The following is a 288,358-nucleotide window of genomic DNA, read 5'->3' on the forward strand; positions in this document are numbered from 1 at the left end:
TGGCGTATAGGGTCTGCCACTTGACACTCTGTATCCAATCTCATTATAACTAAGCCACAAGGAGATTGACCATGTTCTAGTCCCTGCTTTTTCAATGACAACATGTGTGTGAACAGCGGACCATGAAAGAAGTAGGCAGCATTAGCATGCGCAGTAATCAGTGCTGACCCACCAAAGTGTGAGACTGCAGGAGTCAGAGTAAAAAAGTGACAGTTGGGTGCATGATCAGCTCAAGACCTAAGGAAAACAGGGCATGATCCAGACCAGAGAAAATTAAGAGACTCATCAGCATTTATGTGTGTTCATAATAAACACTATTGTTTCCTGAAAGCTACGCCAGGTGTCAAGCCCCAGCAAATGTGTATGCTAGCCCCCATTATGAGGGTGTTATCTCTGATATAATTGTGTCAGTTCCTGGCATAATAATGGTCATCCTTTTCTATTTTAGGTATTTTTGGTCAGGTTGTGGTATACTGGCAGCCATCATTTACATACTAGGAGCATGACTGGCCTACAATTACCTATTCCTGGAATATTAATGGTAATGACTGATATAAGGGTTCTGGCTTTTCTTCTGGAAAATTGAGTTTGTTTGGCCAAAGTTGAAAGTGGTATGTGTTAGAAAATTTGCATTTTCAGAAACTAAACTGATGAATGATAATTCATGTTAAGCTGGGTAGACCTACTGTTGTACTTATGTCCTTTGTGCCGTAGGGCATGTCAAGATTTGAATGTTACTTCATAAGTCAGGTGGAGGCATTTTATATTGATGAATGTTTTCCTAGCACTTCTGATGGTAACCGCACCTGGAATACTTGGGTGATAACTACTGATAATCCTGCTTAGGGTGGTCATAGTGGAGTCACTTTTTACAGTTATAAAATTGGCTAGTAGCTCAGGAAGACTTTCTTTGAGCAGACGTAGCTCTAACTACAGAACAGGTTGGAGACCCCTGGTCTAAAGGAAATCTGATTACAGCTGAAGTGTGATCACCAATTAAAACTCACAAAAGAACATTTGAGAATCCCATATCACGTGTCTCATTACTTTCAACCTTCACATGGAAAAACTTGGCAACCTCACTTGGAACTCTTTTCCTTTGGTCCGCACATCAGAACGTCCTTGGATTCCTCCCGTCTCTCAACTCCGCACAAACATAGTCCTCCTTCTGTTCGTTAAGACTTCTCGCCCTTGCCAAAAGTACTTTTCACTATCTCTCATACGCAATGAGCCTTTCTCTATTAATGAGATCATACTACTGCAGCTGCAGAGGAGAGAAAACATTGCAACCCAAACAAACCTTCTGTAAGGGGGCCGCTTCCATAACCACCCTGCCCCTCCTCCCTTTTTCCCCTACGGGCCGTAGACAGGCTATCAACAGTCAGGGAGAGAAGGGGTTAACCTCTCCTGCTGACTCTTACGTACAGGGAAGGATTCCCCAGGATGGAGACGGGGACCAATAGACGACCGGCAGGGCGGAGCCAACGCCACGTAAGGAGGAGGCGGAAGTGCCGGAGGTTCGTCATGGACCAGAGGAGCAAGGAGAGAAATTTTCGAGAGCAGCAGCAAGCACCGTGTGGAAGGAGAAGCCTGAAGAGGAAGATCATCCCGGAGAGGCGATTACAGACGTCGACCCCTCCCACGACCCAGAAGAAGGAGCAGACACCTGGACGGAAGAGTGGTGGAGGCCCCCGAAGGACGACAATGAGCCGCCGCAACTCAGGAGGGTTGCGGCTGTGGAGGTACGTGAAGCGGGAGGGGGTGAGGGGAGGATTTTGGGGAATGCACAGCTTCACGGGGCACTGAATATATTCTTGCACCTCCACAAAACCCGCACTTATTATCCCCATACCCTATGCACCAACCCTTGTTTTCTTCTGAGCACTCAATACCTCTACTAGTGGCTTTCGCTATACTGTATGCAGTCGGGTCCCTGACGTCAAGGGAGACAGTGAGATAGCAGGTTCCCACCACCGGTGGCTCTCTATTTTGAGTATTATTTTCTTATTTATTCCTTGCGTACTCCTCGTATCGAGCGCAACCACCAGTATATGCTTGTTTTCCGCCCTGTGTTAAGGAGGCATCCCTCTCTAAAAATGTGAAGTGTTCTATCCTTATTCGCCTGTAACCACAGATCATCTCACTGCCCTCTTTATTTTCTTCTCTTTTGAGCCTCCTGGGGTGCCCTTCTACGCCAAGAACACCGAGCAACACGGGAGGAAGACCTCGGCAACAACCACAGAGGAACAGGACACGGACCCTGTATCTTGTTGAGCTGTCCCCCTGTTGGACTTTTTCACTGTCTTTAATAAACCCTTCTCAAAATAGATCCCCGGATTCGGCCTCCTCGTTTTTCCTTCCGCCCGACCCTCTCACACCTTCACAGGCATACAAATTACTTGCTGCACAGATCAAAATCATCAGTGTATAATGGCTACCATGAAGTACAGAAATATGTTATGAGTTACCCGTAAAAACTGACTGTGCCGTAGGTGTTGAGTTTCCCAGGTCCAGGCTTGATTAATTAGGCCAGTCCTGTTTTTCCCTTAAAGTTCTGGGACTTGTAATATTATTTAACCCAGCGTTAAACCAAGATTATGAGTCCCACAATTTTTAAAAAAACTTAATTTTTATTAGGTAATAAATACAATCAAATAACTTTTGACAGCAAGCGGGCACAGTGCATGTGTACGTCTGTAGTTATATCCTTACAATAGACCAACATTTTTATATCATTCATTACATTTTTAATTGTATTGTGAATGTCAAGCGCTTGATTCTTCTTGATCCTGTGGCAAAGAGTCAATAAAGGGTGTGCATATCATACCTCTGCTTTTATTCCAGGCCCCCCAAATTTTGGTCCACTTTTGTGGGCATCCTTTCCCTTCATATATCACCTTCTCTGCTTGATTACACCAATCCATGTCTGTCTCCCACTCTCGAAACCTAAGCCCAGTGTCACCTTTCCAAGTTCTTGCTATATTGCGCTTCGCTACCACACATCCGAGGGAGACCTAGGTTCTTTCTCTGGCCGTTAGATCGGTTGCATCCCATACATTGATGAGACACCATCGGGATGAGATCTCCATTGTATTCCCACAGATCTCCAACATTTTCTTTGTAATTTTCTCCCAGTATGTCTGAAGGATAGGACAGTCACACCACTGATGCATGTATGTCCCCACATGTCCGCACCCCCTAGGGCATAACGAAGTACCCAGGGCACCCATCTTTGCCAACACTACACTAGTTTAATACGCTCTGTGTATAATCTTGAGTTGTATTAATTTAAATCTGGACCAGATCGCCACCTCTCGGGGAGAAGCGAGCGCCTCCTGCCACTCTTCATCACTCATCTCACCCACCTCCTACACCCATTTTGCTTGTATTTTCCCCCATTTGTCCGGTTTTTTATTAAGTATCTTTCTATAAGTCAGAGAAATCGCTTTCTCCTTGAGGTAGTCATCGAGGATTCTGCCCTCCAGGGCGACGAGGCCGGGAGATCAGAGTCTCTAGGGACTGCTTTATAAAATGTATTTCGGACTTGAAGGTATCCAAAAGTTTCCCTTGCATTTAATTCGTAGTCCCGTTGGAGATCGCTAAAGGGGACCATCTTCCCCCCTGCCCATACGTCCCCAACCTTCAAAAGACCAATCAGATCCCATTTATCAAACCCTGAACATTTAGCCAATAGCCCCAGTCGATCCGTCTCTAATAGGAGGGGGGGCAGTGTGATCTTGTCTTTCAATCCCAGAGCCCTTGTTACTGTGTGCCATAGCGCGACGGTGGTCGTCGTTGGCGTATATTTCGGCCAACTTTTTCTCCCTCCATAGATTGCTCTTAAGTATTTCCCTGGGGTCATATTATATCTGTCCATCCTGTAGGCCGGCTCTGTACCTGGCCAGTGAGTCCAGTGATTGGTGACGACTGCTTGTGAGGCCCAGTAATAACTTTTGATTGCTGGAAGGGCAATTCCTCCATCATACCAGCTTTTCCAAAGTTTGGTCAATGCTATGTGTGGAATGCCATTATTCCAGGGAAGTGTCCGGACTTCTGACTCTATGTCTTTAAAATATCTGTCTGGGACCGGGTATGTTGTATTTTGTAGGGCATAAACGAAACAAGGTAGTGCCATCATTTTATATAAAGAGGCTCTTCCTAGCAACGTGAGGGGCAGGGTCTTCCAATGCTGCACGTCGTTTTGTAAACGGCGAAGTGGGGGGGCCAGGTCATTATCATAGAATACCGTGGGGTTTGTCATGACATAGATCCCTAAATACCTGAAGCCTTCGGTTACAATCTTGGCTCCACAGTTGATGCGCAGTTTGGGACTCCCCCCGTGTAAAATATAGATAAGTGATTTATCCCAGTTGAAAGTGTATCCAGAGTATTTTTGGAAAAGTGCAAATATGTGTAATATTCTATGTATTTAGGAATATGGTTTAGCCAAATAATGCAGAATGTCATCCGCATAAAGGGAGAATCTATATTCCCACTCCACCGTCCAGTTTAGTCCCCTTATCAGGGGGTCTCCTCTAATCCAGAGTGCCAGAGGTTTGAGTACCAGCGCAAATATCAGCAGAGATAGTGGACACCCCTGTCTCGTCCCTTTTTGTAGTTTGAAAACCGCAGACCTGCCTCACACGCACCAGGGGCTTCGGTGTAGAGTAGTTGTATTCATGACAGGATTTTTTTTCCAAATCCGTATCGTTCGAGCACCGCGATTAAGAAAGGCCATTCAATCATATCAAATGCCATTTTGGCATCAAGGGACATAATCACTGCCTCCTCTCTTATAGTCCCTGCTCTGCCCAGAACGCCATTGATACGCCTTAAGTTTAGTGTGGTATTCCTGACTGGCATAAAGCCGGATTGATCTGTGTGAATCAGTTTGTGCAGCACTGGTGTCAAACGCGTGGCTAGGATTTTGGCTAGCATTTTCACCTCTGGGTTTAGGAGGGAAATAAGTCGGTATGAGCCACAGTGTTCGGGGTGTTTTCCCTTTTTGTGGATCACTACAATATTAACTCTAAAAAAGTGTCCTCTGGGAATACTTTATACTCAGAACCTGCTCAAGAAATATTTCAACAAACATCCAGTCTAGTTATAAAGAAAGAACAATACAGGAGTATAGAACACTAAGGACTCGATGAGAGACGGGGTCAAACAAACAGTGAGTGACATTATTGTTGTGTGACAATAAAATTGGTAAGGTGAGGGAGTTTGGAATAATACTTCAGCCGTTGCTTCTATTTTCTCACCCATTTAGATTTAACCAAAGTAAAGTTGCTCCCGCAAAAGAAAGAAGCTGGGACACAAGCCAAGCTCAATTCTTTTTGACCCAAGGTGGGTGAGAGTCACAGGAAGTGAGAAAGTCTTTAGATATAGTATGACTTAAGTGGGGTGACTTTGGTTTTGGTCAATTTTTGACTTAATATTCTATGTGGTTTAAATCAGGTACCAATCTGTTTATTAGATCCTATATCTGGGATTGGACATATACAGCCTTAGATGCCCCATCAGAGAGAGGGGATAACAACAAGTAAGTTATTGCTACTAATGACATCTTTATTGGGATTGTAGCGCGATATGGGGGTGGACTATAGATTTCCCTAATCACTGAAATAACAATGGAACAACATTTCCTGTATGTGGTTTCAGATTAGGAACAGACTAGGCCGCGTTATCGTATTATAGAGCCTTTGGATCAACATATCATTGTCAAAAAATATCTCGGCACGTCTCAAAATAGCTTACTAGTAAGTAAGCCTGCACTTTTTAAGTAGCATTAATATGGATGTGTGTAACTGATTAGATGAATGTGATAACGTGAGAGTAGGATCCTAGAAAGTTATAGGATGTTAACTAACTATTAGAAGGGCTGACTGAGTTGTTTTGAACATATGTGGGTCTATGGATGATTGTGGGTTGTCAATTCTTTTTCCGAAATGGCCTATAAGGTACTGTTGGGACCAAGCGGAGTGTTGTATTGGCATCATAAATTTCAGTTCTTTTTTAAAATGGGTGGTAAAAGTAGTATAGCATTTATTCTGATAAAACTATCTTAAGTTACAGTATATGTTTTTTTATTCATATTTACTTTGTTTAATATATGTGTTTATGTTTATAGATGCTCTAATACGAGAGTACATTACGCTATTGTCTTGAAAAAGAGGGTTCAAGTCGAATAGACCTTTGAAACGTGTCGATGCCTCCTTGCCATAAATCTATCTAAACTAATGTTACCCTAGATGTTGATGAATTACAGTACACCAGGGTTCATTTGTATAATTAATGTTATTGGTTATGGCGACTTAGTATTCCCAGAGTGTGGTAAATAAAATATTACGCTCTATGTATTTCAGAATATCAATAAGATCATGCATAAAGCAAGAGGCTGAGTCTGTGGTATCAGGTTCTAAAAGGGCTTTATTCCAATAACTCGAGTCAAAGGGAGAATATTTCCATCACCAAAATTGGATCTGGAAAGGGGCTCAAAAGTATTCTCAATATTCTCAAAACATTATTCACAGAGTACAGTATATATACATTTCTCAATTGTACGTAAGCAAAAGAGCAAGAGAGAATGAGATAAGAGCATGTGGGCGTGTAAGTAGGCGTGAAGGTGGGCGTCCATGTGGGCGTCCACTTGATGATAATGGGTAATTTGTCATGTGTGGGTGGATACCTGGAGGGGGTTGCGTGATCTGCTGGAATTGTACTGGAACTTTGCCTTACTTGTGCTCAACTCGAGCATGACGTGTAACTGACGTGGGGCTAGAGGGAGAAAGGGACTTGACATTTAGCTCTACATGTGGAGACAAAAGTCTGGGGTTATGTCAACCTAATCCCAAATCATATCTAACATCCTATGTTTAAAGAACTATGTTATCCAAAAAGAAAGGTCTCTCGAACAAAATCTATTCTATACTGACTGTGAGTGCGTGTACAAGCGTCTAAGTGTCTACACTAGATGCGAGGGCAGAAATCTTCCATAGTAACAGGGCTATGAATTACTTGCATAAAGACAGAGAAGCCGGGCCCTTTGCTCGATAGCTGGAAGAATGTTTACTTAAACTACTAGACAGGAATGCATTGGGTAGGGAGCGGAGGAGATAATCTCGAAGGTGAAATACAGTTTTTGGCAGGCAACAGGCTGGAGTCAGGCACCGTTAGCCGCGCAGGGAATAGGACAAAGTTCATGGATACAGATGCGAGCTCAGACTGGAGCTTTCAGAGGCAGAAGGCAGGAAAAGGCTTAACGGCAGAATCAGGGCCTACTCGCCTGGACTGAAAAATGGGATAAATGAACCATATAAAGCTGGTGGCCTTTCATACTTAGAAATAGAATATCCGGCCCATTCATGGCGGATCTGAAAGAGGACATGTTGACGGTGGACGCACAAGTGTTTGCGTCTTCATAACTGGAACTGGAGGGAACATACATGTACTTGTGATTTATACATGAAACCGTTGGGGTCCAAGATAGGGGACATAACTGATCATAAAAATCCATATTTCCACATTCCCTCCTTGTCCCCTACTTGCCCGTTAAGAGATATCAATCTTCATCAATCCGTTGATCTGTTCATATAGCATCATTTGCTCTTCTTTTTTCTTCTGGGATGAACGAAATTTTGGTGGTGGAATACACGATGTGGCACACAGACCACAAATTGCTGGTCCACATTGTAGGTATAAGCAGCAACTGAATAGTATGAGAAAGCCAATACCTAGGGAGGATAGGACCCTCCATCCAAAGGTAGATAATACACTCCAAAACCAACCGGACCAAGTCCAGGTGCCTGGATTCTGGTGTATCTGGCTTACAATCTTATGAAGGCGAGTTATGGCTTTATATACAGATGGCGAATTTTCTGATATGAAAATGCAACAGATTGATCCGATGACCCTACAAGCTCCGCCCCTATCGGCCAGGATAACGTCAAGGACAAGACTATTTTGAAGCACAACAATCCGCATAGCAGACTGCTCTTCTGTTAAATTGCCTAAGGCGGAAATAGTTTCGTTCACTACTGCTTCAAGGGTTTCTTGTTAATCTACGTATCAGCTTACTATTGGTAACTGTACCTATATAGGGAAAGAGACCTTTATTGAAATCTGTGTATTTTTCCCATGCTGTCTCAGTGTAATCGACTATTGGGAGATCTCTCCGTTCTCTATTGTGTACTAAATGAGTATTTCTATGATAATCAGGAGGAGCTAGAAAAACAGGTGGCAAAAGGAATCCGATGTAGCAGGTACCATCCCAATCTAGAGGTAGGCGTATATATGCGGTCTGGCCACATATAAAGTAGGAATGACGAGAAGCTCTAAATGTAGACTTGCCTTGATCACTGAATTTTATTACAGTGGTGCATTTACTATGGCCCATGTGTATGGAGCCATTCTTTCTTATACATAATTCCCCTTTTACTGGGAATACGGACATGGCGGGCAAGATTGGTGTAGCTTCAGATTCAACGTTCAGGATCATGAGGTTAAGTGTAAAATTACCTAATCCATATACTTCATTTCTTAGATCAGTTCCTGTTCTTTTGGGAAGTCCCTCCTTGTTAGGGTAGCAGACTTTAAGCAAAACTAAGTTCAGGTTTCCCCATACCCAGTTGTCTTGATAAACTGCGGAATTCGAATCTAGGGAATTAATCAAACTAAACCATGCTCCACAGGAGCCATTGTGTGTGAACGGATAGAGAAAGAGGGGCAAAACTCCCTTATAGTTCTGATAGGGGGGGAGTCGGCCACAGACCCAGCAGTCTGTAGCATTGCTAGTCTGATATGAATGGTGCAGCATCTGAATAAAGGTATTGTTGCGTAAGGCAAGTCGATATGATAGCTCATAGGATGGCAGATCACTAAATGTGTGCTTTATGGTATCATTAGTGGAGGAGTGTAAAAGTGAGGCAATGGGAGGAAAAATAGCATGTAATATTAAGCTGATACATATTATCGTGATGCACATCTTGCTCTTTTTTTTTTATCAATGTTATTGTCCAAGATCTTATGCAAGCCAGAATACATGTTCAACCGCTTCACCACCTAGTGGACTTAATTGATCAAACGGGTTCTGACTTCTTAGATCAAAGTTTAGCTTTGTGGAAACTTCTGGGGAGTCTCCTCTAGAAAATGGTGTTCAAAATCCAAAATCCAAGTTCAAAGTCTTTTTCCTTTGTAGAAGAGTGGTGAAGGTGCAACCATCTTTTCCGCCCTTTGACTTTAACGGCCGTCCCCGTGGTCCAGAGCACTGACTTTGGCGCCTTCCATCCAGGAGCGATGGAGTATTCTTTGACCTGGGTGTTGTCAGGGAAGGCGGCAGCAACCTGCGAACAACAAGAGAGTAGTGCAGACATCAAGGAAGCCAGGTAATCTGTCAGCATGTTATTATCAACATCAAAAATCTTTTAGGCATTGGAGTGCCCCACATATTTGGTGGTCTACCAAAGACCACTTCATAGGGAGATAAGCCTGTTCTAGAATGAGCTACCATTCGCATGTAAAAGAGGGCAACCGGCAGGGCTACCATCCAATCTACACCTTTGTCTGCGCAAATTTTTAATGTCTGTTTATGTCTTTCTACAAGGCCTGCTGCTTCAGGATGTCGCACACAATGGAATTTCCAGGTATACCCTAACAGAAGGGACACCTGCTTCATTAGTACCAGAACATATTTGTAACCTCTACATCTGTTTATTTGGATATAATCCATTTGGAGCACTTCAAAAGGGTGGTCAGGTGGATGGAATCCACCTTGTTCCATCGGAATGCCTTTACCTGGATTGAATTGGCAACAGATCATACATGTTCTGACCTTTTGTTTCGCTGCTGCACGCAGGTGCTTGTTGAACCATATATTCTGTAAGCTATCTATCATTGCTTTCTCTCCTAAGTGTGCAGGACTATGTGCGGTATTTATAATCACTTGTACCATCGAATCAGGAAGAAACCCTGATCAGTCAGTACCCCTCCTTGTTCCGACCATTTCTTTAATTCATCTATAGTAGCATGTGTCTGTATGTCTTGTACATCCTTGGAAGGATCCCTAACTGTCATGGCTTTGGACACTTATTGAACCTGTAACTTTGTCATGTCTAGTGGGGTCTGAGCTGTCTGTTTAGCTGTTCGGTCTGCCAGATCATTGCCTTGGGAAATGGTATCTGTGGCTCTAGTATGTGCTTTACATTTTAGGATAGCTATGGCTGTTGGTAAATGTATTGCTTCCAGTAGGGCTTGAATATGGGGGCCATGCTGTATCTTGGCCCCATGAGAGGTCAAGAAACCTCTTTCTCGCCAGAGAATCGGTGTAAATGTTTACTCTCAGGTGCTTAGCTCTTATGCATGCTTGTGTCAGGGCGATGAGCTCTGCTGCTTGTGCTGACAATATGTCTATTCTTTTAGTCTCTATTATTACAGTATCAGTAGTCACTGCATATGCTGCCACTAATTCTCCCGCCCCTGTCCTCATGCATGAGCCGTCAACTTATAGTGTTAGGTCGGGGTCTGGGAGTGCAACGTCTGTCAAGTCTTGTCTTGGTTTAGTCACGGTATGTATTACTTCAACACAGTCGTGTGGTGAAACGCTTTCTGTACTGGAGGGCAAAAGGGTAGCAGGATTCAGTATGTTGCATCGTCTGATCTCTATGTGTGGTTGAAATAACGTTGGCTCATAGCCTGTCAGTCTAGCTACAGTCAGGTGTTGTGTTTGTGTCCGGTTCAAGAGAACCTCTACTGCGTGTGGTACTTGTACTGTCAGAGGGTGGCCCAGCACTATCAAGTCACTTTGTCTTATAGCTAAGGCCGTTGCTGCAACTGATTTTAGGCACGCAGGCAAAGCCTGTGCTACTGGGTCTAATGTACTAGAAAAATAAGCACAGGGCTCGTGTTTTCCTGCATGATCTTGTGTTAGGACAGATAGTGCTGTTCCATCCCGCTCTGTCACAAAAAGCATAAACGATTTGTTGTAATCAGGGTTTGCTAAAACTGGTGCTTGACATAAAGCTCTCTTTAATTCTTCAAATGCCACAGTGTGTTCTTGAGGACTTTAGTCTTTTTGTGTCTTGGGCTGGGAAAAACCAGAAATCAATTGAATACGTTCCGGTGCCCACAACTAATTCCCCTGAAAGATCACAATAAAACATGAGAAAAAGGGGAAAGCACCATACCTATTTCCTCGACTTAATTTCTAAGGGGGCTAATTTCTAAGGGGCTTAATTTCTTAAGGGGCTAGCGGGAAGCGAACCTCCTCAGGGGCCAGCAGAAAGCCAATATTCTCCTCCTTCCCCCCCTTTTTGACAGGAGGAAATCTGAAACAGATTTCACTGCTGTCAAACACTATCAAACCCTGTGTCTTGTCAACACTATTAATCCCTGTGTGTAGCTACTGGGCGTAAGCAAAATTATAGGAGATACACAGCGTATTTGAAACGGCGAGAAATCCTTCAAATTAATGTACAAACCTCATTGTGTTAGCTCATAAGCTGGCCAAATGACATCTCATATGCAAATGTCCCTATTACATGAACCTACACCAACCTGAAGTCAATATTAATGCTAGTAGGCCCTAATAGGAATGCTAAATTACCTAAATATTCGGAAAACCAAGTTTAAGAACAGTTGTTAATGTTGATAATTAATAATTCATCTGCTAAAAAAAAATCAGTAATTCTGCCATAATTTCCACCTATACAATAAACAGCCTAATTTAAAAACAAGTCAACTTTTGGGGCCACCACTTACAAGAATGAGCTTACTAAAGCAAACTTTAAAAAGGAAATCCTGTCAGATATTTTCTCATTACCCTAAATACCGAGCCTCATTTGTCACTCTGGGGTGGCAGTCCTTATTTAAAACAGGCCTTTCAAGAGGTAAGATGCGAGTGCACAGATCATAATGGTTCCTCAATGTCCAATCTGGAAACATATGACCGAGGCTGCCTGTCTATAAGAGAAAGGCAGTCATGTGAAAAATATTTTAGTCTTGCATAACGTTTTACTTTTATTTCATTCATCTCCAACACCAATTAGACATACACTGATAACGTGTTGTCTGCTATTTTGACAGCATGATAAAGGTAATATCATGTCTGTGAAATTTAGTAATTGTGAACAAGTTCCAGCCAAGCGCTGTGCAAAGATCGCCGTCGTCACGACTATCTCGGTACTGCACAGGAGAACTTTGTATTAAACGCTAAACAGACTGGTCAATACAACACAAAAACAAAACATATATAAAATACATATGCCAAGCCATCAGTATACCAAGCACAGAAAGCATAGACAATTACACTAACATATATAAATGAGCAGCGATGCGCAATTATAGTACCTACAGCTCAGAGGCGAACACTCTGGCCTGCTTAATTTGTCAGGCTTATAATCAATAACTTATTTACCTGCCCTATACACCCCCATCTGAAATCACCGTGTCAAGTCTGACACACAGAATCAGCAATAATAATCAAAAACGAAGAACACACGAACCTGTTTGTTTTCTTTTATAAAAACAGAATCAGCAATAATAATCAAAAACGAAGAACACACGAACCTGTTTGTTTTCTTTTATAAAAATGAGCTATGCATCTTCGTCAACACAATGTACCCTAATGTCCCAGACGAAGACGCACCTCTCATCTCTCCTCACAGACTTTTAACCACTGGATCATTTATCCAATGCAACTGGTGGCAGCTTGTGGCCACAATTCAAAAATGTCTGAATTTGAAAATCGTTTTTATATAGGCACATAGCCCTTAAAATTCCAAGCAAGAGCAACATTTTACTTTCTGGCCAGAAGCAATATAACATTTGCTAAAAAATAAAACAAATCTTCTCCATAGACATTTCCCCGGGGCACTGGTTTAGCACAGAATAGACCAAGGGAATCTTTCTCGACTTACATTTCTCAGCTGCCCTGTCTTATCAGAGAAGCTAAAAATAGCCCCTCAGCGCGGCCTGAGCCTGGGCTGCCAGCCAACTTTTTTGTTGTTCCGGCTGCAGGCATTACACAGATGCGATGTCAGAGAAGCTTTCTAAGCAGTGCCTCTGTTCTGCTCCTCTCACCGGCCCCCACCTACACTGGCTACAAGGTCAGAATCTGTCTTCGATTTCTGTATCACATACTGCTCTACACAGCCCCCACCTTCTCCTCACTCTGAAGCTGTCAAAGACAAAAAGACTACTCAATTCCATAAAAACTGCAATAATTCGCTCAATTGAAAAATTATTTTTATATACAATTTGCTCTCAGGGGGTCATAATCTCACCGACTTGACCCAGCACATTGGCTCACTGGACCACCAAGAACACAAACCTGTATTCTTTAACAATTTGCAAATTCGAAATACCCACAATTCTTTTTTCAAGCTAAACTTTTCAAAAAATTACTTTTTCGTTAGCACTTTGTACATTAGGGGTGTCATCAAATCACAGGTGTTGCTCCTTCTCTAGCTACACCCCTCTCAATTTCCTATTGACAACGTAGTCAAATGTTGGACCATGTAAACACCAGCTATGCGCTGTTCATTTGGTGGGTGGCTCAAGAACCTTTGGGCTACTATATCATTATTATATGTATCGTGGTACTTGCGGTGGCACTCTAACTGGTCTTTCTACTGGGGCCACTCTTGCTAGGTCCTCTGAAAGGACGGGATAAATACCAGCAACGTCAGTATTTCTTTCTCTGTCAGCCTGCGCTCATTTTACCTGCTCCACTTCCTCCTGTAACATCTTTTCCTTGGCTTTTCCAGACTCCAGTCTACTTCTCTCTGCTTCGTGAAACACTTACTCTGACTTCCTATGTGACTCCTTGCGCCAAAACTCAATGGCATCCTTCCAAGCTGGTCTACATTTTCTCTTTCATAAGAGTGTTTCGTTGTCTATCTACTTGTTCTGCTTTTACTCGGATACCTTCCTCAACTAACACGTTTTCTCGGGCTTTGTCTGAATCCTCCCTACTTTTCTCTTCTTTTCTGAGCGCTTACTCTGTGCGTCTATGCTATTCTTTACGCCATAATTCAATGGCATCTTTCTGTTACTGTCTGGCTATCTTTTTCCATAATTCTCCTTCTACTCTCATGATGCAATCTGCATCCCATGTCCCAACTGCGGGCCACCTCTGACTTTCTGGTAAATCCTTGGTGTAGTCCACCCATAAATCAAGAAATAATACGGCATCTAGGCCATGCTTATGATACATAAAGTACCCTGGAGTGTCCCTAGGTTGAATGGGAACAGCTTCTTCGAGTACCCCTTTTCTAGTTTTGATCTGTCTTAATTTTGAAAAGAGCGGCATTTTTAGACCTTATTACTTGAACACACTTAATACAATAAACACAATAATGAACAGTCATTCACACCACAATATGTAGAACGTATTTAAAACATTCAACATTTAACATTTAACGAACAACAATGGCCATTAGGGAACTAATCACTTAGCATAATACTCGACACTAACTAGGTGATTCTGAATTATATACTAGACATACTAGATATACTGCTAAACAGTACAGATACACTGCTGAAACAGTGCAGACCGGATTTGTGTACCCAAACCCGTCTTGACCGGCACAACCTATGTGCACGTCAGAACGCCTCCCCGGCAATGGTACTCACCGGGTAGCTCGGAACGGAAGGCCTCGGAACTGAACTGGACTGGACTGGACCGGACTGGACTCGACGCGGAACTTCGGAACTTCGGAACTTCGGAATATGGTGGGCCTCTGTATACCTCGGACACAGCTCTCTCGCAGGTGGGCTCTGGGTAGGACAATCTGCGTTCCTCACCGCCTCGTATGGATGCCTGGTCGCAGTCTGTCCCCTTCGTTGGCCTGAGGGAGTTGGCGGGAAGACCCGCGACGTGCGCGCTTGAAGTCCGTCACGGCTATGGAAGGGGGCAAAACTGGACCTTCATCTCCGGCGTGTGGGGAAAGAGATTAAACTGTTCAGGCGCCATTATGTGGTAAATAAAATATTACGCTCTATGTATTTCAGAATATCAATAAGATCATGCATAAAGCAAGAGGCTGAGTCTGTGGTATCAGGTTCTAAAAGGGCTTTATTCCAATAACTCGAGTCAAAGGGGGAATATTTCCATCACCAAAATTGGATCTGGAAAGGGGCTCAAAAGTATTCTCAATATTCTCAAAACATTATTCACAGAGTACAGTATATATACATTTCTCAATTGTACGTAAGCAAAAGAGCAAGAGAGAATGAGATAAGAGCATGTGGGCGTGTAAGTAGGCGTGAAGGTGGGCGTCCATGTGGGCGTCCACTTGATGATAATGGGTAATTTGTCATGTGTGGGTGGATACCTGGAGGGGGTTGCGTGATCTGCTGGAATTGTACTGGAACTTTGCCTTACTTGTGCTCAACTCGAGCATGACGTGTAACTGACGTGGGGCTAGAGGGAGAAAGGGACTTGACATTTAGCTCTACATGTGGAGACAAAAGTCTGGGGTTATGTCAACCTAATCCCAAATCATATCTAACATCCTATGTTTAAAGAACTATGTTATCCAAAAAGAAAGGTCTCTCGAACAAAATCTATTCTATACTGACTGTGAGTGCGTGTACAAGCGTCTAAGTGTCTACACTAGATGCGAGGGCAGAAATCTTCCATAGTAACAGGGCTATGAATTACTTGCATAAAGACAGAGAAGCCGGGCCCTTTGCTTGATAGCTGGAAGAATGTTTACTTAAACTACTAGACAGGAATGCATTGGGTAGGGAGCGGAGGAGATAATCTCGAAGGTGAAATACAGTTTTTGGCAGGCAACAGGCTGGAGTCAGGCACCGTTAGCCGCGCAGGGAATAGGACAAAGTTCATGGATACAGATGCGAGCTCAGACTGGAGCTTTCAGAGGCAGAAGGCAGGAAAAGGCTTAACGGCAGAATCAGGGCCTACTCGCCTGGACTGAAAAATGGGATAAATGAACCATATAAAGCCGGTGGCCTTTCATACTTAGAAATAGAATATCCGGCCCATTCATGGCGGATCTGAAAGAGGACATGTTGACGGTGGACGCACAAGTGTTTGCGTCTTCATAACTGGAACTGGAGGGAACATACATGTACTTGTGATTTATACATGAAACCGTTGGGGTCCAAGATAGGGGACATAACTGATCATAAAAATCCATATTTCCACAAGAGGACACTTGTTTAGAGTTTCTGTCTGAACCCCAGTCCTTTGGGTCACCAAGGGTCCCTCCCTTTTTCTAAATAGTTCACTACAATATTTGCCAGTCTCTGAGTTTCGGGTAGTATCCCGTTTATCACACTTTCGTCATACATTTATCTCAGGTATGGAGCTATTGTGGATGCTATGCTTTGTATAATTCAATTGGCAAACCACTTGGGCCCATCGCTTTTCCAGATTGTAGCGCTCCAATCGCCTTGACCACTTCTTCTTTAGTTAGGGCTGCGTCTAATTCCTCGATATCTGAACTTACAAGGGTAAAAGGTTTAGGAGTAGCCAGCAACTCCTGCACTTCATTATAGGTGAGGCCCCTGTAGATGTGTAAACCTGTTTAAAGTGTTCTGCAAACGCCTCTGCTATGCTGCGCCTATCTTTAAGTCGAGTCCCACCTTCCGCCTCAATCTTGAATACCTAGAGGTTTTTTCCCACTTATCTAACCACGCTGGTAGTTCACCAATCTCATATATACAATGCTAAGTAGCACGGTATTGAGCTTTAGCCGCATCCTCAGCCATATCCCTATACTCTTTTTGGTTTAGTAATAGTTTGTGTTTAATATCTGGGGCGGTTGAATTTATTAAATCGCGTTCTAGTCGACTGATTTCGCTTTCTACTTCTTGTATTTGTTTCCTCTTTTCCTTCTTATGTCCTACTATTGCTGAAACTCCCTGCCCTCTGACCTCCATTTTGTATGCTTCCCATAGCGTAATGGCTGACTCCACCGACCCTTCATTTTCTGTGAAGTAGTTAGTGGTGGCCCCTATGAGTCCATCTCGTATGGTTAGCAGTTTTAAATACCAGGAATTAAATGTCATCTCGTATCTCTTAACGGAGGGGTTTGCTCCATAATTCGCCATGACCGGGGAGTGGTCGGAGATGCCCCTGGGGAGGTGTGTCACGCCACCAAATATGGGAAGCTGGTCAGCCCTACCAAAGATGTAGTCTATACAAGATAAGCTCCTGTGTGCCCCAGAATGATAAGTATATTGAAGGGATGAGGGGTTATATTTCCTCCAAACATCCATCAGGCCCATTGCTTTCAGAAAATCCTCTAACGCTTTCCCGGCAGCCTCTCCCGGTTTTGTAGGTATACTATCCAAGTATCCATTGAGGGCCGCATTACAGTTCCCCCTATCAACAAATCACCCTCGGTCGAAGAGTGTAGTCTAGGTGGTACATAGCAGGACGTTATGTTAAGTAAAATGCCCTCCAAGTTTCCCGACAGGGTCACAAACCTACCAAGTGCGTCATGCAACACTGTTTGGATCTGCAAGGGGAATGAACTGCGGATGAGAATACCCACCCCCTTGACCCTTTGATGTACCCAGAGTGAGCGACCAGCTTATATCCCCATCTATTGAGCACACAATAGGAGGTTCCTTGTATATGGGTTTCCTGCAATAAAACCACATATGGGGCCTGTCTTTTCAAATATTGCAATACTATTCCACGTTTTATTCTATCCCCCAACCCGTTGACGTTCCAGGAAAGTATTTTTATGCGGCCCTCCCGTGGAGCCATATTAGGGTTGTCGTTCATTCGGGTGTTTTGGATTATACCTCAGGGGGCCAGAGACAGTGTATGCACTAAACCGCATCTCCACCCTCCGCTGAATGCCCAGCTGCTTAGCGTTCCATTTTGATAAAATGTCGCGAAATTGGCCATCCACCCGCCAGTTTGTGAATGTCCCATGCACTGCAGCACACTCCGCCATATAACACATTAAACATTAAACATTTCGGTAACAGTCCCACATATGTCTCCCATCCCACCTCCCTCCCTGCCTCCCTGCAACATGGACTTAAAACTGCCCACCCCCAACTAGAGTTCCATGATTTCTAAGGAAAAAAGGAACTAGAATAACTAGTCGCTCGTGAAGCTGGGAAACCTGGCAGGTATGAAGTAAACTCCATGGCATTTTAGCCGATATGGGCAGAAAATTGCACTACAAAAAGCAACATTTGTTCCTGAACAGCAGGCAGCTCAGACTTGTATGCAATGATTGCTCACTACAAGTGTGTTGTGTTATATTATTACCAAGGCCACTGGAATCATGTGATCCTGCAGCCGCATCGTTTGCCACATAAATAAGGGTACGCTGCATTTGTCACATAACTCAATATCTGCTGTATAATCTGCAGATTTTACCAAAAAAATTGTTTCTAGCTCCTGGGATCTTAAGTTACTGAAATAGCGGTGACCTATGCTGAAGCACTATGGAAGGTTCTGTGCAAATGTAGACTGGCCATCTTTCAGTTATTGGTACAAATGAGGTTAAACCTTTGCCAGACAGTGTTAACATGTGAATAAAGGCATCATTATTAAGTAATATCATCACAAAAATGTGTGGCATTAGGATACATAATTTGGCTTGTTTTGCCACATAATTTACTCATTCATTCATTCATTCAAACACGCTTTAATCGATTTAGAAATGTAAATCATAAAAGCAAAATTTAACACATGTTAATACAAACAGCAAAACATCATAATATGAAGTATTTAAAAAGAAAAGTTAAAAATATCATGTTAAAAACCAGATTAGTATTCTACATAGCTTTCCTAAATCTGATCACAGATTTCACATACGATACTAAAGGGCTAGTAAAGAGTTTGTACAATAAGAGTTGTAACATTAAAAAAGCTGGGCGGCATTGTCTCACACCCAGTGTATTTAAAATTGGAACAACCCATCTTTTTCTGGGGACAGTATAGAATTTACAGAATAGGAGAACATGCATAGCAAACTGTAGAGATATATCAGTGCATGGGCATATGCCCAGGGTTCTAGACCAGTCGTTCACAACTGGAAAACTTGTTATTCTGTGAAAGATCCCCAGCTGAAAATGACTCAGCAGCATCCTATCATAGCCACTTATTATGTACACAAGATATGGCTCAATGCCATGACATGTCAGTTACATCTGGTGTTCCAAGACCATAGGCTTTAGAGTTTCTTTTGAACGTCTAATTGTCTCCAGAAGTACTCAGGGTGCCCAATGTCTGACATGAAGTTTTTAATATAGTTTAACCAAGGAATGTAAAAGACACTTTGAAGTTTTAGACAATCTATAATAATATCTCGGTTAAAACAAGTATGAGGTGATGACCATATCAAGTGCCATAATAAAATTGGTTGTATCTTTACTAGATCCACTATATATAGAATGCCTAACTCTGCATTGCAGATATAGGCGGCAGTACTTTTAGGAACTGCTAGTAGATATCTAACAAAGGCGTTCTCAATCAGTTGAAGAGGTTGGGGATCAACATAGCCCCAAATGATGGCGCCATACATGGCAGTGGTGAGGCACTTAGCTTTATAAATCTGAATTAATTCCACCGCCGGCCTTCTACCAAGTTTTCTGGCAATATTAATTAGGGCTGGCCGTAGATTTACCAAAAAGCAGTTTTCTTGCTAAGACGGCATGTGACCAGGTCCCCTTCTGATCAAAAAGAATGCCCAAATAGGAAAATATGTTCGTAAACTCCACCTTGTTATTGTTAATAAAAATGGCTCTACATTTCGCATTATATGATCCGCATTTCATTATAAACGCTTTAGAAGTAGTCACATGCAGACCCAGGTTGTGCATAAATGTTGTGAAACTGGACACTACTCTTTGTAGCCCTATTTGGGTGCGAGACATTAAAAGAGCGACATCCGCATACAATAATGCTGGGATTGGGCGCTTGTCAATGTGTGGCAGATCCTGACATTGACTAACCAGAACTTCTCCAAGACCGTTGATGTATAAGGTAAAAAAAGGGGGTAAGAACACACCCTTGCCTGACCCCTTTCCTTTTAGTAAACTCAGCAACGCACTCCCCTGTGATTCCATAACTGACCCTAGCATAGGCGTCACAGTATAGCTGCCTCATGAAGAGTATAAGTGGGATTTCCACTCCCATTTCTTTGAGAATACTCCAGAGTTTGTCATGTCTGCCACAGTCGAACACGGAACTAAGGTCTACGTATGCCAAGAATAGATTCCCCTACTTGGCCTTCGTGAATTTACCAAGCAAGAGATTTAAGTTTAGTCCCTGTTCGATCGTGCCTAAACCCTGACGGAAACCATACCGTGGCTCTGTAATTATCCCTGCATCTTCTGCCCATGCCTGCAATCTATTAAGTAAAATACGACCTGCCACTTTGAGAAAAGAGGCTAATAGGGAGATCGGGCGATAACATGTAGGATTATTGCTGTCTCCTTTTTTAAAAATAGGTACCAAAATAGATTCTGAGCAAGATGGAATAAAGCTATGGTGACAACGTACATTCAGGACTAGGGTTAATAATGGGCCCCAGAGCGGTAAGTTTGATTTGTATAAGTCAACAGGGACTCCATCCGGACCTGGAGCTTTGCCACCCACACTAGCATTTATTGCAAAAATGACCTCTTCTAATGTAAAATTAGCATCTATTGGGAAAGGGATAAGTGGTTCTGACTCTGGGGGTTGCCGAATCTCTACCAGCGATGCCACCTGCTCTTTATCATTATACAAGGATGTGTAATGATCCATCCATTGATCCTCTCCGACGGCTACCTCTATTGATGGTGATCTCTGGGAGCTAAGAAAGGGGCATTGACTACCTTCCAAAACTGGACGTTATCTCTGAGAATGAAGCTTCATGCAGGGCCCGCCAAGATTCGGCTCTCAGGGCATCCTTACGTTCTTTCAGCGTGCACCTATAACCCATTCTAGCCATCTTGATTTCTGTCACGTTACAGTCTTGTTTATGCAAGATCTTTTTCAGATTTGAGTCGGCTTTTGTACACACAGAGTTAAACCATCCCCGTTTGATGCTGTGGCGTCATTTATTTGCAGCGAATAGGCCCTTTTTAACAATTGATCCAAAGGAATTCAAAACTTCCACATGTGGGGCAGTCTCATCAAGACAGACTAAAAAGTCTGATTTACATTTAATTAGAAGTGACTTTGTGAACGCAGTAGGTTCCACATTGGACCATCGTAATGTGTATCCATTAATTTTATTTAGGGCAATGTTTTGTACAAAATGTTCTGAACTGCCCTTCTTGTTTAACACTTTACGTGGTAAATCAAAAGAGATGCTTATGGGGTAATGATCACTCATTGCGTTCGTTTGTGCCACAAAGTTATTTAGCCTGCTTGAATGTCAGTTAGAGATCAGAATGTAGTCAATAATGGATCCCGATCCTCTGCCATTAAAGGTTCAACTAAAGGGGACTGAAGGGGTACATAATTCATTTGCGAAGACAAGATAAAATGAAAATATTATTGTACTTAGGTAATCCCCAAGTGTTGAGTGGAGAAAGTGAGCAGAATCAAAACCGTCAACAGGCGTTAGGTCACATATGCCTTCCTTGGTTTGGAATCAAGCTATCCTGGCTGAAGAGGGGTGAAACCCCGAAACCGGTCCTAGGATGCTTGTTTCCAGGTCAGGGAGGACCTGGCTTGGCAGTTTGGGCTGGACTGTTCCCATGAGGCACAGGGTCAAGACTGATTTGGATATGGTTGGGTTCAAACTGGACCGGCATGGTGAGCAAAAAAACAATGGATTTAGGCACAGATCTCTGTACTGGGGTGAATGTATGACATTGTTCTGCATTCTGTCTATCAACTGTTGTTTTTGCATTTGTCACCCCGAGTGGGAAGGGTATACCCAGACGTGGGTCCCGTGCTCTCCATGCCACTGGAATCAAGCTATCCTGGCCGAAGAGGGGTGAAACCACGAAACCGGTCCTAGGATGCTTGTTTCCAGTCCAGGGAGGACCTGGCGTGGCAGTTCGGGCTGGACTGTTCCCATGAGGCACAGGGTCAAGACTGATTTGCATATGGTTGGGTTCAAACTGGAACGGCATCGTGAGCAAAAAAACGATGGATTTAGGCCCAGATCTCTGTACTGGGGTGAATGCATGACATTGTTCTGCATTCTGTCCATCAACTGTTGTTTTTGCATTCCTTGGTTTGTAAGCACAGACCGAATTAAAATCCCCTCCCCAAATAAAACACATATCTTTAACTGTGTCATTCTGTAGGTTAAACAGGTCATTCTGTAAGTTTCTCAGTACACTTACACACTGGTCAATAGGGATGCTGTTATAAAGATTCAGCACAGCAATACTATGTTTATTATCAACATGACACAACACTATCGGGCAATAAGTGTCCACTATCATAAGCTCGATCTTTTTTACATTAACTCAGTTGGACACATATACACAGACCACCCTTGTTCCTCCCATGTACAGATGCTATCGCTGGAGAGTGCAATGTTCTAAAACCATGGCTGTGCAGGGCATTCTCCAGCCAAGATTCTTGCAGGCATAATATAGCGAAGTCTTCGATGAACTCCGTCCACAAAGGAATACTGACTGTGGAAAGCAGGCCTGCCACATTCCAAAACAGAATGTCGCAGGTCGGCGTCTTACCACTATCACACTCCATCTGTGCTATATTGTTACAGTTGCTCGCTGGGTCCTGATGTTGTTCGATCGGGGCCAATAACACCTGGGAGCTCGCAGAAAGATTTACATGGGCAGGAAGTTTAGGACGTATGGACAGGGGTACTATTGTCTTGACAGGGGATTCCGAGTCGTAAGCCTGGCTAAATCCCCAGGTTGAACACAGTGTACATCTGGAACATTATGTCAGTCTAAGTCCTCAAGTGTAGATAATATGCCAGAGCGATTGTGTATAGGAACATTATAAAAAGGTAATGGGTTAGGTTGTAGACCCTACTGTATGTTCTCATAGGGGTTGTGTCGGGCGGATGATAAAAATATCCCAATGGCAGGATGTTAATGCCGGTGGTTGTAATATGTCGGTTTTCATCTCTAGCAAGAATGGCCTGTGTTAGTTGTGGGGTTTTAAATGTTAATACTACACAGTCGCCAGCTAACATTTTATAATCTCTACCGACCCAGCTGACCCTTCTGGCCATTTAAAATTCGGCGAATAAGGTCTATGTTAGACCGGTTTTAGTTCCCAGCCAGAAGAGGGCTTAATTTCTCAACTCGTCCCATGATTCTTTTACATGGGGCGCTAGGCATGGTACATGGCCAGAACAATTATATAAAGGGTGGCAGCCGGCGGTAGTTCCAATGTACAGCTGTCCATTAATGGGTACAGTGGCAGTGTGGGGAGGTTCTGCTGGATCCCTGTTATACCAGATTTAGTAGGTTCCGTGGAGATATTTTCTGTAGGGCGATTCACAGTATTAAGTTTTAAGTGAGGGGTAGATCGGCCCATGTCTGAGTGGTCAGGGTTACATGGCATCGTTATCCCTGACCTTATGTGGGGCTCTTTACTGGGCGCGCCCCTTGATTTTGATCCGTCCCATGAGACATTTGCTCGCTACCTGTGCCGCGAGCTACATTAGTCTTTATGGGACGGTGTTGCATGTCTAGTTGATCTTTTAGCATGTCTTCAATAACTGTCACCCTTGACAACTTAGAGCATCGCTCAAAGTTTTAAGTAAATCATCTATTTTGTCTGAAATCTTGTTCAGGTCAGCTGATTGGTTATTAATTAAGGTGTTGATAGAGGGCTGGCCCTTCTTGCCAGCCTCAGCCTTGCTATATTTATTAGTTTTTTTAACGTTTCTTATTGGTACCTGGATTGTTTACCGTTTGGCTCATATCAGGACTAATGGTGACTATCTCAGGGTTTCTAGGATGCTTCAAAGGAGGCTGAGGGTCGCATTCCAGGTCACTCTCATATAATTGCCCTGCTACATTTTGAACACATCCATTTGGGTGGTATTGGCCAGTTGAGACCTCAGAATGGGTAACCTGGGGAGTAGTACTATAAGATATCTGAGTGCTCCTAGGGACCCCCCTCTTGCCTTCCTAAGGCTTAAAGACTCTTCCACAGAGTTAATTTGTTTTTCAATAGCCCCCATTGCCCCAGTTAGGTACTTCAGCAAAGATTGCTGTGGATCCCCGATGTGCTTTGGCATGCCCCCACCTTTCTCTTGCCCATCCCTCACCCTCTTTTGTAGGTCAAATAAATGACAATAGTTATTAATCTTGTCAGTCTTATTAGTCTTATCAGTAGTGTGATGGCGAACACTCTGGGGCAACAAGCTAAGTGTCCAAGGGGTTCCAGTGATACCGGATCATAGAACTTCAATACCCGCTTGTACCTTGATGGTTATACCAGCAGGTGTGAGATCCTGTTAGAGGCAACTGCTCCCCCCGAACCAGAGAGTAATGTGTTAAAAGTAGATTCTCCACACAGTAGAGTATGTTGGTAGGTTATTTATTCAGGAATCAAGATAGGAAGCATCAACGGTCTCCGCTCGCCACGACCTCCCACTTCAGTCTGAACTCTCCCACCCACATTCTATGACATCCACATGTTCTACTCATAACATTCCAGGCTAGATTACAACACATCCCCTTTACATGGAGGAAAATAATTTTCCAAGAACACTTAACCTAAAAGCAAAAGAAAATGCAACAAAAATAACAACAATAAAAATAATGATACAGTTTTACACCAATGACCCATGAAGACAAAGACTAGAGCATACATAACACTAATTCACCCCTCAAAGAGATCTCAAGTGAAACAGTTATTGTAACACATAATCTTTGAATCTTCTTGGCATGAATTTCCTTCTTGAAGGACGCACACCTACTGGCACAGCACTCTCACTCTTAAGAATGCCACCATGAGATCCCACACCACCCTCACTATTACCCTCTACCACACGACCACTGTAAGAGTTTCCCTGATACTTCACCAACCTCGACATACTCCACATTGCACCAGAATCAACTCTCACCACATTCTTCCTAATAGTCACAGTGGCAAAGGGACCAATGAAGGAGGACTCTCCTTTCAAACTATGTCTAGGATTCTTCACTAAAACCCTGTCTCCTACATTCCACTTCCTGTTCTTAACCCTCATCTTTGAATCATAATCAGCCTTATACTTATGCTGATACTCCAAAACCCTCTCTCTGCATTCCTCCCCGCTCCTCACAGGCCCAGCAGACACAGGCAACCAAGAAGGATTAAGTTTCGACGTAGCCTTCCTGCCCCTTAAGACCTCAAATGGCGAGACCTGAGTGACCGCATTAGGCGTGGTACGGTGTGCCCACCACGTGCCTCTCAAAACCCCACTGAATGAGACTCCTGAACTTAATGCCCGTTGAGCACAATCCTTCACAACTCTATTCATTCGCTCAGATAACCCATTAGCCTGTGGAGCATACAATGCCGTCTTTTGATGTACAATACCATAATCTTTGAGAAATTCCACCATCTCATGAGATACAAATTGTACACCATTATCCGTGACAAGAAACTTTGGTACCCCCTCAGAAAGGAAAACATCCTTTAAAAACTCAGTAACTACTTTTGTAGTCACAGAACACACACACTTGGTGACCACCCACTTAGAAGTATAATCCACAACCAGAATAACAAAACGTTCATAAGACGGCAGCAGCTCAAAAGGGCCCACAATATCCAAACCCAGTTTTGACCAGACCACATCAGGAACTACCACAGGGGACAATGGAACCTTACTGATGACATGTGACTTATCACTGATGGCACAGGACACACAATCTTTTACCACCTTCTCAATCATACGATCCATACCTGGCCACCAATACCTCTCTCGCACTCTGGCTTTCGTAAGACTCCGTCCTAAATGACCTTCATGACCTGTGTTAACGATCCTTTCCCTGAACTCTACTGGAGGAATTACCCTTTCACCTCTCTTGAGATTACCCCCTGTAAAAGATAAGTCATCTCTTACTGACCAGTAAGCTTTCATCTCAGGATCCAAAATTTTATATTCAGGCCAACCATGAGTCACCCAACCCTTTAGTGACCCCAAAGTCTTGTCCTTTTTGACTCCCTCAATCCATGACTCCAGAGACAAAGACGGCTCAGCCACCCAACATACAATATCACTTTCACCCTCTCCACTCACCATGTTGACAGGCAGCCTGGACAGACAATCAGCAGTCTTATTGCTGGAACCAGGTATGTACTGCACCACAAAGTTGTACTCTTGCAACCCTTCACTCCATCGTTTAATCCTAGGAGTAATATGTTCGCTATGCCTGCAAGAAAAAATTTGCACAAGCGGACGATGATCAGTCCTAACCAAAAACGGTATTCCCCACAGATAAAATGGGAAATGCTGTACAGCCCAGAACACACTTAAAGCCTCTCTCTATGCACGAATAATTGACATCAGCATCTCTAAGCGCTCTTGAAGCAAAAGCCACCGTCCTCTGCTCACCATCCACCACTTGGGACAGAACAGCCCCCAACCCCTTAAGACTGGCATCTGTAGTCAGGATCGTTTTGTTATTAACCTCAAAATGTCCAAGGGTGGGCATCTTCCCAATCTCCCCTTTAATAACCTCAAAAGCTTCCTGACATTCCTCAGACCATACAAAAACCGATCCCTTTCTGAGCAGAGCCCTGATAGGTTCCGTTACACACGCAACCCTTTGACAAATTAAGAGTAAAATTCAGCAAGGCCCAAAAACGATCTCATTTGCTCTTTATCCTTTGGCACTCGAGCTCCAACCACACTCTGTGCAAGTTCAAGCTTGGGCTGAATTCCCTCACCCGAAATCACATGGCCAAGATAAGTAACAGTCTGAACACCAATACGAACTTTTTCTTTCTTTACAGTCAAGCCCTTATCCCTGAGTCTCTCCAGAACCTCAATCAAGGTTCTATCATGTTCCTCCTTGTCCTTACCATGAATCAATATGTCGTCTTGGAAAAACAATATGTCCTTCACATCACCTAACACCTTCTTCATTACCCTTTGAAGGCACGCCGCAGCCGAGGCCAATCCAAACGGCATTCTTAAGAACCTATAAGCACCAAGTGGTGTCACAAACGATGTAAGATGCCTCGAGTCCTTATGCAAGGGAATCTGGTGATATGCAGATGACAAATCCAACACACTAAAAATGCGCGCACCCTTGAGCATACTCAACGACTCTGAGATATTTGGCAAGGGTTGCCTATCCACCCAGATCCACTCATTCAGGCTTCTCAAATCAACACACATCCTGACTCCAGCACCACCATCCTTTGAAGCCAAAACGATGGGCGCCAACCACTCTGAGGCTTCTATCTCTTCGATGACACCCAGACCCAACAATTTATTGAGTTCAGTCTTGAGAGGTCCCATCATCATGTTGGGTACCCTCCTTACCTTGTAAACACAAGGCGTAGCCCTGTCCTTGAGAATAATCTGATGTTCAAACCCCTTGAGACATCCCAACTCATATGTAAAGACCTCCGGAAATCTCCCAAAATATTCATTATCATGTTCACTCCCAATTACATTGTTAATTCTATCTTCAACCAACATGACCTGGTCTCTGGGATCCTTGGCGTTGGGATTAAGCATAATCCCCAAATCCCTCTGGTGTCTCCAACCCAACAGGTTATCACCCCGTTCAGCCACATACACCTTGCCTACTGTATCTCGTTCCTTGAATTTGATGCAGGCCTCAACATAACCTAACACATTGATTCTAGCACCACCATAGCTAACAGGATTGATGTCAGGAGGAAGGAGTGTGACACTGTCCAAACCCACAACTTCATCCCATTGCTTATTCCCAATCATCGTGAAGGGAGATCCCGAATCAGCAAGAACTAGGAACTCATAACTATCCACCGAGATCTTGCACTCCGGCATAGATAGTTTTCCAGCATCCACACCACCACTCTCTTCATCAACACTTAAAATTATAGTGCGTACCACTTCAGGTTTCTTTCCTACAACTCTGTTAGATTTGCACACACGAGCATAGTGACCCTTAACTCCACACTTCATGCAAATCGAATCTTTAGCGTAACAGTGCGGATAATTTGAGAAGTGACTCGTGCTTCCGCACCTGTAACACTTAACTTTAGGCAACTCTCTGTTACCTTTCTCTCCCTCCCCCTTAGCAGTATGGGAGCTCAACCGATCTTCACTGTCTTGCTTAGCAGGAAGATTCCTTGAAACACCACTAGCAGCCTTTGTATCTCTGTGAGGGGTTTTAGACTTCTCATACAACTTAATTTTAGCCACATTTTCTGGCTCCGTTGAGCTCTCTTCACACATTAAGGCATGAACATCACTTGAATTCACCTTCTTCACATCACCCCTTACATTCATCTCCTTCACCCAAGAAGTGGTGTTCTCCATCCCCTCAACAATTGAAACTGCTTCCATTAAAGTGGGGTTCTTCGATAAAAGTTTTTCTTGTACCCGTGTACTATTTGTACATCTCACAAGTTGATCCCTGACTAAAGAATCAGAAAGGTCATCAAATTCACACGTTCTGGCTAAAGTCTTAAGAGAAGCAACATAACTCTTGACACGTTCATTGCTACCTTGGGTTCTGGTAAACAACTTGTGCCTCTCCAGTACAACATTTATACGTGGCCCAAAGAATCCTTCAAGCATCGTCATTGACATCTCATACACATCGCTAGATTCACCTTCACCTGATCCTACCGGAATAAGATCAATGCTATCATATATGTTACGTCCCTCTACACCTAGATTGTGCAATAGAATAGCCTGTTTTCTGACTGCTGAAAATTTTTCTCCACCAATTGCCACAATATAAGAATCAAACAAATTTCTCCATCTCTTCCAGGGTAAGATAGGATCCCCTTTCTCTGATAAGAACGCTGGTGGTTGAGACCTACTAGTTGCAGAAGCCATAGTTAATAAAAGAACTACTTTAAAGCAGTCAGATATCAGATAACCTAAAAAGAAAATTAAAAGTAGTCACTGCAGTCTTGATAATATGTAAAATAACAAATTAACACAAATAAGGTAGTCACCGTGGTCTAGAAGACATCAGCATTTCCGGTAATATTCAGCAAAAGAACAATTTTGGCAATTCCAAAATGTGGAAAGAGTACTTCCAGTCACTTTGTCTGTTGAAAGCCAGCAAGTCTGAATAGCGAAGTGGCTCCAAAAACACTTAATGTATTCCAAAGGGAGGTATCGTGGTTTGTTGACGATCAAATTTCACTCCAGTCACAAATCAAAAAAAAATGGCTGGCACGCAAGAGACGTTCTGCGTGCCCTCATCTCGGCTAGATTACAACATAATGCATAGATGAATCACTGAAGCTGTGGCTTATTGTGCTCTTCGCCAGTTCAATTTGAGTTGTATATGCTTGCACAGGGCACCGTCTAACAAACAAGCAGTGCAGTTTGCATGCGCCAGACTTATTTGTACAAAAAGACTAAACCTGTTTCAATTGAGGTCCAGCTATGAATTAGTCAAGGGGGTGGCCGAGCCCAGCCTCATCCTGTCTAGGATGGGCTAAGACGGGCCCGGGACGAGCCCGGGCACGCCCTGCGCTGCGGGACCTCCTGGTGTAATTTATAGCGTTCCTCGCCCCTCCTCACTGGCCGGCAGGGACCCGGTCTAAAGTGTTGCGTGCTGGCTCCATGGGCTGTCAACAAAGTGCTGCGTGCAAGTCTCTTGTTGGCCTCCCGTGCTGCGGGACCTCCTGCTGTAATTTATAGCGTTCCTCGCACCTCCTCACTGGCCGGCAGGGACCCGGTCTAAAGTGCTGTGTGCTGGCTCCATGGGCTGTCAACAAAGTGCTGCGTGGAAGTCTCTTGTCCTCTCCTGCTGCACACCCAAGTCAAAAAGGAAGATTATCCTGGAGTCATTCTGAAGTCATCTGACGACTTCAGCTGGGCTATTCCTGAAATTATCTGAGAAAGTCATCCCAAGCTACTCTGAAGTATGTGTACAGGGCAAAATATTTAAATGAGATGACTCTAGCGTCATCACAGAAACGACTCCAGGATGGGCTCCTGATTACTTCAGGAGAAAACATGTGATGATCTTGTACTACTGCAGGATGATCCCGTGATGATTTCAGGATTAGGATGGATTATTCCAGGATGGATTCCTCACGACTACAGTGGAAACCATGTGATGATCTATTAATAATGCAGGATGATTTCAGGATTAGGCAAGATTACTCAAGGATGATCCTAGAAGTATTTCAGGAAAAGGGACGTATTATTACAGAATGACCTTGTGACAATATCAAAATTAGGCTGGGTTAGTCAAGGATGATCCCAGGATAATTTTAGAATAGGATTGTATTAATTGATGATGACTTTACGATGGGGATGTATCACCCCAAGAATGGATCTGACAGTAATACTTCATGATGATTTCAAGATGGGGATGTATTCCTCTAAGATGATCTGGGGTATTAATGGGTAAACCTTGTTTGACACACTGGAAGTTAAGAATACCACTTTTTTAAAAAAATGTTGTCTGTGCAGATAATTGTCACCAAAAAAAAAACACAAATAACTGCTTCTTGGGCTATCCCAAATAAAACAAGCATTGGCAAAGTCAACAGATCTTGCACATACAAAAGCAATTGGCCTTGCCAATAAGTTTTAGCCATGTTGCAACCAGTGTGGCTGCCCTTCGGCATGGCTAAATGTTTGTGGGGTAAAGAAGAGCTCCATGGAGTGCAGTGTCATAAAGTGGAGTCGAGTGGAGTGGCATGGAGAGAGTAGAGTGTCGTAGAGTGGAAGGGTGTAGAGTGTCAAAGAGGAGTAGAGTGTTGTGGAGTGATAGAGAAAGTCATGGATTAGTGTAGAGCAGACTGGAGATTTGCAGAGGTTTTTGCATGGAGTGGATTAGAAGTAGATTGTCATAGAGTGGAGTGACGTGGAGTGGTGTAGGAGAATGGAATGGCATAGAGTGGAGTCGAGTGTTGTAGAGTCGAGAGGAGTGGAGTGGACTGACAGAGCATAGAGTGGAGTAGTGTGTCGAAGACTAAAGAGGAGTAATGTGGCATGGAGTGGCATAGAGGTAGTTGTGTGGAGCTTCGTAGAGTGAAGTAGTGTTGTAGAGTGGCGTAGAGTGTCAGAGTGGAGTAGAGTTTAACATAATGGAGCATCGCAGAGAGGAGTGTTGTAGAGCAGCCTAGAGTGAAATGGCATAAAGTACAGTGGTGTAGAGTAGATTGGTGTAGAGTGCATTGGTTTTGAGCAAAGTGGTGAAGAGTTCATTGATGTAGAGTGGAGTAAAGTAAAGTGGTGCAGAGTAGAGTTCAGTGGCATAGAGTGCAATGGCATAGAGTTAATTGTTTCAGAGTAGAGTGAAGGGGCGTAGAGTAGAGTGAAGGGGCGTAGAGTAGAATGGAGTGGTGCAGGGTAGAATGCAGAGGTGTGGAGTAGAGTGCAGTGGTGTGGAGTCAGTGGTGCAGATTAGATTAGAGTGGCATGGAGTGATGCAGAGTGTAGTGGTGTAGATTGCAGTAGATTTGAGTGGTGCAGAGAAGAGTGCAGTGGCACAGAGTAGTGTGATGCAGAGATCAGTGGTGTAGGGGACAGTGGTGCAGAGTAGAATAGAGTGGCGTAGAATGCAGAGACATAGAGCACAATGGTGTAGAGTGCAGTGGTGCTGAGTAGAGTGGTGTTAAGTTCAGTGGCAGAGTGCAGTTTTGCAGAGTAGAGAGTAGTTGAGTGCAGTGATGCAGAGTAGAACAGAGTGGTCTAGAGTGCAGAGACAGAGTGCAATGGTGTACAGTGGCGCAGCGTGCAGTGGTGCAGAGTAGAGTGGCATTGGAGTCAGTGGCAGAGAATGCAGTTTTGCAGAGTAGCGTGGAGTAAAGTGCAGTGGCTTTGAGTAGACTGGTGCAGAGTAGAGTGGAGGTGCATAGAGTACAATGCAGTACAGTAGATTGTTTCAGACTAGAGTGAAGTGGAGTAGAGGAAAGTACTGCAGGTACAGTGCAGAGGTGTGGAGTAGAGTGCAGTGGCACAGAATAGATTAGAGTGCCATGAAGTGCTGCAGAGTGTGGTGGCATACAGTAGAGTGGTGCAGAGAGCATTGGCGCTGAGTAGAATAGAGGGGCGTAGAGTGCAGTGACAAAGTGCAATGGTGTAGAGTGGCATAGCTTGCAGTGGTGTAGCGTGCAATGGCAAATAGTGCAATGGCAGAGAGTTCAGTGGCATAGAGTGCAGTGGCACAGAGTGCAGCGGCGTAAAGTTGAGTGGCCGAGAGTGCAGTCTTGCAGAGTAGAGTGCAGTGGTGAACTAATTGGGTGAAACCGTCTATAACCAAGGTAATGAACTTCGGCAAGCACACCCGAAAGAAATCTGTGCATTGGCAAATAAGCGAACAGCGAATATCCACCTGTACCAGCTACAACTATCTGGGCGTCTGGTTTAACGAAAGGGCAAACCCAGGGTCCCTCCTCAAACACCTCAAATCAAAGGGAGCTGGGGTCAGTCAATCAATCAAGGGTTTATAAAGCGGGACTACACATCTGTGAGGGTCTCAAGGCATTTGGAGGGTGGGGGTCCCTCACGGTATGGAGGATCATTCGCAGAACCAGGTCTTGAGGTCCTTCTTGAATTGGGTCAGCTACGTGGACTGCCTGAGGTAGAGGGGCAGGGCGTTCCAGGTCTTGGTGGCAAGGTAGGAGAATGAACTTCCTCCGGTTCTGGTCTTGTGACTCCTGGGGACGGAGGCTAGGGCATGTTGGGCAGATCATAGTTGTCTGGCAGGTACGTGGAATGCGAGGTATGCTGTGGAGAGCTTTGTAGGCATGTGTGAGGAGCTTGAAGGTGATTCTTTTGTTTACCTGGAGCTAGCGGAGTTGTCAGAGGTGTTGCGTGATGTGGCTGCGGCGGTGGATGTCAAAGACCAGTCTGGCAGCGGTGTTATGAACATTCTGTAATTTCTTGCGGTATTTCTGGGTGACGCCGGCGAGAGTGCGTTGCTGTAGTCGAGTCTGCTGGTGATGAGTGCATGGGTGACAGTGTCTCTGGATTCTTTGGGGATCCATCTGAATGTCTTTTGAAACAGGCAGAGACTGTAGAAGCAGGCTACGTACATAGCCTGAAAAGCTTAACCCGTCAACTACATAGTCCAAACCGAGGCAATATTAAACGTTCTACGAGCCAAGCTGGTGACTGCTTTGTCATACATTCACCTAGCCGTCCCAGGGAAATTGGGTTAGTGTCTCAAGAATTAACAAACACAGGCATACAAAAAAATATTTGTTTATCCTCTGCATGCTAGATGGGCTAGGAAGGGGCTGGAGCTGGGCCGGAAAGTCCAGACCTCTACTGCCTAGGAGACTTAATTAAATATTACATCTGCTCCTGACCCCGCCTGCAGCCTCCTATGCAAGCCCCGCCTGCCGACTCCCATCAGCTGGCGAAGGCGGCGCTTGAGGTTAGTCAAAAGGGAGGGGTCTGCAAGGGAAACGCGATTTGCGTTCCATCACGAACCCCACCATGCCTCCCTTGATTTTCCCCGCTATCCTTACCTGCATATTCCTTTCGGCGCTGCAGTAGAGACGTCCTGGATATTTCTCTCCCGGCGGCTTTCTGTGCTCTGTTTCTTCTGAGTTGCCGCTTCTTCTTCCGAGGCATAGTGTTACCATGTGATGTAATGTAATGGTACATTTGTAGAGCGCAACGGTCACTCTGAGGAGCATCATCGCGCTAAACGGAACCCAGAGATGGAAGCAAAAAAGCCGGGTTGACTGCTAACGGTAAGAACAGGGAATCAGATCAGAGTTTTGCAGAGAGTGTCCGATGCACTGAAGATCCAGGTTTTTAGGACCTTCCTCAACAGGGATTCGGAATGTGATCTGGCGGAGCTGTAGAGGAAGTTTGTTACATGCCTTTGAGCCTATCACTGTGAGCGATTTTCCTCCCTTGGATGCCAATCTGAAAGCTGGTATTTTCAACAGATTGGCATTTGCTGATCTTAAACTTCGGGAGTGTAAGTAATGCTTGAATCGTGTTTGGAGGTATTGAGGGCCCAAGGAATGGAAGGCCCTAAAAGTGATGATGAGGACCTTTAACAGGACACGTTTATGGATTGGCAGCCAGTGAAGTATGTCTAGCGCCGCCGATGAAGATGACCTTCTAAGCCACTTCAGTACTAACCGATGCTGGACCATTTGTAGCCTGTGTAGGACCGACTTGTTGGTACCTGCGTAGAGGCTATTACAATAATCTAGCCTAGCTGCAATTATGGCGACGGCAACTGTTTGCCTTGCTGAAATGGGAATCAGATCGAAACATTTCTTTAGGGTTTTTATGATGTGAAAGCAGGTGCTGGCAACTGCCAAAGATTGCTGTTTAAATGATAGAGTGGTATCAAATTTTATTCCCAAATTCCTGATCGGATTTCCCTCGTCGGTCAGTCAGATTGTGTCCCTCATGAATGCAGCATTATCCACGCTGTAAATCCAGGTACCTGCATATTTTTAATATAAAAAGAGATATTTAAAAAGAGTCCTAGTTCTGGACTAAGGTAGGATGCATGTTATTTAAAGTATCTAGTGGCATATGATACTTATCTGATTTGGTACTCCTTCATTCGCTGTGAAAGGTGCTTCCAGCCTTGAACTTGTCTCATTCCACCATTGCTTCATATCTCTCCCTGCAATATAAAGAGAGATTCCCTTTAAACCACTTGTACCTCACTACACCTTTTGACCCTGCACCTTTTTGTGCCATACATTTTTCCCATTCTTATTGCTCCTGGAAAATAAGATTTTTGTTTTTTTCCTAGTTTTCAGGTGATATATATATATTTTTTGGGGGGGGACTTTGTTTCTCTATGGTGGTTTTCGTTAAGGTTGGTATGTTTCCCATTAATCATTGTTAACAGCTTAAATTCTGCTGTCATTATAAATAATATGTTTGTGTTTATTTTCTAGATACATTCTGTGAGTCTCACGCTCTAGTTGTTTGATATTTCCTACATACAACTGCCGAACCTGCAACAGGCAGAACACTCGAATAGCCACACATGTATACAGCAGATTCCTAGGTCCAAAAGAGAGTCATACTTATGTGTGTGTTTTTCCATTAAGATTCCTGGTAACATCGCATCGGACAGACCAGTGGACTCTACTCCTTCCCCCTTTCCCTGTTTTGCTTCCCCTTCTTCCCCACCTTCCCTCTTTGGCTTTGACTTTTCTGGGCTCAGGAGGTGGGTGAGGGAAGTTGGGACCTAGCATCCGTTCCGTTCTTTTTGCCCCTGCGGTAAACCCAGGTAAACCTCACACTGAGTGCCCCAGCACTATCCCTGAAAGTCCAACTACACACTATATTTGCAGATGTGCACTCCCCATGGCATCTACAACTGCTACAAGCCATTAGCATCCTGAAGAACGAAACAAGAAACTTGCCCAACCAGAGCTTTTCCCTGCCATCATGAAAAAAGGCACACAACGCGCAAATCACCCAAGTTTCATTTGTAAGGGACATTGAAACGCTCCAACACTAATCTCCCTTTACAACCTTGGATGATTCTTACATAAAGGGGAAAGGTCTATCATATTTTAAATATACCCTTTGCCCTCAGTCCTGTAATAAAATCACATACATGAGGCTGCTGGCCCTTACAATTGCCAATTTCAACCCGCTTTGTGCCCACAGGGATGGGCAATCATCTTGCCGGCTTTGCAATTACCACCTAGAGATTTGGCTACATTTGTTGTGTTGCTGCCCCCACCTTGCCAACGATCGACGTCACCTCCTTATCCCTCTCTGTCCAGACAATGACCTCAGACGCTGCAGGGAAGTATCTGACCTGTGCTTTATTAACACTGTTCAAACTCTTGCAAGACTGTGGAAATTTACCAACATCATCCAAGCCGCACTGCACACAGCCGACTTTAGTGCGATGAAAAAGGAAAGGAAAGGTGATACTCTTGGAGAAGAATACCGAAGCCCCGATGAATTCACCCTGAGAACGGAAATCTTTACTGCAGGAGCCAATGGTGATCTTCTTCCAGTGCCCACATCTAAGGGCCTCACAACAGGTCTGTTGTGAGCTGTTATTTACCCCAATTATCTATGTAGACCTTTGGTGGAGTCAAGACATCAACCTAGTCGAGAGGCTCATCCAGATGCACGCACCACAGCCCAGTGAGCAGAAAACAAACTGGAACCAATTATATTCTAGGCAAACATCGAAGCCCTGAGAACGGAAACTCCATTGAAAGAGCCACACGTGAACTCTCGCAAGTGTCTCAATACTAGGCCCCCACAATAAGACTGCATAGAACGAACTACTCAGCACCAAAAAATGACTCAGTGGGCTCACGGCGGAGCCAAGACATCAGTTTATCGAAGAAACACACTGTGAGGCACTCTCCTGTTAAGCATTCTGAGTCCCATAATTGTATAGGGATTAACCAGTTTGCATTTTGCACTTTCTTTTTTTACATCCCCCTAGCACCTTAGCCGCACTTTCAATGCACTAGCCTGTAATACTCCGTGGACTTATTCTCAATTTTATCATTTAAAAAAATAATTTTTAAACATGTATTTACAGAGTGATGCGCTCTTTTAAAAGAAAATCTATCACTGATCGTGTTACCAAAAATTGCCGGTAATTTTACCTATGGGTAACTGTCTAAACCCGGTTGCCCACATGAGATGATTTTAATTAATCAAACATGGATAAAAGACTGAATAGTGACTAGTGGCACAGAGTAGAAAAGAGTGAAACATAAAAGGGACTAGAACAAATTCACAGTGCAATAATTAACTTGTCAGCCATCAAGCATTGGCAAAGACAACCTGTTACTAACTTATACTTACAACCCCTCTGCAGATTTGCACACCATTTTTAGAAGCCTTTACTTTTCTTGGTTGAGACAGCTATTGTAGAAGCAGGTAAGACAATGAACACATTTTAATTTGTGTTGAAAGTAAATCATTTAAGAGCAGTTTTATAAAGCGCAAACAAGGCCAAAAGACATCAGAGTGCTTTACCTGAGACCTTGATATTTTTACACTCGAGAGCCAGAAGCTGCAATTGTTTTTTTTAGGACCAGGGGGGTTCAGTGATTTAATTAGGGGATGTTGAGCAGAGGTCGGGATTCAAACCACGAAGTACTTTCAACGCTTTACTTGGAATTACATTCTTTTAATATACCTGCCACACATATTATTTTGGAACTGTATATTCCTTTAGTATAACAGCCACATATATTAGGGTTTTTAAGAGCATCTAAAACAATTAGTTTAAAAAAAAAAAAAGGTTTGTAAAGTTCTGATACTTTCTTACTACTTAGATGTTACACCTTTTTAGGAATAGCAACAAATTTAAGGCTCTAATAAGTTTAATTAGTCTTAATAATATAGTAATGAAAATATATACACACATGCACGTGTGTGTGTGTGTGTGTATATATATATATATATATATATATATATATATATATATATATATATATATATATATTACCTACTGGCGGTCGCCAGTAGGTAGTTATAGTTACGACCTCGTTTCTATTCAAAACACGTTTTTTCTTTTGCCAATATCTTTGGTGCCCTTTGATGAATCTTTATGAAATTTTTAAAACTAATGGTTCACTCAGGTCAGCTGCTGTCTTGGAAGTTTTGGGGTGATTTGTCAAGTGGGGGCCGAGAAAAAATGGGGGTATCAAAACTCGTTTTCCCCTTGTTCATTTGCAGTGGAAATTTAGACAAAGCTACAGCCCGAACTGCTGAACGGAATTACACCAAATTTGGCAAAAAGGTAGGTCTTGGTCCAGAAAGCGTGCTTTCTTTTAAATGGTGTAAATCCGTTCAGTAGCTGCAGAGAAATTAAACAAAATTAAAATGTATATATCTGAGCACCGAGGAGGAGTCGAGAACCCTCCCTCGCAAGAGAAATAAAAAAATAAAAAATGTATATATCTGAGCACCGAGGAGGATTCGTGAACCCTCCCGAGCACGAGCTGGCTTCTGATTGGCTGCCAACACTCCAAACCAGTATAAAACCGAGTCACAAGACAGTTAAAAAAAAAGATTAAAAAACAAGAATAAGGGGCAGGGTACAAACAACCTGACCCCCTAGGCCTGCTCAGGGGATCCCACAAAAGCATTTTTTTTCAAAAGAAATTGGCCAAATTCACACTGGGTGCGCGGATCCGGAGGAGAAGATAAAAAAAAAACAAAGCACGGACTCTCCCGCTTAATTTTTTATGAGCTACTGGGTGGGCCAGGTCCCGGGGCAATGTGCAATAAATTAGCGGGGACCCTCGGGGGCCCCCGCAGCCCCGGGGACCGCCACCTCCCTAGGGCTTCATCCATGGCGACATCTGGAATAAAGACGGAATAATTTTGCACACAGTTTTGGGTTTGTGTCCATCCTTGGGGATTGCCGTTGAACGAAGGACAGCGGAGGAGTATTCAAGATATATATATATATATATATATATATATATTACCTACTGGCGGTCGCCAGTAGGTAGTTATAGTTACGACCTCGTTTCTATTCAAAACACGTTTTTTCTTTTGCCAATATCTTTGGTGCCCTTTGATGAATCTTTATGAAATTTTTAAAACTAATGGTTCACTCAGGTCAGCTGCTGTCTTGGAAGTTTTGGGGTGATTTGTCAAGCGGGGGCCGAGAAAAAATGGGGGTATCAAAACTCGTTTTCCCCTTGTTCATTTGCAGTGGAAATTTAGACAAAGCTACAGCCCGAACTGCTGAACGGAATTACACCAAATTTGGCAAAAAGGTAGGTCTTGGTCCAGAAAGCGTGCTTTCTTTTAAATGGTGTAAATCCGTTCAGTAGCTGCAGAGAAATTAAACAAAATTAAAATGTATATATCTGAGCACCGAGGAGGAGTCGAGAACCCTCCCTCGCAAGAGAAATAAAAAAATAAAAAATGTATATATCTGAGCACCGAGGAGGATTCGTGAACCCTCCCGAGCACGAGCTGGCTTCTGATTGGCTGCCAACACTCCAAACCAGTATAAAACCGAGTCACAAGACAGTTAAAAAAAAAGATTAAAAAACAAGAATAAGGGGCAGGGTACAAACAACCTGACCCCCTAGGCCTGCTCAGGGGATCCCACAAAAGCATTTTTTTTCAAAAGAAATTGGCCAAATTCACACTGGGTGCGCGGATCCGGAGGAGAAGATAAAAAAAAAACAAAGCACGGACTCTCCCGCTTAATTTTTTATGAGCTACTGGGTGGGCCAGGTCCCGGGGCAATGTGCAATAAATTAGTGGGGACCCTCGGGGGCCCCCGCAGCCCCGGGGACCGCCACCTCCCTAGGGCTTCATCCATTATGTGTGGGGGGGCATGCAGCCCCTCCGCAGCCCCGGGGAGCACCGCCTCCCTGTGGCATTATTCATAATGGGCCGGGAGGTCCTGCTGGCCCCCCTAAGCCCTGAAAACGCCACCTCCCAACTATGAGGTGGCGCGTGGAGGGCTTCTGCCCCCCCTACACTGCTCCAGGGAGGTCCACCTCCCCGGGGCACTAATTATTTAAATGCGGGGGTCCGTTGCGGACCCCCGGGCCCCAGGGACCACCACCTGTCTGGGGCTATTTTGACCAAGGGAGGGGGGCAGCACAGCCCCCTCCTAGAGCCCTCCATGGCCTTAGGGACCACAACCCCCAGGGCCGGCTCCTGCAGTGTCCCTGGGTGCCCACTCCTGGGACATTGCTGTTTGCTATGGCAGGTCGGGAGTACGGCTCCCGCCCTGCCATATCAAACACTGCTTTGCTTCTTGGAAGCGAGAGCAGGAAACCTGCTCTCGCTTCCAAGAAGCAAAGCAAAATTGCTTTTTTGCAAGGGAAGCTGCATGTTAGCACCTACCTTTGCCCAAAAGCAAAGCCGGCTCCCACAGGAGGTGGAGAGCCGGCTGGGACCGTGGGGGAATGGGGCTCCCCCACGGTCACCAATGCTGAGGCCAGGACCCGGGTGATGGGGTCCCCGGGGCCAGAAGTGGCCCGGAAGGGGAGCCACTCATCCACCCTCCCCTTTAATTAAATACATTTTGTTTTAAAAGCGGCTGGCCGGCCCCGGGGGATGGGGTCCCCAGGCCATAATTTGCCTGAGGGGGGCCCCCCTCAAAAAAATAGTTTTTTTACAAAGAAGAAGGCTGGCCACGCCCTGGGGGATGGGGTCCATAATTAGCCTCAGGAGGTGGGCCACGTGGCCCACCTCCAAAAATTTTAAAAGCATAAAGGCTGGCCAGGCCCCAGGGGATAGGATACCCGGGGCCAGAAGTAGCCCAGGGAGGGGGGGCCATGTGGCCCCCCTCCCAATATTTATGTATTTTAAAAAAAGAAGAAAAGCAGGCATCTCGTCAGAGGCCCCACCCCCTCCCTGTACCACTCTGCAAACGCGCCTCCTGGCGTGTTCTAAGTTGGGGGATTAAGTTCCCTTGAATCCTGAGGATCCCTAAGGGGCCAACTAGCCTACCAGGTACCCCCAGTAAGCCCCAGACAGCTGGATTACTGAGAGTGGTCTGAAGCCACACCCCTTTTGTATGCATTGCTGCTTGGGGGATGAAGTCTACTTTAGTCCTGAGGTCATCAGGACACAAGAGGACCTCATTGCCCCATCAGCAGTGCGCCAGGAGGCACGTTTGTAGAGTGGTGTAAAAATGGGGCGTGACCTAGGACCACTCTCAGCAATCCAGCTGTGTGGGGCTTACTGGAGGTACCTGGTGGGCTAGTTGGCCCCCAGGGACCCTCAGGAATCAAGGGGACTTAATCTCCCAACTTTAAACGCGCCAGGAGGTGCGTTTGCGGAGTGGTGGAGAAAGGGGGCGTGGAGGTATCAGATAGGCTAGTTGGCTCCTAAGGACCCCCAGCAGTGAAGGAGGCTTTAATCCTCATCCAAGAGAGCGCCAGCAAGTGCATTTGCCGAGTGGTGGGGAAAGGGGGCATGACCTGCTATGAGAATTTAACAATCCTGCTATGTGGGACTTGCTAGAGGTAATAGGCTGGGTAGTTGGCCCCCAAGGTTCACCTTAGGGGCCATCTACCCCTCCTGTTACCTCCAGTAGGTCCCACACAGTTGGATTGATGAGAGGTCTTCGCAGGCCATGCTCACCTTTCTCCACCACTCTGCAAATGTGCCTCCTGGCACAGTACTGTTTGGGGGATGAAGCCCACTTTACTCCTGAGGGACTATGACACCAAAGTAGCCCTCCTGGTACCGTCTCTAAATCCTATGCAACGGAATTCCTGAGCCCTGGTTGGAGACCCAACCCCCGTTCTCCACCACTCTGCAAACGTGACTACCAGTTAAAGAAGCATTTGTAATGTAATAGGTCTCGCATTTGCAAGAGTTAGAGCTATTGGCCATGTAAATCTAAAAGTTTTATACTAATGTTTTTTGAAGTGGAGTGGATGTACCTTGTGTGTAGTGGAATAATGTGGTATGTTGTGCAGTGAGATTATGTGGATAGAAAGTATATGGTATTTAGTGTATAGGAATTATGTAGAGTGGGATTATGTGTCATGGAAAGTAATTATGTGATATGGTAGTCTGTGTTGTGGAGTGGTAACCTCAGGTTTAGTCTTCCTCATTTCCATTGAAGCTAAATTATGAACTCTATGAGACAAAAAAAAGAAGGAGTCACCGAGGAGCACTTCTGGACCTAGTCAGAGGTATGAGCAGGTCCACTGGAATAATGCGACTGTTTGCCTGCACCGACTTTTGCACAATGAATACATCATCTGCTGCCTAATCTGCACATTTGAACAAAAAAAGTCTTGTTTGTAGCTCAAACGTTACCAAAAATGCATCAACCAGTGTTACAGCATGGTGGAAGGCCCTTTGCAAACCTAGAATGGTCACCTGTTACTTATTGCTAAATGTGGGTGTTAAAATTGTACTAATGGTGTGCAAACCACTCTTGCTTCTTTTTGCACCTCTCTTGCCACTTTCTGCAACTTTCATTTTTTCTGCACCTCTTTTGCCTCTTTCTGCTCACCTCTTCCACTTTCTGTACCTCTCTTGACTCTTTCTGCACCTCTGTTGCCTCTTTCTGCACCGAACTTGCTTCTTCCTGTACTCCTCTTGCCTCTTTCTGCACCATTGTTCCCACATTCTGCCCCTCTCTTGCCTCAGTCTGCCCATCTGTTCCCTGTTTCTGCACGTCTTTTGCCTGTTTCTACAACTCTCTTGCCTCTTTCTGTAGTTCTCTTGCCTCTTTCTGCACCTCTGTTGCTTCCTTCTGCACTTCTCTTGCTTTTTTCTGCACCTCTGTTGCTTCTTTCTGCACCCCTCGCCTCTTTCTGTGACCCTCTTCCCTCTTTCTGTACCTCTCTTGCCTCAGTCTGCCCATCTGTTCCCTGTTTCTGCACGTCTTTTGCCTGTTTCTGCAACTCTCTTGCCTCTTTCTGCAGTTCTCTTGCCTACTTCTGCAACTCACTTGCCTGTTTCTGCAACTCTCTTGCCTCTTTCTGCAGTTCTCTTACTTCTTTGTGCAACTCTCTTGCCTGTTTCTACACCTCTCTTCCCTCTTTCTGCACCACTCTTGCCTCTTCCTGTACCTCTGTTGCTTCTTTCTGCACCTCTCTTGTCTATTTCTGCAACCTTTGTGCCTCCTCCAACATCTCTGTTGCTTCTTTCTGCAGTTATCTTCCTTCTTTCTGCACCCCTCCTGCCTCTTTCCGTACCCCTCTTGCCTCTTTGTGCACCTCTCCTAACCCTTTCTGCACCCCTCTTGCCTCTTTTTGCACCTCTGTTGGTTCTTTCTGCACTGCTCGTGCTTCTTTCTGCACCTCTGTTCCACATTTCTGCATACCTCTTGCCTTTTTCTGCACCTCTCTCCCCTATTTCTGCACCTCTCTTGCCTCAGTCTGCCCACATGTTTCCTCTTTCTGCACCCCATTTGCCTGTTTCTACAACTCTCTTGCCTCTTTCTGCAGTTCTCTTGCCTACTTCTGCATCTCACTTGCCTCTTTTTGCACCTCTGTTGGAAACTTTTGCACTGCTCTTGCTTCTTTCTGCACCTCTCTTCGCAAATTTCTGCACCCCTCTTGCCTATTTCTGTACCCCTCTTACCTGTGTCTGCACCTCTCTTGTCTCTGTCTGCACCCCTGTTCCTTCTTTCTGTACCTGTATTGCCTGTTTCTGCAACTCTCCTGCCTCTTTCTGCAGTTCTCTTGCCTCCCTTTGTACCTCTGTTGCTTCTTTCTGCAGTTCTCTTAACACCTTTTGCACCTCTGTTGCTTTGGTCTTCACTTCAATTGCCTCTTTCTGTACCCATTTTGCCTCTTTCTACACGTCTCTTGCCTCAGTCTGCCCACCTGTTCCCTCTTTCTGCACCCCTTTTGCCTGTTTCTACAACTCTCTTGCCTCTTTCTGCAGTTCTCTTGCCTCCTTCTGGATCTCACTTGCCTCTTTTTGCAACTCTGTTGGTTCTTTTGCACTGCTCTTGCTTCTTTCTGCACGTCTCTATGCAAATTTCTGCACCCCTCTTGCCTATTTCTATACCCCTCTTACCTGTTTCTGCACCTCTCATGCCTGTCTGCACCCCTGTTCCTTCTTTCTGGACCTCTTTTGCCTCTTTCTGCAGTTCTCTTGCCTCCTTTTGCACCTCTGTTGCTTCTTTCTGAACTTCTCTTGCCTCTCTCTTTACCCCTGTTGCTTCATTCTGTACTTCCCATGCTTCTTTCGGCACTTCTCTTGCTTCTTTCTACACCTCTGTTGCTTCTGTCACTAATTCTCTTGCCTATTTCTGCACTTCTCTTGCCTCTTTCTGCACATCTCTTGCCTCTTTCTCTACCTCTCTTGCTTCTTTCTGCACCCCTGGAGCCTCTTTCTGCACCCCTCTTCCCTCTTTGTGAAACTCTCTTGCCTCTTTCTACACCTCTCTTCCCGTGCCACTCTTGCCTCTTTCAGCACCTCTGTTGCTTCTTTCTGCACTTCTCTTCCTTCTTTCTGCACCCCTTGTGCCTCTTTCTGCACCCTACTTCCCTTTTCCTGCACATCTCTTGGTTCTTTTTGCACTACTCTTGCCTCTTTCTGCACCCCTCTTGCCTCCTTCTGTACCTCTGTTGTTTCTTAGTGCACTGCTCTTGCTTCTTTCTGTACCCCTCTTGCCTCTTTCGCCACCCCTCTTCTCTCTTTCTGCACCCCTGTTCCCTCTTTATGCCCCTCTACTGCAGGTTTCTGCACCTCTGCTGCCTCTTTCTGAACTTCTCTTACCTCTTTCTGCACCTTTTTTGCCTCTTTCTGCACCTCTGTTGGTTCTTTCTGCACTGATGTTGCTTCTTTCTGCACCTCTGTTGTTTCTTTCTGCACTTCTCTTGCTTCTTTCGTCACTTCTCTTGCTTCTTTCTGCACTGACTTGCCTCTTTCTGCACCCTTCTTCCCTCTTTGTGCACCTCTCTTGCTTCTTTTTGTACCTCTCTTGCCTCTTTCTGCATCCGTCTAGCCTCTTTCCGCATCTCTGTTGCTTTTTTCTGCTCTTCTTTTGCCTCTTTCTGTACCCCTCTTGCCTCCTTCTGCACCGGTTCTTTTTTACTGCACTGCTCTTGCTTCTTTCTGCACCTCTTGCAAATTTCTACACCCCTCTTGCCTCTTTTGGCACTCCTCTTCTCTCTTTCTGTAACCCTGTTCCCTCTTTCTGAACCTCTTTTGCCTTTTTCTGCACCTCTGCTGCCTCTTTCTGAACTTCTCTTGTCTCTTTCTGCACCTCTGTTGCTTCTTTCTGTACTTTTCTTGCCTTTCCACAACCCTCTTCCCTCTTGCTGCACCTCTGTTGCTTATTGCTGTACTTCTCTTGCCTCTTTCTCCACCTCTCTTGCCTCTTTCTGCACACACAGGGCTACTTTTAAACTGACCTCAGGCTCCGCAGTGCACACATGCAAGTGCAGAAAAGGGCTGTTGGCCTCTAAACTGCCATGCCCTATTACATGCTAGGGACTTAGAGGTAGTTTTAATCCCCTGGCCTATTATGTACTAGGGCCTTACTGGGGAGGCCATGCCAATCACAGGAGTACCCCTACCCATAGTGTCCTCTAGTGTATGTAGGTATTTTTACTGTATTCTAAGTGTCTTTCAGCATAGCACTGGCTCTGGGCCCGGTTAGGGAGAGCCCAGGGTCAGTCAGAGTCAGTTATCTTCGGTACCAGTCACAAAAAGTTGGGGGGTGTCCAGGGCACAGGATGACTTGCAACAAGGCCTCTTTCTACACCTCTGTTGGTTCTTTCTACACATGTCTTCCTCTTTCTGGATTTCTGTTGCCTCTTTCTGCATTTCTCTTGCTTCTTTCTGTGCCTTACTTCCTCTGTCTGCACATGTCCTACCTCTGTATGTATAGTTAGAAATTAGCATTTTTGTCAGTCAGTCAGTCAGAAAAACTTTATTTCGGCTGTCAGCCATAAAAGTTCATAACCACACAAAAAACATAAAACTTATACAATAAATACAAAGGAACTGGTACATAATTGAAAATGTATGTATAAAAACATACAAACATGGTCTAAAAAGGCACTAAGTTTAGGATGGATAGTATCACAAGGTTTACCTTAATGTAATAGTAAACGTCTCCTGGTTAACCACATTGAAAATAGGAATTTAGCAATCACCGTGACAAATAGGGGAGAAGAGTCATACTTCAGCAGCCTGAACAAATCTCTATAGTTCCTAACCCCCATGTTTTTTGCCAACTGGATAATCCCTTTTCGACGGGGGATTTTGTAGGCTGCACAGAAGAATATAACATGATTCTTCTTGATCACCACACCCAGGGCAGGTTTGGCTACTAGAACCAACCCACTTATTCGTTCTTGCAAATAGCGGGAGGGAGCCATGCCTGAATTGTATATATAATTTCTTGGCAATGCCTGGGTGGATCAGATCTAATGCAGGCTCGAAGCTATAGCCATTTTTAACTTCGAGGAATACCGAGGTCAAGTTGGGACTATGCACTGATCTGAAAATCTGGATCAGATTATGATCCTCCAAGGTTTTTGCCAGAGATTTTTTGGAGGATAAGGGGTGTGACTCCTCGGGTGTGAGCCAAAGGTCTTCTCTCCCTATTGCCCTCAGAGATTTTTTTAGCATTTTAAAAAACCTTAGAAATTGACTAACAAAACACAGGTTTCAGGGGCGTTACAGTTAGAAGAATTTTTCATTTAAAAAAACCTTAGAAATTCACTGAAAAAAACATAGGTTTCAGGGACGTTATAGTTAGAAATTAAAATTTAAAAAACTTTTAACATTCACTGAAAAAAACATAGGTCTCAGGGACATTATAGTTAGACATTAGCATTTAAAAAACCTTTGAAATTCACTGAAAAATACCATAGGTTTCAGGGACGTTATAGTTAGAAATTAGCATAAAAAAACCTTAGAAATTCACTGAAAAAAACAACGGTTACAGGGACGTTATAGTTAGTTGGGTATTTCACTTGTACAAAATCAGAGAAATTTGACCGTTATAGTTAGTTGAGCTAACTTTAACTTTCGCCCCCACAATGCACTGCTGATGACGTCACATATTACATCATTTATGACATGGTCAGTGACATCACTGATAACATCTCAAATGACATCACTGATGACATCATCCACATGATAATCTGATGCACCTCCTCACACCTTATTATAACCTTTGATACACCAACTCTAAAATATAGACTACCATTTTCGAAACCATAGACACACCAATACCAGCTACTACATACCCACTCATTGATTCGTAGGTCTACACACACATCCACTCAGTCACCCATACAGTCACTCATACATGCAGTCACTCATCAATACTACACTATCATGCACTCATGCACCTATACAGACACTCACACACCACCAGTCATCCAGAGGTATTCATACACCTAGTCAGTCATGCAAAGAATCAATCACACTCCCATTTACTCACCTATACAGTTATACACACACCACCTCACTTATTCATAAAGATACTAACGCATACTTACTCTCTTATACAATCAGATACAAGCACACACTCATCCATACAGCCACTCTCCCATGTAGTCATTTATATACTCCAACATTCACATATACTCCCTTTCACATATGTAGTTTCTCACACATGTACCACTGAGACACCCATTCATTCACCAACACACCCATACACACACTCACCCACCCATACTGCCCTTCACAGATATTCTCTTGAACCCATACACCCAGTGAATCACCCACTCACACATCTATGCACAGAGTCACACACCCCCCACCTACCCCCACAGACACTCAGGCACCCATACAGATACTCAGACAACCAATCAATAACCTATATAGACACTCATGTAGCTTATCACCAATTCATGCAGCCTCTTACACACCAACTGACAGACTGATACATACATTCACAGTTTAGTCATGCATTCAGTAAGACACGTTTAATCACTCACTTATACAGTCAGTCACGCACCTACTAAATCATCCATTCAATCACTTATACACCCACTCATTCTTCAATACACCTTGGCATATATATATATATATATATATATATATATATATATATATATTCACTTAAAAAACCATAGGTTTCACACATGTTATAGTTAGCTGGACATTTCACTCATAAAAAACCAATGAAATTCCCCCGTTATAGTTACTGCAGGCAACTATAACTCACGCGACCGCAATCCTCTGCTGATGCTAATACTGTATTTAGACACTTATTTGCCCATGTCTTCTTCCATTAAATTTTAGCTATACATATATTACAAATATTTTTTTTTCATAAAGACACATATGTCATCAGCAGAAGATTGCGGTCGCGTGAGTTATAGTTGCCTGCAGTAACTATAACGGGGGAATTTCATTGGTTTTTTATGAGTGAAATGTCCAGCTAACTATAACATGTGTGAAACCTATGGTTTTTTAAGTGAATTTGCAAGGTTTTTTAAATGCTAATTCCTAACTATAACGTGTGTGAAACCTATGGTTTTTTCAGTGAATTTGTACGGTTTTTTAAATGCTAATTTATTTATGTATTATTTTTTTTATATATTTATTTTACAATAAACTACGTATTAAAAATTATTATTTTTTTGGGGGGGGTTTTCACCCTGCGAATTATTATTTTTTTTTTGTAAAAAAAATTTTTTTTGGGGGTGTTTTTCAGGGTGCGCGCACTGTGCGCGCACCCCCGCGATTTTTAAAAAAAAAAAATTTTTTTTTTGCCTTCGGGGTCCTTCAGGGACCCCCTGACAAAGGCTAGGGGGTCAGGAACTCTCTACCCTGCCCCCTTTTCACGTTCGCCACCTTCCTTTTTCACTCTCGCACTGAAAACAAACAAAATGGCGGCCGACACTTCCTGATTTCGACCGATTCGAACGTTGACTAACATGTAACCACCAATCAGAATTACGCTCGCGCACGTTAGGGTGCTCGCACGGTGCTCGCACGGTGCGCGCACCCTGCGCGCATATAGATATATATATGCTTTTAAATGCTATTTTCTCCGGAAATACTGAACAGATTTACACCAGACCTGCAAAAGGCACTTCCTTGACCTTATGGCTACCTCTCTGCCAAATTTCAAGTAATTCTGTTCAGCCGTTCGGGCTGTAGCTGTGTCTAAAGGTCCTATGGAAAAATGCATGGGAAAAACGCGTTTTGGGACCCCCCTTTTATCTCAGCCCCCGCTTGACGAATCCCCCCGAGACTTTCAGGGTAGGAGCGGAGCGTAGCGCCCCACCTATTTTGAAAAATTCGCGAGGATTAGTCGACCGGCGCCAAAGTTATTCAAAATAGAATGTTGCGGATTTCCTATGGAAACGTGGTCCTAACTATAACTACCTACTGGCGACCGCCAGTAGGTAATATATATATATATATATATATATATATATATATATATATATATATAACATATTAAAACTTTACAGAAACACAGAGTCGCTGGAAGATGTCATCAGTGATGTCATTTGAGATGTCATCAGTGATGTCACTGACCACGTCTTGAATGATTTAATATGCGACTTCATCAGCAGTGCATTGCAGGGGCGCGAGTTATAGTTAGCTCAACTAACTATAACGGCTGAATTTCTCTGGTTTTGTACGAGTGAAATGTCCAACTAACTAACTGAATCACGTATAGAGTAGAAAATTTTTGGAAGGTGGTCGATATTTGTTGCTTTATCTAAATATATATAAAGGAATTGATTGTAAATCATTACGATCCATATTGTCGTTACATGTCTATTGCATTCATGCAGTTAATTGAGAGATTGCAAAAGAGTAAAACATAGATGATATTTTTATATGGTCATATGCCTAGCATCAGGTTTCATGAATTGAGAAGCTTAGATGATTTTAATATGGAATTATTTATAAATATTTATATTTATTTATATGCTATGCTTGCACAGAATATTTTGCATTATTTGCACAATTGCATTTGCACTTTATCTACGCGCATTGCACTTTTTCATGACAAATGACCACCAGTAACACTGTGTCTTTTTTTTTTTTTGCAATCTACTATATAAGCGCATTTATGCGGATATCATGTGCCATTTTCAATGCACACTGACAATAATTGTCTGATATAAAATTTACAAAATATATAGCATGGCAACTCACAATGGAATGTCAACACAAATTTGGGCAACAAAATGTAAATATTGTAATTATACCTCCCGTTATTCGATTTATATATATCAAATTGTGATTTAGAAAACAGACTATCTATGTTAGCTATATGTAGTGTGTCCTCAGTTTTTAGTTTCTAATCACATGGTGTTGCAAAAAGAAAAAAATCACTAATTAAATTCGTGCAATGTACCCTTTAAAAGGGATGTTCTTTCATTTGCCTGACGATCTGTGACCAAGGGCGGACGCCCGAAACGCGTCAGATTTGGTGAACTTGCCTTTTTAAATAAACTTGCCGAAAGAAGACTGGGACTTGCGTGGTTTTTCCTCGTTGCTGCCTGCCTGGTGGTTCTGTGGTGAAAGACTTCTGTTTGCGCATATATATATATATATATATATATATATATATATATTACCTACTGGCGATAGCCAGTAGGTAGTTATAGTTAGGACCACGTTTCCATAGGAAAACCTCAACATTCTATTTTGAATAACTTTGGCGCCGGTCGACGAATCCTCGCGAATTTCTCAAAATAGGTGGGGCGCTACGCTCCGCTCCTACCCTGAAAGTCTCGGGGGGATTCGTCAAGCGGGGGCTGAGATAAAAGGGGGGTCCCAAAACGCGTTTTTCCCATGCATTTTTCCATAGGACCTTTAGAACGAGCTACAGCCCGAATGGCTGAACAGAATTACTAGAAATTTGGCAGAGAGGTAGTCCCTAGGTCAAGGAAGTGCCTTTTGTAGGTTTGGTGTAAATCTGTTCAGTAGATTCTGAGAAAATAGCCTTTAAATCAATATATATATCTGAGCCAGCTTACGGTACGCTTACCGTACGCTTACGGTAAGCGTACGGTGGCGTGCGCGAGCGCGATTCTGATTGGCTCTTAGATCTTAGTAAACATTCGAATCGGCCGAAACCAGGAAGCGGCGGCCGCCATTTTGTCTCTCGCACTGAGAGAGATTTTTAAAATCGGAAGCCCAAAAACATGTAAAGGGGCTGTTTTGACAACTCCCTCCCACATAGTCATGTGGAGGGAGTCCCCAAACATCCCCCAAGTGCAAAAACGGTTTTATTTTTTTTTCGGCAATTTCGCGGGGTACGCTTACCGTACGCTTACGGTAAGCGTACGGTAAAAAAATAAAAATAAAAAAAACACTATCCACACTTACCCCACCCCCTGTGCTTTTGGTGGCCGAAGGCCACCAAATGTGCTGGGCTTATTACAATGGAAAAAAACACTATCCACACTTACCCCACCCCCTGTGCTTTTGGTGGCCGTAGGCCACCAAATGTACAGGGCTTATTATAAGGGAAAAAAACTTAGCATTTAAAAAACCGTACTAATTCACTGAAAAAACCATAGGTTTCACACACGTTATAGTTAGGAATTAGCATTTAAAAAACCTTGCAAATTCACTGAAAAAACCATAGGTTTCACACATGTTATAGTTAGTGGAAATTTTACTGATAAAAAACCAATGAAATTGCCCCGTTATAGTTAGCGCAGGCAACTATAACTCACGCGACCGCAATCCTCTGCTGATGACATATGTGTCTTTATGAAAAAAAAATATTTGTAATATATGTATAGCTAAAAATGTATGGAAGAAGACATAGGCAAATAAGTGTCTAAATATAGTATTAGCATCAGCAGAGGATTGCGGTCGCGTGAGTTATAGTTGCCTGCGCTAACTATAACGGGGCAATTTCATTGGTTTTTTATCAGTAAAATTTCCACTAACTATAACATGTGTGAAACCTATGGTTTTTTCAGTGAATATATATATATATATATATATATATATATAACATATTAAAACTTTACAGAAACACAGAGTCGCTGGAAGATGTCATCAGTGATGTCATTTGAGATGTCATCAGTGATGTCACTGACCACGTCTTGAATGATTTAATATGCGACTTCATCAGCAGTGCATTGCAGGGGCGCGAGTTATAGTTAGCTCAACTAACTATAACGGCTGAATTTCTCTGGTTTTGTACGAGTGAAATGTCCAACTAACTATAAAGTCCCTGTAACCTTTGTTTTTTTAGTGAATTTCTAAGGTTTTTTAAATGCTAATTTCTAACTATAACATCCCTGAGACCTATGTTTTTTTCAGTGAATACATACATATATATTACCTACTGGCGGTCGCCAGTAGGTAGATATAGTTAGGACCTATTTTCCATAGGAAATCCGCAACATTCTATTTGGAATAACGTTGGCGCGGCTTGACGAATCTTCGCGAAATGTTCAAAACTTTTGGCCAGCTCCGGTCCGCTCCTATCCTGAAAATTTCACGGTGATTCATCAAGCGGGGGCCGAGAAAAAAGGGGGGTCCCAAACCGCGTTTTCACCATGCATTTTCCCATAGGACCTGTTGACGCAGTTACAGCCCGAACTGCTGAGCGGAATTACACCAAATTTGGCAAAGAGGTAGTCCTCAGTTCAGACTCGTGCCTTTTGCTTAAATGGTGTAAATCCTTTACAGTAGTTTTGAGAAAATTAGGGTAAAAAAGTTAGTGATATCTATGGCTTCGGAGGATCCGCGCACCCTCCCCGCACCATACCCGAACCCTCCCGAGCACGAGCTGAATGCTAATTGGCTGCCAACACTCTGAATCAGGACGTGTTGGCAGCCATGAACCGAAGCACAAGAAAACCGAAATAAAAGGTGCAAAACGCGACAAGGGGGCAGGGTAGAAACACCCTGACCCCCTAGGCCTGCTCAGGGGGTCCCACAAGGACCCCCAAGGCCCAAAAACATATATATTTTTTTTAAATCGCAGGATGCGCGTAGGGTCCGCGCATCCCGCTGACGAAAAAAAAACAAAGCAGGGACTCCCGCGCTTCGTTTTTATTTAGCCCCGGGGGGGCCAAGTCCCGGGGCAATTTCTAATAGTAATGGGGGGCCCGGGGACCGCCACCCCCCGGGGATTTAAGTTAATGTATGCGGGGGGGTTCATGGCCCCCCCGCAGCCCCGGGGACCGCCACCCACCGGGGTTGTTTGTTTTAAAAAAAAAAAACCTGTATGGGGGGCTCCAGCCCCTTCACATCGCCCGGGGACCGCCACGTCCCCGGGGCACTAATTATTTAAAATAGGGGGTCCGTTACAGACCCCCAAACCAGGGGAACCACCACCCCCAGGGGCTTTAAATTAAGAGGGAGGGGGGCCGCGCGGCCCCCCTCCTGGAGCCAAAGATGGCCCTGGGGACCGCCACCCCCCAGTGTCCCGGGTTGCCCACCCCCGGGACAATGCGGTTTGCAATGGCAGGGCGGGAGCCTCGCGGCTCCCACCCTGCCATTGCAAACTGCTTTGCTTCATTGAAGCGAGAGCAGGGAAACCTGCTCTTGCTTCAATGAAGCAAAGATGATTGCTTTTCCACATGGGGAGCAGCATGTTAGCTGCTTCCCATGTGGAAAAGCAATGCCGGCTCCCGCAGGAAGCGGGGAGCCGGCTGGGACCGTGGGGGGATTGGGACCCCCCACGGTCCCCAACGAGATGGCCAGGCCCCAGGGGATGGGGTCCCCAGGGCCAGTAGTGGCCCGGGAGGGGGGCCACGCGGCCCCCCTCCTAAAAATAAAAAAAAAAACAACGACAAAAAAACGGCCCGGGGGATGGGGTCCCCGGGGCCTTAAGTGGCCACAGGAGGGGGGCTACGCAGCCCCCTCCATAATATATATATATATTTTAAAAAGGCACATGCCCCGGGGGATGGGGTCCCCTGGGCAGATTAAGGCCTCAGGAGGGGGGCCACGCGGCCCCCCTCCACAGTTTTAAAATAGAAAATAGGGGGCAGGCCCTGGGAGATGGGGTCCCCAGGGCCAAAAAATAAGAAAAAGAAGGGGGGCTACACAGCCCCCCTTCTTCAAAAGAAAAAAAAAAAACGGGATCGGGGAGGAGGCCACGTCCCCTCCTTTCATCACTCAGCAAACGCGCCCCCTGGCGCGTTTGCAGAGGGGGAACGAATTCCCCTTCAATACTGGGGGTCCCTGGGGGCAAACTAGCCCACCAGGAACCTCCAGTATGCGCCAGGGGGCTGCGTTGCAGAGAGGTGTAATGAGGCCACGCCCCCTTTTTACACCTCTCTGCAACGCAGCTCCCCGGAGCTTACTGGAGGTACCTGGTGGGCTAGTTGGCCGCCAGGGGACCTCAGGATTCAAGGGGACTTAATCTCCCAACTTAAAACGCGCCATGGGGTGTGTTTGCACAGTGGTGAAGGTAGAGGGCGGGGCCTGAGATGATACTGTGCAAACACGCCCTGTGGCGCGTTTTAAGTTGGGGAATTCATTCCTCTTCAATCCAGAGGTCCCCTGGGGACCAACTAGCCCACCAGGTACCTCCACTAAGTGCCACGGAGCTGTGTTGCAGAGTGTTGTAAAAAGGGGCGTGGCCTCTGAACACCTCTCTGCAATGCAGTTCCCTGGCGCATACTGGAGGTACCTAGTGGGCTAGTTGGCCCCCAGGGGACCTCAGGATTGAAGAGGAATTAATTCCCCAACTTAAAACGCGCCGCAGGGCATGTTGGCACACGTCACCTCAGGCCCCTCCCCCTTCCTTCACTATTGTACAAATATTCCTCTAAAATCAGCCGAACTACGAATTCCGATTTACTCACCTGTAATCAGGAGAGAACCCAGTGCTGCATCTTTTATCCCAGCACTGACTCTGAAAAGTAATTCTAAGCGTACTTACCAGTAACTTGTATTTCCTTCCATAGGAATCCATTGTGTGGTTTTCAGAAGAAAATTTTCTAAGTGTCCATTTTTGAAACGTACAAATATTCCTCTAAAATCAGCAGAACTACGAATTCCGATTTACTCACCTGTTATCAGGAGAGAACCCTGGGCTGCATCTTTTAGCCCAGCACTGACCCTGAAAAGTAATTCTAAGCGTACTTACCAGTAACTTGTATTTCCTTCCATAGGAATCCATTGTGTGGTTTTCACCAGAAAATTTTCTAAGTGTCCATTTTTGAAACGTACAAATATTCATCCAAAATCAGCAGAACTACGAATTCCGATTTACTCACCTGTAATCAGGAGAGAACCCAGTGCTGCATCTTTTAACCCAGCACTGACCCTGAAAAGTAATTCTAAGCGTACTTACAAGTAACTTGTATTTCTTTCCGTAGGAATCCATTGTGTGGTTTTCACCAGAAAATTTTCCAAGTGTCCACTTTTGAAACATACAAATATTCCTCTAAAATCAGCCGAACTACGAATTCCGATTTACTCACCTGTTATCAGGAGAGAACCCTGGGCTGCATCTTTTAGCCCAGTACTGACTCTGAAAAGTAATTCTAAGCATACTTACCAGTAACTTGTATTTCCTTCCATAGGAATCCATTGTGTGGTTTTCAGCAGAAAAGTTTTTAAGTGTCTATTTTCACAAACTAAAAATATTTCTAAAAAATCGTCTGTATGACTTAAACACATTCTTTCAACTGTTTACAGGAGGTTGGCCAGTGCTGGATCCAGGATCCACCACTGAGTAAGAAAGAGTAACGATAACACTACTTACCTGCTAAGTGAATTTTCTGCCATAGGATAACATTGGTGATTCTATGCGTCAACTTTTAAAATACAATAACATTCCTTGAAAATAACTACTGTAACCAAAACGCTTTTACTCAACTGTTTACAGGAGATGTCCAAGGACTGAATCTAGGATCCAGTCCTGTGGTTAGAAAAGTAATACATAAAGTAACTAATTGCATTTAACTAGACATTCACATTGAGCTCAATGTTGCTTTGTGTTTGAAATTGTTTTGCCCATTGCAACAACTGTATCTACTGTATTTAAAAGTCTGTTGCCTATTTGCCAAGTATTTAAACTAAAGTAATTCATTCTGAGAAAGTATATTTTGTATTGTAATGTATAATGTAATTATAATGTAATTAAAAAAAAATACCTAAAAATAAATAGTTTAAAAAATTTAGTAAATCAGTATCAAAAAAATCAGTATAAGAATTAATACATTAAAAATTGTCATTTACAAAACCTTTGAAATTCACTGAAAAAACCATAGGTTTCAGGCCTGATATAGTTAGGAATTAGAATTTAAAAAACCTTTGAAATTCACTGAAAAAACCATAGGTTTCAGGCCCGATATAGTTAGGAATTAGCATTTAAAAAACTTTTGAAATTCACTAAAAAAACCATAGGTTTCAGGCCTGATATAGTTAGGAATTAGCATTTAAAAAACCTTAGAAATTCACTGAAAAAACCATAGGTTTTAGGGGTGTTATAGTTAGCTGGACATTTCACTCGAACAAAAGCATTGAAATTCCTCCGATATAGTTAGTTGTACTAACTACATCTCGCGCGCCCGCAATCCACTGCTGATGATGTCACATATTAAATCATTCATGACATGGTCAGTAACATCACTGATGACATCTCAACTGACATCATTGATGACATCATCCAGTGAATGAGGTTTGGTTCGTTATTTAAATATGTATTATATATATATAGAAATTTGCATTGAAGAATGAGTAGATATATAAATATAAATATCGGGATGGAGGATTTAGTAGCAGTGTGATTGACTGTTTACTTGACTAATTTATAGTGTCTCACTAAATATATTGGATAGTGACTAAACTGTGTGAATAGCTGTATCACTTTGTCAGTTGTTGTGTATACTGCTGCACCAGTTGATTACTAGCTACGTGAAAGTCTATATTATTTATTGATTAGTTAACTGAGTATTTGGGCAAGATGGCGGACATGCTCCTCGTCCGTGAGAGCAGCTGAGTTGTGCTCACCGTATTTCGCTTCCCTATGCATCGTTGAGCCAGCCACCAGCTTTAGTATGCTTCTGATACTTTGATATGCTAAACGCTGCCACCCTCTATCGTCGCTCCACTACTCTGCTTTGGCGCTCAGTGATTACCGGCTTGTCGCAGCTGAGGGGGACGGGTCTGCGCCCACGGAGTATGCACCACCTCGGAAGCCTTGGGGGCCACGAAAGTGGAACAGCAGCCGTACATAGGATTGAGGAAGGGCCCACATGCAGGGTCCATACAGGACTTGATTATGTGCTTTCCGCACTACACTTCCCATAATGCACAGTCTCATTTGAGCCTCCCATTGGTGGGTGTGGAAGTGGGTTAGCGGTTGTGCACACCGTTTCCGTTAAAGCCTCTGAAGAGAAGCATATGGAGATTCGAAACGCGTCAGGCAAATCCACTACGGAGCGGCTCCTACAAGCGGATCCCCGTCCCTACCTACACATAAATTAAGCTGCTGCTCGAGTGCTACTCACAGGTGGACAACCTTGGAGCAGAATATAACATGCGGCCGTCCAGCCACGGAGTATGCACCACCCCGGAAGCCTTGGGGGCCACGAAAGTGGAACAGCAGCCGTACAGAGGATTGAGGACGGGCCCACTTGCAGGGTCCATACAGGACTTGATTATGTGCTTTCCACACTACACTTCCCATAATGCACAGTCTCATTTGAGCCTCCCATTGGTGGGTGTGGAAGTGGGTTAGCGGTTGTGCACACCGTTTCCGTTAAAGCCTCTGAAGAGAAGCATATGGAGCTTCGAAATGCGTCAGGCAAATCCACTACGGAGCGGCTCCTACAAGCGGATCCCCGTCCCTACCTACACATAAATCAAGCTGCTGCTCGAGTGCTACTCACAGGTGGACAACCTTGGAGCAGAATATATATATATATATATATATATATATATATATATATATATATATATATATATATATATATGTATATATAAACATATATGTATATATACACAAACCTTAGGCAGCAGGTGATAGCTTTGGGGTTGTAATTAAAAGTTTTCCCAATGTAACAAGCACGATGTAAAGTCACTTCCAATGTACTTACCTTGATGTAATGACCCCCGATATAGTGCACAGTAAAATAACTACTTACATTCCTATTTGCATGCATGAGCAAACTTGTGCAATCAGGTACTCATCCTCAAATCATCAGGAACAATATTGTTTTGTGAAGTAATCAGAAAGTAATTTTCAAATCATCCTCAAGTCCTCGGAAACAATCCCACCTTGTGAAGCAATCAGGTAGTCACTTTCAAGCAATCTTCAAATCATCTGGCCTAGTTTCGACAATTTGCTGATGACTTCCAGAGCTTGATGATGTCTGATGACATAAAAATGACTTCTGGAGTAGTTGGATAATCACCCGATGACTCTGAGATGGTTTCTAAAGTAATCCTGTTTGGCCTCGGCAATTCCACTGGACCACTACTAGTTGCGAACACAATGTAGCGTGGACTGTGAACTGACCAGATGGGTTGGAGGACGAGAGGTGGTTACCCTATCGCAAACAAGAAATTAGCAATCAATAACTCTACTGAAGCACAACTCTCTTTCCTCTTTATCGGGTGTTACAGCTTGTTCTGTCTCTGCCTTTTTTTATTGAATTTCCCAGAAAGTTGTGTCACTCCTTCTGAGACATGAAACTTTAGTTAGAACAGTGTTTATTCACTGAAGAATCTTGACAATCTCCTGGCTGTTGACAAAATAATAATGTCTGATTACATATTACTAAACTGAACTAAATGTCTCTTGCCGTCTTCCTCTGGTCACATACAGACGATCATCACTGACCTGTGCATAATCATCACAAAAGAGGATGTGGCGTAAGGGTTCTAGTGTTGGCTGACAGCTCAACATCCCGTGATACTGAGCAAATCACTTAATCTCTCCGAGGCCTAACAATGAATGCACACCTGCCAACTTACACGGTGCCACTGTGTGACACACGATATTGGCTTCCATCACATGGTCTCCAGTGAGGAGCCGACATCACATGGTGGCGGGGAAAACGAGCTGAAAACCCCTGTAAATATTGTTTTTTCAGCATGTTTTCCAAGGCTTTGAACTTCCGACATCCATTAAGGTGTGTCAAAACAACCCAGAACAAGGCACCAGCCTCAGCAAAAAAAGAATGTGGGGAAGAAGGGAGCTTAGGGGTAGGGTGGGGTGCTAAAGTGCCTTGTAGGTACTTCTCGGCACAAGGCACCGCCCACTTCTAACACTGTGAGATTGTTCTTCAACAGTACTGCCAAGTACCACGCATCAGTAGTTAGACTAACTCATTTTTGTGTGGTGGTCCGCATCGCCGCATTAGTCACGCATTTTTAGCACCTTCACACCACTGGTGCACTGTGAGGGAGACGTGAGTGATCACGAGCGACCACCGCAGCGGGCTGGGCTTAGCTGAGTGCATTGTAAACAGATGAGATGTGCTGCCGCCATTTCGTGTGGTCTGCAGTTCCATCTTGCTCGTAGCACTGAGTGTATAGCCAGCCAAGTAAATCAGGAGTGGCGCCTTCCCTTTGTTGCTATTTTTTCAGCAACTGGTACCACCCCACCCACTTCCTGTTAGTGCCACTGACACCTTTTGGCAAAAGCCTGAGGGATTATCTGCAAAGGATCACAATGAGCAGACTTTCTATCTTGAATTGGCGCCCTCCGACAGAGTGGGGCCGCTGGTGCCTGTCAGGTCGATGCACGTGATTCACTGTTCACCGTGAACAGACTTTGTTTGACTATGCTGAAGGGTCCAGATGCGGTGCAGGCTGCGGCAGCATATATTTTTTTATTTCCTTCCAATGGACCTGTACCCCCAGGAACTGCTGCGGCCGGCCGGAGTTTGACTGTCCTCCCTGACCTCGACAGACGGACACTTCAGGGCACCCCGTGGCAGCAGGGCAGTGCAGCACAGAGTTGTGAGACTATGGGCCTGACGTTCTGTGAAGACTTCCCTCGAAGTGCAGGGGCCTCCTTTTCCCATAGTATTTATGTTGGTTCTACTTCTAAGGTAGGATTTTTTTATTTTTTTTTAAAATAGAGTACTGTTTGATACAGCTGTTGTGGTGCAGGGGCCTGCATGTTTCATACAGCAGGTTTCCCACTCCTGACTGTGTTTTCAGTTTGCTTTTACTTTACGTCATGCAGTGCAGAGGCCTGTGTGTGTGTTCTGTGTATTTGTAAGTGGTTAAAGCCAGTGCTGGGACCGCTTACTTTTGTTTTGCTGGTGTCAGCTGCGAATGAGAAGGACATGGGAATCAGTCTTTTTAACTACGGCGATGTGGACACCGCCTCTCCCCTAAGGTGCTGTGTTTTCTCAAATAAAAAAACACCTTCTGCCAATTTCCTTGTGTGTCCAGGAGTTTTCTTGCAACAATTAAAATCATGCCAAGATACCTCTCGTGAATAATGTTCCTGCTGGACCAAGATCAGCATTTTGTCTAGTGGCAGTTTTCACCCATCCTGAAATAGCACAGAGGGTTAATATGTCTGCTGCAACGAACGTGTACATGCAGATCACTAAAGTACATTTTATGTGGGTAGCTCAGTGGGTTACTGCTTTTGTCACAGAGATCCTTTTGTTACTTACAGTTCATAAATTACACTCCTAATATAACACAATTACTTATGAACTGCAATGAAGGGCCTGTATTCAATCTGCGTGTTATATGTTAGAATGCTATATTTCCCCGAGACTATCATTATCCTAATGTTGCTAAAAGGTTTCATTTGGGTAAAAATACACTGTTTTTAGTAAAAACCAACCACTGTGGTACATTTTAAATCCTGAGTTTGCGTTTCTCCAGACCAATCACTCTTAAAATATACTACCTACTGTGATGTCGTGAGGATCATGGGTGCAGCGACCTCACACCAGTAATTATTTTGACCTTCGCTGCAGGCCGTGGCGCAGTAATAATTACAGGAGCCGTCTTAAGTGTGCTTACTGGCCGTGCTCGCCGTTCGCCTAACTGGCGTCCGTACGTGCTGACCATGTTTATTAAACAGGGGTCACATGACCCAAACGTGGCGTGCCTGTTACGTCACAGGCACGACACTACATTTCTCCCCAACAAACATTAAACCAACGCAACACTATTAATATCCACACCCCCAGTTCAAAGTTCGTCCCTCGCCATGAACTCTCTAGAAACGACATTTCGCCCCCACAAATTAGAACAGTCTTACGTGAAGTAGTCCCTCAGCCGGCGACTGGACTCAGGATGCTCCCGCAGTTGATACCGGACCTGGCTACGTCCCTCAGCCTCCCCGACAGCGCCATCAGCCGGTATGACACCGGGTTCGTTGGCAGCAGTGCTTGTCTCATCTTCCGAGGTGTGATTTCTAGACTCACCCTCCGGAGCAGGATTGCCCTCCGGTTCACCATTCAGACCATTGGGGGCAGCGGACCGGGCACTGAGGTCCCGACGTAGAGCTGGGGGTGTCACTCTTTGCTGCTCGGGATCTTCCACCGGGGAGAGCGGAGGCTGGTACTTCTTGAAGAAAGACATGTTTCTAGTCACAGTCTCTCCTCCTCGCCTAGCAGTAATTCGGGTACCTTTGACGCCCACGATGGTCCAAGGACTTTTTTCATAGGGCAGTCGGAATTTGCCACCCATTACTCGCTTTCTAAGCAACACCAGATCTCCACAGGCCAGCCATCTAGCCTTCGGCCTTCGTTTCTCACTAGCCTGAGCATGAGCTCGGAGGCATCTGTCATCCACTCGACTGTCGTCAGGAACGTTAGGGCGCCACTGAGGGTGATGGGGGATAGAATCATGAACAACTCTGCCCATGATCAAGTGCGCCGGAGCTACTCCCGTTGTGGCGTGGGGTGTCTGACGGTAACTTCGTAGGAATGAGAAAATCGCAAGTTCTATGGACTCTCCTTTGTCTGACGCAATCCTTATCACCTTGTTCAAGGTTTGCATGAACCTTTCGACTTCCCCATTGGCCTGGGGCCATCTTGGGGTGATCCTCCGGTGTTGAATGTTCAAAGATTTGAGGTACCCCATCAGCTCTTGTCCTTGAAAAGGGGGTCCATTGTCTGTCCTCAACTCCTGAATGAGGCCATGGGTGGCCATTACCTTTTCAAGCTTAGGAATTATCTCCGCGGCGCTGAGGGAGGCTACAATCTCGACCTCCGGATAATTGGAATGGTCGTCAATAAGCACAAATAGGTGCCGGCCATCAGGTAGGCTGCCGAAATCCAGGCTAGCAAAGGTCCAGGGCGTCATTGGCCGTGGTTCCGTAATGATGGGAGCAGGGCGGGGAGCATCTCCCGTCACCTGGCATGACAGACAAGACCGAACGGTGGCCTCTACTATCTCGTCCATAAGAGGAAACCATACTTTGGTTCGGAGTCTGGACTTAGTTTTGACCATCCCCTGATGGCCGATATGAGCTAGCTGGACAACCCTGTCCGTAAGGGCGGTCGGGATCACCAGCCGGTGTCCCCTCAGCAGGCACCCTGAGGAGTCCTCTGTAAGCTCATCTCGAACATGATATAAGCTGTCCATGATCCGCTGGGCCTCCTCAGTTAGAATTTTCCACTCCTCTTTGGCTCGCTGCCAGCGTCCATGCCTCAATGCCACCTTGGCTCGTTGCAGGCAGCCATCTTTCTCCGTTTCAATCCTCAGGTCGTTCATGGAGAGAGGAATAGGGCAGGATCGAGCCATGACACACCTCACGTACTCCTCCGTATCCGCCGCTTCTTCCTGTTCTTGAGCCGTGGCAGCTCGGGGATGTCGCGACAAGTAATCCGCCGGATTCCAGGACCCCAGCTGGTACTCCACCTTGCAGTTATAGTTTTGGAGCTGCAACATCCATTTCTCAATACACGGCGGAGGCTTGGAGAGAGCGACTAGAGGTTTATGGTCAGTTGCGACTACAAAAGGGTTTGCCATATACATATAAGTGAAAATGGCGGCAGCCCCAGTGTATTGCTGTGGCTTCTTTTTTAATTTGTGAGTAGCGTTGTTCTGTGTCCGTGAGCGACCTACTGGCAAAAGCCAAGGGGGGCCCAATCTTCTTCGGGATCTCGTCGTTGTAGGAGTACAGCCCCCAGCCCTGTGGGGCCGGCATCCACCGTAATCTGAGTCCCTTTCCTCGGATCGAAGAACGCTAGCGTGTTTGCTTCTGACAGCTCTTCTTTGATGTCTTTGAAAGCTTTGGCTTGTTCTTGATCCCACTTCCAGGGCGTGGACTCTCTCAACGGCTGGGTGAGTGTGGTGAGGTCACGAATAAAGCGCCCACAATAATTTACCATTCCGAGAAAACTTCGGACTTCCGTTACATTGGTAGGGGCCACGACATCCTAGATGTCACGAACCTTCTCAGGATCTGGATTTACACCTTCGGCCGAAAAAGTGTACTCAAAGAATTGTAGTTTGGTTTTTAAGAATTCACACTTCTCCCGGTGAAGTGTCAGCCCAGCATCCCAAATGCGACGAAGCACCTGAGTTAGCCTGGCATTGTGTTCAGGTATTGTTGTGGCATGCACCATGATGTCATCACTGACATTTAGAACACCCGGTATGTCCATGATCAGTTCATGTATTGTGTTTTGGAATACCTCCGCCGCGCTTGATACTCCAAAGCTCAGGCGTTTATATCGCCGTAGGCTTACGAGTAGAGTAGGTGGTTATGTTTCGCGAGGATGCGTCCAGTACAAGTTGGTGATACCCTGACCTTAGGTCTAATTTGGAGAACCAACAGGCTCCCGCCATTTCCCCAATGGGGTCATCTATAGTCGGGGTAATATGCCGTTCCCTCTTAATGGTGGCATTTGGTAGCCTCATGTCCACGCAGATCCTCACCACGCCCAGTTGTTTTGGTTTTCTGGTGACGATAATTGGGGAGACCCACGGTGTGGGCCCGAGACCTTCTCACTTATGCCTGCTGCTTCTAGTTTTTTTGGTTCTTCCTCCACCAGAGGACGTAAGTGGAAGGCTATCCGCCTGTGGCGCAGAGCTACCGGTTGTACGGTGGGGTCAATGTGTAAGTGCACCTCTTTGCCTTTGAATTTGCCAATTCCTTCAAACACACTTGCGAATTCCTCCAATATGTGTTGCACGGACTCCTGGTGTACTCCAAATGCAAACTTGACGACCCCCAGGTCCTCAGCGGCCCGCCACCCTAAGAGCATGCCCTGTCCATCTTCAGTGACATATACATTAGCATTTATTGAGCGAGACCCATGCGCTATTCGAGTCTTAAACTTGCCTCGCATCTTCAGGGGTGACTCTTGACCGTAGGCAAACACTGTAATACCTGTGTGAGTAAGTGGGGGCGCTGGCTGCATAGTTTCATACAGTGTCGAAGCCATGATGTTGATGGTAGCCCCAGTGTCCACCACCGCTAGTACATCCTGCGTGCCCATCTGGACATGACATTGAGGTAGGCGTCGCGCTTTCCTGGTAGAAGTTCTGATCATGTGCATTTTATGGACTACTCGTTCTTCATCCTCATCATCGTCCATGTCACTAGGCCCTTTTTCTTCTTCCGGAACCATGTTTACCACTTGACGAGGTTTCCGATATCACTTTGATCTGCACACTTTTTCAAAGTGGTTGAATCACCCACATCCTGAGCACCTTTTTCCTTTTGCTGGGCAATCCGCAGCCCTGTGGGGTGGTCCTCCGCAGTAGCCACATGTCTTCATCGGCCCTTGGGGTGCCGCGCCCCCGTCCTTTTTCGTCCAGCGATTTGTCGGTTTCGTCGCTACGACATTCACTGGTTCCGCCTTGACTGGGGATTGGAGAACCGCTTCCATGTGTGCCGCCCGAGCCTTAGATAGTTCCTTCGTGCGCCCCAGTGTTAGTATGTCCTGTAGGGGCTTTCCCGACTCCTCCAGTATTCTTTCACGAAGCTTGGCAGATGCACAACCCTGGATGATCTGTCCCCGAATCTCCCCCGTCTCATCTCGAAATCCGCATGTCGCCGCCAGATTTTTGAGGCGGGCATGAAACGTGTCGAGGGACTCCTCTGGTCGTTGACGCGCCTGCCGGAAAATGAATCGCTCATAGTCCTGATTGGCCTTCGGCTCAAAATGGCCATTGAGAGCATTTATCAGGGTGTTGTGGTTCTTTGGCGTGGCTTCATTGAGCGTCTTGGTGATATTGTGTATATCTTTACCACCGAGATGTAATAACATTGCTCTTTTCTGCTCTCGGTGTACTTTGGTGGCTTCAAAGAAAATCAGTAGCCTTTCCACACAGTCTTTCCATTTAGGGGCGAGCGAAGACGGGGAGCCTTCTACGATGAAGGGTTGTATTGGGGGAATTGTGGATATGATGTCCTGCAGTGACTGACGACGGTGCAGTGGTGTACGATACTTATAAGGTGATGGGGGCACTCTTGTGGGGGCACTCACCCACCTGCAGGCGGTGTTGTCCTACTTCACTTGACTTTCTGCAAGAAGTCCCCTGCTGCTTCGCAGCAATTACTTGTCTGTGGTGTATTGTTATGCTCTTTAATTATTTTTGTTTTGTTAACCTGATTGGTTAGGGCGCAGGGTCACTGGCATTAACACCCTCCTGTTTGTCCTTCTTGATTTTTCTTGTTTTTATTTTCTTTGTGTTAGGTTTTCCTGTTGGGAGTCAGGGGTGTTCTGAGCCCCCCCCAGACCAGCAGTTGATACTCAGCCCCTTTTGGTGCAGCAGCCACTTCCCTTCAGGCTACTCCTGTGCCTTTCACTTTTGTTTGGTGCCCTGCTCAGTCAGGTATTTGTTTAATGCCTGCAGAGCTTCGCATGTGTGGCAGCGCTCTGCAGGCTGCACGACGCTCTCCCTCCTGCGCGCGCCTCACAGCGCCGGGGGAATCAGCCGATTCAGCGCCGGGCACAATACCGCACACGTGGAGGAGTGCGCGCGTGTACACCGATTCACTCTGAGACGCGATGAGAAGCGGAGTGGCTCACCTACATCGGGGCATTGCAGCGGCGGCCGATATCCTCGCCAGGCACAGCATACGGCGGCGTCCACACCAGGAACGCTCGCGCACCGTGGCACGAGCACCGCAGTGCAGGTAGGACACCCTCGCAGCCGCCACTCGGTGCGAAACGCGGGGCACGCCCACCCCTCGTCGCCAATGTGATATCGTGAGGATCGCGGGTGCAGCGACCTCACACTAGTAATTATTTTGACCTTCGCTGCAGGCCGTGGCGCAGTAATAATTACAGGAGCCGTCTTAAGTGTGCTTACTGGCCGTGCTCGCCGTTCGCCTAACTGGCGTCCGTACGTGCTGACCATGTTTATTAAACAGGGGTCACAGGACCCAAACGTGGCGTGCCTGTTACGTCACAGGCACGACACTACACCTACTAGCATGGGTGACATGTGATTTTACAACTTGGAATCCTCATAGTTTTATGTAATATTTCCTTTAGACTGATTTACACAAGTATGATTCATTGTCTCTATAAATGTGAGCAGTAGCGGCTAATGAAGGGAGTGCTGCGGGAAAGGGGAAGGGTTGGGAGTAGTAAAACACGGCATACCGACCGAACAGACCTAAGTACATAAATAAATGTCAAATGGCGATGCAGCGTGCGCAATGTAATTTGTTTTATTTATTTATGTACTTACCTCCGTTCAGCGGTATGCTGTGGTTTACTAGCCCCCGCACCGCAGCACTTCCTCCAGGAGCCGCTACTGACTGTGTGTATGATGTAAAGTGCTCTGACACCCTACACTAGTACGAGGAGCGCTATAAAATAATGAAATACATGAAAGAGAGAGATTAGTGCCCTTCCATTTCAGGTGCTTTGCGGCAGTTTCAAGATTCTCTTACTGTTTCTCGCTGCTCATATGGGTGTAACTTCTGACATTTATCTGTTTCCATGGACTTCATTGTCCTTCCGGGACGAGTCCACGCTATATTATACTACAAGAATAAAAACTGTCCATCACAGTTTAAGTATGTAATGGCGAGCAGTATTTATTTTTCTGGGCATGCGCAGAAAAGAATAAATGAGCTACGCATGCAGTTCTACGCGTGTGCAAACGGTTCAAATCGCAGACCTGCCACTGGTTCTACTCACCCTGCTGATAGTGCCTTACTTTCAGAGCATGCGTACTACAATGCTAGCTCAGCTTACGTCACCTCGTTTACTAGAGCGAAGATTGTAATGTCCCTCAGAGAACTTTAGAGTTTTTATCTTGCATGTTATCTTGCCAAGGGTCACTGTAAAACAGATCGGTAGAACGACCCATTTTAGGGATTATAAAGAATGTCGATGCTGGATACAGATGAGGTGAGTGTTCTGTGTTTAGGCCAGTGTCAGGTGACCATCCTGACGTTGACGTGTGGGGGCGGAGACTGCCTGTGGGTCATCTGCTGGTTGATGACACGCAGATATTAAGATTTGCTCGGTCAGTTTCTGCCTTTCTATGGTCATGTACAGTCCATCACTGCTGAATTAATCTCCTATTCTATAAATGCCAACGGACTAGATCGCGGCGGGTGAGACTGTTTTGTAAGGAAACATGACTTTAATTTAGCTGTCTTCCCGGCTAAAATTGCTTCTGTTTCAGTGTTAATCAAGAGGAAATAAAACCTTCTCACGATTTCTTTTTAACGAGCTCCTTCTTTATTGTTTCGAAATGTTGACTTTCAGCCCCCCCTCCCCCAACACACACTCACACTTTGGCACAACTGTTCTGTTGCTTTTCACCTGCCAGTGGCACTGCTAATTACGTTTGTGTTATCTATCCTTAAATGCACATAGATTCCATTGCTGGAATTCGAAAGCAAATAGTCTGATAGTCCATGAATTAGCGTACGTTTCAATCGACCCGACACATGCGGGAGACTCCCGATTTTTAAGCAAAAAACCCCATTCGCTTTTGTTTGTCTGTCTCGAGCCTGAATTTGCCTCTCTGCTTCAATGGAGGTCAATGCTTTAAATACATTTACCCATTTCTGTTTTTTTAGAACCTTCCACTTTGCTCTTCTAAAATGTTGGTATGTATGAATTAGTACGGTAGAGGAAAGTGTCTTTGTGTAATGTAACTGGTACTCATGTAAAGTATTCCACTACCTTCGGGTTGAGTTTGTGCTATATAAAACTACAAAAAAGGATGGGTGGGATCACAAAGGGTGGTATCACAAAAGCAGAATCTGACAGTCTACTTCTACTTCTACTTTTTTTTTTTTAAATCTCAAAGAAATTGGCAACAAGGACAAATGTCACAGTAAATCTGTTCTAGATTGCTTAATTGGTCGCAAAGTGGCTGCATTTAAAATATCTTACAAGGTTAAGACACCTGCTGCATAGTGCTTTAAGTGGAAATATAGAAGAAAAGCAACTCCTTTACCCTGAGTACGTTTGTTGCTTCCATTACTGAAGTTGTAGTCCTAACAGGACAAAGCGGTATGAACCGGTATCAGGGGAGCTGCATGCAAATGTCAAGTCATGGATTTAGATCGTTATTGTTTTTTTCTCCAAATTCTGTTGTTATTCTAGGTTTAAAAATAATTAATACTTTGGGTAGTACCTGATTCGCCTAGACTCTATAATACATTGAAATAGGTAAAAGCAACTTGCACTTTTCAACCCCCCCCCCCCCCCATCATATTCCACTGCATCAACACTCGAAGGCATGGACAGACCACTTGCCTATCCATTTTCTTGAAAGATGCTCAACAACAGAATGATAAGCTTGCAGCTTTGAAGGTAGTCTCACAAGTCTTGAAGTTGAGTTCTGATCTGCCCAGGAGTTAGAATATTGACCAGTGGTTTGTGGTCCATTCTAATTACAACTTTGGTGCCTATGCTTACATCCTAAAATGCTTTTGACACCAAAGTGCTTACCAACCAGTCCATTTATTTATGGAATAATTCCTTTCTGCTGGAGGTAATTGCCTTGATCAATTTGATGCCGCTCACTCCACATTTATTGGTCTTGCCTGAAACAGCACATGCGCTGTTGCCAGAGATACATTTTGTTTACAAAAAGGGGCTTGGATCCTGCCCATTGCTCACCACTTGTTGTCTTCATTTTTATTCCTATTTGCTACCTCTAAATTGGCCACTGTGTGCCAATGTCACATCCTCTGCTTTCGTTTCTGCCTTCTGCGGTGCATGGACCTAGTACTGATTGCTTTATGTTGGTTGTTAAAGAAACTGGGTTTTCGGTTGGGGGGCGGGGTGAAGATCCTTCTGAAGCAATACCACAATCTTAATCAGGGTGAAGCACAAAAGTCACTATTATTAATTTGTGCTTAACCTTCTGGTAGCCTGGCACAAAAGCATTCAGGCTTAACTTAGGACAGTGTTAAGTATTTATGCAATACTCAAACAGTAATAAAGTGAAAATACAGCACAAGTGAAATCCCAACTCAATTTAGAAAAATAGAGAGCAATTTAATAAGTGATGTGACATCAAAACAAAGTAAATCCAATCAGTAGAACTGTACTGAAAGATTTTATAAGTCCCAAGTTTCAGATTTTGACTGAAGGAGCACCTTTTTACAGTACATCCAAGGATCCGGTACTGGATAGGCACCACCTGAGGGGGGAGGGGGGGGAACTCTCTCCAGGCAGTGGCCAGGTGCAGGTTCAAGGTCTCTGGAGAACTCATTTGGAACACTCTTGTACCAGTAGGTCAAGAGTTCACAACACTTTCTGTGAGCAGCATACTAGCTTCAAAATCAACTGTAGCAGGTGTGGTTGACTGTTTGGAATTATAAGCATATCCAAAATAATATAATTAAAAAAAAAAAAAAAAGAGCCAGTCCCATATCTACTTAGTTTCTGCATTTTCTTTTTAAATCCCTTCTTTTGAATTTCTTATTCGAATTTGCGAAACCATTGCAAATCCACAAAACAAAAGCACACATTCAATACACAGCAGCACATTTAGGATTCACAACTGTGTGAGTGACTCAGTGTGGGTGTCAATAGCTGTGTGAGTGGGTGTGTGAGTGTCATTCGGTGTGTGTCTAAGTGGGTCTTTGAGTGGGTACATGAGTGTCTCACTAAGACTGTGAGTGGGTGTGACAGTGAGTGGATCTGAGAGGGGGTGTGACAGTGAGTGGCTCTGTGAGTGGGTGTGAGAATGTCTGAGTGGGTCTACCAGTGTGTGTCTAAGTGTCTGAGTGAGTCTGTGAGTGGCTGCAAAAGTTTCTGAGTGGATATGAGAGTGAGTGGGTAAGTGTCTGAGTGGGTGTGAGAGTGTCTCATTGGGTCTGTGAATATATTCTTGAGTGGGTTTGTGAGTGGCTGCGTGAGTGTCTGAGTGGGTCTAATTGGCTGTAAGAGTATCTGAGTGTGTGTGTGTATGTGTGTAGGTGTTTGAATGTCTAGGTGGGTTTGTGAGTGGCTGTGTGAGTATCTCTGTAGGTCTAGGAGTGAGCACATAATTGTCTGAGTGGGTTTTTGACTAGGTGCGTGAGTTGGTCTAGTGTCTGCATTGGTCTCTGAGTGTGTGTATGACTGTGAGTGGATCTCCGAGTGTTTTTGAGAGTGTCTGAGTGGGTGCATGAGTGTCTGAGTGGGTCTGCCAGTGGGTGTCTGAGTGGGTCTGGAGAGGGTGTTAGAGTGTCTGAGTGGTTTCTGTGAGTGGGTGTGAGAGGGTCTATGTGAGTCTGCCAGTGAGTGTCCAAGTGGGTGTGAGAGTGTCTGAGTGGCTCTGTGAGTGGGTCTATGAGTGTCTGAGTGGGTCTTTGAGTAGGTGAGACAGAGTGGGTGTGTGAATGTCTGAGGGGGTTTGCTAGTGTCTGATTGGGTCTGTGAGTGGGTGCGTGAGGGTCTGATTGGGTCTCTGAGTGGGTGTGAGAGTCTTTGAGTGGGACTGTGAGTGGGTGCATAAGTGTCTAAGTGGCTATATGAGTGGGTCTGAGACTTTCCCAGTGGGTGTTTGTGTCAGACTGCGTCTATGAGTGGGTACGAGAGTATCTGAGTGGTTGTGTGAGTAACTGAGTGGGTGTGTGAGTGTCAGTGGGACTGTGAGTCAGTGTACAAATGTTTGAATGGGTCTGTGAGTGGTTGTGTGTGTGTCTCTGAGTGGGTGCGTGAGTGTCTGAGTATGTCTGAGAGTGGGAGTGAAAGTATTTAAATGGGTCTGTGAGTGGGTGCGTGAGTGTCTGAGTATGTCTAAGAGTGGGAGTGAAAGTATTTAAATTGGTCTGTGAGTGGGTGTGAGAGTATCTAACTGGGTCTATCAGTGGCTGTAACAGTGTCTGAGTGGGTACATGAGTGTCTGCCTGGGTCTGTGCGTGTGTGTGTGAGTGTCTGGGTGGGCCTGTGAGTGTCTGAGGGACTGTGACTGTGTGAGTGGGTGTGTGTCTGACTGGGATTGTGAGTAAGTTTCTGAGTAGGTCTGTGAGTGGGTGGGTGTGGGTCTGTGAGTGGGTGTGTGAGTGCCTGAGTCAGTCTGTGACTGGGTGTGATATTGAGTGGGTCTGCCAGTGCATATGGGAGTGACTGTGTTTCTGAGTGGGTGTGAGTGGGTATGTAAGTGTCTCAGTCTGTGAGTTGGTGTGTGTCTCAGTGGGTCTATCAGTGGGTATGATAGTGCCTGAGTGGGTCTGTGAGTGGGTGTAAGAGTGCCTGAGTCAGTCTGTGACTGGGTGTGAGATTGAGTGGGTCTGCCAGTGAGTATGTGAGTGACTGAGTCTCTGAGTGGGTGTGAGAGTATCTGAGTGGTTGTGTGTGACTGAGTGGGTCTTTGGGTGTGTGAGTGTTTGAATGGGTCTGTGAGTGTTTGAATGGGTCTGTGAGTCTTTGTGTGAGTGTGTCTGAGTTGGTCTGTGAGTGGTTGTCTCAGTGTCCAAGTAGGTCTGTGAGCGGGTGTGTGAATGTCTGAGTGGGTCTGAGAGTGGGAGTGGAAGTATTTATATGGGGCTGTGAGTGGGTGCGTGAGTGTCAGACTGGGTCTGAGAATGAGTGTGTGAGTCTGAATCTGTGAATGTGTGAGTGAGTGTCTGAGTGGGTCTGTGAGTGGCTGTGTAAGTGTCTGAGAGTTGGTGTGAGAGTGTTTCAGTGGATCTCCCAATTGGTGTGATACTGCCTGAGTGGGTCTGTGAGTGGATGTAAGAGTGCCTGAGTGAGTCGGTGTATGAGTGTCTGAGTGGGTATGGCAGAGTTTGAGCGGGTCTATGAGTAGGTGTGTGTGTTTCTGAGTAGGTGTGTGTGTTTCTGAGTGGGTGTGAGAGTGTCTGAGTGGGTGTATTTGTATACATATTTTTTAGCAGAATTCACAAATCTGCAGCTGTGGTGCACAAGTGGCCGTGCTGAGCCTCACGGCGGATTTGCAAATTCTCACACATGGAAAAAATAATTGTAGGGTATTTTCTGACCCGTCAGCGGTTCCTCACAGACCCCTATGTTACACCCATGGGATCAGGGCGTCTCCACCCTAAACCCTTCTACTACATTTCATCTCAATTTTTGCAGCCAGAGACCTTACCCCGATATCTACAGTGGCGGCCGTAACTTTCTACTCAGGTTGCAGCCAGCCAATCATGGCATTGCTGTTGGCATGTGGATTTGCGAAGCGCCATGATGGATCCACGTTCCTAGATATACAAATTTGTTTCCCCTTTAATATCTCAAAAACGACTGAACAGATTTACACCAAATCACAAAAAGCATGCCTTCTGGACCAAGATATAGCTTTCTGCCAAATGTGGTGTAATTCCGTTCAGCAGTTTGAGCTGTAGTGGTGTCTAAAATCTGTATGCGAATTAAAATTGGAAGCAAACTTTTTTTGACCCTCCCTTTTTGTCGGCCCTTGCTTTACAGATCCCATCAGAACTTTCTGTGCACAACTAGACAAAGTGGGGCACTTTTGTTTTTGTTTTAGAATCATTTTGCGAATATTAGTAAAATGGCACAGAAGTTGTAAGCAAGTCAAAAAACGCTTTTCCAATGGAAACTTGGTCCTAGCTATAATTACCTACTGGCAACTACCAGTAGGGGATACATATATATATATATATATATATATATATATATATATATATATATATATATATATATATATATATATATATATATATATATATATATATATATATATATATATATATATATATATATATATATATATATATATATATATATATATATATATATATATATATATATTACCTACTGGCGGTCACCAGTAGGTAGGTATAGTTAGGACCTATTATCCATAGGAAATCCGCAACATTCTATTTAGAATAACTTTGGCGCCGGTTGACGAATCTTCGCGAAATTTTCAAAATTGGTGGGGCGCACCGGTCCGCTCCTATCCTGAAAGTCTCGGGGTGATTCGTCAAGCGGGGGCCGAGAAAAAAGGGGGGTCCCAAAACGTGTTTTCCCCATGCAATTTTCCATAGGAACCGTTAATCGCAGCTGCAGCCCGAACTGCTGAACAGAATTGCACAAAATTTGGCAAAGAGGTAGCCCTTGGTTCACATTCATGCCTTTTGGTTAAATGGTGTAAATCTGTTCAGTAGTTGCTGAGAAAATCAAAAGTAAAATCATAGATATATCTATGGCCTCGGAGGATCCGCGCACCCTATGTGCACACATCGCGCACCCTCCCGATCACGAGCTGCATGCTAATTGGCTGTCAACTGGCTGTAAACCCTCCAAACCAGGAAGTGTTGGCAGCCATTTTGTGCCTCGGTAGAAGTGAGGCTTAAGAAATCAGTGGATGAAGTGTGCAAAACGTATAAAGGGGGCAGGGAAGAAATACCCTGACCCTCTAGACCTGCTTAGGGGGTCCCACGCAGAAAAAATGGCAAAATGCGCGCTGGGTACGAGGATCCTGCTGTAAGAAATAAATAAAACGAAGCGCGGGCTCCCGCGCTGCTTTAATAATTAGCCCCCGGGGGGACCAAATCCTGGGGGCAAAAGACATAAAATTTGATGGGGGGCCCAGAGGGGCCCCCCAGCCCGGGGACCGCCACCCCCGGGGCTACAAAATAAATGGGTGGGGGGCTCAAAGGCCCCCCCAAGCCACGGGGACCACCACCCCCGGGGCTTTTTATATTGTGGGAGGGGGGCCGCGTGGCCCTGCTCCTGGAGCCGTCGATGGCCCTGGGAACCGCCACCCCTCAGGGCCGGCTCCTGCAGTGTCTCGGGGTGCCCACCCCTGGGACACTGCTGTTTGCTATGGCAGGGCGTGAGCCGAGGCTCCGGCCCTGTCATAGCAAACTTGGTTTGGATTTTGAAAGAGAGAGCAGGAAACCTGCTCTCTCTTTCAAAATCCAAACCATATTGCTTTTCCACACGGGACGCTGCATGTTAGCAGCGCCCCGTGTGGAAAAGCCATGCCGGCTCCCGAAGGACGCGGGGAGCCGGCTGGGACCGTGGGGGCATTGGGGCTCCCCCCACGGTCCTCAACGTTGTATATAGGCCCCGGGGGATGGGGTCCCCGGGGAGAATAGAAATTAGTGATAGGTGCAATTTTTTTTTTTACGGGTAAATTAGGATTCGCGCACCCAGCACGGTGCTCAGCGCGGCCCCCTGGTGTGCACGCGCTGGGTGCACGACTCCGATGCGTTGGGTGCACGACTTCTACCGCGTTGGGTGCACGACTCCTCCCGCGTTGGGTGCACGACTCCTCCCACGTTGGGTGCGCGACTCCAAAAAAATAGAAAAAAATATTATAAATATATTTAAAAAAAAATAAATACAAAAACAATATTAGAGTTTCAATATTTTTCAAAATATTTTTTTCAATTTATATTAAAAATATGTAATGTAATTTAAAAAATAAAATATGTAAAAATAAATAGTTTAAAAATGTAGAAAAACAGTATCAAAAAACTAAATCTAACTATTAATATATTTAAAAATTATCATTTAAAAAACCTTTGAAATTCACTGAAAAAACCATAGGTTTCAGATATGTTATAGTTAGGAATTAGCATTTAAAAAACCTTTGAAATTCACTGAAAAAAACCATAGGTTTCAGGGGCGTTATAGTTAGGAATTAGCATTTAAAAAACCTTTGAAATTCACTGAAAAAACCATAGGTTTCAGGCGCGTTATAGTTAGAAATTAGCATTTAGAAAACATTAGAAATTCACTGAAAAACCATAGGTTTTAGGGAAAGTTATAGTTAGTTGGACATTTCACTCGTGCAAAACCAGTCAAATTCACCTGTTATAGTTAGTTCGGCTAACTATAACTCGCGCCCCCGCAATGCACTGCTGATGACGTCACATTTTACATCACTCATGACATGGTCAGTGACATCACTGATGACATCTCAAATGACATTTAATCGATAGTGCCCTCAAAACGGGGAACAAATTTAAAATTAAGGAACTCCTGGGTCAAACTACCCTCTGATTTAGCCAACTCCTTCTCAGCTGTAGTTTTCCAGAACATCACTTTAACCCTGGCCCTTGGAATAAGAGCCAGGCTTTCCGGATTTGACCCGAACACCTCCATCCCAAGCCTCCGCAATAATTCTCTCTATGTAGTAAACCATGGAATCGAGGTTACCTGGGAGAGTTTCAGAAGACCAGACAGAGCCTCACAGTAGGAGGCAAGCTTTTCAACAGACCACAAACAATACCAAAACATGAATAATGTGTAGTCTAACATGTGCATCAGCTGTCTATGGGCAAAATCCAAATAGAGAGGGGTCAGAGGGGTACTGGGAGGTAAGTCTAAAATAAATTAAGAATACGATTCTCTACACTAGACAAACAATTTGTGTTACCAGTACCACAGAGTTCCTCTCCATAAAGGGTCCCCCTTAGAACCTTAATATTATAACTTTCCAGGGCTGGGGCCACTTCCCTAGACAGCGTATTTCTATGAATTTTGCTAATGTGAGCAGTCTGCAGAATTAACAACAGTTTCACCTTTTCAATGTGAGGAGCCCAGTGTATGTTGGAGGTCAGGCGGATACCCAGAAAATTAAAAACATCTACTTGCTCCAAATGACTTCTATCTACAAACAAACGTCTTTTGGATGGTTTAGCAGTTCCTCTTGTAAAAAATCATATATTTTGTTTTGGCCTCATTTAATACCAGGCCGCGCTCATCGCAGAACCGAGTTAAATCATTCAGGAGTTGTTGGAGACCTTGTGGGGTTTTGACGATAAGTAGGGTGTCATCAGCAAAAAGAAGAACAGGAGCTCTTCTTGGGCTGTTTTTGGGGCATCACATCCGTCTCGATCGAAAAAATCAACCACCCCATTGATAAAAAGAGTAAAAACTGTCGGAGCTAACACACAACTCTTTCTCACTCCACTTTGGATTGGAAATTGCTCTGTTAATTGCTTGTTCACCCCCCACCTAACTTGAGCTGTGTTTGATGAGTGCAATCGAATTAGAATATCTAAGAGATTACGCGGTATGATCATCTTTTTAAAACTCTCCATAAACTGGCTCGGGGGAGTAGATCAAATGCAGACTGTAAATCAACAAAAGCCACTTAAAGCTTCCCATGAATATGTCTCCTTACAGCGCATGCAAATACTTCGCATGCCATTACAAAGCGGTTGTTACAACGACCGCGTTGTTACAACGCGAACCAGTACATCGCAAGTCATTACGATGACTTGCTGTAGTGCGCTGGACTTAGGAATACTATTATTTACTATTCCTACTCCAGTTTGTGCAACAGCAGGGAAGGTGTTGGGGATTGTATATCCAACACCAGCACACCCCCTACAGCAAGTCGCTGAAACGACTTGCGGTGTAATGGCACGCATGGTAACAACGCGGTTGTTGTAACAACCATGTTGTGAAGGTACCACGTTGTGGAGACAGCGTTGTAAACGCTGTTTCCCCTTCCCACCCATAATGGCAACTTCCTTCCAATAAATACAAAGAAGGCACAAGGCCTGTGATAGAGCGCGGGTTACCAGCTCGGGTTATACACACACATAGCTAAATACTCACCTGGGCCCAAACCATTCACACAACTGAGCTAGCAGACCCCGCTGATATCAATTTTTGAGTTTACCTGCAATTTCACCTTTACCAAGTCTTACCAATTTTATCTCCTTAATAATTTATTTCTCGATGAATCAGGTTTCTGAGATAGTTTAAGGTAGAAAATGGCATTTATCTTATTCTCGAAATAACCACAACCTCAGAAAGTTTGGAAAACCTATATCTAAATTAATAATTTTGTGAGTCAAAATCATTCACACCTTAAACACATTATTTCAAGAGGCAAAATTAAGTTAAAAAAAATTGTCAAAATAATGATCAATGAAGACGGTACCTGAAAAAAGGAAAAGAGAAAGAGAGAGCAGGCATAACGACAGTCTTCTCAGATTTATATTTACCTAGGGTGATAGATGAACCCAACTCTTTGAAGATAAGCCAGGGCGGGATACAGACAGAAGATTTGGACAGATTCGGATCTGTGAAGGTGACCTCTTCTAAGTGCAACGCCAGCGTCGCACCCCTCTCTGATACTACTCTTCTCGGGTGTCCCTCTTCAGAAATCCCCTTCTAGATGATTAGATTAGCGATCAGTATCTCAATTTCATGAGCAGAGTTTCTGGCAGCAGCAGGGTCTGAGACAGCGTCTCAGACTGGATAGCAGCATACGCGTTGGGTCGGTGACGAGTCGGAATGGTGGATCTGACAAGTCTGACAAACTATCTAACTAAATTACCTTTTTTATATTATTCTTTATTCATGCACCACCCCCTATGTATCCACGTTTGTATTTTCCCTTATTCTAATTGGTCAGGCTGAGAGGTGAGTTCATCACACCATATTAAAAGTAATAATTTTACTGTGGACTATTTTATGTTTCCGCCTCTTAATTTACTTTCCCATAGCTTTATTCCCACCCGCATTTCACATTATGTTCAATAAGACTTTGCAACAATTATTTGTTTCAAGCTTTAGGTCCACAAGTTCAGTTTCCCAGGCAACTTCAGCTTGAGGTGGCCTTGGATGTGATCCAAGTTCCTTCGTAGGTTTCAGGCCAGACTTTATGCGCGTGCGCGCTGGTCAGATGGGATAGGGATTTCAGTCACCCTCTGAGGCCCAAATAAGAACTAATAATAAAATCAGAAAGAGATGCGTTAGAATGTGACAAATGATTTCACTGTATACCACTTATCTCTACTCTATCCCCATTTACTTATTTAAATCTTTCACATTAGTGTTTAGTAGAACTTACGAGTTTTAGTTCAAGCAGTAGCATATGTGTTAATGTGTGAGTTTCAAGCGGCCATTTTAAAAGCTATTGCGCAGCTGCAAAGTTTTCCCACCAAGCGACAGAATACGTCATACTACGTAGGGGCAGTAGACGCATGCGCAATGAATTTCCCGCGTTTTTGGCGGCGATATTAAGACACTCGGGTTACTTGTTAGTAATACACATAGGAAAGCTTCTCTTGGATACTGTATGTCGTGTTTAATGTAATATTAATATTCATAAAACAGATTGATTATAGTGTTACACGTTATTTGAGAGAATTGCATCTGAGCAAGTTTCTTTTATCACGAAACCTTGCTCCATCACCTGATCCTGCTAGTTTTTGCAGAAAAACCCTCTTGGTAATTGCTCAAGATTCAGGACTCTAGGATCCGATCCTAGCAAAAATCTGTTTACAGAAAAGTTTCTGTAGGGAGTCAATGAGGCTTATGGGCCTGTAACTAGCCTGCTTAGCTCTAACATCCTTCTTATAGATGGGGATTTTTTCTGCTAATTTCCAGGAAGGGGGGATGGTAGCTACAGATGAGATGGTATTGGTGTGCAAATTAATATAGGAGCCCTAAAGGATTATGTCCTCTCTATACAAGTAATTTGGGATTCTATCAGGGCCAAGGGCATGGGCTGGAACACATGAACAAATCGCTGCAGGGGCATGGGCTGGAACACACGAACAAATCGCTGCTTGGGATTCTTCGATATAAAAAAACAGAGCTTCACCCACTCTGGTTGGGTCCTCCCCCCTCCTATCACTAGCTCCTTCCATTACTTTGGTGCCTGACTTATAAAGGGACACGTAGTGAGACACCCACTCCTCAAGCTGGACTGAAAACTCCAGAGCCGGATTAATATGCTTAAGCCAATGTGCTGCTTTATTCCAAAAGGTCTTAGGATCTTTAATTGTCAATGTCCTCTGTAGGGAGGACCATTGGGCGCCTTCCCAGTTATACTTAGCTATCTCTATTACCTGCCTGTACTTGGCTCTACTTGCCGCTACAGCTAGGTGTACATTTGATTTTACTGCATGTACAAGCGCCCCTTTGCTTTCCTGCAGTCCTGGCTGTACCATGCAACCTGGGGATCACACCTCAGATGTGTAGAGTTTACCTCCATTTTTGCATCTAGTGCGGTTTACTCCGAATGTCCCTAATCTCATTGTAAAGTAACTCGTGGCGGATGCTCAGATTCGTCGCTATGTTATTTGCGGGATATTTGGCCAGTTCTCCCAGCTCCAGGTGGACTTTGCCTTTGACTGCGTCAAGAACCCCCGGTTGTTCCTCCACCCAGTCCCATCTGATTAATCTCTGGTTGTTCATAATGGATAGGGCACCCAGATCAGATCTACCCGTTATGTCAGGCTCGTAAATGTCCTGCTTTATAAGAGAAAGGGCCAGGGCATTGTGGTCACTCGCTGGTATTTTGTTCACTGTCATATCATGGACTAGGGGCCAAAGTTTAAGGGCAACCAAACAATATTCGATTCTGCTGACATGGCCAGGCCTATGGAAAGTAAAATCCCTTTTGGGTCAGAATTTGTTCTCCCATTGATAGCTCTCAGATCATGCTGCAGTGTAAGTGCCAGCACCTGGCATCCTCTCTTTGTCTACCTAACTGTAGAATTTGCCACTCACAATCTAACTCTTTGGTCAAATCAGACGGGGTAAGGGCGCGGGGTTTGAAGGTGCAATTAAAGTCACCATGTACTAACACAGGAACATTGTCTGACAATTTTGACAGGGCATTGTCTAGGATGCGGATTGTGTTAGTTTCCTCAGAACCCCGCATCACTCTATTATATACATAAAAAATCCTGATTTTCCAGCAACTTTAGAGTATTAGCTCTAAAGCTCGTATATCTTGGCATTCAACGTGAACCAGCTTGACTTTGGACCCTAGTGCAGTTTTGGCCCAGACTGCTAAACCTCTTGGGTGCCGGCCATCTCTTTCCTAGTGGCATATATGTCAAAAGCAGAAAACCCTCTTCTATGGGGGGTACACAAGCTCCAGGTATCTTGAAATAAAATCACATCATGGGAGTCAACGAAGGTATACCATTCTTGGTCAGCTAATGGCTTAGAAATCCCTGTCACGTTCCAGACAAGGAACCTTAGATAATGATCACAAACTCTGGGGTGGCTGGGATCACTACTGCAATCCATGGATTACCCCTTTTCCACAGTTTCGAAATGGGAATGAACACTTCTCCGTCTTTAAGCTCACGTCAAATGGCTCACAATAAGCCTCAAAATTTGTCGCCAACCTTGGGTGGGAAAAGACTTCCGACTGATGCAAGGTTAAATATGGCCCATGAGACCCTGGGTTTTTGTCTAGTGACATTAGACCCTCAGCCTGAAGTCATATTTGCCCTCTCAAATTACCCATGTTGATTGTGGGGTACCCTTCCGGGACAGGCCTGGGTAACACTAAATTTGGCCTAACTGGGGGTCTATATCTGATGGTAATAGAGGAGTCCACAATAGGAATGGTGTGGAAATCAATTGAAACAATCCGACAACTATATCCATATCAAAGAACCTAACTTGGATCATATCCCATGATGACCTCGGAAGGGCTATCTTTCAACATGCTTAAAGTCATCTCTAATGATTGAGTAGCAGTGTCCAGTAGACATAAACCAATGAATAACCTTGTTCTTGAGTGAGTCCTGGTCTTCGTACCCATCCTTAGAGAGTTTGGAAATCTCTGTAAGGTATACCACTGCTTGATTGCCCTGGTTATTGGATCTAGTGTAGACTCCATCCCTCACTACCCCATTTCCCAAAAAACCGCATGGTCAGACTTGGAAGAGCACCCATCATCTATTGTAACCTCGCCTCTATCTGTCACCTACCCTCTCCCCTACCTTGGCCAGCACCTCGTAGATCTACTGACGATTTAATACACGGGTCACCAGAACAGTGACCTTGTGGACGGGTAGGAGGGGTGGTGAGGACCTAGCGACGGTAACGCTATACCCTGGTCTATCCTCACCCTTCCTGAAATGTCCCGAACACGTAACATCACTTCACCTTTGTGACAGTGGACAGGAAAGCTGTGGGGACCTCTGTTTCAACAGCCTTTTCGCAGTTCACCCTCCCTGTTAAACTAGCAACCTCCAATCTCAGTACTACATCCTCATCTCTTACGGACTCGATTAATGTTTTCAGGGACTGTATCTCACTTGCAGGAATTTTACAATTCTTTTCATGGTCACCCAACCCACCCCCTAGCACCCCAACCTCCTCATCGGCAAGAACCTCCAATCTGTTGTGACATTCTACTTGTGTAGCATATGCCACACTGGGGGGATCCCTTGTCTCACTACAAGGTAAGGGGGAGGCTGGTCTAGGCTCCGGGACACTGAGCCATCTTCTAGAACCTTTACTCCATCCTTTAGTATGTTTTTTGGACATCTGGGGGATTTGCCTGACAGGTTTTTTTCTGGTGGCGGTACAGGAGAAGTGACGGTCGGGACATCACAAATAATATCAGAACTTGAGAGACTACCTGGCAGAGAGGGTGGGAGAGATATCCCAGAGTGGACTATCTCATGACATTCTGTAAGTATCGACTCTATCCTATCCATTGTCTCAAGGCAAACCGCACCCGTCCTGACCTTTTCTTTTGTCCATCTCTCAATGTGCCCTCTATATAGCCCTAGAGAAAGTTTAACCCTCAGGTGGACTGAACTAGACAAACCAGTTATAAAAAGAGAAGGGTGGACCTTAAAAAACACACAACCACCCACTCTGGGCCCACACACAGATTATACAAAAGTCAGTGTCCCAGGGTTTGTTTGTAGCTGGGAAAGGTAGTGGAAAGCAGAGAAAAAACAGTGTCAGAGAAGCCGGTGCCAAGAGCTATTTCAGTACCTTATTCCAACAAAGGACCGTCCGGCGCACTCCTATAGCGGCTTGCGTGGGGAAAAATCGGCCAAATCCAACAACAGCCAGCAACGACCAAGGGCGGTGGCCCCGCCTCTTCCTGGCGCTGACGGGTGCAGACGAACCCGCTCTATGCCTGGGTGCAGCCGGGGCGCGCCCTTCATGCACTGTGGGAGTCCTGCGCTGGTTAAATGCGCCTCCTGGTGTGCCTGGTAGCGTTAGCGGTGTGACTGCTGCAGGGATGTTTGGGGGTTGTAGTCCTGCTCCCCCTCTGTATCGGCAATAACGGGCTTTTATATATTGAAAAAACCAAAGGTTACAGGGATGTTAGTGTAACTATAAGAATAACTATAACTACTGAATTTCAATGGTGTTGCTTGCGTAAAATTTGAACCTAACTATACCATCCCTGTAACCATTGGTATTTTCGATGAATTTCTATGTTTTTTTTTTAACGTAAAGTGATATATAATTATTGTACATTAATACAACCACCAGTACGCACCGCCTTTAGCCGTTGACAGCGGGGGGTGGCAGCAGGACCTGGCCTCCAGCCAGGCCCTGCTGCCAACTCTCCAGCATGCACTCAACCCCATGTGGCGGGGGTATGAGTAGATGAAGGGTCTTTTTTCCCCAATTGGGCTTCAGATCCGCTGGTAGCCTCGCATCCGCAGAGGATCTGCGTCCCTACATATGTATAAATGTCTTTTTTTAATAACTCCTAAACCGCTGAAGAGATTTAGCCCAATTCACAAAAAGCACAATCTGCAGACAAAGATCTAGCATTTTTCCAAATTTGTTGTAATTTCTGACAATGTTTTTAATGTAGAGCCATTCATACTGCTGTTTCTAAGTAACAGAGATTACTGTTAATCACTTTTATGGTACTTGATTTACTTAGTTTGGAGGATGGAAGGTGGGGACTGCAAATCATACCAGTCGTCAGCAATGAGCCTTAACCTACTGAGCGATCTTACCAGTGTGCATATTTTGCTTCTCTCCTTTTCTAAAAGGATTACAAGCAATGGCTCTTGTCTCTCCCTTTTTGGCATTGTTCAGTCACCTATTCTCCCTCTGTCCCAGGAATCTCTGATGACCCACACTTCTATATGATGCACCTCATCTGCAAGTGTTTTATTCTCTTGCTTCCCATCCTCATATTTCTGCCCCTGCTCTTGATGCTGTGTTCCCCCATTCATTGAGGGTTCCAATGTCATCCCTACATCTGTGTCCTTGTCCTTTGCCAGACACGACCTCCCTCATTGTCATAGGATCTCCTCGCAAGTCTCTCAAACTGTCCCTATACCCCTACCCTAACACCGTTCCTACTGTCCTTCATCCTGATTGCTGGTCCTCACATTCATCAATTCATAGCTGGTGCATCCTTTATGTCCCGCTGTATCTTCCTCAATACCTTCATGTCCACTTCATTGTTAGATATTTGTCCCATGGCCTTCTTCTCACTAATGCAGCTAGGAAGTTGCTGGAATTGCCACCCTCTTCACTAGCCTGACAAGGTGTTCAGTATTTGTTTTATCTTGCACGCTTTTTGTAATTGTCTTCTCCCCTATGCTTCTTTCTTCAACCTGAAAGACCCTGTATGCTGCTTTCTTCCACCTGAAAGACCTGAATAATGCTTTTGCCACCCTCCTTTGACCTGGTTGTTTTGCCACAAAGGTAGGTCTTCTACCATGATGCATGGCCTGTTCCTGCGGATGGCTAACTTCCTGCACAAACACTAAATTACTTGCATTCTCTTTCAATAAAGAACACACACTTCCAAATAGGATTTTGAGGATTCCAATGTTAATGGACATAAACCGACATTTTGTCATCTCTGCACTTGCCACAATATTAAGCCTCTCTTTTTTTCTGCTTTGACCAACACTGCTCATTTAGAGCATGCTGACAGGACTGTGGGTGCTCTAGGGGGTTGTCAGGGCTGATGGAAGAGAGGAAAGAAAGTGGATTGGTCAAGGGGGTAGGGGTGCTGGTAATCTGTTAGCCAAGCACAACTCGCAAAGCGACTAAAGAAATGCAGGCAGCCTATGATGAAAGAGTGCAGGGCAAGGTAATTGGAGCACTTAACAAGACTACAATGTGACATTTGGGGTTGAGATGAGATATTGGAGTAGAAGAGGTATAGAACATATGGAGAGATAATGGAGTTAGGGACATAAAACTTGTTGTGGGGGGCAAAAGAGGACAAGCATGAAACCTGTAGTGTGCATGGTAGAAGAGGGGGCATGAAATCTGTTGAGAGAGAAAGGAGAAAACACTATTCAGTCTATAATGAGAAAAGCGAGTAAGGGGCTAAGCTTGTAGTGTGAAAGAACTGAAGCAAAGGGCGATGGACCCTATGACAAGTAAGTGGAAGGTATGTACCGTAACAAAGAGAAAAGAGAACCAGTTTAGTATTTATGGTGAGAGGAATGTGGAAGCTAAGTCTTCGATGCAAGAGAGTGTATGCATAGTAGCCTGCTACTGAAGGGCCAACACAAAGGGAAAGTTTATAGTAGGCTGCTGCTTACTAGCAACGCATCTGTGCTCTCCCATCTAAATGATTTAGGTAGTAGCGGGTACAAGTGGATTTCTTTACAGGACACGAAGGTTTCTTTATCACTTTGGCTCTTGGACAAGTACATTTTTTCAAAACATCCACATTCCTTATATATCACTGAATATAATGCCAAGTAAGGTAACCTTTTTTATTCCAGACACCGTTTTTTGGCCATGATGCTTTGTCCTGTTTCTCCGATGATGAGTGGAGAGTTTTACAGGAGTGGCAGAAGGAGCTTTGTGGGAACGTGATGAAAGAAATTCACCAAGCTCTGATCTCACTGGGTAAGGTTGAACTGTTGACTGTTATCCAATGTTTTCGCTGTTTACTGAATGCTACAGTTTGTATTGTTGCAGAATTATGAGAGATGGTTTTGTTTTGCTGTTCTCTCTTTTGTCTTTCATTTTAATAAAATACAGGCCTTGAAAAATCATTAAAATGTTACGAGACCTGCAGGTCTAGTAACTTGAATAATCTACTCCACCTAACTGTAATGTACTTGACCCATAAACCGGTCTCATTATGCCATCCTAGGCCAGAGTTATCCAATCTTTTCAGTAATGAGAGCTACTTTTGATATGTGAAAATCATCGTGAGCTACTGAAGGCCAAGTAACTCGTGCATTGTTACCAGACACCCCTTTGCCCAGCTTAATTGACTGTGAACCTAATGCCGATGGAGCCCGTTACTATGCTTTGAACAAAATGCTGTGACTAGGGATACTATGATAGGCCTGACACGTGCATCACTGAGTGCATGGTCTGTGGGAATGTATGAACATGTGTAAATGAATCGGGTATGTGTGTATAGGTGACTCGGAGCGTGACATGAATGAATGAATGAAAAACCAGATTTATTCAGCGAAAACTAATGCCCTTTGTCATCTTGGTTCTAAAACAGAACAAGCAAGCAAAGTTCTGAATCCTATTTCTGAATTAAGAGCCGTACGTTGTGAGAAGTTGGCCTGGCATATGCTGGTCACTAGTTATAGTGGCCACCTTGCACCAGTCCAATTCGACTCTTGTGGTAGATAGGTTTAAGACAACCTTTAAAGAAAGCTATCCTAGTGGTAGCTGTGGAGAGCAGCCTTCAGGCTAAGTCTCTGAGGAATGTAAAGCAGCTTGTTTTACTTTATAATCTCTTGAATTACCAAATGAAAAGACACCACACCGGTATATATATCAAATATATATGTATTTATTTCTAAATATACTCTACTAATCTCTTTATGAGATTAGAGCCAGGTAAACATTCAAAAGATCAACAGTTCTCAATAAATTAAGCACAAATATGGCTGTAGCCCTAGGGGCGTACCAGACCCTATACTAAAATAGTGGGTTAACAAACTCGACTTGCAAAATTAAGAGGCCTAGGGCCTTGGGAATCGCTGGGGCTTCACTTCTGCAGTGTTAGCAGGTAAGTAATCAGCCCACAGGGGACGCGTGCAGTGTCTAAACACACACGCGGGTTTCTCATAGGTTTCAATCGCAAATGTCGCGGTTTGTATTTTACAGTTTTAGGACACTTCGCAAAAGTGAACAAGCAAGCCACTTACAGGGTAAGTATTTCGAGAGTCAACACACACTTGGGCACCGGAGTGCACGAGTTACCTCACCCAGGGAAGCCGGGTGCATAGGTGTCCTTTGGTGTCGGGTCGCGATGCTGTTTTCAATGGAGATCACTGAAGACTTGCTGCTTGCGACGACTGGAGAGATGTCCGCTGGAATCCGAAGATGGATTGGAGTTGCAGAAGACCTGGAAATTGAGGGGACAGAGTTCAAAGTCACTTGCCAGTGACCGGTGGCCAGCAAGATGGATGACCACAGCTGTCGCGTCTCTTCAGGTCAATGATGTCGTTTTGTCTCTTCGCTCACGAGGTCCAGGAGGGATCGACAATGACCAGCAGCTGGATTGGGAGGTTCCCACGACGTCTGCAGCTGATGACGGTGTTGGCACTCGGATCGGAGCCAACAAGCCTTGGCAACTGTAAGTCTCGTGTAGAGTGAAGATTGGCAATGGTGCAGACCAGCAAGGTCTGATGGACTTACCCAGCGAGGGTAAGTCAGGGCAGGCCCAGAGCAACCAGGCGAGCCCTTGAAGTCGATGTGGAAGTCTTCAGGTGAGTTACTAGCCAACGGGCAAGCAACCGCGAAGACGCCTTTGCAGGAAAAGTTTAACAACAGCCCACGGTCACTCGGGACGGGGTAGGCCGCTGATTTTTGGTACTAGACCTGCTAGGGACTTGGACAACAAATGGTCCAAAGCACGAAGTTGTAGCACGTAGATTAGGGCTTGCACTTGAAATCAGTGCACGGTTCTCTGGTATTGCTGTTCCTCGTCACTCGTGGGGTCCAGATGCCACAGCTTCGCTGGGGACTCGAAATGGCCGTCGAGAGGTCAGGAAATCTGCTTCAGGGGACGCAGGGACTTCGGGCTCCGGCGGGAGCGGTAAAGTTTGCAACCGTAGTTCAGTAGTTTTGGTGCCTGCCAAGCAGGGGAGTCACTCCTTGACTCCAAGGGAGATTCTTCAGTCTTCCAGAGATAGTGGAACGTCGAAGGGCCAGGATTCTTCTTTGTAGAGTGTCGTCCAGGTGTAATCTAAATTGCATTGGCAATGTGTGGTATCTTATAGTGAAAAGATGGGAGGGACTAGCTCAATGACCACTCCTCTAGGAGGGTCAGGGTAGTGGGTGGTTACACCCACTTCCCTTTGTCCAGTTTCGCGCCAGAGCAGGGGCAGGTAGCCCGTGAACCGGTTTGAGCTGGCATATGCACAGAGGAGCCTACTGCTCCCCCAGTGCAGGACTTCAAAGCACTCTAAGAGTGCACCCACCCAGCTCCAATACACTAAATCCTGTCTGGGAGGTGGTGACACCTCCCTGTGACAGGAAACCCTTTGTTGGGCTCCCTCCACTGCGAGTTTCGGTCAGCAGCAGGAGGGCAGCCCGGTGTCTGTGCTGGTGGCATCCATTTTGTGATGCCAGGGCTCTAGATGATTTCCACCGTGTAGTACAGTGTGTACATGTCGTCCCCTCTAGAAGGGTGGGATCCTACTCCCACACCAGTTACTGGTGTGGGGGTAGGATTCCAAGTTGTTTGACACCAAACACGACATGTTTTGATGCAGTCATTCCAAAGTTAGCATTTACCGCGAGGTTATAATGCACTTAAGAGTATATGGTTTAACCGCATCCACAAACAGCAGCAGAGAATAGACTCTGCCAGCTGCAGAGGGGTCCTGCACAGGCAGAAGCACCCCCTCACATAGTAAACCAAGCACCCTGCCCTTGGGATTGATAGGGCCTACCATAGGGGTGACTGGTAGGTTTATATGTGTGTGTATGGTGAGATATAGGAACCTATACCTCAGTGAGGAGTGCTAACACTACCTCACACAGGCTGCAGTAGCAGGCCTGTGGTGTCAGATTGTGAATGCTTCCCAGGGGTGGCATAATACATGCTGCAGCCCCTGGTAGGCCTGTGAAGTACCAATGCCCTAGGTACCTAAGGTACCATATACTAGGGGCTCATAAGGTACCACAGTATCCAATCACTAGTGCATCTAATATGCACACCAATCATTTAAGGGAGTAAGCAGATAGGCTGGGGTCCTGGATAGCAGGATCCCAGCCAGACTAGTCAAAAACCATTCAAACACCAGGAAAAAAGTGGGGGCAACCATATAGTCAGATTCCACCTTCCTACATAACGCCCCCCCCCCCCCGCCCCCCAAACGAAAGGAGATAAGGCTAACCATGCCCAGTTAAGCCTTTATTTCCTGAGTGGCCATATAAGGAAGAACCTGCACTAGCATGGTTGCTCCCTGTCTCATGGTCCACTTGGGAAATCCTACCCCAAGGGGTTTTGGAGTTTCTCCAAAGTGTAGGGAAATTACCTGTATTGTTTTCTGGTACAGAAGTAGGCTGGTGGGGTGTCTGAGTGTGGAAGTGAGGCCCTATTTGGGGTGGTCTCAACTTCCTCAGCACACTGGTCACCATGGAAGCCTTTCTGTCCATGACTGTGTCATATCTGGCCCTAAGGGTCAACCTCTGGCTGCCTACAGCTGGGGGTTGGGTCCCTCTGGTTGGAGTAGTGGAGGGCATTGGAATGTTTGGGGCAACTATGCCCCAGGTTTCCCTGTGCCCAACAAAGTCCATCTGGGGGGGTACCTGTACCTAGGGGTAAAGGGGATCCCTCAGTTTGTAGAGGAATATTCACCTGGCTAGAACTACTCTGCTGGGTGTCCCTAATCTGCTGATGAGGGGGTTCCTCTGGACAGGGGCCCAATAAGGGTCCACTGACCTCCCTGACCTCTGCAGCCCTGGGCTGACTGAGGCAGGGTAGAGAGGGGCAGGGTACCTGCTCCAGACTGGGTGCCACCTTGGAAGGATCCCCTGCCATCAGAGTTGTGACCAGGGCAGGCCTGACCACTTCTGGGGCAGTTACTTCACAAGGGGCAGGGTCAGTTCCCTTAGAAAGCTGACCCTTACCTTTAGTCTGGTGGGGGGAGGACTGTTCCTCACCCCCTATGCTCTCTGTTTGTATGGAGTGATCCATAGTTTCAGGCTTCACTCCCCTTAATTTCTCCTGGGGTGGAGGTGAGGCCCTCAGGGTCTCATCCACTCTCTCAGGGATGCCTAACATTCTTAAATGGGCATTGTGGTCTACCTCAGCCCAGGCTGAGATTTCCAGATCATTCCCCAGTAGACAATCCACAGGCAAGGTTGGGGACACTGCCACTCTCTTCGGGCCAGTGACCCTCCCCAGCTGAGATTTACCACTGCCATGGGATGGTCTGTCCTAATTCCATCAATATTGGTCACCTGGTAGCTAAACTCAGGTAAAAGCTGTTCTAGGGGCACTAGTCTCTTTGTCACCATGGTGACACTAGCCCCTGTGTCCCTGTAGGCCACAGCCTTCTGACCATTGGTCATGGGCTCTTGTCTGTACCTGCCCAAGATATTGGGACTCATGGTAAAGTTGGCAAACCCCATGCCACCATCACAGACTAGAGTTGCTTGTGTAGGGGACCTGGTTAGGCCAGAGTCCACCTGAGTTCCCCAAGAAAGCCCAACTAATTTTTTGGGTGCACTCCCACCACCTGGGGGATTACTACTGGTAGTAACAGGAGGTGTTGGAGCTGCAGAGGGAGGAACATTTTCTTTATTGCCATTCTTTGGACAGCTGGAGTCAGTTCTCCAGTGTCCATGTTGCTTGCACACATGGCAATATGTGTTTTCTTATTGGAAGAGGAAGGATTTTGGGACCCACCCCCAGAACTGGGTTTTTGGGGCCCTTCAGAGGACTTTTCTGTTTTATCATCCCCACCTTTCTCTTTGGGCTTAGTGGAATCTTTCTTCTGGTCACCACCTTGGTTCTTGGGCCTAACCCTGGTTCTGACCCATTTGTCTGCCTTCTTTCCCAATTCTTGGGGAGAGGTCAGATCAGAGTCCACCAGGTACTGGTGTAAGAGTTGGTTTTGACAATTATTAAGGATCTGCTCTCTCATAATCAAATTATACAATCCTTTAAAGTCAGTGACTCTACTGCCAACTATCCAACCCTCCAGAGCCTTGGTAGCACAATCTACAAAGTCCACCCAATCCTGAGTCTGTGCTTTCTGGGTGTCTCTGAACTTGAACCTGTACTGTTCAGTGGTTAAGCCAAACCCATCTATTAATGCACTCTTCAGGGATTCATAATCATTAGCATTCTCTTCTCTAACAGTGAGGAGCTTGTCTCTCCCTTTGTCTGAAAAGGAGAGCCACATGATTTCTGCCCACTGTTTCTGGGGGACCTGTTGAACTTTACAGGCCCTCTCCATAGCAGTTATCCATTTGTGGATATCATCCCCACTCTGGTAGGGAGGAACAACCTTGGACAGGTTCCTATCATCTGGCATGTAATCTCTGCCTCTAGGGACACTGTTGCTGCCACCAGGGGTATCTAACCCCTCCTTCTTTGAAGCTCTTTGGAGCTCGAAGGCTTCCCTATCTAAGGCCAATTGCTTGGTTCTGAGGGCAAGCCTAGCTTCCTCATACTGGAGCATCTTGAACCTTCTTTCAGAGGAGGTCTCCCTGGGAAAGTTGGAGTTCCTCTGTGGAATAGATTCTCTTCCAGAGTGATATGACCTGCCAGAGTCCCTTGAGAGGGACCTAGGCCTGTCTCCCACTCTGTCAGCTCTCTTAGGGAGATTTCCTCTATTCTCTTCAGACCCTTCTGGGTCTGGCCCTTCACCCACAGAGTCCAGGTCATCTTGATTGTCATCATCAGACCCAGAGACTATGTGTGACCCACCCCCTGATGCAGACCCACTAGCTCCTAGAGCTTGTCTCAGGTCATCTGCTACTAACAGATCTATCAGGTGTTGTGATGAGGGACTCCTGCCCACCCTCAGATTTCTTTCAAAGCATAAGGCCTTTAGTTCAGTGTAGGCTATATCTTTGTACTGAGATGGGGTGGACCCACTGGCTCCACCCTGGTGAGACATACTAGTGTTGTGCAGTGTTGTACTACCTACACCAGTTGAGCCCTACTGGACTTAGCTTGAGCTGTAGCAAGGGTGTGCTTGTCCCTTCACAAACAGCTCTAAGTTCAGTGGAACTTATTGATACTAGCTTCACTTTATATGTACCTTGAGTACCTTAAGTGGTTTTCAGTTAGTAATTCAAATAGAGATTTTCTGGTAAAACAATGGCAAGCTGGAATCCCACACGCTGCCCACCAATGTGAGAAGTTGGCCTGGCATATGCTGGTCACTAGTTATAGTGGCCACCTTGCACCAGTCCAATTCGACTCCTGTGGTAGATAGGTTTAAGACAACCTTTAAAGAAAGCTATCCTAGTGGTAGCTGTGGAGAGCAGCCTTCAGGCTAAGTCTCTGAGGAATGTAAAGCAGCTTGTTTTACCTTATAATCTCCTGAATTACCAAATGAAAAGACACCACACAGGTATATATATCAAATATATATGTATTTATTTCTAAATATACTCTACTAATCTCTTTATGAGATTAGAGCCAGGTAAACATTCAAAAGATCAACAGTTCTCAATAAATTAAGCACAAATATGGCTGTAGCCCTAGGGGCGTACCAGACCCTATACTAAAATAGTGGGTTAACAAACTCGACTTGCAAAAGTAAGAGGCCTAGGGCCTTGGGAATCGCTGGGGCTTCACTTCTGCAGTGTTAGCAGGTAAGTAATCAGCCCACAGGGGACGCGTGCAGTGTCTAAACACACACGCGGGTTTCTCATAGGTTTCAATGGCAAATGTCGCGGTTTGTATTTTACAGTTTTAGGACACTTCGCAAAAGTGAACAAGCAAGCCACTTACAGGGTAAGTATTTCGAGAGCCAACACACACTTGGGCACCGGAGTGCACGAGTTACCTCACCCAGGGAAGCCGGGTGCATAGGTGTCCTTTGGTGTCGGGTCGCGATGCTGTTTTCAATGGAGATCACTGAAGACTTGCTGTTTGCGACGACTGGAGAGATGTCCGCTGGAATCCGAAGATGGATTGGAGTTGCAGAAGACCTGGAAATTGAGGGGACAGAGTTCAAAGTCACTTGCCAGTGACCGGTGGCCAGCAAGATGGATGACCACAGCTGTCACATCTCTTCAGGTCGATGATGTCGTTTTGTCTCTTCGCTCACGAGGTCCAGGAGGGATCGACGATGACCAGCAGCTGGATTGGGAGGTTCCCACGACGTCTGCAGCTGATGACGGTGTCGGCACTCGGATCGGAGCCAACAAGCCTTGGCAACTGCAAGTCTCGTGTAGAGTGAAGATTGGCAATGGTGCAGACCAGCAAGGTCTGATGGACTTACCCAGCGAGGGTAAGTCAGGGCAGGCCCAGAGCAACCAGGCGAGCCCTTGAAGTCGATGTGGAAGTCTTCAGGTGAGTTACTAGCCAACGGGCAAGCAACCGCGAAGACGCCTTTGCAGGAAAAGTTTAACAACAGCCCACGGTCACTCGGGACGGGGTAGGCCGCTGATTTTTGGTACTAGACCTGCTAGGGACTTGTACAACAAATGGTTCAAAGCACAAAAGTGTAGCACGTAGATTAGGGCTTGCACTCAAAATCAGTGCACGGTTCCCTGGTATTGCTGTTCCTCATCACTCGTGGGGTCCAGATGCCACAGCTTCGCTGGGGACTCAAAATGGCCGTCGAGAGGTCAGGAAATCTGCTTCAGGGGACACAGGGACTTCGGGCTCCGTCGGGAGCGGTAAAGTTTGCAACCGTAGTTCAGTAGTTTTGGTGCCTGCCAAGCAGGGGAGTCACTCCTTGACTCCAAGGGAGATTCTTCAGTCTTCCAGAGATAGTGGAACGTCGAAGGGCCAGGATTCTTCTTTGTAGAGCGTCGTCCAGGTGTAATCTAAATTGCATTGGCAATGTGTGGTATCTTATAGTGAAAAGATGGGAGGGACTAGCTCTATGACCACTCCTCTAGGAGGGTCAGGGTAGTGGGTGGTTACACCTACTTCCCTTTGTCCAGTTTCGCGCCAGAGCAGGGGCAGGTAGCCCCTGAACCGGTTTGAGCTGGCATATGCACAGAGGAGCCTACTGCTCCCCCAGTGCAGGACTTCAAAGCACTCTAAGAGTGCACCCACCCAGCTCCAATACACTAAATCCTGTCTGGGAGGTGGTGACACCTCCCTGTGACAGGAAACCCTTTGTTGGGCTCCCTCCACTGCGAGTTTCGGTCAGCAGCAGGAGGGCAGCCCAGTGTCTGTGCTGGTGGCATCCATTTTGTGATGCCAGGGCTTTAGATGATTTCTACCGTGTAGTACAGTGTGTACATGTCGTCCCCTCTAGAAGGGTGGGATCCTACTCCCACACCAGTTACTGGTGTGGGGGTAGGATTCTAAGTTGTTTGACACCAAACACGACATGTTTTGATGCAGTCATTCCAAAGTTAGCATTTACCGCGAGGTTATAATGCACTTAAGAGTATATGGTTTAACCGCATCCACAAACAGCAGCAGAGAATAGACTCTGCCAGCTGCAGAGGGGTCCTGCTCAGGCAGAAGCACCCCCTCACATAGTAAACCAAGCACCCTGCCCTTGGGATTGATAGGGCCTACCATAGGGGTGACTGATAGGTTTATATGTGTGTGTATGGTGAGATATAGGAACCTATATACCTCAGTGAGGTATATAGGCTACCTCACACAGGCTGCAGTAGCAGGCCTGTGGTGTCAGATTGTGAGTGCTTTCCAGGGGTGGCATAATACATGCTGCACCCCCTGGTAGGCCTGTGAAGTACCAATGTCCTAGGTACCTAAGGTACCATATACTAGTGGCTCATAAGGTACCACAGTATCCAATCACTAGTGCATCTAATATGCACACCAATCATTTAAGGGAGTAAGCAGATAGGCTGGGGTCCTGGATAGCAGGATCCCAGCCAGACTAGTCAAAAACCATTCAAACACCAGGAAAAAAGTGGGGGCAACCATATAGTCAGATTCCACCTTCCTACATACGTCTGTGGACCTAAGGAAACTTCTGCCGCCCCAGGAGATCCTTCTAAAAGAGGGAACCACCAAGTTCTTGGCAGAACCCATACGAAGGGTCCTGTTCGGGATATACCACCTCAAGTTATTCTTAAAGTAAGAAGGACCCCTGCCCATGAAGGGTCTTGTAGGCCATGCATAGAAATGTAAAAATAATACGTTGCCTAACCGGCAACCAATTAAGTTTACTAATGGCTCCTCTGGCTGATTCAAATTTGGGAATTTAAAAAAGAAAACATGTCGCTGAATTTTGCAGAGTCTGAAGCTCCTTCAAAGCGCTTACCGAAAGATTGAGGTAGCTTCTGTTGCAGTAGTCAAGTCTTGCCAGTACAAGAGTGATGACCACAGTCTTCAGGAGCTCAAATGGTAAATATTTCTCAATTTACTTGGCCATTCTCAGGGAACAAAAAGATGCACAAGTGACCTTATTGACTTGTTCCTTCCGCTTCAGCTCGCTATCTCGCATTATTCCCAGGTTTTTAAAACTTTTGTCACTAGGGTGAGGAGTGAGCCAAGTTCTGGTGGCCACCAAGCCGGCATCCAAAAGGATGGGTTGTTTTAAAATAAAATGACCTCTGTCTCAGATTAATTTAATTCAGACAGTTGCCATCCATCCAATTGCTCACCTCGATCATACATTTTCTAAAGCTGTCACCGCATTTGATCTCGTCTTTCGACAGTGAAACAACTATTTGCGTGTCTTCTGTGTAGGATGCTAGGGAAAAGTTGAAGAATAAATTTTTTTCTAGCTCTCTGGACCTCTAGGGACTCTTTATCTAGGGCCAATTGCTCTTGCCTTAGCCTAAGCCTACCATTCTCAAGTTCAAGAAATAGGTATTCCCTATCAAAAGAGTGGGCCCTCTTGCTAGATACAGAGGTCCCTACAGACTGTACTGAGTGATGTGACTGTGCAGAGGGAGATCTAGATCGCCTTGATAAACTCTGCACTCTTCCAGGAGGGGTGAAGAGGGGGCCACCTTGGCCTACCTCCCCATCTCCAGGAAGATCTGAGTTGTCCAGGGCGGAATCATCTTGATTCTCCTGGCCAGGGTTTGAGTCTAAGTCATAGAAGGTGTCACCTCTTGACTTGTCCTCATTCTCTGCCCCACCCACTTTCTCCTGTTCATCTTCCTAAGGTCATCAAGAAGCAAAGCCTCTATGAGGAGTTGGGTGTTGGCATTTCTCCATGTCTTCAGCTTTCTAGAAGCACACGTGGCTTTCAATTCTTGGAATGAAATCTCACTGTATCTAGAGGGCAGAGAGCCACTGGCATCTCCTTTAGAAGACATACTAAGTGTGGTGTGGTGTGTGCACTTACCTAACCTAGTGGGAACTAAACTCTCTGAGGTTGGAGAAAGGGTGTGCTAGAACCTTGACTTACCCAACCCTAAGTTCAGTAGAACTTATTTATTGTAAGCTAGTATTATATTTATCTAGTACTTAGTGGTTTTCAGTTAATCAATACAAAGATTCATCTGGTAAAACAATGCAGGCTTGAATCCCAACTGCTGCACACCAATGTGAGAAGTTGGCCTGATATATGCTGTCCACTAATTAAAGTGGGCACCTTGCACCAGTCCAAAAATCCCTTATGGTGATTAAGAGGTCAAATATAACCTTTAGAAAGCTATCCTAGTGGTAGCTTTGGAGAGCAGCCTTCAGGCTTAGGCTTGAAGGAATGTTAAGCAGCTTGTTTTACCAGAATGCAATCTTATTGTGTTGGTTAAATGAAAGGAGAACCACACAGTAGTTATAAGAATATATATTTATTATTATAACACCTGTAATACCTCACAGTATCTGCAACACGCAGATAAACACAAAGTCCACAATACTGTAGCACGGAAACAATCATAAGTTGCACTAATACACAGTGGGCTCCAGGGGAAGACCAAACCATATACTAAAATAGTGGTATAAGAATCACAACTCGAGTCAAGACAGAATCTAGAGAGAGTAGAATTGCTGGGACCCCACAGAACCACCCAAGGTGAGTAAGTAGGGACTGCAAGGAGGACGGGTGCAGTGTGAGAACACGACCACGGGCTCGGCGCAATTCAATGGGAGAGTCGCGGTTGCAATTTTAAAGTTAAAGGATCCTTCCCGGTGGATTACAAGGATACCCTTTGGAACATAGAAGGTTGGAGAGCCACCCCACCCGTGGATACCGTAGTACCAGAGTTACCTATCCCATGGAAGCCAGGTGCATAGGTCTGAAGTGGTGTCAGAAACCGTCGTCGTTCTCAATAGGAGTCTTCTAAGAAATGCCACTGTTGGAAAGAAGAAAAGTGTCCGGTGTAATCCGCTGGTGGATTCTTGATGTAAGGAACCTGAAAGCAGAGGAGACAGAGTCTGGTTCACTCAGAAGTGACCAGGGGCTCAGTAGACGAATGCCCACCGTTGTCGGGTGCTTCAGGTGCGAAGAAGGAGACCTTGACTCTACAGCTGCAAGGACCAGGAGACATCGAGGATGACCAGGAGCCGGATACGAGCTCACCCATGAAGGATGTAGAGTGCTGAGGAGTGAGTGTCCGGTGGGAGCACCAACATGCCTTGGCAACGGCAACCCACGAAGAATGTCAAGAGAGGTTATGGTCTGCCCCAGCAAGGTCCTGGGGACTCACCACAGCAAGGGGAGTCGGGGCAGGCCTGGAGCAACCAGGGGAGCCCAAGAAAATCAGGATTGTCCCTCAAATGAACCCACAGGCCGAAGGCACAGGAGCCGCGAGGGGACCTCTAGCAGTTTCACCAAACATCAGCCTGCAGGGCACAGAGTGCGAGGAGGCCGAAGTCCTTGGTACGAAATGTGCGCAGAGGTTGGGGCTATTGACAGCTCAATGCACGAAGTTAGGGAACACCAACAAGCATATGCAATTGCAAAAGTACGGGGTGCACAGGGGTTCGGGTTACGCGGTCCCCCACGAGGGATACTGGCCTCAAACTCGGTGAGAGGGCAGCTCGACCTCAAGGATCGTAGTAACCCACTTCCTGTGTTGCTGGAGCCTTCGGTGTCCGCAGGAGCTCAGGATCAGCAGATCGGTCGGTTGTGTTACAGTGCCTGCAAACGCGGGGAGTGACTCCTTCATCCCAAGGGAGATACTTCAGTTGTCTTTGATGCCCCACAGGTCCTGCACGCAGCCTGTATGGAACACGGGCACCAACGATGCTTTGATTGGAGAGGGAGACTAAGTCGGGCCCAGTCGAAGTCCAGCAAAGTCCAGAGTGTCCAGACGGTGAAAGGTCAGTGATTTCTTGTTCAGAATCTTGACCACATCGAATCTAGGGTCCTAAAGCCAGGTAAGCCCTTAAGTACCCATGGGTGAGGGTTGGCCAGATTCAGGGGACCCTCCCAGGGGAGGGTTTGGACAGTGGGGAGGATACTCTCATGTCCTTTGTGCAGTTTTGCGCCAGAGCAGGTGCCGACGGCTCTCAGAACTGGTTTGAGCCGGACTATGCGCAAGGACACCAAATGTGCCCCTCGTACAGACTTTCAGGCACTTTGGAAGTGCACCCACCCAGCCCCAATACACTAAATCCTGTCTGGGAGGTGGTTACTCCTCTCTGTGACAGGATGCCTATTTTTCTGCCTTCCCCTGCTCGAGCTTGGCTCAGCAGCAGGAGGGCAGAAATGTGTCTCTGGTTGGCAGCAACCATTTTGTGCTGTCTGGCTAGAGAAGGCTAGTACCGGCAAGACCAGGGACCCCACGAAGCTTGCTGCAGCAGGTTGGAACCATACCTCCCACACAGTTACCGGTGTGAAGGTATGATTCCAAGGTGTTTGATACCAAACACGACATGGTCCGTTGCAGCCTTTTTGAAGATAGCATTTACTGCGTGGTTATAATGCACCTCTACCTATATGTCTGGCTGCGTCACAGACAACCTGGGAGAATGGTCTCTGCTCATGCAGGGGCACCCTCTCACGTAGAACTCAGCACCCTGCCTTCAGGATTGTCAAGACCTGCTAGGGTACCTATGCACTGGGTACATGTGTACCATATACTAGGAACTGACAAGGGTGCCTCAGTATCCAATCTGGAGTGGACCAAGTACATATCATGCAGTTTTAAGGAGAAAGCAGATATGCTGGGATACTGATTAGCAGGATCCCAGCCATACCAGTCAAAACCAGTGATGCAATCAGCAAAATATGGGGCTAACCATAAGAAGCAGATCCTACTTTCCTACACCGTGGTTCATAGAAACCTTTTTCTTCACTTTCAGTTTCTCCCATTTAGAAGGAAATGGCTGTATTTTTCAGTCATAAATATGGCACTATGTCTACCACCCACTGGGAGCAAGATGCCTGCTGTGTGGAAAAGTGACACTTTGAAAAGGAAAACATTAAAATGAAGAGTTAACTTAATCATTAAGTTAACTTTTTATTTAAATTGTGTCTCATTTAAAAGCATTTAGAAATATCATTATGTTCTCATGCTCCAATATTGATTTGAGAATTACTTTTATTTAAGAGTTAAATACCTGAATGCTTCAGTGCTGAACCTCTGTGACCCACATGGGTCATAAATCTGTGGAGCACTGCTCATTATTAGGCTCTGCTATTTGGATAATAATGTAAAATAAATATATCCTTCCCTTAACTTTAAAAGTAAATGCAACACTTATCTATTGCAGTTCTTAGTTAAAAATGAATTCAAGGCTGGAAGCTACTCTGAAGGCCTCTGCGAGCTACTGGTAGCTTGCAATCCACTGATTTGAGACACCGGTCCTAGGCAAATATTTTATCTGTCAGAGCCACCTTTTTTTGTCATTATCACATAGGACAGCACCTTCCAATATTTGAGTTCAGCATTCCTACTGTACAAAAACCCTTTTTGGTTTTATAAAATAGGCTAAACATTTGCTCCATGCATAATAGGAATCTAGCCCACCTATAGGGTACACATGACCCCTGACTTGCCTCTTCAAGGTTTATTGGGACGATTGTCCATAAAACATACTAAAAACAATGGAGCAACTAGACAATATAAAAACATCTAGCACCCAAAATCCCCCATAGCAACATATCCTATTCAAACCCATTCTTAAAATTCAGTTTGACAGCTAATATAAAACATACAATTCCAACTGCCACATCAAAGTAACATATTTCGGGTAAAAACTTCAGCGTTTCCGGCCTTTGAAATGTTTGGTATTTTAAAAACAACGGTCTTAAAAACTTAATACAAACAGAAATGTAAAACACACAACCAACAAGTACATGAGACAGAGAGCATTTTACATTCGTGGAGCATGTGCAGAATCCATTAAAGTCCCGAACTACATTGCCCCATTTCCGGGAGGAGAAAATTGGGTTACACCCTACTGTTACTTTTAATATTTTGCTCCGTAGGATGGGGCCGGGCATCTGGGTCCAGTAGGTGAAAACTGAGCCCTGACCAAGAGTATTCATTGAGAAGCTAAGGGAACGTTTCTTCCTCAAATAGGCCATGTCCAAAGAGTTGTCAGCCTTTCTCAAGAAATCTCTGGAAGCTAATTTACTGGGAAAGGGAGACCAGTTTTTAATTATACCCCAAAGCGATGCATTATTTCAAAATCTTCTATTCTCTTCCTTGCAACCTTTGCCCACCTTCGTTCACTACCACAAATTTCTTCCCAACACAGTTTAGACACCTTCGGGGTGTGTTCATCAATAGCTGGCTAATTAAGGAGCCTCAACACACAACAACCCTACACCCTATTTATAACTCTATTGAAATGGGAGCCATGATCCTGATGGTCTGAATGCCCCCCCCCCCCAATCACATAACCCCTGTAAAGGATGCAAGGATATGAACTATCCTGGACAGCGTCCCCTGCCACACATCTCTGAAGCAGTAAAAGAATTGCCTTCTCCCACCTACAGCTCTGGCCTACCAGTAATCAATCTCCCTCCTGCATGTTGTCCTTATACAACGGTCCTGGTAGGAGGCTTCAGGACTTGGTTCCCACAAGGAGAAATCCACGAACCAATTGAACAATAAAGTTGCTCACTGGCTAGGAACACCAGATTTAATGTAGCAGACCACAGGCACATTTTGATGGCTAGGAGGGTTGCCGGGATAGGGTCGTCCAGGAACATATTTGAGTGAGATAGCGTGATTGTTACGTTTTGACACCCAGAACTGGCACAAAATATCCTGAGACACACCTCCCAGTCTTTATTTTATGACTCTGGTATTAAACCACAACCGTTGTTTTTTTTTTAATAGAGCTGCCTATCATACCACAAAAAGTAGTCACTTCCCAGCCCACGATGGGGGTGCTTATGCCTCGGGTGGGTTGCAGATAACTTCTAACCCTTATGCCCTTTTGGGAGATCTCAATGATTTAGATTGACAACTAGAGAGTATTACTATAAGTAAAGTTAGCAACACACCCGCAGAATCGCCTTCACAGGGATTGGAGAACATTGAGTCACGGCTTCACCCAAATGCGGGACACTATTCAAGTAGCTTAACCGCTAATGGGCCCATAGACCAGGTTGAGGATATTACAGTTTTCTATTCAGATTACAGCCAGAACACAGGGGAAAATCTAAGCTTTATTTCTTGGAACATGGCTGGTCTAGCTACACAATTTTTGGCTGACAGGTGTATTCAATTCATTAGATCTTTTAACATTATTTGCATTTAGGAAACCTGTGAGGTCGAAAATATTTTTTTTTATTGAGGGTTATAAGATATTCTTTCTCCCGGAAGAGGGCTCTAGAGCAGGGAGAGTGAGTGGAGATTCAATTAGTTATGTAGCCCTTGGGTTCTGCAAATCTGTGAAGCTTTTGAATAGGGATTCTAAATTACTTCAGGGCCTGAAATTAGTGGTGGGGAGATCACTTTGTTTGACATTAATTCATTTCTACAATGCTTACAGAAAGAAACAAGGGTTCTCCAGTCTACCAGAGCTAAGTGGTCTCCTCGATTCATTACATCGAGAAGGCCTCCCTCAGAAAAATCTTATTTTGTTAGGAGATTTTAATTGCCATGTATGCTCAGATTCTTTACATTACCTGCAAAACTTGTCCACATGTACGATTATGGATGGACTACATATGGAACACTCCTCAGAAGGTTGTGAACTGAATGATCTCTTAAATACTCACGGTCTAATATTTCACCTTAGATAAGACTTCTTATCCCACCAACCTTTGTTTTCCCACAACTTATAAAGACAGGGGTTGTGCAATGATCATTGATTTTATCTTTGTCTCTGTTTGCATGGGATGGCTCATATCTTCTTTGAAAATTCAACACAGCCCATTCAGTGACCACAATCCCCTGATTCTGGTGCTTGAAGGGGTGGGTAATCAGATAGTGCCCCGTAGTATAAATGTGACACATTATCCTTAACTGATCATGGGAGGCATTTGCGGTCGTCACAGTTAGATACCAAGGTTTTTAATCATTCTCTTTATTTAAAATGTGACAACTAGAGATTTTACCGTGTTTGGATCCTTTAGCTCCTGGAGAAGAAACCATACACTTATTTATTGCCATCTCTCGGTCTGTTTCCAATTTTTTTACAGTCCTGGTAGTCATTCCTCCCTCTGAATACCCAAAATGGTTTGATAGAGGGTGCTCCCGGGCTCTCCCGCTCCTCAAGAAGGCCCTGAATCGGACCAAACGCGATACAACTTGGGTGGCAAGTTGTCGTAGTAATTATAAGGGGGCCCTTAAGGATCGGAGGCGCTTGCTACAAAAACAAGCATGGGAGGACCGAATAGAAGCAAGTGAACAGAGGGACTGTACTCTTTTCTGGCATGTTATTAGCAGCCCCTGTTTCTCAGAGCCTTCAAGATTAGCCTTATGTCACCATATTACCTCAGGGCAATGTAACTCCCATTTTGAGGGAGTTTACAACTTTGATCAAAGCGAGGGATCTACTAATGAATTAGACCCCTGCCCTAGTGATGCTCCTATTACTTTTACTCTGGATGAAGTGAGGTTTGGCATTGAGGGACTGTCCCGGAATAAGGCCCTGGACCCGATGGGATTCCTCCGGACCCTTTCCTGGACAATACCAATGTATGGGCCCCGGTTTTGACAAGGGTGCTAAATGCAGCAGTAAGGAACGTGATGCCACCCTCATGGTGCACCGGCACAATTGTCCCAATTTTTAAGAAGGGGAAATAGGGACAGCCCACACTGTTACCGTCCTATATCCCTTATTGACTATCCAGTCAAGGTTTTAGACTGGGTTTTATTAAATAGGCTCTCCGCCTGGGCTGACACAAATCAGATTATCTCGGAGGTGCAATATGGATTTCACACAGGAAAATCAACTACAGAACAGTGCCTAAATCTTTATCTTTTAATTTCTAAATATACAATCGTCCAATCTGGAGCCCGCTTTATGGGCTTCATGGATCACACCTCTGCATTCGAGCCGGTAAACCGTAAGAAACTGTGGATTTTACTTGGTACCTTACAGGTTGAGCCGTAGATCATAAATGTATTAATGACTCTTCTTTCCCATACCAATGCTGCAGTTAGACATTCTCAGGAAGGGAGTCTCACTGACTATTTTTATTGTACTAGGGGGTTCGGCAAGGGTGCTTTTTAGCCCCTTTTTTTTTTTACGTTATATATAAACGGTCTCGAATCCTCCTTGATATCATATGGACTCACACCCCCAGGATAGGCAGGAGAGCAGTGCCGGTGCTGTTTATGCAGATGACACGTACTAATGGCGCGCACACCTATGGGCCTACAGGCCCTAATAGATGGGTTTGTCTCTTTCATGAACGGGTCAGACCTGTCGTCTAATTTCTCAAAATCTTATGTCATGAAAGTGGGACCTCGAGCAATTAGATCAAAGACCTTGAGGGCAGAAACCCACAGTTTAGCCAAGGTCCTGGCTTTTTCATACCTGGGTATCTTATTTGATGCAAAGCTAAACTGGAAACACATGCAGGAGGGGCAGCTAATGGACTTGAAACTACGCCTACAGATTAGGCACTTATTCACCGGGGGTGATTCTAAAGTTATACCAGTCCTTCTGTATTTCTAAGGTCTTGTATGGTTGCGAGGTCTGGGGGTATACAGCAGTCAACAAACTACAGACTTCACAAAACAAATATTTGAGATGAATCTTGAAAGTCCCTCAGGGTGCCCCTTCGTTCTCCGTGCATTAAGAATTAGGTATCAAGTATATAACTAACCTGGCGGCAGTTAAACCTTTGTTGTGTTGAATGAAGAACTGGCCTAGTAATGAGACAACCTTCAATTGCTCAATTATTTTGGACTGCCTCTCACTAGACCATGCATTTAAAATCACATGGTTATGGTATGTCAAGGATACCCTCCCTGCCTTAGGAAGAGCAGACAGTTTCTTGAAACACAATTGAATGAAGCCCTGGTACATGAAAATAGTAAAAGAGTTGTTTTATAAAAATGCCATGGCCTCCCGTGAGGGGATCAAGCTCAGTAAACCCATGGTAAGAGGGCATGTTTTATTAAATCAGGTCAGGGTATAGAGATATATCTCTCTATTGTAAGTAGTCCCTCTGATAGATTTTTAATAACTCGTTTTAGACAAAACTTGCTCCACCATCTATTGGCATCCCCAGCTGGTTTTGTTTTACATGCAGAGGATAGAGGTCCCTGTGGCTGGGACGATAGGTCTCCACAGGATACCCTACATTTTGTTCTTTTATGTAAATATTTTTCTCATCCTAGAAGACTGTTTCTTAAACCTTTTTTAAAAGACTTACTATTTAGGCATGCACGTGTTGCCTTATTGTATTTGCAGCTTCTGCCCAATGTTCACATGCTTTTTGTAGTAATGAACTTTCTAAGAGCAGCATTAAGATCCATAAGTTCTAGATGTGACTGATGGCTGTTAGGACTTTTTGCGATTTTGCACATAATTTGACATGCTGTTTTTAAATGAACAGTTGTTTTTATATTTCTGTCTTTTTATCTCTCATGGCTGTGACTATTGCTGAATAAAGATTTATACATACTACTATATGTGGACGTAGAAGTCCCGATAACATACCAAGAGCATATTTATTGGTTTAGATGCCCCCCCACACCATAACAAATGTGAGACTCGGTCCGCACCGCAGAGCAGGAATGATCTGGCCAGTCCCAACTGCTTACACACCACATCCAGAGATTGATATTTCACGCAGCAGAATTATGTACACTTTACAGAGACTTAGTAAAACCATACAGAAATCTTACACAGTTTGTAATGCGAACACATAAAATTCAACCTGCAAGGATTACTCAAGCTGGCCAACCTCAAATGACTACGACAAATATCATCCCCCAAATGCTGAACGCGATTATGGGAAGAATGCCCACGAAATGTGAGCAAATGCCGTTCTGGAGAGCACAGAAAATATCACAGCTTGAAGCAGTATTTCCCCATACGGGCCCGCAGTAAAAGCACAGAATACTAACAGTTTACTTGCTAATGGGAATAGGTCCCCCAATAGAGGATTGTACCACTTGGGGTACAGTTTTCGCTGCAGTTTACATCAGAACTCATGGTACACCCTCAATAGCAGTTATGCCAGATGTATTGAAACAAATACAGAATGAGTATGGGGCAGAATTATGTTAGGTAATATAAAAGAGGAGGCAGCAGTGGTGGCTATATGCCAACGCCTTAGGGAAGTCACTCCTGCACAACAGGAGCGAGAACTACCTAAGATTATCGAAGAAGCCTATGCTTAGCTGGGTAGAGATAACTAGGTAGCTGGGAAACCCCAAGTGACGGTAATTCTGAAAAAGGTAACTCAAAGCAAGCTCCTGACTCTTCTAAAAAGAAATATGATAACAAACAATCAAAAAAGAAAATAAGCAGAATACATCATGATCACGGGGTGGGTCTCCTCCCAGGAGACCACTGAGAAAAAATACAATCTTAGAAACCGTGATAATATCAACAAAACCTGACAGGTATCAGGATACTGATACACGATCCTCTTGTCCCTTTCAGAGTTCATCAAAACACTTGGAGAGGGAAGGACGGTCAGAACACAGATAAGAAGAGCGAGTCAAGCCAAAAAAAAGAGGCACATCGCACTTCAGACTACATTATCAATCAAGAAGATAAAGCCATAACTAAACCTCAATTTAAAAAGGAGGTAACTGGCCTTAAAATAAGAAATGCCCAGGCTACTGAGGACTCTGCTTCTGAACGGGGAATGGGCTCTGACGATGCTAGACAGCGCAGCAGAAGTAACAATAGCTCGCCAGAACCTGATGGAATTTCTAGGGACAGCTGCGCTGAATGAACATATCACGGTGGAGACACCGGATACAAGGGAAAGTGCCCCACATCGTTTATACCAAATTACGCTCCAAATGGAGGAGGACATACCCAGGAAAGTGAAAGGTCTCTTTTGAGAGAACCTGACATATGGGTATGACATCCTTTTGGCTGAAAGAGATTGGCCGCCTGAGTTCGTTATGGAGTGCCCTAAGGAGGAAGATGTAATTTTACTGGCTTTCTCTGACCTCCTTCCAGAGTCACTTAAATAATCTTACGCACAGGAGTGGGCGTTAGCGCTAACACCCGCACTTTACCGCAATCATGTAGGGTGGGATGCTGAGTCACCTCCCCATGAAATTGCATTAAAATCTACTCCTACTCCACAGAGGCTGTGCCCAAAAAACATGGCACAAAGAAACAGGTCAGGGTGATCTTAAATCAACTTGAATACCAAGGTGTGATGAAAAACTGCACCTCTAACATAAATAATCCTTTGTTTCCCGTAATGAAACCCGACAATTCATACTGTCTAGTTTTAGACTACAGGCATTTGAACACATGCCCATGAACCTTTGCAATAGAAAATGCACACAGTGGCGCATTAATGAATAACATTGTGCGGAAAAAATATAAAACAACACTAGATATCTTGAATGGTTTCTTCTGCCAAAATATAGTGCCTGGAAGCATCTATTTGACAGCATTCTCGGCTCTCTGCGCCAATTCTGTAGACTGCCCCAAGGGTATAAGAATAGCCCCAGGTTGTTCTCAGCAGGACTAACAGAGTCACTTAAAAAATTATGATGAGGAAGCATTGTCCTACGTAGATAATATTTATCTGATGGACGATGAGTTATTGGAACACTTGAACAGGGTGAACAACATAATTCTTGAGTTCGCCAATTTGGGCTACAAATTTAACTTCAAAAATCAAAAATTGCCCACCTCAATTACCTATTTTTGGGTTATGAGCTATTAAGTGAAGTAAAAAGCCGGGCAGCTAATTTGTTTTAGACAAAAATGTGCGCTGCTCCAACCTCCAAAGACTCTGAAAGGTTTACAATCCATTTTAGGATTTCAAAATGTTGGCAAAACATAAATTTTGGATTACGCTGAAAGTGTTAAACCTTTCTACAACCTAATCAGACATGATTTTTTTAGTCCAAAATTGGACACCGGAACACACAAAAATTCTCTGTGCCGTACAAGCTGACATGATAGCTTCCAAACACTTACGCACATGTGTATATACTACTAATTTGGTGATCTGTAATGTCGCGGGTCAGTCAGGGTGCTCTTACATCACCTACAATGAAGGCGAAACGGTACCTATAGCATGCAAATCACATTTGTACACAAACGCTGAAATGACAAACAAACGATTGTTGAAGATACTGACTTATCTAAGCAATCAAGGATTGAAGCTATCACTTGTTAAGTTCACGTCCTGCTGGATTGGGGTGAAATATGTGTGTTATTTTGCAAAGCTTGAATCCTTGCTCTAACATCCTCAAGGAATTCCAACTCTCTTGGAATTTGCACCTACTACCATTGCTTTGTGCCAGATATTTCACAAATCCACCTACCACTAGTCTGGCAAGACCACTTACAAGGGATATGGATCAAATATGGCAGCTGCTATAAGAAATTGAGCGCAGCAAAGGTAAAGCCATATCTGCAGAGTGCAGTTGGAATGTAAGCACTGGATGCTAGCAAAGATGAAAGCAAAGGATTGTCACAAACTAGTCCATCTCTCCGAGGCTGGTGAACAGAGCAGTGAAGTAGGCTCAGACTAGGCGAGCAGTCTGGAGCAGAGAGTGCTCCCATGATGTGTCAGAAAGACCAAGCATGAGCGATGCAGTCTTACTGGAACAATACCAATTCACAATTCTTGCGGTCGACAGGGAGAAACAAAACTTGAATTATACGACTAGTACAAAATTAAAGAGATAGTAACCATAGTTGCACAGTATCCCATAACTACTGATTAGTTAAATTAACTGACATTAACTGCCTCCTAGGGGTGGGAGGAACTTGTGGAGTTGTACGCCATGGATTTCAGCTGTGTAACATAAAAACTCTGCGTTCATCCTCGGAGTTCTGCCTGCCCTTAACTACTATACAACAATGATGTATTCCGTCACAATGCTGTTGTATGTGACTTAAATTGTGTTTGGCATGAAGTGCTGTGGAAAACATGTTATTTAAATGCATTTCAAAAGCTCTCTAGAGGCTAGAGTCCATGTAGGCAAGTACCTTGAACGACAGTATTTCACACACATCTAGGTGGTTTAAAATTACAGATGCTGATTTTCAGTGCGTGGAGCCAGGAATGTGTTCGGCTCTGGAGCCGTCTTGGGAATGCCTGGAATGTGTGATAACCCACAGGCCTCATCCAGGAGCTGCTCTGGAGACCAAGGGTAGGAACTTTGACTCTGCAGAACAGTTTAGCTGACTACTAAATCCAACACAGTTGTTTACCACCCATCGCCCCGTGCCAAAGAGACAGAGGATTCACACTGTACCTTTGCCAGCAGTTTCCCTCCTTTGTCCCCTCTGCCCTGGCCATCCTGAAAAGCAAAGAAAGGAGTAATGAGGAAAATTGAAAACAGACTACTCGATCTAACCAGCATGTCTTGACCTTCAATGTCTATGCACACTTACTGTAAAGCTTCGTCTAGGTGGCGCTGTGTCGGTGCCCCAGTGTAACACTCCAGGGCCGCCCCAGCACCAGCATGCACTCAGTGTTAAGTGTCAGTGCTGGAACAGAGGCCCAGGTTGCCTGTTATAGCACCAGTGATGCATAGTTCATAGACGAATGGGTGCTGTTCACTGCTAAACCGTACCCAACGGGGCGCTTTTGCTGCACCACCTGCCTTACGACTGTCTTCAACATCTGCTCCCACCCTACCACAAAAATCACAAGCGTCATAAAATGGCAACAAAGCGGCCAGTCTCTGTAGAGGTCAATTATGCCACAGATCCTTTGCATGGGCAGTTCTGCTGCGCACTGGTGGACAGTGCACAAAACTCAACGGAAGAAAAGGTTCATCATGACCTATCTCGTGATTGCAGCACTAAGTCTACACCACAGATCCTTCCATACAAAAGATGTCTCTGGGCTCTTCGAGAAAACACACACACTCCTTAGATCTCAAGTGGCACTGAAGGGCGTTGTGCACTGCTCAAATCCCGAGCTGAACCTAAGAACTGAACCCCAGAACATAATGTGAAGCACGATCCCCCACACATGCACTTTCATTTATTTCCACATGAATGGCTGTACACTGGCACTGCATCCCAACAAGTACATAGTGATATGAACAACTGCGTGGTTACGCAAAGCCTTGTGAAGAACACCAACCATCAATATGTTAATACCAAGGGGGCACTACTACTCTAGTCAGGCATGCAACTACCTTTGACCCCAGAAGGCCGACGCCGAGCGGAGATTCGGATAAAATGTTGCAGTGCCAATAACTCACCGCATGAAGCTCCCCTTCCCGCAGATCCAAGATAGGTGGCTAAAAGCGGAGTAGGAAGGATGCTGTGTACTCTACCTGTACTTTATCATTTTACCCTGTCAGGGCATGTGCACCCAGCTGATTGTGGACCTGCAATTAAAAACAAGTCTGATCCATCTTAAAAAGAAGCCCAAACTAAAGCACATCTTACTAAAGGAAGTACAAGGTAGGCCTGAATCCACAAAACTAGGGATTTGGTGCCTGTAAACTCCACTATGCAGTGGTGGGTGGTGTTTTTGCCATACTCCGAATTCCAAGAAGAGGACGGAGTGGCAAAACTCCACAAATTTCGCTGGTGGAGTGGAATTTACTGCCCATCCCTACTGCCTTCTCAGCCTCTGAACCCTCTTGTCCCGGACTGCTGAAACAATCGGCCCTGCGGTTCTCGTGAGGGATGAAGACCTTGTGGGCTGATGCAGATCTTGGCCCATTTTCCATGATCATCATATGGTGTAACCACAACTATTTTAATTCAGTTGTAACACATGGGGAAACCCAGGTCATTCTAGAACCTGGAGCCATAGACAAAGCTTTGTCTGGAGGTCATTGCCACCCATCTGACTGACACCATAGAGAAGTATTCCAATAGTGACAAGTGGGACAACATTCTGAAGGCCATAATAACTTTTGCAAAACTGTTGTAATTCAACACTTATTCACTAGTGATAGATGTGGGATTATTACGAGATGTCCAGAGAACATTTTCAGGCAGTGTGAAAGAAAACGTAATCCCAATGAATATATTAAAATCAAACACAGAAACTCTATAGAAATAAGTGTTGCACTTCATTGAATTGATGTGATTCCTGGAATAAAGGGCAGAGTACTCAGAAGATCGATCTATGGTGGATCTTCCTGAAAGCAGAACTAACACGAACATTGTCAGCTTTGTGGAGAATTGGCTGGCCCAAACCTTCAGGACCTCTTGAACTTCTATGTAGTTGAAATGATAGAGTTGAAATGTGGCCAATACATCTGCCCCATCTTCCTGACCCCCATCCCCAACAAGACCCTGGTGACCCAGACACTGAATTGTAAAGACAAGGATGTATTCCTGCAGAGACCCAAGAAGTCAGGTCATTTATGTTGAAGACAACAAAGTTATGATAGTCACAGATTATACTGCAGCTGCAACTACTGCAGCTGTAGCTAGCCTCTTTTTTTGGCAATTAAACGACAGCTATGTGATATGACGATGGTATTGGTATATCTAAAGTTACTGGTAGATAGCATGTCACATTTCTTCAAGGGTCTTAAAGAAGCTTGGGCCCAGTTGGTAGAACATGGACCAACCCACAACAAATCTCAAACTTAAACCACGCCTATTCTAAACAAGAAGATGCAGATTTCTTAGCGCTTGCCGCATAAAAAAATGGCACAGGGTTAAAACAAAACGGGAGAGAGGCAGTGGTATGTGCCACAATGGCAGAAGAGCACCAAGAAATGCTTAAGACTGACTCCGACTCCAATGATGGGGCCACCAGTCCAGACCAATTTTTGAGGAATAGCACTGATCTGCTTATCACACCCAGTACAGCGTATGAACTACTTCTATTTCTTCTAATAAAAGACTGTAAGGCTATTCAGCTGTGGCTCAAAGGTTAAGTTTCAACAGTATCCTGTCTTGTATGTAAGTAATGATTAATTTATCTAATTAGTGGCTGTTGAAGGGTTCCAATAGAATGGCACAAATCCCCCCTCATCTGCACAATTAGATCTCTGTAAAATAAATTTGGTGAGTGTACTCTGTTTTGGTATTGGACCAGAGATTGCTTTCTCGCTGGCTTGGGGTTGGTTAATTGGGGAAGATTTTAAGTTGTCTGTGATTGCGCTGATGGACCACGAATTACTACTAAAATCAAGAAAATGGGTTAGCGGTGAAAGAATAGAGATTGTGGTTATAGATTACCCCCACACTGCCCTTGCCCCGTACCCTTTCATGCTTTTACCCTTTTATCTAACCTTTCATCCATACACTATTCATTTATCCATCCACCAGTGCACCCATTCATCTTTCCTTTCATGTAATCATTGACTAGCTCCCACAGGAATCCAACCACATAAACCAGATGATCAATGAAGTAGCGCTTTCAGTTATAAAACAGAAGTAATGGCTTTGCCAATGCAGATGTTTTTTTCCTGGTGTAGAAAACAATGCTATTTTCATTTTTACTGTTATAAGAGTGCTATTTGACTAATTTTATGTTCTGACTATTTGATTATTGTCTTTCATCACATAGTCAAGAAGTTCATAATCATTGGTCCAGCCTGGGAGAAAGCTGATTGGCCACAAACTTCCAATCGCATGTTTACCACACAGGTTTCCATATTGGATATAATCGTGGTCTCAGGCAGACCCATAAGCTTTATATTACACCTGTGTGACCTTGCCTCTAGGACTCCATGTTTAGCTTGCACACTCAACATCGTCTTCTCCAGCGTAACCGCTCTCCATCTCATTTATGCGTTGTGCAGCGCCAGTCAACCTGGAGTCTTGTTTGTCTAGCTTTATTTTCATCGTATGTAGCCAAGAGGCAAGGGGGTCAAGTTTGCCATAATGGTACTGAAGCTTTGCTTTATTTCATGCAGGGGGTCTCTCTCTTTATTGTCCCCGCCACTCTCTCAGCCCCTTGTGGTATCAGTAGTAGAGGCCCTCATGGCTGCTGAAGGTGCTTTCTGCTTAGGCTCAAAGGGTAGCTTGCTTTGTTTGGTGTCACTCTAACCCATGCTTCTCTAACGAGCTGCTTGTGAGCTAGTGGTAGCTCTCTAGCTACCTGTAAGTAGATCTCCAGTGTGGAGGCCAACCTACTAAATTAGAAATGTCTGCTTGTTTGAATTAATATATGTATAAAAATATTGAAAAGAATGTATTCGAGAAGAAATTGGGTTCATTTTCAGGAATTTTAATCTGGTGTATGGTTGAATTTCCAAAATATATTTAAAGCGGATATTTTGAGTGAAAAAAATCAAACAGTGTTGAGGAGACTAAAACTAATAATATCAACTTGCTGCTAGGGTCATTGCAGCTATGGCTCTTAGGTATAACCCATGTAGAGGCATTCCACTATGACATAGCATTTTTACATTACTGTAACCAGTGCCTGATCACTGAAATGATCACTGCTGGGAATCTTTGCATATGGTGGACAGTAATGTAATCTTGTCTCATTTGGCAACTATTACAACACTTCTAATGTTGGTAGCTCCGACAGACTTTCATTCCGCATAAGTAGCTCTACTTCAGAAAAGGTCGGAGACCCCTGCCATTGTTGATCACCGACAGGGCCACCAGCAGTAAATTTATAGGAGGAGGCTGTAGCAGAACGTGCACAGCAATAAGTGTGACCCACTACACCTGCTCACTCCTCCACGCCCATTGATTCAACAGCAGTTGGATGGGGCTATATATCGGTACAGTGCTGGGACAGCCCCATAAACCATAACAACTATTTCACGTATATGTGATTAGGTGGGGAGTGGAGCACAGGTACCCCTGCTGTTGAAGATCCAGATAGGGCAGACCAGACCTCCAGCCAGGGAGTAATTGCACAGCCCCCACTGAGCTCAACACTGTCAAAGCTGCCACTGCACTAATTGTGTACTCAACCCCTTGTGTGTCATAATAATTCAAGCTGGACCTTACCTTCATGGCCTTGGAATGGTCTTTTTCGTCGACCCAGTCCAGGTCTTGCCCAGTTGCTACATGCCACATCTGGGCTTTATAGACTCGGGTGTTACAGTGATGGGTGCTCACACAGACTAGGGCGTGCTGCCGGTCCCTCTCACCACCGGGCCTCCAGGACCATGGTGCATGTGTGTTTGCTCTCCGGTGCCGATCATCGTGGGAATACTAGCTCGAGCTGCTGAAGTGGGACCAATATTGGAACCTCTTGACATCTGGAGGAGTTGCCTCACCTCTCTAGGATGCTGTTTGTACAGTGATTAGTTGTTTGGAGACCCTAGCTTCATTAGCGAACAGCCATCTTGGATCAAGGTCAAGCTCCTACCCAGCCATCTCTCTGACTAAGTGCTGCCTTGGATGAATATCAGTGGTTGAGAGTTTATGTGGCAAGAGAAAGCAGGTGAGCAATATGTATTAACAAGCCATGCATGTGATCTGCTTTATCACTCTTTTTGAATAATTGTTAATAACATTTATAAGGTTTTCGGGTGCTGATAATGTTCTCATTGAACAGGTTTGCAAAGTAAATAAACCCAAAAAATGGTACTGAATAAACTGTAAGCCTGTTTATACCTGTGAGATGCACTAGAGCCAAGTCTGAGTTTGGGATTTGTGAAGGAGATCCCAAAGTCCTCCATATGTCTCAGTCTTAAAGGGTGAGAACACATCTCACACTTCCTCTCCAGGAGTATATGTGACCGATAAAGATATGCTGAGTGGAACTTCATTTCTGACTTTGAATTCACTTCACATTGCATAACAGCGGACACTTCTCACTAATGCAAACTGAGCTGTTGTGTAGTGGAATTCTTAATTAGTATTTTCACCTATTGACAGGTCCTCTCATTATCAGCACTGTCTTTTCATTGAGAGCGAAAGGAAAGCAGCAGATGCAGTCTGTGGACAGCCAAAAGTCTGAGAGAAGTAAGTGAACGTTAGCCCCAATCTGACAATGTTGGATAAAACCCTCACAGTGAGTGTATGTTTAATTGGTGTCAGGTCCCTTTGGGGGGAACTGGTCAAGTGTGGCCTACTTGCCTCACCCGTGGGGGGTGGAGGTAATTTGCCTCTGTTGTCCCGGGGTTCATCATACTATTGCTCTGGAAATTTGGGCCAAGAGTAATCCATTCAGCACTTGACTGTCATTGGTAGTGATGGTGAGCAGTCACATGATTCTCAGGGAGGTAGTGTGGGGCTGTGTAAGCTCAGAACTTAGCATTGACTCTGTAGTTCAATAATTGATTGTCCAATCCATTGCTTTAAATTGATAAAGAAAAGTACTTTAATACATGCGTATAAATGAATACTTCACGGAACAGTCTACAGATACAATTACTCTGTATTTGCTTTTGGGCTACTGCGCCTTGACTCCTGCCCCCCCCCCCTCTTTGCAGGTATACCTCCTTTGTATAATTAGGCAGGAACCCCCCTTTTTGGATTCAAGCTTCCTAGGGCTGGTATCAAGGTCCCTCCCCCCCCCCCCTTTGCAGGTATACCTCCTTTGTATAATTAGGCAGGAACCCCATTTTCGGATTCAAGCTTCCTAGGGCTGGTATCAAGGGTCAGGGGCAGGCAGTCCCCTTTAAATACTTAGAGCTTAGCTCGCAGTTATCTTAAACGGCTCCCATTTTACAGTTCCCGCCACTGGGAATCGTCTGAATTCTCCTCATGAGACCGGTGGAGACCTACTTAATGCATCTTATTCACTCTTTTTTGCTGGTGGGGATGGAGGTCCTTCCAACCTTCGGGCAGAAGTCACCGCAAGTAGCAGTGAAGGATACTGCCCAGAATCCTTGAAAGCCTGCAGGACTGCTGTGAAAACCCAGGCCTCTGTCTGTTCATGAACCCGCTTCTGGGTTTGGGTGTGAAACGGCAATTGGGCAGCAGGAATCAGAGGTCACAGTGGCAGTCATGCACAGTCTGTGATGCAAAGTAACCTGTCCAGGGCACAGTGTCTCCAATGCAGTGACATGGTCCATTCGGGTGCAGTTAGTGCATGCAACGGCTTAGTCCACTCCGGGACAGCAGCACAGTCCGCTCAGGCACAGATTCTTGTTGCAGCTCCTGTACGGAACAGTTCATACTGGCAGACTAGGCCCATGGTGGTCAGGCACCCAGATGCTCCTCTTCAGTCTTTCTGTTCTGGCCGGCCAACAAACCGCAGGGGGTGAAGCTGTTTCTGGTTCTAACTGGACAATCGGACTCTTTCAGGGTTGTCAAGCTCTTCCTTCTCTCAGCAGGCAGGTTGGCTTCTAGGCTCTTCAGGTTAGGGAAACAATTTATTCTGTGCAGGCAAGACTTCAAGTGGTATTACTTTCATCTCTAGGATCTGACAATCAGGCAGACACCAGCTCAAGCTGCATAACAGTCCTCTGAGTACTCACAGGGCAAATGTACTCACTACAGCTGATAAGGTAACTCTTACAGACTGCAACTGTGAGCGGATAATCACACAGACATATCTAGGGTGTGTATGCTCACCACAGAAAAGAGGATCCTGCTTGTAGACCAAAGCATTGAGCACACACGAGTGGTAGCGAACACTCTCACTGACACAATTCACATGTTCTCATCACACACACAAAATACCCCGCTTCTACACTTCAGCAGTGCACATGTGAACAACACCGCAAGTACAAATCTCCTCAAAGACTTAAGATTGTATTTTCATTAAGATCGACAGGAATGCAGCAGCTGCTCCCCGTGGACAGTTCAGGGACATAGAACAAACAGTGTTTATGATTTCACATTTACGAGGGAATTTGCAATGCACTCTTACTCACCCAGAACAGATAAGGTACAGCTTATAAGTACTAGAACTGATGGGGCACAAGAGACCCAATACTGGGGCAGAATTGTAAGGCAGACTTTATCTTCTTGAAAACCTATTTGTCTGGTCCATGGACACCTCAAATTTCCTTCTATAGATTTAGGACAGCAGAGAAATGTGAGAAGCATTTTGTACGTGTTAAAAGTGGTAAGCATAGGCCACCTAATGTGAAGAAGCATTGGAGAGAGATTCTGAAGTAAGATGAATAAACACTTGATCGAATGAAAATTCAGGGGGGAGAGCAAGACAAAGAAACTGGGAGTATAAAGAATGAAGAAGACAGTGTTGGATAAAAGATCGGGCAAAAAGAGTGATGGATAAATTGAACTATCTATGGTTTTTTCAGAAATGATAAGTCTGCAAAGTAGAGAAGAGGTAAGAGAAAGGGGTAAGGAAAACACTAAAGTGAGTGAAAAGAGAGATGATGGATAAAATAGGACAAGGGAAAAATAAAAGGAACCAGAAGAAAACAAGATTTATATAGGTTGAGGTGAAAAAGGGCATAGTCTTTTGTAGAAAGTGCAAGACATATCCCCAGTAAACTGTGAAAGTTGAAAATCCCCAAGTAAACAGATACACATCAATATGAGGCACCCCAGAAATAAATGGGAGACAGAGGGTGCGAGTTCGATACTAGGGGCCTAGAGAAAACAAGTCAGTCAAGTGAGAGCAAGTTGAATTATGTGGGGAGACTGCATGAGGGGTGCACAGAGTGGAGAATAAAACTGTGATGTTCACAAACAGTAAAAAGAATGAAGAGAGAGCGGTACTTTAAGAGGTCCCGGAGAACAGAGAATCTGTGAGAAAAAGATGTAATAAGATAACCCTATACATCTCTAGGTTTATCTTACTGTATATTCTTCTCACCGATTCTGTTAGTTTTCTGCAGGACCTCTCATAATATATATAGAGAGAGGGAGAGAGAAATACTATAAGAGACCCTCCGAGGAAAGAGATAACCCTGGCACTCAGAGAGAACATATAATAGCTAAATGTCAAGTAAGATGAGACTAGATGTAGATACCTTTAGAGAAAATATGCAATAAGTGAATTTAAAGGAATATAAGGTAAGAGAGTTGGGGAGATATATTGAGAGACTCTGGTGAAATACAGAGTCTCTGTATAGCTAGAGAAGATAATAACATTATCCTAAGGGAAATGAGATGAGGAAGAGAGATGTAATAGGAGACATTATGTAATCTGTGAAACAGTAGAAAAAAAGAGAGAAGCTATAATTCAAGAACCCTGGGTAACAACATACTGCAGGAAAGATAAAGACTAAAGAAACCTTTAGATGAGATACAGAACCCCAAAGGAAATGAACAGAGAATGAGAGATCAAACATGAAATAAGATAATCCTAGACTTCATAGTCAATGAAGAAGAAAAATAAAACAAAATCATCTCAACTGAGAAAGTGAATTCCGGGGATATAGAATGCATAGTAAGAGTAACCCCAAGTTAAATGAGGCAAGGGAGGGATAAGACAACCCCAGGGGGTAAAAGCAAGCTAGAGATAACATAAGAGAAGCCCAGGTGAGATGATGCAAAAGAGGGGTGATAATCACAGAATCTTAGTAGAAATGGAGAGTACATTGGGGATAAACAGAGAGAAAATACAATAAGAGGATGCCATGTGCTGGGGAAATAGTCAAAGTGATAGAAAGATACAATAAAAGACTTTCAGGGGAGGATGACACTGTGATGGGGAAAGATACAGTCAAAAGATCTCAGGGCAGATCATGTGAAGTGAGTGAGACAATAAAAATATCTAGACAAGTTAGAATCATAAAGAAAAGACAAAACAAAAGAAGGCCTTGGGACATATAGCAAGGGAAAGGGAGTGAGCGAATAAAGGAGTTGCTCGTACATTTAGGATCTACCTGTGGTACAGAGATACTGATATTTAAATAATGAGACATTTCCATAGGCGAAAGAAGGTGAGAGAAAGAGATCTTTTGATGAACAAAGAGTGTAGTCTAAGAAGGACATATACAGATTAATTCTTGGGCAGAGGATAGAAAGGAGTGGGCCCAAGGAGAAGGTGAGGTGATGAGGTTTTTTTTGGGGGGGGGGGGGGGAGCGGTTGTGATTTAATGGAGTAGGTGAGAGGATAGAGGAGGAGGACGGAGAAAGAAAAAACTTTATGAAACAATGCACTTTTAGTAAATACAAAGTGACACGAGTGGAGAAAGAACTTTGAAAATCTCTGAGAGAGAGAGAAGGAGAAACACAATTGGGGGACATGAGTAAACATCAATAGAAGGGTGAAATAAATAAGCACCCAGTCTTTCAGGTAATTTATGGCATCTTGTGTCTTTATACACCAGGTGACTCAATCCCCAATCGTGGCGAGCTATTCTGTAACATGAAAGGAGAGCAAAATGTCCATCTCAACAATCCACAGGACAGAGAGGAGAGAGAAAGGCACGACTGTCTTAGCAGAGGTAAGAAAAGAATACAGGAATTGCTGAACAATTTGTAGCTTTCTTAATCTTGATACATGACATATGCTCCTCCACCTTCCCACTCCAGTTCCCAAAAAAAGTTTGCACATACAGAGAATAATGTAGATCACTGATAATTGTAAAGTGTCCTACATCTGTGAATTCTCGGAAGGCTTTTTGATATTAACTTATCAGACTATTACTTTGTCTTTAACTTTATAGACAAGTCTTACAAAAGGTGTGTATCTAGTCTCATAGGTCAAGAAAATAATTTCTTTCAGAAAGTAAGTGTGTATCTATTCTCATTAGTCAAGAAAGTAATTTGTTTGGGTAGTGATTGTAATTTGTAAATGTGATTTATAAATTACAATTACATGTTTGAAAATTACTTTTCTGACCCCCTTTTAGAGTCTGTACAAACAATGCTATCTCTGAGAGCCTGTGCACTTCTGATACCAAAAGTAACAAATGTCAGTAGTTTTAATATAGGTCCTAAACTAAAAAAGTATTCCTATTGAAAGGTTTCAAACTTTGTACCCAACTACAAAGGATGCCTGTAGTGTTTCTGAAATGGTTAAGTATATGCACCATACACCTAAGGGTTCTGCACTGGTTCTGTTAGAGTCAAATATTTGTGCTACACCACAAAGCATCCCAGCACTGTCAATGAAACGATTTAACATTTGTATTCTACAAAAAATGATTTCTATCTGGTTCTGAAAGAATTAAACATTAGTACTACACCACAAAGGACCCCATTGCTGGATCTGAAATGATTTAACATTTGTTCTCTACAAAAAAGGATTCCTATCTGGTTCTTGAAGAGTCAACCATTAACTAAACCACAGAGGATTCCTGAGCTGGCTGTGATAGGATAGGGTTAAATAGTAATCTACACTACAAAGGATTCCTGTAGTGATTATGAAAAATTAAATGTACTGTACAAAATGATTCTTGTACTTGTCTAAAAGGGTATCAGCTCTGTTAAGAGACGAATATGTCGCACTGGGCACTTGAAAGTCACAGGTTGTCCCATTTTAAGAAAATCTTGGATATAACTCTGATATCCACATTATGTTTGCAGATTTTAACTTATATTATTAAGTAATTAAGTAGTGCTTCTTTTTCATACTAGCTTATCACCGTTGAAAGCCTTTTACAATGGATAACAGTTATTAGTCTTAACTCTACCGCTAAGTAAATATTTTGCCTACTCTCACCTCTAAGTAAATGTTTGGAATGTTATGGAGATAAAAATATAACATTTTCTGAAAACGTATAGCTTCCTACGTTGGCCTATTAAATTAAATCATGTGGGTTGAGGTCCATATGTTCTCCTCTGGTTACCCTCCAGATCCTTCAGCATAACCTATTTGGAACTATTGGTCTTCAAATGTTTGGCCAGTGGTTTGCCTTTATCTTAACTGGGATCCATTTTTAGTGGAGTGACAAGAAGCTTCTCAGAGTAGATGCAGTAGGTTAATAAGATTGATTCAGGAGGTATAAATGGTGCTGCTTGTCGACATACCTGTATTATTATTCACAAGCAGTGCATCTTGTTAACTGTTCAATGGCATATGGGAGTGCCATTGGTATCTTTGCTGGTCGACGTTTTTAAATATTGTATAAAACTAATCCTCACTGCCATCAGGAGGGATGGTAATTATAGTAAAGGTAACGAAATATAGTTCTGTAGTAGGGGATCTCTGTGTATAGTCATAATCTATGAATAATCCCCGCCCTTGTGCGGGGACCCCGGAGCAATCAAAAATATCTCTTAAGCTGTCCCGCATTTGCAAACCTGCAAAGACACTTAAGAGACAGACAAAATAATACAGCCTAATCACCACAAGGCTGCACTGGCCAGCACTTCCTCTGAAGTGAACACAAAAGCCAAAATAAAGTTGAAATGTCATTTTTATTCACATTTGACATGTTCCTTTATTATCACACACTCCCTTCACCAAAATCCCTTTAAACAATAGAGAGGAAGGGGTGGACAGACAAGCCCTATAGGCTGTCATTATGTGTCTGCTAAAGAGATACCGTGCCTTTAAGAAACTCTCCAGAGACCCCCGGTATCCCAGGATGCACAGCCAACACAAGTTACTTTCAGTTCTTTTTTCCGGCTCCTGCTAGCAGGACCCTGGAGCTTGAGCTCTACCCTTTTGGGTGGTTTAATTGATTAAAATCGGATTTTTTGGATTAAAAGTGGTTTCATTCGACGTCTAAAGCCTTTGTCTACTACTGCCTGCAATCTGGAGCAGTTTTGGCCCACTCTCAGCATGGCTTTATTCGATAAATGCCCTGAGTGTGGGAGGAAGAAGGCTAAGACGGACCCACATGAGGTGTGTATCCTCTGCTTGTCGCCCTCACATGTCCCAGCTGCCTGTGACATCTGCAGCACCTTTTCGAAAAGGACCCTGAGGGACCGGGAGAAGACTCGCCTTCAGGGACAGGAGAAGCAGAGGACCGGTGAGACTTCAGGGCATGGAGGGTCCCATTCCCCCTCCTCCGCCCATGCTTCAGCCCCTGGAGGGACCTCCGGGCAGAAAAAGGAGCAGAAACGACACCTACCGGCTGGTAGGTCGCGTTCGACGTCGAAGGCGACGACGTCGACGGCGAGAGAGAAGGCACCGGTATGTTCGCCGTCGATCCAGGGCTCTGGGTCGCGGCAGCCTCGGCGTTCGACGTCGAGGGAGGGGCCGGCGAGACCCGGGACCGGGTCGCCGTCGCAGGTGTCACGGTCGACGTCGACAACACATCGACGTCGTACCGAGCCCCATGGACTGCACTCGCCGCCGTCTACCCACGGCTCGACGCTGACGGAGTCGACGCCGAGATCCCGGCGCCCGCCGTCGAGGCGGAGGCGGTCGACGCCGAGACGCAGGTCGACGTCGAGACACCAACGATCGACGTCGAGACATCAACGATCGACGTCGAGATACCAACGATCGACGTCGAGACATCAACGATCGACGTCGAGATACCAACGATCGACGTCAAGATCGCAGCAGTCGACGCCGAGGCACCGGCGGTCGACGTCGAGACGCCAGAAGTCGACGTCGAGGAGACAGTCGACGTCGAGGCAGACACCCCGGCGACGGCGATCAAGGCGGGGCTCGACTCCGAGGAGGCATGGGTCGGCGTCGAGGAGACTTGGTTCGACGTCGAGAGGACGATCGACTGCGGGGCGGCACTCGTCGTCGAGGGCGAAGAGACGCCGTTCGAGGTCAAGGTACAGTTCGACGTCCCAGACATCGGGGAATACGTCCTCGGTGATTACGATCTCCAGTCGGGGATCGGGGAGGCGCGGACGTTCGCCTTCGGTGGCTTCCCCGCGGGACAGGCCCGCCAAGAAGAGGAGAGTGGCCGCGAGCCCGGACAATGATGATGGGGGCTCTCCGGCTAGAAGTGATGGGGCTTCAGACCATCTGACCCCGCCGCGTACCCAGCGGCCTCCTTTGCCTCCGGTGCCCGACCTTCCACCGGCGCCTCCACCGGTGCCTGCACTGCCTCCTCCTCCTCAGCCTCCTCCTCTTCCTCCGCCTCCTCTTCCTCCTCCTCCACCTCCTCCGCTGCCTCTGCCCGTGCCTCAGCTGCCTGCCTCACCACCGCAGCCACCGCCTCCTCCCCCGAGGGTCCCTCACCGGCAGAGATCTCGCTCTCGCCCTCGCAGGCGATCACGGAGTAGGCGCAGATCCTCCACTCGCTCTGGACATGGTCGACGGAGGTATCGGTCCCGTTCCAGAGGGTCGAGGGGCACGTACTCTCCGGGGGCTGGCAAGTATTCGCCCTCGCTGTCAGAGACGCCTCCTACCCGCGTCTCTCCAGTGGATGACATTGCCACGTTCCAGGAGGTGTTGCTGAGAGGGGCTGCGAAGTTGGGGATATCAGTGACTACCCCTATTCCCACTACGTCTGTGATTTTTGAGACTTTGCATAAAGTACATCTGTCGCGCCCCCTCCTCCCGCTGGTCCCAGGACTGGAGGAACCTGCGATGGAGGTGTTCTTAACGCCGGCTGTGGTGAAGCCGGCGCCCTCGAGACTGTCAAAGAAGTACAGGGCCCCTGACTCGGATCCGGCGTTCCTCAGAGTGGACCCCCCACCGGATTCTGTTATCGTGGCGGCGGCTCGTAAGCAACACTCTACGACGCCTTCCTCCACGGCTCCCCCGGATAAGGAGAGTCGCAAAATGGACTCCTTGGGGAGGAGGATGTGCTCCACGTCGGCTACTACAATGAAGGCCGCTAGCGCCTCCGCTCTGTTGGGGCGCTATGACAGGTCTCTTTGGGACTCCCTGCAACAGTTCGCGGCCTCCCTGCCCAGAGACAAGAGGGAGGATTTTCAAGAGGTGCTGAACGAGGGCATGATGGTCTCTAATCAGATCATCAGTGCGGCGGGGGACGTGTCGTTGCTGGCGGCCCATGGGTACTGCCACGGCATACATATGAGGAGGCATTCCTGGCTGCGGCTGACTCCGCTCAAGCCGGAAGCGCAGCAGAAGATCGCCAATCTACCATTCTCTGGCACGACGTTATTCGGGTCGCATGCGGATGACGAGATGGCCCGCATGAAGGCTGAGGCGGAGACTCTGAAGGCGGTGGGGCTGGAGCGGCCTAAGGAGCAGAGGAGGTCCTTCCGTTCCTCGGGCAGGCGCTACACCAAGCAGAGGGGCCAAGGGCGTCAGTCTGGCCCCCAGCAACAGCCCCAGCAACAGCAGCAGTACCAGAGGCAGCCCTTTCAGAAGCGCCAGAGGGGCAGAGGCCAGCATCAGTCCTCGGCGGGGAACAAAGGCCCGTCCGGGTCGAAGCCCTGAAAAGTTACTTCCCCCTCATCCGTTACCCGCTCCGGTGGGGGGAAGTATTCAACACTACCTGGCAGAGTGGAGGACAATAACACAGGACAAGTGGGTGCTGAATATTGTTTGCAATGGCTACTGTCTTCGTTTCACCAGTTCGCCTCCACAGATTCCACCAGTGCGCTCCCTTTACATGGTGCGGGAGCTCCAGCGGGAGGCGGACGTTCTATTAAAAAACAAGGCGATAGAAGCTGTTCCTTTGAGGCAAAAAGGAAAAGGTCTCTACTCACGGTTCTTTCTCGTAAGAAAAAAAGACAAGAACGAGTTCAGGCCTATTCTGGATCTGCGTCAAGCAAACAGGTGGATCCGCCGAGAAAAGTTCCGTATGTTGTCCCTGCATCAGATTTACCCTCAGTTGCATCGAGGAGACTGGCTGTGCGCCATAGATCTGCAGGACGCTTACTTTCATGTGCCGATCGCACCGAAGCATCGCAAGTTCCTGAGGTTTCTGGTAGGCAACAACCATTACCAGTATTCCGTACTCCCGTTTGGCCTGAAGTCTGCGCCACGGACGTTCTCCAAGTGCATGGCAGTGGTCGCGGCACACCTGCGGAAGACCAAGGTGTTTGTGTACCCTTACCTGGACGACTGGTTGATCAAAGCGTCCACTTATCAGGAAGCCCAGTGCCATTTCAACAGGATGGCGGCTTTGCTTCACCGTCTGGGGCTGCACATCAACATGGCGAAGTCCGTGCCGATCCCTGTGCAGTGTCTCCAGTACTTGGGGGCTTCAGTCAATACCTTGACCGCAAGCGTGTGTCCTTCGGAGGAAAGACGCTTATCGATCCGTGGGAAGGCTCTGCATCTCATCTCAGCCCGCTCTCCTACGGTGAGGACGGTGTCTTCATTACTGGGGTCGATGGCTTCTTGCATCTTCCTCACCCCCAATGCACGTCTGCATATGAGGCCCCTGCAGGAATGTCTGGAGGATCAATGGGACCAGAGGAGGGGGCGTTGGGAGGACAAGATTCAGTTGTCTCAGCACGCTCGGCAGTCTCTGAAATGGTGGTGTTCCCCAGAGAATGTCTGCAAGGGGACCCCTTTTCACAAGGACATTCCGGCCCAGACCATAGTGACCGATGCGTCTCTCCAGGGCTGGGGAGCGCATTCGGGCCCTCTTCAGATTCAGGGGATATGGTCGCAGATGGAGACGACCTACCATATCAACTTTTTGGAACTCAGAGCAGTACACTTGGCCTTGAAGGCGTTCCATCCCTCCTTCAGGACGTCCTCCCTGCTGGTTCAGACGGACAATACTACGACCATGTATTACCTCAACAAGCAGGGGGGCTCCCGGTCACGCACCCTGTCTCGGGAGGCACAGGCGATCTGGAACTGGCTGGTGGCCAGGAATCTGACGATCACGGCGACCCACCTGCCGGGAGTGCAGAATGCCCAAGCAGACGCGCTCAGCAGACTCGTTCAAGAGAACCACGAGTGGGTGCTAAACGACGACGTGCTAAGAGACGTCTTCGCAGAATGGGGCACTCCGGATATAGATCTGTTCGCCACGGCAGAAAACAGCAAATGCCGCGACTTCGCGTCCAGGTACTACCAGCCAGGGACGCTGGGGAATGCACTATGGATCAGCTGGTCCAACAGCTTTCTCTACGCCTTTCCACCCATTCCCCTGATTCCGGCGGTGCTGATCAAGCTGTCGCAATCCAGAGCCAGAATGATCCTGATTGCTCCGGAGTGGCCGAGACAATGGTGGTTCACCGACCTTCTTCACCGGTCTGTTCTGCCACACCGGCGCCTGCCGTGCCGGCCGGACCTCCTCACGAAGTTCGGAGGGCAGATGGTTCACCCCAATCTCTTGTCCTTGAGTTTGGCAGCATGGCTCCTGAGCAAGTGCAGTATGGACACTTGAACCTGCCTCAGGACTGTATGGAGATCTTAAAAGAGGCTAAGAGACCGTCTACGAGGACCTCCTACGCCTATAAGTGGAAGAGATTCTGCTTATGGTGCAAGGCGAAGGACTTTGACCCTACATCCTGTAAAGAAGACGTTATTTTGCCTTATCTGCTGCAGTTAGCTCAGTCTGGGCTTAATTTCCAATCTATTAAGGTTCATCTCGCAGCTCTGACTGCGTATAGGAAGGGCCCTTCTCAAACCTCATTTTTTCAAATCCCTGTGATTAAGGATTTTTTGGAGGGTTTGCGTAAGGTGTTTCCTCCTGTTAGAAGGCCTTCTCCACCTTGGGAATTGAATGTGGTGTTATCTAGATTGATGAGGGAGCCTTTTGAACCTATCCATAAGGCTTCGCTGCAGCATTTGTCTTGGAAGGCGGCCTTCCTTGTAGCCATTACATCGGCCAGGAGGGTGAGTGAGATTCAGGCTCTGTGTTGCCAAGAGCCGTATACTGTTTTCCATGCTTCTAAAGTAGTGATGCGTACCCATCCTAAATTTTTGCCTAAGGTGATATCAGATTTCCATGTGAATCAGATGATAACTTTGCCTACGTTTTTTCAGCATCCTTCCTCTCCGGCGGAGAGGTCTCTGCATTCACTTGATGTGCGTAGGGTGTTGAAATTCTACCTGGATAAGACAAAAGATATCCGCAGGTCGGATCAACTGTTTGTTAATTATGGTTCGGTAAGAACTGGTTTAGCTACCTCAAAGCAGTCCATTTCCAGATGGATTGTTTCCTGTATTCAGCTTTGTTACCAAAAAGCTAATAAAACATTAGGGGGTAAGCCTACAGCACATTCGACTAGAGGCAAGGCGGCTACCACCGCTTTGCTTAGGAATGTTCCCATTGCTGACATTTGTAAGGCTGCCACCTGGAAGTCAGTCCATACGTTTACAAAGCATTACTGCCTGGACTCTGATGCTAGGGCAGATGCGCAGGTTGGACAGGCTTCGCTAAGGAATTTGTTTGCACAGTGATTTGTTGGTGGTTGGTCTTACTCCACCGCTTCTTGTTGGTTGGGATGGGCTTGCCATTCTATTCATAGATTATGACTATACACAGAGATCCCCTACTACAGAAGGAGTAGTTTCTTACCTGTAACTCCAGTTCTGTAGTAGGGGTATCTCTGTTATAGTCATAAGCGACCCTCCCTCCTCCCCGGTGGAGTAACCTGACGGTATCAGGCCTGTTGTTATACACCTTCAAAAAGAACTGAAAGTAACTTGTGTTGGCTGTGCATCCTGGGATACCGGGGGTCTCTGGAGAGTTTCTTAAAGGCACGGTATCTCTTTAGCAGACACATAATGACAGCCTATAGGGCTTGTCTGTCCACCCCTTCCTCTCTATTGTTTAAAGGGATTTTGGTGAAGGGAGTGTGTGATAATAAAGGAACATGTCAAATGTGAATAAAAATGACATTTCAACTTTATTTTGGCTTTTGTGTTCACTTCAGAGGAAGTGCTGGCCAGTGCAGCCTTGTGGTGATTAGGCTGTATTATTTTGTCTGTCTCTTAAGTGTCTTTGCAGGTTTGCAAATGCGGGACAGCTTAAGAGATATTTTTGATTGCTCCGGGGTCCCCGCACATGGGCGGGGATTATTCATAGATTATGACTATAACAGAGATACCCCTACTACAGAACTGGAGTTACAGGTAAGAAACTACTCCTACTCTTCAGTTGCTCTTTCGACATCTAGTAGGCAAACCTTAGAATCCAGCCGCAGAGTATCTCCTATAATATCTTATTTCATAGAGAAGGTCTCTCTTCTGAATTGTGCCACATTTCTGTGAATAATGTCTTGTAACTGAAATGTGCACATTGGTAATTTTGTGCATCTAAGATCTTAGATGCCAAAAAGTGGCCTGTAGTCCCCCACATATGCAAACTTTCAGACTGGCGAGATGTGACTATTCAGCTGCCTCAAATGAGAGACTGAGGCAAGGAAATTATGAGTTATCACAAGAGTGAAGCATACAGGTGTGAATGCAAACAAGGTAGTCATCCTCAAATATTTTGTAGATGCTGCTTAGTTTCTTCAACACTAGGAATCGTTTATTGAAGTGTCTTGAATTAGTACTGAAGGAACTGCTGTAGGGCAGGGGTCTCCAACATTTTCTGTAGTGGGTGCTACTTCTGATGAGTGAAAATCATTGTGAGCAACTTGCGCATTGTTACCAGACACCCCATGCCCAGCTTCATTGACTTTAAGCCTAATGTCCTTAGAGCCATATACTATGGTTTGAACAAAATACTATGACTAAGGGCACTATGAAAGGGCTGCCATGTGTGTCAATGAGAGCTCAGTGTTTGGGGATGTATGAACATGTGTGCATATGAATAGAATATATTTGTACGGATGGCTTAGATCCTGTGTCATACATACTTGCTGCACAGGACATACCTTTCGCCATATGTGGCACCGGTACATGTATAGCACAAGCATATTGGTTTTTTTATGGGAGAAATCTAAAGTGCTGAAAAAAAATCTGCAAACAAGTTCTTAATATGGAACATTTGTCTGCAGTTTAAATTTCATTTAAAAAATAAAATGGCTATATATTTCTAATATACTTATAGCAAGTGTCTACTGGGTTCTGGGAGCAGGGGCCTGCTGTTTGTAAATGCGACACTTTGAAATGGGAGAAAATTGAAACGAAGAGTTAACTTGATTATTAAGGTAGCTTTCCATTTCAATTTTATTTCATTTAAAAGCATTCAGAAACATCATTTTGTTCACATCTCCAATACTGAGTTGACAAGGACTTTAATTTAAGCGTTAAATACATCAGTGGTTCAGTTGTTCACCTCTGTGACCCAGCCACAGTCTTGGACATAAATCTGACTGAGCACTGTACATTATCAGTCCCTGCTATCTGCAGCCTGATGATAATAATATAAAACGAGCACAGCCGTCCCTCAACTTTAAAAGGAAAATATGACCTTGCATTTAATTAAAAATGAACTCAAGGCTGTGAGCTATTCTGAAGGTGTCTGGGAGGTACTGGTAACTCGTGATCAATTGGTTGGCGACACCTGCTCCAGGGCTATGTAAACACCGACATTGCAGAAACATCCCATATCTACTGTGAAGTTGTGAGTTAGCCATTATGGAATGGGCAGTAGCAATGTAGACCCAGTATTTTGAGTCAGATTACACAACAAATTTAAAATCCATGTGGCTAATATCTCACTGATTCTGAGCCAGTGTTAAAAGGAGGAGGGATTTTTGGGGGATGTTCAGTATGCTTGGAGGCAGGATAGCAGGGTGCAGCATTCTTTGCTCCCCTTGTTGTAGGAGAGGTTTGGATGAGGTCAGTGGCTGGGCTGCACTTGCAGCCTGATTAGCATATTATTTGATCAGCTCAATGTGTCAGGTGCGGGAACACCTGGCCAGTTGTAATTGGACAGAGTGGTGCCCCAGCAAGGGATCTATCATTTTAAAAGCAATGTCTCTTGAATCAGACTCGAGAGAGCAATTTGCAAAAGCATATGGGCATCCAGGAAGTGCTATGTGTGTAGATTGTCTTGCTGTAGATATGCATGCTTTGCATACTCTTGCCATTAAGGGTTGAGTGCGGTGTTTGCAGGTTACTTTTCTGCACTGGGACAAGCCTTCTGCCATTGGATGTTTGAGCCAACTTCAAGAATGACAATGTTTCTGTGCCAGGACCTTCAGTTCCAACCATTGGGAGTTCAACCCCAGTGATGTGAAAACCTCTGCGGACACTGCCTAGTTGTGTTACTATCCATCAGGACTTTCCATCCAGTGATGAGGCATTTTTTCTGAACTACTACTGAGAATGATTGTGGAGAGGAGTTTTTATGGAAAGAGCAGCTTTCCAATTTTCTTCTAAGTGTAACAGAACAGTTCACTGGTCAGACCAACATAGAGTATGCAACCTATGATTGTCCCAAGGCAACAATGAGGCAAGCTGCTCAAATTGCAAATCATTTTTGGTATAAAAATAGGATCCAGCACCTGACACAAGCACTGTAGGCACACCACAAAATGCTGCAAGAGGACTCACCCGAGACTCCTGAGTGATTTGGGCTAGAGAACATTCCCGGTGCAGAAGAGCAGGACCTGGTCATCGGTCATGCAGCTGATGCAGGAAAAGGAAGAAGAGTTCGAAAAACACCAGAGCAAATGCCTCAAGACCTCTGTTCCACCTCCTGTGCTTGAGGATCAACTTAATGGGGTATATTCTTGAGTATTTGTAGCTGAGCACTGTTGTCAAGGAAATTGGGCATCAATCCTCAAGCGAAGCCTAAAAGGCACTGACCTACTGGTCAGGTCCTCTGGTGGCTGACACCTCTGAACCCAGAATGGCCTTTTCAGCACCAAGCAAACCCATGACCAGGGGTGTCAAGCAGCATTACCCATCCATGTCAACTTGGCCCCATAAACATAGTACCAGGAGGAAGATGACTACTTTGTGGACACTCTATCAAGAATAGAAAGGTCTGTCTAATTTCGCTCCATGCTCCACAGCATGCTTAAGACCACACCAGACACCTTTAAAGACCTTTGTCAAGTCTAGGGTTGTCACCCCCGAGTCGATAAAAAATTCAAACTGGCTCCAGATGACCTGATTTAGATCAGGGGCCAGATCCCGCCTGATTCACTTGTAGTCCACAACACTAGCTAAAGAGTCTCAGCTCAGGCAACTGGGGATGCTTAAGGTGAGTCGGAAGGTTGATGCGGTGGACAAGTGTGTGGCTGTGGGTGCGGCCACAAAACAGAGGATCTTCAGTTCAGACAGCTCCCCAGGGAGTTACACCATCCTGTGAAGGAAATGAAGGAGTTAGTTAGACACTTCCCTGATACCTATTGCAAAAGGGGCCAGGTACTGGTGGAAGAAAAAAAAATAATTGCCAACGCCAACATTAGGTGTGCCATTACAAAAAATGGGGTTACCCCAAAAGTCAGGGACCTGGGAATCAGATTAATACAAAAAACACTGGTCCTAACTCAATTGTTACCACAACAGCAATATGTCATCCCGTTAAATCTTTACAAAATTTAGAGCTGAATTACATTTAGAATAGCTCAAGAAATTCAATTTGACATTACAACATAAGGCGATGCAACATCCATTATTTGATTCATCAATATTTATTTGCAGAAGATTTTTTCATAATGTTCGGCGCATGGTTGCTCCAGAGGGAACGTGCATGAAATAAAAGTGCTGAGAAGTGAATGTGTAGAGACAGAAAATTTAAAGAACAATAGAACAGATATTAAAATCATTGACAAGATACACGGTTATAATTCACCGTACAAGGTGTCCTGGTCACGTATCAAAATTCAGTTTCAATTTTATGTACAGAATTTAATTCATATTGTAGCACGTTTGGGAAATGGCGTGTACCAGGCTTAGCAACAAGGAGGTGTCGACGTTTCGACCCGTCTTGGGGTACAAAGGTATTTTGAGACCTTGACCATGCGGGTCTTCTTCAGGACAACAGGGGGGAGTAAGGGACAACCTGACGTGGTCCTCAACTTGACTTGGATGTCTAAAAAAAGGGGGAAATGGATGATAAGGATGTTGCATGAATAGTGTAATTAAACACCAGCCAGAGCGGGTGTAGGCTTACCTAATGTGAGTCCAGGAGTTACTCTACCATAGATCACTAGTACCGGTAATTCAATTACCATGTAAGTAGTCCTGTCTGGTATGTTTCACAGGCAGTCAAACTGAAAGTAAGCAGAAGTAAAACAGTGTAAGGACCGGATCGGCGATTTACTCGCTCTACCACGATGACGGGGGCATGAACCTAATAAGTAGCAACAGTACCTGCAATGTGGAATCAGTCCTTTCTGCAGTGTATCTGGCCTTCTATTTAAAGGAGGAAAACGGAATTCAATTGGGCATCTCGTTTCCAGCCGCTGGCCGAGCTGTAGGGAAACAGAGTAAGGAGTATGAGTGCGTGATTTCCAGCGGTTCATACTGAAACCTTAAGGAGGGTCCTCGCAGAACTCTTACCTGCGTCTGTATGGGTTCGTGCTTCCCGTGGCATCTCAACCGAGAGAGGCGGGAGCGCGTTCGCTCTAAGTATATAAGATCCACCGGGCAACCGTTCACGTCGTGACGGTGCGTCGGTGACTGTCAGGGTGGAAAGACTCACCGGAGCCGTACAATTGTAGTTCAGTCAGGACGTGCAGAATCAATCTGTGGTCATTAGGGGCCGTGTGAGTGAAACTCAATGTGTGACTACTAGACAATTGTGTAGTCTAGGGTACCCGGAATTACGTGAACAAGGTGCGCTTTTTGCGAGTAGTGACCTAAAATCAGGGGTTATTATCTACAGGGGGGCGAGGTTCAGTGAACGAGTTCCAACCCGCCATGATGCATAAAAGAGTACAATCTCGTGGTTCATAGACACCATCGTGGATACATAATCTCACCACAATTCTTATTTTGTCATTACCATTAATGATTACAACAGAAATATATCATCATAACGAACAGTACAGTCTCGTGATTCTGGGAGATCAAAGTGAATACATCATATCATAACAATTCTTATTTTTAAGTCAATACAATGAATGATACATAACGGACAATAAAACAGAACAAAACAGCAAAACAGTAAAACAGATAGTGACTATCTGTTTTATTGTCCGTTATGTATCATTCATTGTATTGACTTAAAAATAAGAATTGTTATGATATGATGTATTCACTTTGATCTCCCAGAATCACGAGACTGTACTGTTCAATTGGAGAATCTAAAAGTGCAATGGAATCTCCTGCATCAGTCGTCACAGGACTTACAGGGACGCAAATCATTTGGCAGGAAACTGTAAGAGAGAGGTGGCTTTCAAAAGGGGCATCTCTGCTTTCAAGTAGTGCCTTCCTTGTCATTCCTCTGATCACACAATACATGTGGAGGAAGACAAGTTCTCCCTTCCTCAGTGGGAGGAAATAAACTGTTGAACATTGCAAGCACTCACCCCCAGTCAACTGATCTGGGTTTAATCCATCATCATTCTTTAGCTCACTCTGCCACCCCAGTTCAGACATGGCCATATGCAAATCCGTCTGACCCTGTGCCTCATGGGAACAGTCCAGCCCGAACTGCCAAGCCATGTTTTCCCTGGACCAGAAACAAGCATCCTGGGACCGGTTTCGGGTTCATAACCCTCATCAGTCAGGCTATCTTGAATCCAGTGGCAAAGTGAGCAAGGGACCCATGTCTGGGCATACCCTGACAACTTAGGGCGAACAAAGCAAAACCAAAGGAGGATGAACCCGAAACCGGTCCCAGGATGCTTGTTTCCGGTCCAGGGAAGACATGGCTTGGCAGTTCGGGCTGGACTGATTTGCATATGGCCATGTCTGAACTGGGGTGGTGGAGTGAGCCAAAGAATGATGATGGATTAAACCCAGATCAGTTGACTGGGGGTGAGTGTTTGATTTACTCAACCGCCATGTCCATCATCCCCTTTGGTGTCACTTTGTTCGCCCTAAATTGGCAGGGTAGGCCCAGACATGGGTCCCTTGCTCACTTTGCCACTGGATTCAAGATAGCCTGACTGATAAGGGTTATGAACCCGAAACCGGTCCCAGGATGCTTGTTTCCGGTCCAGGGAAGACATGGCTTGGCAGTTCGGGCTGGACTGTTCCCATAAGGCATAGGGTCAGACTGATTTGCATATGGCCATGTCTGAACTGGGGTGGCGGAGTGAGATAAAGAATGATGATGGATTAAACCCAGATCAGTTGACTGGGGGTGAGTGTTTGATTTACTCAACTGCTCCGTCCATCATCCCCTTTGGTATCACTTTTTCAGACAGAACATCCTCTCATGGCAAGAACAGTAATGAGACTTTGAGGTGATGGCTTCTTGCATTGCAATAGTAGCACCCGCTAGGGTGCACAGGCACTACTTGTCTAGTTAGTTATTGGTCACAAGTGGAGGGTCACTGGAAAGATCAAGGGCCAGATGTATGAAACGATTTTGTATTTCTTAACGGACCAAATCGTTATTTTGGGCCATTAAGAAATGCGAAACCGGCATACGGTATCTACGGATGCCAGAAACGCGGTTGCAAAATGCGATTACTGCCCTGCAGAAATCGCATTTTGGAAATTGGAAAAATAGGAAATCGCAAATAGCGATTTCCTAATTGCGACTAGTTGCAAAATGGCCTTATAAGAAATCTAATTACTACTGACAATCAGTACAGGTGGTAACCATGTGCCAACTATAAAAAGACCCCCAAAATGCATCTGGCTGTTTCACAATGGCGGAATTATACTTTCTGACGATGAAGAGGAGTATTCTGACTGTGAGCGACAGGTGGAGAAGGAGGAGACAGGAAATGATATTCAGGGTAAGGGTCACCTTGTTTAACCTGACAGAGGAGGAGATCATAGACATGTACAGACTGAATGGTCAGGTCATACTTGATTTGATAGCTAAATTGTGACCCCAGCTACATGCCCCAACACTTAGCAGCAACACTTTGCCTCCCCATGTGCGGATATTGTGTTGCCTACATCTCCTAGTGTCGGGGAGTTACCAGTCATAGCAGTGGCGGTGTGGGGGGTGTCACAAAGCAGAGGTAGTACAAGTGGCTTGAGAAAATGTGATTGTCAGTGATTAATATTGCTTGATTGTGAAGGAGCTGGTGGCAGCAGTGGAGTCACGACTGAGGTCCCTAATGATTGCAATATACCCAATTTGTGACCACTCCGTTAAGGCAGTGATCTTAATGGGCCAAGCATTATTAAATATACAAGCAACCTGCTAGGGACATCCTTCAGTACAGAAGGGCCCTATTGGTTTGGGCATATTGCTTTATCCAAGAAGGTACAGATTCTCTCTAACAGAATCATCAGTTGCAACACTACATTGTGAATTATCAAACAAAGACATGTTATCAGGTGGTAGAAAATTCTGTGGAGAACAATTCTCTCAGTGTTGCTGTTGAGGAGGTTGAACCGTCAAATCAGTGCGACAGAAAATAAATGAATTGAAATAGGGGCAATGTTCCGCCCACTTTGTGAGCTATGACGAGAACAGGCAAACTTTGTAATACAAGGGCATTTGGAGGTATCTTCCCCCTCCTGTAATGTTGGGCCAACCAACATGTTTATTTGAAAATCGAAGTGCTTATGGGGTTTGGTGTTGGGCAGAATCTGGAACTACGACAGATAGGATAGTATTTTGAAACAGTGTCTATTACTCTGTCTTAAGGCACAAGGCAGATTGACATTTTAACCACCTTAGAGAAAGTCTCTCTGCAGTCCTCAGGGCCAAAGAGACAATGCATAGCCGAAAATAGTAAAATCCACATTACTAAAGGCACAAGAAGAAGAGCTCTTTTATGCATTTAAGGCTTCAATGCAACATGGTAAAATGGATGCTGAGGCTGATAACGTCGCACACACACATATACACAAGTATCCAACTGCAAAAAAGATGCAAAATACATAACAATATCTAATTATTAATGAGACTAGCTAGGTAAAATGTCCGAACAGTTCTACGAGGAGAACACTTAAGGTGTCAATGCAGAAGACAGAGGGCTCAAAGTGGCAATGCAAGGAATGTAGCTCATGACAGAATCCCAGAAAACTTCATTGACTAAAACTGTACTGAATAATATTTTGAAAGAAAGTTGTAATTGCAAGTAAATCAGCACAGGCTTAGAATAGAGGCACTTAATGCTAAAGTAGATTACATGGTTGTGAAACTGACTTCTCTCACTGAGAGCTATGCTGGAACCGGATCAGGTGTTATTGTGTAAGAAGGCATTGTGAAATGAGAACAGGGACAAAAATCCACATCTTTTCAGAAATGCCCAATTGAGAAGACCTAGAGGACAGACCTAGATACTAGTCTGCTTCTGACTTACTTAGCCAACTTAAAAAAGCTGCTTTGGAGCCAACAAGGCCTTGATGCATACTGTGTAGAAGTGAGACATGCTCAGTATGTCACGTACAATAACTCTGCAGTAAAATAATTGAAAATGCTATTTACTGAATAGGTTGAAGCACGTTTTTATCCAAAGACCTGTTGTTTGTATAACGTGGCCTAGGGAAATCCAAGAAAATCTACTGATGCAGTATTTTTTTCAGTATTAAATATCAAAACCATTAACATGATTCATAATTGAACCTGCTTTGGATTCTTGGGGACTAAATAATGTAACTCTGTGAGCGCTCATACATTGCTACTGTCCTAGCAGTTAATCCAGTTCCTTACAATAACATATTGGCATCTTTAGTCACTGCAAGAAAAAAGCCTCACCGTTACAATGTTCTAATGCCTTCTACTCTCTAAGGAAAATATCAGTGGTTTTACATTATATTGTTGCAGTCGATTAACTCACAATATATTGAAATCTGTGACTATTGCTGACTTGTCATTCCTCATTTTCTTTTTCCAACACTGACATTTTTATTGAGGAAGAAGATGATCCTGCTACAATTTTTATTGATCATCTTGGTGCAGAAGTAGAAGAAAGCAGCACCAAGGCTCACTCAGGTAAGTTACAAATTGTCACACATTTCGTGTATGACAATGTACAAGTAATCCTCAGAGAAATTATATCTACCTTTGTTGTTGACTGTGTGCAGTTGCTCTCAGATACAACATCAAAAAAGCAGTTGAGTTAATGCCAAGCACTGGAAATTACTTTGGGTACATAATTTACAGTGCATTAATTGTGGCACACTAAAACTCTCCATAGATCAGCTATACATTAATCAGACTTTGTGTTGCTCTAAAATTACCTGTCCAACCTTAACTGCCACAACTGCTTCCCTCTATATTATGTCATAAACAATCCTATAGAGCCCTAATCAGTGAGGTTTGAGTCGAATAGCAAAGTGAACGTGTAAGCCACGTCTTGGCATACCCATTAAACTTCGACATCCAACTTAAAAATAAAAAGTGATGTGTGGACTGTATGAATTAGCTTCAGCCACTCATGCCAGTCCATCGTCTTGTTTTGCCCACTGTGCTACTTCAGATATGGACCGGCCTTATCAGACTTGGTTCTGTTCTAATAGGAGCAATCTGTCCTGCCCCCTCCTCAGATAGGTAAAGTGCTTAGTTTTATTTTGGACAGTGTGTTATCTCTCCTGAGCTACCATGGGTTACATGTCAGCTCTTCTGTTAAACAACCAATGTCCTTGGGACATCCTGTAGCATAGAATGGCTGCGTAAGTTTGGGCAGAATGCATTATTCCAGAATGAACAATTCTTTCCAACAGAATCTTTAGCTGCAACAGGCCAGTGTGGATTGTCAAGCAAAATCATAGCATCCATAGCATCAAACCACGGAAAGGTCTCTGGAGGACATTTCCTTCAGTTGTGTTGCTGAGCAGGTTGAACTCTCAAGGAATCAAGTGTCACAGCAAATTAATGAATTGAACAATAATTATATTCTGTGCTCTTTTTGAGTCACGTCCCATATCAGGTTAACATAATATAAGGGTGTGTGAAGGTAACTTTCCCTCATGTAATGTTGGGTTCAACTAATCAAATATTCTGAAAGTCAAGGCTCATATTGTTCCTGGGGACGTGTAGAATCTGGTAGCACAAACAATGGGGGGTATTTTAGAACAGTCTCTATATCTCTGTAACAAGAATGTTTTTAAAATATAGTGTAGTTTCACCTTATAACCACCTTGTTAGCCAAAGAGGAGAACCTGCAAATCTGAAAATTGTAAAGGGCACAATACTAAAGGCACAACAACAAGAACTCTTATGTACATTTAAGGGTTTAATGCAGCATGGTAAAGTGTATGTGTTAATAAGTTCATAAAATAGAAAGGTAGTTTCAATGAATATGGCATTAATTTGACAACATTCGTCTCCACCCACAAGAAGCCAAGACAAAAGGATATATAGAAAAAAAAATGTATATATTCTCTTACAAATAAATAATTTACCATACTTATACTTCGCTACCCCCCATCTTATTCCCAAAAGTGTGTGACTACAAGAGGGCACCATCCTGCATGTACCGCATGACCCTCGAAGAGACACCCTAGAGCGTAAACATAAGAAGGACTGGTATGAATGACACGAGGTGTAGAGGGCAAAGATAACTTCACATTCACTGTCACAAATGTATCGGTAAAAATTTGGACCTAGAACTTCGTTCACTACATAGAAACAAACACTATATCCCGAACTGGCTCTTTGGACATGTAACTATGTTCAGCAACGGTCGGGCACATTGGGACGATTATGAGATTCATAAAATAAATAAGACACCGATTCTATCAGGGAATTAAATATGGCATAGACACTAGAATTAATGCCTAAATGCAATTTATGTATAGCACACACATGGTCCTTGATACTCAAAAGTTCGGACACGAGCAATACAGTCAGGATAGCTGACAAAACTAAATCTATTCTCCCTTTTCTTGTTTTATCTATACTACAGAAAAACCTCTGAAAAAGGAATCTAGAAAAAAAGACAGGTGAGAGCATTAGGCCTCACACTTTTGCATGGAATGCGTGCACTATAAGTTGCAGGGACATTGACGAGACAGCCCTGAGGAAGGCCCCAGACCCGCTTGGGCTCTTGACAAGGGCCGAAACATGTTGGCAGAAGAACAAGGGTACAATTGAACAATTGTCCTTCAGAAAACCCTCAATATTCATGGTTTTATCTATACCCCAGCTACCCATTTAATAAAATAAGACTTCGGGTATACCTTTAGGTATTTTTAACATATCACTTTTCTGGGTCCCTGCATATCCAGTTTTTCTTTATCTAAGAACTCCCATTTCCAATTATGGTTGAGTCCGTCCTGGTGGTATCATCTTACCAGGGTGTAGATAGGCGCCAATGAAGAAGCATGTCACGATAAGTGAGTGAGGCGTCTACTCCAAAATCTTTGGATACCCCTTTAGAAGTTAAAAAATCAAGCAGACAGTACTCCTGATATCTTGTTACAAAGAGGGAACTGGATATAATTCCGTAAAAAAACCCTGTTTAATCAGATGCCTGTGTGATTGAAAATGTTTAGTAGTGGGAGCGTGCAACTGGTTTCACTTTCTCTCGTTCTCCAGTAGTGGTTAAAAGTGTACACTGAGCCTGATTTTGTCTCCTAAACACGAACATAAGCATCAAAAGCAGACAAAGTTAAAACACTGCTAAATATAATTAAGAGTTCTAGGTTTTGCCATTTTCCTCTGGCTTACTTGACAGTACCATGCCAGAGGAGCTAGGGAAATACAAGGAGGGCACTTAAGGTGTCAGTGCAGCAGACAGATGGCTCAAAGTGGCAATACATGTCCTGTAGCTCATGACACTGTCTCAGAATCTTCAAGGACTAAAACAATATGGAAGATTGTTTTGAAAGTTGTAACTGCATTAGTTTAAATCTGTGCATGCTCAGCAAGGGTATAAACTGGAGGCACTTAATAGGTAAAGCAGATTTAATTCATGAGGAATTGACTTCTCCCACAGAGATCTGTGCTGGAGCAGAGTCATGTGTTATAGCATTAGAACACAATGAGAAATTAACCCCTTCAGTGCCCCGCCCTTTCCCCCTCCTGTGCCGGGCGTTATATTAGCGGGCGGGGTTCATGACGAGATAGTCTCGTCATGGAGCACGGTTGCGCTGTGCCCATGACGAGACTATCTCGTCATGGGCATAGAAGAGGTTAAAGCAGGATAAATATTCATACCTGTTCTGAAAACTCCAAAAGAAAATATGAAGTACTGGAGAGCAGGCCTAGAAGATACTAGTCTATAACATTAGCTTAACCACCTATAAAGCTATCTTGGAGCCAAAAAGGCCTAGATGTATATGTTGTGGAAGTGAGACATGCTCGGTAGGTAATTCAAAATGACTCTGCAGTAAAATAATTCGCAAGTGATATTTAGTGGCGCAGGTTTAAGCCCTCTTTTTAATCAAAGGCCTGGTGTTTGTGTAACTTGGCTTGGGGATATCCATGAAAATTCACTGGTGCAGTATTATGTTCAATATTAATATTCTAAATCATTGAGTAAGAGGATGTATAATTTAAACCTAACTTTTCTTCTTTGGGAGGCTATGTTACATAATTTTGTGGTAGCTCATTCATTGGTCCTTCCCTAGCTATAATTCCACTTTCTCACAATTATCTATTGGCATCTTTGGTCACTGAAAGAAAAAAAGCCTCATCATTACAATGTTCTGATGCCTTCTATTCTCTTCGTAAAATATCAGTGGTTTTACATTGCATATTTGCAGTTGGGGAATTCACAATCCATTTAAACCTATGTCTGTTGCTGACTAGTCATTCCTCATTTTCTTTTCCCACCACTGAAATCTTTATTGAGGAAAGAAGATGATCCAGCTACAATTTTTATTGATCATCTTGGTATGGACTTTGAAGAAAAAAGCACCAATGCTATCTCGGGTAAGTCCTGTCACATTTCTTGTGTTGGATATTGCCTGATCTCTACTAAGCTCTGAGAGATTACATGTCTGCCTTTGTTTCGAACTGTGTGCAATTGCTCTCAGATAGAAACACAAAAAACATTTTGTGGAATGCAGTGGCAGCTGTTTATCTTTTAATGTGGTGAGGCGTAAAAGTTGGGTATGACCTTTATGTAGCACGCAAAGCAAGCAAGATTAATGGACAAACCTGGAGTCTGGGGGTTGGGGGGCAGGGGTTTGCTGCTCCTCCTCTTGATAAAAAAATTAAAAAATGACTGACGAATGGTGTATTTGAAAGCAAATTAATTTAGTGGGAAAGCAAGGTTTATAAAGAGGTGGCAACGTATAGTCTTAAATGTTCTAACCAGGCTTCAGGAAGGGCCCACTGCTGCCCACTGCAATCAGTCAAAGAGAAACATGTGCATTCAGGTTTTTCAGTGGGATGGAAAAAGCGAGGGCTCTCTAAAAGGCAACAATGAAAAATAATGTCTGTGATTCCCATAGTGTGCCACCTGACCAGTAATTTGGCTTCTCTCTGAGATGTTATTGCATCCACATATATAACACAACAACCAACATATACCTAGAACCTGCCAGTACTATTGGCTTAGTCAGTGGTTGTTAGCCGATTAAGATAAATGAGTAAAAGCAATGATTTGTTATAAATAATTATCATTGGAAATGTTTTAATTCTGAATTTGTGAGTGTGAAGTAAATATCATTGAGGCCTGTGGAAGGATTATTGGCTTTCAGTTATCTGCGCTTTATGTTAAATGTATGCACAACTCGCCCATCTCCAACCTCATCTCTTTCCTCTTTTCACTTTTTCCCCGAATGCTCTTCCTTATATCTCCCTCACTTTACCACCTCCAAACATACTCTTCATTCACTCACATTTAAGCACTCCGTCATGCATATTTACACAGAATTTCACTTGCAACAGAAATGACCATTGTTACTCCAGTATTGGAACTTTCATAGATTCCCATGCTTGTATCATTCCCCGTCGTCGGAATGGGAGTCCCTCATACAAGCCTGGGAATCTAGGAAAGTTTCTGAAACTGGAGAACCAAAGTTAAAGGTAAGTAACTTGTTTTCTTCTGTGTGCTGTGCCCTGGCACAGCTTGCATACATCCGTACCTAGCACTAGATGGCAGGAGTATACAAAGCATGTAAATCTACTGCACCACATGTCAAGAACAGATGCTTACAAGGTAAGTAACTTAATCCTTACTGCCTGGCATCCATCTCCTGCTTCAGAGTGAGGCAGCACAGGCAGCCTTGGACAGAAGGCGCAGACATGAACACATCTGGGTGTACCCATCACACTTAGGGCATCAGCCACTTATAATTACTAATTCCCATCCATCATCTTCTTTGCCCTCTGTGCTACTCCAGCTAGAGATCGACCATATGCAGATCAGACTTGGTTTGACTCCAATAGGAACAGATCTATCCTAGACTGCGCTCAAATAGGTTACCTGCCTAGTTTTGTTTTCCTCAGTGTGTTATATCTCCTGGACTCACATTGGTTACAAGTCAGCTTTTGTCTTGTACAGTGAATGGTGGGGTTCATTGACTCATTATGTTTAAAAGTTACATTTTATGTTTGAATGTGAGTGATTCCTCTGAAATTACCACTCTACTCTTGTGTTGAACAATGTGCTATCTCTGTTACTGTTAGAGAGGTTACAAGTCAACACTTGTGTTGACGGTATGTGATCTCCTCTCAAGCCCACGGAGATTGTAAGTCTGCCCTTGTGTTGGGCTGTATGTCATTGATTGTTGCCTTGTGTTGTACAGAGTGTGGTCACTGTTCAGGCTGTCACAAGTTACTAGTTGCCAATGTGTTGGTAAACTATTGGAAAAACTATCACACAAGTATGCAAGTCACAGGGCGTTATGTGCGGCAGTCTTGTCTAATACTTCACAGTGTATCATGGAAAGGTGTGCATAAATTGTGCAAACTTTTGTAAACACATGCGCAGAAGTTGTTTTTCATGCACTGTATTTTATTTCAGTGTACGAATTTGACTATTTTAAGATTTTTAAATATTCTTCAGTAGTTTGTGGGAGCTTTTTTGTAAAACAGTTTTATTATTCAACTGTGGTAGAAATGTATAGATACTATAACTACCAACAGACATAAATCCATTTCATGACCAATTTTTCACAAAAAAAATCTCAAGGAAACAAGATTAAAAGAAAAGTGTTGGCTAATGTGGGGATTGCGTTTTGGCATTTCAGAATGTGTCGGTGTGGAATGATGGCACGAGATGCTCGGAATGTGCTGGGAGAGCGGCAGTTGCTGCCACCGCCCAGTGTCATCATGTGAATAAACATGTGTGTGTAAGAAGACACTCCGATGCAGGGAGGTGAAGTCAAGCTGTATTTATTCATGACTAACACAGAGCAGAAGGAATGTGGAGGGCTGAGGGGAAGAGACCGCTCACGGCGGACTCCACTGGTAACTGACAATCAACAGACAATCAACTGTCAGCTGGACGTTCTAGAACACCCAGCTGATTGCATGGCATGAGAACAGTACGGTGTCCAACAGTGGACAAAGCATTAAATACAACACATCTTCCCCCTAATGGAATGAGGAAGAGGAAGGTAGGGGAAAGGGAAGAAGGGGGAGGAAGAGGAAGGGGAGATGGGGTAGAAGAGGAAGCTGGGGGTACTAGGTAAATCAATCGCATATATACGAAAACATTTCGTAGGAGGAACAATAGGCCTCCGAACTCTGCTAATGGCAATTTGGGAAGTGGCATCTGCACAACCTTGGAGATTTTCTGGAAGGGTTCTAGATACATGCACACTTTCAATGGGATGAGTAGACTAATTCTCGTAATCCTCATCTGTGTCAAAGCCCAAATTCGAACCGGAAGTCTGTATTCCTCTTGCCTGAACATTGCTAAATCCCTGGTCTGAGGTTTCTTGGTCGGAGCAGGCAGACCTTTTCCTGGTTTGTTTATGCAAAGACAAAGCAGAAAAATGCCACACCTTGCCGTCACTGAGGAGCGCAAAATTACAGAATATTTTGCGCACGGAGAGGGGTTGTGAGAACCTGTTCTGTCCCTTTCCCACATGTCCGCTTCATTTAACTCTGACCATGTCCCCAATGTTTAAGCTGACAGGTTTGCAATTATTCTTTTTGTCAAAGGGTTCCTTAGAATGGAGTTGATTTTCCTCAACCTTACTCCTCACTTCGTCAGGATTCCATTCAACTCTACGAGACGCTTTCAACCAACCCATATTATCCTTAGTCATAGGGGTCTTGCCTCTCATGAGTTCAAATGGACTATGCCCGGTACTACTGCAGGGAGGGACACGATAGGCACACAAGGTTTTAAGAATTTCAAGTTTCCAGTTCAACTTGTTATTATTCGCTAACTGGATTATTCCTTTAATGACGCGGTTGAACCTCTCAACTGCGCCATTGCCAGCAGGATGATAATTAGATGTGGTCTTGTGGCTTATACTATTCCTTGAGAGAAAGGCTTGAAAGATTTCTGAAGTGAAGTGTGCACCATTGTCACTGATGATGCACTTCGGTAAGCCTTCTCTGATAAAGACGTCGTCTAAGAACTTCCCTAAGCTGCACGCATCTACCTTTCTGAGGAAACCAATTTCTGGCCATTCAGAAAAGTGGGCTATAAGGACGATTGTATTGGTCTGTTCACCATTTTCAATTATGGGACTCAGGATGTCCACTCCCACTCTTTCCCAAGGCATCTCTGGGCACACGATGGGATGCAAGGGGAGTCTAAACGTGACTTGACCCTCGTCAGAGTTGTTACACATGGTGCAATACCTTACAGTCCTTTCTATGGCAATGCTGATACCGGGCCACCAATACCAACCCTTTACTTTTGTCTTAGTTTTTTCAATGCCCAAATATCCCTCATGGCATATGTCCAACAAATTCCTGTCTCAGGTGAGTAGGGGGAACTACCTTACCACTGCTCAAAAGCAAACCATTCTCCTCGGACAAAACGTGTCTAACTTCCCAAAATGGCCGGATTTCCTCTGAAATAGATTTCTTACCTGACCGCCCTTTCTCCAGCATTTTGAGGACCTCACAAATTACAGTATCCTTGCTCTGATTCTTTACCCATTCACTCAAGGAAATACCATGCAATTCCTCGTGTATATTGGCAACACACCAGTCATCCATTTCATCACTCTGATTATCCTGGTCCTGTATTGCCATGCGACTCAGGAAATCCGCCACATCGTTTTTCACCCCTGGCACGTATTGTACCTCATAGTTGGAGTCAAACAACCGTACAGACATCCTCGTGAGTCTGGGTGAGGCAGCATGTAAACCCTTGGTAGTGAAGTACCTTTGTTAAAGGCTTATGATCGCTGCGTAGCATCACCTGTTTCCCCACACATACTGCCGAAAATGTTCCAAACCCCACACACACGCAAGGGCTTCCCGCTCTATGACAGAATACTTCTCTTACGTGGGGGTTAGTGACCGGGATGCTAAAGCTATGGTGTATTCCGCCCCCTTTTCATCTCTTTGTGTGAGGACTGATCCCAGCCCCTTTCCACTGGCGTCCGTTGTGATGATATTCTTAATCTGGGGTCAAATTCATGCAATGAGGACACAGAACACAGTTCTTTCTTTAGCAATTGGAACAATATTTTACAAGTGTCTGACCATACAAACGTATTTTTCAATTTTAACAGTTGTCTCAACTCATGGGTTTTGCTAGAGGAGTCTTTTATAAATTTAGAATAAAATTCAATCAGGCCTAAAAATTAACGCAGTTCATCCTTATTGCAAGGTTCAGGTGCTTTGCATATAGCTTCTACCAGTTCTTTTTTGGGCCTGATACCACTCCCAGGGATGATGTGCCCTAGATAAGTCACTTCTATACAGGCGAATTTGCACTTGCTGTGCTCAGCCATTAATCCTTTCGCGTTTAGGATGCTGAGAACTTGTACCAGTTTCTCATCATGCTCCTTTCTTGTTCTGCCCATGACCAAGATATCATACTGAAACATCATTATGTCTCTTACTCCTTTGAAGATCTCTTGCATCAGCCTTTGAAACATGGCAGCGGCTGATGCCAGACCAAACGGGACCCTTTTGAAGCGGTAGCAGCCGAAAGGTGGGACAAAGGTGATGAGACTTTTTCTGTCCGAATGTAGAGTCTATGGAGGAGAACCATTTGGCACCCTTTGTGCTTGCCAGCATTTAATTTATGTGTGGGAGGGGGAATCGGTCAACAATTATACTACTGTTCAAGTCCCTTAGGTCTACACATAACCTCAAATTACCATTGGCCCTCTTGGCTACAACCAAAGGAGCCACCCACTCAGATGACTCCACCTGCTCAATGACCCCTTCTTCAAGCAATTTGTCCAGTTGCTTCTTAGCTTCGTCTCTGATAGCAAAGGGAATGTTTTTGACCTTGTGTATGACAGGTATAGCACCCTCTTTTACTCTAATTTTGTGTTTGAATCCGCTTAGGCACCCAATTTTCCCTGAAATCACTTTTGGAAACTTAAGTAACATGGTTGTGCTGAAATCTTCTTCCTTGTTTACCATCAAAACAAGATCAGACTTGCAGGGGTCTAACACAATACCCAGGCTGCCTTGGTCCACATCCTAGGACGGAGGGCCCTAACATGGAGACATATAACTTGCCATAGGATTCCCTCCCTTTGAATGCGAAGTTGAGCCTCCTGTAGCCACATACCTCAATAGGTTCACCCATAAAAGTCTTAATAGTTATGTTTGGCTTATCTAATTTTCACCAAAGGTGGGTACAAATGTTTCTTCCCATACTTGTCTATTTACGATGGTGTAGGGTGAACCTGAATCTGCCTCTATGGACATATTGATTCCACCAATTGTCATTTCACAGATGTTTTTTTTAATTGATTACCTTTCTTGTTTGTGACCTGTGATACTGGATCCTCATCAATGTTTAGCACGCACATGTGCAGGTCATCCTCACCAGAGGTGATGGTATTGCTCTCATTACACGTGCCAACTAATTTGACGAAGTTTCCTTTTCTCTTGTTGCAGACTTTTTGAAAATGCCCCATTACCCCACAGATCGAGCATTTAGACTTCCTTGCTGGACATTTTAAGTTGTATGCCATGTGGTTTGTACTACCACTTCTGTAGCATTGCCTCTTATTGCCAACTTGATCTCTGTTTGTGTTGATTCTGCCACCAGTGCTCTTCTTTCCCTGTTTTATGTTTTGTTTAGCATCAACAGTCCTTGCGACCGTGTCTTCCTATTTTTTTTCACCTTATTCTCTGACAGTACTGCCTGTGCACACCTACCTGTGAGATCTGCCCTTCTGGCCACGTCTATGACCGTTTGTAAAGGACTCTCCCCTTTGGCCCACAGGTTATCCTGTATGGTTGTGTTAGATCCTTGCATGACGATTTGATCCCGTATGAATTCGTCATGTAATTCTCCAAAACGACACGTGATGGCCAAGCTTTTAAGGGCAGATACATAGTCATCAATACTTTCATCATTGCCCTGGCTCCTGTGGAAACATTTATATCTGTCCTTTTCCAACACCCACTGTAAGTTTGTAATAGCAGTTTAAATCGTCTATGGCATTTTTGTACACATCTCCTTCCTCTTCATCTCTAGCCTTCTTATTTATTTTATTGTACACCTTTATGCCTCCTGCGCCTAAACAGTGTAAATGAACTTTGTATTTTTTTTCCGCTGTGAAATCCTCATCTCCATCAAAGGTTGAGATGTAATTTTCAAAATATTCCCTCCATTCTTCCCATTTCACGCTAGGCTCTTCTTTACCTGGCATGAATGTCTGTGGAGGAGTTAAGTTCCAAATGTATCCGGAAGCCATCCTTCCTAATATGGAAGGTGAATAGCCTATGCTTTGCTAGAATGTCTTAGAGAAACGCGGAGTGCAGAATGACAGTTTTTGTTTTTTTAAATCAATATCCGGTAAAAGAATTAGCACTGCAAATTCTCAACAAGTAAATACCTTTTGTGCACCCTGCTACTGTTCTTGTGCTTCCGATCGGCATTTCTCAATCCCTATAATTTTGAATCAGTCGGTGTAACAAACCATTTCCCTTCGAAGCTACGATGAGTTCTTTCTGTGAAGATCAAGTTATCCAAGATGGCGTTACGTTGCGTAGGGTGAAGACGCTTCACGCGGTCCCTATCAGGCTGAAAGCTAGACCGCTCACTTAATTCACCATGCAGCACCTCTCTTTGATCCTTACACATCACAACGGTTGCTGTTCGAACCCTTGAGACTGGCAGGACGCGCAATCAACTGTGTGTTAGCAGTGAAGATGTCAGTTGACAAACGGTTAACTGTCAATGCCAACTGCCATTAGCAGATCTTCCACACGCCCCGATTCTCTTTCATGCTTCGCTGTTTATTTCACGGACCCTCCAAAAGTTGTGCTTTTTTTTTCTCGCTCGTGCTTTCTATTCACTCGTAGCACGCCTTGCGTTTAAATGCCCCACAAATTTACACTGGCCTTGTAACATTATCCTCATTCCTTTGTCAGTACGGCCAGTTGTAGCATTCCTTTCACATCTCATTTCTATCCCGAGTTCTTGGTTTTCCTTAACTAGTGTTCTTTCTTCATCCTTGTATATCTTGAAAGTTCCTTTACGAAGACTGCTTGACGTGGGTTCCTGTGTTGGTCACTCGTTGCCAAAAGATTGTAAAGAAGACACTCCGATGCAGCGAGGTGAAGTCAAGCTGTATTTATTCATGACCAACACAGAACAGAAGGAATGTGGAGGGCTGAGGGGAAGAGACTGCTCACGGCAGACTCCGCTGGTAACTGACATTCAACAGACAATCAACTGTCAGCTGGACGTTCTAGAACGCCCAGCTGATTGCATGGCACGAGAACAGTACGGTGTTCAACAGTGGACAAAGCATTAAATACAACAGTGTGGAGCCTTATTTTCAGTGGTGACGAGGGCCAGAACAACACCAGGGAACCCACTAGTGGCAGTCCATGTTGTGCTGCGGGCGGCAAGTTCCTGAAGAGCCGTGGTTGATGAACTGTTGGAGCAGTTGACACTGAATTGCACTGGAGGTGCACTGCCTTGACCCGTGGCTAGGCGCCAGAGCCTGTTCCTGCCATTCAGTTTTGGTGTTGCTGTTTTTTGGGTGTACAGCTGCTGTGCCACGAGCGGTGGCTGTTTGGTGGCGCAAGGAGCACAAGAGGTGTGGCGCATGCAATAGCAGATGTCCTGTGTGCACGATTAGCGTGAAGGGTAGTTGGAAAAGAGTGCGTCTTCAGCATGTTCTACTGCGGCCATCTTGAGTTGGGCAGTATTACTTGGCAGCAAGTGTGTGTGAATCGATGCACATTGTTTTTTCACAGAAACAGACTCAGTGGGTGGTTTTGTGTGTTTGTCTTCACGGTGACAGGCACACCTAGTGTTCTTCTGGACATAGTGATGGAGTAGGTACTTTTGCAGGTAGATCTGCAGGTATCTAATTGGAGCTGGGCAGGTCAGTGGCATCATCATAACATTTGGTTATTAAAGGGTTACTGATCTCTGTAGTAAGTGTGCGCACATTATGGGAAACATTTCTCCACTTCCATCATTTTTGTCTGTTCCTTATTTGGAAGCCATTGATGGGGATACTTATTCTTCTAAAAAGAAAAGAGTGTTATTGGTATATAATTTAGGTGCGGAAGGTAGAAGTGTGCTCAAAACACTTCCTATGGAAGCTGTGTTTATTCGTATAGGCTTTAGAGATATGGAGATGCAGCCGTAGTTGATGATTGTGCCTACTTGGTCTATTTTTTTAAGAAAAGATTTGATCCCAGAAAGAACGTGGTACTTAAATGTCATACCTTTTTGCAGCGTTGTTAAGCTCCTGGTGAACCAGTGGATGATTTTGTGGCTGTGTTACGTATTTTGGCTATAACGTGCAATTATCGTGCCATCAGAGATGGGATTATACGTTACCACCTGATTCTGTTTGCACCTAAGTGATTTTATAGGTTATCTTAACTATATTAATGATTTTCCCAAACTGAATAGCAAAAATGGTCCAGCACTCCTTTTTACTGACAATACCATGCTATTATCCAGTACTCCGTTGGGTTTGCAAAATCTCTTACACATGTTTAATGAATTCTGCGACCAAAGAGGGCCGGAAATAAATATTCAAAAGACCAAATACATTGTATATCACCAACACAAAGATTCTAAGGACAAATCTCATTTGGAAAGTGTATATCTCTTGGACATGTTCAAACTTTTGATTATCTAGGTCTAAGGGTGGTTAATTTATTAGTTTGCGGACCACAAATCCAAAAGAGTAGCCTCTTAGTGGAGCGTAGAGTGGCTGGGATTTTGACAATGTATAGTTCTACAAAGTCTAGTCAGTTCCTCCGGCCTTAGAAGTTTGCATGCTCAAGGTCCAATCTGCATCATTATATGGAGCAGAAATACGGGGAATGACTAACATGGGTAGTTTGACCTTAAAGAATAGCTTACTAAAATCTTTATTAAATCTTTCTCAGAGCCGAACAAATCAATTCTTGATCTAAAAGCTGACTCCCAAATTTGAATGTTATCTAGATGAGGTTTACACTCCTTTTGAGAAAAGTCTTTATGTTAAATTCAGATTTGGTATGTTAAAAGCTTTTTCTTCTGAATGGCTTCCCTGCTTTGATGATCCTTTCACTTGAAAGTGTTGTACCAACACTATTTAGCACATCAAACATGTTACATGTTTGCCCTATTTACTTTAAACCCAGGAGGAAATGGATTTGTCTACTATGCCTGAACCTTGGCATAATACATTACCATTAGGAATTTTTAGATCTGATACTAGCAGCCATAGAAGTATTTGGTTGGAGCAAACTTTTACATTCTTCTTAGATGATTTTGAAGTAGTGTGCAGATCTTATGTGAGGACCCTGGAATCTAGTTTAATCCCCGTATGGCTATAGATGCATATGTCTTAAATATTTTTATGTATAATGATTTCTACTTCTAGATTAAGTAAATGTTTGTGTGCCTTTTCCTATTTTGCACATGGTTACCATCGACTTGAAATCTATGTTAATAGCATTTGCTAAATGCCCATTTCATATGTAGGAAATGGTTTATAAATGTGATTTGGAAATCACAGTTAGGAAATCCCTATTTGCAATTTCCTATGTTGGGAATTGCAAAATATGATTTCTTCAGGGTGGAAATCGCATTTTGCGACCGTGTTTTCACCTTTGTACATGCCAAAAGGCTGTTTAGCATTTCTTAACAGCCTGAAATAGCGATTTGGTCCATTAAGAAATGCTAAATAGCTTTGTACATATGGCCCTAAGTCAGCCATTATGGCAACGTGTATATATGTCTTAAATTGTTTTAAAAAATCTTATGTATAGGGAATTGTTTTTTTATTTGTGTGTTTTATTGGGCTGTGCTCCAAAATAAGCATTTTCAACTGACTCTGCATGTTAGGCCTCGTTTTCCTGTTGAAAACCCAGATTAGGAGCTATTAACCTCACATGGTAAACACCTCACCCTGGAGTCCACCTCCTAAGCACTGCAGCATACCAAAGTAAAGTCACTACATAAATTGCCCAAACAACAAAATCATTGTCAAGGCAAAAGTATTCAATGTTGTTATGTCCATTCAACAGGTGTCTTCAGTGACACAAGCAGCTCCACAAAGTGATCCAAATCCACTTCGAGATTTCAATAGTCAGTCTTTATTTCAAATTTACACAGCAGCTGATGTGCGTTTCGCCCGGCAGGGCTTCCTCAAGGCTGCAAAAATTACATATAAAGACATCAAATTGTGCCTAATCTTTCTAAACACATTCATATAAATTCACCTATTAAACATAAAAATATTTTTTCATCTCCAATGACTTTGAGAACATCCGTGTACAGAACCATCACCAAATAAAACAACACCAACCAAGAAAAACTATTTTGATAAACCCATCAGGGTTTTGTTCAAAATACACCGAAAAAGTGATGGAAATTAGTACCATGACCACAAAAAGATCATATTAGTATATGCTTATTGGCCCCAACATGTGGAATTAGGTTATTTGAGTGTAGAAAAAAGTGCCTGCTGTAACCAACAGGAGACAGTTAATCCCTATAGCTCCCATATTTGTTTAAAGAGTGAGACAATAAGTTCTCACCTTTTAGAATGAATAATTCTTTTTTTGGGTATAATCAGTCGATCTTCTGTAGAACATTTGTCCTTATTAGGAACATGTCTTTAGGATTCTGCAAGGGAATCCACATATAAGTAAACATTCAAGGTCCATATACAGTTCACAAGAAAGAAAGTAAAGTAAACACCGCAAGTCTAGAAAAGCGAGAGCGACACCCTAGAGTAGTGGTATGTATCACCTTTGGTACATACCCCACCCTATTCCTCTCAACTTATAATGAAGACCATACATGTGAACATTCAGGCCTCAGCTTCCTTGCTGATCATTTGCAGATATGGAATCCATTAAATTTTGTACTTGTCAGAGAGATCATAGATAATAGCTTTAAACAAAAATATATTTTGATACCAGATGATTGTTAATAAAGAATTGTATTGCCAAATGAATAAACATAACACAAGGTAAAAAAGAATTATGGGCCTTATTGCGATAGCAGGCGGACAAGCTTCTGACTGCCATCGCAGCGGGAGTAAGACCACCCAACAAGTAGTCAGAGGTCCCACCTGCCAATTTAGAATGTGACCGCTGTGTAGGCTGTTCGGCACATCCCTTTTAGGTCAAGCCTAGCGGCAGCGTGCATACACTGCTCGCTCTGGGAGACTGCTTTAGTAGAGTATGGGAAAGAAGCCGCGCCCATTCTCCTCCCATATGTTTCATTTGCCTGTGTCATTATCTTACGTAAATGCTGCCTTCCGATTCGTTAATACGCTTGTTAGTACCTCCTTAGTACGGCCTTGTCTTTATTTGTACCCTACCATGGCAACTGGCCCTTTTACTTCAGTTGTTACATGGGACCTGTTATTTAGTCTATAAGCATTATGTACTTCATTAAGTTTCTCTTACTGCAGGCCGGACATGCACTGGTTCAGCTGAAACCGCTTGTGCTTTTTTTTGTTTAAATCTTTTTATTGAACATTTTGTACATTTTACAGCGTACGACCATAACAATGCCTATGCACCATAATCAGATATGTGTAAGTGCTACATCCAATACTCTGCCAAAGAGAAAGGAAGACAGATGGGTTGTGTAACAAAGGTTGAAAGTGGACTCCTGCCGGTGTCTGTACAAAAGGCGCAACAGCGCTTAAAAATCTTAACTCTAGATGGCTCGTGGAGATTTCAGGTGCGGTGTGTCTTAGGCCAAACTGTGGATATAGGATACAACAAAACGAGGACAACTTAAGCAAAGGAGGGAGGGAGAAGTCGTGAGAGACCTGCTGCCATGTCTAGTATATTCAGGGATGCCAGGGCTATGTGGACCAAGTGACAGCGGATTACTGAGAGAGGGAGAGGGTCATGTCACTTTGGAGGTCAGGGCTACACATCACCTCTATCAAGGGGGGTGGAATGGGTTGTGTATGTTTAAGCAACACGGCCTCCCCCGTAATACGGGTGTCTACTTTCAGTCACTTTAACCCGGCTTTATCTCGTGCCTGTTTCTACCCCCCCCTGCCCGCCCCCCAAGTAAAATGGATTTAGAAATGATTAGTGAATTAAGTCATGTGAATTCCAGGTAGCACATAATCCTGCGCTCATGGGCTGAAGCTCACAATGGCACACCAGTGTTACTTGTCATCTGTACTAAAGCCACCTGACGGGTTGTTTTAAAAGCCTGTTTTATTAACAACAACACCACCATCAATACCGCCACTTCCACCAATACCACCTCTACCAATACCACCACCACCAATATCACCACCACCACTACCACCACCGCCAATACCACCAATACTACCACCACCACCAACAACAATGCTACCAACAGCAATACCAATACCACCACCACCACCAATACCACCACTAATACCACAGGCACCTGCTTTCAGTCACTTTAACCTGGCATTATCTTGTGTCCGTTTCAACCGCCCCAAGTAAAATGGATTTAGAAATGATTAGCGAATTAAGTCATGTGAATTCCCGGTAGCACATAATCCTGTGCTAATATGCTGAAGCTGACAACGGCACATCTGTGTTACATGTCATCTGTACTAAAGCCACCTGACGGGTTGTTTTCAAAAGCCTGTTTTATTAACAACACCACCAATACCACCACCATCAGTACCACCACCTCCACCAATACCACCACCACCAATACCAGCACCACCGTCAATACCACCACCACCACCGCCAATACCACGACCACTAATACCACTACCACCACCACCAATACCACCACCACCACCAATACCACCACTACCAATACCACCACCTCTACCAACACCACCAATTCCACCACCACCAAAACCACCATAAAAAACACCACCACCAATACCACTGTCACCACCACAAATGCCACCACCAATATGACCACCACCATTACCACCGCCACCAGTATCACCACCGATACCAACACCACCACCAACTCCACCACCACCACCACCACCAGTACCACTGCCACCAATACCACTACCAAAACTATCACCACCAATACCACCACCAATATCCACCACCACCAATAGAACCACCACCACTAATACCACCACCGCCAATACCACCACCACCGCCAATACCACCACCACCACTATCCCCACCAATATCGCCACCACCATCAATACCACCACCACCACCAATACCACTACCACCACCACCAATATCACCACCACCACCAATACCACCGCCAATACCACAACCACCAATAACACCACCACCAATGCTAGCAATACCACCATCACCAATACCACCACCACCAGTACCACCACCACCAGTACCACCAGTACCACCACAACCAATAACACCATCACCAATACCACCACCAATACCACCACCACCAATACCACCCCTACCATCAGTACCAGCACCAATACTACTACCACCACCAATATTGCCACCACCAACAACATTACCATTGGCAATACCACCACCAATACCACCACCACCACCATTACCAATACCACCATCAGCACCAATACCACCACCGTGTGCTAGGCACCATGTTGTTTAGGAGGGCACCACACGTGCCCCCAGGTCACATTGCAGAGGCTTATGGGGGCTCTTCTAGGGGCCCCCAAAGTCCCATTTTGATAGCCTTTCCATGGCAGTCGGACAGCCATAACAAGGCTGTCTGAAACTGACATCCTAATCCCTATGGCAGTGCCTCCGCAGGCACCACCTCCATTGTAGGTATTAGACTCCAACGCCACACCAACGGGCTCTTTGAGCCTGTCGGCGGCAGTGGTCTTTATTCCTGCCCTAAGCAGTCCGACCGCCAGTACCATAATCCAGCAGTCGGTCCGCTGCCCTAGATGTTGGATGGACAGCCACCAATGGCCTGTCGCTGGCGGTCTTCCTGACATCGTAATCGAGCCCTATCATTTTTAAATCCATCACAATAAATGGAACCAACAATTGGAACAAATGATTACAGCTGAAAATGTTGGCAGCAGTTTGTATTTTATCCTATTGTTTAACATTATTTTTTAATTCAACAGTTGGTTACTTTGGGGAGCCCACGAGCGATCAACACAAATGACCACTTCCTGATTCAAAATGTTGTCTAGTTTTCAGAAATGTATAGCTTTTTGGGTTCACCCATTCATTTCACACCAGAACAAACTGAAAGTAGGTCGATAGTGTGATTTCGTGTTCAATTTTAGTTTGTGATCTAGTAATGTCCGATACTTGACAAACCTGAAAAGCTGCTTTGATATCAACATCTATTGCTTTCTCTACAGAATGAATTCCTTCATTTTGGTGTGGCAACACATGTTTTTCATGCTGTAACTATTTTGCTCTGAGCCTCCCAAAGCAAAATGTTGTGAAGTTGGGCCCCGTCTAAAACTTTATGGCAAGGATTGGGGAAGCAGGGGGGACAGTCCGTAGCGCAGGGGGCAGAGCTTATGAGACCATGTCAGTGATACTTTATACGTAGTTCATAAGCCTTAAAAAATGTGAGTCTTAAATAGGGCAAAACCATCAAACACAAACAGAAATTGATAAAAAAAACTCTTCTTCCCATGATTTAGATATTGTGAGCCCCTCACACTCCTGGGCCCAGTGCAACTACATATGCTGCACTAAAGTTAACTGTGGCCCTTAGCAGCAGGCTAGCTCTTTTGCTTGTGCTGGGGAGATTAAGTGAAATGTCCAGAATCACAGACTGTTGAACCAACACTGAGACTTGAACCTGGTTCCCCCATTCTAAAATAAGCTGTTCCTCTCTCTCCCACCCAAGGTGCTGTCCATGTTGTTTCTCTCCTCCCCCTCCCTCCATGTTGCCTCCCGCTCCCACCCTGTAATAAGCGGAAAAAAGTCCTGTGACGATGTGGCCATGCCACAGAGCCCCCACCTACATCTTTCATCCCTGTTTCTCCATAGGCCCTCCTTCCGTGTTGGGGACCCATCACAATAAAAAAAGAGATATGATGCAGTGTAGCACATTTTCTTTTGTTAATTGGAGGGGGTGTTCTGTTTCAGCCAGGCTGCACAACAGCTGCCCTGGTGTACATCACTTCCAGGACATCTTCATACACAAGTGCTTGCAGATGCATTTGCACTCTTCTAGAACTGCAGCAACAGACCTCTTGGGGGTTCATCCCACAGTTTGAAGACCTTTTCACTAGTGGAAGATGGCTGTATGGAGCAGCTAGCTATACAACTCCATGGATGTTTAGCCTTCATCAGTTTTCTTCTCGAGTATTGTACCCATTGGATTTCTAATGTTTTGTCTACATCATAACCCTGTACAAAAATGCGGAGAATCAAACTAGTAGAACATGAATGTTTACTTCCACCTTTTGAAAAGCAAGAAGTAATGTATTCATCTGTGCAGTCAAAGCAGTGGAATCTCCTAAAGGTTCAATGTCCGGATAATGAGGTTTGTATTTTGAACCCTCAAAATGACTTTTATTTCAGTACATGCAGCAGGAACAGTACTCATTAGTACCCATGCAAGTTTTGCAGTACCAGCAGCATAAAATATAGTGTGGTAGTATGAACTGGTCAAATTACACTTATGCCTGCATGACTGACATCTTATCACACTTCCATGCCCCCATGCTTTCTAGTCTCCCTCCTCTTCTCTGCTGCATTTTCTTTTTCTTTTTTATACGTTTTTAAACATTTTTTAGACCTTTTAATTAATTAAATGTATTTATTTATGATGTGACATGTATTGTATTTTTAAATGCTTTTAGGTAATCATACAATAAAGAATTACTCAGTGCAGAATATTCTAGAAAATCTTATTTGTTTAACATGAGGTCGTACTCACAGTGTGACAGTTCCCCATTGAACCCAGCAAAGATCCAATGCTCTAAAAAGGGAGATTTCCAGCTTTGATCGCTGCATCCAAAGTGAAAATTGGTTAAATAATGATGATCTTTTTGTCTTTGGCAGTTGATCTCTTTTTAATTATAGCAGTTTCCACTGCCTAGAGATTATTCTTGTAACTGTGACCACACAAAAGGATTACTGTATCAGCCACTATATGAAAGAATACTAGTAGGCAGAATTACCAGCAGTAACATAAGAAAAGGTTTTATCAATTTTGAATGCCTCACCATGGGTATTACAGAGCACCTTTGAGTTAAACGGGTGAATGCATATTTAGTAACCCCAAAGGCTTACAGCTCCAGGGCAATGTTCTTTGAAATAAACATCGGTTTATTTATTTTTTGTTCCATTTCTGTTTATTCAGTCATCAATCCTGTACTGTTTGTGTTTTGCACAGCATGTGCTAGTTGATGATGTAGTCTAACAAGAATATTGAAAGCCCGCCGGGCTTTGGTGCAAGAACTAGTGGAGTGTTAATAAAGTGAGCATGGAGTGACTGTCTTCATACCACTACTCCTAAAGAAAAATGTTGGTGTCCCTCTAGCTTCATGTTTTAAGTGGCATGCAGTGTGCCTTCCATGTTCCAACCTGCTTGATTTTTATAATCGATGCAAGAAATTGGGTTACTATTTGAGGGAGGGGGCCCTCTACTCAGGTAGCAACCACAATCCTTGTCAGAGTGAAGTCACAGGCAATTTCCAAATTAAACTGTGCTCCGCTCTCTGGTAGCTTGATACAGAGCAGCCATGCTTAACTTAAAGGGAATGGGTAAAGTATTTGTGCAGCACCTCTATAGTAATAAAATGATAACACACCTCAAAAGGGATCCTACTCCAGATTAGGAAAAAGTGAGGATTTTAATAAACAAGACCAAAACAACAAAAATCCAATTAATACAATCGGATGTGCATTTTAAAGTATTTAAATGAAAATAGTCCTTAATGTCCAAAGCGCCACTTGTGGCAATATGGTCGTGCGAGACCAGGGGAAAGTCACAAGTTTAGACCGACTGTGATGGTGAGGGGGTCGGATACAGGGAACAGGTTAGTCCTGCTGAAAATGTACCTTCTGAGTCCAGCACAAAGAGTCCCTCAGCAGTAGAGGGGTCCTTGAGGAGCAGAGAAGCATCGCAGACTGTAGTCCATTTAGTGTGAATACTAGCCTGGCATTGCGGACAGTCATCGCTGTAGCGTAAAGATCCTGTTGGATTTGCAAGTGGACATGCTGGAGCTGTGTTGTGGCACTCCCCGTAAGCATTCGATGCTGCTGCATGAAGGGTTGGGCTGATGGAACTTTGCTTTGGCGGGCTGTGCGAGTGGCAAGGTTTTAGTGTGGCTGCAAGGAGCCCACTAACTTCAATGTGGCATCTCTGATGCCACACCAAGGGTCGAGGACCGGAGGGGCATCACTTGTTGGTTAGAGGTCTGTGGCAGATGGATCTGGGTGCTGGTTGAGGTGGTTTTGAGTCTGTTATGTCCCTATGGCTGTGAACAGGAGGCCAACAGACTTGCCCTTCAAATTCCTCTGGGAGTCCTCAGTTCAGGTGCAGGTCCATTCCCTCTGACTCAGGCAGGAGGATAGAAGGACAGCAATCCAGCAGAGTGACAATCCTTTTAGCAGCACAGTTGTCTTTCCTTATATTTATACCAGGTGCATCCTTTGAAGTGGGAGAAGCTTCTAGATGCTTCCCTTTGAAGTGCACAAGTTTCCTGCATCCCCTAACCTGGCTCCAGACTAACTACAGGGGGTATGCAACCCTTTGCGTGGAGGCAGGATACAGCCTACTCAGGTGTAAGTAGGGCGGTGCCCAGCTCCACCCTTCCTTCCTGCAAGTGATGGCCCATCTAGGCACACCTAAGCCCTCTTTTGTGTGTGGCTGTCTAGGAGGAATACACAAAGCCAACTGTCAACTACCCCAGTCATATGATCCAGAGACAGTCTGATGGATATCTGAGGCAAGCCTGTGTAATTTCTGTATTGCGGAGTATACATTACGGGCGTTATCAGGAATGTAAACACAACAACTGCTGCCGATGGCACGGCAGGCTCCACCCCTATCACCAAGAATGATGTCTAAACCCATCCGGTTTTGAAGAGCAACGAGCCTCATAGCCTGAAGCTCGACTGTAATATTTTGCAGTAGTATTAATAACTCCCTTAACTACTCTGGCAAGGCGACAAATATTACGATTATTGAACATAGGGCCCCAGAACCGCAAAATGCCCTTCATTAAGTCAGTAAATTGCTGCAGGGAAGTATCTGTCTGAACTATGTCTTCTGGATTGACAACTCTTTTGACTCAATGCAAATGGAGATCCCTACGATGTAGCCTATGTTCCTTGTGATAATTAGACGGTGCAATGTAAACGGGGGGCAAAAGAAAGGAAACATAACACCGGCCAGACCATCCTCTGGGAAACCATGTATAAGCATGTTCCCCACAAACAAAGTATACATTTGGAGGTGTGAGCAAAGGTGGGCTACTAGTAGTGTTCAATCGGTTTGTGTGGTTACAACTGCTCCGTCCTACTGGAATGTTCCCTGAACCTTCAGCACAGAAACTAGCTTTGGTATTGATCACAGGGACAGGCATGGCTTTGTCTTCAGTGATATTTCATTAGTATTCGGTAATATTAAATCCTTGAAAATCCTACATTTCTTTTTGTAACCAAGTGACATTCTTATTATCTTCAAAAATATTCATACAAGCTTCTGGATGTAGGGTACCCTCCTTTCCATCTGTCCCAGGTGTATATCCCTGGTGTATGACTATATACTCCAACTCTGCTTCGTAATCAGACTACCATTTTCATAGCATCAGCATGATAGTGCATGTACACCATAGAAAGCAACTGGAACAGGCCTCATAGCTACCTAAATATGACTGGGGTATTGACACCAGTAAATCATTCTTGTGCATAACTGAGGGAAGTAGCCTACACATCCAACAGTTCGTGACATCAGTGGTGCTGTGTACCTGGTGAAGCATCTGCAGGAAAGTCTGCCTATGTCGCTCTTTATGCGAGGACACTGTAACAAACAGGTGCTCAGTTGGAGCCGGGGTAGTCCCTATCAAAGTGTGCACAGGATGCTGTTCTTCTAAATACCACACCACCCCAAATAGTGTTATCATTACTATGAGAATAACTACTACTACTACTACTACCCTACTCCCAGTAGACCAACTAGACCATACAGGACTATTCTGCTGCAATGGTGGGGCCACTAGGGGCTGTTCCTCCTTCATGACTGCACGGCCAAATGGGTACGTAGAAATAAACCTTAGGAATTGAACCCACAAAAATACAACCGACCAGAGGGGCACAAGTCACCCAGTGTTCTTCAGAGCCTCAATTGTAGACTCCTATTGTTCATCAACGACGGTGCTGTGAAGCACTCCCACGGGGGAGCTGCGCGATCGCAGCTCTTGCTGGAAAACAAATCCTCTTCTTTCAGGCTAAGGCACCCTCCCTCCTGGGCAAGTACCCTCAACGATCCTGTCCAGTGTCCAGGGCAGTGCACCAGTGTAGCTCACTTTAATCTAATGCAGGCCTCTTAGACATAGCACCTACTCTCTAAGCTTGAGTCCTTCCCTAACTCCTGAGCTGTCCTACTGGCACACTGTCCTTCCGTCGGGCCACAGGTTGTACCTGGCCACCCCAGGCACGTCTTCATCAACAAAAAGGGGAAGAAATTCAGGCTCAGCAGGGCATTGAGACTTCGGTTTCAGTGCACCAGAAGTGAGAGCATCCAGGGCAGCCCTTATCTCTAGGGGGACTGCCTCAAGTAAGGCCACGTCACTTTCTTCGTCTGTCTGCGCCCATCTCAATCAGGCGCCAGAGAAGAGAACTAAATAGGGCACTTGCTCCCCTTCCTGGTCAGCAATGCCGTCGAGGACCCACCGATCATACGGGAGTGGGAGAGGGATCGTCTTGACGTTCACCCAGTGCTTCTGGCCTTCAAGCTTTAGTGCGGTGCTGGTGGTGGCGAGTAGGACCAAACGTGGCCCCTTCCATCGAGGCTCCAGGCAGCTCTTTCGCTCATATTCTTCCCCAAAACAGTCTCCGGGCTGTAGCTGATGCCCGGGCCCCTCTGGTATGGTTTGCAGCGTGTCATGGATCTGTTGATGGATACAACAGAGATATTTAGTTAACTCATACAGATAGTCCACAAGCAGGGGGTACTCTATCTCGGGGAAGCGCTTGGGTCTTGGGACAACCCAGACGTTTGCGGGGCATCCAAAGACCACCTCATACGGGGACAATCCTGTTCTAGAATGCGCTGATGCTCTGGTAGATAGCAAAGCCAAAGGTAGAGCATCGGGCTATCGCAATCCTGTGCTTTCTTGAATCTTCGCTAACTTAAATTTTAGAGTATCATTGTACTTCTCAACCAGGCCTGCTGACTGAGGGTGGTTCGCGGCATGAAACTTCTGCTTATATACAAGCCTTTGCACACCAATTCAATGACTTTTGAATTGAAGTGACTTCCGTTTTCACTCCAGATCAAACATGGCAATCCATAGTGCGGGAAGAACTCCTTTAAGAGTGCCTTCGCCGCCGCCATAGCTGTATTCTCATTTGTGGGATAAGCCTCAATCCATTTACTGTATGCACAAATCCCTACCAGCACATACTTCAAATTGTTAACTTGTTCCATTTTGATGAAATCCATCTGGAGGACCTCGAAAGGGAAGGAAGGCGGTGCAAAGTTACCTACAGGTGTAAGGGGGCCCTTCCCAGGATTATGTTTCATACAAAATATACAGTGCTTAACCAGGTGTGTGGATAACCGTTTAGATATTATTGTTCTGCCATACTGGGTCCAGTAGCTTACATATTCCTTTGGCACTAATGTGAGCGGGCCGTGGGCCATGCTCACAACAGGGAGCACGTAGGCGTTAGGCAGCAACCATCTCTGTTTCCCAGACAGGTCAGTCCAGCACCCATCCTCATCCAAACGCCCTGTACTCTCCTCCCATATTGCCGGTTCATCTACGGTCGCCTCACTCTGTATTTTCCTAAAACTGTCTAATGTTTCGTCAAACATTCCATGGTCTGGGACCCACCTAGCGGGACCTGCCACAAACATCTTTTTCATCTTCGATTTAGCTGTCTCCTTAGCTGTCTGATCTGCAAATACATTTCCTCTCCCCACATTGTTACTGCTTTATGGGTACTACACTTTATTGTTGCTAATCTGTTGGGAAGTGCTATAGCTGACAAAAGTCTATGTATCAGAGCGCCATGCTGTATTCATAACCCGCGCAAGGTCAAAAACCCTCTCTCTGCTCAGAGGCGCCCAAAATTATGGGCCACGCCAAAGGTATACTGGCCGTCGGTGTAGACATTGACAGTCAGTTCCTCACTCAACTCACAATCCCTAAGGATGGCAACCAACTCTGCAGCTTGGACCGATTGGTATGGGATACGGGATGTCTCGACTACAGTGTGTAACATTTTGATTGCATAAGCTGCAGTGGTAGTGCCATCTGGTAGTTTGAAACAAGAGCCATTGACATATAGTTCCCCTTGGGGGTCAGATAAGGGACCATCAGTCAGGTCTACCCGTCCTTTTAGTTCTTCCTCAGTCCGAAATAAACAATCATAGACATCATTGTCCTTTTCTTCCGAAGGGAGGGGTAGTAACGTGGCTGGGTTCAGAGTAGCACATTGTTTGATGGTAATGTGCAGAGCAAATAAGGTTAATTCATATCCAGTCAGACGCGCAGTAGTAAGGTACTGCATCTTTGTCTTATTTAATAGCGTATCCACAGCATCAGGTACCATTACTGTGAGATCAGTATCAAGGACGAGCCCTGCTGATTGTCTGATAGAAAGTTCCACCGCAGCAGCAGCTCTCGGGCAACTCGGGAGACCTCTGGCGATGTTATCAAGGATAGCAGAGAAATAAGCGCAGGGTCTCTGCTTACCAACGAAACCCTGTGTTAGAGCAGAAAGCGCGCAACCATACGCCTTGTGTACGTAGAGCACAAAAGGCTTCTGGTAATCAGTAGTACCAAGCACAGTAGCAGAGCAAAGTGCAACCTTTAATTGCTCAAAAGCTTGTTGGCATGCAGATGTCCAAGGCAGGGGATCATGCACTTCTTTGGGGGTCAGGTAAAGGAGGAGTTTCGTTAATAAGGAATAATTAGGGATCTAGTGACGACAATACAAAGTCATACCAATGAACGCGCGTACCTCGCGTTGGATCTTAGGGACAGGCATATTAGCAATAGCAGCTATGCGTTCAGGTGTTAGTCTGCGACCCTCCTTCGACAGTAGGTGACCTAAATAGGTGACCTCATGTCGACAATATTGAAATTTTGAAAGTGACACCTTGTGTCCATGGTGTGCCAAATGCAACCATCTTCTGTGTCCGAAGCCACAAGGAGGTTGTCAACATACTGCAACAGCACATTAACAGGAGGAAGTTCCAAAGAATCCAATTGAGCTTTCAAAGCTTGGCTATAGATACCAGGACTTTCTGTATAGCCTTGTGGTGCACGGCAGAATCTAAAGCTCTGTCCGGCAATTGCAAATCCAAACAGATATCTGCTATCCTCATGGATTGGAATGCTGAAGAAAGCATTCTTCAAATCGATCACAGAGAAGAATTTTGCTGACGGGGGAATCATTGTCAAAATCATGGTAATGTCTAGAACCACAGGGTACTGTGGAACCACTACTTGTTAAGCTCTCTAAGGTCAATTACGAAGCAGTTAACATCAGGGTGAGCATCAGAAGAATCCAAGGGTGTCTTTTTTAGAATAGGAAGAATAAGGCTATTGCACACATTTGCCGCTGTCTCCTCAACCACACCAGACTTAATCAAAGCCTGTATTATTTGCAATAAGGCCTTCTCTGCTGCCCGGGATATCTTGTACTCGGGAATACGTGGCAATACAGCAGCACTGTCTTTGATCTGTATAGAGACCGATGGGATCTGGAGTAACCCCACATTTGTGTCTCCCGTGGCCCATAATGTGCATGGCACACTGTTAAACTCAGCGGGGAGGGGGGCATCTTTTGCGAGGAATTGTTTAGCACGGGCCACTTGTGGTCCAGTAGGCATGGAAACGCCATCTGGAGAGCAAAAGATTCTCCCCACAATTTCACAATAATGAAAATGGTGAATCAACCGTGAAGGGGCCAATAGTCAAAGCAAGAGGTTTGGAGATGGGGCTAACAACCGGCATGCCTGAAAAACCTACCGCCACATTATTTTGATCAGACAGAGCTGCCCCGGGACCAGCGAACGAGAAACAGAGATATTCATAGCACCAGTGTGAATCAAAAATGTCTTAGCCATGCCTTGCAGATCCGCAGTGACATAGGGTCCGCGTTGATCTACAGGCACAGGAACTAGTCCCTTGCCCTGTCCCTGGCTATCCTATCTGTCAGACATCCCCGTAATGTCGTCCATGTCATAGTCATCATGATAGTACTGCCTCCCTCGGGGGTCGTCAAAATAGTTCCCGCTCTGTCGATTAGACGATGTATTCTCTGACTGCATCTCCCCCCGGCCTCCTCCTCCTCCCCTTCCACGTCCTCTAAAACCCCGACCTCTCAGGGCTCCACGTTTCTGGAATAACTCTGGACACTCATTCCGCCAATGTCCCTCCAGCTTGCAATATGCACATTGGTTGAGCCCAATCGGTGCACTTGAGGTACCACCCCTGTGAGACCTGGACAGTCACTGGGCCGAACCTCTACCTCTTCCATTTCCCCTCGCAACTTGCTGCATCAACACCCACGTTTCCACTTTCTCCTTCTCTTCATTCTCTTTATGCTCATAGTACTGTGCCATACTCTGTATTACCGACGGGGAGGAGGTGCTCCAAGTACTTTCTGAAGCCTGCAACCTAGTCGCAATCTCAGTAAGCAAGATGTTAACGAACCTGCTGACAAACAACCGGACCAAACCTTCCAATGACAGGTCCTGACCACTAAAGTCGAGAAACACCCCTTCAAACCTAGTAAAGAAATCAGACACACTCTCATCCTTCTTTTGACGACATGCAGTCAACTTGTCCCAATCCACCCGTCTCGGCGGGGTAAGGGAATGCATATAAGTGATGATGTGACACGGCAAAGCCAAAAACTCCGCCTTTGGCTTCTCGCCGGGCTTGCGTTCCTTATCCCACGCCCTGATCTGATCCAATTTCCTCCCAATTCCACTACATGATCACGTGTATGAACCTGCATCCATATATCCACCTGTACCAACAGGCCAGAGAACAACTCAATGTCAGCTAACGTCATCACCGTGGAGGAGGCGGCCTCTGTCAACTCTTTGTAATACGCACTCAGGTTTTTCTGAGGGTCCGGCAACTGACCTTTAAGGGATATTACCTCACTCCTCTTCCAAGGAGTATAGATCCACTGTTTCTGAAACGAGCGTCGACTTGTGACGCAATTACAGTATTCATGGAGTCGCGCAGTTCTGGTATTTCAGTATGGTAAATGGGATGGACCTCCCTCTGGGGCACTGGGTCACCCTCGTCGAAACCTTTTGGAGGAATCTGCCTCGATAACCCACCAATGTCGTTGCTTTGCTAAAAACCTCATTGGGAGCCATACCTGTAGCATATATCCTGTCCCGTATGTCATAGATAATCTGCTGTGCAACACCCCAAAAACACTGCTCCCACAGTCCTATTAGCGTGGGCGGCATGTGCTTAAGGGCCGAAGCAGTTTGGCTAGAGGCAGAAATACTAGGGAGGGCATCACCAGGGGCCGGGGTCTGAGATGTTGGAACCCTTTGGTATATCCGCTCAGGAGCATAAGGTGGAGGAGGACGAGAATCCAATAGCTCTTCAACTAAAACATCACCTTCCTCTCTATTAACATAACATTTATCAGTCTGCAATCGAAACTTTCTATCTGCACATTCTATGCCTTTATCTATCTTTTCCCTTTCATAGGCCACTGCTTTCTGCGTTATTGTTTGCGTCTGCCTCTTCCGGGCCTCTTTCTCTGCTCTCATATGCCGTTGCTTTGCTTCCTTCTGCCATACTCTTAGAGAATCAAACATCAACTGCCTGCTCTTTTTGGCGAACGATTTGTCATGCAAGAAATTCAATTTTTGTTCATCAAACGAGCCTGTATGTGGCCACTGTAACTCAGCATTGTCCCTTGTATATTTATTCCACAATGTGCTAAACATAATAGGGCCAATACCGTGCTTGATGTATACATCAAAATTTGAGGTGCCCTCCGGAGGCGCAGGCTGGCTCTTCCAGTCGAGCCTCATAGAACAACATCAACATCCAAAACACCCCAGTTTACTTAGATACGGCATCTTAATATAAGACACATGTGCTGTCCCCAGCTGACAAGTTCAACACCAACAACAATAATAAAAGAAAAGTTAAATAAATAATCAAAAAATGGTCAAGAACCAAACCAAAATGGTCCGAAGACTGCTCCTTACAGTCCGGAGACTGCTCTGAGTTCAAGAAGACAGTCCAGAGACTGTACCAAGTTCAAGGTGACAGGCTCTAGCCCCAGACCTTTTCAAAACTAGACCAAATTTCAAGTTGGCCTGGCAGATTGTTTGCAAACAGTCCCAGACCTTTTCATGAATTAGCCAAATTTCCAGTTGGCCTGGTAGATTGTTCGCAAACACTCTTTGTCTTTTAAAGGGTCCACAAACCCACCAAGTTCAAACCAAGATGGCCCAAAGACCGTACCAAGACACAGCTCGTCGGCTCATGGCGTTCAAGCAAGGCAGTCCGAAAACTGCACCAAGACAGTCCAGAGACTGTACCAAGACACAGCCCATAAGCTCGTGCTGTTCAAGAATGGCGCCATTTTTCGAAGAATTCAAGTAACTCACCTGGTGCTTAAAGGTCCAATCAAGTTATTCTCCACTGCCGACTCTTCGGACCAAACAGTGAACTCCAAGGTTTTGCCTTCTCAGGACCCCAGCCGGTGACTACTAGATGAGGAGTTGCCCCATCAGACGGGCGGGGCAGCGGTAGAGAACTAAGCTTGATCGTGTGGGGTACCCCGATCCGCCTGACCGACCGGACGCAACCACGACCCTGCAACCCGATTGCGGGTGAATCGGGTCACCTTGCGGGGTCCCTGTTCGGGCGCCAACAGAAGGTAGTGGCCCTTATGGGCCACCCGGGCTATTTACAACCACCTGCCAAGCCTTCCCAAGTAATGAAGAGCCGTTCAGACAGTAGACAATACAAACAGGTTTTATTAGCAATACTCTGCAGAGGAGTCCAATCTGACCTGCACCCTAAGATTTCTGCCGAGGGACTGGCTCCCCAACTGTCTGCAGTGCATGATCATTCCTCCAAGGACCCCCCAACCACGCCCACAGTGGAAAGTTACCGGCTCAGGCCGAACATGAACAAAGGGGCAGAGACGGATGGGCTACCACCTGCCAGATGGGCACATGCTATCTGCAACTCATGGTTACAGCGCTGAGTCACAGCGTCTCCTAACGTGGGAGCAGAACTACACACTTGGATAGGTATGCGAGGACAGAGTGGCCTATTTATTAGTAAGTCGGGAAGCAGCCTTGGACAGAGAAGAAAATAATAACTAAATACAGTATTCCGCTGAGGCAAGCAATACGAATAATGAGGCCTAGTTCAGACACAGCCTAAGCAGCCTAATAAGAATTACGAAATACAAGATGGAGTTACACTCAGTGGGTTGCATAACGTGAATACAAATGGTGTCTATTTAACCACACACTGCTAACCTTATATAGCATGAAACTAGTACATAGCAGGAATGGGATTTTCAAACCTAACATTGCTGAGCTTGAAGTACTTCCTGGAGGTGAAACAGGTGGTCTTCCCATCTGCTACTGAAGACCGCTATATAATTCAGGTAAGCAGTGCGGAAGGCCTCTATTCCAGCCAAGTCCTGGTTTACTAGCCTCTGAACTTGGCTGGGGCAAAGGGCATTGCCTTAAACTGAAAGTGCCCCTCTGGCTGAAGAATACTGAAATTTCTTTAGCCCCACCAGTTAGGGCCATCTGCCAGTAGCCTGAGGGCAAATCAAAAGTACTTCTGGAGCTTGGCAGCCCTCAACCAAACAATGAACTCGGGATGGCTGAGCATCAGTTTTTGTGACGGAATTGAGCCCGCTGGAGTCCTCACAGAACCGAAGTTCTGGTCTTGGAAACCTCCTCTTTGATGTTGGCCCTCACCTTGTTTGACAGTTTATAGATTATGTTTTTGACTAGGGGGACTGTCCCCAGTGTCAATATCATGGGTACATAGGTGTGTAATACCATGGTTGAGGGAGAACAATGATGCAAACTGCCCCAATAGCTGGTGACAGTTCATCTGTTCCTCTGGGATCAGAGTTGGGGAGAAGGTGACACCCTGCTCTGACCCAACTTTCTCCTTGGGTGAGAGATCAGGAAGAGGTTCACTCTCCTCCTCTACTCCATCATCCGTCATCAACAACATGGTAATCTTAGACTTCTCATAGTGGGACTTATGGTGATTGAGGTGGCGGACCCCTAGGGGATTCCTGGGATTCTTGAGATCCACAAGGTAGTTGTCCTCTCCCTTTCTCTCATAAGTCTCTGTCCAACAGTCTTTGAGGGCCTTGGACTCAACTGTCCTCATCGCCCACACCTTCTGGCCAGGGATTAAATGACCAGTGTGGCTTTCTGGTCATGGCTTTGCTTCATCACCTCCTAGCTACCTTCTAAGTTCTCAGAAACCTTGTTCCAAAACTTTTGCATGTGGTTGCAATGGGCTAGCATGTAGTTAACCAAGTCCTGAGGAGTTTTCTTAGGAGCTCGCTCCCACCCCCTTCACCAAACTGAAAGGTTCCCTTACAGGGTGACCATAGAGGAGTTTTAAAGGGCTGAATCCTACTCATAGCTGTGGAACTTCCCTGTATGCGAAGGGTAGGCAGGGCAAGAGGACGTCCCACTTCTGCCTCAAGGGCTTCGGTAGGCCCATAATCATGCCCTTAAGTGTCTTGTTGAACCTCTGAATAAGCCTATTAGTCTGGGGTAGTGCGTTGTGGAGAACTTGTAGGTTAACCCACATTCTTCCACATGGACTTCATGTACGCAAATATGAAGTTTGTGCCCCTGTCCGAGACCACTTCCTTGAGAAAACACACTAGGGTAAAAATCCCTAATAAGTACCTAGCCACTGCAGGTCCAGCAATGGTCCTCAGAGGGCTGACCTCTGGGTACCATGTGGCATGGTCCTCCAAACTAGGATAAACCTGTTGGCTAGGCAGTTTTGGTTCAAAGGGCCCAACAATGTTGATGCCCATCCTCTCAAACGAGGTGCCAGTGACTAGTACGGGAGTCAGAGGAGCCTTGAGTTTCTACCCTGTCTTCCGACTAGCTTGCACAGTGAGACTGGGTTTACAGAAAGCACATGAGGCTATCCCCATCCGGGGCCGATAAAAGTGGATGATAAGCCCCAGATGTCCTGCTAAGGGTATCTTATGAGCCAGACCCAATAGGAAGGCCCTGTAACTCTAGGGAGCCCTCAGCACATGTGCTGCTCATGTACAAGCTTCTTAGGCACAATGTAAGGAGGCTATTCTCCAAGTAAATAAGGTGATTTCCAAAGGTGTCACCAGCTGCCTGAGCTTCGGCCTGCCTCAGCAGCCCCTCTAGGTTTGGCATTCTCTTTGTTGCAGTACTCCTCCCTGGTGGACCCACCCTCCCCTTGGCACCCAGCAAGCTCAGTCAGGTCGTCTCCGAGGGCCGCTAATTCCAGTGCCCCATCTACCAGTCCAGAGGGAACTTCAGAGGCTAGTATACCATGCCCCCTGCTCTTACCTTTCTTTGTAGCTGTCTGGGACATTCTTCCAGGCTCACTTGACTCTCCTCCCAGCCAGCTATGGACCGAGTGGCCATGTAGACCACTCAGGCAACATCAACATTTCCTGGTGACGTGAGCTCAACTTCCTTCCATGCAGTGTACTCCGTCTACAGACGTGGCAGAGCTCACAGCTGAGGCACCCCTTCCTCTCAAAGGGAAACAAACCACTGGGTAGTGGCTCTCACGTTTGTCTGCTACTACAGCCTGGTGAAGTGTATCGGTTATCACCTGCTCTGAGGACACCAGACGACATCTGACAGTAGTTATACTGGCTCTTGTGTGTCTTAGAGCCTCCACCTTGTACCCATTGATAGTGATCCACTTACTATACTTGGGCGTTTTAGCAGACATGTGGGTCTTATGGACCATCTCTCCATCACACAGGGACACTAAGGTAACCTCAGCTGTCCCACTGACTGGGATCATCTCCTAGCCAAGCGCTAAATTGGCCAACCCCTGGAACTGCCCAACATTGGGGGCTGTGCCCTCTTGGAGCACTTATAATCTGCCCTGATATGCCCTGGGATAAATTTACCAGTATTCTTATTGGTGAAGCCGTTTTTTCTGGTGGCCAGCCTGGGAATGGTTCCCTTTCCCCAACAAACTAATTTAGAGGCCTTGTCAGACCTTTTTCATTGTTCCCCCCCTCCTTCTTATGGAAGGTACCCGACCACTCTTTTGGGTAGACTTCCCTCCCCCCATGCCTTGGACACCTTGGTACAGACGTCTGCCTCCTCGGCAAGCTTCTAGGGATCAGTCAGCTTGCTTTCTACCAGGTTCTGGTGCAGCTCTGTAAAACAAATACTGAGCATATGCTCCCACAAAATCAGGTTGTACAGCCCATCATAATCATTAAGCTTGCTGCCCCTCACCCATCCATTCAGTACTTTACTAGAGTAATCCAAGAAATCTACCCAAGACTTGCTTGAAAGATTGTGGCTGTCCCTGAGTGGTATTTCTCTGGGGCCAGTCCCACATTTGTAGATAAGGATGGCTTTCATGGGGGCATACTTGGTCTGGTCATCTACCACTAGTGTGAGTAGATTATCTCACCCCACTGTAGGCTTATGATTCCAAAAGCCACCCCCACGTTCTCCTTGGGGATCTTGTTCATCCTCTGGGCTACCTCATATGCAATAAGCCATTAATCTCCCACCACATAGTTGGGCAGCAGATTCTTGGGTATGCAAACCTTCTTATCACTTTCAGACATTACACGTAAGCTGTCACCATTGCTGCTGGATTCTGAGCTCCATGTAGCTTTAATTTCCAGGTCTTTAAGGCTCCTCTCATGCTCCAGGAGCATTTTTGTCTCTGCCAAGGCTCTCTTAGCCTTATTTTCCTCTGCCTCTAGTCTCAATTTGGCCAACTGCAGCTTGAGCCCCTTTTCTGACTTCCCAACCTTTGGGGATAGGCCGTTTGGAGAAGTACAGCTTCCTGATGGCACCTTGGGGTCTCTCTCCATGGGTAGAGGACTTCCCTCCTAGGGAGCTCCTGCTTAAGGCACACAGCCAGGTCATTCTCCATTTCCAAAGCAAGTCCCCCCCGTCATCAGGCTGGGAGTGCATCCTTGTGACTTCCTCATAGTTGCGGACGGCTATCTGAAGGTCCAGCTTTTTGGCCTTCTTTCCCGCGCAAATCCTCCTTTCCTCTCCGTGTCTATAGCTCAGCCCTGCTGAGGTTATCCAAATTGAGCCCCTCCACTTCCATGGTATGAGACAAAAAGGTAACCTACATTTTTGAAAAAACTAAAAACTAGGGAGAATTTCAAAAACTCAAAATGGTCTCATATTATTTACATGTGACGATAGTGCGACAAAAAAATTATAGTATAGCTCTGCACAAACACTAGTCCAAATCCCACTGCTGCGACCATTTATGAAATTTGGTTACAGGTTGAGAGGGATGAAATCCTACTCAAGCAGCAACCACAGTCCTTGTCAGGTTCAAGTCACAAGCAAGCCCCAAATAAACTCTGCTCATCCATATGTAGTTTGGCATGGAGTAGTGAGGCTTAACTTAGAGGCAATGTGTAAAGTATTTGTGGTACACTTCAAAGAGTAGTAAAATGAAAACACCACAAAAGGTATTCCAAAGATAGCCAAATGGAGTACATTTTAATAAATAAAACAAGACTAAAGTGGCAAAAGTCCAATCAGTAGAACTACAGATATGTAATTCTACAGATTTAAGTAAAAACGATGTCAAAAAGTCCAAAGTGCTACTCGCGGCTATCTGGTCACATGGTCAGGCTGACCGCGATGGAACACGGGTTTGAGATAGGGACCTGGTTAGTCCAGCTGAAAAGTTACCTTCTCAGTCTAGCACATAGAATCCTGTTTGTGTTAAAGGGTATCATAAGTAACAGAGAACCATTGGGACAGTTGTCGAAGTAGTGCAAAGAACAGGCCTGGCATCATGGATGATTATTGTTGTGGTGTGAAGATCCTTTTGACGTTGCGAGTGGGCAGACTGGAGCTTCTCTGTGGCATCCTTGCGGGTGGTCGATGCTGTGGCACGAAATGCCAGGTTGACAGAACTTCTCCTTGGCTGGCTGTGCGAGCTGCAAGGTTTCTGTGCCAGTGTGCCATTTCATAGTCACAAAGAGTCCAAAAACCTCAATTCAGCATCTCTTAGGCCACACCAAGGGTCCAGGACCTGAGGAGCACCATTTGGGGATCGAGGGTTTGCTCCAGCTAGATATTGGTGCTGGTTCAGGTGGTTGTGAGCCTGTTATGTCCCTGTGGCTCTGAACAGGAGGCCAGCAGACTCGCTCTTGGAGTCACTCTGAGAGTCCTGGGGTCCATGTGTAGGTCCAATTCCTCTGACTCAGGCAGGAGGCCAGTAGGGCAGCAATCCAATGAGGAAGCAGCCCTGCAGGGCAGTAGTTAGTCCAGCAGTGCTACAGCCAACAGAGTGGCAGTTCTTTCAGCAGCACAGCAGTCCTTCTTGCTGGCAGTGTCTCCCAGGTCCAGAAGTGTACTGTACAGTTGGTGTCAGAAGTCCAGAATTTATACCAGGTTCCTCTCTTGAAGTCGGAGAGCTGTACCGAGTTATGCCCTCCCATCCTGCCAGTGATGGCCCATCCAGGTATACCTAATCCCTCTAGTGTGTGTGACTGTATAGGAGGAATACATAAAGCCCAACCATCAGCTACACCCTGTCATGTGACCCAGAGACAGGTTGCAGGCATTAAATAGCTAAGGCAGGATAATACCAACTTCCTAAAAGTAGCATTTTCAATAATGTAATTCAAAATCCAACTTTACTATGAGAAAGGATTTTTCATTACAATTCCAGACACCAAACATGCACAGCTTGCCTCTTCCCATTTGAAAGTTAAAGCTTATCAAATGTAATAAGGCAACCTCAATGTTATCCTTTGTGGAGGTAGGCCTTGCAGTAGTGAGAAGCGAATTTAAGAGTTTTTAAGTACCAGTCAAACAAAAGAAAGTATGCAGTTCCTAACAGGGCAAGTTGAGCAGGGTCAGCTAAGTAAGGGAATATTATTCCTTAATGGTAGAGGGAAAGGGGGATCCCTCCTTTCGAAATTAGGGCCACAGAGCTGCGTTGCAGAGAGGTGTAAAAAGTGGCACGGCCTGGACCACCTCTCTGCAATGCAGCTCAGTGGCGTTTACTGGAAGCACTTGGTGGGCTAGTTAGCCCCCAGGGGCCCTCAGTATTGAAGGGAAATTATATCCCCAATTTAAAACATGCCATAGTGCGTGTTTGCACACGTCACCTCAGGCCCCGTCCCCACCCTTCACCACTGTGTAAACGCGCCCTGTGGCTGTTCTAAGTTGAGAGATTAAGTCCCCTTGAATCCTAAGTGTCCCTAGGGTCAAACTAGACCACTAGGTACCTCCAGTAAGCGCCACAGAGCTGCGTTGCAGAGAGGTGTAAAACGGGGCTTGGCCACAGAACACGCAGCTCCCTGGCGCATACTGGAGATGCCTGTTGGGCTAGTTGGCCCTCAGGGACCCTCAGTATTGAAGAGGAATTAATTCCCCAACTTACAACTCGCCAGGGGGCGCGTTTGCAGAGTGCTGCAAGGAGGGGGCGTGGCCTCCGGCACGATGCCAGTCTTTTATTTATTTTAATTTTTTAAGAAGGGGGGCTGTGTGGTTCCCCTTCTTCTTCTAATTTATTGGCCCTGATGACCCCATCCCCCAGGGCCTGTCTCCTAATTATATTTTTTTGACCCCAATGCCCAGGGCCGGCCACTGTTTTTTATTATTTTTAAAAAATATATATTTATAGACACACCTAGGACATGCTGGACAAACCGTACGTACCTATCACCATGACGATTTGCGTGATATTCATTAAAAGGCGACTATGCATACAATGAATCCACGTGGAATGTATTTACACCACTAGTGAAGCTCTGACATGTCTGATTCCCTACCGTGCCTAATCCCGGTAGATACCCTTGTCGTTTATTTATACAAACATGGGTAGCTATTGACGGGCACATTTAATACACATGCACACCAAGCCATTCAAAGGGGATTCGACAAAAATTCGACCAAAACTATGCAAGAAACCCCCCTCACGGTTAATAAAACACACATCCACTGCCAGATGTGTAATACTTTTTATTTTACTCTCTGGAAAGGGGACGAACATCACTTGAGAGTCACAGCGCGCTCCTGGCAGAGCCCAATGCTGTGTTACACCCACCATTGCCTGCTGAGTGCCACACACCTCTGTGTTGTATTCCACTAGCTAGTGCATATGCTATGACACTCTCTAGCCCATGTGCACTATAACACCACCCCGTGAATATGTCATGCCACACTTGTCTTCGCACGGGTTATATTGCCCCATCTAACGTGCCTTCCTCGATGCCTATGTTATAACACACAGTGCTATGCCATACATATTACAATCTGGGATCCATATCTTTGTCACAGTGCATATGCAACGTTACACTCCCCAGCACATATTTTATATTACAACTTTAGAGACTAGTTAGGTTACACAACACTGCCCTGTGCATATTACACTCCAAGGCGCATATCGCATAGCACGCGCTAGTGCCTGTGCTATCTCGCGCTCTCCAATGAATCTGTCATTGCGCACAATGTATTGCATATTATATTTCATGCCCGGTTCATCTTAGATCACACTTTTTGGTGCATAGTTTATACCATACACTATATCTAGTTTTCATTTTCAATCGTGCTCTCAGGACTATGTTCTATATAACACTGTGTTCACCTACCCTTTTCACGGGCATTACATTTTGCGATAGGGGGTGGAGGGTCAGGGGGTGTTTCTGCCAAGTGAGCCCGGAGTCACAGTCACAAACGTCCTCTTCTTCCTGAATAAAAGTGAGATTATGCTGCATACTTGTTCATATTTTGAGTAGTTCGCACAGACACACGTTTTAAAAACAATAAAGTTCCTAATACCCGCCTTAGCTTGCTGCCCCATCCCCCTCCTCCCTATCCTCTGTTGTGTGAATCCATGGACTAGCCTCCTCCCTCCTGCCATGCATGGTCTGATGTGCTGCCACTGCTCACAATTTAGTATGATTTACCAGTCCACTCCTCCTGCCCTCCATTGCCCAATTCTATGCCCCATCATTGATCTCCTGCTTAAACTCTGTGCTTAGCTTGCTGCCCCTATTCTCCTTCCCCCTGCCCTCCGATGTCTTTGTGCATGCCCCTGCTCCATCCTTTTTGCCCACCATGTTCCATGGACCTGCCACTCCTATCTACTCTGAGTGTTCTGTTGAGCTGCCACTCCCCTCCCACCTGCCTAGCATTGTCAGATGACTGTAACCTGTCCCTGCCACCTCCACCCTGCCTGTCCACATGCCATGCCCCTATCCTCTTCCTCCTGTCCTACATGGTCCATTGTACTGCCACACCCTTCTGCCCTCCCTGGTCTGTTGTGCTGCAACTGCTCCTCCTGCCTGCCCCGTGCGGTCTGTTGTGAGGCCCCTTCCCCTGAACTTTCTTGTCTGTGCACAGGTCCTGACCCTCCCTTCTATCCTCCATCGTCCTTTGTGCATGCCCCTGCACCCTCCTTCTTGCCCATCATAGCCATTGTGCTGCCACTAACCCTCCCACTTGCCATGCATGGTCTTCTGTGCTGCCATGGCCCCTCCCACCTTCCCTGTGTGGTCAGTTAGCTGCCCCTGACCCCCTCCCACCTTCCCTCCATGGTCTGTGTGTATGCCATCACAATCTCACTGTTGCTCTTCATGATGTGTCTTGCTTCTAGTGCCCATCCTGCCTGACCTCCATGGCTATCTTGCTGCTCCTGCCCTGCCCCCTTGCCCCCAGCCCTCTGTTTACATGTGCAGACCCCTACTCCCTCCCTCCTGGCTTGTCTGTTCCATTGTAATGCCCCTGATCCGTCCCTCCTGCCCTTTATGGTCTGTTATGCTGCAGCTTTCTCTCCTGTCTGTCCATTATGGTCAGCTAGCTACCATTGCCTCTTGCCCCTCTGTTCTCTGTTGTCCATGTGCATGGTCCTGTCCCCTCCCTCTTGCTTTCTATGGATTGTTGTGCTGCACTCCCGTCCCGCATGCCCTGTGTGGTGTATTGTGCTGCTGCAAACACTGATGCCTGCCCTGCAGGGTCAGTTTGGTGCACCTCTCCATGTCCCTCCTGTCCTCTGTTATCCAAGTCCATGTCCCTACCCCATTTCCTTCCATGATCCAATGTACCATACTTGCGAACATTTTGAACTTGGTAAGAGGGAGATTTTGAAAAAAGACTGGGGTATTGATTTTCCCCTTTGAGTTACATTGAAAAAGAGGAGATTGTGGACAGGAGACAGATCAAATAAAGCCCATTTGAGCTTAAAAACATTGGACGTTTCCTGGCTGAATCGGGTCTGTTGGCATGTATGGTTGTACTACCATTGCCTCTTCCTTCTGCCCACAGTGGTCTATTACATTGCCACAGCCTCTCTTGCAAGTCCTGTATTGTTGGTTTGTTGCCCCTGCCCCCCTTTCCACTGCCCTCCATAGTCTGTTGTGCTGCCACGGCCCTTCCTGCCTGCTCAGTGTGGTTAAATTGTTGCCTTTGCACCCTCCTACCTGCCTTCAATTCTCAGAGTCCGTGCCCCTGGCCTTTGCCTCTCAACAGTATCCTAATGAACAACTAGATTGCTAACATTCTATATTTATTACAAAAGTGTGGAACGCCTGACGTCATTTTGATGTAATCAAAACTGTAATACCTAGAGCATTTCCTTTAGAAATTACATATATGAGAGGGTCTTATTGGCATCAAAATTATGGTTAGTGCTCTAAAAGACTAAAATAAGGACATATTTTCTGAGTTTTCAAATAGCGACAAAGCACTTTTAAATTATTTGTTATCTTTATGTTTTTTTATCCAGTTGACCACTTGATTAAATGTTGCACTTAGGGGAGAGGATGTGGTGTTACTTCCAGAACTGCAGACTTTGCAACTGGGGAACCAGGTTGGAGTTTCTGCTTCAGCTCGACATTCTGTGATTCTGGTCAAATCACTTAGTCTCCCCATGTCTACAACCAAAATGAATTTGTTCTTGTGTGATGTAACCAATGCTCATGTAAAGCACTCCAATACCTGACAAGTCTGCACTATATAACACTGCAAAAACACAAAATAATAAGTGTTTTGCACACTTCTGTCATTGGGCTATATTTGGGCTACATCTGGGTGATTTTGGGCTACATTTGGGCTCTTTTGTCTCCGGTGGCCATCTTGGGAGATTTATTTATTATGAAGTTTCCTAATTTCCTCATGTACTGCAGTCTCCTCAGTAGGAAATGCTTTCAGTTTTTTACTTTGATTCCATCATGAAGGTATTCAGATATGTCACACATTTGCCATGAATTCTGAATGTTAGCACTCTAGTTGCTCATTAGATCACTGTAGTAAAACTACTGTTCACCATGGAAGTCTGCTCCTGGTATTAAAAGTGCATGTTTCAGTCTGCATGTCAGAATTTTTTAATGAAATAGAAGAGGATTTGAGAAGTCACTCAAAATGTGCCCTCATTTTCTTTCTTCAGCATTAATCATAATTTCTATGGCAAAATGAACCCCCTCATTGTGTTCCTTTTTAAATTAAATGAAATGTTTTAAGTGTTACCAGTTTATTCCAATCAAGATGGCTTCAGGTGTGCCATACTTTTGTCATAATGAAGACAGTAAGCGCTCTAGTTGTTTTTAAGAACACTCTGGGACATTCTGTCATTGGGCTATACTTGGGCTACATCTGGGTGATATTTGGGCTACATTTGGGCTCTTTTGTCTCTGGTGGCCATCTTGGGCGACTTATTTGTTATGAAGTTTCCTAATTTCCTCATTTACTGCAGTCTCCTCAGTAGGAAATACTTTCAGTTTTTTACTTTGATTCCATCAAGAAGGCATTCACACATTTGCCATAAATTCAGAATGTTAGCACTCTTTTTGCTCATTAGATCACTGTAGTAAAGCTACTGCTCACCAGGGGAAACTGCTGCTGGTATTGAAAGTGCATGTTTCAGTCTGCATGTCAGAATTTTTTAATGAAATAGAAGAGGATTTGAGAAGTCACTCAAAATGTGCCCTAATTTTTCTTTCTGCACCACTAATCATACTTTTTATGGAAAAATGAACCGCCTCATTTTGTTCCTTTTTAAATTAAATGTTTTAAGAGTTACCACTTTAATCCAAGCAAGATGGCTTCAGGTGTGCCATACGTTTACCATAAGTAGGACTGTTAGCGCTCTAGTTGTTCTTTGGAACACTCTGGGAAGCTGCAGTAGAACACAAAGGAATCAATTGACAGTCTCTGCCCTTGTTGGATGTACATGTTTTACTGAGAATGTCAGACTTCATTCTCACATGACTGAGAAAGGTAATGTGAATTTACAGAAAATAAGCTCTCAGTTTAGCTTATAGATCACCTTCCAAACCTCTGTGGGAAAAGCATGAGAAAATATTTTTCTCTCAATCATGATATCCCAGCAGAAGGCTTTTTCACATGGTGAAATCACCTTAGAACATACCACAATTCCTAAAATGAGTATGGTACCATCAACAAATGATTTATAATGTAACTAAAGTCTTAAAACCTTCTATTAACTGCAATGCTTTTTAATGAGGTGCTATCATGTATATTGGTCCCAAGATGGCTGCCAACACTTCTTGGATGAAGGGCTGACAGGCAATCAGATCTCAGGATGAGATGTGTGGTTAGGCTCCGCCCACATATATATATGATTTTACTTTTGATTTTCTCAGGAACTACTGAACAGATTGACACCAGACCTGCAAAAGGCACATCCCTGACCTGAGGACTACCTCTCTGCCAAATTTCAAGTAATTCTGTTCAGCCGTTCGGACTGTACCTTGGACTAAAGGTCCCTATGGAAAATTGCATGGGAAAAACGCGTTTTGGGACCCCCCTTTTTTCTCGGCCCCCGCTTGACGAATCACCCCGAGTCTTTCAGGGTAGGAGCGGAGCGGAGCGCCCCACCTATTTTGAAAAGTTTGCAAGGATTCGTCAACCGGCGCTAAAGTTATTCCAAATAGAATGTTGCGGATTTCCTATGGAAACACTGTCCTAACTATAACTATCTACTGGCGACCGCCAGTAGATTATATATATATATATATATATATATATATATATATATATATATATATATGTGTATATATATATATATATATATATATATATGTGTATATATTACCTACTGGCGGTCGCCAGTAGGTAGTTATAGTTAGGACCACGTTTCCATAGGAAATGCGCAACATTCTATTTGGAATAACTTTTGCGCCGGTCGACGAATCCTCGCAAAATTTTCAAAATAGGTGGGGCGCTACGCTCCCCTCCTACCCTGAAAGTCTCGGGGGGATTCGTCAAGCGGGGGCTGAGATAAAAGGGGGGTCCCAAAACGCGTTTTTCCCATGTATTTTTCCATAGGACCTTTAGACACAGCTACAGCCCGAACGGCTGAACAGAATTACTTGAAATTTGGCAGAGAGGTAGTCCTCAGGTCAAGGAAGTGCCTTTTGTAGGTTTGGTGTAAATCTGTTCAGTAGATTCTGAGAAAATAGCCTTTAAATCAATATATATATCTGAGCCAGCTTACGGTGCGCTTACGGTGCGCTTACCGTACGCGTACGGTGACGTGCGCGAGCGCGATTCTGATTGGCCGTTAGATCTTAGTAAACATTCGAATCGGTCGAAACCAGGAAGCGGCGGCCGCCATTTTCTCTCTCGCACTCTGACAGGGGGTTGAAAAACAAAGTGCAAAAACCTGTAAAGGGGCTGTTTAGACAGCTCCCAAGCACCTAGCCATGTCGAGGGAGTCCCCAATGATCCCCCAAGTGAAAAAAGGCAATTTTAATTTTTTCAAAAATTTCGGCGATTACGCTTACCGTACGCGTACGGTAATCATAAAAAAAACCAAAAAAAAAAACACATTCTCCCTACCCCGTGTGCAAATGATGCCCGAAGGGCACCATTTGTGCATGGCTTATATCATACCAACAAAACATATATTTTATCTGTCACAACGATGCTCATCATATGTCCTCCATGTGCGCACGGTGCGCGAAGCGCATCGTGCGTTCATGGCCCATCTAGCGTAACGTGGGCACGCGGTGCGCGAAGCGCACTGCGTGCTCACTGTGCGCGCACGGTGCGCGAAGCGCACCGTGCGGGCACGGAACGAACTGCGTTAAGTGGGCGCGCACGCCACAAATGGCGTAAAGTAACTTAGCATTTAAAAAACCGTACAAATTCACTGAAAAAAACATAGGTTTCACACACGTTATAGTTAGGAATTAGCATTTAAAAAACCTTGCAAATTCACTGAAAAAACCATAGGTTTCACACATGTTATAGTTAGCTGGACATTTTACTGATAAAAAACCAATGAAATTCCCCCGTTATAGTTACTGTAGGCAACTATAACTCACGCGACCGTAATCCTCTGCTGATGACATGTGTGTCTTTATGAAAAAAAAATATTTGTAATATATGTATAGCTAAAATTTAATGGAAGAAGACATGGGCAAATAAGTGTCTAAATACAGTATTAGCATCAGCAGAGGATTACGGTCGCGTGAGTTATAGTTGCCTACAGTAACTATAACGGGGGAATTTCATTGGTTTGTTATCAGTAAAATGTCCAGCTAACTATAACATGTGTGAAACCTATGGTTTTTTCAGTGAATATATATATGTATATATATATAAATAAAAAAACAGGATTGAGGTACATTAGACTTACAAATTTTCATTTAAAAAAACCTTTGAAATTCCCTGGAAAAACCATAGGTTTCAGGCATGTTATAGTTAGAAATTAGCATTTAAAAAACCATAGAATGAGAAAAACATAGGTTTCAGGCACGCTATAGTTAGAAATTAGCATTTAAAAAATCATAGAGAGTAACTGAAAAAAACATAGGTTTCAGGAATGTTATATTTAGCTGGACATTTCACTCGTACAAAACCCTAAAAATTCTGGTGTTATAGTTAGTTCTGCTAACTATAACTCACGCCCCCGCAATGCACTCCTGATGACGTCACATATTACATCAGTCATGACATGGTCAGTGACATTACTGATTACATCACTTATGACATCTCAAATTACATCAATGATGACATCACTGATGACAATATCCACATGAAAATCTGATGCACCTTCTCACACCTGAATATAACCTTTGATACACCCACTCTAAAATACAGACTACCATTTTCGAAAAAATAGACACATCAAACCAGTTACTAAATACGCACTGAATGATTCCTAGGTCTACACACACATCCAATCATTCACCCATACAGTCACTCATACATACAGTCACTCATCAATACAACACTATCATATGCACTCATACACCTATACAGGCACTCACACACTGCCACATATCCAGCGTTACTCACACACTTAGTCAGTCATGCAAAAAATCAATCATACTTCCATTTACTCACCTATACAGTTATACAGACACTACCTCACTTATTCATACAGATACTAACACATAATTACTCTCCTATAGAATCACTAATACAAATACACACTCACCCATGCAGCCACTCTCACAATGACTGACTCTCACATATAGTTATTTTTATACACCATCACTCACATATACTGCCTTTTACATATGTAGTTACTTGCACATGTACCACTGAGACATCCATTTACTTACCAACACACCCATACACACACTCACCCACCCATACAGCTGTTTCCACATGCACTCTTGAACCCATACACCCAGTGAATCAACCACTCACACATCTATGCACAGATGTCTCATTCCTCCCACCCACCCCCACACACACTCAGGCAGCCATACAAATACTCAGGCAAGCAATCAATAACCCATATAGACATTCATTCAGCTACTCACCAACCCTTGCAGCGGCTTACACAACAACAGAGAGACTGAGACAGACTTTCACACAGTTTAGTCACCAACCCATGTATTCAGTAAGGCACATTTAATCACTCACTTATACAGTCAGTCGTGTACCTACTAAATCCTCCATACGGACACTTATACACCCACTCATTCCTCAATACAGCTTGGCATATATATAAAACAAATTTAAACTTTACAGAAAAACACTGTCACTGGATGATGTCATCAGTGATGTCATTTGAGATGTCATCAGTGATGTCATCAGTGATGTCACTGACCATGTCATGAATGATGTAATATGTGACATCATCAGCAGTGCATTGCGGGAGCGTGAGTTATAGTTAGCTGAACTAACTATAATGCTGGAATTTCTATGGTTTTGAATGAGAGAAACGTTCAACTAACTATAACGCCCCTGCAACATATGGTTTTTCAGTTTATATATATATATATATATATATATATATATATATATATATATATATATTCACTGAAAAAACCATAGGTTTCACACACGTTATAGTTAGGAATTAGCATTTACAAAACCTTGCAAATTCACTTAAAAAACCATAGGTTTCACACATGTTATAGTTAGCTGTACATTTCACTCGTAAAAAAACAATGAAATTCCACGTTATAGTTAGATCAGGTAACTATAACTTGCGCGCCCACAATAAACTGCTGATGACGTCACATATTACATCACTCATGACATGGTCAGTGACATCATTCATGACATCAATGATGACATCTGAAATTACACATTGTGGATTGCGGTCGCGCTTACAGATATATCTATTGATTTAAATGCTATTTTCTCAGGACCTACTGAACAGATTTACACCAGACCTACAAAAGGCACATCCTTGACCTGAGGACTACCTCTCTGCCAAATTTCAAGTAATTCTGTTCAGCCGTTCGGGCTGTAGCTCGGACTAAAGGTCCTATGGGAAAATGCATGGGGAAAACGCGTTTTGGGACCCCCCTTTTTTCTCAGCCCCCGCTTGACGAATCCCCCCGAGACTTTCAGGGTAGGAGCGGAGCGTAGTGCCCCATTAGTTTTGAAAATTTTGCGAGGATTCGTCGACCGGCGCCAAAGTTATTCCAAATAGAATGTTGCGGATTTCCTATGGAAACACGGTCCTAACTATAACTATCTACTGGCGACCGCCAGTAGATAATACATATATATATATACATATATATATTTTCACTGAAAAAAACATAGGTTTCAGAGACGTTATAGTTAGAAATTAACATTTAAAAAACCTTAGAAATTCACAGAAAAAACACATAGGTTTCAGGGGTGTAATAGCTGGACATTTCACTCGTACAAAACCATAGAAATTCCTCCATTATAGTTAGTTCTGCTAACTATAACTTGCACGCCCGCAATGCACTGCTGATGATGACAAATATTACATCATTCATGACATGGTCAGTGACATCACTGATGACATCTAAAATGACATCACTGATGACATCCCTGATGACATCATCCAGTGAATGTGGTTTAGTTTGAAATTTAAATATGTAGTATATATATATACCAATCTGTATTGAAATTTGAGTGGATATATAACTGTCTGGATGGAGGATTTAGTAGCTGTCTGACTGTTTGTTTTAGTGAGCAATTAAAAGTGTCTCACTTAATACATGGATTAGTAACTAAACTATGTGAATGTGTGCATCACTGTCTCTGTTGTTGTATAATATGATGCATCAGTTGGTCACTAACTACATGAGTGTGTAAATTAGTTATTGATTAGTTGGGTGAGTATTTGTACGGGACACTGAGTTTGTGTGTGGTTGGATGGGGTGTGTGTAACTATGCATAGATGTGTGAATGGTTGATTGACTAGGTGTGTAGGTTTAAGAGTGCATGTGGAAACAGTTGTTTGGGTGACTGAGTGTATTTATTTGTGTGTTGGTGAGCGAATATAAGTTTTAGTTGAACATCTTCAAAAAAGTAAAAAAATAAAAGGCATTGTAAGTGATAGTTGGTGTATATAAATAAGTATATGTAAGAGTCAGTGATTGTGAGAGTAACTATATGAATGAGTGTATGATTGTAATGGTGATTTTTTAACATATTAACTATGAGTTACTATGTGTTTGAATAAATGAGGTGTTGTTTGTATAATTGTGTAAGTGAGTAAATGTAAGTGTGATTAATTTTTTTCATGAGTGAGTAGGATGACTGCATAACCGACTAAGATGACTGCTGATGTGTCAATGTCTATATATGTGTATACGTGCATTTGATAGTGTTCTATTATTTAGTGACTGCATGTATAAGTGATTCTGTTGTTGAATGGGTAGTTGTGTGTGTAGACTTAGGAATCAGTGAGTGGGTACGTAGTAACTTGTATTGGTGTGTTAATGGTTTCAAAAATGGTAGTCTGTATTTTACCGTAAGTGATGAAAGGTTATACTAGTGTATGATGAGGTGTATCAGGTTGTCACATGGATGATGTCATCAGTGATGTCATTTGAGATGTCATCAGTGATGTCATCAGTGATGTCACTGACAACGTCATGAATGATGTAATATGTGACATCATCAGCAGTGCATTGCGGGCTCGCGAATTTCTATGGTTTTGTACGAGTGAAATGTCCAGATAACTATTACACCCCTGAAACCTATGTGTTTTTTTTGTGAATTTCTAAGGTTTTTTAAATGCTAATTTCTAACTATATCGTCTCTGAAACCTATGGTTTTTTCAGTGAATTTCAAAGGTTTTTTAAATTCTAATTTTAACTATAACGTCTCTGAAACCTGTGTTTTTTTCAGTGAATATATATATATATATATATATATATATATATAACCATGTTTAAGATGCGTCTGAAAAATTTACCAATTCGTTAGAACCTTGGAAGGCAATACGCTCCAAAAAGTCATCTCTGTCGTTGAAAGTAAACTGGGATGACACCCAGTTGATCAGATTGAAGGAGCAGAAGTGCTTGTCATAATCAGTAGCATCCAAGAGCATATTTGGGCAACTTGCGTCATATTCAATGAAACTTTGTTGCAAGAGGCGCAATGCAGCCTCACATGTGTTCCAGCATGCCAGAACTTCATTTACGGCAGCAATCTGCATGCGGTCCTCATTGGACCAGGCCTGGCCATGAGCCAACAAAGGACCCCTCAACAGTTCATAATTCGAATCAGGCCACACTGTGTTTGAGAGGCATAGATCCACAGCCCATGTGAATGGAAACTTTCTGCATCAGAATACAGGTTGGACGACAGAAAAGTAGGAGTAACGGAAGGTAATTCCATAAGCTGCACTTATCACAGCCAGAAGCAAGCATACAAAAAGTTCCTGCATCCGTCTATGGTACAGCTTTAACTGGATTGGATGGTCGAGCACCACATGACGGGCAACCATTGCGCAGTAGCCACCAAATGCGCTGGAAATTATAGAATGTATATATGCGGGTATAACACCAAATATCATCTAAAAAGATGAAACAAGACCAGAGCCCACCAGTTTAAAAAAAAATGTGCAAGGTCTTCAGTATCAGAAGCATTAAATATTTGATGAATCAGTTCTTCAAAATGTAATGGGAGATTTGTGTTTAACAGGGACTGGATTTCACTAGAAGTCCTGGCCACTTGCAATTCAAAGGTCTCTCAAGAGTCACTTCTTGTTGGAATAATAGTGCTTTGAGTCTGCTGAGTTTATTGAAATCTGTTGTCAAAGTGGAAATGGAAGGCCACAGTGACTTATCTACAACCCAATGTGGGGGTGGAAAAAGAACATTGCTGCAACAAGTAACTCGTTCGGAAATGGTCACTATGTATGGTATGCCTGCCCATAAGCCTCAGCAGTTGTGGTTATTACGGATAAGATAACTTCCATTAGAAAGCAACGTGAGTGTGGAAATTATGGAAGGGACTGGGGTTCCTTTTAGAAAACAGGCCAAATTAGGTGCTGAAACGTTGCAAGCACCATGCAATTTAGCTTGATGGCAAACTAAGGCGTGTATAAACACAGAAGTCCAGGGGTATAGAACTACAAAACAACCAAAAGACTAAACAGACATGAAAGCAATGGAGTTCAAGAACCTGAATGTAACTAAACTAAAGCCAAGTCAAAAAGTCCTCAAAAAGAGGACATAATCCCATCACCCACCGTGGTGGCATGCTTCATCATGTGGGATCTCCTCTCAACCAAACCTAGTTTGGCTGAGGAGCTACTACTCCCAATGTGTAACTAAGGGAGGAGCTCGCAGATGTTTTAATCTACTGAGCTCCTCCCTTAGTTACACATTGGGAGTAGTAGCTCCTCAGCCAAACTAGGTTTGGTTGAGAGGAGATCCCACATGATGAAGCATGCCACCACGGTGGGTGATGGGATTATGTCCTCTTTTTGAGGACTTTTTGACTTGGCTTTAGTTTAGTTACATTCAGGTTCTTGAGCTCCATTGCTTTCATGTCTGTTTAGTCTTTTGGTTGTTCTTTAGTCTATACCCCTGGACTTCTGTGTTTATACAATATTAGTGGGGGGACTTGTCCAGGCTGGTTGTGTGATCCCTCAGACCCTCTCATCTACCGTTTTTTTTTAAACTAAGGCGTGTCCCACTGTAGAATCACAGTCCTCCCGAGTTAGGAAAACCTTCTTATCCTCATGTAAACAGTGAAAAGTGAACGGTAAAGACCACAATTCGTGAAGGAAATTTCTACAGAGGGGTTCAAATCTACTGATTGTGTAATGTTTCATGCAGGCAGTGAATTGAAAGAGAGAGCTAGGCAAAGAAATAACCCTGTGTATGAGCTATTCAGAGGAATCAGTTTCCGCTATAAAAAACGGCAAATGTTCTAATTTGTCAATGTGCAACTTAGTGTATGTGGAATCATTCATGCACATTAGTTTCTGTTTATCTGTGAGGTTGAAAGGCAAAAACAGGGCAGTTGTATGTAAATAATCCCATGGAATTCTTCCACTTTTTAACGTTTGCAAAGTCCAACCAAACTGCATTACAGACCGTAGTTGATTTTGACCATGATACAAAACAGAAACATAAGATTGTACAATGTCAATGACAGATGATACAATATTATCTAAAGTATAAATTTGATAAGACAACGTATCAATACTATTATCTACAACATGAAGGTCTTTTCTTACATTATCTTGATCAATTTGACGCAAGCTGAAAGCCGCCTGCATCTGGGAAAGTTTCCAAAAAATCATTAAATGCCTTGTATATAAAACGTTTAGGACGTGGGGATCTAGGACCCAAAAGAAACATACACAGATCGATATCACTAGACAAAAGAGCAAGATGTTGTTTTACAGATGACAATGTTGAATGTTATAACCACTGTTGATACAATTTACTCACAGAATAAGTATTCTCTGAATGTGATTGAGGGATGCGAGGGTCCGGTCTTCTAAATGTAAATCCAGTAGAAGCATTCAAAAATTGTTTCTGACAGGTGTTAGTATGTAGGGGCTAAATCAACCAGCCTAATGGATCCATAGTGGATGTGTTAAGGGAACCATTCTGTACCATTACATTTATGTCAGCCAGTGTATGATTTGTGTATTGCTGCCAAGTTTCATAAGCAGCTAACGAGGGAATTGAGGGGGAATTGACATTTTTTACTGTTGTCAAACCATAACATGTAGTCTGTTGAACAGATTGATTAAGAAATAACATCTGAGACGGGATCAAGCATGCACGATGCAAGGATTCAGTATGCCGCACCTGCCAGTCTTTAGTTCCCCAGATAGATTTCAATTCTACTTGGTCCTTCCAAAAATCATTACCCTTAAGTGCCAAATCGGTTATAAATTTGGAAGAATACATTAATTTAGTCTTTGACAGCATGTACTTCGTGCCCCTTGGTGCACTTACTTTGTAATAGTGAGACCTGGGGTCAGATAGATTGTAGCCTGAAAAGTAAATGAACTTATTTTTCTGTGTTCTGGAACTTTCCTGAAATGGAGCAGGACAATGCTCCCATTGGGTATAATTAACATGATTTCTAATTGCGTTTGATTTATGTAAAAAATGCATTCCGGGTGTGATGACGTCACCCAGGGACACCCGAAAGACGTTTGGCATCCTGATGGTAATCTCGTAAGCTACCTTGTCCCAAACAATGCCTTCAACAATGGGAAAAGCTGAAATGTTAACGCGAGTTCTATCTGCGATGAAGTGTGAGGGGCAAGAACTCCATCTACCAAATGGACAGCAGAGTGTTCCGGTAAATAATGTCCATTTAGCAAAAGAAAAAAGACAGTCACAAAGCCAATCCACATAAAGAGAAAAATCATCGTAAGTGCCAGCCAAACGTAAGTGCAAGGAGGCACCAGGTACATTTGTCGAAACCAAGAAACGAAAATGCACATTCTGCTTGGGGGATCCTCCACCTTGGAAATCGAAGAAGACAAAGAAGAAGATGAAGAAAAGATATCTCTGTCCATATAATAATCACTCAAACCTAGATGGAACATCGGGGTTGATCAGGATTGAAGGATGACTGTGGTGCAGCATTGGGAAGGAACTCTGAAGGCTTCAGTGGCGACAAGGCATAATCCAGATGAGCAGCAGTCAAAGTTGAGGATACAACTGGCAACATATCAATAGCTGTTTCCACATCCCGTACTTGCTGCACAGGATTCGGTGTAGATGACATTGTAGTAAGGGAAAAATCTATTTTTGGAGTGTTCCTAGGCACATTATTCAGAATTGGCCAACTGGTGTAGGTTCAATAGAAATGTATAGGTTCTTCTTGTGCCAGGCAATGGAGGCAAAATTACTGTACGAGTACCCTTCTATCCAAGGACTGATACTGCTGCACGATAGGAGGGACGAAATTATTTTCTGTTCTCTAATTCTCCCGGACCATATCATCCACTTTCAGAAACCAGCCTGTGACAAGAATCAGCACTCTAGTGTCGGCAGATGAGGGCAACTGAGCTGTTGCATGAGTATCTTGTGTCTTTTGTAGAGCCTGCAACATAGTACAATCGTTATCTACGTCAAACGTCGTGGCAGCCACCGCAACGTCTAGACCATCAAGGTCTGGCACAAACTGTTTAATGCCAAAAAGCATTTTGTATGGGGTCCGCCCACTCAGAGATCTTCTTGGGAGATTATTTAGTGCATTTTGGACATCATACAAGTGATGCAGCCAACCTCGACCAGTATCTAAATCTCTAGCTGTCGAAGACTGCTTTAAGTCACGGTTAATTCGCTCCACTACGGAATTGCCCTCAGGCCTGTATGGAGACGAAAATTGCAGCAGTACCCCCAACAACATCATTGTGTCCTTGTAAGCCTTAGAGACAAACACCGGACCTTAATCCGAATGGAACGTGCCGCATGCAAATGTTCCGACAAAGACACACAAGTCTCTTATGACATTTTGAGCGTCAGCACTATGTTGTGGCCACACCCAAAGGAATCTCGTGCACGAATCCACTGCAACTAAGATGTATTTATAAGCAGTGTCTGACGACAAAGGGCCTCAGTGATCAAGATATATACAACCAACCGGATGGTTCAATATGTATAGCTGCGTATGCAGTGGGTGTGTGACAGTCAATGATTTTATTTGTTGACAAACGTCACAGGACAGAGCGTAATTGTGGGTCTGTCGGTACAAGCCGCGCCACCAGTAACACTGCTGCAAGAGGGACACTTGCAGAAACTCCAGCATGTGCTGAAGCCATGCGCTGCTATGATCACAGGAAGTCTGCGGTCCTCGTTAGGAATCAGCCGATCCCCAACAGACGGTACTGTAGCTATTGGAACTTGTTCCGGGGACAAATTATAAGAATATTTGGACAGGAACCTGTGAGGGAACTTCGTCCCATCCTTAGTAGCCGCTATGGCGGCAAGAATATCATTATCAGTTTTTGTCATGGTTCTTGTAATTGCTGCTACTGAACATGTGGACATGTGGCAACTGCAGATTTGGCTGCTTCATCAGCCAAGGAATTGCCCACTGAATGTGCTCTCACACACTGATGGCCAAGAGTATGTATAATATGTGTGAGTGGCAGGCTTTCCTTGAGAGTGGCCACTTGAACCCAAACCGTTTTATGCTTAATTGTGCTACCTTTCGCGAAAATCATTCCATGACCAGAAGATCAAATTGTCATTGTATGATTGCACACAATAAAAGGAATTGCACACTATTAGAGTGCGGATTGTTGGATCTGAAAATTCTAGAGCCAACACCAAAGCACGCAGCTCAGCCAATTGAGCTGAATAGTCTCCTAAAGACTGTGTATGTACCACAGAAGATTGGAACTCGCCGTCAACCATTGTACTTACGACTATTGGGCAGGCAGCCGAATAGGCATGTTTTGAGCCTACGGCTGGCTGAGCAGGCTTGTTGGTGTGAAGTATACACTCGTACCTTTCAAGAGGAAGCATTGATGACGGTGGTTCATGAACCTGTTCGTACTGCAAAGACTCTTGTGTCTGCAAAGACGGGTCAAAGATAAAGGTGACATCAGCCAATGTCAATGAACTTGCCCATTGAATCCAACGATGGGTGTAAAGCCTTAGAATTTGGAACACTTGCCTTGGTCACCCCTTCTTGACAAAATCATAAGAATGCGTTTACCTTGTGCAAGAGAGCGTTCTTAAGGATTATTCCGTAGGAGAAATTTGCATCTCGGATGAAGTGTACAAGTGTGATTTGTATGCAATGGGGATTGTATCCCCTTCTTTGAATGTCAAGTACGTGTAACCCACTGTACCTGGAACGATTTGTATGACTAAATTTGTTGTATTGTCATGAGTTAACAGAAATTTTGCCGCAAGCATATCTGCTTGCAAAGATCGAAGAATCACCGTATGTTCCAGAAGCCAGCTGGCAGAACAAAAGGTTGGTTGTATCAAAGCATAGATTGGTTTGATACACTGGGCACAATCGGGTATATAAGTACGCCCGAAATTAGAGAAACCCAGCAAAGATGGTAACTTTTTCAGAGACGATGGAGAGTGCAATTGAGCACATTTCAAGAAATGAGGGGCCAAGCCTCTACCTTCATTGTTGAGTTGGTAACCCAAAAAGATGACTGTCAAACAGGCAATGCGTGATTTTATAAAAGTTACATTTGTACCCTAGGTCGGTAAATGACATTAGGATGCGATCAACTCGGACCATATGTGGAATCAACTCATCATCTGTTAAATATATGTCATCCACATAAGAGACAGCATCTGGGTCTATATTGTGTAACAGTGAGACCACAGACGCTGCAAAAGCCCCTGGACTGATCTTATACCCCATGGGCAAGCCTGAAAATCTTTCTTTGGCTGCCGATTCCAGTAAATGTGGTCCAGTCACGGCTCTCTGGAGCCAGATTGTGACTAAAAACTGTTGGAGATATCTAGGGTCGTACTATATCTTTTGCGTACTATGTTATTGCCCAAAGCAGAGCTGGGTGCGCTTTGTACTGCAAATGTGCGCACATGACTTCAAATTTCTGTAATCCAATACTATACGATAAGAGCCATCCGGTTTCACTATCGGGAAAAGAGGATTATTCATTGCTGAAACAGGGTTCAATTACACCCTGATATTCCAATTGCTTTATATTTTGTTAATGGCAGCTTTGGCCTTGCGTTTGATGGGATATTGGGCCTGGAGGCTGAGGCATAGAACGTAAAGGTATCTCATGTGCCGGAGAAAATTTGTCCCAGCCCACCTGATTATGATACACAGCCGGCGCCAAAGCAAGTGCCCATTCTGACGTGAAATTCGTTTTTTGCTTGGTAATGTTACGTCCTCCCCCTATGAAGATGCTAACAGGAATGGGGGTGGACAATCTGCCTCCGCAAGCAAACTGTCATATGAAGAAGTTAGGTGTTCCCAAACGATTGCCTTAACTTCCCACCTAATATCACCCTCAATTTTGAGGGTGACTTCATATAATCTATCAGGTGGTGCAACTCATGTATCTGCTGTTTCTACCGTTAAAAAAGTATCAGTTGCTGTCACCTCCAGACAAGGACGCAGTGCCTCCTGCACTATGGTAACTTCCGCCGCACTGTCTAGGAGAGTCACAGCCCATCTCCAATCGTGGAGTAGAGTTCTCACCATCTGAGTCATATTTCAGCGTCAAAGCTGCAACTTTGTTCGTCTGAAATGGGGCACGACGCGGAGGTTGTCCCTCCGTCTTTGATTTAACTTCAAATTGTCTTGGCTGATCTTATCTTGGTTGACTGGAATCACCGTGCCTTTGATCCTGACGCTCCACTCCACCGAATTGCCAGTCTGAGGATTCCTGAAGGAACGAGGAGAACTAGGATCAGGAAATTGAAATCGTTCCTGGGTCTTTAGTTTAGTGTGGTCACGCAAATCATAATTACGCTCAGAAGTGTCAGGGGTCGGTGAACCAGCATGCAAATCCTGCTTCTGTTGTTGCTACCGCTTATTCTTACTCCAATTCTTTTTAGGAAAGAATGGTCGCTCCTCCTTTTCAACTTAGGGCTTAGTTGGTTGTTGAGTTTGAGTGAAAGCTTTAACTCCCAAATTATTACGGCCCAAGGCTTTATATGCCTTAGCTAATATTTTTGGCAATTCCCATGGTTTATCCACATCAGGAACCGCCTCTAAGCGCTGACTCACCTGTAAGCTCACTGCTTCCCCTTTTAGATTCGCTAGGATCATATCAGACACAACAGGGAATGCCCCCCCAGTCTCATACCCAACTCCAGCGCGACATCCGCACCTTGTTCATCCTGAACTTTCCTTATAACCGTCGGAAGCACCGTCATGGAGGGGGTACCAAAACACAGAGAATACACAGCAGCAATCACTCCTCCCCAGGCGTTAGTCGGCCACATTGGGAACTGAGCCTTTCGGCATACTCATTGTCAATATCCTGTGTTTTTCTACCGGAGATGTGTGTGTGAAAACAGCATTGAGTTGTTCAAATTTTTCAGCCAACCAACACAGGAATTCATCTCTATTCTGAGGGCGCTTCCCCATCACAGAATTAACCATGAGAGGACTAGTTATTACACATCCTTGACCCGGTGGCTGTGAGTTTGGTGAATATGAATCCAATTGGTATGTAATACTCTCAGCTCTGCTATGGTAAGATTCAAATAATTAGGATGCAGAGTATTGCCCGCCAAAACGGGCCAAGTGGCCCCATCGACTGACAATGGGCCGAGACGGACCGACGTAACAGGGTGAGGAAAGGCACCACCATTGAACCAGATAGTGTGTTGCCAAGCCGACAACGGAACTTCAAGCAAATTATAGGGCCGGTATCTCGCCGGGACTACACCTAGCTCATACTCATGAAACAATTGATCATTTCCGTCCACAGCCTGAACTTTAACCCAGGTGTAAAAAACACTTGAAGCGATAGGCAGCATTTGCCTCCATGACAAAAATAAAGTCCGCCCCAGCAACGGGCACTCCGTGTTGGGCCAAATGTGCTGTAGCAGCTGCGTTCGGTGCTGTAATATTATTAGCCATGACTGATACCATAAGCCAAACGGTAGGACAAAGCCGGGTTGTATTTAGAACCTTTTAAAATTCACGCTTGAAAAACCTATAAATCTCAAATACAGGAGGTTTGTCCCTCGCACCACCGATGTCTCCGATACTGGTGGGAGGGTACTGTGGAGAAGCACAAGCGCTACTCAGGGGTCTCGTGAATAAGTACCAGACCAAACTTTGGCGGCGCCATGTTGTAGGGATTCTGCACATATACAGAACTATGCACAGGATTATGGGACCTCGGTGTATATGGCATATGCCTTCCTACCGCCTTAGTACCTACGAGCCCAGGACCGACTAGCTATAGTGTCACACTCGCTCTCCCACTCAAAAATTGACAAACAAATGATTAGACAACCCAGAACACAACACTCCCGGATCTCTCAGGAATTGCGGTAACAAGACACCCCTTTCATTCACTTCTCTTGTACCTGTCCACAACAAAATCTGACAGAGTCACTGAATTAGTTTAAAATATTTATTTTGCTCTAAAATGCAGTATACATGCCACTACAAGCGTAATAATGCATAATACAAATATTGTCAGCATAGTAGCAAGTCCATACATTATGAAGGGAGATTTCATCTGACAAAGACATTGGAAACGGGACTACAGTGCCCAAGCTCCCTCCCCATGGACTGAATATGAAGTATTATATAATAGAAGATCTCTGGGCTTTGTCAGCAGAACCCATACCTTAAGGACATAGATGGTAATTCTACATCACAGGTGCGTATTGCTCTTCTCCCTGGAAAGGTCACTCTCCAAGTGTTGCTGTGTTAAAACATGCAGTCTCAGAATATCAAAATACAAGTGTCCCGCAAACAGCAGCTGCTGGGTATGTTTTGTCTATGTGCTAGGGCCTGACCAGAATAACAAGGGGCACTGTAAATAGTCTTGCGTAAGAAAAAGCTTCTAGTAACGTGTGCAAAATCAGCATCATGGCTCCTGGGCTCATGCTAACTGAAAGATGTCGACAGTGCCCTAGCAAACACGTGACAGCACAAGATATGGTATTGGGTACTGTGGCTCCCAAGACCCTCCAAGATAAGTGGAGCTTGCCCTATTTCATCCTAGAGAGAAAAGGGGAGGTCATCTACTTTGTGGACATTGGCGCATGCAGGAACTTCAACCGCCTTAAACCCTACTACAACAGGGCAGATGTGACCATGCTCATGGTCACAGATGAGGAGCAGGAAGCAGAGAGTGAAACGCTCCCTGACCTCCTGTCAAATAATCCATAGATGGGTCAGTACAAGGAGTGGCCTTGTCAGACACCGTCACCACCCAACAGCAGACTGATTGCAGGCAAGTCCTTCTCTTTGAACCCTGGTCAGACTAGCTGGTGTACCTATGACTTGGACACTGGTGTAAGCTTACCGGTCAAAAACAAAATTTACAGGCAGTCTGATCACGAGAAAGAGAGCATCGAAGCTGAAGTAAGCAAGCTGCTGGAATTGGGAGTCATAGAAACTATCTGAGAGCACATGGGCCAGCCCAGTCGTCTTAGTCCACTAACCTCATTCCCGGGGTGGTAAGAAAGAAATCAGGTTCTCTGTGGACTATAGGGACCTCCATACCATGACCAAGACTAATGCGCACCCAATTCATAGGGCAGACAAATTGATTGAAATCTTAGGAGCAGCCACATATCTGCGTACTTTTGATCTCGCATCAGGATACTGACAAATAGGTCTGACTCCAGGAGCCAACGAGATATCTGCATTTTCAACCGCAGACGGGCAATATCAGTTTACTGTTATGTCTTTTGGTCTGAATAATACAGCTGCCTCTTTTCGGAGGTTGGTGAATAAAGTCTTGGCTGGCAGTCCTTTAGTGCAGCTTATCTTGACAATATTGCTGTATTTAGCACCACCGGGACAGATCACCTGATCCACCTTGGGAAAGTATTAGAAGCTCAGCGCAAAGCAGGGCTCACGATCAAGGCAAGCAAATGCCAGATAGGGCAGCGAAAGCTTGTATACCCGGGCCACCTTGTGGGAGGAGGCCAGGTTCAACCCTTGCAACCCAAGATCCAAACTATCCTGGATTGGGTGGCTTCAACAACCCAGACTCAAGTCAGGGCCTTTCTTGGCTTGACTGTGTACTATCGGAGACTTGTGAAGGATTATGGCACCATGGTGGCACCAGTCACAGAACTGACCTCCAAACAAATACCCAAAAAGGTGAACTGGACAGTGAGCTGTCAAAAGTCTTTTTACGCTCTGAAGGAAGCAATGTGCTCTGCACCTGTTCTGAAAGCTCCACATCATGCCAAGCAATTAATTGTGTAGACTAATGCCCCTAACATGGGATAGGAGCTGTCCTATCCCAATTAAATGAAGAAGGTCAAGACTAGCCTGTGGTTTTCCTCAACAGAAGTATATCCCCCAGGTAACAGCGTTGGTGTGTCATTGAGAGGGAAGCCTTTGCTGTGGTCTGGTCCCTGAAGAAGCTGAGGCCATACCTGTTTGGTTCTCACTTCATTGTTCAAACCTACCACAGGCCTCTTAGATTGTTAATGCCATTGAAAGGCGAGAACCCTAATCTACTAAGGTGGTCCATATCCCTACAAGGAATGGACTTTGAAGTGGAACACCGACCTGGAACTGCCCATGGAAATGCAGATATACTTTCCAAGGCTTCCACTTAGATGATGAAGACTCACCAGGGGAAGGGTACTCTCAGTCTCTTTCGTTTGGGGATCATGTAGGAAAGTGCCTCTCTTTGTCATGGTTAGCCCCCCACTTTTTGCCTGATGTGATTTTGAACTGTGAGTGCACTGAGTCCCTGCTAACCAGGTTCCCAGTGCCAGATATCCTTTCCCAAAAACTGTACCAAACGGCACAACTTCTGTAGCCCCTGTAAACCCCAGTAAATGTTACCACTGATTCCCAAGGCATGGGGGCAGGAGGAGGTTCCCCAGGGACCCCTCATTCTGATCCGGCAGTGTCGTAATCTCAGGCCGCATGTCAAGTTGCAGAACAAACCGAAGAGTTGATATGGCACACAGCCCTGTGTACCATGCCAACCCTGCACTGCAAAAGATACAGGTAAGCCACCCCTACTGCAGACCTTTATCCCTAAGGCATGGTGCACTATTTCCTATGTGAGGGCCTATCAGCATGAGCAGATGGGTCTTTAAAATATCCAGTCCATTCTGTGCGCTGTAAGTGAAAAGGGACGCCATAAAAAATACATGGGCTGGATACTTAACACTAGTGTCCTAGCTCCATGGTGGCTCCAATGATTTCTAAGATGTTTGGTACCAAACGTCTTGTCATAGTAAATCCTTCTTGATATCAGTGTTGGATTTATTAATAAATTCACATAGGAGACCTTTTTAGAGGATCCCCGAAACATTACAACCGCTGGTGTGGTCCCTGTCTAGTTTGAGTCACCTTGCCATCACCAGGCATGTTTCTGGAGTCCTGGGTAGAGAGCCAGAGCTCTCCGGATCCAGAAACGATGCCTGCTCTGGGCAGAGGTGGTCACACCTCCCCCCTGCAGGATCTGTCTTGGCAAGAGCGGGAACTTTAAAGGATGTGCCACCTTTGAACCCTGCCCCCAGCTTCTGCTGTTAGAAGCAAATGGTGACCCCCCGTCCTTCTGCACTTTTGACTTGCTGGAAAATTAGGTAAAGTAGGAGATGGGTCTACCTCCCCCCTGTACCACCCCTCAGGTGGGGCAGATGAGGTAGACCCCAATTTACACTATCCGACATCTTGAGGATGGGGATGGTAGTAAATTAGAAGTCAGGGTAGACCCACCCCCACGTGGGGTGAGCATAAAAATGGAGTAGACACCCTACAGGTAGACAGCCCCTTGGCTACTGCCTGGTTGCCCCTAAAAACACACCTAAATTCAGTGTGTGTGTGGCTTCCAGAGAACCTGCCTTCAGATTCGAAGGACCTAAAGAAGATGACGAAGAAGACCGCTGGTGGACCAGGAACTGAATCCTGCTGCAGAAGAAACGGGCGCAAACCCTACAAACTGCAACCAGATTCGACAACTGGGACCTGATGTCCTTCCTGAACCCTGCAAAGTCTCCAAGAAACCCCAGAGCCCCCACAGACTTTGCCAATTACCAAGAAACTCCCTTTAGACGCTCTTGTCCCCAGTGTCATCCGGTGAAGAAACCGCCATGGTTGAGGACTGGCACAGTGTCAAAGCGACTGACAACTGAAAAGAAACGTTGCAGTTTCCCAGGCCTTTTGCTTCACCAGTCCAGTGGATTAGACCGCTGCATGCCTCCATCACCTTGAGGGATCCTCTCAGCATAATGACAACTGCTGTAAACAACCCCATCCCTAAAAGCCCATACCCTCTTGCCGGTGACTTCGACGGCGTACTGCAGCAATGTGGGCATGACCGCCTACTCAGTGACTGTCTGCTCTGCATAACACCTGTGGACTGTCCACTGCCTATGAACTTCGAAAATCCTTGGCGGAGTCCTCCCTCCAGTGACCGCAAGAGTATCTGAATCGGCGGTCCTCGGCTATCCAAATCTACAACAGCTCACCCACACTACCACAAAAAGAGTTAGTATTATGTTCTTGTTGCCTCTGTCTTCCTCAGGAGATTTCACGCACTCTCTTCATAGTGTAGTTCATTTTACTACACTGTACAGAGAGGCGGTAGCTTACATAGACCGATTGAAAGTCTGTTATCCTTGTAATTGTTAGGGTGTTTTTTTTGGAGTATCTGATGCCTGGCGGAGTTGAGGGCTTATAAGGTCAGTAAAAGCTGTTCCACTATTTTGGGTAAGCCACGTTTATTAGCATATATTGGGTTTTTCATCTATAATTATGTGTTAGAGTTCTTATTGGTACTGAAATGCCAATCTTTCATTTAATAGCAGCTTATGTAAACAATTATTAAATGCAAATTTATATATTGAAGAATCTTTAATGTGTATGATCCTCACAGGTTGTAGGTGCAGAGAACGGGGTCCTCAGACAACAACTGTGGTACTAGAGAGCCAATGGGTGATCTGTTGAGGTCAGCGATGTCTTGGGAGCTGTCCTTAAGCCAAGGGTCAGCTGGTTACTGAATGTGTGGTACAGCAGGGCCAGTCTGTTAATGTCACATTGGTGCATCCCTGATGGAGTCAGCATGCCTTAGTATGTTCCACTAATAATATATACCTGGTTGAGGCCATATTATAATTTGTGCCCAGGGTGCGCTGCAGGCGTGTGTGCCTACTTTGTGCACCTCCATGACTCAGTGGTATTACAGAAGCTGCTACAGACGCTTGTGCACAGCACTATCATGAGAGGGCATTCTTCATTTGCATTGGAGTGTAGTCTTCTGACCAGGCGCGGCCAGCACAGAAATTGTTTTTTATTTTCCCTATCCGGTCGTCTGTCGACTTCGTCCCGCCCCTCCCTGCCACACCGCTGTTACCTGTGCTGGTCGCGCCTGCTTCTGACACAGCACTCTGTAGGGGGGAAAGAGAGTCTCATGGACCTCATGGATCCCTCTACAGGCAGACGCAGTCACTCATTGCACTCGCCTGCTGGGGGATTTATCTCCCCCCTTCAAAGTGCAGGTGGGTTGCTGCCTGTACAGAGAAACAAGGAGTGACTTTGAAACAGCTGCTCTGTATTTCATTGAATGCACTACCTCCAGAGCAGTGCAAGTTCGTAGCTGCCCCGAGGGCAGCGCATTCATCACAACATAGCACAATTACCCCGTTTGTGCCCGGCGACATGCTCAAAAGATGTGCCGTGGTACAAACAGGGAATGTGTGCCTTATTTGTTTTTGGGCCCTGGAGTCTACAGGTAACTGAAAGTGATGTATTAAATATTTAATTCCCTCCTTATATACTTTTTAAACAATAAGTCCTACTTCATTTGATTGTCCAGACATCTGTTCTGCTTTCCACACCCTAGATTGAATACTTGCATTGCTAATAACTTTGCCTCTGATAATTAGATTTATAGATTCAGAGACAGTATAATGATATTTTATTGATGCCTCATTTAGTGTAAATTAATTTTAGTTTAGTTATTTCTTTTATACCTTTTTGGAAAACATAGTAGATTTCATGAGAACCATGTATAGGTGATGTTGCTGCCATGGGGTCTCAAGCGATTAGGATGCTGTCTGTATGATGGTGCTGTCTGTGAGTGTTGGATTTCTCTACTCCACACTCACACATTGGTGTGTCTCATCCACCAGTGTATTCTACTCTGCAGTTGACATTGGAAGACCTTCCTGCGGATACTTGTTAATTTTTCATTATAAAGCATGGATTTCTCCCTCAAACATGCTATAATACCTGGAGCGTAATACATAATCTGTCCCCTCTCTTTAGGGGTTCCGCTTATTACCGCTGTCTTTTCACTAAACACCAACCCAGAGGAGGAAACATGTGCACAAGAGAAGACAGAAGCTGTTAAAGGAACGTCAGGTCAGCACAAAATACATTCATTGTTATAATTAAAAGATGGTGGATTTTCTCATAGACTCTCACTAATATTGATTCACTATTATTTTTTGTGTGAACTTAAGAGCATTTCTGACTTGCTGGTGAAAGAGATGTATTTCACTGTAAAGGCAGAATTCTTATGAAAGCTTTTGAAGCCGGACTTTTAACTATTCTTTGGGACTTCAGAGTGGTGTGGTGCTGAATGAAAGTCCTACATAAATTAAACAATATGGCTGATAAGACTTAGATATGCCTTCCATGCTCGATCTGTCCCTCCAAAAAAATGCAAATTAAACCCAGGATCTATTTGAACTGGCACTTCTATGAGCAAGGATTGAACATTGATCAGGAAATATAAGGAGTTCCTTTACCCGTCAAGAAAACTTAAGTGGTACACTACAGAGATGTGTGTGATTACATGGAGTTCCCTGGTGTAGTTCCTGGTCAGGTTCTTGACAAGAGCTCTTTCCTAGTCCCTGCAAAATCAACCTGACTATACCTGTATGATAATGAGAATACTCTACAGAAATTTGCAATATATTGGTCCCTCAAATGTGTACATGACCACACCACCTTTTTACTAGGTATGTTTGATACATACATTTGAAAACTTGCCCTCTTGCAATTACAAAAGCATGTATTATTTTTTATGTGTTTCCGTTTTTTTTTTCAAGAGTTTTATATAGCGCGAACTAAGACCCGAAGATATCAGGTATCAGAATGCTTTACATGAGGGCCAGTTTCATTACAGATGGATACATTAATTTTTGTTAGGCATGGGGAGATTAAGCGTTTTGTCCGGAATCACAGGATGTTGAGCGTCCATGCCGAGACTTGAACCCAGTTCCACAGCTTCGAGGTTGACCGCTCTAGCCGTAAGGCTGCATCTTCTCCCCGTTGCTTACCAATATTGATAAGATGCTCTACACTTTATTATTACTATTTGTTCAGTTAATACAATATTTTCATTTATGTAGATGACTTCTCTGGTACTTGTAGGCTCACCTGTTCCGCTATAGTTATGGCATAAAAGTTCCAGTATGCTTGAGATATTTATAAAACTCGTCCCAATCCAAATCACCTAGTGACTACTGCTGACTATTGATTAATGGCTTGCAGTATTTCATAATTAGTATTCACCAACCTCCTAGAGGATGTGATGTCTGTCTCCTGCACTTACATCACTGAATTAAAATTCACGATAAATGACAGGTAATTGAATAATATTTAATCAGTGTTAAGTGGTAAGCATTTGTCCTGGCGTACCACAAACACATACCTCCATAACTCTAGTGATTCATTCAAGAGAACCACTAACACTTTGACTGTTGTAAAAGAAATCAGACACTTAGGAAAGCTCATTGAAATCGAACACGTTTTATGTAAAAAAAGCTGGTATGCATAAAAAATATTCTAAGTACAATTTGGCATTTCAACGACGAGCGCTTCTCCATCTAATCTTCTCGAGCACGTACTGCTAAATATGATACATTTTTCCAATACTTTTATATACTTTTACCCAATGCAATAAGCAGTGAACAGAACATGCGATCAAACAGAAATTCCAGATATACACTAACAAGAAGGTGCCTGGATCTTCTCGTGGGAAGAATGTGAGAAGGCCTTAGATACAAAATTTTAAAAAACAGGCTATGGTAAGAGCTGACTTCAATAAATTAGCATTTTTTGCTTAGTTATGCCAGCTTCAAAAAGTGCCAATGCAAGCTTGTACAGGCAACTGTCTGATGTTACCTTTTTTACTTGTGGTTTGTAAAAACAATTGATAACAATTTGAGTATGTGTGCAAGTAACATAGTCGCTGTACACCTGTGAAACAGCATAGTGGTGCATGTTGTTAGAAAATGCAGGTGGAAGCGTAGTATGCAGCAAAACACCTAACAGAAATCTACAACATAGTTACTTTTCCATAATAACTATGAAGACTGTAATTCCATAGGAAGAATTAGAATGACCGAAGTACTTCTATTAATTACAATAAACTGGCTTGTTTGTGTCTCCACGTTTCCTAAATTTTTGCCAATTAATAAACCACTGAGCTCTTCTCACTTGCTGAACTGATCAATATGTACCTATCACTTAAGATATCTAACATTTGCCTTTAGGTGAACTGCTTTACTCTTGTGAATAATAGAGCTGACAAACATTTCTCATTCAGTGCACATTGTAGCACTTGCCCATCAAAGGGCAGACTGATATCCAATAACTGGTTAGCAATCATAGCATGCCTGTAGCTTGACTGGCAGCCTTTTATATATGGAAATGTACAGTTGTATTTTGCTGAACAAACCAAGTACAGTTGTTCCTAATGTATTTAATGTTCTTCATTCTTTTTCATGCCTATCAGACTCTCGAAGTATGTTTGTGAAAGAGTCCTCTACATGTTATGAAAGCCCGAAGAACTCTACTTGTCCATCGATAATAGACCAGTCCCAAGTTGTCCAAATTGATAAGCTCTCCCTCTTCTCTGATGGTAAACATACATTTGAAAGAGAAATAAATTATCTACACAACCAGACATATCATTCTGGAAAGAAGGCCTTTGCTTGCAGTGATTGTTGGAAGAGCTTTACTCAGAAGTCAGATCTTCGTCGTCATCAGAGAATTCACACAGGTGAAAAGCCATATTCCTGCAATGAGTGTGAGATGAGGTTTACTCAGCAGGCAGGACTTAAACGTCACCAGAGATTCCACAGTGGTGAGAAACATTTCCCCTGCACTGAATGTGAAAAGAGCTTTGTATATAAGTCAGATTTTGATCGCCACCAGAGGATCCACAAGCGTGAGAAAATGTATAACTGCACTGTATGTGAGAAGAGCTTTACTCACATGTCAACTCTTCATCGTCACCAAAGAATCCACAATGATGAGAAATCCTTTTCCTGTACTGACTGCGAGGAGAGCTTTTTGCAAAAGTCAAATTTTCTACGTCACCAGAGAATGCACACAGGTGGGAAACTCATTCATTGCACTGAATGTGAGAAGAGCTTTGTATTTAAATCAGATTTTCAACGTCACCAGAGAAGGCACACTGGTGAGAAACCCTTTTCCTGCACCGAGTGTGGGAAGTGCTTTACACGAAAGGCAGCCCTTCAACATCACCAGAGCATCCACAAGTGAGTGAAGACCTTTCCTCGCAATCAGTGTGAGAAGAGTTTTAACGAACACATAACTTTAAAACATCACCAGATAATGCACATAGGTTCAAAGCCATTTTATGCCTCCTTTTAATTAAATATCACTATTTGTTTTGTTTACTTCATAGTTCTTATACCCAACATCTGCAAACAAGCTTAAACTGTTGTAAAAACTTCCTAATTTAAAAAATAAATGAATGAGAGTGGAAGTTGAACTACAGATCTTTCCCCTTCAATCTACTTGTTAGTAGGCATTCATTATAAGCCATGTTTAGCCCTTGCACTGGTGTGTCTCTTGAGGTGTAATTAGTCACACAGCTTTGAATGACTCGCTCCAGATTAAATATCTCTTGGCGTGATTAAAGCTTTGCAATGTGAGGTTCTATGAAGTATTCATTGTGTGTCACACTGTATGTTTAGTATTCTTTATAAAGTAAGTGTGATTGTTTCAAATGTATGTTTGTTATCACAGCCTGAGTTCTCCTTTGTTTCAGTGATTACACTCAATCTGTGTTAGGTAACAGGAACAATATGGGATCTTACCAATCCTCATGTCTCTAAAACTTTGAGAGTTTGTTTTTAGAGACACAGTTATAAGTTCTTGTAAAAATACAAGACTTTGTTACTCTCTAGAATTGCAGCTGAAACATGGTGTCTTTATCTGAAATATTCCCCTTAGTGGCAGTGCTTTTAATTGTATATTAGTCTGTAAAACATGACATTGTCATTGACATTTTAGAACATTTTGTTTTGCAGGTTAGGATTGAGTCCATCTGCTTCACCATTAGAAATTGGGCATGGTATGAAGGTTTGGCATGACCTATCCATCAATATGGAATTGAACAAAACTACAGCTGTAGCCTATAAACTCATGGTGGTAGGGGAATTTTTAACGACCACAGAGGTCCATGTCTTTGTGATTGAGAATATATGTTCTATACATGTAACATACTGTTTTATTATTCTGAACAGTAGCTTGTGGCAGGTAGCTCTTTTACTGCCCGGTGCCTTTATTCCCTGCCCATCCCAAAATGGCTAAGTATATCATTTTGAGCATCCAGTCATATTGCTACAGATCGTATCACTCTGCAGCTCATGGTTTGTGGTTGGCTGCTTCCATCCAGCTTATTCTGATATTACCATATTTGGCCCAGCACCTTTTTTAACCTCCTTTGCTGCTCTGCATGGGATTGGTAAACATTAAGGGAAAGCACAGGCATGGGGCAGACCAAAGACAGGTATGTCTACGGCTCATAAAAGACTTGAAGAGCCTATGAAAGGCCCAGTTGCTTGCTGTGGCAGCTAGCTGTGAACCATCTATGAAACTAGTCCAGTTGTGTTGCTGTTGGCGAGCATAGCGCAGCATATTTCCTGGATAATTTTAACGTATCGTGGATATTGTCTGTATACTGGATCTTACATATGGATCTTACATATGTTTATAACCACCTCCGTCCTTAGAGGAGCACTCACCAACTTTGCATTGCACTAGCTGCCACAATGCACAGTTTCCGGTTTGCCTTTAAACATTAAGGCAGTAATGTTGCATCTCATAGAATGTTATACCTATTCAAGTCAAGTCAACACCCTCGTTATTCACAAACTAATAGTTCATGATTTTCTCCTTTCATATGTAGTAGCTCCAAAGATGACCAAGCAGGTCTTCATAAAATTCATTTTACTCATTTTATTACATTACAAATTAAAACCAGTCATCACATTTTGTTTCCCTTTAAATCTCAATGTGGAGTTCCAATGTTGCATTTCCTACCCAACTAAGTTATAATTATGCATTCAAGGTTTATGCATGGGAATTCAGTGATAAATTTATAGTCATGAGTGTGGTCCCACCTTGGACATCCACAAGCAAGGTTCAGGTGGGTATGAACTGTGCTTCCCCACCTAGTGAATTTAGAGAGTGCGTATTCCTCTTTTGTGTAAATGTTTCAGAGACTACAGAGAAATATATGTTGCTTGTGTAGGCTCAGATGAGCCACTCTCCCATGCTGGCCATAACTGTAAATGGAATGTTATACCCTTGGAAAACCTGTAAGTGTATTTTGTTGGAGACCACTACTGCATTGTACTGCTCTATCATGCTTGTACTCAATTGAGGAAGAATATCTTTTAGTGTGCTTGATATTGTTGTATTTTACGCAGTTTAGTCTTCCCTTCTGTTCTTTCTCCAGTCAGTCATTTACCTCAGCGCTAGTTTTGAGACAGAATTGTTTTCATCCAGGCTGTTACACTTAAAATTGAATTTCAAAGGTTAAATTATGAAGCGTAGCACCATTGTACACTGTTGGACAGGGGTTTTATTTGTTATTTTAATGTGAGGTTATCAGAATTCCCCTTTTAAATATTTGACTGATGTAGGGAATTTGCTTTATACGTTTGTTAAACTTTTTCATGCATATCTTTTCTACTCTGTGTTTGTAAGTATTTATTTCTCAAATTCAAATCAAGTAATGTGTATATCAATAATACCTGTAAATATAATGGAACCCATAATGGTGATAATTGACAAACAAGTCCGGTTGTTAGTTAGCCTTGATATATTTATTTGTTTACATGTCTTCTCACTTCTTTTGAATACTAATCTACATTTGGAGTTAAACCATAGTTGAGACCTTTGCCTGGGGACATCTTGCTAGCAATACTAGCACATGTTCTTGCTGTACAGAACTGTTATTTACCACAAGCTCACGCTACCAAATCAGTTATAGTGACTCCTTTGTATACTTAGTTCCTTCCCTTCTTCTTATACCTGACTTTCTTGCACAAGGCCTCAGTGTATACACTAGGGACAGCCCATACATGATCTGTCCTAGTCTCTTCAAAGTCAACACCATTGAAATAAGTAGAGCCCTTGACAATAACACTAACTTAGCTTTAAGACCCTGGCTCTTTCACATTTACTCAGCATTCAGTCTAAAGCTTCACCAACATTGGCAAGGTCTGCAACCTTCACCAACACTGGGATCATTAGAAGGGTTTGGGCCTCCTATAGATCCTCTGCCTTCCCAAAAACGGTCATCAAAGCTAGTGTCAGCAAGCTTTATCTAGCATTTTTGCAGCTTTCCCACACACCAGTACCAGAGCTGATACCATGGGCCTCTGTTATACCTATCTTCTACCTCTCCCGCACACCAGCACCTAAGCTAGTGCCAGTGGGCCTCCTTTGCACCTAAAATCTTCTAGCTCTTCCTCACACTCACACTAGAGCTGGTACCAGCAGACATCATAACACCTAGCACGTTCTGTTTACCTCGGGTACCACTGTCACATCTAGTTCCAGTAGATTGACTACACCTCTAGTATCATTTAGCGTTATCATTCAGCAGCTTATGAGCTAGTGCCATCAAAGCTCAATCCCACCTAATATCCTCTAAATCTCCCGTACACTAGCATCAGAACTCATTCCAGCAGGCTTCCATGCACCTCACAGTTTACTAGCTTTTCGCTATACTACAGCTAGTACCAGCAAACTTCTATTGTGCCCGGCTTTTTTTATTTTTTGATTCCCATGCTCCAGCAGCAGAGCTAGTGCCAACAGACCTCTATCACACATAGCATCTTCTTGTTATCACATTCTGAATAATTTTACTTCATGCACAGCAATTTAAACATGTTTGTAATTATGATTCTCCATTCCAGCCGTATCACACCAGCTGACTTTGACTCCCAGGTTGGCAATTTACATTGTGCGATGGGGTTGCCCTGCTGTGCACAACAAAGGATTTTGGGTGCTTCCCTCATGAGCTAGAATGCAGCCAGTCGTGGCCTTTTAGATCATCTAAAGGCTATCATTTTATATATGAAACCCTTAAAACAACTTAGCTGTTAGCTTATAGTTAGGGCTCCATGTTTTCCGTTTTTACTGATTTTTACAGATAAATACAGACAGAAAACATTTATTTTTCTTGTCTGTATTTATTTTTAAGTGTGGAAAAAACGGAAATTGGGTTGCTCTTTGAGTAATTCTAAATACTGTTTGTCATGACTGCCAAGCCAATAGCTGTGTGAATTGATAGTTAATACGATTAAAAAAGAAAGGAATTTTAGTAAAGAGACTTTAACACCAGTAGATATGCACAAGGTTGATACTAAAATGTGCATATTTTCATTAAAGTGCATTGATTTATCTTCTGCGGTGTTCACAGCATAGAAACCTGGCAGGGATTCAAGCATGAGTGCATATTTATCGGTTAAATAAATATGGAAATATACTAATTTCAGCTTAATTTTTTCACCAAACCCAAAATAAATATGGATAAATACAGATAAAATCAACAAAAAATAAATATGGATAAATACAGATCGAAATGTCGAAAAAATAAATACCATAAAACCAGGAGCCCTACTTATAGTTAATTTTGGCAGACTGCATTTTAACCCATGGTGGGCGTCTTGAAAGTATAAATGTCCATCCGAAGTTATATCCACCACAAATCTACTTCAAATTGAATTAAAGTTTTAAGATGAAAACATTTTCACCATTCAGACAGGATATACCAGTGACTCAGCCTGTTGGCGTTCAACTCCTGACTGGATGCATTGTTCCTGACAATACGGGTGGGATGGGCAGGACTGGCGACTGCTTTATGGCTTTGTTTGGTTCCTACCTACAGAGGTGCAAGCTGTATGTCTGGACAACCATGATCCAGGAGAAGCAAACTTACGAAAATGTTATTTTATATTTTTTTCCTTACTTAATCTGCACTCTTATTTTTCCCTTAACCGTACTGGGCCATCTATGATTAGACAAATTAATTCAATTTCATTCAAGTTAGTTAAGACGAGTAAGGAATATACAAACCAACAAGTCCAATGTTGCTACACAAAATAAGAGAAGCAACACCTGATGTCCTGTCAGGGCTTGCTGATTCTTTCTACAATACATTTAAACCATTAATCAAACACTAATAATAGGCTCAGACAAATTTTGAATATGTTGATTATTGTATCAGAGATGCAAAATTCATTATAATCAGCAATTGCTAAAAAAGCTCACTTAGAAATATAACAGCTTTAATAACAGTGCCAAGCATTTAATCAGGCATTCAAATCAACAATAGCCACAGAAATTGCCAAATAGGCAGAGAGATAGTTCATGGACTAACAGGTCAATTTCTGATGGGATGGAAGATTCAATTAAAGTCCATTAATGGCGAGTCCATTAGCATAATCAGAATGAGAAATAAGAAAGTTTGGCAAAGAGGTTCAGTCCGAATTCCACCAACTGTAGCATGGACCAAGGCACTCCAAAGTTAGCAAAAAGTTCAAAACTCGAATGGCATCCAAGTACATAATGCAGTGTAGTGCACTTCAAAAAGCATTGCAGGAGTATGAGATTGCATTAATGTCTAATTTGTCTGCGTGAGTGTGTGTGTGTGTTGTCTGCGCATCTGCATTGCATCCTTGTTGTGTTGTGTTGTACTGCTCCTCCTTTGGGGTTTCTTCTTTTATAAGTTCTTTGGTAAAGTCCTAGTGGCGTAGCAGCACACCACCATTGAAAGACCATCACATGGTTATGGTCACAACATGTCACTTAAAATGATTGAAACATTGAGCTGCTTTCCCATCCTTGTCATGAGAAACTAATCTTTGCGAGTCCCTACAGGCCTAACATTGCTAAAAAGGGAATACAAAGCTGCAGCGTACGGTCATAGCTAAAATTCTGTTCCGACAGGAACATTTTGCTGTGTACATTTGGAAAAGAAATTAAATATATCAAGGGTCAGTAGTGTACAGAATAAACAAGTTACATTACATTTGCAACAAATGTAATGTAACATTTTTAGGACCTCACTGTTAAAATAAGTTCTGCAGTCTGACTGAAGAGAAGCCAAAATCCAAAATGTGGAATCAGTTCCCTTAACAATAACTTAGCCACAGTCAAACTGTCATTCCTATGTCAGATAGGTGTCAACCCATTTGGATAATATACACACAGTAACCAAACATATCTCAGCCCATTACAAAGAGGCATTTCTATGAAGTCTATCTCCATTCCATTAAAGGACCTGCTGACTCGTGACAACCTGTGTTCTTCCTTGGTTTTGTTGCTGATATATCCCACATTGGTGATATAAGTTCTCTGCAGTTGCTCTTAATCTGGGCTTGTACCACACCTGTTGAAAGAGGTGTATCAAAGCATCTCTCCCAACACGTTCAGGACCATGGTAATGTCCTGCCATTGGTGACCATAAACTGTCAGGTAGTACTAGTCTGCCATCAATGAAAATCCAAGCATCATCCTCTCTTTTGGTACAACCTGCTCGCTCCCAACCTTGTCGTTCTGCTTCTGTCACCTCATCCTGCAGCTTTCTAACCTCCTACCATGTGTCTAACTCTGATAACATCAAGGTACAATCGCTAACATCAGATGTTTTTTTCAGAATCTCTTTAATATATGTGTGTGCATTGAACGCACAATATCTTGCCATCTCATCTGCATACCAGTTTCCAACTGTAACATAGTCAGTACCTTGACAATGAGCAACAAACTTCCCTACAACAATCTGGGTAGGCAATTGTAGTGACTGCAAAAGGTTCCTCACGCACTCTCCATTCCTAATAGGCAAACCAGAAGATGTCATGAAGCCACGCTGTGACCACAGTTGCCCAAAGTCATGTACGCCTCTAAAGCCGTACCGACTATTAGTGTAAATTGGAACTCGGTGCTGTTCTGAAATGGTGCATGTCAAAGCTATAAGCTCTGCAGCTTGGGCAAAAACACTCCTTGCAGCCATGATGCTTCCACCATACCTCCAACTGTACACACGGCATACACAGCTTTCAGATGTCCTTCATTGTCTCTCAAACAGGAACCGTCAATGAACAATTTCTGATCAGATTATGGCAATGGTTCATCAGAAATATCCAAGTGGGGTTTCGTGTGCAGCTCCGTCACGTCTGAACAATCATGTTCAGCATCATCCATCACACTCTCATTTCCAGGCAAAGGCATCAAGGTAGCTGGATTTAGAACCATACATCCTTTCAGAATCACATTCTCTGTACCAAATAAAACTTGTTTATACTTTGTCAGACGGCTATTGGTCTAATACTGTGTGCACATCTACAGTATATCCACGGAATGGGGCACAAATAATGTCAGTGGGTGACCCTTCACAATACTTTCACACTGTTCAATACACACATGGAGAAACAATCGCATTCAGACATCCAGGCAAAGCAGCTGCAACAGAATCAAGAGTTTCTGAAAAGTAGGCAAGGCATGCGATTACTTCCATGCATTTGTGTCAACACTTAAAGAGCGCAACCTTTCATTTCATTGCAAAATAGCACAAAATATTTAATGTAATCTGGCGTTCCCAAATCTGGTGCTCTGCAAAGGCTTTTTCACAGCTCTGTGAAGGCAGTCATGCAATTGTCATCACCGGGTACCGGATCTGACACGTCTTTGTATGTCAACCTCTGAAGAGTCTTTGCTGTAAAAAAAAAAAACAGAATCTACTGCCTGCAATAGCCTACTATTCCTAAGAACATGTGGACTTTTTTTGGGGTAGTTGGTAGATTCAAGTTAAGAATTGCTGAGGTTCTTTCTTGCGAAGCTTTCTTAACTCCCTTCTCAATATGATGTCTTGGTACAGAATTTCAGTTTTGTAAAACTTTATCTAAGTCGGTTAAACTGTTTGTCCATACTCTGCCAAATGATTCAATAAAGCAATAGTATTGGCCTTGCATTCTTCTCTTGTAGTAGGTTGTCAATATGCTAAACTAACATGGAATGATTAGGCATTCTGAGAGTTTAAGGTATCTAGTTAAATATTGAGGGGTTTTCCGTATATCCTTATGGAACTTGGCACCATGCCAAAAAATAAAAATTGACTATCTTCATGCAATGGAATCAAAAAGAAGGCCTGAGCCAAGTCAATGACTGAAAACCATTCACCTTGCATGGAATATGAAAAAAAATCCCAGCTGGACTGGTACCACAGGAGAACATGGAACAACAATGGCATTTACCTTGCACAAATCCTGCACAATGCGAAACTTGCCATTCAGCTTCTGCCAACTCATGATATGTTAATTACATGGATGTGTACTTACGAAAATTGCATTTAAAATGTTTCATGTTTACTTAATCTACACTCGTATTTCTCTTTAAACCGTCCTGGGCCCTTTATTGTTAGACAAATCAATTCAATTTCATTCACCACAAAGGCAATGATCCTCTGATTAATCTTTCTCTACCAATAGTAGGGGTGAAAATTAGGAAGACTAAATTCTCTGTTAGCTGTCCAATGAGGATCATTAAATGACAGCCAACGCACAATTTAGAAATCATTTAGATATAGTACTCTCAAGAGAATACTGCAAATATAAAAAATAGCAACTGGTAGTTCCAACCTCTTAAAGAAGTTAAGACGAGTAAGGATTATGAAAACCAACAACTCCGCTGTTGCTACACAAAATAAGATTCTTTCTACAACACATTTAAACTATTAATCATTAACAAATAATTAATCACCATAACTCATTAATAGGTTCAGACAAAAATTATTGTATTAGAGATGCTAAATTTATCATAATCCGCAATTGCTTTAGAAGCTCAGTTAGAAATATAACTGCTTTAATAACCGTGGCAAGCATTTAAGCAGGCATTCAAATCAGCAATAGCCACAGAAATTACATAGTCCAACTGCTAAATAGGCAGAAAGAGTGTTCGTAGACTAACAGCTCAATTTCTAAGGGGATGGAAGTTTCAATTTGAGTCCATTAAGGGCAAGCCCATTAGCATAATCAGAATGAGAATTAAGTCCAGCCAAAGAGGCTCAGTCTAAATTCCACTGACTGTAGCATACACCAAGCCAGTCCAAAGTTAGTAAAAAGTTAAAAAATCAAATAGAATTTAAGTCTCTAATGCAATGCATTGCGTATAAAAATAGCTGAAGAGTAAGATTGCATAGACATGTCTAGCCTGTCTGCGTGAGTGCATGTGCGTTGTCTGTGCATCTGTGTTGCATCTGTGTTGCATCGTGTTGCTTTTTGTTGCCCTTACTTTGGGGTTTATAAGTTCTTTGGTAATGTAATAGTGGCGTAGCATCACACCACCATCGATAAACCATCACCTGGCTATGGTCACATCATGTCACCTAAAATGATTGAAACATTGAGCTGGTTTGCCCAGGCTTCTCATGAAAAATTAAACTTTGCCAGTCCTGACAAGCCTAACATTGCTAAAAAGGAAATGCAAAGTTGCAGCTTACAGTCATAGCTAAAATTCTATTCCTACAAGAACATTTTGGTGTGAACATTTGGAAGATAAATTAAATATGTCAAGGGACAGTAGTGTACGGAACAAACAAGTTGCATTACATTTGCAACAAATGATCCATAGTATTAAATCATCGGAAAAAGTAAATACCAGAGAGAAGGACATCTCAAAAAGAAGACCTTTTAAGTTAGCATTGCACAGCTAAATGAAATATGCTTTTGACTGCCTAAATTATAATAAAATGAAATCAATTCACATAGAAATGTATACATTTCACAAATATTATTGCATGGAAATTACTAATGTAAAAATATCCTCCTACCACAAATTGTTGTGTTTTCATAATCTATAATAGCTCTAATATTCGTGAAAATATCAAGTTTATACTTCATTGTTTACACATTTTTGCACTGACTTTTCTAACTGGTGCATGTTAGCAATCAACATCAAAACTCTAGGCCACTTCATTTTAGCATAAACTCCATTAATAAGCATAAGTATCATTAGTGCAACTTCATTTTATAGGTATTAATATTACTCTATCTATGCTTTCTTTACTTTTACAGTGCTTCTACTAAACTTATCTCTGGCTCATCTATCATTGTATCTATCATGTGCAATGTGTAATTTCAACTTTCGTGTTGGCTACGTAAAAATGTGTCATGTATTATGATTTTGAAAATCTCACCGGATCAACCACAACCTTACATTTTGCTTGCATTTAGTTGTGGAGTTAGAACATAAACTGCCTATCTTGCTTGTATCGTGATCACTTTCCTCGGCAGACAAACGTAAAGTGTTAATGTATGGTGGCCATTCAGGTCTAGCACTCAATACCTAAATCCACTAGAGTTAGTTTAGACATTTGATTATACTTTTTAAGACCTGATGGTCCTAAAGAATTTAATAAGATTATTATCTTTTATTCAGGTGACATATTGGCCTGCTCATCGTTTGTGGATATGTAATTAAAAAAATATGCCTTCTGTTCATTCCTGCACATGGAATATTGTGTACCACAAGATCAGAAAGCTTGAGGAGAACTGAGTGAAAAACTTTGTTGACTCATCTCATGTTTACACAAGTGTGGAATTGTGTAGTGTCCGCTCTTCAGCAGGGTTCTTGACTAGTTCACTGTTGTCACTTCACCACAACTTCAATAATTAATCCGTCCAAGGGAAAACAAACCCAAATACTAAATCTTTTTTTACCTGGAATTATATTTTCCTGACATAACGAAACTTTCATATGAGAGTTAACAATGTCAGTGTCATAAATCCAAAATGTAAAATTGCTTCAAATGTGTTATTAATCGGAGGAAATTTGCAGTAAAGAGGATGAGGCAGTTCCTCTGATTAAAGCAGGAGCCTGAAGGAGTACTTCAGAGACATACGGTGCCAAAATGTGTTGTCTGTGGGACAGGAAACGGATGAATTAACCATGAATACTGGTAGCAAATGTTTTCCAAAAACCAAAATGGCCACCACTTATGGTCCCATAACGTAGTCTCTATGAAGGCCACAAATGACTGATAGATACTTGTGCGTTGGTTGAGGTGACTTGCAGTGTTCCAAGGGAAATGCTTGAGCGAAGTTAGCAAACATTCCCTCATTCCTCGCTCCAACATGCACATACAGAACGACTTTCACCAACCAAATTGAATCCAACTGTGAGTTCAAATAGTGAATAACAAACTGACAATTTACCACATGTCAGATGTGTTAGAGTGTATATAGAGATATGTAGAAAGTAGAAATGTTTGTTCGAGGCATATGAGCTGCAGATCACACACTGTGCATAGATCGCCATCTGGTGTTGGGCCCGGATGTTTGCACTTTGTTGCTGTCTTGGAAGAAGTCTTTGGAAGTCTTGAGATGGGTGACTCCTCCTTTGGACAATAGTGTGCATAGGCATCGACTCCATCTTAAGATTGTTTTTTTCTGCCATCAAGCTCGGATGTGTTCATCGCGCTCCAGTTCGGTGTTGTTACCGATCTACTTTTCGATGCGAAATCCTTAACCCATTCTTCGGTATTGTTTCGATTGCGTTCCCATTCGACGCGCATCTCCTCAAACTTGAATTCTTCAATTCTGGTCGTCGACGCAGGCCTTTCGGGCCTACCTGTGCCATTAGGCCTTTGGCTCATGGAAAGTACTCCCTTCAAAAAGTGTCCTAAGTGTGGATCCAAGTTTCCGATCTTCACGAGGTGTGTAACCTCTGCCTTTCACCCGAGCACGAGGCCAAAGACTGTCTAGCTTGTGCCTCTTTCCACTCCAAGAAAACAATTCAGGATCGTAGAGCTCGAAGAACCAGGGCTCGATCATCGACATCGATTCCGGACGACATCTTCCAGGAAGGCATCAACGTACCAGAGCAGGAGCAGATCCAAGAGGGCTACATCAATGCCTCCGAAGCCGACGACTCCGACGTCGAAGACATCACTCCGGGGCAGCGGGTCGTAAGTACTGACATTGACCCCTCCCCACCACCCATTCCCAAAAAGGCTTTGGTCACACCTTAACCTTCGGGCCTAGGTGCACACTGGGACAAATCTTCTCACGCCCCACCTTCGGGCTTGGAAAAGAAGTCGATACATAAGCCTTCAGGCCACTCGGGATCGAGCCAGCCTGCCTTTGGTGCTGAATCTCCATCCCCCGCACCAAAAAAGAAACCACTGCCTTCCTCCGCATCAACACCTAGCTCCACATCGACGCCTTTGGCGCCGAAATCCATTGGTACAGATGTCTCGGCTCTGAAAAAATCGTTGGAACCAAGTAAACACACGGATCCAAAGACCTCGGGCACTCAGCCTTCGGAGCCCAAAAACCCTCGGTACCGACCAAACAACCGGTTCCGAAGAACACTGCCGCTCAACCTACGGATCTGTAAAAACCATCGGAACCGAACAAACAACCGGTGCCGAAGACCCTACCGGAACCCAGGAAAACTCCAGATTCCAGATCTAAGGAGCACAAAACCACTCCAAAACCTCTGCCACACAAACAATCGGACCCGAAAAAATCGGCACCGAAACAACACACTCCAGAGGAGGAGCTTTTTCGACCTGATCCAACCCAAAAAACTCTTCAAAAAGACCCCAAGACAGGTCAACTTATACTTAGTGCTTCAAAGAAAAGAAAAATTGACAAACCTGTACCAGCTCCACTTCCTTTAAAAAAGAGAGACATTGCAACTTCTCCTTTAAGGATTCCTTCTCCACCTCCTCCTCCACACCACTCTCCTATCCCATATTCACTGCCCTTACCATCTCCTCCACCTCAGGATGATGATTACACCTCTGAAGACGAAGGGGATGATCAACCTTTAGGGGAACCTAGTCCTCCTGGTACCCCAAAAGACCCATGGGAGGATTATGACACACCAGATGTCCCAGACACACCACAGGATGACATCTACCCATCTAGACCATACCTTCCGGAGCACACTATAGGATTCACTCAGCTCATACACAGAGCAGCAGAATACCACAGGGTGAATTTACACACAGACCCTGTAGAGGAAGATTTCCTCATGGACACTTTTGCACCATTCCAAAGGTCCACTTCCATTCTCCCCATGTTAAAAGGGGTAATGGAACACGCTCCTGAAGTGTTTAACGATCCTGTAAGGGCCAGAGTCATTAACCCCAGGGTAGAAAAGAAGTACAAGTCTGCCCCAGCTGACCCTGTTTATATTAAAGGGCAGGTACCCTTGGATTCCTTGGTGGTCTCCAACACCAGGAAAAGAGCTAATTCCCAAACCACAGGAGATGCTCCACCTCCTGATAAGGAGTTCAAACTGCTGGACGCATCTGGTAAAAGAACGGCGTCCCAAGCAGCCAACATATGGAGGATTGCCAACACACAGGCTTTGCTCGCTAGATATGATAGGGCACACTATGACGAGCTAGAGACCCTACTACAACACCTTCCAGACCAATATAAAGCACAAGCCAATGATCTCATCCAGGAAGGCAAGCTTATAACTAATACCTTCATTCGTTGTGCTTTGGACGCTGCAGACACAGGATCCCGGGCTATTAACACCAGTGTCCTTTTACGCAGACATGCCTGGCTATGCATTTCCGGCCTCAAACCCGAGGTTCAAACTACCATATGAAATAAACCGTTTGACCAAGAACACTTATTTGGGCTCACTGTAGATTCATCTTTGGAGAAGATGAAGAAGGATACCGACACTGCCAAATCAATGGGAGCTTTGCAAACGTAAGCTCCCAGAAGTTCCTTTCGTCACTCCTCTTATAGGGGCGCCTCTAGAGGTTTTACCACTGATAACTCCTCCACTTCCTACAAGAGTCCCACCTAGACCTCATCTAACAGAGGCTGTTAGATCTGGGGGTCTCTAGTTGGCAGAGGTATTCACCTTAGACCAAATAGGGACCCTTGCTTCTAGTCAGGGTACAAGGACACACACGGTAGATAACCCCTGCTCACCCTCTAGGTAGCTTGGCTCGAGCAGACAGGCTTATCCCCAAGGCAATGTGTAAGGTATTTGCACGTAGACACCACAAGGATCCCCCCTCCGCACACCACAAACTTAGACCACACAGGTGGGTTATATCAAAAATAATATATCTTTATCTAGTTTCCGCAGTTGAAATCAAGCATCACAGGTTTACACAATATTCGCTTTCTTGGTTGGTCGGGATCGTAAGATGATAGTCTCTAGTCTCTTGTGTGATTCGATACTCACTGAGAATGAATCAGTTTGTAGGCTCTCGATGTTTAGGCAGCTACGTTGCTCCGGCGGTGTACAAGCGCTCCTCGGGCTGTTTGGTGCAAGGATTCCACAACTCCCTCGACGAGCCCCCAGTGACGATGTCGACGTCACCGGAGTCAGCCACTCACAGCGCGGCTTCGTAGAGCAGGGAAATACGACTCTCGATCTGCTTCAGGCCTCCGGGTCGCGGCAAGGCACGTGCCGATGAGCACGTCGATCTTCTTGATGCGGCAACCGATGTCAGGCCCGGATCGGTGCGGTACTCTCCAGCAAGACAGAGAGCAGCCAGCCCACCTCACAGGCAGATGTTGAGAAGCTTGGTAGAACAGTCCACGGTCCCTGCAGCACACAGCAGCGCAGGTGGGACACAGCAGAGTCTTGAGTTCTTGGCAACCTTTCTATCCCTGGGTTGCGAAACAGGAGGCCAGCTCTTCTCAGGCCCTTGGAGATTCAGTTGAAGACACAGCACACAGCAAAGTCTTGTTTGGTCAAGTGGATAGGGTCAGCACACAGCAAGACCCCTTCTCCTCCTCCGCTTCAGTTGTACAGCAGAACAGGTCAGCCTTTAGAGCACACAGCACGGCAATCTTCCTTTAGTTCTCCAGCGGTCCGTCTTTCAGCAGAGGTTCCTCTCGACGGTCGAATCTAAAAATCTGTTGTCAGGGGTCGTATACTTATACCCCTAAAAATCTTTGAAGTCTTTGTGCAAGTGGGTCCTGAGCCCGGTCTGATCCAGTTCTGGGTGTTGCTGGAGCACTTTGTTTTCCTGGCCTCTACATTCTTTTCAGAGCGAGGGGCAGAGTCGTCAGCCGCCCAGCAGGAGGTGGAGCCAGCAGAGTGGCAGGCAGGCACAGCCCTATTCAATCCCAGGTGCTATCTCCTCCCTCCACTCTCCTTGCAAATGTCGCCATTCAGCAGAGGGCTGACTCAGCCAACCTCCCGGGGGATCCCCAGCCCCTGTCACTCTCAAACCAGACAGTAAATCCACAAGCACGCCCAGGCACACAGAAGGGTCAGACAAGAGAACAGCTACTCTCTAAAAAGTGCTATTCTCCAACTCAGGATTTAAAAACAACCTCTCCTAAAAGATGTGTTATTAAATGCTGAGCTCAGGGATATCAAACACTCATGTCTTATCTTGTTCCTATGAGAAGATAGGAGGATAGCCATTGGCACCCGCCTCCCCCATGTTAGCCTAGGGAACAAGATAACCTTGCAGTAGTGAACACACAAAATGGCCGGTGTTCACTACCAGAACATGTTACCTGCACTAGTACATGCTCTACCTTCTACATACACTGCACCCTGCCCAGGGGGGTACCTTGGGCCTTCCATAGGGATGACTGACGTGTACGAAAAGGGAAGGGTTAGGCCCGGCCAGGGTGGACACTGGCCAGGAGGACATGGCAGTCTGGGGACTGCAGGCAGGCCTGCGGCGGCAGGCCTGAGACACTGTTTTAGGGCTACACAGGTGGGTGGCGCAATCAGCGCTGCAAACCCACTAGTAGCATCTGTCATCACCAGCCCTGGCACACACAGTGCACTTTACTAGGGACTTCATGGTGATACAGATATGCCAATCAGGTATATCCAATCAATACGATATTTTATACAGGGAGCACTTACACTCTGGCACTGATTAGCAGTGGCAGAGTGTCCAAAGCATCTAAACCAGCAAAAACGAAATCCAGCATAGCATCAAAATCCAGGTAGCAGAGGCGAAAGATAGGGGAAAAACCCACGCCAAGGATGTCAGGTCTAACACGTGTCCCCTCCAGCTGAAAGTGGGGAGAACTACCCACCCTCTTGGGAGTTCTCATCGCTAAGGCGGAAAAACCTGGACAGACCATCAGCATTGGCGTGCTCTGTACCGGGACGGTGTTCCACCGTAAAGTCCATTCCCTGTAGGGAGATGGACCACCTCAACAGTTTTGGATTCTCACCCCTCATCTGCATTAACCATCTGAGGGGCCTGTGGTCGGTCTGAACACGGAAGTGAGTCCCAAACAGGTAGGGCCTCAGCTTCTTCAGGGCCCAGACCACAGCAAATGCTTCCCTTACAATAGCGCTCCACCTTTGTTCCCTGGGAAGTAGCCTCCTACTAATGAAAGCTACGGGTTAGTCCCCGCCCTCGTCGTCTATCTGTGAGAGTACTGCTCCCACACCCTGCTCTGAAGCGTCTGTTTGCACTACGAACTCACTCGAAAAGTCAGGCGCCTTAAGCACCGGTGCTGTGCACATTGCAGTTTTCAGGGCATCAAAAGCAGTTTGACAGGCCTCGGTCCAATTCACTTTCCTGGGCTGATTTCTAGAGGTTAGTTCTGTCAAGGGGGCAACAATGGTGCCGTATCCCTTGATGAACCGTCTGTAATACCCGGTGAGTCCTAGAAAGGCTCTCACCTCTGTCTGCGTCTTGGGGGGTTCCCAAGCCAGAATGGTATCGATCTTCGCCTGTAGGGGCGCCACCTGGCCGCTCCCCACCTGGTGTCCCAAATACACCACTGATCCCTGCCCTATCTGGCACTTACTGGCCTTGATAGTGAGGCCTGCCTTCTGCAGCGCCCTCAACACTTCACAGAGGTGTTGCAAGTGTTCCTCCCAAGTGGAGCTGAACACAGCAATGTCATCCAGGTACGCGGCGCTGAATTGCTCCAGCCCGGTCAGTACCCGGTTGACCAGTCTCTGGAAGGTGGCAGGGGCATTTTTCAATCCAAAGGGCATGACGCGAAACTGGAAGTGCCCCTCTGGCGTGGAAAATGCCGACCTCTCCTTTGCCCCTTCGGTTAAGGCAATCTGCCAGTACCCCGAAGTCAAATCGAAGGTGCTGAGGTACCTGGCAGCTCCCAACCGATCCACGAGCTCATCAGCTCTGGGGATGGGGTGCGCGTCAGTCTTGGTGACCGCATTGAGCCCACGGTAGTCCACGCAAAACCGAAGTTCTGACGGATCACCGGGTGTAGCAGATTTATTGGGAACGAGGACCACTGGGCTAGCCCAGGGACTGCTAGAGGGCTCAATTACCCCTAACGCCAACATCTTGGAAACTTCTTCCTTGATGCTGGCCTTGACCTTGTCAGCTACTCTGTAAAACTTCTGTTTCACAGGCAGGCTATCTCCAGTGTCCACATCATGGACGCACCAATTGGTGACACCTGGTGTCAGGGAGAACAGGGAGGCAAACTGACCCAACACCTGGCGACAGTCTCTCTGCTGCTCTGGGGTCAGGGTGGGCGAGAGGACCACACCATCCACTGACCCGTCTCGCTCCTTGGCTGCCAGGAGGTCAGGGAGAGGATCACTATCCTCCTCCCCACGTCATCTGTAGCCATGAGCATCGTCACTTCAGACCTCTCGAAGTGGGGTTTGAGGCGGTTCACATGCAAGACTCTAAGGGGCTGCCTAGGAGTCTTCATGTTGATCAGGTAGGTCACCTCACTCTTGCGCTCTACCACCTCATATGGCCCGGTCCACTTGTCACGGAGCGCACAAGGCTCCACCGGCGCCATTACCCACACTTTCTGCCCAGGATGAAATTCTACCAGAGTGGTATTCTGGTCGTACCATCTTTTCATCTCCTCCTGGCTGGCTTCCAGGTTCTCCTGAGCGAGCTTCCTGAAGCGCTGCGTTTGGTTGCGGATGGCCAGCACATAGCTGAACACATCCTGGGGGGTTTTCCCACGGGATTTCTCCCACCCCTCCTTCACCAGTGTGAGAGGTCCTCTAACAGGGTGGCCATACAGCAGTTCAAAGGGGCTGAACCCTAAGGACTTCTGAGGCACCTCCCTGTAGGCAAACAACAGGCATGGTAACAAGACGTCCCACTTCCGTCTCATGGGCTCCGCTAGGCCCATAATCATGCCTTTCAGGGTGCGGTTGAACCTTTCAACCAACCCATTTGCTTGAGGGTGGTAAGGAGTGGTGAACTTATAAGTTACCCCACACTCCTCCCACAGAGACTTCATATACCTAGAGATGAAGTTGGTACCCCGGTCGGAGACCACCTCTCGGGGGAACCCCACACGGGAAAAGATCCCCATCAATGCACGGCCCACCACGGGTGCTGTGATTGTCCTGAGAGGGACTGCTTCCGGGTACCGAGTGGCGTGATCCACCAAGACCAGGATAAACCTGTTGCCTAAGGCGGTCTTGGGATCCAGGGGCCCTACGATATCGATGCCCACCCGCTCGAAAGGGGTGCTCACTACAGGAAACGGCTGGAGGGGCGCCACACACTTCCCTCCGCTCTTACCACTGGCTTGACAGGTTTGGCAAGACTTACAAAAGGTACCGACGTGCTTCTTCATCTGGGGCCAGTAGAAGTGGGTGACAAGCCTGTGATCGGTCTTGTCTTGCCCCAGATGTCCTGCGAGAGGCACGTCGTGAGCCAGACCCAGTAAGAAGTTCCTGAAGCGCTCGGGTACCACCAGCACACGGGCTGCACCGGGCTCAGCGAACTTAGGCTCACTATACAGTAAGTCATCCTCCCAGTAAATCAAATGTTCCTTGGACCCTAGGCCTGCTGCCTGGTCTGCAGCCTGCTGCCGCACACCGACGAGAGAAGGGCACTCCTTCTGAGCCTGGCAGAATTCCTCCCTGGAGGGGCCACCCTCTTGCTGCCAATGGGTCAGCTCAGGCAACTCCCCCAGTTCGGCCACCTGCTCCCCTGTAGGTTCCAGGGCATCCCCCTCAGGTTCTGCTTCCTCCTGGACCGTGGGAACAGTGGGGGCCGGTTTCCCGCGCCCTCTGCCCCTTCCTCTCCTGGCAGGTTCCTGGGCCATTGTTCCAGGCTCCGGTTCTACTAATCCACCCTTACTGGCTGTCATGGCACGTGTGGATACACAGATCCACGCTGGCAGTCCTAACATCTCCAAGTGAGTTCTGTGCTCTACGTCCTTCCATGGAGAACTCTCCAGGTCGTTACCCAACAGACAATCTACCGGCAAGGCATCACTGACACAGACTTCCAAGGTACCAGAGACTCCCCCCCATGTAAAGGGAACACGCGCCATCTTGCAGAGGCGAACTGAAGTGTCAGCTGCCACTACGGGGCGGAGCACATTGGGAATGACTTGCTCTTCAGACACCCACTGACACCTGACAGATGTCACACTAGCCCCGGTGTCTCTCAGAGCCTCTATCTCCCTCCCATTGATGGTCACCTTTTGCCCGTATTTCTTAGTGTTAGCGGGTATCAAGGTATCCTGGACCATCTCTTGGTCTCCTAACGAGACAAGGGTCATCATAGCTAATCCCTCTTCCCCACTGGAAATCAAATCCCCTCCCAAAGCTACACTAGCTAACCCTGGGACTGGAGCAGCAGCTGGTGCTGGGGGTTTCTTGGGACATTTGGGGGCGATGTGCCCCATTTCCCTACAAGCATAGCAAGTAGGCGGTGGTCTGTTGCCCTTAGGGGGCCAAGACCTCTTAGGCTTGGGGGCTTGGGACTCCTTCTCCTGGGAACTGTTTTGGGGCCCTTTAGAGAACTCCTTACTGTTACCCTTGTCCTCCCCACCTTTCTGCTGGGGACCCTGTCCACCCTTGGCTGGCATACTTACCACCCCTTTGTTGACCCTGGTGCTAGTCCAGCGGTCTGCCTCTTTAGCAAGCTCACTGGGATCAGTTAACTTGCTGTCTAAAAGATGCTGGCGCAGCTCTGGAACACAGAGACTACTCAAGTGCTCCCAACTAATCAAGTGACACAACCCCACATAATCAGTAACTTTGCTGCCCTTTATCCAACCTTCCAGTGCACGCGTGTACATACTCACACACTCCACCCACGTACTCGAATCAAGTTTCTTGAAGTTCCTGAGGCATAAGGCCTCCTTCATAGTGGGGTAGGTTAAGGTCCCTGCTGCTTCTAAGGGTGCTAAGACATCCCTCCCAGAGGCCTCAAAATGCTTCCACAAACCTGCTCCCCAACTCTTCTCAGGCACTTCATTCATCTTCAAGGCAAGCTCATAGGATCTAAACCACGCATAGATATCCTCACCCCTCTGATAATTCTGCACCAAATCTTTCGGTATGTATACTTTACCCGCCTGTACTGGTTGTGCGCTGCCACCATTCGGACTGGACGCCACTTGTTTGGCTTTAATGTCCAGCTCCCTCATGCTCAACTCATGAGCCAACTGGAGTTTCTTCTCTTCCAAAGCGAGAGCATTCCTCCTCTCCTCCGCCTCTTTCTCACTGTCAAGGCGCAGTTTCCTTTCTTCCGCTTGAGCTTTGAGCTTAAAAAGTTCAATCTCATGGGCCCTAACCCTCTGGTTTTCCTCCAGCTCCTCTGGAGAGAGGCTCCTACTGGAATGGCCGCTGCCAGCCCTAGACGCTGGCCTATTCACTGGCAGATCATCTGATCCAAATCCGTGCTCCGGTGTGCCATCCCCTTCAGTAGTTTCCTCGGTTGCGCCATTCTTGGCCTCCCACCAGGCCCTTAGAGCTTTCTGTAGCTCCGTCTTGTTGGCGCCGCCCTTCACTGGGCATCCAAGCTGCTAGCAGAATTGCTTTAGTTGATCCTTCTTGTACGTGAGCAACTTTTCCACTTCGAATTGCAATTCCGACTCCTCACCTACTCCATTCAGAGACATGATGCTTCGTCGATCCTCCAAGAATAGTCTTCGCAAAAAACTTCGTGCGATGCAACTGCTTACTAGATTAGTGATGTACGAAGAATCACTGTAGGTCAAGTGCAAATACTGGTTCTAATCCGCACCGCTGACCACCAATGTTAGATCTGGGGGTCTCTAGTTGGCAGAGGTATTCACCTTAGACCAAATAGGGACCCTTGCTTCTAGTCAGGGTACAAGGACACACACGGTAGATAACCCCTGCTCACCCTCTAGGTAGCTTGGCTCGAGCAGACAGGCTTATCCCCAAGGCAATGTGTAAGGTATTTGCACGTAGACACCACAAGGATCCCCCCTCCGCACACCACAAACTTAGACCACACAGGTGGGTTATATCAAAAATAATATATCTTTATCTAGTTTCCGCAGTTGAAATCAAGCATCACAGGTTTACACAATATTTGCTTTCTTGGTTGGTCGGGATCGCAATTTTACAATTGCGGAAGCTCCAACATGTGCTAGCCCATGTGCCATCTGAACCATAGGTTGTACAAAAGCTGTGGGTAACTTCCATCTATCCATCTGCTTATTTCTCCAACAACCCTCATCATCCAATTCTCCATCATTGGACCATTGCTCCCGTTCTTTGTCAGAAGCGGTCCTCTGTATTTCCAGCACTTCTCTCTGCATCGTGCCATCTTTCTACCTGCGACTTCACTACATACATGGCAGTAGCACCAGGCTGCATTGCAGTCTCCCGTGCCACCCGGTCTGCCAAAGCATTCCCTTCTCCAACTTTATCAACCACTTTCTTATGGGCACTACATTTAATTATAGCAATCTTCTTCGGATATGTCAATGCAGTCAAAAGGTTGTGAACTAACTCTCCATGCATTATCTGTACTCCATGCGACGTTAGAAACCCTCTCTCCTTCCAGAGTAGGCCGAAATCGTGCGCTACTCCGAAGGCATAGCGGCTATCTGTATAAACATTCACACACAATCCTGTACTGAGCTCACATGCTCGTGTTAATGCTATAAGTTCCGCTGCTTGAGCTGATTTCTGTGGTATGCGTGCTGTCTCCACTATTGTTCGCAGTGTGGTAATTGCATATGCTGCTGAAGTCATACCATCTGTTAGCTTCAGGCATGATCCGTCCACCCACAATTCTCCATCTACATCTGGAAAAGGCGTATCCTGGAGATCAATACGACCCTTTGTCTGTTCCTCAGTCACAAGAATACAATCATGTGCTTTTCGTGCTTCAGACTGAGTTTCCGGGAACGGCAACAATGTGGCCGGATTTAACGTTACACACCTCTTTAACGTAATATGAGGAGCCAAAAGCGTCAACTCATATCCCGTTAACCGGGCACTGGTCAAATGCTGCGTCTTTGTCTGATTAAGCAGGGCATCAACAGCATGGGGGACTAATACCAACAGCTTGTGAGATAACACAATTCCCTCACTTTGGCGTATTGACACAGCTGTCGCTGCAACCGAGCGAAAACAACCAGGCAATGCTCGGGCAACAGGGTCAAGTACAGCCGAAAAGTATGCACAAGGGCGCTGCTTGTCGCCGTGCATCTGCACTAAAACTGATAATGCACATCCATCTTTCTCATGCACATACAGCGAAAAGGGTTTTGTATAATCAGGGGTCCCTAACACTGGTGCTGAACAAAGGGCCTGTCGCAATTGCTGGAAGGCAATGTCACACTCATTTGACCAGGGAAGAGGAATAGGTGTGTCTTTTGTCAAAAGAGCTAATAATGGCTTAGCTATGTGTGAAAACCCTAATATCCATTGCCTACAAAAAGAAACAAGACCCAAAAATGCACGCACGTCCTTCTGCGTGGAAGGCACTGGCGTGTCCAAAATTGCTTGAATACGATCTGGTGTGAGTGCACGCCCCTCCTTAGACAAAAGGTGACCCAAATAAGTCACCTTTGGTCTACAGAATTGCAATTTCTTCCTCGACACTTTGTGATTGTGAAATGCCAAAAAGGAAAGCAAGGATAACGTACTTTCCTCACACAGCTCAGGAGTGTCAGCCGCCAACAAGATGTCATCGACATATTGTATGAGGGCGACACCCTCGGGCAGAACAAAGGAGTCCAATTGCCTTTTCAAGGCTTGACTGTAAATGCTAGGGCTTTCTGTGTAGCCCTGAGGAACTCTACAAAATCGATAAGACCTATTATTCAGAGTGAAACCAAAAAGGTATCGGCTATCAGGATGAATAGGAATCGAAAAGAAAGCATTTTTCAAATCAATAACCGAAAACGTGGTTGCCGTTGGCGGGACCAAAGTGAGCAACGTCGTGATATCAGAAACCACTGGATACTGAGGTATCACGATCTTGTTCACCTCCCTCAAATCAATGATAAACCGATAAACTTTGGCATCCGTATCCTTCTTCAAGATGGGTAAAATCGGACTGTTACAGACGTTGTAGGGAACTTCCTCCACTACTCCCACCTTAATCAAATCCTGCACAATCTGTATAAGAGCCTCCTCCCCCTCCTGGGAAATACGATACTGCGGGAGGCGTGGTAACACTGCCCCCTCCTGGACACTAATATGGACAGGCGGAATCACCATCTGTCCCACATCAGTATCTGAAATGGCCCACAAGGTACGAGGGAGAGAAGCTAACACAGTATCCTCTGCAACCACACACATCCGTTCTGTTAGAGGGTGATTATCGTTTAATATCACACGTACTCCAGCGGGGGAGCAGCGGATCGTAGCTCTGAAGTGCTTGAGCATATCAAGACCCATAATGTTGTCAGGCGTGTTCGGGGCAAGCAAAAACGGACAGGGTGCAGAAAAGGGATCAACCTGAAATGTAAGGGGTCGAGAAAGAGGGCTTCGAGAGAGTGTACCATCAAACTCTACCGATGTAACCATTAAGCCAGATGGGGGAGCCCTCGGAACCAATTGTTTAGACAGCGCGCTACGAGTCGCTCCGGTATCTACTAGGAACCGATCAGTAGAACCCAAAACCTTCGCTGATACATAAGGACCCTTCTGATCAACCGGCACTTCAACTGATTCTAACCCCCATCCAACGCATTCCTATGCATGCTGAGAATCATGGTACCCAGAGCGGTCAGTCCCTGACACTTTTTTTTTTTTTTTAAAACCTTTATTAACCGCAGTTGCATCGATTGGCAATGTACAGTCCTTCGCCAAAGCATCGATTCGGCAATACTAGGATACACACGTTCAGATGGTTGGACACAGCCATTTAGCCGACAACCCGGAGGTCCGGCGGCGGAAATTAGTTGAACATATGCAGAGGAATTAGGTATGTACATTGCATATAAGTGAGTCGATGGTGCTTTTCTGTATTTCGTCGTGTCTCATCTGAAGCGCATTGCCTGCAAGAGAGGAGGGCGCTGTGTGCCAGCCCGCAGTGCAGCGCCGTCAATTAGCCCCTAGGCTCATAGGAGGAAGTGCGCTAGGCGCCGGGTTTTCCACCAAATGCCCTGGTCTCCGGGCAGCGGAGCCCCGGTGGCCTGCTCGTGGCGTAAGCTGGAGCGCGACAAGGAGGTTGCAGCATAGCTCGCAAGGACGCTCATAGCAACTGTTGCTGTGGTGGAACACGGGTTCGGCCAGGGAGCGTAACCAGTCGCCGAACTGCTCCCCGTGTGTGCAACATGAACGTAGGGGTCAGGGTCAGGGTCGAAAACTCGGGTGGGGACTAGAGTGAGAGGGGTGGGGGGGGGAGGTGGAGATCGTTCTGCAGCAGTGTGAGAGGAGACAGGAGCTGTCCAGCGGGGCATAGCCGGGCCATATGGGAGGCGCGTCGAGTGGCAGGTCGTGAGGGGGGGGAAGTAGAAGGGGGGGGGCCAGAGGGCCATCGGAGGGGGGCGGTCAGTCCCTGACACTTGATACTGGTGCTGTCGATCAAAGACATTAGGTCTATCTCGCTGCTGCACGGTAGGTTCAAAACGAGCACGATCATTAGAATTCCCTCTAAAACTCGAGAAACCCCCTCTACCTCTCGGTGCACCCTGATTATGCCCCTGACGCGATGCATACAACGCCGGGCAATCTCTGGCCCAATGACCCGATTGTTTACAATACGCACATTGATTCCTATTTAAATCTGATCGACCCGAAAGGGGACCATAGAATCCTCCCCTACCTCTATTGACACCCCGACGGGGCGGACCATACACTTGCGCTAACATCACCTTCGTTTTTAAATCTTTCGACTTCTTCTCCTCCTGCCCCTTCGCTTCTTGTTCCTGACGCTCATAATACTGAGCTATAGTCAGGAGGGCTGTCGGAGACGCGGTGGACCAAGAACTTTCACTCGCTTTTAAACGAGCTGCTATTTCCGGTAATAAATTCGCCACATATTTATCAGCAAAAAGGTGTCGACCCGTATCATCCGTAAGTGACTGACCACTAAAATCATGAAATGTCTCCTCAAAGCGCGTAAAGAAATCTGCAACTGATTCATCAACTTTCTGTTTACACGAGGCTAACATGTTCCAGTCAATCTTTTTAAGGGGAATAATTGTTTTTAACTTGGTCAAAATAGCAGCGGGGAGATCTAAGATAATCTGAGGCGGTTTCTGCGCTGGCTTTCTCTCCCTATCCTCATCCTCAAGCTCAGACCACCGAGCCTTAAAAGCGGCTTGATCATCCACCTTCCGTACAGATCGCCACATATCCGGTGGTAAAATAAGCCCAAAGAACAGATCTATATCTGCTAAGGTCATAGTACAAGAATTCAAGGCCCCTTCGACTTCTTCGTAAAAGGCCGCTGGATTCTTGCGGGGATCAGGCAATGCATTCTTTAACGCCATAACATCAGCCCTATGCCAGGGAGTATAAACCCAATTGTACACAAAATATCCCTTAGCATCGGCAGAAATAATATCCGCACTAGTTCCCGCTCCTTTAGGAGGAACATACAAAGGTGCCGCCTCTCGCATGGGTTTAGCATGCACTAGCTCGCTCTTATCTGACTGGGAGGAAGACGGCTGCTGGTCGTCCGCCTGCAAGGTCAAGCTCTCCTCCTCCTTGTTCCGGCGCGCTTTGTCCCGCAGTCGAAGCATCTCATCCCGTAGCGCAAACAAACGTCGGACCGCATCAGGCACCTGAGAGGGAGAGAAAGTACCATTACGTAGTGCTCTAGAATCCGACCCTATCTCCTGTGGCTCAAAGGCATCAGAATATTTTCTAAAGGCAGCAACCACTTCATCAGAGAAAATGGCAGCAAAATACAATTTCTCCCTGTCCTGCCATCCTTCCAGAACCGGTAATAACTCTGCAGAAGACAGCTTATTTGAAACTGCACGATAAGAAAGTTTCCGAAGCTCACCCGAGCGCTCAAGAGATAACATGGATCGCGTGTCTATCTTATCTTTACCCGATCCAGAATCCTGAACTGTCGGAGCAGACGCACCTACATAAGGTGGCGGGGAACGATCTAATAGGAAAAAATCATCATCAAGATTAGTAAGGACAGGATAAAGAGGCTGCCGAACAGCATATTGACCTGACCCTTGCAGCCTACGCTCCTTCTCTTGTCTCTCCGTCTGTTCTTTTTCCTCCCGACGCTTCGCTTCCTGCGCTCGCACATGATCATTCTTCCGTTGCTCTTTATCAAACAGCGCTTTCTCACGTTTTTCTCGCTCACGCACTTCCTTCACCCATAATCGCACACACTCAAACATATCTTGACGAGCACGCCGTTTACACATACACTGCTCCACATACTCAATCTTACGCATATCAAACGATCCATACAAAGGCCATCGTAACTCAGGATCCTTTTTGGTGTATTTCCTCCATACTGTGCTGTACATTATAGAGGAAAGACCATGCTTCACATACATATCCCTATTAGGAGTCCCCTCTGGGGGGGCTGGAGCAGATTCCTCGAGATTTAACCGGTTTCCAAAGCAGCAGCACCACTTACGGAGTGCGCTAAAAGCAGGCATGCTTAAAAATAATGCAAAATATGCAGTATTATCAAAAAAATGGCACTTAAACTTTGCGCCGTTCAAATTTAAACAGCTCCGGAGAAATATCTCCACATTACCTGCCTATATGTGTTGCAACGCATATATTCTCACAGTAACCAATACAAGATATGACCGGTCATCACAAATCAAACTCAAATAGCCAACCCAGGCTTCAAAACTCGGAGCAAGTACCGTACAACGGTTCTTACCAATCAAGAGTGTCCAGATTCCAACTGCCAAGCTCCAAAATTCGCCCAAACGGCTGTCACGGCAGAACCGACAGAAGAGGTCTCAGTCGAGGACCGGCGCCACCCAGATGGTCAGTTCGGAAGGGTAGGAAGAAAACCTCGGGATGCCAGGACTAAAAATGCCTCTGGCAGTGATCACATCCCCGGCCAAATTCCTCACCTTCGTCACGACCAGTCCTTCGAGCATCCGAGTCGCCGATGAGCCCCACGTGACGGGCGCCAATTGATGAATACAGGCCCCAGCTAGGCCCGCAGGACACAAGGGTTCGCTCTCCTGCAATGGAATCTACAAGGAAGTTGGCACGGAAACTGCAAAGTACAAAGACAAAGTTTATTAACCCTTAAGGGTGGTCCTACAATCCATACAACACCCTTCAGTATTGCATAGAGTAGCACACCGAACTTGCGTACACAGTCCCCTTTTATACACAACAGTGGGGCTCATAAGTGGGTGGATACAACATGAGGCACAATTCGTTACCTTTTATGGACATTTTCGATACAGAATCAATATATGGGCGGAGTTGACGATTTCCTGAGCCCGCGAAAACATGGTCAAGCAAGGATTAACTGATAACAGATGTGGTCAAGTCTGGGCATGCGCCAGACGGACAAAGGAGCTATTTATAGACTGTTACTAGGCAGATTACAAGAGCAACTAACACGAAGATAGGACTCTTCTCGTGCTGAGCACGTGGAGGCATGACAATACAAAATGGAGTCCAGACTTTAGTCAACATAACGAAAGAAACTCGGTCCTAAAGGGGAATTCATGTCTTTAGTAAATGCTTAATCACATCGTTGTTTCAATTTTCAACACCAGAGTACCTCCCTCCCCAGTGTGGAATTTAAACATCGTCCTCACAAGATTAATGGGTCCTCCATTCGATCCTCTGCATAAATGCGAGCTACAATTTCTTACATGGAAAGTCGCTTTCCTTGTGGCCATGACATCTCTTAGAAGAGTCGGTGAGCTACATGCACTAACTATTCAAGAACCATTTTTACAACTCCATCATAGCAAAGTGGTTCTCAGGACAAATCCTTCTTAAAGTTATTTCTCCCTTCCATCTCAACCAATCTGTTGAGTTGCCAGGTTTCATCTTGCAACCACAAACAGTAGCAGAAAGAGCTCTTCATGCACTAGACGTAAAAAGAGCACTCATTTACTATATTGACAGAACAAAACCTTTTCGCAAAACAAAACAACTATTTGTATCCTTCTCACCACCAAATAAAGGCAATCCCATATCAAAGTCTGTGATTGCAAGGTGGATTGACAAATGTATACAAATTTGCTATCACAAAGCAAAACGTACCATGTCTATTCCCCCTAAAGCCCACTCTACCCGAAAGATATTTTTAGGGAACATTCCCTTAGAAGACATCTGCAAAGCAGCTACATGGTCTACACCGCACACATTCACAAAACACTATTGTGTAGATGTGCAGGCAAAACAACAAGCTAGTGTGGGACAAGCTGTACTCAAAGCGCTATTTCAAACTACTGCAACAGATACTGGTAGTCGCCGCTAAGGAGGAGTACTGCTATGCAATCTATGCACAGTGTGTGATCTGCAGCTCATATGCCTCGAACGGAAAATGCTACTTACCAGTATGCATCTGTTCTTGGCATGTAGAGCTGCAGATTCACACACGCCCACCTACCTCCCCGGCTACCTTTATCTGTTCCAGTATTATCTTAATTAGATACAACATACATGGACATCTATTTCTGTTTCTCACAAAACTCCATCATTTCCCTTCTTGGCAAAAAAACAATCCGACGATGGAGTCGATGCCCATGCACACTATTGTCCAAAGGAGGAGTCACCTATCTCGTGACTTCCAAAGACTTCTTCCAAGACAACAACAAAGTCCAAACATCCGGGCCCAACACCAGATGGCGATCTATGCACAGTGTGTGAATCTGCAGCTCTACATGCCAAGAACAGATGCATACTGGTAAGTAGCATTTTCCTTTCTGTCACTTCTTTGTATATCGCTGCAACTAAAGTAAGCCAGTACACCTGCTATGGATATCAAAACTGCTGCTTTCCTGAGAAAATCCGCTTGGCCCATCATCTTGTCACCAGTTGTCACTTGTAAAAAAATGTCCATATGCCGGTATGAATGTCCAAGGAATTTATTTTGGTTTACAGGGGAGTAGCAGACACATCTGATGAGCAGCTCTGTCCACCGCTAATAGTAGTAGGCATTCCATAACATTATAAAGAATGTCCTCTGTCGTCAGCTTCACACGAGTTCTAATCGGTCACACACAAGTTGACCTTTCTTTATCTGACGCGTGTTCCATGACGGCCAGCCTCAAATTGTGCCTAGGTCCCATTATAAAGCAACCAGTTGGCTCGTAACACATTTTGGAGCTATTTTTATTTAAAACTTTAAAATTTCATATTTCTGGTTCTCCTTAATAGATTTTTGTCGTTTTGGTGTCATTTTATTTAATAAACTATACTCTGTATTTCTAATTCGGTTTGGGACTGTTGAGTTTCGGCCTTATTACTGTATTGGAGCTGCATAAAGACTTTACATTCTGCCTAAGTTAAGCCAGCCTCCTCTGTGCCATATCTATCAGGGTGTTGAGCTCAGGCTTGTTTAGTGAATTTTAGGGTTCACTGTGACAAGCACTGAGATTATTAATAAAGGGTATATAGTCACTCCCTTGACTAATGACCCTGTTTTGTACTCCTAGATACTCAGTTGTGTGTTTCCCGGAAGTACTGGCTCTTCAGCCCCCCAGTGGAACTTGTTGCTCTGTCTCTTGGGATACTGGGTTATTGGCCTTGCAGGGTACTGGGTTCTGGCTCCCCTAGAGATACTTTGCCCTAGGTCCCCACGGATATCAGGCTCTGCATCCTCTGGGGATAATGGGTCCTAGGGCTCCCAGGGTATCAGGTCCACTAGTTATGTCAAGACTTCGGTCCCCAACGGTTAATGGGCTCCATATGGATTAAGCATACTGGGTGCTTGGTCCCCCAGGGCTCCTGGGTCCATGGTCCCTGGGGTAATGGTTTTTAGGTGTTCTAGGGGTATTAGCTGCTAGGTCTCCTTGGGTACCAAGTTCATAGTCCACCAAAGGTAACATTGCTAGTATTATCTGGGGTACCAGGTTATGGATTCCTGGGTTTACGAGGTCCTAGGTCCCCCTAGGGTATTGATATCTAGGTCCTGGTATTGATATAGGCAGCTTGGAGCAGTGAGAATTATTCATGTCTTGGATTATCTGAACCTGGAGTTAAGATTTGGGAGTAAAGCAATGGGAATGGGTAATGTAAGGCCTAGAAAAAGGAGTGTAACCAACTTCTTAAAGTCCATGTCCCTCTGTTATGTTAGTGATGTTTCAAAAGTTTAAGTAGAAAAGTGAATTTTATATGCCTTCTCTGTATTCACGCCGCATGGGTGCTTGTTTTGCAGGTGTAATATGTTTCTGGTATCCACCCTTCTTAGAAAAAGCTCTGTAACATCGTCTCTTGATCCCAGATATATATATACATCGCAGAAAACATCAAGTAACAAGGATCGTCCTCACGTTTTTCAACAAATTGCATGGGTACTGAATCATTTATTGCAGCATTGTTAATACCATGAATGTGTTTTAATATTCTCACCTTCATTGGTGCCCCAGTTCTCCATATGTATATAAAATGTCATGGGTGTAGCCGCAGTTGAATCCTGCCTGTTTATGTGTGTTGGAGGACAAGAGGAAAGCAGTGCAGACGGCAGCACCGCCTGGGTACTGCACGCCTTATCAGTCCCTGCACCTACACACCTCCTACCGCGCACACATAAGCACGACGTGCCCCCGCTGCACGTGCCCGGGGAAAGGGCAGGGCCGTCTACGCCTGTCGGATCCCGGAAGAGGCTGGGCCCCCCCTCAATGCTGATGATTATTTCCTCGTTTGGCAGAATACCTGTAAGATTATGGGCAAAAGGAAGGCCAAACAGCTGGAACAGGGGAGTGAAATATCAAACACCCTTGACTACTCATTCCTGATGAGGGCTGCCAATGTGCTGACTAAAGAAATTGAATTAACTGAACGACGCCTGTCTTTAGAGGAAGTAAGAATTGGTGCGGAAGTAAATGTGGCTACCCAAATAGATGTCGGAGGGTCTAGGCGGGGTGGTCCTCTGTAAAATTAAGTACCTGCGGCACCACTGTAAGTCCCCCTTTTGAGCCTGCTGGCATTAGTAAAAGGGGTTGTGCTAAGAACAATGAAACCACTAACGGAAATAAGACTGGGAGCTCAGAAGCTAATTCTAAGTAAAGTGAATCTAGCTATATCGATGATTTGTGCCAAAGACTGAAAGGATATGTTCAATACCAATGCAACCGTTATTGAGCAGACTGGCCAATATAGACGGGAGCTTATTATCCCTTATCAATGGTGAAACAGGTGGCATTCATGCTGGGGTCAAACGGAAAACAAGGTACATACAGGGATAGAGTGAGGGTCAGGCAGAGGGAATTATGCTCTCAACTTAGTCTCCCCCAATCCCAGTGTACAGTCCTGGAGCATAGGAATGGGACCAGGGGGAATAAGACACACTCCTAACCATCACCCACAGGTTATTGGGTGGGGACCACTAAAACCCAATCCTTCCAAGAGGTGGCTCAGAGGCTAGCGATAAGATCGTCTCATCCTCAAACCCGGGTACAAAGCCAGGGTAATTAACTAGGTCTACAGCCCAGGGGATAGTGGGTCCGTGACCCCCTGAGCGTTTCGATACTGACAGCAGGTAAAGGCCGGGTGAGAGGGGGAATTGGGAGAGGATGAGCCAACAAGGGTTAAAGAGGCTACATAAATTAGCTCTCCCCCAGCTGCATACCCCTATGTTCTTATCTTGGCGAAAAAACCTGAGTTGACTTGATCACAGACAGAATCTACAGAGCAGCTCATGACAAAGGCTTGTCACTGGTTGACCAGTTTTGGAAGGGTGGATTATACACCTGGCTCACACATTATTGTGGCGAGGAGGGTGGCATGGGTGGGGCAGCCCCGAAAACAATAGGGGGTGACTGTATAGTCGTTGATGTTAATGACCACAGAGTGGTAGAGCATTGGCCAAGAAAGCTTCCCAATTTTCCCTCATGTGATTCACAGATCTTCACCCTACCCTTGGGATTGTTCTACAAACCCATTAGGCCTGCCTGAAGCTACAGAGTCTGGATGGGCCAGTGCCATTTTCTGTCATCCTTTTTCTCAGACAAATGTAGAGTCTTAAAGGTTTGGAGTAAGGGTAAATAATCGGTTCACCCCTTTGGAGAGCATGGACTCTTGTGATTGACTGACAAATTAACCTTTGTCAGCTCATTGGAATAGGCATTCAGTTAATCAGCTACAGAAGGAGGTAGAGATGACTGAAGGGGGTACATGCACGTTAAAATTGATTTTCTGGAAGGTAGCAGGCTTAAAGCAGATGATGAATACAGGCCCCAGCTAGGCCCGCAGAATACAAGGGTTCGCTCTCCTGTAACAAAAGCTAGAAGGAAGTTGGCACGGAAGCTGCAAATACAAAGAAAAAGTTTATTAACCCTTAAGGGTGGTCCTACAACCTACACAACACTTCTTTAGTATTGCATAGAGTAGCACAAAGAACTTGCGTACACGGTCCCCTTTTATACACAACAGAGGGGCTCATAAGTGGGTGGATACAACATGGAGCAAAATTCATTACCATTTATGGACATTTTCGATACAGGATCAATATGTGGGCGGAGTTAACAATTTCCTGAGCCTGCGAAAACATGGTCAAACAAGGACTAACTGATAACAGATGTGGTCAAGTCTGGGCATGCGCCAGACGGACAAAGGAGCTATTTATAGACTGTTACTAGGCAGATTACAAGAGCAACTAGCGGAAAGATAGGACTCTTCTCGTGCAGAGCACGTGGAGACATGACAATACAAAATGGAGTCCGGACATTAGTCAATATAAGACGAGAAACATGTTTTAACTAGGGAGAATTCATGTCTTTAGTGAATGCTTAATCATATCGCTGTTTTAGTTTTCAACAGACGACCCTTTCAGCATTTACTGAAGACATTCGGCTTATTAGGATAATCATCATATATGTCAATTTTCATCATCTCTTCCACCTCTTCGGTTAAATGTTTCTGATAGGTGATATTGGCAATAGCTTTCTGATCAGGTATACAGAATGACACACATAGAGAACAGAGTAAAGGACCACACTGGACACAGATGCAACAGGAGAACAGAACTGCTACAATAATACAGAGACCAGTTTAAACCTTCCATCCCCATGTAGTGATCAATGCCCAAAACCATCCAGAAAAGGTCAAAGTGCCATTTTCTGTATGAATCTCAGCTGCGATTTTATGCAATTTATTAATAGCGTTGTAAACTGATGGCGTATGGTCAGGAATGAACACACAACAACTACTTCCGATAATTTTACATGCTCCACCTCTATCAGCTAACATAACATCTAATACCATACGATTCTGTAATGCAACAATTCTAGTAATTTGTAATTCTTCCGTAAGATTCCCAAGAGCAGCAGCGATCTGATTCGTCACAGCCTCTACAACTCTTGTTAATCTTCGAACCTTCCTACTATTTAGGGCAGCTCCAACAAAGAAAAACAATCCTAAGTTAAAATCAATATACTGCTGTAAGCTAGTATCAGTTTGATCAACATCATCAATAGATAGAGTACGTTTATACCTATTTACAGTCACATTATTCAACAACTTCAAATCTTTATGATAGGATGCAGGTGCTAAGAATACAGGAGGTAATAAAAACGCTACATAACATACTCCGGACCAGCCGGCTGGTAAGCGATAATAACCCTTATTCCCACATACGAAGTATGTGTTATGGGAGGCTAAGAAAGTACTATTATTTAATCCATCTATGTTCAGAACAATAATACAGTCGCTAACACCAACAGGAATATAACCCACACTCTGAACACACAGGTCCGCTTGAGCTTGTGCCACTTGAATCACAAATTGTTCATTCCCAGCAGTGTCTCTGGTGTTCGTGAAAATGTAGGGGATCGATTCATTGTCTGGTCGATATTCTTCCCACTCATATTGTCCCATTCGCTTGTGGATAGCCTTCTTTATCTTGATGACATTCCCTATTAAGTCTAAAAAGTAATTGTCCCACTGTGGGTTTCCGTGTGGCGAAAAGCAAAGTGTACCATGCTCTACAAGAGCCATTATGAGAGAAAGGAAGAGGTATGAACGGCGTTCCTCCTTTCTTCTGATGAGCTGGCATCATACCACATATCCAAACGTTCGTAGCATTTGTAGCGACATGGGTATGATGCAACATCTGGATAAAAGTGTTATTCAAATAAGACTGACGATGCTTCAATTCTTGATACGGAAGGGTATAAAAGTAGTGCTCCTCAGGCACTGGAGTGGTCAAAACAAGCAACTCACGGGCAGGAGTCACATCCTCAACAAACCATGTGGTTATACCAACAATAGCCACAATGATACTAAAGCTTGTCGCACAAAGAATCTTCCTCTTCTCCATCTTGTAGTAAAAAGTCAGTATCCTCCTGAAACTAAAAAGTTGTCAGAACTCTTCCCCTTAGGCAGCCGTTGATTTCTTCACCAGCGGGCCAAGACGGGTGTCACTACACTAATGCAGGGCTGATCCCCCCCCCTTGCCTCATTGGCTCTCCGTTTCACTAACCTAAGGGCCGTTCTGACAACGTCTCTGGATACAGAAAAAATCACTTCCTCGGTCTGAGATGATATCTTCCTCCTCCAGGAATCGCTTGGTCCGGGAAGAGCTCCTCAGTGTCGTCCGGTTCCACAGCACGGCCTTTCTCTGCAGTCAGGATTTCTCGATGGTCGGTCAATACAGCAGGCTCCACTAATCCAGACGGCACTTTACGACAGTGCAAAGAGTGGATCCAGTTCTTCCGATTGGAAACTCGCACAGCTGTCCTCGTTGCGAGCAAGACTTGCTCAGGACCAACCCATCTCGGCTCCAGACTGTTCGTCCTCTCGAACACCTTAATCATAACCTGATCCCCAGGTCGGAGATTATGACCTTCACCTGTGGACCGATCAGGGAGCGCTTCTCGAACCTGTTGATGAATAGAAACCAAATTATCCGTTAACTGTGCCAGATAATCATTCATCATTACACAAGGTACATCATACACCGACTTCGGTTTTGGTGGACCCCAAATATTCATTGGGCGTCCGAACACGATCTCGTAGGGTGTGAGACCGGTCCGAGAATGCGGTATCAATCTAATTGACAATAATGCCAGCGGTAAAGGGTCTGGCCAAGTCAAAGAAGTCGAAGCATGGATCTTAGCGATCTTAAGCTTCAAAGTACCATTATATTTCTCAACCAATCCCGCAGACTGAGGGTGAAACACTGCATGGAACTTCTGAGTAATGATAGGCCTTTAAGGACATACTTGATAACGTCTGCTATAAAATTAGGTCCGTTATCACTCCACAACAATCTACAAACACCATATCGAGGGAAGAACTCCTTCAATAGCATCTTGGCTGTAGTCATTGCAGTATTGTCTTTCGTAGGGTATGCCTTAACCCATTTACTGAAGGCACAAACCACTACTAGAACATACTTCAGATTGTTACAGCGCTCAAGCTGAATATAATCCATCTGCAAAACCTCAAAAGGTGCAGTAGGTGTTGCAAATCCTCCTGCTGGAGTTCGTGTACCCTTTCCCGGGTTATACCTCAGGCAAATCATGCAGGTCTGCACTACCCTCTTTGCCGTACTAGCGATCTCCGGATGCTCCCAAACTCGTGTGAGTAATTTGACAATTGCGGAAGCTCCGACATGCGCTAGTCCATGTGCCATCTGAACCATAGGTTGTACGAAGGCAGTGGGTAACTTCCATTTATCCATCTGCTTATTTCTCCAACACCCTTCATCATCTAATTCTCCATCATTGGACCATTGCTCCCGTTCCTTATCGGAAGCGGTCCTCTGTATCTCCAGCACTTCTCTCCTAGCATCGTGCCATCTTTCTGCCTGTGACTTCACAACATACATTGCAGTAGCGCCAGGCTGCATCGCAGTCTCTCGTGCCACTCGGTCTGCTAAAGCATTCCCTTCTCCAACTTTATCAACCACCTTTTTATGGGCACTACATTTAACTATAGCAATCTTCTTTGGATATGTTAATGCAGTCAAAAGGTTGTGAACTAACTCTCCATACATTATCTGTGCTCCATGTGACGTTAGAAACCCTCTCTCCTTCTAGAGTAGGCCGAAATCGTGCGCTACTCCGAAGGCATAGCGGCTATCTGTATAAACATTCACACACAATCCTGCACTGAGCTCACATGCTCATGTTAATGCTATCAGTTCCGCTGCTTGAGCTGATTTCTGCGGTATGCGTGCTGTCTCCACTGTTGTTTGTAATGTGGTAATTGCATACGATGCTGAAGTCGTACCATCTGGTAGCTTCAGGCATGATCCGTCCACCCATAGTTCTCCATCAACATCTGTAAAGGGCGTATCCTGGAGATCAATACGACCCTTTGTCTGTTCCTCAGTCACAAGAATACAGTCGTGTGCTTTTCGTGCTTCAGACTGAGTTTCCGGGAACGGCAACAATGTGGCTGGATTTAACGTTGCACACCTCTTTAACGTAATATGAGGAGCCAAAAGCGTCAACTCATATCCCGTTAAACGAGCACTGGTCAAATGCTGCGTCTTTGTCTGATTAAGCAGGGCATCAACAGCATGGGGAACGAATACCAACAGTTTGTGAGATAACACAATTCCCTCGCTTTGGCGTATTGACACAGCTGTCGCCGCAACCGAGCGAAAACACCCAGGTAATGCTCGGGCAACAGGATCAAGTACAGCCGAAAAATATGCGCAAGGGCGCTGCTTGTCGCCGTGCATCTGCACTAAAACTGATAATGCACATCCATCTTTCTCATGCACATACAGTGAAAAGGGCTTCGTATAATCAGGGGTACCTAAAACTGGTGCTGAACAAAGGGCTTGTCGTAATTGCTGAAAAGCAATTTCACACTCATTTGACCAGGGAAGAGGAATCGGTGTGTCTTTTGTCAAACGTGCTAACAATGGCTTAGCTATGTGTGAAAACCCCAATATCCATTGCCTACAGAAAGAAGCAAGACCCAAAAATGCATGCACATCTTTCTGTGTGGAAGGTACTGACGTGTCCAAAATTGCTTGAATACGATCTGGTGTGAGTGCACGCCCCTCCTTAGACAAAAGGTGACCCAAATAAGTCACCTTTGGTCTACAGAATAGCAATTTCTTCCTCGACACTTTGTGATTGTGAGATGCCAAAAAGGAAAGCAAAGATAACGTACACTTCTCACACAGCTCAGGAGTGTCGGCCGCCAACAGGATGTCATCGACATATTGTATAAGGGCGACACCCTCAGGCAAAACAAAGGAATCCAATTGCCTTTTCAATGCTTGACTGTAAATACTAGGGCTCTCTGTATAACCCTGAGGGACTCTACAAAATCTATAAGACCTATTATTCAAAGTAAAGCCGAAAAGGTATCGGCTATCAGGATGAATAGGAATCGAAAAGAAAGCATTTTTCAAATCAATAACTGAAAACGTAGTCGCCGTTGGGGGGACCAAAGTGAGTAACGTCGTGATATCAGAAACCACTGGATACTGAGGTATCACAATCCTATTCACTTCCCTTAAGTCAATGATAAAACGATAAACCCTGGTATCGGTATCTTTCTTCAAAATGGGTAAAATAGGGCTGTTACAGACATTGTAGGGAACTTCCTCCACTACTCCCACCTTAATCAAATCCTGCACAATCTGTATGAGTGCCTCCTCCCCCTCCTGGGAAATACGATACTGAGGGAGGCGTGGTAACACCGCACCCTCCTGGACGCTAATGTGGACAGGCGGAATCACCATCTGTCCCACATCAGTATCCGAAGTGGCCCACAAAGAATGAGGAAGGGAAGCTAATGCAGCATCCTCCGCAACCACACACATCCGTTCTGTCATTGGGTGATTATCATTTAATATCACACGTACTCCAGTAGGGGAGCAGCGGATCGTTGCTCTAAAGTGCTTAAGCATATCAAGACCCATAATGTTGTCTGGCGTGTTCGGAGCAAGCAAAAACGGACAGGGTGCAGAAAAGTGGTCAACATGAAATGCAAGGGGTCGGGAAAGAGGGCTTTGAGAGAGTGTACCATCAAACCCTACCGATGTAACCATTAAGCCAGATGGGGGAGCCCTCGGAACCAATTGTTTGGACAGCGCACTACGAGTAGCTCCTGTATCAACTAGGAACCGATCAGTAGAACCCAAAACATTTGCTGAAACATAAGGACCCTTCTGATCAACCGGCACTTCAACTGATTCCAACCCCCATCCAACGCAATCCTACGCATGCTGTGAATCATGGTACCCAGAACGGTCGTTCCCAGACATTTGATACTGATGTTGCCGATCAAATACATTAGGTCTATCCCGTTGCTGTACGTTAGGCTCAAATCGAGCACGATCATGAGAGTTCCCTCTAAAATTCGAAAAGCCCCCTCTACCTCTCGGTGGTCCCTGACCACGTCCCTGACGAGATGCATATAATACCGGACAATCTCTGGCCCAATGACCCGACTGTTTACAATACGCACATTGATTTCTATTAACATCTGACCGACCCGAAGGGGGACCATAGAATCCTCCTCTACCTCTTTCGACACCCCGACGAGGCGGACCATACACTTGTGCTAGCATCACCTTAGTTTTCAAATCTTTCGATTTCTTCTCCTCATTCCCCTTCGCTTCTTGTTCCTGACGCTCATAATACTGAGCCATAGTCAGGAGGGATGCCGGAGACGAGGTGGACCAAGAACTTTCACTCGCTTTCAATCGAGCTGCTATTCCCGGTAATAAATTCGCCACATATTTATCGACAAAAAGATGTCGACCCGTATCATCCGTAAGTGACTGACCACTGAAATCATGAAATGTCTCCTCAAAGCGCGTAAAGAAATCTGAAACTGATTCATCAACCTTCTGTTTACATGAGGCTAACATATTCCAGTCAATCTTTTTAGGGGGAATAATTGTTTTCAATTTAGTCAAGATAGCGGCAGGAAGGTCTAAAATAATCCGTGGTGGTTTTTGCGCGGGTTTTCTCTCCCTATCCTCATCCTCAATCTCAGACCACCTAGCCTTAAAAGCGGTAACATCATCCACCTTCCGCACAGATCTCCACATATCCGGTGGTAAAATGAGCCCAAAGAACAAATCTATATCCGCTAAAGTCATAGTACAAGAATTCAAGGCCCCTTCGACCTCTTCGTAAAAGGCCGCCGGATTCTTGCGGGGGTCAGGCAATGCATTCTTTAATGCCATAACATCAGCCCTATGCCAGGGAGTATAAACCCAATTATACACAAAATATCCCCTAGCATCGGGGGAAGATATATCTGAACTATTTCCTGCTCCTTTAGGAGGAACATACAAAGGTGCCGCCTCTCGCATCGGTTTAGCATGCACTAGTTCGCTCTTATCTGAATGGGAAGTAGATGGCTGGCCGCCGCCGATATGTGAATCCGATTGCTCCTTCTCCGTTGCCTGTAGGCGCGCTCTCTCTTTAAGTTCACTCGCCGCGTCCCGCAATGCAAACAGCCGTCAGACCGCATCGGGTACCTCAGAGGGAGAAAAAACACCGTTACGTAATGCTTTAGCATCTGATACTACAGCATCAGGCTCGAAAACATCAGAATATTTCCGAAAGGCAGTAATCACTTCATCAGAAAAAATTGCAGCAAAATACAGCTTCTCTCTATCCTGCCAACTTTCCAAAGATTCCAACAATTCAGCAAGAGATAGCTTGCCTTTAAGTACACGCAGAGAAATTTTCCGAAGCTCACCCATACGCTCAATTGATAACATGGACCGCGTGTCTACCTTATCCGAAACCGATCCAGAATCCTGTGACCTCGGGGCAGACGCGCCAACATAAGGGGGCGGAGAGCGATCTAATAAATAAAAATCATCTTCAAGATTAGTAAGGACAGGATAAAGTGGCTGGCGGACAGCATATTGACCCGAGACTTGCAACCTACGCTCTTTCTCTTGTCTCTCCGCCAGTTCTCTTTCCTCCCGACGCTTCGCTTCCTGTGCTCTCACATGATCATTTTTCCGTTGCTCTTTATCAAACAGCGCTTTCTCACGTTTCTCTCGCTCACGCACTTCCTTCACCCATAACCGTACACATTCAAACATGTCTTGGCGAGCACGCCGTTTACACATACACTGTTCCACATACTCAATCTTACGCATATCAAACGATCCATACAAAGGCCATTGTAACTCAGGATCCTTTTTGGTGTATTTCCTCCAGACTGTGCTGTACATTATAGAGGAAAGACCATGCTTCACATACATATCCCTATTAGGAGTCCCCTCTGGGGGGGCTGGAGCAGATTCCTCGAGATTTAACCGGTTTCCAAAGCAGCAGCACCACTTACGGAGTGCGCTAAAAGCAGGCATGCTCAAAAATAATGCAAAATATGCAGTACTATCAAAATAATGGCACTTAAACTTTGCGCCGTTCAGATTCAAATAACTCCGGAGAAATATCTCCACATTACCTGCCTATATGTGTTGCAACGCATATATTCTCACAGTAATAAATACAAAATATGACCGGTCATCACAAATCAAACTCAAATAGCCAACCCAGGCTTCAAAACTCGGAGCAAGTACCGTACAACGGTTCTTACCAATCAAGAGTGTCCAGATTCCAACTGCCAAGTTCCAAAATTCGCCCAAACGGCTGTCGCGGCAGACCGACAGAAGAGGTCTCAGTCGAGGACCGACGCCACCCAGAAGGTCAGTTCAGAAGGGAAGGAAGAAACCTCGGGATGCCAGGACTAAAACGCCACTGGCAGTGATCACATCCCCGGCCAAATTCCTCACCTTCGTCACGACCAGTCCTTCGAGCATCCGAGTCGCCGATGAGCCCCACGTGACGGGCGCCAATTGATGAATACAGGCCCCAGCTAGGCCCGCAGAATACAAGGGTTCGCTCTCCTGTAACAAAAGCTAGAAGGAAGTTGGCACGGAAGCTGCAAAGACAAAGTTTATTAACCCTTAATGGTGGTCCTACAACCTACACAACACTTCTTTAGTATTGCATAGAGTAGCACAAAGAACTTGCGTACACGGTCCCCTTTTATACACAACAGAGGGGCTCATAAGTGGGTGGATACAACATGGAGCAAAATTCATTACCATTTATGGACATTTTCGATACAGGATCAATATGTGGGCGGAGTTAACAATTTCCTGAGCCCGCGAAAACATGGTCAAACAAGGACTAACTGATAACAGATGTGGTCAAGTCTGGGCATGCGCCAGACGGACAAAGGAGCTATTTATAGACTGTTACTAGGCAGATTACAAGAGCAACTAGCGGAAAGATAGGACTCTTCTCGTGCAGAGCACGTGGAGACATGACAATACAAAATGGAGTCCGGACATTAGTCAATATAAGACGAGAAACATGTTTTAACTAGGGAGAATTCATGTCTTTAGTGAATGCTTAATCATATCGCTGTTTTAGTTTTCAACACAGAAGTGGGGTACCCCAGATTTGTTGAGACTAGTGGTGGGCCATGACATTCTTTGTTTCCAAGAAACTTGGAAAATAGACCCCCATCTTAATGATGGTTACTGTTCATATCAAACACCAGCAATTTCCTTCAAGGCTGGTAAAGCTAAAGGCGGAATGCTAAACCTGATAGCAAACACTGTAAAAATAAAGGTACTAGTGTTCTGGAATGACTCACCATATTATCACATTCTGTTATGCAAAGGTCTTGAAGATTGGAATTGGCCCATAGTTAATTATAGCTAGAATTGTGCGGGTAACATGGCTTTGGTGGCAGAGATCACTTGAAAAGGAAATTGAACGCATTAGTGCTGTACACCCCAAGCACTTTTATATAGTATGGGTGGGCGATTTCAATGCTCACAGCTGTGACAATTTGTCAAAGCCAATGTGGGTTAACCCATAAGGATGGCAATGTAATTCCCGATTTTACCCATATGAGCACGGAAATGTGCTAAACAGGATGTTAGCAACTAAAAATTTTGCACCAATGAACAAGATAGATTTCTATTTAGGAACACTGCCATTTGGCAGCCCGATCTGTTGATCAACTATTGATTTCATAGTGGCCTCTGACACTATCAGTGGTCAGATTTCTCATGTAGTAGTAAAATATCTTGGATTCAGTGATCATGCTGCCCTTTTCTTTTCGATGGATTGGGAAGATAAATGTTAAGCTTCAGTATATATAGTCCCAAAGCTAGTCCTAGCAAGAAGAAACGGGTATGTTGTAAAGTGGAACAAGGTGAATAATGAGAAGTTTTTCCCACTCATCATTACCCAAAAACGGACAGACATCCTGATCTGTTTAGTCTAATCCAGACTTAGAACAGACGTTGTTAGCATTTGATGAGATACTGGGTGAAGTCAAAACCAATTTGGTGCACATGCATTCCTGTAGACAGAAATCAATAGTGTGCTAGTTTGATGCTGCTTGTTCAAAGTCTTTAAGTAATTTACATGTAGTATTTATTTATTATTTATTTATTTAACGATTTGTAAAGCGCCTGGTGACCCGGAGGCATCCCCGCGCTGTAAAAGACTAGTAATGATCAGGGGGGGAGGGGAGGTACTATTTGGGGAAGAGGAAGGTTTTCAGTTCTTTGCTGAACCGAAGGTGGCAGGGTTCCAGACGCAAGCGGCGTGGAAGTAAGTTCCATCCAGAGGACGCCTTTACTGCGAAGCGTCGACCACCAGTGCGCACCTTCCTGAATCTCGGAACGTTGGCCAGACGCTCATTGTCAGAGCGCAGGAGTCTGGGAGCCTTATAGGGAGTGACCATGTCTCTCAAGATCGAAGGGCCTTGGCCATTGAGGAGTTTGTGGGTGGTACACATGGCCTTGAATTCAATCCTCTGACGGATCGGGAGCCAGTGTAGGGCCATGAGTGCTGGTCTGGCAGAGGCTCTAGTGGGAAGATTCATTAGGAGCCGGGCGGCTGCATTTTGAGCGCGCTGGAGTTTTGCCAGAGTGGATTCGGGGGCTCCTAGATAAACGGCGTTGCTATAGTCGAGGCGAGCAAGGATCAGGCCTTGGACAAGAAGTTTCCTTGATAGGGGAGGGAGTAGCGGGAGGATCTTTCGAATAGAGCGCATGAGTCCGAAGCAAGTGCCTGCTGTTTTGGCTGCCTGGGTCTTCATGGATAGATCAGGTTCAAGCCAGACTCCCAAGGTCTTAATTTCCTTCTTCGGGGTGGGCGCCTCGCCAAAAACGTCAGACCAGACCAATGAAGGAATAGTAGCCCATTTCTTGCCCATGAGCATGACCTCCATTTTGGATCCATTGAGCTTGAGTGATGAATCGCACATCCAGTGGTGGATTTCCTGGAGGCAGTTCAACAGATTGTCTGGGCGGTGGTCAAGATGTGAGAGAGAGACGACCAATTGCGTGTCGTCCGCATAACTCACTATCTTGATACCGAATGGGGCTACTACATCCTCCAGGGGGGCCATATAGGCGTTAAACAAAGTGGGGCTTAGCGAAGACCCTTGGGGGACTCCGCTGGAGAGAGGGAATGAGGCTGAGCGGGAATTGCCGTCCCAGACCTGGAAGGAGCGGCCCAATAGAAAGGACTCTATCCAGGCAAACGCGGTACCCCCGAGACCTGCCCTGGCCAACCGATGGAGCAAGACACGGTGGTTCACCGTGTCAAAGGCTGCACTAAGGTCCAGGAGGATCACTGCCACTGACCCTCCTGAATTCAAGATGCACCTTGCCTCCTCGATGACTGTGAGGAGGGCGGTGTCCGTGCCGTGGCCAGGGCGAAACCCTGTTTGGGATTGACGCAGAAGGTTGTTGGATTCGAGAAACAGGGACAGTTGGGCATTGACCAGTTTTTCGGCAATTTTGCTAATGCCCGGGAGGAGCGAGATCGGCCTGTAATTTGCCAGATCGGAGGGGTCCAGTTGAGGTTTTTTAAGGAGGGCCTTGACTACTGCACCCTTCCAGCTCGGAGGGACAGAGCCTTGGGACAGCGAGATGTTGATCAGCTCCGTAATAGGGGGTACAATGACCGGGGCAACTGTTTTCAGGAATCTCATGGGGGCGGGATCGAGGGGAGATCCGCTTTTCATCTTGGCCAAAGTTTTTCCCACTTCGTCCAGGGATACGGCCCTAAACGCAGTTAGCTGTGGGTGAGAGATGTTTTCAGTGTGAGTAATAGACACATCGGTGTTGCTATGGGTTGGCTGACTGGGGGGTGGGAGAGAGGCCAAGATGCGGGAGATTTTGGAATCGAAATAGGTTGCCAGTTCATCACTTCTGCCCAGAGGGGAGCTGTTGGAGGAGGGGGGTGTTGGTATTTTCAGAAGCTCTTTGGCGATAAGGTACGACTCTCTCGCCGAATTAGTGGCGTTTTTTATTCTAGCATCGTAATATGATGCTTTAGTGAGTTTCAGGGTGGATTTGTAGGTTCTCACTGACTTACGGTAGGCGTCCTTACTGGAGTGGAGCCAGTCCTTTCTCCACAGTCGCTCCGCTTTTTTGCATTCTTTGCGGAGGATTCTGAGCTCCTGGCTGAACCAGGGGGCTGATCCTGTCTTTCCGTTTTTGTCCTCACGAGTTTTAATGGGGAGGATCGAATCCAGGGAAGTGGAAATCGACTCTCTGAAATTTCTGTCCGCTGTGACAGGGTCCTCTGACGGAGTAAGGGTCATCGAGTTGAGAGTTCTGGCCCAGTCCTCTGTGGAGAGCCTGGACCAGGCCCTGTCCCGGATAAGGGTGGCAGGCTTGTGGGGCTTCCTAAATACTCCTGGTAAGAAGAGAGGGACCAAGAAATGGTCTATCCAAGGGAGGGGAAGAGCCACTTTGGATTGGAGGGTGTGGACATTGGTGAAGACTGGGTCTAACAGGTGACCTTTGGTGTGGGTGGCTCCAGAGTTAGTCAATTGGAGGCCGTAGGCTGCCAGGTCTAGAGTCAGGTCGGCGGCCCCTATATCTAGGGGGTCGTCGAAATGAATATTCAGGTCTCCAAGTATAGTAAAATTGGAGGTAGAATAGGCTAGTGAAGATATTGATTCTAAGAGAGCACTAGCAAAGGGGCCAAAATGGCCAGGAGGGCGATATACTAGGAGGCCAGACAGCGAGCTTGTCGGTGCCAGCTGGAGGGTAAAATGGCAGCTTTCTGAATCTAAGATATGGGCGTCATTAATTCTGCAGGAAAAGTGGTCCCGATGGAGGATAGCTAATCCACCTCCTCTGCCGGAGGGACGTGGTTGAGACTGAATGAGGAAGCCTGGGGGTAAGGCTATGACTACGTCCGAGTCCGAGTGAGCAGTGAGCCATGTTTCTGTGAGAAACAGAGCATCGAGGTCGTGGTCTACAAGTAAGTGATTGATGAATAGAGCATGCTTGGGGAGCGACCTACAATTCAGTATGGCTAGTTTGAGGCCAGGGTGTAGGGTGGGAGAATCGGTGAGTTGAAGCCGGACTGGATGACAGAGTGTGCAGCTAGTGAAGGGTCCGTCACCTTCATGAACATACGTGCACAAAGTATTGTTGGTGGGTCTGAGACTCAGGAGGGCTCGGCGGGAGTAACTAATTTTTTTGTAAGCAGGTTCCGGCATGAATTCTGGCCCTAGGCCCGGTCGAGCGCAGACGAGCTTGCCTTAAGCGCGCCTTCGGCGCGCAATCGTCGCGCCCGCTGCGCTCGTCCGCTGCGCTTCCGGAAGCTACACATTTATATAGTGTAGAAAACGTCCGAGAGGCGTGGCCTCAGAGTGGGCGTGTCGCTGTCTGGGCGTGAGGGGAGGCAGATGGATTGGGGCGGCGAATTTCCTTGCCAGCGTTCGTAGCGTTAAGCTGGGGGATGCCTGCACACCAAGATCAAGTGGCGAGGAGAGGGGGTGAGTGAAGTTAAAACAATCCACAAGTTTTAAAAGCGAAGCAACAAGCGCTAACAGCTGTCTACTCCCGGCTGAGCCTCACGAGGTTCCAAGCAAACTATCTATCGCGCTCGTAAGTCAGCGCGTATTTAGTACTGGTTGCAAGGGGCGTGGCCTCAGAGTGGGCGTGTCGCTGTCTGGGCGTGAGGGGAGGCAGATGGAGTGGGGCGGCGAATTTCCTTGCCAGCGTTCGTAGCGTTAAGCTGGGGGATGCCTGCACACCAAGATCAAGTGGCGAGGAGAGGGGGTGAGTGAAGTTAAAACAATCCACAAGTTTTAAAAGCGAAGCAACAAGCGCTAACAGCTGTCTACTCCCGGCTGAGCCTCAGGAGGATCCAAGCAAACTATCTATTTAAGTCACACCCTAGAGATATGTGTCTGGTGCGCAGACTGTGAGCCCAATATAAAAAGTCTTGGTATGCTAGAATAAGAGGAAATGAGGGAGGAGGCATAGGAGAATCTGTGGTCTGCAGCAGAAAAGGAAAATAGCTAGGACTTTTGGAGGGTGATACATGCCCCCTTCGTGAAAGATTAAAGTGATTCAACCTTAGATTTGCACATGGAAGAGGAAATATGTATAGCTCATTTAATGAAAATATCTGGGGCAGTGGATGAGGTGGTGGTCTCCCCAAAAAGCATGAGGCAGGTAGATCCTAAAGGCCGCTTGGACCTCAATCTGGCAGAAGTAAGGCATGAGATGGCCCAATGTAGTACTGCAAAGACCGCCGGCCCGGATGGGGTTCCCAAAGATTACTTTTTAGAACATTTAGATCTCTGGGCCCCCCTATTGACTAACATTTTTCATGTCATAGGTAAGATGGGACCTCCAGACCCCTGTAAAAAAAAACAATAATAATAAAAAAAAATTAAAAAGGGGACTAGCCTTTGCTCCAAAATATAGAACAATTTCTTTGATAGATGACACAGCAAAACTGATGGGACACTTTTTATCGAATAGATTAACGGATTGGGCCAGTGAAAGGAATGCCCTGATAGCTCTCGGTATGGTTTTAAAAAAGTGAAGGGGACCACAGATCAATGCCTCAATTTGAGTATGATAAATGCTAAATATACAGCAGCCAAAAATGGCAAAAATATATATGGCCTTTATGGGTCTTTCGGCCACATTCAATTGTGTCACTCTTTTGAAGTAATGGTCAGCTTTGGAAGACATGGGTAGAGGAACCCTTTATAATCTTTATATGTCAGATGTATACACAAGCCTCAGCCCAAGTCCAGTATGGAAGGGATGGGGAGTGTACAAGGCACTTTGAGATTCGGAGAGATGTTCGGCAAGGATGCATCCTGGCCCCTTTTTTGTTTTCAATCTATACTAACGGGCGGAAGCTGCCCTTTCTATGGATCCACTGAAGATGTGCCTTATCTTAGCCCCCTTACCAATCCTCCTTTATGCCAACGATGCCGTGGTATTAGTGAGAACTGGGCAGGCGCTTTAGAAACTTAAAGATGCCAACACAAAATTTATGAAAAGCTTAGATCTTCTTGTAAGCGTAGTAAAGTATTTTGTTTAGGGCTCAGGGGACTGTCCGAGGAAACTCCCAGTTTTCCATACCTATTCACATTGGGTGGAGGTGGTGTATACATTCTCCTACTTAAGAATCCTGTTTGATGGTAAACACACCTGGAAGAATATGATCAATAAAAGAACCCTTTTATTATAAAAAAAGCATTAGGGGTATTTTTAGTTTCATCAAGAAACCTTTGTATAAACTCATTTTGGATATTAAAAAAGGTGTACACGGTGAAAGCTATCTAAATTGCCACTTGTGGGGCAGGGGTTTGGAGGATGATGGGCATAGATTCTTTATATCGCATAGAAGACAGCTTTTAATAAAGGCTTTTAGCCTTCCCAAGCAGCTGCTCTAATTTTAATTGCCATGTTGAATTTGATGCCTCTAACTAGTCAGACATAGTGCGTTTAGCTCCCATCTTATTGTGGCATTCTATACGGAGGAGGGAGACTGTTAACTTGAATCAGATCATCCTGAGAGATTATACAAAGCTGGATTTTGCAAATAAGATTAAGTGGCTGCAAAACAGGAGTGCATTCAGGTCCTTGGGCTTACAGGAACGTTTTAAGAACCCACATAGGTGCGTTCTATTTTCTAAGCCGAGAATTGAAGAAGCTTTTTTATTACAGGCAGCCAGAGAGTGACAAAAGTTTAGCTACTGTGAAGTTGTACCAATTGTCCCCTCCCATTCCAATTTAGCCGCAGTGTCTAACCTCCACCACCATTTTATTTTAGTGAGGTCCCTCCCCTCTATTCCTCACAATTCCCCCTCTGATGGCCCTTCCACCCTTCCTGACCTCCAGTCTCAAACACCGCCTACCTCTCACCTCTTTTGTCCCATCCTCCTCTCCTCTCTTTTTTCCTCCCAACTCCCCCATGACGGCCCATTATGCCCCCCCTTCTCCTGTCCCCACTCCCCCAGATCCCACCCTCTCTAGACATGGTCCTAATTCCTGGAACATCGTCTACCCATCCAATCTATCCAAACATGGCAAGAAAAACTTTAAGCAAAAGTTACGGACTCTTCACCCCAAAACAATCATAGTTGACTCCTACCATAGCCTCACCTCGCCTATAAAAACTAACCTTATTTTCTTCTCCAACTGCCCCTCCAAATTTGAAAAGCATACTCCTGAACTATCTCACAATCACCCAATCCGGCAATATCCCACATGGTTTCAAACTATCTACCTCCCCATCCCCAGCTTTAAACGGAGAAATTGACATCACCATTTATAAAACCGGCAACATTCTCATTCAAGCACACGAACACCACCTCAACACCTTCGAATACCTCTACAGTTGCCTGACAGACTTTCTATCCAAACCTGCCCCTAAACCTTCTCCCTCCCAAACGTCGGTCACCCACATTTCCCTCCCACCAGCTCTGAGCCCACACCCCCTAGACACCCTAATTGAGCATCCCACCACCCAGATCCCCTCCTTATCTAACGACTGAAATCCCCAAACCCACCTCGCTACCGATGACCTCTCCACATCTCCCGAATCCCTCCCCCCTGAACGTCCACCCTCCCGACGCCCACAACACCTACTATGAACTACACTCCCCACGCATGTGGAGACAATTGAATCCCGGCTCCTTCTCCCACTGCTTCTTACCACTTTCCCCACTACACCTATACCTCTACCACCAAATATCACCCCTCCCCCTCATCATGACCTCACCTCCCCCTCCCCTCTCTCCAACATATCCCCTCACAATCTGCCTGCATGAGTGACCCCTCCACCTCAACGTCCTACCTCACTAGCTCCTCTTTGACCCCGCCACACTGCATCTCCCCCCGCCACCCATAAGGCTCTCATCTCCGGCCAACACCAAACCCCCATGCTCCCCCCCCGCCTCGCCGCCCGAGCTAACACTCAACCTTATCGCTCTGACACTCTCTAGCATCGAAATGAACCTCTCAACCGTTCCGACGGAACTTATGAGACTCAGAGAAGACTTCAGCGTTCTGAACAAGGCCCTCCTCAATCAGAATGGCCCACCCGCCCTTGCCTCACTCACTCCTCCCAACATAATCTCTGGAAACGTATTCCCCTCTACAACAGATCTTCTAGGCCGCATTGTGCCAGGTACAGTCTCTCCCCCTCTGCTACTACGGACCTATGCAGGGGAACAGCCATTACAACGCGGTTTTTACCACGCAGTGCAGTTACATCGCATGCGTTACAACGCATGCGATGTTACAACGCTATGCCATTACAACGCAAGTCTGTACATCGACTTGCGCTAGATGGCGTGCTAACATTACAAATAGTGTAGTTTACTATCCCAACACCTTCCCTACTGTTAAGTGGACTGGAGTTGGAATAGTAAATTACACTTTTTTAATGTTAGCACGCCATCTAGAGCAAGTCGATGTAAAGACTTGCGTTGGAATGGCATAGCGTTGTAACATCGCATGCGTTGTAACGCATGCGATGTAACTGCACGTGTGGTAAAAACCCGCGTTGTAATGTCATACATCCCCTATGCAACTCATACCTTCCCAAACCCCAAACCCCTGATCCCCGAACACACTCCCAATTTCTCCAGCATCCCAGTGATCTTAGAAACGAGCAGAACCCCTTCCTCTCCCATCTTGCCCAGACCTCCTACCCAACTTACCACCATACACTCGTGCACTACCGCCAAATCCAACCCTAAGCCCCTATCCTGCATGGTCGTTAACTGCTGCTCGGCTGCCCGACACACAATCAAAATATCCGAAACCATCCTTAGTGAATCCATCGACATCGCCTTTCTTACAGAAACCTGGCTTAATGACCACTCAACGGCCATCTTTAATCTACTCCCCCCCGGGCTACTCCACCAATCGGACAGACAGAACGGACAGAATTGGTGGTGGCCTAGCTATTGTTTACAAAAATGAAGTGCATCTCTCCTTTGTTAAAAACTCAGAACACTTAACCTTCGCATACCTTGGTGCAGAACTCATTATTCAGGGTTTCCCCCAATTCGCCCACATAACATCTTCCACCCTCCGGGTGATCCACTTCCCTTCGCTGAGGAACTATCCAACCTTCTTTCACAATCCTCTCTCTCCAACTCGAAAAACTCGATCGGGCAAAAAACAGAACTATTTATCATTGTTTGCAACCAAACATCCACAGCCCCCCCTAAACTTACTACCTCAACAAATAGATGTGAGGAAGTTACCAACTTCTTCTCGGAAAAAATTGCAAAAATCAAGCACTCCTTCCATCTAACTGAGATCACACCCAATTCCCCTCTCGTTGCTGACAATACACTTATCGAACCTCCTGTATTGACTCTGTCTCCTTACCCTTCCTCTCCCCCTCTCGCTACTACCCCTCCAGATCCCAGCCCTCCCCCTCAGCAACTAAAAAACTATGCATCTTGGTCTAATTTCCACCCCATGACTGAACTCGAAGTCTCTAACATCATAACCAAACTTAAACCGTCCTCACACACCAAAGACTCTATCCCCTCCAGTCTTATCCAGAATCTCCACCACATCATTGCCCCTTACTGGGCCAACATCATCAACACCTCCTTCTCCACAGGTTGTGTCCCGGACTCTCTTCAACTTGGTCAAATCACGCCTATCCCTAAAAATCCCACCTCAGACCCTAATAAGCTGAACAACCTCCGCCCTATCTCTAACCTACCTCTTCTTTCCAAAGCCCTGGAAAAATGTGCTCTGCTTCAATTAGATAAACACATTAACAACTTCAACCTTCTTGACCCCTTGGCAATCTGGCTTTAGAAACGGCGCAGCACGGAAACCGCCCTGCTAAATATAATCAACGACATTCACGCTTCCCTTGACTACGGTGAATCCTGCCTACTCATTCTCCTCGACCTCTCAGCTGCCTTTGATACAGTCAACCACAACTCCCTTCTCAACTCACTCAAGTCCCGCTTTAGCCCTAATGGTCAGGTCCATAAATGGTTCACCTCATTTCTCCAACACAGAACACAACAAGTCAAAATGAACGACTGTCTATCCAACCCCTCTCCGTTTTCCTAGGCATCCCCGAAGGTTCTATTCTCTCCCCTTCACTCTTTAACCTCTTTATGGAACCTCTTACCCTCACCCTGAAACAAGCGGGAATCAACTACCACCTCTATGCTGACGACATACAACTGTACTCTAAGATTAGGTCCCACACTGATGTACTTCATCTTAACCATACCTTAAACAAGATCCAACACTGGTTCCACTCCAACCAACTCAAACTCAATCCCAAGAAAACTGAAATCCTCCTCTACTCCCCTAAAAACAACGGACTCCCCATCCAAACCTGGATCCCTCACCTCAATGTACTCAACTGCTCGCTCGGTTTGTCCAACTCAGTGAAATCTCTTTGTTTTACCGATGACAAAAATCTAACCCCCAATGACCACATAAAAACTCTGCTAAAGGAGCTCTCTTCACTGTACGTCATCTGAATAAAATCAAACCCTTCATCCCACCGGTAGACTTCAAATGGGTTGTCCAATCCCTGGTACTCTCAAAAATCAACTATGGGAACGCTATCCTCACAGGAACCCCCAATGTCCACCTAGCCACACTCAGATATGTGCTCCACCTTGCAGCCAGGCTCATCACTAGCTACAAACGTGCATCACACATAAAGCCCTATACCAGAATGCCCCGCTGTACCTCACAAATAAAACTTTAAAAAGCGGGCAGCTCCAGAACGATGAGGAGCACAAACGCTTTCCTCCTTATCCCCCCTTATTCAAAAAGAAAACCACTCAATCTTGCTCCTTCTCTGGAAATGCGTCGATCGTCTGGAATGCCCTCCCTAAGGAATTGCGCTGCAACCCCTCCTACATTGCCTTAATAAAAGACCTTAAACTGCACCTTCTCAGCAAATACTGGGGTCCTTAAATCATACCTCTGACCTCTGACGACCCTATTCTCCTCTACTTCACTCCCTCACCTCTCCCCCCTTCTATCTCTTCCATCCTATGTAAAATGTATGTAAATGTATCTGCTCTTGCTATGTCTCTGTTTATTAGTCCTCAATGGAACATTTGTTTTTATTTATTGTTTCATACTGTGCTTTTTGAGCAACTCCTGTAATCTTGTTTTTCGCACATTTAAAGCGCTCTGATACCCCCGGGTCTAGCCAGCGCTATATAAAATCTTTCAAATCAATAAATAAAAGTTCCACCTACACTATATTCAGTTGATGTTAAGATATTCAAGTAATCTGACGTTATGTCCCTGTGACCGGTTGTCTTCCCAAACTGATCTATACATATTATTTTTCTGTAGTTTTTATAATGTGCAAAGGAAAAGATGTATTCTTCCGCTTCTGCGTAAATATAGATTTAGGCAATATTGGCCAGCCTTATATTTTATTCAATCACTTGCGCATCAATTTGTTTGTTACTCTCTAGCGTCATTCCTCTGGTCATCCCTGAAGTTTAGAAAATCCCTTAAAAATAGCGATGTATGATAGGTGCTGCATTTTTTATTATTTTGGCAAATTCTTAATATGAATTATGGAACGTATTTGTGGTATGTTTTATTATTAATATTATTATCCTTTTATATTATGTAATTTCTAACTTATGCTCTTAAACTCTTTTTACGTATGAATGTATAATGTATTATGTTTTTTCCTGCACCTTATATGCTATGTATGCATAGCAAAATACAGAACTTTGACTGACAGACAGATCTTAGATTTTTTACAGGAAAAAACCTGGTCACTTTAGCATTAAACCAAGTAGATTCCTTCCTTGATACAAAATCACTGCATGCAACCATATCACCAATCAATTGTACTTTCCTACAAGTGAGTGTTTTGATGACCCAGAAGCTTGTGCTATAACTTCCAGGCAGCTCTAGCGGTCATAAACCCATTTATTCTTGGGTAGTATAAGCACGGGAAATCTTAATATCACACTGGATTTAAGTTGGTGGTTGATGTCCCAGCTGGCCTTGACACTTTGTGCATGCCCACAAACACATCTGTGGTTTCTCAATGGGGTAAGAAAATAAATGAATGTGTATTTTTGGCTACCTCCCATTTGAAATTGTACTAAATATACAGTCCACAACACAAGAATACCAGTACGTTAAAAGGTAATTCAAGTTTCCAACGGTCCTCTGAAAGCTCTGATTTTGACTTTCAAAATGTAGAATTGGTACGTTTTGTGAATTAGCTAATGTCATAAATCTAACGTGGAAATACATAAAGAAATGATGATTTATGACTTATTTTTGTGAAGTAGGCCCATCCTTTTCCTATCAGTGGAACTACACATCTGACATAAGATTGCAAATTGCTAAAGCATGCTAAAACAATATAAGAATGTCTACTGGTGCTGGAAAATTTAGTATCAGTGGAATGAATACAGGAAATATGCAAACACTTTAGTATGCAGATGCTCAAACATTGTCAGAGCAAACGTCATCTTGAGTGCGGAGAGCTTATCTAAATTTGTACCATCTATGTAAAACTTGTGAAGTTCAGGTAAGATCACGTCTTCGAAATATGTTGTCTCATAGCAGGATGGCCACAACAAAATATTGCACATAGTATTTGATCAAAGAAAATGAATTCACTGAAAAAAACAAAGGTTAAAGTGAAGTTCAAATCAAATCAACTTTAATTGGTTCAGCTTTACAAAAAAACATACAATAATAAAACATACAATACTGAATACAAATGAGAACCCCTGAATTTGTAGAATCCCTGAAAGTACAAAAGGCTGTACATAAAGAATGCTCCCGGGCACAGAGCATATATTAAAACAGAGATGCAAATCTTGCACAAGACGATGTGAACAGTAAAAATCTTAAATAACGAGGTAATCAATTCTAACATATGGTTTTGTAGGTCGGATACATAATATAAAATCTAAAAAACAAGTAAAATCATTATAACCACATCAGGTCGAACAAAAACAGAAGGGGCTGTCATAAGAGTCTAAGAGAACAGAACCCAATAAAAAACAACTATGCACAAAAACCAGTTGGTAAAAGGCACAGCAGATCATTCAATTTACAAAGTAGGGTGCTAGATGCATTTGCCAAAAGACAACTAGAGCCTATTAGCCTACAGGCTTGAAAATCCATAAACCCACACGATGCAACTAAGCAAGGGCAAAGTTATTTACGAAAATCTTCTGGGGTCATGTAACAGACAATATAAAGTGCTTCATGCAGCAGCCAATATTAACTAAAATGCTACTAATAGGTTCTTCTTAAAACATTACTTGAATACATGTGGGAGCTATATAACAGACTGATAAAAATTAAAAGCTGAAAGTTAAAAGAAGAGGACTGTTGGTACCCCCTGAGAAAATAGCCACAAAGACTATTTCATTTAAACTTGGACAGGATAATTATTTTTGTCCAACTTTGCAAAATAGGATACAGCATTCGATTCCCGACATAGGTAGCTAACCAGCAATTGTGCAAAAAATAATTAATAGGACTTGCGTATCTGTGCAACAAATGTAGCAAAGTAGTACATGTCATTGCCAAAAGACATTCCTATCCAGCAGTATGTGGATGCAATTTAACCCCTTTGCTGCTAGGCCTCCCCCCCGTGCTAAGCCCTTTTTTGGCTATTTGGGGTAGTGCGCGCTTAGGCCCCTGTAACTTTTTGACAACATAAGGTATCCACGCCAAATTTGTGTCCTTTTCTTCCAACATCATGGGGATTCTAAAGGTACCCAGGGTTTGTGGATTCCCCTGGAGGGTCCCAAAAATTAGCCAAAATACAGCTAGATTTTGTTTTTTTGGGGACAAATTGGAAAAAAGGGCTGCAAATGAAAGCGTCTGTACTTTTCCCTGCAAATGGTATCAAAAAAGGGTTTGTGGGACTGAAATCACAATTTTCCCAGCTTTTAGGGAATGACAGACTTTTGTCAGAAAACCAAAATTGTTTTACACAGTTTTGGCATTTTTCTGGGACATTGCCTGTTTTTGCTATTTTTTGTGCTTTTAACCTCCTTCCAGTTAATGGTAGAAATGGGTATGAAAGCAATAATGGATCCTGGAAAGCTATACATTTAAAAAAAGTAGACAAAATTCTGAATTCAGCAAGGGGTCATTTGTGTATATTCATCAAGGTTTCTTTATAGAAACTAACAGTTAAATATAGGAAAAATTGAAAACTAGTTGAAAAAAACAGCCTTTGTGTCAACGTTTTCACTTGTAACTTCTTCTAATTATGACAGATCTTTGAAAGCAATATACCATTACATCCGCTGGACCTTTCTGGTTGTGGGGATATATAGGACTTGTAGGTTCACCAAGAACCCCACGAACCCAGAGTCAAAATCTGAGCAGCAATTTGCAATGGCTTTTTATTATGTACCGGGTATATAGCAATTATTGTCGGAAAATGTATACATGGAAAAATCGGTATGAAAGACACCTATGTATTTCTGAAATGGTAACAAATTTTAGAGTTTAGAAACAGTAGATATCTGCACATTTTCGAAATTGGGAATACGCATACTAGCATGAGAATTATCGGTCATTTTTCAAAATGACTTCTTTTTTACACAATGTCTTTCATTTGGAAGGCAGAAATGCATCGAAAGTCAACAGGTAATAACAGTTGCTTTACAAATCTGAATACCCTAAGTCTCTTGATAAAAATGGTACCTATCTTGTGTGGGTAGGCATAGTGCCTACGACAGGAAATGGCTCACAACCCAACGTGAACACACCACATTTTCACAATGAAAAATTGCCCTTTTTTTGCAAAGTGCCAGGCTGTAGTTTTTGAACCCTAGCTCTGCTGGCACCTAGGGAAACCTAGCAAACCTATACAAGTTTGAAAACTAGACACCCAGGGGAATCCAGGATGGGTTGACTTGACTGCCTCCTACCAGGTTTTGTTACCCAGAATCCCTGGCAAACCTAAAAAATTGTCAAAAAAACCACATTTCCCCAACATTTCAGTGGTGGAAAGTTCTGGAATCTGCGTGGATCCACAAATTTCCACCCACCCAGCGTTCCCCAAAGTCTTTCGAGAAAAATGGTACCTCACTTGAGTGGGGCGGCCTAGTGCCCATGACAGGAAACGGCGCAAAACGCAACGTGGACACACCTCAATTTCGCAGAGAAAAATGACCCTTTTATGGCAAAGTGCCTAGCTGTAGTTTTTGTACCAAAGCTCTGCCAGCACCTAGGGAAACCTAGCAAACCAATATATTTTTGAAAACTAGACACCCGGTGGAATCCAGGATGGGGTGACTTGACTGCCTCCCACCAGGTTTTGTTACCCAGAATCCCTGGCAAACCTAAAAAATTGTTTTAAAAAAAACACATTTTCCTCACATTTCTGTGGTGGAGAGTTCTGGAATCTGCGTGGATCCACACATTTCCACCCACTCCGTGTTCCCCAAAGTCTTCTGAGAAAAATGGTACCTCACTTGTGTGGGTCGGCCTAGTGCCCGCGACAGGAAACGGCGCAAAACGCAACGTGGACACACCTCAGTTTCACAGTGAAAAAGTGACCCTTTTTTGGCAAAGTGCCTAGCTGTAGTTTTTGAACCATAGCTCTGCCAGCACCTAGGGAAACCTAGCAAACCTATACATTTTTTAAAACTAGACACCCAGGGGAATCCATGATGGGGTGACTTGACTGCCTCCCACCAGGTTCTCTTACCCAGAATCCCTTGTAAACCTAAACAATTGGCTAAAAAAACATATTTTCCACACATTTCTGTGGTGGAAAGTTCTGTAATCTGCGTGGATCCACGAATTTCCACCCACCCCGCGTTCCCCAAAGTCTTCGGAGAAAAATGATACCTCACTTGTGTGGGTCGGCCTAGTGCCCGCGACAGGAAATGGTGCAAAACGCAACATGGTCACACCTCAATTTCGCAGTGAAAAATGACCCTTTTTTGGCAAAGTGCCTAGCTGTAGTTTTTGAACCATAGCTCTGCCAGCACCTAGGGAAACCTAGCAATCCTATACATTTTTTAAAACTAGACACCAAGGGGAATCCAGGATAGGGTAACTTGACTGCCTACCACAAGGTTCTGTTACCCAGAATCCCTTGCAAACCTAAAAATTGGCCAAAAAAACCAAATTTTCCCCACATTTCTGTAGTGGAAAGTTCTGAAATCTGTGTGGATCCACAAAGTTCCGCCCACCCCGCGTTCCCCAAAGTCTTCCAAGAAAAATGGTACCTCACTTGTGTAGGTCGGCCTAGTGCCTGCGACAGAAAACGGCGCAAAACGCAACGTGGTCACACCTCAATTTCGCAGTGAAAAATGACCCGTTTTTGGCAAAGTTCCTAGCTGTAGTTTTTTAACCAAAGCTTTGCCGGCACCAAGGGAAACCTAGTAAACCTATACATTTTTTAAAACTAGACACCCAGGGAAATCCAGGATGGGACGACTTGACTGCCTCCCACCAGGTTCTGTTACCCAGAATCCCTTGCAAACCTGAAAAATTGGCAAAAAAAACACATTTACCCCACATTTCGGTGGTGAAAAGTTCTGGACCCAGGGCAACGCTGGGTGGTAGGAAATTTGTGTCAGCCCGGTGATGCCACAACTTTCCCACACAAAAATGTGCGAAAAATGTGATTTTTTTCAGCTAACATTGAAGTTTGCAGGGGATCCACGCAAGCCATACCTCCCTGGAAGTCCCCTGGTGTCTAGTTTTCCGAAATGTGTGGGTTTGGTAGGTTTCCATAGGTGGCCGCCATGCACGGGGCCAAAAACCCAGGTGACCCCCACTTGCAAAACCAGGTCGTTTTGGGGGCAAAATGGCCAAAAAACGGGCCGATATGCCCCCAGGGGGAGAAGAAAAACATTAGGTATTGCATGCACCCTTTAGGAAGCGAACCTTGCCCAAGGGGTTGCTTCCATCAAAAATAATAGCCCCCAAAAGTAATCCCTGGTGGCTAGTGGCATTTTCTGCTCCCCTGGGGGCGAAACGGCCAAAAAAAGGGCCGATTTGCCCCCGGGGGGCAGAAAAACATTACCAATTACATGCCCAAGGGGTCGCTTCCATTGAACAAAAACAAAACCTTGGTGCTAGTGGGGGCATTCCCGCTGCACGATCGCGATGCTGTGCGCGATCATGAAGCAGAAATGCCCTGCAAAGACACATGCCTCGATGCATTCCCAAAACACCCTCACGAACAAGGAAACCTACCTTGTTCGTCGACGCTCAGGAAGCAAATGGCTTCCAGAGCGTCTGGGACTTCCTGATGACGTCAGCGTGCGCTGTGCTCTGTGCGTGCTGACATCATGGAATTCCCACGGGGGCGTCGGGGTCGCAGCTGAAACTCTTCCACTGCCATCCCCCATTGTGGGGGTGAAATCGGACACCCCTGGGGGGAGCGCCAGCGCTTCCCCCGTGGGTGGGTGCCATGACGAGCTGGACTCGTCATGAGCACACGTCCAAAGTGTGCCATGACGAGTCCAGCTCGTCAGCAGCATCGAAAGGGTTTAGTCAATAGCAGCAATTATAGAAATTTATTGTAATGTACAACTCGAGCTCCAGTCAAAAAGGACATAGGGCTATAAAAAGATGATAAACAGTCAGCGCTTCTTGCTCACTAATTTGTAAGAAGTGGTGCTCTGTGTTGCCTGTGCTGCCACCAGTCGTCTTCTTTTCCAAGCAATGTATATATATGAAACTACAGCCTAGTACATCTCTGGGTGATCAGTTCAGTAGCACAGTAGAACAGCGTTCTTAGAGCTCCTTGCACCATATTTTAAAAACAGTGGACAAAGGTATGTTCTATGCAGAGCCAAATAATTATTACAGAGTAACAAGAAGTGTATCAAAGTTTCTTTGCCACTTAGGGAGCAATCATATGTTCCATCTCTGTCACCTAGGGAGCAATCACATGTTCCATCTATTCCAAGGTCTTTAGACCAGTATTTAGTATATGAGGGGACCTGCATTGTGCCTAGCCTATAGCTAAGAGAAAGAGCCCTTTTTTGGGTGAGAAAATTATATCAATGTCGGGTTCCCATCCAGATATTTTGTTATTATTATTATTATCTTTACGTATAAAGTGCAACTGACACCCTACGGGTAACCTGGCACTGTGATAAGATGTTGACTGAGTATGTAAAGGACTGTATCCCCTGCCCAGAGGGAGTTAGCAGAGTGCCAGAGAGCATACCCGGGAATAGAGCCAAGTTTTTATTCTTTTTCTGAACTGCAGGATATTGTCTGTTTCTCTAATATTGGATGGAAGTTTATTCCAGAGGCAGGGGGCTGCCGTGCAGAAGGCCCTGCCTCCTGATTTAACTTTATTGATTCTATGCACCCTCACCAGGTTTGTCGATGTTAACAAGGCACTGCTTATGGCTGCAGATTTCCCCACATAAAATCCCAGTATGTCCTTTTCACCAATGGTAGTATACTTTTGCTTAAAATTTCTGGGTAAAACAACAGGTTTGAACAGCCAATTGCTTTTAGAATGTGCTCTATATGTCTTAATCACGACAGTTTGTTACAGTTCATCAGACTCCAATCCAATCCAATAAGCTTTATTTGACAAATTAAGTCATAAAAGCACGTACAAAATACATTCAAAATTATTTCATAAAACATCAGCTAAAATGTAATACAAGCTTAAATGGATGGATAAATAGAATCACCTTAAGAGTAATATATACAATGTTAAAACCAGTTAAAAGATCATGTATGTGAGACCGGCCTCACGGCGTTGCCCTCTCCATCATCCAGCCAGCCTGCAACCACCCTCAAGACACGACATCTCCGACTCCGGCCGCCCCAGCCACCTAGATCCGAGGGCCGGCCAGAGGCCTAACAGACTCGATACCCTACCACGCATGTCCAACCGAGGGAGCGGGAACCCTCGAGCCAGACCCAGAGGCGCCAGCCCAGTCACACCTCGGGTCGCCTTCCCCGGGAGGACTCGATCGGCCACCAGGCCCCTGGGGAGCAGGCGCCTCCCCTGCCGAGCGTCTGGGGTCCCTCCCAGACCCACCTGAAAAGACCAAAGAGGTGAGCGGCAGGAAATCCCGCCGAACCCCCTCCGTCACCCCAGTCCCCCCTCTGCGAGGACTCCGGACTTCAAAGAGCCAGCGGAGTATAACAAGGGGTGCCGGAGAAACGAGGGTAGAGAAGACCTGGAACCATCTGAGCCTGCTGACGCTGTCGCGGCTCCTGAACGCTGAAGTCACCTGGGCCTGCTGAGTGACTCGCGGCCTCTCGCTATTGAACCATCTGAGCCCTGCGGACGAAGTCGCGGCTCCCGAACCACCTAGGCCTGCTGAGTGACTCGCGGCCCCCAGCTATTGAACCATCTGAGCCCTGCTGACGAGGTCGCGGCTCCCGAACCCTGAACCACCTAGGCCTGCTGAGTGACTCGCGGCCCCCAGCTATTGAACCATCTGAGCCCTGCTGACAGAATCGCGGCTCCCGAACTCCGACCACCTGTGCCTGCTGAGAGACTTGCGGCGCTCCCCTTGAGGACGACTCGGTAAGAGATCGCCCAGAGACACGACACCCTCCAGCTCGAGGATTGTGAGCTATCCGCAGGGTATTTCGCAGAGACACTATCTTGAAAGACTGTCCTGCTACCCCCATTCCCCACGACCGATTTGTGGTACGTTGTGCCACGGCTGTACTGCTTGCATCTTGGATCATAAAGATCCCTTGAAATCATCGATAAAAGAACCTATCGTCCTACGAAGAATACGTGTGGTGTCTCTCTGTTCGTAGTGTACCTCAGGGTGTGCGCGCCTGGTTCGGCCTACTTGGGAGAGGTGGGTCAAAGGGGTGGGCAGGACGTGTATCGAACCTCCCTCCGGCGAGCGCCTTTCCAACATTTGGTGGCAGACGACGGGATCCGAGCCAACACCGAAAGAGAGCGTGCAGTGAACGACTGACGCACTACCAAACAGAGATGGAAGGAGAAACCTCCCTGGGTGCCGCAGGTACCGAAATAAGCTCACCGTTCCGAGAGGATCAATTGGACTATTACACGCATAGAGAATTAAAACAGTTTTGCAAAGACCTTGGCATCGCTACCACCGGACTAAGCACAAAGGAAGACTTCCAGAAAGTACTGAAAACATGGGTCGAGACGGGGGCGCCCCCGACCCAAACGGAAGGAGACTCTGCCCATGAACCACCAAGCATCCCGGCGAGAAACAACAGGCCAGAGGGGAACCTGTCCCCCGAGGAGCTAGCGGACCGAGAGAGAAGCCGCAACCACGAACTTGAACTGGCAAAACTAAAAATCGAGGGAGAAATAAAACTGGCAGAGAAGAACTTGCCGTCGAGCAGTTACGGCTACAAGGGGAACTCGAAGAGAAGAGACTCCAAAGAGAGCACGACGAAAAGAAACTACAGCTAGAACATGAACGCAGCCTAAAGGAGATTGAGTGGCGGGCTAGAAACGAAAAGTCACAGCCACCCGGGAATCCACCGTCCGCCCCCACCGGAGAAACCAAAGTTCACATCCCCAAGGATGTGGTAAAAGAGTATTACAAGAACGATGATATCCAGCAGTGGTTTAAGGCCTACGAAGTCGCCATGACCTCTCACCGAGTCCCGCAGAAGGATTGGGGGGCTGGCCTATGGGGCCGGTTCTTAAGCGAAGGAAGAGACACTCTGCTGGATCTGCCCTCCACGGTCATGAACTCCTACAGCCACATGAAGGAAGCCCTCGTGGGCCGGTATGGACTCACCCCCGAAATGTACCGACAACGGTTCCGAGATTGCAAAAAAATACCGGGCACCACGTGGGTAGAATACGTGAACTTTTACAGCCGAGCCTTGGACGGGTGGATCAAGGGCAGCAAGGTCTCCACCTTCGAAGAACTGTTCGATCTGATTGCCTGGGAACATTTAGCGGCCAATTGCTTTATAGAACTGCGCCAGCATCTCCTGGACAGTAACCTCACCGACCCTCGGAAGCTGGCCGCGGAGGCTGATCGTTGGGTGAATACCAGAACCACCCGGGGCCCCGTGGGGGACTACGGCCGCCACAGTCAAGGCCCCCCCCGCCAGAGGGGTGGAGGGAACCACGGCCGACCAAGAGACTTCCCCGGGGGGTCCTCAACCAGCCCCCTCGGCAGCCCACCAGCGGCGGGTTCAGCCCCGTCCCCAGCAAGCCCCGGAGCCCCAGGACGGCCAGTCCCACGAGCTAAGATCACCTGCTTCCGCTGCCAACAGCCCGGACACTACGCCAATGACCCCTAGTGTCCCCAGTATCAGCAAACCACAACGACCAACCCCACGGCCCGGCAGATGGCCTCCGTGGCTCTGGGGGAAGAGATGGAAGACTCCGAAGAATGGGAACCGGCGGCCATGGCCCTGGTCTCCCTTGGTGATCGAGAAATGGTCCCCGGGACACCCTTGCCTGCCAACACAGAAAAATACCGACAGCAGGTGACCATCAACGGCCACCGAGTCGAGGGCCTCCGCGACACCGGGGCGAGTGTCACCGCGGTCCACCGCAGCCTAATTTCAGAAGACCAGATCCTAACCGGGGCCCTCTGTCCGGTCGTATCCTCCGACAATTCTGAGAGCCTCTGCCAGATGGCGCTGGTGCCCTTCGAGTGGGGAGGGTTCTCCGGAGAACTGAAGGTAGCGGTCCGGACATCGCAGCCCGTAGACTGCCTCCTGGGCAACGACCTGGAGAGTTCCCCGTGGGGGCAAGTAGAACGAAGAGCCCACCTGGAAATGATGGGCCTACCAGAATGGGTCTGCGCCACCACGCGCTCCATGACCGCGCGACTGCCTCTCTCCGAGGGCGGTGAGGCCCTCTTACCGAACACTATCCCCGAGAGCCGGGACATCCTACCAGAAGCAGACAGCCCTCCTTCAGAGGGAGAAGAAGACACTAACCCGGGGGAAGGACCGGAACCTTCCGCCCCGGAGGCCCTGACGGAGCTCGAAGAACTGCCCGAGATGGCCCAGTGGCGCTGTGAGGGGGGGCCCTCCCGCGAAGAGTTCTGCCAGGAACAGGCCACCTGCCCCTCCCTCGTGGGACTTAGACAACAAGCCGAAGCCCAGGCCGCCGGGGACCGAACCGGAACCCATTGGATCTATTGGGACAATGGCCTCCTATACAGCGAGCAAAAGTCCGCCGAGCTAGGCGCAGCCCGGGTACTGGTGGTACCCCTGCGGTTCCGGAGCCTCCTTGTTGGACAGGCCACATGAAGGGCTTGGTCCCTCCCCGCATGACAGGGCCCAAGCCCCGGCCCTCCAGGTGTTACCCACAAGAACAACCCGCACCCCGTCTCCCGACGGAACTCCTGCCCCCGGACATCCATGTATCATGGGGCCGAACCACTACCGGCTTCTCCGGCCGGACCAGCCGCCATCTTGGACACTGCACCCCGAGGTCGCGTGGCCTCAGCTCGACCCTAACCCTGGGCCTGGCCAGGCCCCGACATCCCGGCACCACCATCCACCCAGGAGGTGAACGGACCACTTGGCAGGTAAATGGGAGAAAGAAGTGTCGATAGCTCTCCCCCGCCAGGTGCCGATCGCCCTCCAGCTCCCCCGGGCGCTGGCTCCACCCCCCTGCTGGGTGTCTGGACTCCCTCATCCCGGGCCTTCCGACCTCCAAGTGCGAGGGTCCGGACATCAAAGGGCGCCAGACCTATAACTAGGGCAGCTCCAGAGCAGGAAGGCAGTTGTATCCTGGAGTCGAGAGACACCGAGAAGAACTCAGCCTTGACGGACTACCGGCGCTGCCGTAGCCCTGCCTTGTGAACTATCATCCTGCCTGCTGGCGCTGCCACGGCCTTCTGCATCCTCCATCCTCGTCGGGACCTGCTGGCGCTGCCGCGGACCGTTGTAACGACCACCTTCATCTGGACCTGCTGGCGCTGCCGCGGACCGTGTAACGACCACCTTCATCGGGACCTGCTGGCGCTGCCGCGGACCGTGTAACGACCACCTTCACCGGGACCTGCTGGCACTGCCGCGGCCCGTCCAAAGCTAGAACATCGAGCTTGAGGATTGTGAGCTATCCATCATACCATCTCAGCTACCAGATTGGTAACCAGACTGTCCCGCTACCCCCTTTCCCAAACCAAAAGACTAGAATCGAGGGGACCCCTGAGTCCAGACCTCCTTGTACCATTCCATCGTACCTTAAGAAATCGCTCATAAAGAACGTTAAATCCTATCCTTGTGTGGTGTATATCTGTGGGGGGGAAGTTACTCATCTGTACGATCGCTGGAGACGGCTCTCCCCGGAGACCTCTCCCATTGTCCTCGGCCGACCCTCCCGGTCCGTCTAACATTGGTGGCCAGCGGCGCGATCCGAATCAACGCGTAATCGTACAGAGAGTAGCTCACCCCACGACAAAACCACGATGTCAACCAAAGAGAGCGTATCCACCGAGAAATTCCAGATGGATAAATTGGAAGAGTACAGCCATCGTGAATTGAAACAATTCTGCATGGAACTAGGCATTGCTACCACCGGCCTGAGTACCAAAGACGATTTTAAGCACGCCATTGAGTCGTGGGCAGAAACCGGGGTCGCCAGATCCCCAGACCGAAACGGTGCAGCATCAGAGAGGAACGCCACGGCTCCCGAGGAGCGAGGAACGGGCCTCTCGCAGGAAGAGATCCAAGAAAGAGAAAAAAACAGACTACATGAGTTAGAAATGGCACGGCTCAAAATGGACGGTGAACTAAAATTAGCCGAGCAAAAACTGAACCTAGAACATCTGCGGCTCCGAGAAGAACGGGAAGAAAAACAGAGGCAGAGAGAGCTCGAAGAAAAAAGATTAGCATACGAACACGAGCGCAAACTGGCAGAAATAGAACTACGGAAGCAGAACAAAGAACCGGAGGTGCCCGAGCGACCGCGCACCCCGGGAGCGACAGAAAAGAAAGTCCACATCCCCAAGGATGTCGTCCGAGAGTATGTCCGAGAAGACGACATACAACAGTGGTTCAAGGCCTACGAAATCGCCATGACCTCCCACCGGATCGATCGAAGTGACTGGGGAGCCGGCCTATGGGGGAGGTTCGTCAACGAAGGCCGCGATGCCCTGCTACAGCTCCCAGACCATCAGATGTCATCCTATGACCACATGAAGGCTGCCCTCCTCACCCAATATGGGCTCACACCCGAAATGTACCGCCAGAGGTTTCGGGACTGCACCCGGATCCCGGGTACAACTTGGGTGGAATATGTCAACTATTTCAGCCGAGCCATCGAGGGTTGGATCAAGGGAAGCCACGTAACGACCTACGAGCAACTTTTTAATCTCATGGTGTGGGAGCACCTCTCTAACAACTGCTTCGTCACGCTCAGGCAGCACCTCCTCGACAGTAAATTGACTGACCCACGGCAACTCGCCGCCGAAGCTGACCGGTGGGAAAGCACCCGAGTGGGCCGGAGAGGGCCACACGAGCAGAACCGAAACAACCAAGGTCAGCACCGTCCCCGAGGAGGAGGAGGAGGCCAGGGGCGAGGGAGAGACACCGTCCCGGCCGCTCCCGCTGCCAACACCCCACCCCCGGCCAGCCGGGGGAACCCCCCGATGCGCCCGGGGTTCCGAGCCAACGTCACGTGTCACCGATGCCAGCGAGTCGGCCACTACGCCAATGACCCGAACTGTCCACAGAACCAAACTCCAAAACCCCGCCAGGTAGCTGCCGCCGCCCTGGGGGGAGAACAAATCTCCGAAGAACAAGAAGAATACGAGCAGGCACAACAAGAGTGGGAACCGGCCGCCATGGTTCTAGCGTGCCTAGGGGGAAAAGACATGGTCCCGCGGGCCCCCCTACCCGCCAACACCAGAAAATACAGCCAGTGGGTGAACATTAATGGGCGCCGGGCCGAAGCCCTACGTGACACAAGGGCCAGTGTGACGGCCGTCCGCTGTCACCTGGTAAAACCAGAGCAGATCCTGCCGAACATTCTCTGCCCCGTCCGCTCAGCCGACAATTCAGAGAGTCTATGTCGGATGGCCTGCGTCCCCTTCGAATGGGGAGGGGTCTCCGGCATGTTGAAGGTGACGGTCCGGGATGATGCCCCCGTGGACTGTCTCCTGGGGAATGATCTTGAGAGTTCCCCGTGGGCCGCCGTCGAAAAAAGAGAGCACCTGGGGATGCTGGGCCTCCCGGACTGGGCGTGCGTAACCACCCGGTCCATGGCCGCCCGTGCCATCCCCCGACCAGAAGAACCAGAATGGCCTGCACCTCCTCCCCCGATCGCTCCAGTAGAGGACACCGACTATACCGACCCCCCAGAGCAAACCCCCGAAGGGGTCGCCCAGCCCCAGGACCTTCCCGACCTGGCTCAGTGGCGTCAAGAAGGGGGGCCCACCCAGGAACAGTTCCGTCAAGAGCAGAAGACCTGTCCCTCCCTCGAGGGACTCCGCCAGCAAGCCATCGCCCAGAGCGCAGGGGACACCACCGGAGCCCATTGGATCTATTGGGATAACGACCTGTTATACAGTGAACAGAGAATCGCGGAGTTAGGGGCCAGTCGAGTGCTGGTGGTGCCCCTCCGTTTCAGAGACTTCCTGTTAAATTTGGCCCACGATGTCCCTCTGGCTGGACACCTGGGCCAGGACAAAACCTACAGTCGCCTGGTGACCCACTTTTTCTGGCCGAAGATGCGAAACGACGTCCTCAACCACTGCCGGTCCTGCCCCACGTGCCAGGCCAGCGGGAAGAGCGGCCGCAAACTCAAAGCACCTCTGCAACCCTTCCCAGTTGTCACCACCCCGTTCGAGAGGGTGGGAATAGACATTGTGGGGCCCCTGGACCCCCGCACAGCACAAGGACATCGGTTCATCCTGGTACTGGTGGACCACGCCACCCGCTACCCCGAGGCTGTGCCCCTGCGAACTGTAACAGCTCCGGTGGTCGGCCGGGCCTTAATGGGGATCTTCTCCCGGGTGGGCTTCCCCCGAGAAGTCGTCAGCGACCGAGGCACAAACTTTATTTCGAAATATATGAAGTCCCTCTGGCAACAGTGCGGGGTCACCTACCGATTCACGACCCCCTATCATCCTCAAGGAAATGGACTAGTTGAGCGATTCAACCGCACGCTCAAGGGAATGATTGGGGGATTGGAAGAGCCCCTCCGTCGCCAGTGGGATGTACTACTTCCGTGCCTCCTCTTCGCCTATCGAGAAGTTCCCCAGAAGTCCCTCGGTTTTAGCCCTTTCGAACTCTTGTACGGGCACCCTGTGCGAGGGCCCCTCAGCCTAGTCAAAGAAGGTTGGGAGATGGCCCCCCTAAAGACCCCTCCAGACGTCTTCAAGTACCTCCTGACACTACGCAATCAGACCCGGCGATTCAGGGAGATGGCAAAAGCGAATCTTGAGGCCAGTCAGGAGGACATGAAAAAATGGTACGATCAAAATGCCTCCTCCGTCGAATTCGAACCTGGTCAACAAGTGTGGGTGATGTCCCCCACCGAACCATGTGCCTTGCAGGACAAGTGGACGGGGCCCTTCAAAGTGGTCGAACGCAAGAGCCCAGTCACCTATCTCATCGATATGGAGTCTCCCCGGAACCCCCTCCGGGTCCTCCACACCAACAGACTCAAACCCCACTTTGTGCGCTCGGAACTCAGCCTCCTGATGGCTACAGACAGTGGGGCGGAAGAAGACTCCGAGCCTCTCCCTGATCTCCTGAAGACTCAGGAGAAAGATGGTTCCGTGGACGGGGTCCGGCTCTCCGATGCCCTCACCCCAGAGCAGCGCCAAGGCTGTCGGGACCTCCTGCTGCAGTTTGCTACTTTGTTTTCCCTCACCCCAGGGGTCACCCCCTGGTGCTTGCACGACGTGGACACTGGGGACAGTCCCCCTATCAGACACCGGGCATACCGCGTACCAGATCGGGTGCGGGCCTGCATCCAAGAGGAAGTATCCAAGATGCTCACGCTCGGGGTCATCGAGCCCTCGGACAGCCCCTGGGCCAGCCCGGTCGTGCTGGTCCCCAAAGCTGCTGCCCCCGGCACCACTCCTGAACTCCGATTCTGCGTCGACTATCGGGGCTTGAATGCTGTCACCAGGACCGACGCTCATCCCATCCCCCGAGCGGATGAATTGATCGACCGCATGGGGGCTGCCCGCTACCTCAGCATCTTCGACCTGACAGCGGGCTACTGGCAGATCGGTCTCACACCCCGGGCCCAAGAACGGTCCGCCTTTTCTACCCCCGATGGCCACTACCACTTCAAGGTCATGCCCTTCGGCATGAAGAATGCCCCAGCTACTTTTCAGCGACTAGTGAACCAGGTCTTGGCGGGGCTCGAGGAGTTCAGCGCCGCCTACCTGGACGATATCGCTGTGTACAGCCGCCACTGGTCCGACCACCTCCACCACCTCCGAGAGGTCCTGCAGGCCCTCCAGCGGGCCGGCCTCACAATCAAGGCCGGCAAGTGCCAAATTGGTCAGGGATCCGTGACCTACCTCGGACACCAGGTGGGAAGCGGTCTGGTGGCCGCTCTGCAACTCAAAATCGCTGCCATCCAGTCCTGGCAGCCCCCAGTCACGCAGACCGAGGTCCGAGCCTTCTTGGGGCTCACCGGCTACTACCGGCGGTTCGTGAGGGACTATGGCAGCATTGTGGGGCCCCTCATGGGTCTCACGTCCAAAAACCACCCGAAGAAGATTAACTGGACCCCCGACTGTCAAGCGGCCTTCGAGAAGCTGAAAGCCGCCCTGTGCACTGCCCCGGTGCTCCAGGCCCCCGATTACAGTCGGGAATTCATTGTGCAAACGGATGCCTCCGACCACGGCATCGGGGCGGTTCTCTCCCAGCTGAACCCCGAGGGTCTTGACCAGCCGGTGGCCTTCATCAGCAGACGCCTCCTGGCCCGAGAACAGCGCTGGAGCACAATCGAGAGAGAGGCCTTCGCAGTGGTGTGGGCCCTCAAAAAGCTCCGGCCCTATCTCTTCGGTACCCACTTCCGGGTGCAAACAGATCATCGACCCCTGCAGTGGCTAATGCAGATGCGGGGGGAAAACCCCAAACTATTGCGCTGGTCCATCTCCCTGCAGGGGATGGACTTCACTGTGGAACATCGACCGGGCCAAGACCACGCCAACGCAGATGGCCTGTCACGCTTTTTCCGCCTCGACGAGGAGAGTCCCCAAGAGGATGGGTGACTCTCCCCGCCTTCAGCTGGGGGAGACGCATGTTGGACAGGCCACATGAAGGGCTTGCTCCCTCCCCGCATGACAGGGCCCAAGCCCCGGCCCTCCAGGTGTTACCCACAAGAACAACCCGCACCCCGTCTCCCGACGGAACTCCTGCCCCCGGACATCCATGTATCATGGGGCCGAACCACTACCGGCTTCCCCGGCCAGACCAGCCGCCAACTTGGACACTGCACCCCGAGGCCGCGTGGCCTCAGCTCGACCCTAACCCTGGGCCTGGCCAGGCCCCGACATCCCGGCACCATCATCCACCCAGGAGGTGAACGGACCACTTGGCAGGTCAATGGGAGAAAGAAGTGTCGATAGCTCTCCCCCGCCAGGTGCCGATCGCCCTCCAGCTCCCCCGGGCGCTGGCTCCACCCCCCTGCTGGGTGTCTGGACTCCCTCATCCCGGACCTTCCGACCTCCAAGTGCGAGGGTCCGGACATCAAAGGGCGCCAGACCTATAACTAGGGCAGCTCCAGAGCAGGAAGGCAGTTGTATCCTGGAGTCGAGAGACACCGAGAAGAACTCAGCCTTGACGGACTACCGGCGCTGCCGTAGCCCTGCCTTGTGAACTATCATCCTGCCTGCTGGCGCTGCCGCGGCCTTCTGCATCCTCCATCCTCGTCGGGACCTGCTGGCGCTGCCGCGGACCGTGTAACGATCACCTTCACCGGGACCTGCTGGCGCTGCCGCGGCCCGTCCAAAGCTAGAACATCGAGCTCGAGGATTGTGAGCTATCCATCATACCATCTCAGCTACCAGATTGGTAACCAGACTGTCCCGCTACCCCCTTTCCCAAACCAAAAGACTAGAATCGAGGGGACCCCTGAGTCCAGACCTCCTTGTACCATTCCATCGTACCTTAAGAAATCGCTCATAAAGAACGTTAAATCCTATCCTTGTGTGGTGTATATCTGTGGGGGGGAAGTTACTCATCTGTACGATCGCTGGAGACGGCTCTCCCCGGAGACCTCTCCCCTTGTCCTCAGCCGACCCTCCCGGTCCGTCTAACACTCCTCCTGGGCCTGGCCCACGATGTACCCTTGGCAGGACACTTAGGCCAAGACAAGACATATCAGCGATTGGTTACCCACTTCTATTGGCCCAAGATGCGAGCGAATGTAGAAGTACACTGCAAATCCTGCCTCACGTGCCAGGGCAGTGGGAAGAGTGGCGGAAAACGCAAAGCTCCCTTACAACCGTTCCCCATTGTGAGTACCCCGTTCGAGCGGGTCGGCATCGACATCGTGGGACCCCTGGATCCGAAGACCGCCCAGGGCCACAGATTCATGCTTGTCCTGGTGGACCATGCCACCCGCTACCCCGAGGCCATCCCCCTCCGCACCGTGGCGGCTCCCGTGGTGGGCCGGGCTCTCATGGGGATCTTCTACCGTGTCGGATTTCCCCGCGAGGTTGTGAGTGATCGCGGCACTAACTTTATATCCCGCTACATGAAGTCCCTGTGGCAGCAGTGCGGAGTCACGTATAAGTTCACGACCCCCTACCACCCCCAGGGTAACGGCCTAGTGGAACGCTTCAACCGAACCCTGAAGGGAATGATCCTGGGCCTCGAAGAGCCCCTGCGCCAGAAATGGGACGTCCTCCTCCCTTGCCTCCTGTTCGCATACCGGGAAGTCCCCCAAAAGTCTCTGGGGTTCAGCCCCTTCGAACTGCTGTACGGACATCCCGTCCGAGGGCCCCTGAGCCTGGTCAAAGAGGGCTGGGAGACAAGCCCCCGGGGGACACCCCCTGATGTGTTCCGCTACATCCTGGCGCTCCGCAGCCAGACGAGGAAGTTCAGAGAACTCGCAGAGGCTAACCTCGAGGCCAGCCAAGAAGAAATGAAGCGCTGGTACGACCAGAACGCAACCCTGGTCGAGTTCCAGCCGGGCCAGCAGGTTTGGGTCATGGCCCCGGTGAGGCCCTGTGCCCTGCAAGACAAATGGACTGGTCCCTTCAAGGTGGTCGAGCGAAAGAGCCAGGTCACGTACCTGGTCGACGTACAGTCCCCACGGAACCCCCTCCGGGTCCTCCACGTGAACCGTCTCAAGCCCCACTTTGTGAGGACGGAATTAAGTTTGCTACTGGCCACCGATGATGGGGCGGAAGAAGACACCGAGCCCCTGCCCGACCCCCTGTGCGCTAAAGACCTGGATGGTTCCGTGGAGGGAGTGAGACTTTCAACCACCCTCACTCCCCAACAGTCCGACGACTGCCGCCAGCTGCTCAGACAATTCGCAGACCTCTTCTCCCTCATTCCAAGGGTCACCGACTGGTGTGTCCACGACGTGGACACCGGCGACAGCCCGCCTGTGAGACACCGAGCCTACCGGGTGCCTGACCGGGTCCGCACCTGCATCAAGACCGAGGTACAGAAGATGCTCACCCTGGGAGTAATCAAACCCTCAGACAGCCCCTGGGCCAGCCCAGTGGTTCTGGTCCCGAAGGCGGCTTCCCCAGGGGTCGCCCCCGAACTAAGATTCTGTGTGGACTACCGGGGGCTCAATGCGGTCACCCGCGCAGACGCTCACCCTATTCCCCGCGCCGACGAGCTCATCGACCGCCTGGGGGCCGCCAGGTTCCTCAGCACTTTCGACCTGACCTGCGGATACTGGCAGATTGCTCTCACGGAGGGAGCGAAGGAACGCTCTGCCTTCTCCACGCCAGATGGCCACTACCGCTTCAGGGTCATGCCGTTCGGGATGAAAAACGCCCCAGCCACGTTCCAGCGGTTGGTGAACAAGGTCCTGGCCGGACTCGAGGAGTTCAGCGCAGCGTACCTTGACGATATCGCCGTATTCAGCTCTCAATGGCACGAGCATCTCCAGCACCTCCGACAAGTACTAATGGCCCTGCGCCAAGCCGGCCTAACAGTGAAAGCCAGCAAATGCCAGCTCGGGCAAGGCTCCGTGGTCTACCTGGGGCACTAGGTGGGCAGCGGCCAGGTCGCCCCCCTCCAGCCGAAGATAGACGCCATCAAGTCCTGGGAACCCCCCACCACACAGACGGAGGTTCGGGCCTTTCTGGGCCTTATGGGGTACTACCGGAGGTTCATTAAAAATTATGGTAGCATCGCGGGGCCCCTCACGGAGTTGACCTCCAAGAAACTCCCGAAGAAGGTGCAGTGGACCACCCCGTGCCAGCAGGCGTTCGACGCCTTGAAAACCGCCATGTGCACCGCCCCCGTACTCAAGGCCCCCGACTACTCCCAAGAGTTTGTGGTCCAGACCGACGCATCCGAACACAGCATCGGGGCCGTGCTCTCGCAGTTCGACGACAAGGGCATTGATCAGCCCATAGCCTTCATCAGCCGAAGGCTGCTGCCGCGAGAGCAGCGTTGGAGTACTATAGAACGAGAGACCTTTGCCGTAGTCTGGGCCCTCAAGAAACTACGGCCCTACTTGTTCGGAACCCATTTCCGAGTACAGACGGACCACCGGCCCTTGCGGTGGCTAATGCAGATGAGGGGGGAGAACCCCAAGCTACTACGATGGTCCATCTCTCTCCAGGGGATGGATTTCACTGTCGAACATCGCCCCGGGACGGATCATGCCAACGCCGACGGCCTGTCCCGGTTCTTCCGCTTCGGCGAGGAGAACCCCCCAGTGGATGGGTAGTTCTCCGCACCTTTCAGCTGGGGGGGACGCGTGTGAGACCGGCCTCACGGCGTTGCCCTCTCCATCATCCAGCCAACCTGCAACCACCCTCAAGACACGACATCTCCGACTCCAGCCGCCCCAGCCACCTAGATCCGAGGGCCGGCCAGAGGCCTAACAGACTCGATACCCTACCACGCATGTCCAACCGAGGGAGCGGGAACCCTCGAGCCAGACCCAGAGGCGCCAGCCCAGTCACACCTCGGGTCGCCTTCCCCGGGAGGACTCGATCGGCCACCAGGCCCCTGGGGAGCAGGCGCCTCCCCTGCCGAGCGTCTGGGGTCCCTCCCAGACCCACCTGAAAAGACCAAAGAGGTGAGCGGCAGGAAATCCCGCCGAACCCCCTCCGTCACCCCAGTCCCCCCTCTGCGAGGACTCCGGACTTCAAAGAGCCAGCGGAGTATAACAAGGGGTGCCGGAGAAACGAGGGTAGAGAAGACCTGGAACCATCTGAGCCTGCTGACGCTGTCGCGGCTCCTGAACGCTGAACCACCTAGGCCTGCTGAGTGACTCGCGGCCCCCAGCTATTGAACCATCTGAGCCCTGCTGACGGAATCGCGGCTCCCGAACTCCGACCACCTGTGCCTGCTGAGAGACTCGCGGCGCTCCCCTTGAGGACGACTCGGTAAGAGATCGCCCAGAGACACGACACCCTCCAGCTCGAGGATTGTGAGCTATCCGCAGGGTATTTCGCAGAGACACTATCTTGAAAGACTGTCCCGCTACCCCCATTCCCCACGACCGATTTGTGGTACGTTGTGCCACGGCTGTACTGCTTGCATCTTGGATCATAAAGATCCCTTGAAATCATCGATAAAAGAACCTATCGTCCTACGAAGAATACGTGTGGTGTCTCTCTGTTCGTAGTGTACCTCAGGGTGTGCGCGCCTGGTTCGGCCTACTTGGGAGAGGTGGGTCAAAGGGGTGGGCAGGACGTGTATCGAACCCCCCTCCGGCGAGCGCCTTTCCAACAATGTAATAAAAACTTATTTGAAAAAAAAAGTACAGTTTACAGACTACAGGGCATAGGTGATTAGGACCAGCATTCAATCCAACCAAATGTCTACTACAATAAGTAGATTGGATACATAATAACACTGCCTCTTTTAGCCTTGTACTGGTAGAAGGAAGCGTGATCTTATTGCCCACGACCGACCCAGGTATTTTTTCATTGCTATGGCAATCAGAGTTGCTGTGTCAGTTCTTAGAATCCTCTCTGCTTCACTAGACCTTCTTGTTTCTAAAAGCTTGCAGACTGGTGTCAAGCGTGGAGCTTCGTATCCAGCACAGGCCAACAATAGATGGGCCACTGATTCTTTACTAGACTGGCATAGTGGGCACAAGTCATCGCTAGGTTTAGCCCATCTAGTAGTAAATACTCTTAGTTGCAAACTGGAAATGTAGTTTCGGATCATGGGGTTTTGTGATTAAATCCCCAAATAATTCCAAACTAGGGATTAATTTGCACTCCAGGTATAATCCTGTTAGAGAGGTCGACACACTATTTCTCAGTGTAATATACTGTGCCATTTCCCAATACATATCTTTCAAAATCTTTTTGGAGGGAAAAGTGAAATTTGTTGGGGACTCCCACAATGAGTTCATGCCAATACTTGCTAGAGTATCTCTAACCTCCCTTATCCATTTTATTCGGTGGGATGTGTCTGAACATATCATATGTTGTAAACCAGCCGCATATTCTGCAAGCTCAGGAGTAGTCCAGAGTCTCTGCCAATACAAAAGGGGATGCAATTTAGCTATATCTACAATTGGTTTTCTCCCAAGGTCATACAATAACGGACACATTGGGGTGCTTTGAGTTAAGCTAGTAATTTTCCTCAAGAACCTATTTTCTGATAGTGTGAGCTTAGGTAAGTCCTCGTACCCCCAAAGTTCTGTACCATATAGGGCTGAACTAATAACTTTCATATTGTAGATCTCGAGTACCAGACTAATTGGCTTTGAGAATGAGGTTTTGTATTCCGAGTGCAACACCCCTGATAATTGCCGGTGTTTTAGGGATGCCAAGTCAATCTGGTGATTCCATTTCAGATCCTCCTGATTGTTAACTCCTAAGTATGTGAACTCCTTAACCTGCTTTAGCAGCCGATCGTTCATTTTGATACCCCCTTTAATAAAAGCCCTATGTGGATTAAAGGCCATAAGTTTTGTTTTCGACACATTGACCTCCAAGCCTCGCTTCAAGCAGAACTCCTCAAAGATTGTTGGGGCTCTCTGGAGACCACTTGGCGTCTTAGAAATGATCAATGTGCCGTCTGCGAACATTAATATGGGTATTTTTTTGCCTGCTAGTGTCAGGGCATCTGTGGGGATGGATCTCATACACTTTATTATTCCATTAATGTATAAAGAAAATAGTGTCGGTGCCATTACACATCCTTGGCGCACACCTTTTTCTACGGGGAAAAAATCAGTAACTTCACCCTTTGTGCCCCATCGGATTTTAGCATTATTGTCCTCGTGCAATCTAGTGATGAGTGTCAGTAATTCGGGTGGCAACCCAATTTCTTGTAGTGTCCCCCATAGTTTGGCTCGTGGAACAAGGTCAAACGCTGACTTCAGCAGCATACAGGTTGCCCTTACCCAAAGTCACAGTTTTCCAGTAAAGCAAGATTAACCGAAATACTTGATCTAGGGTGCTAGTAAAAGCCCAAAACCCTGCTTGCAGTGACGATAAATATTAAACTTATCAATCCATTCTTGGACTTTGTTAAGCACTAATCTCCTCATTACCTTTTGTAAAGAGTCTATTAAGCTGATCGGCCTATAGTTCCCTGGGCATAATTTGTCCCCTTTCTTAAAAAACTGTATCATTTCAGCTCCTTTCCAGGAGTTGGGGACCGGCGCGCCCTGGGCAATGGCATTAGTCAGCAATAGAATATACCGGCACCATCTTTCTTTGTCATAAAGGAATACATCCCCAGGGATTCCGTCTGGGCCTGGTGCCTTTCCGGCCATTATAGATTTAAGTGCCACTTCTACCTCATCCCTACTAAAGGCCGCATCCTGATAAAACTGTCGAAGGATATCACCCTCTTTGTCATCTTCATTTGAGGCGTATTGGGGTTTAAAGTGATTAACCCAGTCCAACTGTGAGACATGATTTTGAGGCTGTCGGGCCTGCCCTCCTCTATCCCATTTGTATACGTCCCAAAACTGTTTGGAGTTTCTCCTAGCGGATACCTCCCTGAGTTCCTGCCATCTTTTGTCATCCCATTTTTTCTTTGCCTTTATTTGAGTGCCCTTATAGGTGGACCTAGCTGCTCGTACAGCTCGTGGGTCACCCGCTTTTACAGCTACCCCTAGAGCTACACGTGCCTTTCTACAATCTTTGTTAAACCAGTGCCCTGCTTTCTGGTTTATGGTCTTTCTAGGTCTGCCCTGCTTAATAAAATGGGTGCGCGGGTGGACAAAGAATTTATTGTGGATGCAAGTTGATTGATCTATGGCCAATGCTTTTGCTACGCTGTCGTCAAACTCTCTTATGGCACGATCCATATCCTTTTCAATGCTTTCTAGCACTTCGGGCATCTTAATTATTTTCACCCATTTGATGCACCTCATATCGTTGGTTGGGATAACATCACATGTGGAATATTCATTTCGTAATTGGGTAGGTGCGTTTTGCCTTGTTATTTTCAGGGTCACACACAAGGGGTTATGATCACTTTCTAGCCTATCTCTAACCATTATATCACTATGGGCGTGCCATAGCGTCAGGCTAATCAGTACATAATCTATCCTACTGGCACTGTACCCATTATTGAAAGTGTTAGACCCCAATTTATCTGAAAGTGTTCGACCATTTCCAGCCCGCAATCCCTTCTCCATACAAATGGAGTTAATTTGAATAGTCACATCATTCCACTTTTATATAGGGTCAAGCTCCAGCTTTGGAATGCCCCACTTAGTATCTTCCTCTTCTGATAAGTGACCCTCCTCATTCATAAGGAGCTCAAACGTCGAGTTAAAATCTCCCACGACTATAATATTCGGAACTTCCAGGTGAGCATCAAAAAGATTGTCGAGAGCCGCCAAAACTCTCGACTTCTTCCCTCTAGTGCCTCTCACATAGACATTGTAAATGTCTACGTTCCAATGTGTGCCCATAGCCAATCTAACTGCCTGAATATCATGACTATGGGTAGGAAATACCTGTATGTTTAACCCAAGATCCTGCCGCACCCAGATTGTCAAGCACCCCGATGGCCTCCCTTTTACACCTTTAATGGCTGGAATATAAAAGTTTGAATATCCCACACAGAAGAGAGCCCCTCTGCCCAGGTTTCTTGAAAAAGACAGATATCGTATCCCTCAATGAAAGCATGGCACTCGGGTGAACCCATCTTCGTACTCAGTCCTGCTATATTCCAGGACAACAAAGTATCCTTAATAGGGTTTATATGAGAAGACGATTGCCCACTGGGTATAGTGGGAGGAGGGCTACCCACCCCCAACACACCGTCTATCTGGATGGATGAGAAGGGAGTAGTCTTTGGTGCTTGAGCTAGCCCTACAACAGAGTTCTTAGGGCTCAGGGAGCAACACCCTAGGGGTGGTACTAGCTAGTGTGTGTTCCTGTTGCTTTGTGGGCTATCTTATCCTCCTTCAATCATTATTTTCCAGGGTGGAACTTCCCTGCAAACTAGATAGACTTTGACTTGGAAAGTGGGCACTCCTGCTACTCGGGGAAGAACGTCTGAACTGAATGGATGACTGTCCTGACGGAGTGGTGCGAAACTCCAGTGCAAAGAGGTTTTCTTCTAAATCATTCTTGTTCATAGTAAGCTCGATGCAATCATGGTGGTAAACTGGTGAGGACAACCTACGAGCTTTTACTATATCTTTCCTTATCACTGATCAACATCCCCTGACATGCCGTATCCAATGAATAACTTTATTTGTTAGGGAATCCACATTCTCTATACTTTTACTTGCATTGAGCGTTGGTACATTCACCATAAAGACTCTATGGGTACTAGATAGGTTATATGTATGTTGTTCTTGATGCCCGGGCTGAGAACCAAACTGCGACTGTTTAGCGTAAGGAAGGGTATTTCTGCTGTGCAATGTCTGGTCCCTCATAAGTGCTGCCTTGTAGGGGCTGCTAGTATCACTTGCTATAGAGTGTGGCAACTACTTGGGCATCAGCGGTGGTGTCTTTATTTAATTTGTCCTAGCCTCTCCAGAAGAAGATGGTAACGTGCTGGAAATTGCCTTTTTTATCTATGGTAGCGGTAACCGGTGCAGCCAGAGAAGTTACAGGAATGGCAGAAATAGCACCCTGCGACATACTAGGCGGTTATTTTCCATTGTCTTTACACTCCCACTTCAAAGTGGATCAGATGTTAATAACTTAACCATCAAGGTTAGATCCCCTATCAACCTTCTCATCGACCCCACTTCCTTTCTTAACAAAGCGACTTGTTGAATCATGTCCTGATATTCCATATTGGTGTCCAGCACTACATCTCTACTCTGCTTAGATGATGTCTGTGTTGGCTGTACAACCTGAAGCCTTTCGCCCCCTCCTTTGTCGTCATCAGCTCGGTCTATCAAAGGCAATAATCTGTTAGTGCAGTTTATTGTAGGGACTATGTGTTCAGCTTTAGACTTTGCCTTCGACTTATTCGGACTAGTGTTTGTGTGAGATGTTCCCAAATTTTCCCTTTCCCCAACATCATTGTCGGTGGGCGGACTTTTATTATGTGTTTTATGAAACATTGCAGGGATAGCAATATTAGGTGGTTGGGTCAGACATGGGGAGGTTGTAATACAGGTGGGTTGTGTAGTAGGCGCAGACTCTAGAATACCCTCGCACTCACTAATTAGAGTATTGATAGGATCAAATACACAGTTACTACCTGCATGTTTTTGAAGCTTCTTGGCCTTTTGTCCCCTATTACCCCGACTAGTTCCATTCCCTCCAACCTTCCCCACTTCCCCACTTCCTTCTCGTGTCTTTCTTTTTCCTATATTCATAGGTTGTACAGCCAGACCCCTTATGATAAATAATCCTTCCAACGCATATGCTAGGACCTTGCTTTAGCCTCAATGTGGGTTTTGACTTATGGGCACTACACAGAATACAACAGTAAAGGGAAGCAATAAAACGTTATAGTTAATAATTCCGGTTAATCCAAACAGCCAGTCCATCAATAAATTTAACGATCAATAGGGGTCAAAGGATGTAGACAATACCTTAGAGATATTGCAATAGTCTCTAGACAGTCCCAACATCAGATCCACTGCCAAACCACAAACGTAAGAGAGGTGGCCCTGTCCTGTCAATGACGGGCAAGGAAGGGCCCGTCCTTGGCCCGGGCTTGGCCTGCGGGCGTCCCGCGCCGCGGGATCTTGGCAGCGCTAATGAGGGCACATCTAACTCCACCTCTCAGCTGACTGTCGGCAGGAAACACGCGTTGCACTCTGGGACTTGGAGTCCCACCAGAGTGTGTGACCAGGCGGTTGTGCTAACGATGGGAGCAAGGAAGCGCCCCTAAAATGGCAGGGATCAGGAGGCTCAAGGAGGAACACAGCCCCCTCACAAGACCAGCAAAGGCGCCACATCTGCCCCACAGATGATTCGAGCGTCCCAGTCATCAGACTCAAAATATCCCTCAAACCCTTTTGATACCCTACAAGATCCGGTGTTGACGAAAGGTCCAGTTGCTTACAGAGCGAAAGGCAATATAATCTGCCACTGACCTTATTCCCAGTTCAGCTCTGATTGCTACCATTGGTGTCCCTGGGCCTAGGTCAAGAGGCACCTCAAAAATGCATTTTCCACTATTTGTATGGCCTTTGCGTTGGTATGTACCCAAATTTCAGCCCCATAGGCGTTTGTGGCTATAGCTTTGGTTTCATTTGCTGACAAGGCTGGATTTATTAATTGGTCATTGCACTTACTCGCAAATCTCCTTACTGCCCCCGATTGTTGAGATAGGACCATTTTAAACTTAATTACTTGACTTTCCCAGAGTAACTTATCATCTATCAGTATGCCCAGATAATCAAACATTTTCACTTGTTCTACTTGATTACCCTATATCCTAAAAGTTGATTTTAATCTTATTTTGGGCCGTGATTTTATTATCATGAACTTGAATTTTTGGACATTTATAGTTACTTTTCTGTATGTACAAAAACATTCAAAGCCTTCCAGTAAGCGGTGCATAGACAGGTCAGTGCGTGCTAGGAGAACTGTGTCATCCGTAAACGTAATGATCGGGATCTGATCATTTCTAACCCTGGGCGTAGTGGGGCTACGTGGAGCATCGCGTAGTGTGGCCAAATCTACGCGCACTCCGCATAGCCCCACTATGCGCCGCCCGTCTCCCGCCAGCCCTCATTTTAAAATAATTTTAAGTATTTTAAAGTAAGAAAATGCCTTACCTGAGATGCGGCGTCCCAGGGCTCCCTCTTCCTGGTTCAACCGCAAGTTCTTCCTCACAAATACGAGAATCCCTGGTATTTTCAGCTTGGTTCAATTTCAACCAGGCATCCCCTCGTACCTCACTCTTCCTGCTCTTTAGGCTTTTTTAAATAGTAGTCTGAGTAGTTTTATGCCTATCCCTAGGTGTTGTGTGTAGGGCCTAATTTAACTCTTGTTTCACCCGCGTACAGTCATGATTAAACCAGCCTTTTGCCTTCCTTTTTGTGGTAGTGCTTTCTTTTCTTAAGTTAGTAGATATTGCCATAGTAATTTTCTCATAAGAGGTCGTTATCATATCAGAAGGAGTCAATGTCAGTGCAAATGGATAAACTTTCCTTATTGTCTTTAGCAACCTTATTCAGCATAATATCTTCATTGATACCTGTCCATTTCATGCTTATTGTATTCTTTCCAACTGCCACTATGTTAGCGAACAATAATTTTTCCTCCGGCCCATTTGTTGTAACAATTATTGGGTAAGTCAATGAGGCTTAGTCACTAAATCTGGTGAATTGCCTATTTGGTAGACCACAGTGTTTAAGGCCAGTGGTGGACACTATAATGTGATCTATACAAGTTGGATTTCTTCTACCTTGAAAGGTTGAATTTGTTGTATCCCCATCTTTCCCTCTTGATGCTAAAACTTCTAGACTATATTTGCACAAGAATTTGTTTAACTTTTCCCCATAGCTGTCATGTGGGAAATGTTGTAAGTTAATCCCTGTTATGTCAGTAAAACCGCAAACGTTCATTCCTGAGAAACTACATTTGCTGATATTAAAATCCCCCACCCATATACATATATATGAGGGGTCCCCACCCTTTATAAGGTCAGCCTGTACTCTCTCCAGCTCATTCACAACTTTGCAACGGGTAACATTGAAGATGTTATTACAAAAGTTCACTACAATAAAGGGTTGATTTTTCCCCATAACTAAGAGGACCAATTGAAAATAAGAGGAACCATTATACATCTTTTTAAGTTCGATTGGCGCTGTAGTAGAGATTAAAGTTGCCAAACCTCCCTTTGCTCGCCCGGAGGCTGATGGTATAGTTGGGGTTGAGACAGTGACAAAACCATCGATATATGGCTCTTGAGTGTGCCAAGTCTCTTGGAGACATAGTAATTGAACCGGTTTTAGGCTATCTAACCATTCTCTATTATTGAGCTAGTTTTTGATCGTGGCTATGTTCCACGATTTAAACTTTATTTGGTTACTTCTTTCAGATGTTTCTATTAATTGTTCATCAACAGTGTACTCCTGGGGACTTATTATCCTAAGATTTACTATTGTCTCCTCTTGGTCATTTTGTCAATCCTGATCAGCTAAACTAGAAAGTGGGGCATAGCGGTTAAGACAGGATACTATGGGTCCCAAACTACAAGTATGTACCTGGTCTGCCCATCTGTGGTTGGGTGGATTGATTAGTAAAAAGGGTGGCTAATAGAAAAATCCTAAAGGAACAGCAGCCGCTCTTTCTTCCCAATTGGTCAGGCACTGTTGTCTGGAGTGAATTTTCTTAAGTGTTAAGCTTTCCACCTCTGGATGTTGAAAATTAATGACTTAACAATCCCCAATTCCCTGTTTTTCTGTAGGTCCCACCCAGTTCGCGCATCTCACCATTATGATTTCCTCACAGACTAATGTTTAAATTGTGACTTGCCATCCAATGCACCACTTTATGTCTTAATTCGATCCATGAATCTTTGGTTTGAGGGGATCATTTAGGGGCTCATTTTAGAATGATAATATATGGGGTTGCCTCAGGGGGGAGCTGTAATGTATCTGGGTGTTGTTCCTTTCTCTTGGTGGCTTTGGGCTTTGGTACCTACGCATGACCTCCCTATTTAAAATTGGCTCTCTGCTTTGCTCTAAGGGTGCAGGTGGACTTAGGATATGATGTTTCCTTGGAGCGTGGCTTGTCCGGGAGTTGTGTATCTTGTTTTTTGCCCCCCTCACAGTTTCCTCGGCCAATTCCCTCCCTATGTTCATGGGGGCACTTTCGAACACCATTAATCTACCCTTCATTTCGGCTATAACTTTCTGCTCGACATTTTCCAGTTTGCAATCCAGGTTGTTTAGGAGACCCTTTAGGATTCCAGTGTCATTTATTTCTTTTACTTTGGCCACTTTTTAGAGGTTGTTCTTCCCCTGGTACTATACCTGTTTTATCGTTTATTGGGCCCCTGGTTGTTTACTTTTCTTAGTGGGGGGTTAGGCTTATATCTAGTGAGGTAGATAGTTAATCTATTTCTAAGGATTTATTTATTACACAAGGTTGTTCTAAACGTTGAAGGCATTTCTCTCCCGGGTTTCCCTATTCCCTTGGCCTCGGCACAGATTACCTCCTCTACATATGGTGTTTGGTGACTGCAAGCCTTTCCTCCACATTACTCATTTCATTTTCAATCAGACCCACTGCATTTGTTAAATAATTAGTAATGGCATTCAATGTATTAGGTCTTGGTTTCCCCTGGGGGGGCCTCCATTTACTTTCTTTTTCCCATTTCCAATAAGGATACCACTACCCGACTACACGTTTTCGCCAAAGTATGTCCTGCATTTCTCGCTATTATGCTTGTCCAGAAACCTATAAAGGCAGTAAGACACTTATATCCTTAATCCAGATAGAAAAAATCAATAATCAATAACAGGGTCACAATGTAAAAAAAAGTACAAATAACTTTACATGGAATCTCCAGTGATATGGATAATGCCAGTAATAAACTAGGTCGGTTTCCCCAGATCTAAGAGAGCAATAGTCATATTAGCCGTATAAAAATAGGTACAAATGTACAATACCTTCCCACGGGCGAAAAAATAGGTTGCTTGCAGCAGAAGATAATGTTCCCTCAAAGGGTATGGCATCTTAAAAAGTGGCCCGGGCCAGTCAGAAAAGCAAACCTCTTGGGCGAGTGAATAAAAATGTCAATCTATCAGAAATAAAGAAAGTATGGAATACCTCTCCTCCGAGAGCACTCACCCGATACAGGGTAATTTTATGGTCCAAATCAACTGAGAGGGGAAGGGCTGGCCCAGCGTGCAACCTGTCCCTCTTTTAAGCGCCTCCTGGTGCTTCTAATGGTCGTGGGTGGCTCCTGCCGCGTTGGTATCTGGAGATTGGAGTCCCCCGCTGGCAGGCACTGGCAAAAGGAAAAATAGGCTCCCGTGCTGCATGCAGCCTGTCCCGCTTTAAAGCGCCTCCTGGCGCTTCTAGTCTAGGCGGCTCCTGCCGCATTGGTATCTGGGGGTTGGAGTCTCCTGCTGGCAGGCACTGAATATAGATGAAGCAATGACAGGGAAGGCATCCCAACTTCATCAAGAGAGAGTTCACTTCCACCCAGGTGAGCTCCAATTGTCGGATTATTCAGAAGGATTATCCATCACAGGCAACTTAGGAGTTCAGATGGTGACAAGGGCTCATGTAGCACCGAGATGGCCACGTGAAAGCGCAGCTTATTGTTTACCTGAAAGAGAACACCTGCAACGTGCGCATAGTTCCTATTTCACAAGCTCGAGAGAAAAAAGGCCCGCAGGCATATCTTCTTCCCTTCAGCAGCCGTTGGGAAGAAGAAGTGCTAGGAACAGACAAGCAGAAGCAGGCACGAGGGCAGCAGCGATACAAACCTGCCCGGGATTTTCTGGACATTTATTGTTACTTTTCTGTATGTACAACAACATGCAAAGCCTTCCAGTAAGCGGTGCATAACCAGGTCAGTGCGTGCTAGGAGAACTGTGTCATTCACAAACATAAGGATCTGATCATTCCCCACCTTGAGTAGTAATGCGGGGATTCTGCTCATGCACAGAACTATGCGCAGGTAACCAGGACCTCAGTGTATTGTGGTGTACCAAAAAACTCACCTCAGTACCCAGGACTCCTAATCGACTAGCATCAGTGTCTCATTCGTTCTCCGTATCATATCGAAGCTACCAATGATTAGACAACCCAGAACAAGCGACTTAGAGTACTCTCAGGAATGGTGGGAATCTAGAACACCTTTTCGTTATTATTCTCATATCAGTCCACAACGTGAGTAATCAGAGAAACGGAAAAGTTTAAAATGTTTATTTTTAACTACGTGCTCTAAGATGCAGTGCTTTGGCTAACATAAGCAGACAAACGATTAGAAATATAACCATCAGCATTGATACAATACAAAAACAAAGGGAGAAATCATATTATAATGATAGTGGAAACAGGTCCTATAATATTTTGTGTACCACCCTCCCCTGGCTAATAAGCTAGTTTTATTATAATAATAGAAGGTCTCTAGGTTTGAATGGGGAACCCCATACCTCGAAGATCAGCTTAGGTGAATCACATCACAGGATCAGCACTGCTCTCTGTGTCTGGAAAGGTTTTCTCCAAGAGTGTCAGAATCATGCATGCAAATGCAATATTAAAGGCACCCGAGTTTCAGATATTTGCAGCTGTGTGCTTGTTGTGTCTAGAGCGTGGGCCGATCAACCTGAATTCAACAGCATACTTTGTTATTTGACCTTGACGGTTTCTGCACACAGTGTTCAGACTAAGGTCGCGGTGCACGTCTAGGGATGTGAAAAACAGACCGTTCTCATGTTGAGAAAAAGTGAGCAAGCAAGCAGTTTTACTTGTAATAACAAATACCTGTAGTGTTGTGTGCAAAAGAAGCAAAGTGGCAAGATGGCGCTAACATCTAAAATGCTTATGCTAACATAGCAATGTATGCAGACAAAACCCTGTCTCCACTACACCCTCCCTTGATCGGACCACGAACAAAATAGGGAAGAAATGTAGGAACGCAGAGTTCAAGTTCGAGTGAGACAGAACCAAGTTCATATATTGCCAATCAGTATAATTGGTAGTGAAAGTTCGAAAAGTTTGTTGGGAATAAAGTAAAAACAAAAACATCACTCAGGGGCAATACATAGCCCATTTTGGAGTAAAAAATGTAAATTTAAAAAATTCAAGTTAGTACGTGCGGAAGATGGACAACTGCCAATCTAATCCATCAACGTGTAGGCACAGTATGTTGCAACAGCCTCCAAGAGGAAGTCATTGTAATCTTCAGTAAACGAGTCAGCCATCCAATCTAGCAAACCAAAGGAACATACATGTTCTTCAATTACTGGAGCCTCTAGCACCATCAGAGGACAACTTGCGTGTTCTTCAAGATAACTGTGCGCCAGGAAGTCATGAGCTGCTGAATACATATCCCAATTTCCTAGGATTCCATGTGCAGCCGCACAGGCCATAATCCCGATACCAGAACAGTCTAACTCATGAGCCACTAAGGGACTCATCAGTCAATCATAATCTGGGGCACTAGATGCCGTGTTCGACAGGCACAAATCCAGAGCCCATTCAAATGAACAATCTAGGCAATGGAAAACAGGTTGCACGCAAGTTAAATATGAGAACCGGAATGATAATCTATAGGCTTCGCTCAAAGTGACCAGTGGTAGTGTTCCATGTTATTCAAGCATCCGATTGCGCAGTTGAAGCAGCCGGGGCAGGCTGTCGTGTGACGCAGATTGTGCAGCCATTGCGGAGCAAACAAATCAACAGCAGCACACCAGCAGTCAAGGCGAGGATTAATGGAAGCTCGCCGAAGACGCTGGAAAAAATAGAATGAAAAAATGGCGGTATCACACCAAATATTGTTTGGAACGAGGTCACAAGGCCGGAGCCCACAATTTGGAAAAAATGTGCCAAGCCAGTTGTTGACGAGGCATTGAATATAGTGTGAATCAGAGCACCAAAATGAAGGGGGAGATCAGTATTCAAAAGAGCATGCACCTCGGTGCGGGTGTTTGCTACGTGAAGGACAAATGTTTCACGAGAGGAAGTGAGGGCGACTTCTTTTTGAGACAATAGAGCCCTTATTCTGCTCATCTTGTTGAACTCTGCTTTCAAGGTTGGTATGGAAGGCCAGATGGATACATCAAGTCTCCCATGCGGGGGTGGGAAAAGCACATTCTTACAACAGACTACTCGTTCTGGGACAGTTACAATCCCTACTAGCATCCCGCAGCATGCCTCATTATTTAAAAGCAGATAGCTACCGCTAGCTAATAACGTGAAAGTGGGTGTAATCGCTGGCACAGGATTTCCCTTTCAGAAAGCATGCTAAATTTGGTGCGTGAACGTTGCATGCGCCATGCAATTGGATGTTCCTACAAACTAGTGATCAGGTGTGGAAGTACAATCCTCTCCTTTTAAATAAACCTCTTTACCCTCTCTCATGCACCTGTATGTAAATGGGAGCGACCAAACTTCATTTAGGAAAGCGGTACCTAGTGGTTCATATCTACCTAGGGCATAGTGTTTCATACATGAAATGAACTTAAACAATGGAAAAGGTAGTGTGATTAACCCATGGATAAGCCACACAGCTGGGTTCAATTCGGCCTCAGAGAATGGTAAAGGTTCCAACTTTTCAATATGCAATAATGAATATGTCGCATCCTTCATGGACATGAACTGTTGTTTATCAGTCAGATTAAACGGCAGGAATAAAGATGATGTATTCATGTAGTCCCAGGGAACTTTCCCAGCCTTCAATGTTTGTAAAGTCCATGCAAACTGCATTATAGAACGCAATTAATTTTGACCATGGTATAAAACAGACATGTCATCCTGTACGA

General features: G+C 45.5%; 1 protein-coding gene across 9 annotated transcripts; it reads left to right on the forward strand.

The window, feature by feature from the left end:
- The first annotated feature begins 66,442 nt into the window (after positions 1-66,442).
- LOC146785760 (uncharacterized) lies at positions 66,443-201,526 on the forward strand. Of its 9 annotated transcripts, none has more exons than XM_085635009.1 (8): positions 66,443-66,649; positions 84,136-84,262; positions 112,761-112,847; positions 117,083-117,199; positions 134,399-134,473; positions 138,287-138,358; positions 197,880-197,975; positions 200,359-201,526. In XM_085635009.1, the coding sequence occupies exons 1-8, from the start codon at positions 66,626-66,628 to the stop codon at positions 201,129-201,131; spliced, it is 1,371 nt and encodes a 456-aa protein (XP_085491135.1). In that variant the 5' UTR covers positions 66,443-66,625; the 3' UTR covers positions 201,132-201,526. The 9 variants fall into 9 exon arrangements, with proteins under 9 accessions (XP_085491135.1, XP_085491134.1, XP_085491136.1 ...); XM_085635008.1 differs by having other exon boundaries at positions 66,473-66,649; positions 138,284-138,358; XM_085635010.1 differs by having other exon boundaries at positions 66,473-66,649; positions 134,402-134,473; positions 138,284-138,358.
- The last annotated feature ends 86,832 nt before the right edge of the window (positions 201,527-288,358 follow it).

Source organism: Triturus cristatus, chromosome 11, assembly GCF_964204655.1.
Source record: "Triturus cristatus chromosome 11, aTriCri1.1, whole genome shotgun sequence".
NCBI lineage: Eukaryota > Metazoa > Chordata > Amphibia > Caudata > Salamandridae > Triturus > Triturus cristatus.

Bases quoted from the DNA above. Each gene is read 5' to 3' on its own strand.
- LOC146785760 (XM_085635008.1), top strand. From the start codon at position 66,626: ATGTCGATGCTGGATACAGATGAG. The intron at 138,359-197,879 runs GTAAGTCCTGTC...CCCTCTCTTTAG, and splicing joins AAGCACCAATGCTATCTCGG to GGGTTCCGCTTATTACCGCT. The intron at 197,976-200,358 runs GTCAGCACAAAA...CATGCCTATCAG, and splicing joins AGCTGTTAAAGGAACGTCAG to ACTCTCGAAGTATGTTTGTG.